Here is a 288,358-nt window from a genome sequence, read left to right as displayed (position 1 = left end):
TGGCCCCAAGGCTTTTGCTTTTTCATTGAAGAAGTAAAAAAAGAACTATTTAAAATAATGCTTATTTCCACTAGGGACAAGAGAATAGAGCTAATGGGGGGATCGTTAAGTTGAGCTATGCTGCAGAAACCCGTGACGACCTGGGCACTGACTGCCATGGCCGGTTGTGTGGAAGCCGCGGGCGTCATTGACAAAGTCGCTGTAAAGACAGGAGGGTGAGCCCCCAGCAAGGTGAGCTGTCCTGCCTGCTGGCTGGCTGGACTGTATGCTCATGGCGTGCAGGGCTGGGGTGAGTGTTTCTCTTTGTCCCCAAGGAACTTGGCACATGGCAAGTGCTCAGTAAACATCGTGAGTTAATAAACAGGTTAAAAAAATGTTTATTTCATTTTTGTTTCTTTTTAAAATTTCTATTTTTGTGGGTTTCATAATTATGTAATACAATATAATTATAGATAATATACATATAGGAATATTCAGAAATTTTACTGATTGGGGTATGTAATAAAACATTTTTGGAGATTTCATCTAGAAGATAAGGAAGTTTAATGTAGAATTTGATGAAGAGGATGATGGGAAGAAGCCTTAAAACACTTTGGAAAATGAAGGGTAATTGTTTTCAGCTTTGGACTTCTCTTTTTCTAGAATGTTTTGTTGTTGTTATTGGAAGTTTTTCAATTTGAAATAGCATTCATATAGCATTCATATTTATAGTAGGAAATATTAACTAACCTACCAATTAAATTTACTGAGCAGTGCATTCTCTTGCTGTTTTCAAATCTACTTTGGTAGCCAAATAATAATGGAAAAGTGCATGAAAGAATAGGATTAGAGTAGTGATACCAGACTATGAAAGCTGGGTGAATTCTATCTCCGCTGTTTAGGTAGACTTTACTTTTATAAATAGAATTTTATAATGATTTAAAGTAGGGAAAGAAGGGACTTCTGTGGTGGTCCAGTGTTTAAGACTCCATGCTTCAGGGGTGTGGGTTTGATTCCTGGTCAGGGAACTAAGATCCCTCATGCCACTTGATGTGGTCAAAAAAAATTTTTTTTTATGTAGGGAAAGAAAAAGCAGATATTTTGAAATGATTTATTTGTAAATAACACATGTGATTAAACCATGGGTGATTTGGAAAGATAAAACAACTAGAGATATAGAAAGGGATGATACCTGAATGTTCTGAATATTGAATATTGATGTTTAGCATTTTGATCTCTGAATATCTTTAATACGGGAGGTGTAGAGAGCACCAAGTTATTAGCCAATTTGGAAATTATTCCTGAAGAATAGGAAATGATGCTTTTTCAGGCAGCAGGTAGACGGGAGTATCTTTTGAAGACTGCAAGAGCCTTGTGTTAATAGCATGTTTCCTGTACTGTGTAATACCTTATGAATGACCATGGTCCTATTGAGATGGGTGATGGGACACCCGTTTTATGGAAAAAGTATAAAGTGCCTTGGTAACTTGCCCAAGGTCAAAACGTACTGTAAATGCAGAGCCCAGATTTTGAACCCAGGTTTATTTGATTCTGTTTAAACAATTCTTCACTGAGAATCTGCTGTGGTGCTGGGAATAGTGCTTGTACCTTAGGAGTTCAGAGTAGAATAATACATGGCTCCTGCCCTCAACATAGTGTTGCAAGTGAATAAGATCTGTAGGGAGCCTTGGGGAGCCAGAGAAAGACCATTTAGCTCAGTCTGAAATTTTAGGGGCATTTTTTGTCTGAACTGGATTTCAAGGAAAGGAGTAAGAGTTAATTGCAAAGAGATGATCTTAAAAAAAAAAAAAAAAAAAAAAGAGATGATCTGTGGAGGGTGTTGCAGCCAGGGGGAACCACATGTGTAAAGATATTTAGGAATAAAAATAGCATGATTTATGCTGAAGAACATATTTCTGTCTGGGTCTTAAAAGATGAGACTGGTGGTGACCAGCAGAAAGAAGAGCCTGAGTTTTTCTTTTCATACGTGATTGCCTGGACAAATTCCAGAAACTGGTTAAAATATTTGTGGATAAAATTTCAAACTTTTCAGTGTGGTTTTATCTTCCTTTTCTAGGATCAGTTCGACAGCTTAGACAAGCATACACAATGGGGAATTGACTTCTTGGAAAGATATGCCAAATTTGTTAAAGAAAGGATAGAAATTGAACAGAACTATGCGAAACAATTGAGGTAAGTTACATTTTTTTTCAGTTCTCAGAAATGAAATTACATGTTTCGATAGTTAGCTTTAGATAAATGTGATACACCAGGAGGAGTTGAATTCTATGTTTTTCATCAGAGTTAGATTGAATTAGGTAACTGGTTTGTTTTAGTGACTGGTTTAATTAAATCATTGTCTATTATCACAAGGAATATTGGCTGGCTAGATCATGAGCAGCTTTCATTCCAGAAAGACACTTAAAATTATACAATCAGGAAGCAAAATTCCAGGAAAAAGAAATAACTTGGTAATATTAATAATTTTGTGCTTTACAGTTTTATTCCCCTGAACTTTTTGCGTTAGTAATCTTCCCAAGATATTGATTTCTCCAGTTTCTCATTTCTTCATAGCTTCTAAGACTTAGAAAGTGAGTGTGATGAGCTGTGTTTCTTTCTGTCAAAAAGTAGATGTGTATTACTGATAAAAGAGATTCTGGAATATGTGTTAGGAGATAAAAATTTTAAAGGGAAAATTTTAATCTTAAAACAAATGGAACTTACCTTAAGATTTTATTCAAGCAGAAAATCATTGTTGGACCACAACCTGATAAATAGTTTTGCTGCAACTTACTCAATAAAAATAGTGTTTGAAGCCTGAAGACTAGAAAACAATGTAAAGTTCTGGGTAAAGGGATTAGGATTCTTTATGTTGTATAGTGACAGAAAAATCTAGCCCACAAGGCACACATGAGTAAGAGTCCAAGCATAATTTGATTTGTGGGTCAGATGTGTTCAGGCTCCTGTTTCTTGGCTCTTCTTCCCACTGTTGCCTTTATACTCAAGTTTTATTCAGTACCATCCTTTTTACCTGGTAGCTCTAGATTTCATATCTTCATACTCCCACATCCTGGGGAAGAATGATGATCTTTGTTGTGCATTTGAGGGGAGGAGATAGGAAGGGAAAGGGGGAAGGAAGAAAGTGAAAGAAAGGAGGGAGGGAGGGGATGGAAGGAGAGCAGAGTGCAAGCCTGTATCAGCTTCTCTCCTCCAGAAATCCCAGCAAAAGTCTCCTTTTGCTGACCCTGGTTAGATTATATGCTTATCCTGAACAGTTCACTGAAATGAGAATGTTAGATTGATTTATAGCTAATTAATTGCCCAAAAGAAATATAAGGTAATTGGATCACAGGAGGAAGGGAGATTTTGAGTGAGAATCTACATATGCCCACCATTTGTAGCAGTTTACTCAAGGAGCTGACTGGTTGTGGCCATGAGATAGACTAGTATGATGAGTAGGTTACTTATAATGATATACATACTACTATTTTGACATTTGTTAAAACTGTAGCATCATGCTAATTTCTTGATTCATTTGCGTCCTGTTTTTTAATTTTTATTAGTTTTTTTTTTGTGCCCTATTTTTTTTTTTAAACAAAGTAGTTTCCATATGGAAATATAAGCAAGCAAGTATATTAATAATAATTATGATGATATTTTACCTGCCCAAAAGTTTTGGCTTGGGAACTTTACTGTGCAAGAATTGGGAAGCATTAAAGGACCTCTGAAAAGTTAAAATATCAGTAAAAAGAATGTATTCATATGTGAACAATGAAAAATTTCCCTCATTTAATTTTTAATTTGATCTCAACTCTAGCACATTGTTTTCTGGTTTTTAAGTATGCCAGTAAAAGTGAAGAGAAGAAATGCTACAGACAATAATACAGTGATGTGATGGCAGTGTGAAGTGACAAATAACAAAGATTAAAATATTGCAAAAACAAGATAAAATGTTTCCAGCTTAAAGGTACCTGTCAGTTAGAAAATGATGAAAAATACTGTGGAGTATACAATTTAAACAAGTCAGATATAGCAGCATATTAAACTTAAAAGGGTGTTCAGTCTGTCAGTGTGATAAGCAAGTGGTAGAACTGAAGGTACAGCAAGATGTCCTTGCTTACTTGAGGTTGCGTATATAGCTATGTATAAAATTTGTGTGTATTCTGAAGAGATCTAAATAGGATATACCCCAAATTGTTTTACCCTGGTTACCCCTGGGGAGTGAGAGTAGGGGATGGGAAGGGACGGAACTTATATTTGTTACTTGTACTTTTAAATTATTGAAGTTTTTCTAGTGATTATGTAGTCTTAAGCAAAGAAGAGAATATATTTCAAAGAATATCACCACAAATTATAAAAGAAAAATTGGTAATTTATAAGGTAAACCGTCAGCAGTATGCTGTATTTAGTTGTCCAGAATAACTTGGGTCTCAAGGGTTTCAGGGTGGCCAAGATTTTAGCAGAGTAAAAGACTGTAATCAAACAGCAGACTTGTCTGCCCTTCTATTTTGTGACTGATAATAACGGTTATAATTTTCACTTACTTGCAAAAAGAGGTTTTGACACCACTTTTTTGGAGCAGGAGTGGTTAGAACCCACAATTACATAGTATGAAAATATACTTTTGTAGTGAGAAAATAGATACTCTAGTTCAGTGATTTGCATCTTTTTTCTGTCCCAGCAGACTAAAGAAATTTAGTACATGTTCATCCTAACAGTGGCTTTCACTTACAGTGATTCTCAACAAGAACAGAATTATTGGAAGGTGTTGAGGAATTCCAATAAAGAAGAGTTGGGAGGAGGCTTGTGTAACTTGAAAACCACAACTCCCTTCCCTTTGTCCACATTGATATTTGCTGCTTTGGATGAATACTTAGTAAATGATTGAATTATCAGCTGCTTTTTTATAGTATCTGTTTTGTCCAAAGGGAAGAAGTGTGCCTTGTTTATTTCCTTTTCTTTAACGAGACAAATTCTTTTGGTTGACTCCCTCCTGTTTTGCTACTGCAGAGGAGGACAACTTCTTTTCAACTTCTTTTTTTCTCCTAAATAATAACTGTATTCAGAATGTTAAATATTTTAAATATATTGCAGGATTAAATTTTGCAATATACTTTTGTAAATATACTTTTTATTTGCATAAATTTTCACATAATTTTGGTGCTCCCTAGTTTATTTTCTTCTGTCTTCTATTTGTCTGTTTTGATGGCTTTGGTTTAACTTTATTTAAGTTTTGGTATTCACTTTTGGTAGTGATTTGAGGATGAGAATAAATAGAAAATAAAGCATCTAATTATGTTTGGAGACATAGTTATAAACAGTCCAACCATGTCCATTTTGATGGATAATAAGTGGTGACTTTGAATCGCTTGGTAGAGTTTTTCTTTGTTTGCAGACATAAAAAGTGGAAGTTACTCTAATAAATTTATGCTATTGTATATGTATAATAGAGATTGACTAAATTTTCTTATGTGAAAAACTGTGCATAATGGTATGAATTTTTTTCTAGTAAAAATAATTACAGCAGTAAGTTCTATCATAGAGATTGCTGTAGGAAATTATATTTCTCTATTTCACCCCAGATGATTCCTTTTTGGCTCAAATGTGACAGTGTGGTACTGAAAGAAAAATAGATTGGATGACTAAAAATTACTCTTACCTTAACCAGAACAGCAATCTCTCCAGATTTCTTGGATCTTATTTCTATTTCTGTACCTTGACAACCATGGTAACATGACTGGTACCTCTAGAGCTGAGTGAATATAAGTTGAATGCATAAATGATTGAATGATCTGTGTTTCAGTTTAGTTTAGAAATTAGGATCTCTTAACTATATGCTGAACCTTTGAACCATGTACTGCTTTCTATCCATACTAGAGTTTATGTCATATACATCAGTGTGAAGAGATTGCTCTACTAAGAGCTGTCCCCAATATTTAGGATAGGCTTAGATATAGAATAATGTAAATAAAACAGTTTCTATTTTCTATTTTCTCATGCTTCTTTATCAGAATTTTCTCTTTCTGTGTTCCTGTTTAATATCAGAAGAACCTAGGGAGCTCATCTTTTGTGCTGACCTGTGGAAAGTAGAGACTGCTGTTAGTTTTTGGTCGGCCATTGTTTAACTTCTGACGCTTTTGACTTCCCTGAGGTTTTTTTTTTTTTTAAATTGGAGGATAATTGCTTTACAATGTTGTGTTAGTTTCTGCTGTACAGCAGAAAGGCTCATCACCTTAACAAGAATTGCAGTCTATTCCTGATTTTTATATTAAAATGTTTTGTTAAATGATGAAGCCAAACCTAACAAATAAAGCATAAAGCTCTTAAGAAAGAAAATAGAGACTTCCTTGGTGGTCCAGTGGCTAAGACTCAGCACTCCCAATGCAGAGGATGCGGGTTTGATCCCTGGTCAGGGAACTAAATCGCACATGCTACAGCTAAAAGACCCCACATGTGTCAATTAAAAGACCCTACATGTGGCAACGAAGGGCCCACATGCACCACAACTAAGACCAGGTGCAGCCAAATAATATTTTAAAAAAAGAAAATAAGTTCAAACCAGTTGTGTTAAACATTTTGATAGTGAACTTTCCAAGGAAAAGGATTTAAAGATCTTCTTTAAACAACTATAAAGAATAAGAAGGTGGTTAATGATGTTGGCTGTATAGATCACTTTGTTAATCTCTCAGCTTTTTCATAATACCTTTAATATTTTTATTTCTAAGTTATTTGTAGCCATTTGAATTGTGTGGCAGTGTCTAAAATGAGATATACTGTTTATTTTATCATCCTAATGTTTAAAATATGGACAAATCAGATAAATTATGCTATTTATTTGAATCTAGAACTGTGTTGTATAGTTCTTCTTCAAGAATCTAATATTTAGAGGGAAAACAAGTTATCAACTTGCAGAAGAAAATTTCTCTGAAAAGTGTAATACTTAAATATGGGGCAGTCTGTTCCTTCCTCGGTCTAAATTGAGCAAATAAAATAATTTTTTTCTTTTCTGTCTTCAACATACCAGAAAATACTCTTCTGAAAGATTTGCAGTTGCCTAGAAATCACATTGTTATGCCTATCGCATCCTAAATAGTAATGAATTGTTGAATATATTCTTTGAGTATAGAGTATGAAGCTGATACTATAGATATAGAATACAGAGCCCCATTCACATCTTAGGGACTGTGTATCCTTGACATGGTAAAGATAAAGCAAAAACAGGAACTGGCATTTTTAAGAAATAAGATACTTTGTTCACTTTCATGTCCATTGAAACTTGTTTGAATTTCTTCTCCTAGGGCCTTCAGGCATAAATACTTAAGCCCTCTTATTTTTTCTTAATTTATTTTACGATCTGCCAGCAGTAAAGGTATAATGAGAACAAAGCCTGTCCTTTAAAAAAACAAATGCAGTATTCAGAATTTGTCTAATATCACTTGTACCTAATGTGAAATTTACTGTCTTAATCATTTCTAAGTGTACATTTCAGTTGTGTTAAGTATATTCATCCTTCTGTGACCAATCCTTAGAACTTATCTTGAGAAACTGAAACTCTGTGTATTAAACAACTCTCCATTTTCCCCTTCTTCTAGGCCCTGGCAATTCTACTTTCTGTTTCTGTGAAATTGACTACTCTAGGTACTGTATAAGTAAAATTATGCAGTATTTGTTCTTTGGGGGGTGGATTTATTTCACTTTTATCGTTCAGTTGCTAAATTGTGTACGTCTCTTTGCGACCTCATGGACTGCAGCACTCCAGGCTTCCCTTCCTTCCCTCATGGACTGCAGCACACCGGGGGAAGATGGTTAGAGATCCATCACTATCTCTTGGAGTTTGCTCAAACTCATGTCCATTGAGTCACTGATGACGTAAAATCATCTCATCCTCTCTCACCCCCGTCTCCTCCTGCCCTCAGTCTTTCCCAGCATCAGGGTCTTTTCCAGTGAGTTGGCTCTTCATGTCAGGTGGCCAAAGTATTTGAGCTTCAGCATCAGTCCTTCTAATGAGTAGTCAGGGTTGCTTTACTCTAGGATTGACTGGTTTAATCTCCTTGCCGTCCAGGGAACTCTCTCAAGAGTCTTCTCTAGCACCACAGTTCAAAAGCATCAGTCCTTTGGTACTCAGCCTTCTTTATGGGCCAAGTCTCACATCCGTATATAACTACTGGAAAAACCATAACTTCGTACGGACCTTTGTTGGCAAAGTGATGTCTCTGCTGCTTTTTAATATGCTGTCTAGGCTTTCTCTTTAAGAATTTCCCACAGTTTATTTCACTTAGCACAATGTTTTAAGGGTTTATCTGTGTTGGGAAGTATATCAGAATTTCCTTCCTTTTTAAGATTGAATATTATTCCATTGTATGGATAGTACCACATTCCATTTATCCATTCATCTGTTGATAAGCATTTGGGTTTTTCCCACCTTTTTGGTATTGTGAATAGTGATTCTGCAAACATGGTGTCCAGATGTCTGATTCCCTACTTTCAATTCTTTGTGTGTATACCTAGAAGAGGAATTACTAGATCATATAGTAATTCTATGTTTAATTTTTTGAGGAGTACCGTATTGTTTTTTGCAGTGGCTGATCTAGTTTGCATCCCTACCAGTAATACACAAGGGTTCTAGTTTCTCTACATCCTTACCGGTGCTTATTACTTTCTGGGTGATTCCTTCCTTACTACCTTCCTATACTCCTTCCAGCCTTCCTTCCTCCCTTTTTCCCTCCCTGTCTTTTTCTTCATTCATCTGCCCTTTTTGGCTTCTTTTTGTGTGTTGGCTTCATTCTTTCCGTGCAGACTGACTTTTTTGCTGCACATGGCAAGAAATATACTCACCAATAGTTAAGTTTTGTGTTTGAGAGATTCAATTCTCATCCTGGCCTCAAAGTTCTGGTACAAAACGTTTTCCATCTCTGGATCACTTAACGGAGACCTTCAAATAAGGTCATCTTTGTTAATCTGGCAACTCTTAAGCATGATAACTGTTAGATAGAGGGAGGGAGATTAAAACAAAAGATACTAGTCAGTCTCAGATATCTAATACTACCCTTTTGCCAGAAGCAATATGAAGTGGTACAAAAGTTACTGCAGTTTTACATTGTTGAACTTTGCCATTTGATACTAGAATACATTCTTAAATAAATGTTGGTATGTTATGCATCATTTTAATACACTTTTCTCACATTATGTTTTTTTGCTAATGACGTATTGCTGTTTTATATTTTAGATTAGGGAAATGATGTTAGACAAAAAGCAAATTCAAGAGTTTTTTTTTTTTTTTGAGTTCAAAATGGGTTGTAAAGCAGTGGAGACAATTTGCAACATCAACAGCGCATTTGACCCAGGAACTGCTAACAGATGTTTATACAGGAAAGTGGTGGTTCAAGAAGTTTGGCAAAGAAGATGAGAGCTTTTAAGATGAGAGTGCTATGGCCAGCCATCAGAAGTTGACAGTGACCAATTGAAAGCAATCATCAAAGCCAATCCTCTTAAAACTACACGAGAAGTTGCCAAAGAACTCAGTGTTGACCAAGCTATGGTTGTTTGGCATTTGAAGTAAATTGTAATAGTGATAAAGCTCAGTAACCAGATGCCTCATGAGCTGACCACAAATGAAAAAAATGGTCGTTTTGAAGTGTCATCTTCTCTTATTCTGTGCAACAACAACAATCCATTTCTCAATTGGATTGTAATGTGCAACAAAGTGGATTTTCTATGACAACTGGCGATGACAAACTTGAGGTTGGAGCGAGAAGAAGCTCCAAAGCGCCTCCCAAAGCCAGACTTGCTCAAAAAAAGGTCATGGTCACTGGTGGTCTACTGCCAGTCTGATCCATTATAACTTTGTGAATCCTGGTGGAACCATTATATCTGAGAAGAATGCTCAGCAAATTGATGAGATGCACTGAAAACTACAATGCCTGCAGCCAGCATTGGCCAATAGAATGGGCCCAGTTCTTCTCCATGACAACGCCCGAATGCATGTCACACAACCAACTCTTAAAAGTTTTGCCTCATCCACCATATTCACCTGACCTCTAGCAAACCAACTACCACTTCTTCAAGCATCTCGACACTTTTTGCAGGCAAGACACTTCCATAACCAGAAGGAGGCAGAAAATGCTTTCCAAGAGTTCACCGAGTCTTGATGCATGGATTTTTATGCTACAGGAATAAACAAACTTCTTTCTCATTGGCAAAAATGTGTTGATTGTAACGGCTCCTATTTTGATTAATAACGATGTGTTTGAGCCTGAAAAAGAGAAAGTCGCTCAGTTGTGTCTGACTGTTTGCAACCCCATGGACTATACAGTTCATGGAATTCTCTAGGCCAGAATACTGGAGTGGGTAACCTTTCCCTTCTCCAGGGAATCTTCCCAACCCAGGGATTGAGCCCAGGTCTCCCGCATTGCAGGCAGATTCTTTGCCATAAGGGAAGCCCAAGAATACTGGAGTGGGTAGCCTGTCCCCTCGCCAGCAGATCTTTCTGACCCAGGAATTGAACTGGGGTATCCTGCATTGCAGACGGATTCTTTACCAGCTGAGCTATCAGGGAACCTCAGTTTGAGTGTTTGAGCCTATAGTTATAATGATTTAAAATTCACGGTCTGAAGCTACAATTACTTTTGTACCAACCTGATAGTATGATTTGTTCACTCTTTACAAATGATATGGTATTTATCACCTGTTAAACAGTAATTGGAACTCGTTTTCGTTCAGTTACTCAGTCCTGTCTGACTCTTTGCAACCCCATGGACTGCAGCATGCCAGGCTTCCCTGTCCCTCACTATCTCTCAGAGTTTGCTCAAACTCATGTCCATTGAATCAGTGATGCCTTCCAGCCATCTCATCCTCTGTCATCCTCTCCTCCTGCCTTCAGTCTTTCCCAGCATCAGGGTCTTTTCTAATAAGTCAGCTCTTTGCATCAGGGAGCCAAAGAATTGGAGCTTCAGCTTTAGCATCTGTCCTTCCAGTGGATATTCCGGATTGATTTCCTTTAGGATTGACTGGTTTGATCTTGTTGTCTAAGGGACTCTCAAGAGTCTTCTCCAGCACCACAACTGAAAGCATCAGTTCTTCGGTGCTGAGCCTTCTTTATGGTCCAACTCTGACATCTGTACATGACTAATGGAAAAACCATAGCTTTGACTGTATGCACCTTTGTTGGCAAAGTGATGTCTCTGCTTTTTAATACACCATCTAGGTTTGTCATAGATTTTCTTCCAAGGAGCAAGTGTTGTTTAATTTCATGGCTGCAGTCACCATCTGCAGTTATTCTGTAGCCCACCAAAATAAAGTCTGTCGCTGTTTCCATTTTTCCCCATCTGTTTGCCATGAAGTGATGAGAACAGATACCATGGTCTAAGTTTTTTGAATGTTGAGTTTTAAGCCAGCTTTTTCACTCTTCTCTTTCACTTTCATCAAGAGTCTCTCTAGTTCCTCTTTGTTTTCTGCCATTAGGACAGTGTCATGGGCATATCTGTGGTTATTGATATTTCTCCCGGGAATCTTGATTCCAGCTTGAGCTTTATCCAGCCCCACATTTTGCATGATGTACTCTGCATATAAGTTAAAATAAGCACGGTGACAATATACAGCCTTGGCATACTCCTTTCCCAATTTGGAACCAGTCCATTGTTCCATATCCGGTTATAACTGCTGATTCTTGACCTGCGTCAGGTTTCACAGGAGGCAGGTAAGGTGGTCTGATATTCCCATATTCAATGATTCAAGAATTCTCCACAGTTTGTTTTGATCCACATAGTCAAAAACTTTAGCTTAGTGTATGAAGCAGAAGTAGATGTTTTTTCTGGAATTCCCTTGCTTTTTCTCTGATCCAACAGATGTTGGCAATTTGGTCTCTGGTTCCTCTGCCTTTTCTTAATCCAAGTTGTACATCTGGAAGTTCTCAGTTCACATACTGTTGAAGCCTGCCTTGAGGGATTTTGAGCATTACCTTGCTAGAATGTGAAATGAGTGCAGTTGTGTGGTAGTTTGGACATTGTTTGGCATTGCCCTTCTTTGGAATTGGAATGAAAACTGACCTTTTCCAGTCCTGTGGCCACTGCTGAGTTTTTCAAATTTGCTGGCATATTGAGTGCAGCACTTTGACGGCATCATATTTTAAGATTTGAAATAGCTCAGCTGGAATTCCACCACCTCCATTAGCTTTGTTCGTAGTGATGCTTCCTAAGACCCACTTGACTTCACTCTCCAGGGTGTCTGGTTCTAGGTGAGTGATCACACCATTGTCGTTATCCAGGTCATTAAGATCTTTTTTGTCCAGTTCTGTGTATTTTTGCCCCCTCCTCTTAATCTCTTCTGTTCTGTTAGGTCCTTACCATTTCTGTCCTTTATTGTGCCTATCTTTGCATGAAATGTTCCCTTAGTATCTCTTAATTTTCTCGAAGAGGTCTCTAGTCTTTCCCACTTTATTGTTTTCCTCTGTTTCTTTGCATGGTACGCTTAGAAAGGCTTTCTTATCTCTCCTTGCTATTCTTTGGAACTCTGCATTCAGATGGGTATATCTTTCCTTTTCTCTTTACCCTTTGCGTTTCTTCTTTTCTCAGCTATTTGTAAGGCTTCCTCAGACAGCCATTTTGCTTTTTTGCATTTCTTTTTCTTGGGGATGGTTTTGACCCCTTTCTGTACAGTGTTACGAACCTCCATCATAGTGCTTCAGGCACTCTGTCTCAGATCTAATCCTTTGAATCTATTTGTCACTTCTACTGTAAAATCATAAAGGATTTGATTTAGGTCATACCTGAGTGGCCTAGTGGTTTTCCCTACTTTCTTCAAGTTAAGTCTGAATTTTGTGATAAGGAGCTGATATAAGCCACAGTCAGCTCCAGGTCTTGTTTTTTGCTGACTGTATAGCTTATCCATCTTCAGCTGCAAAGAATATAATCAGTCTGATTTTGGTATTGACCACCTGGTGATGTCCATGTGTAGAGTCTTCTCTTGTGTTGTTGGAAGAGAATGTTTGCTATGACCAGTGTGTTCTCTTGGCAAAACTTTGTTAGCCTTTGTACTGCTTCGTTTTATTCCAAGGCCATACTTTCCTGTTACTCCAGCTATCTCTTGACTTCCTACTTTTGCATTCCAAACCCCTGTGATGAAAAGGACATCTTTCTTTGGTGTTGGTTCTAGAAGGTCTTTTAGGTCTTCATAGAACTGTTCAACTTCAGCTTCTTTGGCATCAGTGGTTGGGACATAGACTTGGATTACTGGATATTGAATGGTTTGCCTTGGAAATGAACTGAGATCATTCTGTCCTTTTTGAGATTGCATCCAAGTACTGCGTATCAGACTTTTTTGTTGAGTATGAGGGCTACTCCATTTCTTCTGAGGGATTCTTGCCCACAGTAGTAGATATAGTGGTCATCTGAATTAAATTCACCCATTCCAGTCCGTTTTAGTTCACTGATTCCTAAAATGTCAGTGTTCACTCTTAGCATATCCTGTTTGACCATTTCCAATTTACCTTGATTAATGGACCTAACATTCCAGGTTCCTATGGAATATTGAATTTTAGAACTCAGAGCCTCTCAGATGTTGAAACATTCAAAATGTAAAGGTGATTTATGTGCCTTAAAATTTTTTTTTACATTTTACTTCATTTAGAACTGTGAAATGCAGTTTAAATAAAAGCAAATTAATGTTTTTAGAAATTATTTGGAAAGCTTATAATTTTCACTGAAGTTCAACTATAAACATGACAGAACTAGAATGGATAAATGTTAAAATCAGGAATTTAAATATAAGTTAAGTAGTATGATATATTTAATACCACATAAATAGTTAGAATATAGAGGGAGTACTGTAATTTTTAGAGAAGCTCATTAAATTTAGAAGCCTTCTCAGACTACTGAAGAGTATTAGTTCTTCTCTATTCGTGGTGCATGATCCTAAGGTACTGGGAAAACATGGATGAAACACACATGTATCAAAGCAAAGTAGTAGCTTGTCTATGACATCTATTATAATTTCTATAATATGTATCTGTATAAAACTTTAATTCCTGATTTATAACACAATACTCCAAACATGTGTTACATATAAAAACTACTTTCATAATTGGTTGCTTGGAGAATCTCTGATAGAAGAGAGGGAAATTTTTTTCATAAACAGTAGCCTAGGGAAACTGACGCTAAGGGCAGATTTTTAGTAAGTTTTTATTTTATATTGGGATGTGGTTGATTAACAATATTAGTTTCAAGTGTACAGCACAGTGATTCAGTTACACATATAAATGTACCCATTCTTTTCCTTTTCCATTTAGTTTATTACAGAGTATTGAGCTGAGTTCCCTGTACTATAAAGTGGGTACTTATTGGCTATCTATTTTAAATATAGCATTGTGTACATGTCAGTCTCAAACTCCCAATCTATCCCACCCTCTCCCTTTTCTCTCCTGGTAACTATAAGTTTTTCTCTTAAGTCTGTGACGCTGTGTCTGTTTTGTAAGTAAGTCTTTTGTAATAAGCAATATCATATGATATATGTCTTTCTTTGACCTACTTTTAGTATGATAATCTTCAGGTCTATCCATGTTGCTACAACTGGCATTATTTCATTGTTTTTAATGGCTGAGTAATATTCTGGGGTGTGTGTGTGTATATATATGTATAAACTTTATCCGTTCATCTGTCAGTGGATATTTAGGTTGCTTCCATGCCTTAGCTATTGTAAACAGTGCTGCAGAGAACAGTGAGGTGCATGTTTTCGTTCAAACCATGTTCTTCTCTGGATAAGTGCTCAGGAATGGGATTGCTGTATCATATGGTAGCTCAGTTTTCAGTTTCTTAAGGAACCGTACTGTTCTCCATAGTAACTGCACCAATTTACATTCTCACTAACAGTGTCGGAGATTTCTTGAGAGAGATTAATTGCATAAAGTATTTTTAGTTTAGGAGCAATGTGCATGTTTTACCCTTACATACTTAACGTAAGCCAGAGATTTATTTGACCTAATAAGTGTATTATGTTAAAAATTCAAAGCAGGCATTTGTGGGACTTAGTAATAACCAATCACACCTTGGAATGAATTTTTGCTGACGTTAGACTATTTTCTTAGAAAGTCCAACTGAGATCAGATGCTTTGAGGAACATCTTTTTTTTGAGGAGATAAATTCTCTTGGTATGCTTTTATCATAATTTTTTTTAATTAGAAAAAATTGTAATACATTTAAGTATGAATCACTTCTCAGTCCCTCTCCCTAGAAATATTATTAATAATTTGTTATGTCATCATCTCCTAGCAGAAGTTTTGATTTAGTGGACTACAAGAACATTTTGGACTATGCTGTAGTTTCTCTAGTGTCTTATATATGGTTTCTAAGGGCTTTATTGGGCCTTGGGAAGAGTTGCCTGTAGCTGGGTAACTTTTACAGAAGAGATGCAAGAGCAATTTTTAAAAATTGCTGAGTTTTAAGCTGGCATGCTCAAAAGGTAAACATATTATTACTTTCTTCTTCCCCTTCCCTCTTGTGGTATAGGTGCTCTTCCTCCCAGAAGCTAGAGATCAAATTAGTGTTGTATAGGCTATGTTTAAGGTATGAATATCTTAAGACTTTAGTGTTTTTAATGTCTGTGGCAGTAGCCATAATCTTTCAAGTGTCAGAAGCCCAAGTTATATTGGTTTAAGCAAAGAAAAAAGTGTATGGCTTATGTGACTGAAAAGTTTAGGGATCTGGGTACTCAGAAAAGTAAGAATTTCTTTTTCTCCTGATTTTGCTATCCTCTCTGTTGATACAATTCCCAAGTAGCCTCTTTAGGGTTGTGTCCTATCAATTTAACTTTAGAATAAAGAGAACATACTGATAAACAACAAGGACCTACTTACCGTGTAGCATAGGGAACTCAGTGCAATATTCTGTAATAATCTAAATGGTAAAAATTTGAATAAGAATAGATACATTTATAGTTATAACTGGGCTTCCCTGGTGGCTCAGATGGAAAAGACTCTGCCTGCAATGTTGGAGACCTGGGTTTGATCCCTGGGTCAGGAAGATCCCCTGGAGAAAGAAATGGTAACTGAATCACTTTGCTATGCACCTGAAACTAAAACAACATTGTTAATCAACTGCACTCCAATATAAAATAAAAATTAAAAAAGAGAACATCTCTTACCAAGAATTTCAAGAGAAATTTTAGGATTGACTTTGGCATGGATTTATGAATCTGGAAGTGTTCTGTGGGAGTTACCTCATGGTCCAGTGGTTAAGACTCTGCTTCCACTGCAGCGGGCCCAGGTTCAATCGCTGGTAGGGGAACTAAGATCCCACGTGCCATAGGATGTGGCCAAGAAAAGAAAAAGGTGTTCCTGAACTGTTAGATGTGGCCAGCATGCCACAACTACATAGGCATGACAATAGAGGAGCTGTAGTTTAGGATATACTCAGTTGTACTAGAATGATAACTCCCAAATCTCATGGGCTAAGCGGAAAAAGCTTGTTTCTTGCTCATGCAAAGTCAGCCACAAGGCTAGGTGATAATGCTCTAGTAGTCCATGTCGTAACTCAAGAATTCATATTATTTTCATCTTGATCTTAACATGAATCTTCCACAGTTGCTTCAGCAGGGAATGAGGAAGCCCGAGGATTATGCATGAGCTGTAAAACTTTAGCTTGGTATTTACACAAAAGTTACAGCCCATTATACAGAATTAGCCTCAAATGGAAGTGGGCTGGAAAATGTATGAGAGAACAAGGTTTTTTTGGTGAGCAGAAATGCGTCTGCTACAAACTGTTACAGAATAAAATAGCATATTAAGTGATGTAGGTAGGCAAAGACAGCGGGTTGATTATAACCTGTAGCTCTAAATAATGTTTAAAATGCTGATATACAAAAAACTGTTCAGAATTTGATACTACTTGCTCTTTGGAATGTTCTTTGCCCAAGTTTGACTTGTTTTTGTTTAAAGTAATTCATGGATTCATGGTTTAAAATCACTGACTTTAAAAGTAATTTCTGGAATGCAATCAATTTATAGGTTGGAGACTGTAGTTATAACCATAATACCATAAATTAATCAATTACCTCAATAATTGCTAATTTCCATGAATATTATAGTTTCAGTTCAGTCGCTCAGTCGTGTCTGACTCTTTGCGACCCCATGAATCGCAGCGTGCCAGGCCTCCCTGTCCATCACCAACTCCCAGAGTTTACTCAAACTTATGTCCATTGAGTCGGTGATGCCATCCAGCCATCTCATCCTCTGTCGTCCCCTTCTCTGCCTGCCCCCAATCCCTCCCAGCATCAGGGTCTTTTCCAATGAGTCAACTCTTCGCATGAGGTGGCCAAAGTATTGGAGTTTCAGCTTCAACATCAGTCCTTGCAGTGAACACCCAGAACTGATCTCCTTTAGGATGGACTGGTTGGATCTCCTTGCAGTCCAAGGGACTCTCAAGAGTCTTCTCCAACACCACAGTTCAGAAGCATCAATTTTTTGGCACTCAGCTTTCTTCATAGTCCAGCTCACATCCATACATGACCACTGGTTTATCTCAAATCATTTGTGATGATGGACTAGATTCTTTTAAAGTGTCTACTGATGCTTTTATAAATTACAAAAAATTTTGAATACTTGAAAAATGATGTAAAAAGAGACATGAAATACCCTACATTTTTTGCTGTTAGATTCAACATTTATAAAATTACTCTCAACTTCTGTACTTAGCTTGTTGTGGGTCAGTAATGAAGACTAAGTAGACTTTTACTTAGTCCATGGATCATGTTTTGAGGAGCATGCTATAAAGGACTGTGGTTAACGCTTTGCAAATACTGTCTCCTTTAATTCTCATAGTCCTATGTGTAGAGGTTACTGTTACCATCACTTACAGAAAACGGGGCATAGAGAGGGCAGTAAGTTGCCCAGGGTCATACAGATGTCACATAAAACCCATGTGGTCCAGTTTGACTCCAGAGTCTGTGTGCCTGTCTGCCTCTGATTTTGCAGAGATGAAATGATAGATGATCATTTTACTGTCTTAATTACTTTACATCATTAAATTCTTGGTTTAATGAAATTGGAGACTTTTGGAATATGTCAATTTCGACAACAGGATTTTTAACAAATTTTAAAAAATCTTCTTCTTATAGAAATCTGGTTAAGAAGTACTGTCCCAAACGGTCCTCCAAAGATGAAGAGCCAAGGTAAATTATATACCTATTTATTATTGCTTATGAAAATTTGAAAGTATATTTTTGTTATTTAGTTAAATAAATATTATACCATTAGCTTTTTATAAAAGTTTTTAACAAGATTTGTATCATAATAAAAAATTATGTTCATGAAAGAGGAAAGTACTTTTTTTTCTTATGAGAGTGCATACTTCAGTGGGCTTGATGATAGCTTTTTAGAATAGTTGATGTGTGAGTTCTAAGTAATAGGTGGATTGGGACTCCACTTGAATGGTGTAGTCTCCAGAAAAAAAGGGTATTTTTTTTCCATTCTTTATTTTGTAGTTGTCAGCTTGTTAGATTCTTGCCTTTCTTTTACAAATAGTAAAACAATTTAGCTGTTTGGGTTAAAGGGGTAATGAAAAGGAGTATGTTTTCAGAGTAATTTTGGAACTCTGAATAAATGGTTAGGGATTGCCTATGAGCTTTTTGGCATTCTTACACGGTGGGGGATACATGGATGGTTGTAAAATGCAGAAACAAAAAGAAACTGGATTGTTGTAAAATGCAGAAACAAAAGAGACTAAACTTAAAACAACTTTGTGTATGATTGTCAGTTAGAGGATTTAGTTATTTAGAGGTTTAGTGTTAATGGAGTCCTGTCTGAGCTGTGTGCCTTCAGCTTATGTAAGAGCGTTCCGGCAGTGTATTCAAGTAGATCTATACATTTTAATACAGTTATTTTCTTTGTCTCTCTCCTTCCCTCCACACACATTTTTTTTACCCTTATTTCTGCCCCTTCTTACCCTCTGTGGTGCCAACCAAAGTGGCACTTCACTTCCATTCAGGATGTGGGCAGGCATACAGGCAGCTGTGTCCAGAGCTGATAGCAAAATTGTTCTGTAGATCACCCATCGAGATGCATTTGAGTGGTATGATTGGCAGGTTCTGTCCTGGAGAGCAAGCACATCATCTCTGCAACAGGCTCAGCTGCCAAGCCTAGGAATCCAACCAAGTGCATTCCCAAGCTCAGGCCAGTCAGTTGGCAACGTAAGAGATTCCAGTATGCCAAAAGAGCCTGCAGGTAGTATGCTTATTATTTTTTGACCCCCAAATCCTTTTATTTATAAATTATGACTACCTGGAGATATATAAACATGTACAATTAGAGCTTAATGCAGAGCTTAATTTAGAGCTAGTAGCTGAGATTTAGGATGCATATGTTAAAATTGGTTAAGTGTCAGGTTTGATCTGTATCACAAAAACATTTATAATGAGAATAAAAATAAATTTTGCCATTTTTAATGTTTTTGTCAGGTTTACTTCGTGTATAGCCTTTTTTAACATCCTTAACGAGTTAAATGACTATGCAGGACAGCGAGAAGTAGTAGCAGAAGAAATGGCGCACAGAGTTTATGGTGAATTAATGAGATACGCTCATGATCTGAAAACTGAAAGAAAAATGGTAATTTTTATCATTTTTATACAGTTATAATAGCGTATACAATATTTTCACAGAAATGAAGTAATTACTTTGCCTTTTAAAATTACATATGTTCATTCCACAGGAACTGATTTTCTATTTCACTACATTTCTTCTAGCTTAAATTATCTCAAGACATTCTTGCTAATTTGTGATCATTTTGGATTTAAGACTGAGGTTTGGTAAACTGTAGCCAGCAGGCCAACTCTAGCTTACTGCCTGTTTTTGTTTCCTAGTTACCATGAGCTCAGAATGGTTTTTACATTTTTAGATAGTTACTTACATATTGCAGTGGCCACTTTTGTATTACATTAGCAGAGTTGAATATTTGCAAGAGACCACGTGGTTTCCAACACCTAAAATATTTATCTGACCCATTATAAAAGACTTTTTCTACCCCTATTCTCTATAATCATGTGTTTTTCTAGAGATTTTATGTCTTAAAGATTATATTTGAAGTATTTAAATAATCTAGAAAATGAGTTTTAGAGAGTTTTGCTCTTCCTGAGTCTTGGTAAAGTTACATAATTAGTACCTTGAAAAAAACTAAGTGAAAAGTCTTTTGGGAGAGGCCTTTAGACTTTAATTGGTGTTTAAATGTAATTTTAAAATTTGTTTGTTTTTTTTGGTTGTTATCACCTTTAGCATCTTCAAGAGGGACGAAAAGCTCAGCAATACCTTGACATGTGTTGGAAACAGATGGATAATGTGAGTTATAATGTTTTCATGTTTGACATAAATTTTCGTAGACTGATTTAGCCCTGAATTCTTTTATGTGTGTGCGTGCTCAGTTGCTCATTGGTGTCCAACTCTTTGCGACCCCATGGACTGGAGCCCGTTAGGCTCCTCTGTCCTTGAAATTTTTCACACAGGAATACTCCAGTGGGTTGCTGTTTCCTACTTGAGGAAATCTTCCCACCCCAAGAAACAAACCCTTGTCTCTTGTGTCTGCTACATTGGCAGGCAGATTCTTTACTACTGTGCTGCCTGGGAAGCCAAAATCTCTTGTTTCTTATCTATTTGAGTTTAATATTTCTCATTGTAGTTTTATTCTTAATTTGACACTGATGTAAATAGAGAATGTGAGGTCAATGTGTCCATTTTCCTTTTTATTTTTTTTGTATGGTTCTATACTTTGTACCAACTCTGTAATCTTCAGGTATCTGTAGTCATTTAGGAAGAATCTTTTTGTCTTTGTAGTTATGGTAAAGTATTGGTAGAGGATAGAAGTAATAAGGAAACAGTGATATATCTTAGAAGACCATTTGACTAAGACAAAGAGAACCTGGGTTCTAATTCTACCTTTCCCTTAGCATCTGATGTTTTCATGACTTCATTTTTAGTAAATGAAAAATGAAGACAGTGGACTAGATTATATAAAATGTTTCTTCCAGTTCACTGGATCTCTAAAAATGCAAATGTAAGATTCTAATCACCAGTACTGATTGAGAATTCTTAGGTATATTAAGAATTAAGTCTGTTTTCATTTTTGTTTTGATTTTCTGATTGGTTTCAGCAAGACTTTAAGGGAGTGTTTATTTATTAAATTTAAAATTGCCTTAACTCGCACCCTTAGTACTGCCACCTAATGAGTGTATGTGTGTGTCTCATTTGCACAAAATAACAAACGCCTACACTCAGGAGTTATTGGTTCCTTTAAAGGCTGGAGTTGACACAAATCATTCCTGTTGATATGTGCTGACTTACCTTTAGAATAATTGTTACTAAGCAAAAGTTGTAAGAGTCAAAAGAAAGCGTCAAAAAATGTAGGAGAGACTTAAGACATCAACAGTATTGTGAAATAATACACTCATGTGTATTGAAAACACCCGCAGTGTGTATCGAGTTTGTACAGAAGCAGATGTGATAATGATGTTGTTTTGTGGAGCCTGCAGTCTAGGGAGAGATACACAAATACAATTTTTGTGTAATATGGAGAAATACATGCAGGATTCCTTTTCTAGTCCCATGTCTTCATGTCTAATCAAGGAAATACAATTGTAAAATGTCTAACACATTTGAAAGGAGATTTAAAGAACTAGCAGGGATAGATTGAATTAGTGATGGAGTATTGAATATTGAGGGGGGAAAAATTGACAACTGTTAACCCAGGATAAACAAAAGAAGGCCCCAGTGATATTTAAGATGAGGGCAGAAGACAGTAGCCTGTGAAGAAGATTCTGAAGGAATGATCAGAGATTGAGAAGAGTGAAGCATCAGAGACTCCAGGTCTCTCAGATTACTGGTTTCAAGTAACAAAGTGTATGACTTTATAAGAACAGGGCTCAAAATCAGATTAGTTCCAGAGTTGGTCAGTAGCTCAGTGATGTCACCAAGGCTGATCTTTCTGTCTTTGTTGCTGTCTTGACCATGATTTTTTCCCTCAGGCTTGTCCCTTATAGTCAGCAGTTGACTTAAGCAGCCAAACACCACATCCTCATTCAGTTGCATGTAGAAGCAAGAAGGGAAGCATTTCTCTTCTGTTTGGTTTAACCAGGGAAGAAAAACTTTCCAGAAAACCCCCAGCAGAATTCTTCATGGATGCCTTTGACAGGATTAGATTCTTTGACCATGCCCTCCCTGGCTCTGGGGTGGCTGGTAAAGCAAGTTATCATCTATTTCCAGCCTCCATACAGGGAGGTATGCTCTTCTAAGAAAAAATAAGGGAGTGGAAGTGGCTGTTGATTAGGCTACAGCACAAAGGATGAAGAAGGGAGAATCTTTTCTGTATCATATCATGTAATGATATAATATCTTTCAGGGAAGGAGTATTTTTAATATTATTGTACTGATAATTCTTTTGCTGTTGCTAGGGAATTATTAGGTATTTTTTTTCACAAACAGTAATACACTTACTGTAAAAGTACTTTTGTATATATGCATTGCCTCAGATTATACCAAAATTAGTAGCTATAGCTATTCAGTTTGAAAACACAGCTCTGAACTGAGTTTCAGAGAATTCAGTGTAGAAATGTAATCTTCACAGGAAAGTGACATTCTGCATTTTATGCATATTCAGATATATTTATGCTTTGAATAAATTTTAAGTATCGTTTGATGTCTCATACTAATCAAAATAGTAAGTGCATTTTAAAGTTTTTATAAGAAATTTCTTGCATCAAATTTTTAAGTTTGATGTAACTTACAGGTATTCCTGGTACTAGCTATAAGGTCAACTGAGCTAACTCAGACATCTTTTGGCTCCAGAAGCATGCATGCTCATACACTTCAGTAATATCCATCTCTTTGTGACCCTGTGGACTGTGGCCCGATAGACTCCTCTGTTCATGGGGATTCTTCAGGCAAGAATATTGGAGTGGGTTGCCATTCCCTCCTCCAGGGATCTTCCTGACCCAGGGATTGAACCTGTGTCTCTTGGCAGGTGGATTCTTTACCACTAGTGCCACCTGGAAAGCCCTTGGTTACAAATACCTAGATATAACAGCTAAAATATTTTTTATTGTATTTTAAGCTCAGCAGAAAGCTCTTACCTGAGAGAAAGGGAAATCTTTTAACTGCTGGAAGCTAAGGATAATCTAAAAGCCAGAGCAATAGGTGTAAGAGGTGATACAGTGGCATTTGAAAAGTGATTCCAGAGGTGTTGGGGTACGGTTTACAGGACCTTGCTAAGGGCTTGGGATTTAGTACTCACACAAGGACAGAGTTTAGGTTTTAGCTCTGTGTGAAGAGTTGGAACTGAAATCCCTGTATTAAGTTTGAATCTTTGAAGGGTTAAACCTTTAGTGAAAAGTGGCAGGAACTCTGGACAGGCCAAGGGAGACAACAAAGAACCTTGTCTCTATCTGAAGGTCAAGGAGTGGGAGGTATCCTATGAGAAAGTTAAACCTTTTGATCTTCTAGTTAATGAGGTTTGCACTGTCTGAATAGTTTTGTAATGCCCAAGACAAAAAATTGACCTTGTAACTGGTTAAACAGAAAATACTGACATCCTGTGCTTTCTTCTTAGTAATTCTCAGAATAGAGGTAGCAAGGTATATGTTTTCCAGACAAGAAGTTGGAAGAGTTTCCTCTGTGGAATTTGCTTAGCTTGAGAGGAAAAGACAAAGATACAGGTGCCATGGTTTCTCCAAGGAAACTGCCAGCTAGCTTTTAAAATAGGAAGAGCAGATTGGCAGAAATCTCCAGACATAAACAGCAAAGTATACAGGGGGAAAAAAAACAACTTTGAAGAAACAGTGACTGTGAAAGGAAATAGAAATTAAAAATGAAAAGCAAACAAGCAAAACACCCAGAACTATTATTAACATTTTCATAGGGAACAGAGAAATGATTACATCCATGAAATAGGAACAAGATGCTATTAAGAAAGGAACATACAAAGAACAAAAAAGAACTTTATGAAAAGCTCACTGGAAAGAATGAAATTGAAGAAGTCTTAAAGTAGAGCAAAATGACAGAGATTGAAAATATAGAAAAAATATAAGGGAATTAGAGGACTCATCCTATAGATTGATTTTCAAGGTAAAAATCCTCTTAAAAAATAGAAAACATAGAAAATGGATAGGGAAAATTAAATCAGGAAGAAAATTTCCCCAGAGTAGAAAGACATGAGTTTCTAGATGGAAAGGATTTTCCAGGTGCCCAGCACAGTTAGAAGACATAGCTTAATGAAATTTCAGAACAGTTAGAGGGAGACGATCCAACCAAACTCCAGGGAGGAAAAAAACAAAATATAAGATAAACATGTTTTATGCAAACGATCAGGGATCAGGAAGCCAGAAGACAATGAAGTAGTACTTTTACATGTCTGAAAGAAGACAGTTTCCTACTCAAGAGTTTCATACCCAGTTAAACTTTATTAAAAGAGATGGAAAGGCATTTTCAGTCTTGGAGACTCAAAAAACTATCTCCTGCAAGCCTTCTTTTAGGAAGCTACTGCTGAATGTGTTCTAGCAAAATAGAAATGAACCAAGAAAGGGGAAGGTGTAGAGCTAGAGATGGATTCAAATTAAGGGAGAGTTGAAAGGAATCCCCAGGAAATGGTGAAGGGAAATCCCAAGGTAACAGTAGGCCTAGTTTGGTAATCAGTCCAAATTTCAGCAGGTTAAAAACCTCTTGAGTTCTTGATTTCATTAAGAAAATAAAATTAATAGAATTCTGAATGTATTTGAATTAACTGAGGAGCGGTTTAAAGAACTGGGCACACCGGGGTTAAATTAGAGAAGAGTACATTGGAAACTAAAGCAATTTTTTAAGAAAGAGACATTAATTTCAGGATAAAAATTGTACACAGGAAAGTAAATATGTCACATGTTCAGTTCTGAATAGCTTTTGCAAAGTCATGGTAATTTGAATTAAATTTTAAAAAAATTTAGGAGCCATTTTGTGCAGATGGTGTTTCTTGGGACACATGGAAGAAACAACACAAAACCAGTTTGGAGGGATATTTCCATATTCAAAGCTACATTGGGATCCCATCAAAAAAACAAACTAAAAAAAACCAAGCAAACATCAAACCAATTAACAAAACACATAAGAACCAAACAAAAACACCAAACAAACCCAAAAAGTCCTGCTGAAAATGAGCTTAAAGTAAAAAATTGCAAAATACGTGTGATTATTTTTATTATAAAGAGATTGAGATGCATAATAAATATTAACTCAGCTATGCCTATAATTTTTTTCTTTACAGTCTTATGATATCTGATGTTTGAAGTGCATGGTTTGATTGCGATAGTAAAATTTCTGATTTAGAAAAATTTTACTTTTAGTATGCAATTTTACACATTACACAGAAGCAACACCTTTAAGTTACTTTCTTTTTTAAATTGAGGTTGAGTTGGTTTATAATATTGTGTTGGTTTCAAGTGTACAGCGAAGTGATTCAGTTTTATATATATCATATGAATTTTTTCAGATTATTTTCATTATAGGTTATTATAAGATACTGAATATAGTTCCTTGTAAATCCTGTTGCTTATCTGTTTTACGTATGGTAGTTTGTATCTGTTAACCCCATACTCCTAGTTTAACCCTCTTCCCCCCTTTCCCTTTTGGTAATGACTGAGTTTGTTTTCTATATCTGAGTCTGTTTCTGTTCTGCATATATGGTCATTTGTATTATTTTTTAGATTTCACTTATAAGTGATATTATATAATATTTGTCTGACTTACTTTGCTTAGTATGATATTCTCTAGGTCCATCCATGTTGCTGCATATAATAATATTTCATTCCTCATGGCTGATTGACATCCATTGTGTATATATATATATAGCACATCTTCTTAAACCAGTTGTCTGTTGATGGGCATTTGGGTTGTTTCCATGGCTTAGCTATTAATATTATAAATGGTGCTGCTATGAATATTGCAATGCATGTAGTTTTTCATCTTTTCTGGATATATGCCCGGGAGTGCACTACTAGATCATATGGTAGTTCTGTTTTTAGTTTCCTGAGAAAACTGCATGCTGGTTTCCACAGTGGCTACACCAATTCACATTCCTACTGTGTAGAACAGTTCCCTTTCTCCATACCCTCTTCATCTTCAGCATTCATTATTTGTAGACTTTTTGATGATAGTCATTCTGAACAGTGTAAGGTGATACTTCTTTGTGGTTTTGATTTGCATTTCTCTAATAATCAGCTATGTTGAGCACTTTTTCATGTGTCTCTTCACCATCTGTATGTCTTCTTTGGAGAAATGTCTAGATCTGCCCACTTTTTGATTTTTTTTTTTTTTAAATACTGAGTTGTATGAGCTGTTTGTATATTTTGAATGTTAACCCCTTGTCAGTCACATCATTTGCACACATTTTTTCCCATTCCATAGGTCTTTTCATTTTGTTGATGCTTTTCTTTGCAAAGGCTTTTGAAAGTTTGATTAGGTCTCATTTGTTTATTTTTTGCTTTTACTTCTTTTGCCTCGGAAGACTGATCTAGGAAAATATTGCTGTGATTTATATCCGAGAATGTTTTGCTTATGTTCTCTTTTAGGAGTTTAATGGTGCCCTGTTTTATGTTTCTATCTTTAGCGTTTTGAATTTATTCTTACATATGTCAGGGGGTGTCCTAAATAATTTCATTGATTTACACACAGCTGCCCAGCTTTCCAAGCACCACTTGCTAAAGAGATTGTCTTTTCTCCATTTAATATTCTTGGCTTCTTTGTCAAAGAGGTGTGTTATAGATATGTGAGCTAATTTCTGAGTTCTCTGTTCTGTTCCATTGACCTGATGTCTTTTTTGTGCCAGTATCATGCTGTTTTGATAATTGTAGCTTCATAGTACTCTCTTACATCTAGAAGGGTTATGCCTCCAGCTTTCTTCTTTTTCCTCAGGATTGCTTTGGCAGTTCTGGTCTTTTGTGGTTCCATGTAAATTTTAGTATTGTTATTAACTTTTAAATGTGATAACTCTAATTTTATTTTTCAGTATTTTAATTTTTTTTAACAGAGTAAAAAGAAATTTGAAAGAGAATGTAGAGAGGCAGAGAAGGCACAACAGAGTTACGAAAGATTGGATAATGACACTAATGCAACCAAGGCAGATGTTGAAAAGGTAAGAAATAATTCAAGCTGACTTTAATATCAAAATATTATTACTTGCATATGGAGCCTAGTTACAGTATTCATGTTGGTATTAAGAGTTTCTGCAAGAGATACTCTACATCTGATCCAAAATATACAATATTTGTGTACTTTAAATTACAGTACTGGTCTGAGAAAGGAAACGATTAATAATGTCAACCGCATTCAAAGTGCATAGGAAAGACGTAATTGCTCATAGGAATGAGCTTCTATCCTATTCCAAAATAAGATAGAAAGTCTAAGGTGTGTTGATAGGGTATGCAGATAGAGGCTGGATAGTGTGCTTCCCAACTTTACAGAAAGGAAAACATGATAAAACTGTCAGAAATGTGATTTATCACTATTTGTTTATTAGTTCATTCATTCATTTACTCATTTTGGAAAGCTGAATTCTCTCGTCATTCACTGAGTCTGGGCCAGAAGTTCTATAACATAACTGTTGGTAGGGTTAGTCCTATAACTATTGTGGCTTAGCTTTCCCTTCTCCCTTGCTGTATGCTCTTTATCTTAGGATATTTGACACAGTGATACTGTTGAAATGTTGGAGTTTTGAAATATAGATGAGCCTTACTCCGTACTTTTCTATATACAAAGGTCCACCATTAGTATATTTTCTCCTTAGAATTTTATAATATTCTATAGCACCAGAAGAAGAAAAAAGTAAGGAGAAAGGGATAATTTATTTTCTACCTTCCATTTGCTTTACCAATTTTTTAAAAACCCTAAAATCATCAACATTTTAGGTTACAGTTACCTTAAAGTTCTTCTGCTGTAACTTATGCTTTTATCTTGTCTACCCTGTTTTTAATAAGTTACACCTCTTATGATAGTAAGTTCCCTGTCATTGGAAATATAGAATCTTAAAATAGCCTCTTCATTAAAAAAAAAAAGTTACCATTTCCTTATATTGACCCCACTCATCTCCCTGTTCACTTTGTTTGTAAAAAAACTAAAATAACAAATCTATTTTTCTCATAAATAGGTATTTAGATATTTTTAGCAGATTCTCTACCCGTAGATGAACTGTTTGTTTCTTCAACTATTCTACATATGAAATATCTTCAAGTTACCATTCACTATGACTACTTCCATTTAGATATCATTTAATGAACCAATATTCCACTTAAAGTATGTTGTATCAAATGGGGTATAGTTCAATTTGATCACTTCTGAGTTTGTGTACCTTGCTTGTTTTGAAAACTAAATTTATATTAATTACACCCTAAATGTATATTGTTTTTTGGCAGTTATACCTTAAATGTATATTGTGTATTTGGGGTTTTTTTCGTAGGGTATACATTATACCCTAAATGTATATTGGTTGTTTGGATTGACTTTCATTGAGTTTATAGTTAACTGAAATCCCCATGTCTTTTCATACATGAGGAGTTACAAGTTCATGTGTCTCAGACAGAACTTGTGCTGTTGGCATTTTAAATGCATATGCTACGTCTATGTCAATTACTAGACTTGATCCTGCTGTTAAGGTTTTTGGATCCCTGATTTTGATCACCCACTATATTAATTTCCTTCTAGGCATCATGTAATACACATAATGTGTTAGCATTACTTGATAAAAATGTGGACCACAACACTTGCAAACAGACAGTTTTATATGTGGGAGTCGGGAGTCTTCCTTGCTGGTTGACACTGACTCCTTAAGAACTCTTCTGATACATCAATTGAATACATAGTCTGTGTACTAAACAAATTAGGTTTAAATGGACTCTCATTTTTAGCTTATTCATTTCTGTCTATAAAGATATCTTTAGAGACTGGTCATACATCTTGAAATCTAGATATACCATGTCTACTAGTTAGTTTGACCTAACTAGTTCAGAACTTTAATGTTTATAACTTCCTTTTTTTTTTTCTTGTTTGCAAGAAAAAAAATTTAATTATTAGAGAATTGGGAAAACTTTGAGGATTTACTTTAGAATCTAGAGAGTAGAGGAACTCTGTTTTCAGCATCTAGGAAGGGAAGGGAACGTAGATTTAAGTAAGTACTGATAAAATTAAAAAACAAAAACAAAAAAAAGGTGAAGAGGGAGCAGGCCAATTAGTGTATCTTCCTAAAGACAAGGAAGGCAGTTGCACAACACTGAATATACACAACACTATCAAACTATACACTTAAAAATAATTAAGATGGGTAAATTTTATATGTATTGTGTATTTTGCCACAATTAAATTTTTTAAAAAATTTAATGCAATATAAAATAGAAAAAGAAAGCAAAGGCAGTAGATGGGAAACCAGAATATTTCAGAGAAGGTGTCAGTTGTCTTAGTTTCTAGTCTTAACACTTTTTCATAATCTGTTGGCGTCTTTCATCCAGGCTTTAGGTATCATAGCCAGTGACTTGAAACAGGAGGCGCCTCCCCTGAAAGAAAGAACCATTGTGGGTAGGGAATACTTGGAATCCTTCATTCCATCATAGTGTGTAGGAGGAGGGAGAAAAGGGAAAGGAGTGAATGAATGTGTTCTTAGAGTCTCAGGTTAGAACTTGAAGTGTATTTTTCTTTAGAAATACTTTGGGCAATGGTGTTTAGTTTCCATAGTACTTATTTATTTTTATCTTCAAGAACACCGTGAATTAAATGGATATTTGTGGACTTATTTGAGATCTTGACTACCATGTATTTCTGTAAGTCAGTTTGTTTCTGAGTTCAGAAGAACTAACTTGTGGATCTACTGTTAGAAAGTTAGGGATTACAGTTATAAAAACTAGTATTAGAATAATGAAGTGTATTCACAATGTGCTTTTATTATTTTCAGAGAAGTCTCATGTAACAGTTTATAGCTTGGAATACTGAGAAACTTTATTTGGAGTTTGGAATATTGAGTATTAACTGAGTTTGGAATACTGAGAAAAGAGTTCAATTCTTGTTTGTTTTTTTTTTTTCTATTGATTTATAAGCAATTGAGAAAATTGTTTAGATTACCTCCAATAAACCTGGAATTAATGATTTGTGTTGTTTGTATGCAAATGTTCTTATTAATATAGGTGGCATTAATGTGACTCATTGGAAAAGCATTTCTGTAAGAGCTTGAGATAAAGAGAACTATATTCTAATTAAGCATTCCTTAAAGTATCAATATCTGTTGTTTTGTACAGAGATAGAAAGTATTGTTAAGCATTACATTATCCCCAAATTATATTTTTACTGTTACTTGGTTTCATTGTGGTTCTGAGTTGAATGTAACTGGATTATGTTTGAAGAGAAGTTTTACTGCTAACTTTGTAACTGTCTAAATTACTCCTGATGTTTTTTCCTTTTCTGATTAAATGCTTACTGATAAACCACAATGTTGTAATTTATTTAATTAGAAAAACCCATTTGTTAAGAAGAAACTTTATTCGAATGGTTTATTACAAGGAAGAGGACTTATTATGGTAGTAAGAGAAAGGGAATATTGCAACAGGGTGACTGGCCATAAGGGAGGGGACATATGTACACCTATGGCTGATTCGTGTTGATATTTGACAGAAAACAACAAAATTCTGAAAGGCAGTTCTCCTTCAATTAAAAAATAAAAAAATATCTGTAAGCATCTCCTTTATTTTTAAATGATATCAGTAGTTAGAAAAAGCCTAGTTTTAGTATAACTTCTAAAAAATGAATTAACTGTGATTTTGTTGCTCCTCTTCTCATTGGTAATGATTTGGATCAATTTGCCTCTAGGCTAAACAGCAGTTGAATCTACGTACGCATATGGCTGATGAAAATAAGAACGAATATGCTGCACAATTGCAAAACTTTAATGGAGAACAGCACAAACATTTCTACGTAGTCATTCCTCAGATTTACAAGGTAAAATTTAGAGATATGAAATTAACCTTATTTTAGATCTGAGAAACCTAGTCTTGAAATGTAAAACTTTAAAATGCCAAGCATCAGTCAGAATGTTTCTAGATTCATCAAAATTGGTAATAAGAAATTTATGATTGATTATAGATGTGAAAAGTCATTTTTTTTTTTTTTTTTTGCTTTGAATCACAAATTTTTCTACAGGTTTGATAGTAGTATATTAAATAATGCAGTAAAACAAGGATATTTTCTAGATAAATTTTCATGCTACATTATTAAGTATTGTGAGATGGGAGACTTCATTGGAATTTTGTTTTGTAGTCTGCTGATCTAGAATTTGGATGTAGCCTTTGACACTATAACAGGATCATTGGCGTTAGTCCAGATGGCAGAAATAAATTGTAAGAAATGCATTTGCTAGCCTGGTTTTTGCCTGCTTGTCTTCCTAGCTGTCAGATCATAAATGTAATTCAGGCTTATAAACTCCATCCATCATCATTTAGCAGTTGCCAAACAGCCCTCAGGTAAAGACCCTGGAATTTACATGAAGGTGAAATTATGTTACTGCCTATTCTAGAAAGAAGAGAAATTAGAAAAAAGGGCTTTAGTGAAACAGTGTTGAAAGAAGTGGTACCTGGGAGAGCTGAGCTTATGTGAAAAGTGTACACTTTTCAGTCCAGCATGTATACCCGTGGCTGATTCATGGCAATGTATGGCAAAAACCACCACAATATTGTAAAATACTTAGCCTCTAATTAAATTTTTTTTAAAAAGTGTCAGTCCAAATACCGACACCCCCCCCCCCCCCCCAGCGAAGCTATTAATAGAACTACAAAGGAAGCATTGTGAAAGGTAATGGACTAGAGAAAGTATCAGATATTGGTTGTTTAATCCAGAGCATCTAGTCAGCCAGTCCTCACTCTGTAGTGCTTTTCTAAACTTAATAGCTAAGCCTGCATATTCCAGGGAGACCTTAATTTGGAGATTGACCGCTTTTTTTGTGTTTGGGGGCTTGCTCTTTTTGTTTGGACCTTGCTATGGAGCAGTCTTGCTACTTTGTGTTACTGGGTTCAGTCCTTCTGTGAAAATGCCGGTCTCAAAATAAATTCCCAGGCTTTGGGAAGTAATTAAAGAGGAAAAAATAGTTAGGAGTTAGGGGACTTAAGCAGTGTAGTTGCTTCTTAAAAAGAAGAAAGGTCATTGTTGACAAATAGGAAGTGTCAAAAATTGCCTTTAAGTTATTTGGCTTCATGTGCCCTGGCATAATTCTTAATAAAAGGTGCCAGTGAATTTTTTGAATTATAGGGATCCCATGCATGTACCACTTTGACCTTGCAGCCTCTTGTTTTTTCTCTTGTGTCCCCAACCTTTTGACAGTCACTTTGACCTGTAGTCTGTAGTAGGTTTGGGTACCTGTTACTATGTGGTTGACTGTGAATTCTTAGTCCAGTCAGATCTTAGCAAAGTGTTCTGAAATAACTTTAAGGGTTTAAAAGTCTCACACTTGTATATGTTGTATGCCAGCTGCTTGAAAAAGAAAAAAAGTATCAAAATTCTGTTTTCAAAAGAAACTTTAGTGAAGAATAAAAGGCAGAGGTTGTATGAAGCAGGGAGCTGATAAGCTGTAGGGAGTCCCTTATAAGGTTTGAAAACCGGTGTCACCTGGTTTTAGGATATACTAAGCCTTGAATTTTTATTCTTTTGCTATTTCACAGGCCTCAAGTTTTAAGTGCTTTCACTCTGTAGCACTTGTTAAAAGGTACTTACAACAGTGTAACTGTTAGGGGATATCTCTGTGGGATTTTTGTTTGTTGTTTTGGAAGGGAGTTTCTTCAGAATGAAAAGTAAATTTTCTTTTTTAAAAAATTCCTAATTATTAGCAACTGCAAGAAATGGATGAACGAAGGACTGTTAAACTTAGTGAGTGTTACAGAGGATTTGCAGACTCAGAACGGAAAGTTATTCCTATCATTTCAAAGTGTTTGGAAGGAATGATTCTCGCAGCAAAATCAGTTGACGAAAGAAGAGTAAGTGTTTTATAATTTGAATAATGTACTTCATTTAAATTAATGAAATGGATTGGGAGGGGGGAAGTAATTGATGGATTATTGATTTTAAGTTATATTCTGTAGAAGTAAGTCTCGCTATACATTATACTCCTTCAGGATGTAAGGATCACTTTAAACACTAAAGTTCTAATCATTTAAAAGAGTTCTAATGCTTCTCTTTCTTTTCCCCACTAATTTTCCAGTTCTATTCCAAGAGTATAACTAACCTGTAAACTGTATGTTGCAAACTCTATTATAGTATCATTATTTAAACTATTATTCTAGTGAAAGTTTAAAGAAGGAAATGGTCAGATCTAGAGTTATAAGAGTTGCTTGTAGCCAGAAGAGTTGGCATTTGAGTTGCATTCTGAACCATGAGTAGCATATGAATGATGGCCCATTAGAGAAAAGAAAGGAGGGCCTTGTGAGTAGAAGTAACTGCCTTCAAGAAGCCCTTCTCATGGAGGCTGCAGTCATCAGGATATACACACTGAGCCTCAGCCAACATCCTTGTTTTAGAATCATCATGTCAACCTGGACCCTGAATCCATTTCATTACCCATTTATCACTCTTTTTAAAAAAATAGGAGTACGGTTGATTTACAGTGTGTGCCAGTCCCTGTGTACTGCAGAATGACTCAGTTATACACGTATATATGTTCCTTTTCTATTCTTGTCCATTATGCTTTATCACAGGGTATATCATTCCCTGTGCTCCACAGCAGGACCTTGTTGTTTATCCATTCTAGATAATAATAGTTTGCATCTGCTAACTCCAAACTCCCAGACCATCCCTCTCTTTCCCCTTTCTTCTGTTCATTACCTGTTTCTTCAGTCCGATTTAGGTTAAAAGAAATTGACTTTCTTTGTATTGTCTTTCTGGCAAAAAGTCTTAAGATATTTTAATTCTTCTGATCTGGTTCTAAAGATAATTTGAAGTTATTATTCCATCAAAAGAAAAAAGAAGCCCTGCTCTTCTTGAAGAAATAAATTTTATTATTATATCTTGAGTAAGGTCTAGAAAAAGGTCTTGGACCCGGTTATTTTTCAGTAAATGTTGATTTAATGACTCAGAAACTGAGGATGTGAGAGAAGAGAAAGAGAAGAGAACCAATGTTTGGGGAGTGCAAAATAGGTACTACATATTTTAGTCTTCACAGCAGGTTGGTTTTGTATGAGTCAGGATCTTTTCTGTAACAGAATTCTGACTTAAATTTAAGAAAGAAAAGATTTGGGGGGTCTTTAATTGGGAATTCAAAGCTACATCTTGGTGTGACGGATCCAAGATTAGAAACATAGTTAGGTCCCTCCTCCTCTCAACCTGTTCTTACCCTTTAGCACATGATTGGTGTGGGTGGCATTAGTGACAAAAAAAAAGTAAGGTATAACTTAAAGATGACATTTGACTTAAATGATAGGCAAAATGTACTATCAGCAGAAATAGGGAATAAAATAGGAGAGGTGGTTGGAGTGTGGGAGGAGTTTGTGAAGAATTCTGTTTGAAACTAATGAGTTTAAAGTGTCAGTAAAACATTCAGATAGAGGTATATGTATGTCCAAAACTAGCATATTCTACTTACGTGAGCTTTACGGTTTTGGGTAAGTGGTGCTAAGCTTTACAATTTCAGAGTTACTTTTTGCACTCTACTGTTTGTGAGATCTTCATTGCTCTATTAATATTTCCAAGTATGTCTTTAATATATTTTATTTATCCTTTCCCTTGTTGGGTAAATGGAAGCCTTTCTGCTTGTCTCCTACCCTCTTTTACAATTAGACACCCTTTCCTCTATTCTGTAAAACAAAAACTTGTTCCTTTAAAACTTGGAATTTCTACTTGAGAGTAACCTCTTCCTATATCCTTTTTTGTCAGTTAGATGTTAAATATCAGCTAACTACTCAAGATGAAATTCAGTGGGTTAAAGCTATGGAGTGAAAACATCCATAACTATTACAAATTAATAAAGTAGTCATTTGTTCATGAATTATTTTTTATAGGAATTAAAGTATTTAAGGGTTATTTCATATTCACAGGAATTAATTATTCATTTTGAACCTTTAATAAGTATTGTACAATTATTTCTTTAAATTTTTATTTGTTGTTTTCTGACATAGATTTAAGATTTTGGAAGCTAATATGGTACTATTCTTGTGTGTAGGACTCTCAGATGGTAGTAGACTCCTTTAAGTCTGGATTTGAACCTCCCGGAGACTTTCCATTTGAAGATTACAGTCAGCATATTTATAGAACCATTTCTGATGGGACTATCAGTGCATCCAAACAGGAAAGTGGAAAGGTGGATGCCAAAACCACAGTAGGAAAGGCCAAGGGCAAGTTGTGGCTCTTTGGAAAGAAGCCAAAGGTAAAAGTCATAAATTTTTCTGTGCTGATGATTTTGTTCTAGTCTTTCATTTAAAATAATGTAGGTATTGGGTGGATAATGGTTTACTACTAATAGAGAATAAATATTTTTATTTGAATGATTCAGTTGACTTTTCACTTAGTAGAAACCTAGAATTTTGTACCTTAATAATAAAAATTATTTCTGAATTTAACATCATTTAATAATGAGTAAAAATATTAAATAAGTTGTTAGTATGTCTTAAATTATATACTTTTGAAATTTCATTTGTATGTAGTTTCAGTTCAGATTTTTTAGGAATCATGATATGACTGTGAGATCACTGAAATTGCAGTTCTCAACTGGAATGATTGATCACAGCAAAAATAAATGTCAAATTAGGTCTTATAGATCATGCTAACAGTTATTTTTATCATCTGTGTGAATATTTTTATCATCCACATGCATATTTAATGGGAAGGGCTCAATGCGTGTAATTATTTGAAGTTTTAAAAAATCTCTAGTTTATTAAGAGAGTCTCTCCCTTAACTTCTTGTCTAAACCCATCTTTTGATGTGCTGCTTATTTTAGATAAATGTAGCTCAGTCAGTGAGCAAATGGAATAAACGAGTGTTTAATCTTCTTACCAATTTAATGGCTATAAAGTGTCATATCAGTAGGAGAATAGATAATCTGATATTCTGTATTTGTTAAAGTATACTTGATTATTTTAATTCATTTTTCTGCTCTTGACATATGAATTTAGATAACATTTAACTCAAATTATAATATACCTATAAATATCTTTAAGAGCACAATTATAATTAATTCAAGCTTTATTTATGCTTTTCATAACATTGTTCCATCGAGAAGTTGAGAGGTGAGACTTTTTTAAGTCAGATCAGAGTAGCTTGGAAAACGTAGATAAACAAGGAATACTGAAAATTTTTTTAAACAGGGGTGAAATAGAAACAGAGAGGAAAGCCACATATGTAATGAATTTTTTTTGCTTGTTTATGATAATAATTACAGTTTTAATGCTTTATTTTAATAGACACTGCCTGTTTAGACACTGTTAACTATAGCTTCTGCCGTTATCTCTGACAAGTATAGGTTAAGTGTGACTGACTAGGCGGTTTTAATAATCTAGAAATCAGAAGAGATTTTTTAATCTAGGTCATATTGCTCTCTCTAACCTTATAATTTGTACACTCTGTATTTTCAGTCTGTCAGCTTGTGAAAAAGTGATCAAATGAAATGGTACATTTTTAAAAGTACATTTGACTTTAAAATGACAGTTTTGGCAAAACTGTGTTAAGTTTCTTATAATATTTTTACAGAAAACTATTTGAGATATATTTTGTAAAAAGTATGTTGCCAAAAATAGAGTTTTCATTTAGGAAAAGAGCTGTGCACACTTGGCTTATTGACTCCTCTCTTTATTTCCGTATTAGCCACAGTCCCCACCCCTAGCCCCTGCTAGTTTACTCACTTCCAGTACTCCCAATGGGTCCCAGTTTCTCACATTCTCCATTGAGCCCGTGCATTATTGTATGAATGAAATAAAAACAGGCAAGCCCAGAATTCCTTCTTTCAGAAGTCTCAAAAGAGGGGTAAGTTTAATCATGGGTTAAAATGCATGATGGCCTATTGTGTGTGTGGTGTGGCTTTTAATACTCTCCACCCTCATTATAAGGCTCTCTCCTATAAATATATAGTTTAAAACACTACAGAATTAAGTATAGCTGCCCTCAAGTTAAAAACAACTCCTCTTTATAACATTTGAAATGCTCAACCATAAAAGAATGGTATTATAAAGAGGGTGCTGGGTACAATCATATTAGCTATTTTTTTTCTTTTTGTTTATGTGAAGTCATATGTCCACCATTGTCTTGTAATGTATTTACATTTTTAAGACTTTCAGTAATTTGTCACTGAAATTATTCATGTAATAATCTGTCACTAATGATGACTTCTGTGAATTTTATAAAGTATTATTTTGTTGGCAAAAAAAAAAATAAAATTCTATTTTAATTTTAATTGCCCTACTTTCAGAAACATAAAACACAATTGCCAATAGTTAAATTAAAAAAATCAAAGACAGGCATGTTAAATAATCAAGATTATAGATCAAATTAAAATAATATATTACAAAGTATATTGTATAAGTTATAAAGCCTATAAAAATACTAGATTTTATTGAGTAATGGATTCATGGAATTTGTTTTCTTAAACTAAAAAAAAAAAAAAGTATCTTTTTACCAAAATTTTCATTTATTTCCCCATAAGCGAGCCTTTTTCATTTACTTGTAACTAAAACTCTCTTGGAGAAGGAAATGGCAACCCACTCCAGTATTCTTGCCTGGAAAATCCCATGGATGGAGGAGCCTGGTGGATACAGTCCATGGAGTTGCAAAGAGTCAGACACGACTGAAAGACTAACACAAAGATACTCTGCAAATGAAAAATTTTAGGATAGTGGAAAGCAAATACTAAACTGTTTCTTAGCAACAACTGTTAAATACTACTGATAAATTAGTGTTAATTCATTATGTTTTAGACTAATTTCTGTTGTTTAAGATTGTTTAAGATCTGATTTGAAGGGCATGGTTGTAATATTCATAGCTCGTGATTTAGATTAATTTAGGAGATTTGTATGAGCATTTGTTTAGACATATAAAAATTTTAGGTGTGATAACCCACAGATGAGAACTTTGATAGTTGGGAGTTTGTTAGTGTCATAAGAAGTCTAGTTGTTAACAGCATTGCACTCACTCTCGGACTCACTTTTACTTTCAGTCCCTCTCCTTCCCCTCCCCCTGATGCTACTCCCTTCCTCTCTGCCTTTCTCCCCTTTCTTTTTCCTTCTCTGTCTAGCCTGTATGTTTCTCACTCTTTGGTAACCCTATCTATCTTTAAATTGCTTTAGTTGGGTTTCTCTTCTGGCCACATGTAGAACAAGATACATATCTTATAGGGCAATATTATATTATTATTTACTTTTATTTACTATTATGACAAGCTAATTGGTGTTAACAATGCAGCAGAAATGTCCCAGTGTATTACATTCTTTTTGGGACTTCCTTTTTTATTCTGGTAATGACCTGAACTTCTTTGCATTACCTTTCCTAATTCTGTGTATGAATGTTATTATGGGTTAATTCATGACATTTTGAAACTCCCTGTGAATGAGTCTGTGTTATGCTTGTAGGCACTACAGGTGCCTGTAATCAGTTTTAAAAGCTCTTATCACTTGTTTAAAAGACTTTAAGAAATCATATTTGGGATTTTTGTTGCCTGAATTATGAGAGTAGAATTAATTCCCATCTTTCTTCTTTGTGATGACTTAGACTTCATTAAATATTATGCTTTTGCAGAAATCAATGGTAATCAAAAATTGCAATTACTACTTGTAATTTCTAGGAGCCATATTTTTGGAATGTCTCAGGTATCCTGCATATCTAGTCTCCCAGGGCCAGTTACAGTACCCTGCACAGCATGGTCTTAGGGATATGAAGTGCTTACAATGCTGTGAAAAAAGTTTAGTTAGTTAGAACTGTGAGCCCTGGAGAAAGAAGCTTAAATAAGTGACATCTTTATTGTTACTGAATAAATTCATAGGTAGAATTGTTACTGAATAAATTCATAGGTAGAATTTTATAACTGTTGAACTTAAAAGTGTCTGTGTGGTCATTATTTATTATATTTCCACATATTGCTTCAGCTTTAAATACTAGGACATTTGTCAGGATAGGGAGGCTAATTCCAGATAGGCCACAATGGTTGCGCTTATTATTAGTTATCATGCCAAAGAAAAAAACAGTATGCAAGATAGAAGATATGATAGACAAACCAGCTGGAGAATGGAGAATACAGCAGGAAGCAAAGTTCATTACCTTGGCCTTGCTTTCTGCTTTGACTGATATTTGGTAGTTTAATAGATACTGTTTCAAAATTGTGTTTTCTTTCCACTTAAGAATTTTCTCAATATAGAAAAGGAAGAAGATATGCTTTAACAAACCATTTATGTGTTTTTATGTGAATTTACATATAAGTCCATAAAACTGAAAAAGAATTATGGTTTATTAAAGCTGATGAGTTCTACCATTCAAATCAGAAACTCTTGTTTTGAGCTATATTTGTTTCATCGTTTTTCCTAAATATCTGCTTTTGGCTTTTATAAAAATTTATAATTTCTTTCTAAGAAAACCTACAGTTTCCATTATCTTTAAGGACATGAGAAATGTTATATTGGACCATTGTTTTTTAATTTGATGGTGGTACTGGTAGACTTTTTCTGAGGGATGAGGATCTATAATTTCCTTCTGTGACATCAAGATCTAACCTTAAATAGATATTTAGTGCACACTCAAAAGCTATAGAAATGAATAATTTTTATTCTAACTACTTCATTGGTGCTTACTGGGTGCTCCTTTTTTTTAGTATATATATATTTATCTAGCAGTAGTGAGTCCATTTAGTAAGTCCATGTTTACTGTCTAAATTATTCATGATTTTATAGGCTTATAGAGTCATTTTTGTAAACTTTTATTATCCAGAATACTGTTCTCAGGATTTTCCTACCTTAAAGTTAAATACACGTAATAATTTGAATTGCCTGATTTCCTTTTTAGCTCCCTTGTATAATTTTTAAGATATAGGAGGTATGTGAAATTTTCAGTATAGTATTTCTCTATTGAACATGAATTGCTTTTAAAAAGACAAAATGTATTTCTAATATTTATGAAGAACTTGAGTTTTTATATCCCCAAATCTAAAGAACTGTGAATTTATTTTCTAATTAATAGTAAAACTAAGTTAGCTAAAAACTGAAACATTTAATATTTCAGTTTTAACTATATTACTCTTTTCTGTAAATTGTATTAATAAAGAAACTGGAAAAATAATTTGTATCACTTAGAAATTTAGCTGCTTGAGATTATCATAAAAGATAAATTCAAATAATTTACCTATTTTGTTTCTTGTTGATATGATTTTGTTTTAATAATATTTATAGAAGATCATAAATATCTTATAAAAATCTAAAACTCTAATCTTCTTAACAGGAATTTTGTCATAGCAAAGTAAGTTGTGGTTTTTGTTCCCTGAAACTACTGACAGTCTAAAGAATGTTAAGCTTAATTTGGAAAGATAATGGATAGCATATGTCATCTTTTCTTATCATTGTAACCATTAATATATATGGCCAGTTCATCAGCGATAAGGGGTAGATATTTTTCTCAGCTATTTATTAAAATCTGTATTTTTATGTGAAATTCTACCTGATGTCCTCCATATTCTCTAAAACACCTTGACTTAGTAAACAGGGACAAACAGAAATTTTAGAAACTGCTAAACAAATGCAATGAATGTGAAGATAAACTTTGTAAGTTCTCCTGGGTATTATGAGTCACGGTGTGTGTGAGTATGTGGGTGTGCGCACACACGTATGCCTGTGTACATGTGTGTTTAGTTGGGATGCTTGACAGATGCAATGCCGGTTGCAGAACCCTGGGAACCCACAGAACATGGATGATACATACATAAGTGCATATATATATATATTTATATATTCATAATATGAGAGGACTCTGCTATGTCACATTTTCAGAAAGAATAAATTTTAACCAGTTTTCTAAAAATAAAACATATATTTTTAGTGTTGCTTTTCAAGTGTATGGATTTCAGAATGAAAACTGAAAAAGAGAAGCTATATCTTCAAAGTAAAATTCAACCCATATATTGTTATCTATTAGCAAATATGTATGGGAAACATGAATCTAGGTGACTCATTACTATTTTGATAATAGTGTGTTTTTTAATGTGTCTGTACATTAAAAATAGACTCTTAAAACTAAAGTAGAAATGTTACCCTTACCTACTTGTGACATACTCAAGTTCAAAACAATGTTTTAAATTATAAAAATTCAGATAATGATCTTTAATGCATTGGGAAGAGTATTCCATTCTTTAGTACTACATATAATATTTATTTTAAGTGGCTAATATTAGATCTTTATGTTCAACTTTTTGAGCATTAGGATTTTGAGAATAGAGAGCTGTATATGTGAAATCCACTTATGTAAAAGTTCTCTTAAAGAAGAAAATACATGATTACTGATAAAATCATTACTATTTACTTTTGAGTTTTAGTTGCACTTAGAAAATATCTGCCCATTATCATCAGTGTATATTTTTTTTTGCAAGTAATTTACTTTTCCCCCAAATGTGGTTACAGTTGTTTTTCTGGCATAATTGTTTGGATTGTGAAGTGTACATGATATATTTTAATATCGTAAAAAAAAAAAAACAGTATAAGTTATTGCATCTTCTGTATTATGGTTTCATGTGAATAATATACCATTTCTTTCTGTTTTCCATTGAACTATTCAGTGGTCGGTGAAGATGGTAAGCCTTATGTGCTGATCTGTATACTGTGCCAGTATTAAATAATCACAAAACATTGTTTTGTTTAATTTAAAGCAAAGTGGTAAGGTACATCCCCACATGTTACTTTGTGTGTCTTTTCTTTCTATAATCCATAGTCCAACACATGGCAGTACCTCTGATGTCATAAAATTTAGTAATAATGTGGTTAACTGTAACTCATTAAGCTCCTAAATGTTATTGGGTGGAGTCTTTTCATGTTACAGAGAAAAAATTAAACATCATTTTAAAAGTTACATGGTGGAACAAAAGTTTATGTTTTTACAAAAGGAAAATTAAAAATGATTTTTCTTAACTCTATAAAAAGAAAGATCATGTAAGTTTGATTTGTAGTTTATCACAAAAATCATTAGATTTTCCAAACAGTAAGAAAGATTTCCTGCTAGTTTCATTAGTCAGTGCTTTCTCTCTACTACTTGAATGGGGATAAAAGTGCAAATAACCTAAATATCGTGTGTGTGTGTGTGTGTGTGTATGCGTGCATGTGTATTATTCCTTTATACATATGTTTCAAACAAATTAATGAAACTGCATTGTGAAGACCTAACATAAAAATTATTGGGTGTTTACATAGTTTCTCATTTTTGGAAAACATACCAGTCTTTTTCAGACTATTGCAGTTTGACCTTTTATGAATTACCATGTAGTAGAAGAGGTTTTTTAATGTCTCAGAGTCTTCTTTACAGCCATAGGAAATAGAGTGAGTTTAGTTCTCATATTCTATAAAGGAATATGTTACAATGTCAAAATGGGATATTAGAGATTCAAGTGCCTAGCTATTGTTAATAAATTTGAGAACAGTTTCATTACAGATAAGTGAAAAGAAATCTGGAAGATTTACTTCTAAAGTAATTGTGAATTTATTACAATACTGCCAACAAAACCATATTAAAATATAACTTTTCATTTCTTTATATTTTTATCTTTGGCACAATATAATAGTTTTCAAACTATTGTACTTGTACCCCAGATTAGATTAAGTCTGACAACTTATATTTGTAATTGACCCCTAAATTTAAAGGCACTTTGTAGGAAATTTTGCCATTTGTTTATTTACATCAGATTTTTTGTGATTGACGGATTTTTATTTCTGGTGACTGATAGATTAAAAAACAAAAGTCACTTAGGAAAGATGTCCTCTTTTTTTCAAGGCAGGCTTATTGAATATCTGTAATGTTCAGGTCATTTGCAGAAAATTTTGTTATGAATTAAATGTTATATTTGATCATGTATTATCTGAAAAGCGAGTTTTATTTTTTAAAAGTGAGAGAAACACAGATGATGAAATAAAGCTATTTAACTATGTTATAGGCATAAATGGCTCAAAGAGCAAGGATGCATTTGTTGTGGGAGCTTATTTCAGCAACACTTAAAAAATTGAACTTATATGTTCTTAAAATCCCCATTTTTAAAATAAAAATGAAGAGTAATAGCTGTCATCAATTTTTGAGTATGTAAAATCTTACATAAATATGGGCTCATATTAAACAGAATCAATAGTTGCTAACATTGGATGTAGTTGTGTCATCTCTAAGAAGATACCTAAGGTAACAATGACATGATTAACATTTAAGAGGAGAAAGACATCATTTGAATCACAAATTACATCTAAGTACTAGAATGTTTTCTTAAATGATGTAGTTTTCTTGAATATAAAAACATTAAAAATTTTCAGACATTGAGGATCCTTCCTAAATAAGGATTTTGTCTTTCTTTGGATTATATCTCTATTTCAAGAACTGAGGTATGGTTGTACAGAGGGATAATTGAAAATAAATCCCTTATTGGAATATAATTTTGACTTACATTTCACACAGTGGATAGTTCTACCTTTATTTTTTATTGATCAAGTATGTTTTGGTCCTAATGAATGGTTTAATAAGTGTAATCACTCAAAGACTGTGTAACATTAAAATATTTTTCATTAGTTAGTTTGCCTTTATGAGGTAAGTTACTTAATGGACTCAGTTATAAAAACTTTTAATATTTACAGTCTGAACATTTGTTATATCCTTACTGTCATGGCAATAGATTTGATTTGGGAATGTGGTATAATATGTTATATATAAAATATTTTGTATAGGTGAGAAATGTTATGTGTTTCCATTTCGTTGTTGTTGCTGTAAGAAGGTTCATCTCTATTTAACTCTGCCAAGACCTGAATATAATGTTATACTGGTAATAACCAGTTACCTGTATCTGGTGATATTTTTGCCTATTCTATTTCATGATTTTATAAAGTGACTGGAATCTGAACTCTTTCTTCAGTACGATTATTTTAATTAACATACATGTACATACATATGTAGATTTCTTTTTCTTAAAAGGAGTCGTTGGGCTAATTTGAAATTAAAATTAAAATTTCTTTAGGTATATTTTAGAAATAAAATTTCATGAAAATATTTTTTATAATGATTTAGATTCTCTTTTCAGGGCCCAGCACTAGAAGATTTCAGTCATCTGCCACCAGAACAGAGACGTAAAAAACTACAGCAGCGCATTGATGAGCTTAACAGAGAACTACAAAAAGAATCAGATCAAAAGTATTTTCCCATTAAGTCCTCTCTATTATTCCTTTCAGAGTCTAATATGAATGATATGTTTAAATGTGCGGTATAAAAGGCTTAAAAATTATACATCCTAATTGAAATATCTTTTCAGGGAAAAACACACTCCTAAATTTTGGAAAATTGTGTGATTGCTCTGTCATATTTTTAAACTGAAATGTTAGAGAATTTCTTAGGTTCAGATTACTTATTGGATGCTAATTGTGTATGTTTATGTCTTCCATAAAATTTCAAGATAGTTTTGATTTATTATCAAGGGTATATACTTTGATAACTTGTTTTGCTTTGGTATGTAAATGGAGCTCAATAGAAATCTGAGGCTGAAATTACTTTGTTTGCAGCAGAAATGTTAGAAAACAGTGTTTGATTACTCACAACTGCAGATTCATTTACTCATAGCTTTAATTTTTTTTCAACTTCATAAAGCGTTTCTTTTAGTTCAGTTTTACTTTAGTGAATATAGAAATTTATATATGATGAATAAAGGGTTATTACAGTGATTGGTAACTTATATCTGGTATTACACTGAAGATAAAATTGAAGCTTAAACTCTAACATGAGTGATTGAAGAATTCATATTTGAGAATCATCTGAAGATAGGTGATATTAAAGTAGTCAATTATGTCTCAGTGAAACTGGAAAAAACAAAGCAATGAGATCATCTTTAAAAAGAAGGACTGTAAGATGAGACGAGAAGAAATCTGTCATTTTATGAAATACACTTAAGAATGAACAGAAAAAAGGAAGAAGCCAGTGAGGGAAATGAGATAAAGGTGAAAGGAAGGAAAAAGAAAATTTACCTCCAAGAAATCGTTCCAATTTTAGTATATGTGCTGCCGAAGCAAGCACTACCTCCAGGAAATCAAGGAAGAAAAGAGTATTAGAGGATGTTAGTAATGTCAGATGTTAAGAGTCCAGGAGAGCTAATTGAGGCATAATCTACAGTGGTAAGATTGGAGAAGTGAAGAGGATGAATGATGTGAATTTAGAGAGAGGTGGTATAGATGAGTTGGGAGGATGACGACGCTGTGAAGTAAGATAAGGAACACCAGTGGAATAATGTGTCTGGATGGGGGGATGTAGTGACTTTGATTTGGGACATGATGAGTTTAAGAATATTGGGAAATATTCTTCCAGCCCTTGATTAAATCTATATAATCTCATTTAGGAAGCAAGAAATGAGACATGAAATCTTTTTTTAAAAACATTCTAAATGTTTTAAAAGACTGTCTCTATAAATTACTAATATTCAGTATATACATGATCAACTTTGTGCAGATTATCTTTAATCAGGTAATGTTTGATTAAAGTTAAAGAACTAGGACTCTTAAGATTAGGCTGCATGCGAGTCCCCAGAATCAAATGAAACTCTTTTACCTGGAAACATGTGAAGTGAATGTTTAATTTTGTGGCTTCCTTCTCATTTTCAGAGAAGCACTTAACAAAATGAAAGATGTATATGAGAAGAATCCACAAATGGGGGACCCAGGGAGCTTGCAGCCTAAATTAGCAGAGACCATGAATAATATTGACCGCCTGCGAATGGAAATCCACAAGAATGAGGTAAATTTGTTGTTTAGCAGTTTTCAAAGATAAGTTCATTTTAATAACTTCATTATGATAGATTGGTTCTTGCTAGAATTATCCTCAAATATTTTCTTGTAGCATTTATAATCTAAAAGTAAGGCATCATTATGATGTAAAAATAAGGTATCATCTTTAGAATTAGCCTCTCATTGAAGTTTTTTTCTTATTTAAAACTTTATGTGGAACTAAATATTTATACTATTTTTAATCAGCTGTAACACTGATCACTGACCAAATTGAAATAAAGATTTCCCTTCTCTAAGAATTAGATAATAAATAATAAAGGCTCAAATCACATTTTCAATGTAGAATATCTTATGAGCTTTAAAATATATTTACTGAGCTCGGTTTTACTTGTTTTTCCCCTCTAAGGCTTGGCTTTCTGAAGTTGAAGGCAAAACAGGTGGAAGAGGAGACAGAAGACATAGCAGTGACATAAATCATCTTGTAACACAGGGACGAGAAAGGTTATTTTTTGCATTTTATTTGTATTTTTTCTCCCCCCACCCCCAGACTTTTCTCTTTTGTCCTAAATTTTGGACAATTCTCTTTTTTCCTAATTTGATAAGTTTGGCTTTTAATAACTCAGTCTTTGAACCTAAATAATTTTCTTTTCTTTACGTTAGCTACAGGTGAATTATGAGATGTTATTTTGCTACTCATTTCTAGTTTGTAACGCATCTAAAAACAGAGATAGGAACTTGGAAAATTCTGGGAGCTGTAGTCTGGAGGCATGGTCTCCTCAGACCTAGGAAGATTGCCTGAAAGTTTAGATGGAGTTGGGTAGCTTACACCAAAGAAAAATTTAACTGTCAAACTACTCAAAGTTTTGTAAAGAAAAAAAGTGCATATTGCTAGATTGGATCAGAGCTTCCAAAAGACATTTTACTAAGTTTCCATGTTTTCAGACCATTTGTGACATTTTCTCCCTTTGGGTAATATTTCCACCCCACCACCCCACCCCGTTATAATAAAATCCAACAAATTTGGACTCAGAAGAATTTGAGAGATCTAGTATCAATAATTGGTTTATACCTAATTACATTGTAATTTGAGGAAATTGATTTTTTAAAAAATTTTTATTGGCTTATAGTTGATTTATGGTGTTAGTTTCAGATGTACAATAAAGTGATTCAGTTATATGTATATTCATTTTCAAATTCTTTTCTCATATATGTTATCACAGAATATTGAGTAGAGTTGCCTATGCTATACAGTAGATCCTTGTTGGTTATCTATCTTATATATTAGTAGTTATTATATTGTGTGTGTGTTAATTCTAAGATCCTGATTTATCCCTTCCCTTCACATTTAGCAAATTCATTTTTAGTGCTGAGTCTCAGTTTCCTAAAATATAAAATAAAGATTAAAATACCTGTCATTCAGGGTTATTAGTAATGAATGAAATAATGTACACAAAGCACCTAACAGTAAAATACCTGGTAGTAGATGTTAATTCCTCTTCCTTTCCATTATCACTTTTTGAAAGAGTACATTTCCTTGAGCGATAATGGGTTTTTGTTTAGGTAAAACCTAGATTAAAAGAATCTAATCTCTCTGGTTTGTGTTATTAAGAATTTAGCTTCCAGACATAGTGGAAATACTGCAAAATCTAATCAGGCAAATTTTACCATTATTAAAATCTCAGTCATCTGATTCTTTGGCAAAATTAACATTTTTCTCTTTTGAAGTAAAAATTTATCAAAAAAGTGTCTTTGAATTGCCTGCTCTTTTGGATTTTCTTAGTTACTAACTTTCTGTTAATGTGATTAACTGGAAATCAATTTTCCTAGGAGTCTTTTGATTTTCAGTGACAGGATGAATCCTCTACCCATACTGACTTAAACAGAAAAGGGATTTTATTGATTAACTTTAGGGAGAGCTTCATCTAGGAATTCAGATGATATCTTCAGTTTTCCATTTCCACTTCACAGTTCTGCCTTCCACTGTGTTAACTTCATTTTAAGGCTCTATGTCAGTTCAGTTCAGTCGTTCAGTCGTGTCCAACTCTTTGCAACCCCATGAACTGCAGCACGTCAGGCCTCCCTGTCCACCAACTCCCAGAGTTTACCCAAACTCATGTCCATTGAGTCGATGATGCCATCCAACCATTTCATCCTCTGTCGTCCCCTTTTCCTTCTGCTTTCAATCTTTCCCAGCATCAGGGTCTTTTCCAATGAGTCAACTCTTCGCATGAGGTGGCCAAAGTATTGGAGTTTCAGCTTCAACATCAGTCCTTCCAATGAACACTCAGAACTGATCTCCTTTAGGATGGACTGGTTGGATCTCCTTGCAGTCCAAGGGACTCTCAAAAGTCTTCTCTAACACCACAGTTCAGAAGCATCAATTTTTTGGTGCTCAGCTTTCTTTATAGTCCAACTTTCACATCTGTACATGACTACTAGAAAAACCATAGCCTTGACTAGATGGACCTTTTTTGACAAAATAATGTCTCTGCTTTTTAGTATGCTCTCTAGGTTGGTCATAACTTTGCTTCCAAGGAGTAAGCGTCTTTTAATTTCATGGCTGCAGTCACCATCTGCATTGATTTTGGAGCCCCCCAAAATAAAGTCAGCCACTGTTTCCCCATCTATTTCCCATGAAGTGATGGGACCAGATGCCATGATCTTAGTTTTCTGAATGTTGAGCTTTAAGCCAACGTTTTCACTCTCCTCTTTCACTTTCTTCAAGAGGCTTTTTAGTTCCTCTTCACTTTCTGCCATAAGAGTGGTGTCATCTGCATATCTGAGGTTATTTATATTTCTCCCGGCAGTCTTGATTCCAGCTTTTGTTTCTTCCAACCCACCGTTTCTCATGATGCACTCTGCATATAAGTTAAATAAGCAGGGTGACAATATACAGCCTTGATGTACTCCTTTTCCTATTTGGAACCAGTGTGTTGTTCCATGTCCAGTTCTAACTGTTGCTTCCTGACCTGCATACAGGTTTCTCAAGAGGCAGGTCAGGTGGTCTGGTATTCCCATCTCTTTCAGAAGTTTCCGTAGTTTATTGTGATCCACACAGTTAAAGGTTTTGGCATAGTCAATAAAGCAGAAATACATGTTTTTCTGGAACTCTCTTGCTTTCTCGATGATTCAACAGATGTTGGCGATTTGAATCTGATTTCTCTGCCTTTTCTAAATCCAGCTTGAACATCTGGAAGTTCACGCTTCACGTACTGCTGAAGCCTGGCTTGGAGAATTTTGAGCATTACTTTACTAGTGTGTGAGATGAGTGCAATTGTGCGGTAGTTTGAGCATTCTTTGGCATTGCCTTTCTTTGGGATTGGAATGAAAACTGACCTTTTCCAGTCCTGTGGCCACTGCTGAGTTTTCCAAATTTGCTGACATATTGAGTGCAGCACTTTCACAGCATCATCTTTTAGGATTTGAAATAGCTCAACTGGAATTCCATCACCTCCACTAGCTTTGTTCATAGTGATGTTTCCTAAGGCCCACTTGACTTCACATTCTAGGATATCTGGCTCTAGGTGAGTGATCACACCACCGTGATCATCTGCGTCATGAAGATCTTTTTTGTACAGTCCTCTGTATGGTGATCTTCTAAAACTGTAAGCTCATATTTCTCCAGGTTCGGGTCCAGTGGAAAAGGAAGGGAATTTCTCTTTCAATAATCCCAAACAACAGTCTGTTCATCTCTTATATCTTAGTTACATGCCCTCGTGTGAGCTATTCACTCTGGTCATGCACGTTCTCTGTTAAGATGGATCCTCTGGAACCAGGGCAGAGCAACTCTACCTGAAGCCTGTGAACTGAACATTGGTCTGGGTGGATCCTCTAAGAAATTTTAGTTTTCTTGGCAAAAACAGTGGGTAAATTCCTTCATCCCTCTTGAATCTGAGATGATAAAATCCAACTCTTCATGACATTTTTCCATTTTATCTCTGGGCCCAGTGATAATGAGAGATATTTACTAAGTACATGTTATGTGCCTAGAACATTATTATCTTTAATTTTTTTAATTTCAGGAAATCCAGCAAGAAGCATTTTGAATTAGAAGCCATGCACACACACACATTTCAACATTTAAGAAAATAAAGGCTTAATTGGGAACCGTGTCTTTGATTTTTGATTCTCTGAATTGATCTTGTGGAGATCAGTTTGTAGGTAATATAAAAAGTTCCCATCTTTGTGATACTTGATGAGAGATAATTTTGTTTTATAGTCCTGAGGGAAGTTACACCGATGATGCAAACCAAGAAGTTCGTGGACCACCCCAACAGCATGGCCACCACAGTGAGTTTGATGATGAGTTTGAAGATGATGATCCCTTGCCTGCTATTGGACACTGCAAAGCTATCTACCCTTTTGATGGTATGATTTTCTTAATGCATTGTATTTGATAAAATTGGTTCCTTAAAGCCTACATGTGTACTGAATCCATGTCCTTATAGCTAAATACAATTGCTAGAAAATTATCCAGGCTCATTAGTGTGAATATTAACTACATTACAAATACAGAGATGTTCCTTCTATACGTGACATTGAAAGAAAATTGCCTATGTTACCAGTATCCTAATAAAGACTATTGTTTAATTATCAACTTTGGCTGATAACAGAATTTCCCAAAGAGACCTTACTAATGTACTCATCAGAGCTGAAGCTGCTTGAGCATAAAGCTCAACCCAGAAAGTGGAAGGCTGGTAGATACCACTTCATGCTCTTCCTTGTAAGTTGTTATCATTGAGTGGCTGGTATAAGGCAAATGGCATAGCTGACTGCCGCTACCATATCCTGAGTCTGTCGGGCATATTTTCCAATGTCAGAAGGAGAAAATGTAGCTTCTGACTGTGCCATCCTTCTCCTGTGGTAGTTGGAGAACAAACTGAGGGAAGGAAGGTGTGGTCCTGTCACACATTTTTAGTTTACCCTTCTCTTTCTTGGACTTTGAAAAATTGTTTCCTTCATTTCACCAAGGAGCAGAGTAACACCTTCACAAAGAAGTTGGTATAAAATGGTGTATGATTTAAGGTCCTTCCCTACCCATCTATGATTTTGGTTTTTAAATTGAGTAATTTCAGTTATTCCTCACTCTGAGAAAACTGTGTTAAATAAGATCTTGTAATATAGACAGGAAGGGAAGAATTTAGCATATGTTAAATAAAGATTCATTTGTGAAAATTGTTACTATTAAGCAGCTTGGGAATGGCTAAGGGGTTGGGAAGAAAGAGAGGCCTGAGGCTGATGAGTTTTAAAGGAGGTTTGTGCTTTATGACTATGATCATTCTGCTTCTACAGTCATATTTTTCCCTTATTTCTTCCAGCCCTTTCACTGTCTTGTTACTCTTTTCTTGATCTAAACTTCATGAATTTTCTAGATAGCACTGCCACTCAAATTTGAGGAAGGAGTTAGAGTAGTGAAATAAAGTTCGTGTACCCTGTCAAATCATACAGTATTGTTGTAGCTCAGATACTTCATCTTTCACGGTTCTGCTGTTAATGCCAGCCTCACAGGGTTATTGTGCAGTTCAAACGAGATAAGTAGATGAAAGTGTAGGGCAAACTACAAAGCCTCATGAAGGTGTTGGTCATGAGAGTCAGTGTGCTTATAGTTCTATTATATTGAAATCTAGCAGGGTTTCACATTGTTTTGTATTTGTAACTTTTATTCAAAATTGTTGTTATGCTTAAATTATGGTTGTGCTATGAAAACTCTCATTTAGGACATAATGAAGGCACTCTGGCAATGAAAGAAGGTGAAGTTCTGTACATTATTGAGGAGGACAAGGGTGACGGATGGACAAGAGCTCGGAGACAGAACGGTGAAGAAGGCTACGTTCCCACATCATACATAGATGTAACTCTAGAGAAAAACAGTAAAGGTGCAGTAACTTACATCTAAACTAATCGGCAACTTTGTAACACATATGACATAAGAATGATAACAAAATCAAAATGCAGTCAATGGGTGGGAATGCATAAGAAAGCTTAAAGGGCATCCAAGATTTATTGTTCACTATGTGAGCTGAGCGTAGGCTCGATCTTAAGAGATGTGAGTATTACCACAAGAAGCTGTTCTTGTGATGCTTTACCATTTGAGTGATGTTGGTGTGAAGCTTAATTGATGCCTTTTGCTCTGTGTTCTGCTTAAGTCTGTGTGAAGGATTTGTGTTTTTCTGCCGTATAAATCATAGAATTTGATCTACTGGGCAGGAATCCATAGGTAGAAAGCTCCCTACCCCGTTACACTTTGCTTCAGGAAACACAGTGATGGTAGTAAACTCAAGTAAAACTGCACTGAAATGCTTGCTAATGCCCAAAAGAGTGGTTTGGTATAGGAGTTTGAAATTGTAGCTACAGTTTCTAGGAAAAAGTAATAATAATTAGCTAATGGATAAAATACGAATGTAATCATTTTCGTTTTTGTCCCTGTTCTTAATTTTGGTTTCCCAAAGGAAGAAAACGGGCATGTAGCATATAATCTATTTTGTAGTAGGCTAATCAAGAGATGCGAAATAAATGGGCCTGGTCTTGCTCTTAAGTGAATAAAATGGCTTTCTTTTGAGACCCAAGGATATTTTCAGGTTTTCTAGTAATTTTCAGTAATGTACAAGCTTTCTTCTGAATTAATGCTTGTATTTTTCATCTTGAAATGTCTTTTGAGAAATGTCACTTTAGTGATACTAGCATTTAGCAATTATACATAGGAAAGTGGATTCTAAATAAACTAAGAGGAAATCTTGCATGGTGGGGAAGTACTGGCAAATTTTGCCTGAAAGAAAAAATGACTTTTTTTTCACTAACTGGGTTGGAGGAATATATCTGTACTATCATCGAGGGCATTTCCTCATTTTAACTGAATTTTCAGTTTTTAGGATAGTTTTTCCAGCTGATTTTAATAAGCATTTGTGGGAAACACTGCACAGCCAAGACAGGCAGTGCTAGTGTCTAGGGGAGGAAAGGGAGGAGGCGCTTAAGAGACTGGCCTTTAGTTTTGCTCATGTTCCAGCATTTTTTGGTGTTTTTAATAGCTGACTATAAAATGATTTTAGAGACATTTGGGATGGACGCTTTAAACTGGACATCCCTTTTGGTCTTACCAAAGGTCTTCAGTAATTGTTCTTTTCTTTTTCCTCCTGGACTGCAGGTTCCTGAAGAGGGTTTCTGAGGAAATGGGCAAGATGTTGAAGGAGGTTACATGCAGCTGCTTTTGGGGGGGAGGTGTTAGAGTTGTCAGGCTCAGAGAGAGTGAGAGAAGCAAGTTGCATGAGTGCATGCAGACATGATTATTTTTTACTAACTTCATTAGCATTTCCATGTGTTGCTTTAAAAAATCATTGTAATACCAACACTTAAACTTGTCATGTATAGCTATTCATATAAAGGAAAAAAAGCCAACAATGGCTAACCTTTTTTTCCATCTGTTTTACTGATGTTCAAATTGGAAAGAATGCAGAGCTCTTATTAAATTTGACTGTCCTGACAGGACTGTCTGTCCCAGCTCTGTTTTAATTGGCTTTTAGACCCATTGTCTGTCAGAATCCTTGCCATTTGTCAGTGTCTGCCTGCGCCACCTCTGTGCTTGCTTAACATCCTGTTGCATGTCTAGAGTGATCGGGTTTAGATTTTTAGGCATGTCTTTATAATCCCTTGTTCTTGTCAAAGCCTTTGTTTTGTTTTACATTTGTAGTGCAAATCACTTTGTCAGACATCTCCAGCACTAATGTTCCATCCTAGTATTTGTGTATGCTGCTATAATGTCCCCACTACAGAACATTCCAGTTTTGGCATTATGAAGAAGTAGTTTGTGAACCTGAAGTATTTATGATCAGAAAAAGAAAACATCTCTGCTCTAGCCTACAGCCCAGTTGAAAGAACTCTTTGAAACATGATCGATCTTCAGCCCCTCAGTCTGGGAAGAACCTATAGTCAGCAATGAAATCCTGGCATAATAAACACAGAAGATACTCACCGCCTCAAGACAAAGGACTGTTGTCAGAAGTCAGCTGCTTCCATTCAAATGCTGCCTTAAACTAGAGTGCCTAAATCTGTTGATTGCCAACTCTACCACTACAGTGTCCCACAAAGGGCTTCATGTGTCAACTAAGTGTGACCTCCTTTAACTTGGCAGTGCTGCTGCCGCTGCCATACAACCTCCATGGGGGGCTTTTAGTGCTCTGCCACGTTTGACGGTGCATCTTCAAATTTACACATCAAACTAAAGACATGTCCGAGTCCATTTTATTTAATCAGTGTTTTCAATGAGAAGTTTTATGGACCTCTCCCCTCATTGTCTTTAATTTGGGGTTACCGTGTTCTCATTTAATTAGTACAATGATAGTCTGTTTCCAAGTGATGATTTTATTTGAACTGGATAAAATATAGTGAAACTTTGTAATGATCTATGTGCACTTTTACTTGTAAAATGGGAGTTTCTGTATGTTTATACTTGTATATATAATTGTCATCAGTGCCCCTATTGCTCATGTTGTCCTGCCTTGCATTTGTGATTCTGTTAATGACTTGTATCTTTACTGATTTCTTAGTGGCATTTAATAGGGAGGTGGGTGGGGGTGGGGGGGATATTTGTAACATGGAAGATTGATTAATTTGGTTCTTTACTGTTTTGAGGGAAGAAAGAAAACGTGAAATGGTCTATGTATTGTTGGATTTCAAGCAATATTTTAGAAGCTGTGTGATCGCTTTAATAATTTTCCCCAGTGTTATTTGAATTGTACTCCCAGTTATATTAATACTAAAGCTGAGTGGCAGTGGTGTGAAAGTGGATGCCATCGTAAGATCAAGTATGCTCCTGTTACACAGCTGACATACAGTTTATTACCTTTAAGACTAGTAAACTATGAAGTTTTAGATTTTAAATCTTGTTACAGGGTTATTTATATAATGTGACATTATTCAGTACTGACAGACTACATAAAGTAGTTTTAAAATCCAGTGCTATTTTTATTTTCAAGGTTAGCAGTGAAGAGGAAATGTGATCTGGCTCTGTTTGTCTTCTGTACAAAGCCTGAAGTGCTTGTGTTTTTTTGGCTAATAGCCACAGAGGGCAAAGTTTAAGGCTTTCTCGTGAGGACTAACTGTTCTTTTCAAGCTACTGTTTGTTTTTCTTAAAGCAGGATTTGCTTCTGTAGGAGGCAAGTTCCTTCATGTGGAATAGTGCAACCTGTATATGGATTATTAAAATAAGGAAGACATTTGTACTTGCACAGTTTAAATCATTCTTAAATTTGAACATGTGAATTGTCCAAAAGAAATCTTTAGTTTTCCAGTAATTTTTACTCTTTCTGTGCACATGTTGATTTCTTAATGTAAATGCTTTGTTTAAGATAGTGTTCTCTGTTGAGAATATTTTCATGGAATAAAATAATCTTTTCATGGTCCATTAAGGTGTATAGAATTATCTCTTATTATCGCTATGTGAATTAAAGAGATGTATTGGTTTTGTTATTGAATGTGCTATGCTCCAGGTAATACAACATAGATGGCTACACTCCATAAATGGAAGCATTTGTGTTGGGCAGCAAGTTTTGCAAAGCAGTTTTGAAAGTTATATTCTAGGTTTAGTTTCTCTCAAGCTTTCCTAAAGAAAAAAAAAAGTTAACTTTCTTTACAGTGAATAATAATTTGTATTTTTTAATCTTTGTTCTACAATAGTTGTGTTAGACTTTTTTACACCATCTTATCCTGTGCATCCATAAGAACTGTCCCTATACTACATAGCTTGGTCTAGTCTTAGGCTGGTCAGCATTTCCCTTGCTTCTGCTTTCCTAATCAGTCAGAGTGAGTGCCTGTGTCTTCATGGCATCTCAAAACATGGAAACAGAATGTTGGCCACAATTAGTGTCACATTCATGATTTTAGAATGTCTTAATTTCAGAAGATTAACCTTTTTTAAAAGGGCAAATACAAAACTATGACTAGTAAGTTCTAGAAACTAAAAAGGAATGAAACTCAGAGTTGATCCTGAACAATGAGGGGTGGTAATTGTTGAGATGAAAATTTAGAGATCCATGCCAAGCTTCTAAGTAGGGACATACACAAAACAAAACATCAGGAAAACAACGCCTATCAGAATACTCAACAATGAAAAGGACTTCTACTATCTGAACCAAAATCAAGGAAGTCATATCCTACTTGGTAGGGAAAGATAACATCCTTATAGCAGTATTAAGGAAAGAGTAAAAGGAAAAGGGTCTCCAGACTTGTTGTAAAGGATAGATTTTCTTTGTGAAGAACATATTAGTGCAAGTGGAAAAAAAAAAAAAAATACCAAAAGCAATGAGCTCATATACCCGGGATCAAATATTGTGTTGTCTAAAAGGTTTGTTTGTTTTTTCCCATAAGATGGCTCTAGCAGTGCTTAGTTTAACAATTATGTTAGATTGTATTGTAACAACTGTCATATCAGCATGCATTGTTTTTGTGTAGCCATTTTAATACTGAAGATGGAAGGAAAAAAGCAACAATTTAGTCATATTATGTTTGTTATTTTAAGAAAGGTGAAAACTCAAATACAAAAAAAAATGCAGTGTATAGAGAAGGTGCTGTAATTGATCAGATGTATCAGAAGTGGTTTGTGAAGTTTTGTGCTGGAGGTTTCTCTCTGGACAGTTCCACGGTCTGTTGGACCAGTTGAAGTTGATAGCGATCAAATCAAGAACATTACACCACACGGGAGATAGCCAACATACTCAAATCAAGTGTTGAAAATCATTTGCACCAGTGTGGTTATAGTCATCTCTTTGATGGTTGGGTTCCACATAAATTAAATGAAAAAAACCTTCCTGATCATGTTTCTGCATGTGATTCTCTACTTAAACATAATGAAAATGTTTTTAAAATAGTGATGGGCAATGAAAAGTGCATACTATACAATAATGTGGAACGGAAGAAATCACGGGGAAGCAAAATGAACCACCACCAACCACACCAAACGGTGGTCTTCTCCTAAGAAAGTGATGTGTATGTGGTGGAATTGGAAAGAAGTCCTCTATTATGAGCTCCTTCTGGAGAACCAGACAATTAATTCCAACAAGTCCTGTTGCCATTTAGACCAACTATTTGTTCCCATTAGACCAACCAAAATTGTCCAGAATTAGTCAAGAGAAAACAATCTTCCATCAGGAGAACATAAGACTGCATGTTTCTTTGATGACCAGGCAAAAACCGTTAACAACTTGGCTGGAAAGTTCTGATTGATCCACCTTATTTACCAGACATCGTGACTTCCAATGTCCCATTTATTTCCATCTTTACAAAGTTCTCTTAATGGGAAAAATGAAAAAATTCCTCAGAAGACTGTAAAGGGCACCTGGAACAGTTCTTCGCTCAAAAAGATAAAGTTTTGGGAAAATGGAATTATGAAGTTGCCTGAAAAAATGGCAGAAGGTAGTGGAACAAAATAGTGAATACGTTGTTCAATAAAGTTCTTGGTGAAAATGAAAAATGTGTTTTTTTTTACTTAAAAACCAAAGGAACTTTTTGGCTAATCCAATATATTCCTGGCTGTAATCACTGTCTGTAATCTAAGGAACTATAGATAATGTAAGAGATGCCAAAATGTGGGGGATTAGAAAATATAAATTAAAACATTTTTTTATTGATTTAAATGTGTTAATTTCTCCTGTACACCAAAGTGATTCAGTTATACAGACACATATATACATTTGTATGTTATATACACACAACACACACAAATTCGTTTAAAAATTCTTTTCCATTATGATGTATCACATGATATTGAATATAGTAGGACCTTGTTTGTCCATTCTACATTTACGTGTTTGCATCTGCTAATCCCAAACTCCCACGCCATCCCTCCCACCTCCCATAGCAACCACATGTCTGTTCTCTATGTCTCTTAAGTCTATTTCTATTATGTAGATAAGTTCATTTGTGTCATATTTTAGATTTAACATAAAAGTGATATCACATGGTATTTGTCTTTCTCTTTCTGACTTGATAATGATGACAATCTCCGGGTCCATCTGTGTTCCTGCAGATGGCATCGTTTCATTCTTTTTTACGGCTGAGTATTATTCTATTTGTGTATATGTGCTATATCTTTATTCCTCTGTTGATGAATATTTAGGTTGCTTCCATGTCTTGCCTATTGTGAATAGTGCTGCTGTGGGCATTGGGGTGGATATATCTTTTTGAATAATAGTTTTGTGTGGATATGTGCCTGGGAGTGGGATTGCTAGATCAAATGGCAACTCTAGTTTTTTGAGGAACTACCATACTGTTCTCCATAGTGGCTGCACCAGTTTATGTTCCCACCAACAATGTAGGAGGGTTCCCTTTTCTCTGTACCCCTCTGGCATTTGTTATTTGTAGATTTTTTTTTTTTTTTTTTAAATTATGACCATTCTGACAGGTGTGAAGTGGAACTTCATTGTAGTTTTGATTTGCATTTAATAATTAGTTATGTTGAGCATTTTTTCATGTGCCGGTTGCCCATCTGAATGTCTTTGGAGAAGTGTCTGGGTCTTCTGCCCAAAATTTGTAGAATAAATTCTGTGAACTTTTGACAACTCTTAAAAGTACTGGATAATTTTTGTCAGCATTTAAGAGAAAATATAATGGGCACCTGACCTGGTTCCTAAGAATAAGTCACATTTCAGTAGCCTCATTTCTTCCTTTAGATATAAATAGGAAATTCTACAGACATTAATTACCCTGATTTCAGCATAATTTCAGTAATTAACAAGATTTCTTACTCATTTGTATAAGATTGTAATGGCATTATTGTAGAGAATGGGAGCTTGCAATGAGCTGATTTGCTAAACCCAAAATGTCAACCCTGAGGAGATAAGACCCATCATAAAATAAACATAAATCTGTCAACTCAAGAAATAGAAAATTACCATTTCCATCTTCAAAGATAACTACTATACTGAGTTTTATGTTTCTTGTTTTTTTCTTCATTTTACCACATGGGTTTTTTTTGTTTGTTTGTTTGTTTTCTAAACCTGATGAGCTTTCCATGTTTTTGAGCTCTGTAAAGATGGTGTCACAGCCAGTGCACACTGAGATAGCTGCAGTTAATGCTGTGGAAGTGTTTCCTTACTGGTTGGTAGAAAATAATTCTGAAAAGTAGTAAAACTTGTCAATCCTGTAAGTTTCACTACATGTGGTTTATTTCAGAAACCACGTTAAACTCCGTGATGCATTTCTGGCTTGAGTACTGGAGACAGAGTTGAAGGTCTTACTATAGATATATGTTATTTCAGGTGTTGGGGAATCTTGGTTTTATAAGCCCCTTGAGTGGGAGGGGACCTTGGACAGCTAAGCTGAGGAGACCTCCCCTGTTCATCCTTCAAAGAATTGCCTCTTCCTGCTCAAGGGGAGGAGACATGGAAGGAAGATGTGGTAGCACCTGGGGAGACTGGAAGGGCGTGTGGTAGACACTGGTGTTTGGGGGCATAGCCTCTTGTGGGGCAGAAATGGCCCTTTCACCACTCAATGGATGTGCATTTGAGCAAACTCGGGGAGTTAGTGGAGGACAGAAGAGCCTGGAAGGCTGCAGTCCCTGGGGGTCACAAAGAGTCAGACACCACTTAATGATTGAACAACAGTAGTGGCCCTTTAGATTTTTTTTTTTTTTTTTTTTAACATTTTGTTTTATTTGGCATCTTATGCTGTGGTGGAGGGTAGCCTGCCTTGGTCATTAAAGAGGGGTGAGGAGAGGGAATCTACCAGCCTCTGTTTCATAACCCAGAAGAATATGGTAAGTGACAGCACAACTGCTCCCTTGGCTCATCTCAGACAAACATAAAGTACACGTTCCCAGTTCTGGCAGCCAGGATCATCAGTCCCCACCCAGCTTGCTCCCTCTCCCTCATCTTTTGTGCTGTCTTTCTTCTAACTGGGTGCTCCTGCCACTGGCTCTTGGCATACAGCCTGCATCCAAATGGTACTGTTCTAACCAGTGAGGTGAGATGGGGATCAGCTGTGTGTCTACTGTCTCTGGGTGCCAGATAGCACATTAGTAAATTAATAACTAGCAACTGGAAGGGGAAGTCATTGGAAGAGTTTCCAGCCCTGTGTTAAATCATGGAGGCATTCTTTAGTTGGTGGTAGTCAAGTCAACAAAATTATACCAACCCAACCTTAATTATTTTATGGAAATTATTAGTGATTGATTTGTACCACTTTCATTGCTTGATAAACATGTATATTTAAATAGTAAAGGGGATTATTTTAGTTGATTTGCACATTGATTTGTACATATAATTCATTAGTTCATACATGATTTATATATTAACATCCCACTTGTTAAGTATTTTCAATATTGCATAGTATCTTCTATTTATTTACTTGTTTGGCTTTGCTGGGTCTTCATTGCTATGTGGGCATTTTTCTAGTTGCAGAGTGGGGTCTGCTCTTCACTGAAGTGCACGGGCTTCTCATTGTGGTGGTTTCTCTTGTTGTGGAGCAGAGGCTCTAGGGCACATGGGCTCTAGAGTGCAGGCTCAGTAGTTGTGGCGTATGGACTTAGTTGCTCCGTGGTATGTGGGATCTTTCCAGACCAGGGATCGAACCCATGTCTCCTGCATTGGCAGGTGAATTCTTTACCACTGAGTCACCAGGGAAGCCCCTGCATGGTATCTTCTGAGAGTTGCTTTTTCCACTTAATAGATTTATCCATATTTATGCATAGTTCGTTTTACTGTGTATAGTATTCCATTATATAAATATACAGAATTTATCTGTTCTCCTGTTGATGGATATTTGGTCTATTTACTGAATTTTGCTAGAATAAACAGTGCTCGTATATACGTACATCTATGTGCATGTTTACTGATGTAAGTTTCTAAGATCTATGGCTAGGAATGGAATTGCTAAGTTATGGGTTATATTTATCTTTAATTTAAAAAGGTAATGCCACGTTTTCCCCTTGAAGTGCTTGTAACATTTTTACAGACTTACAAGTTAATGTATAAGGGTTATTTATTCTCCATATCCTCACCAACAATTTAGGAGTAAGACTTCAATTTTTTTTTTTTTCAGTTCATTGGATGTAAAATAGCATTTTATTATAGTCTTGCTTTTTCTTGATTATTGATAATGTTGACCATCATATTTATCATTGTTTCCTCTTCTGTGAAAAGCCTCTTTATATCTTTTGCCCATTTTTTCCTTAGGTTGGTTTCTGTATTTATTCATGGGTATTCTGACCAGGGTTGCAATCATCTCAAGGCTTTGACTCAGACTGGACTGGAGAATTCACTTCCGAGATCATTCACATGATCCTTGCCATGTGGACCTCTTCATAGTGATGTTCATCACTATGTATGGCCTCTTGCTTTCTTTAGTGAGTGATCCAAAGGAGAAAAATTCAAGATAGAATCAGCAATCTTTTATAGCTAATCTCAGATGTGAATACCATTTCTTGGTGATGCAAACCAACCCTGGTATAAGTGGGAGGGGATAACACAAGGGTGTGAACACCAGGTGGCAGGGAAGGTCTGGGGCCATCCTGGAGGTTACCTGCCATACTAGGTTATTTTTACGTGCTGCTGATACCGTTCAGTGTTTTCAGTCTATCTAGGGTTATCTTTTGATGAATAGAAGTTCATTTTAATGTAGATCGATGCATCTTTCATATTTAATGCTTTCCTATCTAGTTTTAAGAAATTCTTCCTTGATTCAAAGTAAAAAAGATATTCTCCAGTGTTTTCTTCTAAAAGTGTTATGGTTTTGCGTTTCACATGTGGGATCTTAATTCATCTAGATTTTACTTCAGCATATGAGACAAGGAACCGCCTCCTCTACCTTTCATTTGCTTCACCAATTGTTCAAGAATTATTTAAAGAATCATCCTTTCCCCCACTGATTGGCAATGTTATGCTCCTGTCATATATTAAATTTTTAATGACAGTTTTTTGATTACTGTAATTTAACTCATTATTGACTGGGGGATTTTTGCAGAAATGAATGCCTATGGCTGGCGATTTTTATTTTGGCCCAGTCAGTAATTAATTATGTTATTTCACTAACACTTTGCAGGTTATTACATGCAGTAGTTATATCTGTAAAGTCTAGTTTTCATGAAATGTTTGCAATCCACTCTAATGCAGAAGCAAAGGAGCATTCTCCAGCACCGTGAGTTTCATTTTCACTTTCTGTATCAGAATCAGTCACTAAAGTTTTTTGTCTTTGTTGGCCTAATACTCACATCATCTGAGTCAGAACTATATTCTGAAGAACTATTATCTGTGACACCAGTGTATATGTTGCTCAGCCAATCAGAGAAAGTATCCGTTTCTGCATAAGATGCACTGAAAATTTTTTCTTCACTCAAAATTTCACTATGTGTCCTTTTTGAAAATTTGTACATTTATAATATACATAGGTTTGGAACAAAAACCTGAGTGCAAAATGTAAACAATAATGACAGTCACAAGTTGTCTAATGAACCCTGGATCATTTTAAGCTCTAACAACTTCACATGGTGATGTTAATTGTGCGTGCATGCTGAGTCACTCAGTCATGTCCCAACTCTTTGCGACTCTGTGGGCTGTAGCTTGCCAGGCCTCTCTGTTCATGGGATTCTCCAGGCAAGAGTATTGGAGTGAGTTGCCATTTCCTCTTCCAGGGGATCTTCCTGACCCAGGCATCAAACCTGTGTCTCATGTCTCCTGGGTGGGCAGGTGGGTTCTCTACCACTAGTGCCACCTGGGAAGCCCTGATGTTAATAGTATCACTCTCTAAAAACATATTGTCTCCAGTCAATAGTGTATTTTAATCATGAGCTTTTATACTTGGTAGAGCAGATACACTCCTCCATCTGTCTTATTTTCCTAACCATTGATGGTCTTGACTTCCTAGCCATTACAGTTTTAGGAAAAGCTTAATCAAGCTAACTTGAAAGGTCCTATTGAATTTTGAGTGGGGTTGCATTGAATTTATAGATCGTATTAAGAACTAATTGTCTCTAATACTGAATATTCTAGTTGATGAACATGGTTCCTTCATTTACTTCTTTTCAGTGGTTTTCAGATTTTTAATAGAATAACATTAAAAAATTTCTTCACCAAGTTCTGATAGTTCAGTTCAGTCACTCATTCATGTCTGACTCTTTGCAACCCCGTGGACTGCAGCAAGCCAGGCCTCCCTGTCCATCACCAACTCCCAGAGTTTATTCAAACTCATGTCCATTGAGTCGGTGATGCCATCCAACCATCTCATCCTCTGTCATCCCCTTCTCCTCCCATCTTCAGTCTTTCCCAGCATCAGGGTCTTTTCCAGTGAGTCACCTTTTCACATCATGTGGCCAAAGTATTGGAGTTTCAGCTTCAGCATCAGTCCTTCCAATGAATATTCAGGACTGATTTCCTTTAGGATGGACTGGTTGGATTTCCTTGCAGTGCAAAGGACTCTCAAGAGTCTTCTCCAACACCACAGTTCAAAAGCATCAATTCTTCGGCACTCAGCTTTCTTTATGGTCCAAATCTCACATCCATACGTGACTACTGGAAAAACCATAGCTTTGATTAGATGGACATTTGTTGGCAAAGTAATGTCTCTGCGTTTTAATATGCTGTCTAGGTTGGTCATAACTTTTCTTCCAAGGAGCAAGCGTCTTTTAATTTCATGGCTTCAGTCACCATCTGCAGTGATTTTGGAGCCCCCCAAAATAAAACCTGTCACTGTTTCCCCATCTATTTGCATGAAGTGATGGGACCAGATGCCATGATCTTAGTTTTCTGAATGTTGAGTTTTAAGTCAACTTTTTCACTCTCCTCTCTCACTTTCATCAAGAGGCTCTTTAGTTCTTTGCTTTCTGCCATAAGGGTGGTATCATCTGCATATTTGACGTTATTGATATTTCTCCCGGCAATCTTGATTCCAGCTTGTGCTTCATCCAGCCCAGTGTTTCTCATGATGTACTCTGCATATAAGTTAAATAAGCAGGGTGACAATATACAACAATATACAAATATTCCTAAGCAATGCTTAACATATGATAAAATATTCAGAAAATGTATAAAACATAATTGTATAGCTTAAGTTATTAGAAAGTCAGTAGCTTTTAAGTCAGGCAAAAAAGCATTACCAGCACCTCAGTAACCCACCACATTCCTCTCACAAATTATACCCTATTCTTTCTCTCATAATTATCCCAACTTTTTAAAAAAATGAATTTTCAATTTCTATGTATTTTTATGCTTTATGTCTCTTGTAGATATATAGAGTGATTTTGTTGTAAATTTAGTTGATCACCTCTGACTTTTAACTGGAGGGTTCAGTATGTTTACATTCATAATGACTATTGATAAGTTCAGACTTATTTCTGCTGTCTTTGTGCCTGCTATTCATCTTACTTTTTTATATCTCTTTAAATATATTTTTGGTTTGTTGTTGTTGTTCAGTTGCTAAGTCGTGTCTGACTCTTTGCGACCCTGTGAATTGCAGCAGGCCAGGCTTCCCTTCACTATCTCCCAGAGTTTGCTCAAATGTATCCTTTGAATCAGTGATGCCATCCAACCATCTCATCCTCTGTTGCCCCCTTCTCCTCTTGCCCTCAATCTTTCCCAGGATCAGGGTCTTTTGCACTGAATCAGCTTTTCACATCAGGTGGCCAAAGCATTGAAGCTTCACCTTGAGCATCAGTCCTTCCAATGAATATTCAGGGTTGATTTCCTTTAGGATTGACTGGTTTGATCTCCTTGCTGTCTAAGGGACTCTCAAGAGTCTTTTCCAGCACCACAAATTGAAAGCATCAGTTCTTCAGCACTCAGCCTTCTTTATGATCCAACTCTCACATCCATACATGACTACTGGAAAAACCATAGCTTCGACTATACGGACCTTTGTCGGCAAAGTGATGTCTCTGCTTTTTAATGCACTGTTTAGGTTTGTCATAGTTTTTTTTCAGGGAGCAGGCATCTTAATTTCGTGGCTTCAGTCACCGTCTGCAGTGATTTTGGAGCCCAAGAAAATAAAATCTGCCACTGTTATCACTTTTCCCTTATCTCTTTGCCATGAAGTGATGGGACTGGATGCCATAATCTTAGTTTTTTGAATGTTGAGTTTTGAGCCAGCTTTTTCACTCTTCTCTTTCTCCTTCATCAAGAGGTTCTTTATTCCTCTTCACTTTCTGCCATTAAAGTGATTCATCTGCACATCCGAGTTGTTTATATTTCTCCTGGCAATCTTGTTGGTATTCTCCATTTTTTTTTCCTCTACTAGTTTGAAACTTGGACTATAATTTCTGTTGTTGTATTTACCCTTGATATTTTGCATACTCACTTAAAAGTTAAAGCTAATTATTATCTAAGAGTAATACTTTATCAAAACTCCAGTAACTAATCACCCCACTCCTGGTTTGTGCTACTCTTTTAATTGACTTTTTTTAACCCCACATAGTAGACACTATTTTTAGTGTTTGTCTTAATATATCTATAAGCTTAGCAGTTTCTCTGCTCACTCTTCTGGATGAATTCCTTCCTCTCTACCTCTCTTTCCTTCTTGAGCTCTGATGAGATGCATTGGGTCATTCTATTACAAATTGTTCAGGTCTTTTAATCCAGTATTCTTGCCTGGAAAATCCCATGGACAGAGGATCCTGGTAGGCTACAGTCCATGGGGTCGCAAAGAGTCGGACACGACTGAGTGATTTAACTTTCATTTTTAATCTCTTATTTTTCTTGTCTCTGCTGTATTCTGGGCATGGTCTTCTGATATGTTTTTGAGTTCATTAAAGCTTCAGTAGGATCTAGTAGTAGTGTGAAGTGTGATCAGTCATGTCCAACTCTTTGCAACTGCATGACTGTTCTCGTAACCCTGGAAATAATACTGGAGTGGGTTACCATTTCCTACTCAAAGGAGATCTTCCTGACTCAGGGATTGAACCTGCATCTCTTGAGTCTCCTGCATTGGCAGGCGGATTCTTTACCACTGTGCCACCCGGGAAGCCAGTTGGATCTAATCTTCTGTTTATTATTAGCATCCAATGAGTTTTGAGTTTCATTATTATACATTTCTAAAGGGTCTATCTAGTTTCTCTTAAAATCTGATCCTTTTTTAAATACTCATTTCCTGTTTGAGTTCATGTTCTCTTTATAGACATTCATATATGAGTGCTTTGCATTCAAAATGGGATAATTCCAGTATCTGAAGTTGTTGGGATTCTAAATCTTTTACCCGTAGCATTTTATTTTTCATGACACTGTTTCTGTTTGTGTTTTATATATATATATATATATATATATATATATATATATATATATATAGTGTGTGTGTGTGTATGTGTGTTTTGTTACCGCTATAAATCAGTTTCTTGTTTTTGAGTTTTATAAATTTTGTCAAGTTTACTCCAGACCTATTTGAGGACAGGCTTGTAGTTGCTTACCTGTGGAGACTCAGGTTTGATTCCTGGGTCGGGAGATCCCCTGGCAGACGGCATGGCAGCCCACTCCAGTATTCTTGCCTGGAGAATCCCATGGACAGAGGAGCCTGGTGGACTACAGTCCATGGGATCGCATAGAGTTGGACACAACTGAGTGACTAACACTTTCACTTGTAGTTGCAAATCCTCACCAAAGACCATTATCATTACAATTATTTTTCTTCTTGTAGATGTTCCCTGGTAACCTCTCTTTGCTGGCAAATTATTTCTTTTCCAGCCTGCTAACAGGGGTCCTTTAAGGATTCCTACTTAATGGAGGCATTTCCTGTTCAGCTCCCTTAAGATACCATCTCCCATTCATTGAGTTGTTGTCAGTATTTGCCTTTAGGGCTACCCAGGGTTTTTAACTTCCTTTTACAGAGTTGATTTAAATTTGCTGTTCCTTTTGATGAGTGAGGTGGGAAGTAGAAGATTATTTCTTAGGGATTCCCTTTTCATTCTGTCAAACTTCAAAGTGAAGTGAAAGTGAAAATTGGTCAGTTGTGTCTGACTCTTTGTGACCCCATGGTCTGTAGTCCATGGAATTCTCCTGGCCAGAATACTGGCCTTTCCCTTTCCCTTCTCCAGGAGATCTTCCCAGCCCAGGGATTGAACCTGGGTCTCCCACATTGCAGGCGGATTCTTTACTAGCTGAGTCACAAGGGAAGCTTAAGAGTGCATTAAAAGGTATGTTTATGAAAATTTAGTTAGAGGGATTTCTAAGAGCATCTGAACCCCCATACCACCAGAAGTAGAAGTGTGCTTTGGTGTTTTCAGGAAAAAAAAAAAAATGATGGCTTTTAAAAACTGGGAGAAGAGCTTCATGATTCTAGGCCGCATTAATGAGAATAGAGAGTCCAGGATTTGAAACTAATATTTCCATTTTATTAAACAGACTACACGAGAGCCTTGTACTTAGTTTTGGTGGGCATATTTAAGATGACCAATAATAGAGCGATGGTTAAATTATAGTGTAACCTCTGGAACCAATCATTTTTTTCAAAGGCCACCCTGGAGAAATTTTCGCAACTCATTGGAGAAAAGTGGGATATAAAACTATTTGTGTGATCCCCATATTATTTAGAAGACAGGAAGAAAAAGCAGATCGGTAAGTGACAATTGGTGGCAGAGTGATAGAGGTTTATTATTGATATTTTAAAGACTTGTATTCAAATTCTACAGTAGAAAAAAATTGAGACAGATACTGTTAAACTAGAAAGTATCCCCTTTGGGAAGTCAAAAACATAGAAAACTTATCAGCTAGAGGAAAAGTTACTTATAGTGAAATAAGTGAAATAATGTCATGAAACACACTAGCATCTGGTGCTCACTTCATACCAGCCGCTGTGCTGCACGTTGGGCTTGAGGGTTAACGTGACCAAAGTCCAGCTGCTTGCAAGCACCAGAGCTTTTGTTGTAACTTAGGTGTTCTGGTGTCAGCTCCACCTTTATCACTATTTTACCCGGTCCCCTGAGTCAGATACCTTAGATTTTCTGTACCACTCTCTTGATTTTGGTTTACTATCAGGATGTGGTGGCAAGGGAACAGGGTGCCCCAAGAAGGTAGGAGGTAGAATTATTGTACTACAATAAATTGTTTAGTATTAAAGAGACTGGATACAGTTGTTTCACAAAAAGATATATTTTCATATGACTATTTACATTTTTCATATTTAGTTAGAGAATATCATACAACTGATATCTTCAGTTTCATGCTTTTAAACTCTTCTATTTACACTTATCTGACATGGAATTAAAACTGAAATGGTCATATACCTCAGTAATAGAAAGCAACCAGTCAATATAGCTGGGTCTTCACTTAAATTTGCTGATCAACATTAGCAACAGTTACCTTAATAAATTATCATTTATTTTAAAATCAGTAGTAATTTTAAACATTTCATAAATAAGTGTGCTCTGTGCAATTTACATGTTTAATATCCTGTGGATACTAAAAGCTGTATATTGTCAGATTTGCACATTATTACTTTATCAAATGATAAGCTTTCTCAGAGGAGAAAGTGGATAAGCTTGATATTATATCCTAAGCTTCTCTGGAGAGTTATCAAAACTCCATCTGCTTTACAGGAGGAGGTTCCAGTTTACGTGAGAGGGCAGTTAAAATCTGATTGAATTTTTCATATCTCTCTGTCTGATTGACTTGTGCACCTTTGCTGCCCCATAGCAATCTCATTTGGAATTCAGTCTTGAAGACTTCACTCATTTCTTCATCTGGTTGAAAACCTAATAAAAACAAAACCAGAAAAACTTCAGTTCTGCTTGAAACAGTGTTGAAAATAGACTGAAAACTTGCTCGTTTAGAGTAGGATCAAAATGAACATCTCTCAGAACTTAAAAAATGCCCTCAAGGAAAAAAACAGGATCTTTCTATATAAGGAAGGGGAGAACACCCCCCACCCCCAAGGACCTGAGCAACTTCAAAGAAGAATAACTAAGTCACTAAGATATGACAGAATAAAATTTGTGTGCGCAAGCCACCATGGTTTTAGTGCAGGAGTGTTCAAAGTATTTTTTTTTAAAGCTTTTATAATTTACTTGTCATGATTCACCTTTTTTAGCTGCACAGTTTATAGAGTTGTGTAAACATCACACCACTTCAGAACCCTAGAAAATCCCTAGTACCTCTTCTCAGTCAATCCCTGAACCTACCCCACACCATTAATCTGCTTTTCATTGCTATTTTGCCTTTTCTAGAAATTTGATATTATTCCATATTGTTGCCTGTTAATAATTCCTTTTCATTGCTGAGTAGTATTCAGTTATATGGATATACTGCATTTTGTTTACCGAGTGGTAAGACATTTGGATTGTTTCCAGTTTCTGGCTGTTACAAATAATGCGAACATCTGTGATTAAGTCTTAGCATGGACATGTGTTTTCATATCTTTGGAAGTACTGGGTCATGTGGTAAATATATGTTTACTTTAAAGAAACTGTCAAACTCTTTTCCAAAATGTCTATACTGTCTTATATTCTCATCAGTAACATAATGAAGAGTGCAGTTGTGAACTCTGTCATTCTAGATGGTGGTGGTGGCAGCTCACTGTGGTTTAATCTTATATTTCTGTAATAACTAATGCTTTGAACATTTTTCCATATAGATATCTGTCATTGTATAATAAGTCCTTTATCAGATGTATGTTTGCCAAATACTTTCTTCTAGTCTGTAGTGTGCCTTTTTGCTTCCTTAATGATGTCTTTCAAAGAGCAAAATGTAAAATTTTGATTTATCAGTGTTTTATGGTTCATGCTTTTTATGTCTTAAGAAATTTTGCCAGACACAAGGAATTTCTGTGTTTTTTCATAGAAGCTTTACAGTTTAGCTCTTAGTGTAAAGAGCTCTGAGTGTATTCTTTGAGGTAAAATTGAAAATTTTTTTCCATGACATTCAATAGTTCTAGCACATTTGTTGAAAGATTACTTTATCCAGTGAATTACCTTGCCACCTTTGTCAAGAAACAGTTAACAATCATATGTTTGGGCCCATTTCTTAACTCTCTTTTCTGTGTAAGAGATCTGTTCTACTTATGGCCAAGGATGCTCTCAGTCAAGCTCTATGAGAGCAGGGGAAACCTCTAGCTTGAGTCATACAGACAGATGTTTCTCATCCTTGATTACTGCTGGAGTAGTTGGCTCTGTCATTAAATATAGTCCCAGCATCTGAATCATAGTCTCTTGGGTGGTGGAGAGGATAACAGAAGCCTTCTATTTCATTCTTCCATGTGATGCCAAAATATCTTTGGCAGATAACCAACTAGAGGCCAGATGACAACTTCCATTCATTCAGTTAATCTGCTTTAAGCCCCTCTCCTGGGCAGGGTACTGGGGTATGTTGGTGAGCAAATTTCTGCCCTTACTGGGTTCACAGTTAATTCCAGCAATAAGAACTTGCTGTGAAAACCTGTAGCAGGATCAGCTGAGAAGTATCAAATACCTTTAAGGTGATTTGCTCTAGAACAGCTTAAAACATACTTTTCTCAAAATCCACTCTGATATATTGGCTTAGAACATCTAATGTAAAATACTTATTGGTTTTGTACAAGCAGGCATTCTAATAATATCTACTGACTTGAATTATATATGCTTTTATTGTTTGAGCCACCAGGGGAGCTCTTATAATTAGCATCTGAGTCCTATACTGCCAACCCTGCTGGACTTTCTGAGGAAAAGAAACACGTATGTATTGCTTATACCTATAGCAGACATAGTGCAAGTTGTTTAGTCCCAAATTCTGTTTCTGAATTAACAACTTTGTTTTAGGTCAAAATAATAGACCTCTCCTGCCTCATATAGTTCTTAACCTTCTGGATCAAACTGTAGGTCCTTGAAGAGTTTTAAAAAGTATACAGTGGTGAAGAGACAAGGCCGTTTTTCTTGTACTCACTTTTCAGCCCTCCAGCCTTCCTGCGCAAAGATGCCAGGCTAAAAACAAGTCTAACCATGTGATAACATCTTCTTATATTTAAAACCCTTCACTGGCTCTTCCTCAGCCACAGTCCTACATGGAAGGCCTTCCCACCTCTATCCCACTCTTTAGCCTAGCTGGCCACTCCTGAAGACACATGTCGCACTAACCCAAACCCAAGTTTGGATCAATGTACTTGTGGTTTGTGCTTTTCTCCAAACTCTCAATCTCAGAGCCTTGGCTTACGGCGGACCCTTTGATGCCAAGAGCAGAGGAGCTCATGTCCCAGTGTGTCTGGGAAGAAACAAGAATATAGATAAGTCCAACAGAACCCCAACTCCTCATGTGGGCCCATCACGTTTTCTAATAATGATTATTAGTGGTACTAATGGTAAACAAACTGACAGATTCTTTCTTGATCTTTTCTCTGTTTTCTTATACCACTGACACAAAAGAAGAGAGAAGCAGGATCCTTAAGTCAGGCAGGAATTAAGAGTAAGTAATACAAGAAATGGAATTCCCAGGTCTTAATCTTTCCTACTTGGTCTTTTTCTAATTGAGAGCATCGATGCTGTTTTCATTCCTTCAGTCCAATTACTGTGCAGAGTAGAGAGCAGCTCTTACCTGCCAGGATCCTCTCAGCATTCATCCGGTAGCTGTCTGCAGCTTCCGCCATGAGTCGGGCCGTTGCCAGATGGTTCAGCATAATCTCACAGCTTTCATCGTTTTTTTCCCACATGTCAGTTCCTTCAAAAGTGACAGCCTCGCGCTCCATTAAGGTCACAAGAGGCATCAGCAGTGGGACTGATACATTGTTTGGGGGAACACATGTGGCCTCTGAAAAACAGGGGCAGGGATAAAGTTCTCCACATCATGTTTTTTTCCCCCAAGTTTCAGTTGAAGATGGCAATGTAGGAGAGTCCTGGGCTTACCGCCTTCTGTGGACACAGTGAATCTATGGCTAAGTATGGAACAACTTCTGCTGGAAAAAAATCCTAAAGACTGCATTGTGCAAATAAGAGAAGACCCACATAAAAGCAGGTAAGAGGGGCTGGGAGACTATCACACTATAAACCCTCCCCTGGGGCAGTGACCCACAGTCAGGAGGGAACTCAAAACCTGGAGCTTCAACCTGAGGAGCAAAGGGCTTGAACCCCATGTGTAGCACCCCCAACTTTTAAGATCAGCACCTGAGATACAAACCCCCCAAACATCTAACTTTGAAACTCAACACTGTACCTCCCTATAAGACCCCAAGGCTATAATTGTCTGAGAAACAGGTCTTAAAGGGCTTACAAGCTTGAACTCACCTAATCCAGAGCTTGGTACAGAGGCAGCCAATTGAGAGGTGCCTAGATATTATGCAAATTAGGTTCATTTGCCAATATTAAAGTTTTAGCCTGAAAGAAGGGTTTAGGAGGCCCTCAGCAAATGAAAGCTGATAAATGATGCAGTCTTTGTGTGCGTTCTCTGCCTTGCTCCAGCTCCTTGATATATCCTAGAAAAGAGCTTATACCTTTGTCCAGCTACCTCTAGAACACTATAGCTCTGATGGCCAAAGGGGCTTATGCCCATGGATCCTATAGGACTGTAACCTTTATAATGCCACAAGAAAAGAAAATTATAGGTCAATATTTGCAAACTGAATTCAACAATACATTAAAAGGATCATATGGATTGATCAAGTGGGATTTATTCCAGGGAAACAAGGATGGCTCAATATTCACAAATCAACATGACATACTGTGTTAATAAGATGAAAGAAAAATAATTTGATCTTAATAGATGCAGAAAAATCATTTGACAAAATCTGACATCCATTTATGGTAAAAAAAAAAAAAATTCCCAACAAAGTGTATATAGAGGGAATGTACAACAACATAATGTGGCCACATATAACAAGCCCATAGCTAACATCATACTTGAAAAGCAAAAAACTTTTCATCTAAGAACAGGAATAAAAGGATGCCAATTCACCACTTCTGTTCACACCATACACAAAAATAAACTCATATAGACACAATATCATAAAACTCTGAGACAAGAATATAGGCAAAACATTCTCTGGCATAAATCATAGCAATCTTACCTTAAATCAGTCTCCCAAGGTAGTAAAAATAAAAGCAAAAATAAAGGGGACCTCATTAAACATGTTTTTGCAAAGGAAACCATAAACAAAATGAAAAGACAACCAACAGATGGGAGAAAATATTTGCAAACGATGTAACTGACAAGGGCTTAATTTTGAAAATATACAAACAGCTCATACAATTAGCAAAAAAACAAATAGCCCCCTGAACAAATAGGCAGACGGCCAACAGATACATGATGCTCAATAGACAATAGATGTTCAACATTGCTAATTATCAGAGAAATGTGAATCAAAACTACAATGAGGTATTACTTCACAGTGGTATCACATCAAAAAGTCACAAATAATAAATGCTGGAGAGAGTGTTGAGAAAAGGGAACTTTCCTATACTGTTGGAGAGAATGTAAATTAGTGCCGCTACTATGGAGAACAGGATGGAGATTCTTAAAAAACTGAAAAGAGTTGCTATATGATCCAACAATCCCACTCTTGGGCATGTATCTGGAGAAAACCCTTAATTTGGAAAGAGGCCTGTACCTCAGTGTTCATTGCAGCACTGTTTACAATAGCCAAGATATGGAAGCAACCTAAATGTCACTCAACAGAGGAGTGGGTAAAGAAAGATGTGGTGTATGTATGTACACAATGGAATACTACTCAGCCAGAAAAAAGACAATGCCATTTGCAGCAACATGGATGGACCTAGAGATTATCATGCTGAGTGAAGTGAGTCAGACAGGTAGATATCTCATGATATCACTTATGTATGAAATCTAAAAAATGATACAAATGAACTTATTTACACAACAAGGTCCTTTTGTATAGCATAGGGAACTATAATCAATATCTTGCAATAATCTATAATGAAAAAATATTAAATATATAAAAATCATTTTGCTGTACACTAGATTTACACATCATAAATCAACTATAACTTCAATTTTAAAAGATGCATATGTGTGTACACACACACACAGTGGAATATTATTCAGCCATTAAAAAGAATAAATCCTGCCATTTGTGACAACACAAACTTGAGGGTATTATACTAAGGGTTTTATGCTAAGTGAAATATGTCAGAAGAAGATAAATAGCATGTGAACTCACTCACATGTAGAGTCTGAGAAAAACAGAAAGACCCCTTGAGCTCATGGATGTAGAGGACAGATTGGTGGTTGCCCGAGATAAAGGGAGAAGTGAAATGGTTGAAGGGATCAGAAGGTACAGATTCCCAGTTATAAAGTAACTCCTGGAGATACGCTATACAGCATGGTGACTATAGTGAATACTATATTGCATATTTGAAAGTACCTAGCAAAGTGAATCTTGAAAGTTCTCATCAGAAGAAAAAAAATTTTTATACCTATGTATGCTGATGGATATTAACTGGTCTTATTGTGATCATTTTGCAGCATAATCAAATATTGAACCATTATGTTGTACACCTGAAGCTAATATGTAAACTGTACCTCAGTTTACAAAGTTAAGCTCAAAATGAGGTGACTGGTATCCTATGTCTTGTTTTAGCAACTGAATACCTACAAGCAACTCTATCATCTGATAAAGGCTTGATGACTCATTGACAATCCTGCAGATAACTTGGAGCCTTTATACCATGCCCTGCTAAAAGCTTTGCTCAAACCAGAACAGATAATGACACTGCCGAGCAGCCCCCAGGCCGCCTGTCCTGACCCTGTGCTCACCTCTGCCTTCATGCAGGATTTTGCTGAAAGGCTTCAGCTGTTTCTCATAGAGGATGGCGGTTTGTGTGTACTGGTGCCGCAGGGCAGTCCACGTTTTTTCTAACCGTGTGATCTGGAAGAAATAAAAGTGTTATAGCTTTGGAAAAGGCTCTTTTTAAAACTACCTTGGTGCTTAAGTTATGAAATGGATGATAGATGGACATGATAGAAACTCAAAGCAGTTGAAAGGACAGTATAGAGAAAAGCTAATCCCTACCAACTCCCTGCTCCATGTTGCTCTCATGACCCATTAGACACACACACCTTTTAAAATAAATGCATATCATACTATACACATATTTTCCTGTTCCTTATTTGGAAGTTATTTCACATAAGTACATATAGAACAGCATACAACAGTCTTGTTTTATTAAGCTTCTAATGGTCCATTTATGCATAAACCATAGTTTAGCTAATTTCCTATACATAAGAGCTTTAAACATTTTTCTGTTATAGAATTATCTCAAAGATTTTGCAGATGTGCACAAGTAAGAGAATATCTGGAGGATAAATTTCCAGAAGTAAAACTACTGGGTCAAGAAATAAAATCTTGGTAGGCATTGCCAACTGTCCTCCACAGAGTTGATACCGATGTAAGGATGTAGAATTATGATCTTAAGCATTTTAATGTTATTTTTAAGTAATAAAGTCTGAGACACATGGAAAATTGCCTAGGCCACATGATGCCACTGCTCATTTCTTTGGAATCATTTAGTCCAGACCAACATATGCCACTGACTCTGACTATCCTAATAGTCCCCCATTCACACCCTAAAACCAGCAAGCCCGTGTCTGATGTCTTCTACATGAAACAAGGAAGGGGGGAAAGGGAACTAATATATAGGGAATGAGAGCCAATACTGTTAGGTATTTGAGGAATTTCATTTAATCCTCACAGTGCTCTATGAGACAGTATTTTGACTTCATTTTACAGATCAGAAGACAAGAGATTAGGTAACTTGGTCAAGTTTCACAGCTAAATGGCAGAGCTGAGATTCATTTCCTTGGCCTCTAAGAACTCCCTGTGTATTCCAAGAGGAAGGTGAGAAAGGATCACCATCAGCAGGTCTGCTGGGAAGGGGAGGATGTGGCTTATCTTCCTCCGGCCACCCACAAAGCCACCATTTCTTCTCCCGCCCCCTTCTTCCCTGCCCTGAAGCATCCGCCTTTCTGAAAGGAGCCCTTATCTCTGGGCTAGGCCCACCTCCTGGATGCTCTCTCTTGATACCAGAAACTGAGAAGAGAAGGCAGCACAAACGGCTATAGTCCAGGGTCAGGTTTAGGTGACCTGACACAGAAATGACATGACTCTAGTCTCTGGTTTTCCCTGGGCCTGCCACTTCCCACCCCAAGCAGAGCCCCGAGCACTCTAGAGGACTCTGCCCCTCCAGAGGGCAATGCCCCAGCATTGCTGAAGTGCTGCAGAAAGGGAGAGGATGATGCTGCCGTGGGATGGGAGGACCACCTATATAGCCATGTTCATGTGCTTTGGGGTAAGTCCCTAATTGCTGAGTTTGATGTCATGGACAGCAACCATGTTAATGTCACAAAATTCCCCTTCACTACTCTCAGAGGAAGCTCTGGGCTGGGAAGCTATATGAAAAGCTAGCCTATTAAGTCCTCAGAATTATAGGCAGTTTTGGATAAAAGGAAATAAACATGACATAAATTAAAAACACCCAAATGAAAAATGATAACTCCTGTTAGTATAGTAGAAGTCAGTATATCATGAAAATACAGCTGAACTTGCTTATTTCAAATACTGACCCAAATAATTTCAGTGTATCTAAAGAAATTTGAAAGTTCTTGGAATATTATAATTGGAATTGACCCTTCTCAAAATTTCCTGGTGAAAGCATGAAGCGTTTCAGCTTCTTGTTTGAAAGGTGACGTTGGTTTCATACAAGGAAATTATGTTCTTAACATGCAGGATTTCAGAGAACCTGTGGCTGGCTGCGAAATAGCCAAGCTAAATGAGTGGTGGCTTTGGTATGACTGGTTGCAGATTGGGTTTGTGGGACTGTGATCTCGTACTCGAAGTCACTGAGCATCTACCTCTATGAGGTCCACTTGGCTTCAAAAACAAATTTTCAGTTTCAACCCTCATCCTAAAAACAGGCTGTCAAAGCAGATAAATTCAAAGTGCCTGATTTCAGAAACTCTGCTTTAGGGGGCTGTATGGCAAATGAGCCAGGAAGCTGAGTCTTTTAACAGGAGAGTCTGTTGTAGGTGACCTGAGGAACATACTTTGAGATAAACCACCCTGGGGATCCTCAGAGATCAGCTCCCCAAATGTCTTGGTTTCCCGGTCATAACCCCAAACAGCCCGCCCGCCCAGTGACCCAGATGGAAGCAGTCTTTCTTACACAACACACTTGAGCCAGATGTATCACCCTAACTGGTTCTTCAGGAACATCTGTTGTTCTTGAGGATGACTCTTCTTATTATACATCACAGAGAAAGTGTAGGTAGTCAGCGATTATCTGCTGTCTTTAAAAACAGAGCCAGAAACCTGCAACGCGGCTCCTGTTTGCCCCCTGATCAAAGCAGCTTTCACTAAGACACGATTTACCTTTTGAATTGACTAAAGTCACCTGTGGTTTGTCAGGCATGGACTTGAAGACCACTTTGCAGAGCATTAAGTACACCCAGGCCCACAGGGCTGCACACAGCAAGTGGAAATTTACCTGTGGCATTTCCAAGGCCTTCATGATGGCTGAGAAAGAATAGAGGTCCCCCATGGAGTCTTTCAGTTCCACTGCCACCTGGATGATCTTATTGAGGGTGGCTGCTCTCTCCTCCAGACTGCCCGTGCAGCCCAGAATGTCCACTGCAATGCCGATGGCCATCGTGTTGTGTCTGAAAGGAAGGAGATGAGCGATCAGGCCCAGGACTAATAGGACCAGGAGGAAATGAAACCAAACTGGCCAAACTGCTTTGCACCATTTGCCGCTGTCTTCCTGAGACACACTGGCAGCTCACACAGTTAGGTTGCTGATTGCAACAGAGGGACCACCCCCATCAGAGTGACTGCAGAAGGGCCTCAGTGGGCATCCTGTGGAGAATCTCAAAAAGGACAGATACCCCAGGACATGGAGTGTTCAACCCTGGAGCAAGGGGCATGAAAGGGCCTTCCTGTGCTGAAGCTGCTCAGAAGTGCACGTGCTCCTTGTCCCTCTCACCATGACAGGTGCGCGGAGATGCCAGGTCCCCAACACACTGAGGAATCCTTTCCTCAGGGAAGTCCCTAAGCCCCCTGGACTGGGGGATGGAAGGGACAGAAAGATGAGATAATATGCTTGATCCAGGAAGACAATATGGATGTGAGAACAAGGGATGAGGAGCTAAGAATAGAGTGGCTTGGGTCAAGGGGCCAGAGAGTGAGTGGAAATGTGGACAAAGACTCAACAGTGAGCTGGCAGGATTTCTGTGTAAGGTCAGACCCTCATAGAAAGAAATTTTGTATCTACCAACAATCCTCCCTTTCTCACCCTGAACGCCACGGGTCAACTGCGCAGACCCAGAACAGGAAGCAGAGTGGTCTTTTCTGTACAGACAATAGGATGGATATGAATGGGGTTGCAGAGAGGTCTCCTTCCTGGTGGCAGCAGTCTGTAAGCCTGCCTCTCCCTCCCTCTGTGGCCCAGGAATGGGCATTCCCCACCTTGGGCCAGAGTGAAAGTGAAAGTTGTTCAGTCGTGTCTGACTCTTTGTGAACCTATGGACTACACAGTGCATGGAATTCTCCAGGCCAGAATAATAGAGTGGTTAGCTGTTTCCTTCTCCAGGGGATCTTCCTAACCCAGGGATAGAACCCAGGTCTTCTGCATTGCAGCTGAGCCACCAGAGTGGCCTTGGGTAAATTTCTCTCCAGGTACTGGTACGAGTGCTGAAGGTGAAGCGCTAATTCACAGCTATGGTCGCTACAATATGACTTGCCTCTGAAATTCTGGGGCCACCTTGTCCTAGAAATTCACAGCTAAGGATGATATTCCACGCTTCCTGTGCTGGTCTCCTCCTCACTCTTCTAGAGCAAAGAGAGGAGTGATTCATCTAGTGGCTAGCATTACCAGTTTCTCCAATGATTTTTAAATCAGTAACAGGCTCTGCTGTCTCTGAGCATTTGCACATGTGGGTGTGCAAGGTGGTTACTCAAAGTGTGACCTTAGGCTGTTACCTGACTGCTCCACTCCCCTAGTTCCTCATCTCTAAAACGGGAACAAGGGCTGTTGTGAGAAAGACTGTGGGTGTGTGTGTGTGTATAAAGGTAATTAAAGTGCCTGACTCAGCAGTACCTAGCAAATAGCAGTTGTTACTACACTGGTATCTATGTGTGCATTTCTCCCTCTGTATCTTGGTCCCTTTTGCCTGTCTCTCTTTCCTTTATCTTCTTTTGCTAATTTCCTGTCTTTCTTAATCAATGGATCTTTAAAATAGACTTAAAGTATATTTTTATTATGTTAAACTTATTGAAGAGTTTTGTTACCCATTTGCAAAGTGTTAAGGTTGAGATGAACATTTTAGCTGTTTAATAGTAAACTAACTTCCCATGTTGCCTTCAATTGATTCTTTAGTCAATGTTTTTTTCCTGTGTTTTAATGGCCCTTAATAAAAGACAGGTTCTCTATTTCTTTAAGACCTGGCTTTATATCAACAGTTAATTGGGTAATTATATCCATCCATTCGAACAACATTTGCCTCAAATCTCCTGCACACACCGCCTTGGGAAAAACAGCTCAGCAAAGCAAGTGTGTAGCAGAAGCTCCTGAGGTGGGTAAGAGACACAAAACATTTCAGAAGGACATCTCTGCTCACTCGCCTTGGAATGGGTGGTGGTAAGTTTAAAATGGAGGGGGGTTTATATTAGACTCTCAAACACAAGGGTATCATCTGATCCTGCAGGACTGCTATAACCTTTATTTAGTAGACATATTGTAATGGAGAGAACCACTCCCCAGGCCCTAGCAGGTAGATCCCACAGGTCAGTTCTGGATGGGGAACAAAGCAAAGAGCCAGACCCCAGGCAGGCAGCAATCAGGAGAAAGAGGAAATGGATGTAGACAAGAGTGGAAGTCAGAAAATAGCCCAGAGAGAAGCCACAAGCCTGCTGACCTCAGCCTGGGCACCCATAATGCATGCCCAACACAGCTAATGAAACTGATAAAATTTAAGGCCTGCAGGGCTTCCCTGGTGGCTCAGCGGTAAAGAATCCACCCGCCAATGCAGGGAATATGAGTTTGATCCCTGGTCTGGGAGGATCCCGCGTGTTGCAGAGCAACAAAGCCCACAGGCCACAGCTATTGAGCCTGTGCTCTGCAACAAGAGAAGCCCCTGCAATGAGAAGCCCGCACACTGCGACAAAGAACAGCCCTTGCCTGCCACAACTAGAGAAAGCCTGTACAGCCACGAAGACCCAGCACAGCCATAAATAAATAAGGCCTGCAACTGGGGAGTTTTCAGTCTGAAAAGCATCACAGGAGAAACAGGGATGCATGGCAGCACAGCTGGTCTCTGCTGAACCAACGACCATGGGCCCAGACCAGGAGGGAGGGCAGGTTAGTGGAAATGAGAAGCCAGGCCCCTGGGGCACGGGGAGGGAAGAGGATGCCTTGGAGAGCAGGGCTGGCATCTAGAAGAGTGAGCAGGGCAGGCAGGGAAATTCAGAAGTCAGACCTACCACTGCCCAAAGACACTGAACAACAAGCTGACAAGTGTGCCGGAACAACGGCAGCAGGGCCACGTCCTGCCCTCCTGCCCCCAGAAGTCTCCATTCGGCACTCTGGGTGCTTCCTGCGGGAGGCAAAGCAACCGAGGCACTGGAGCCATTTATTTGCTTCAGTCGGGTAACCTTGAAAGCAGCTGTTACCAACTCTCCCAGGCCATTTGAAATATAGTGTTTACTTTCTAGGGGCTAGCGGGAGTCTAGGACTACAAAGTCCACAAACCACATATGGCTATATTTATACACTTAAAATGCTGAAGAGTAAAATAAAACATTTCATCCTTCAGTTGCCACATTTCAGGTGCTCAGTAGTCCCCAGTGGCTAGTGGATGCTGTCAGGAGATTGCTGCCATCAGTGTTGTATTGGACTGCACTGTGACCCAAAACATCACAGAAAACCATGGGCGGGGATGATGGTGCTAGCGCCCCAGCTTCTGAAGCATCACTGTCCTCTTCTCAGGAGAAGCCAGGGCCCTGGCTGCCCACTAAAGACCACTCGAGTGCTGTGGCAACTGGGAAGCTGGTTGGAAAAACAGAAAACTTCAGATAACAAAACAGTCTTGTCCCAAACAACTATCTTTTCATGTGTATCAAAAAGGCCAACTTCTATGATAATATGAGATTCTAGTCTAGTGCTTCTTAAAAACGTGCCTCGCTACTTCTACCTTTCTAATTTCTAAATATCTGACGTGAGTGGGTTTTAATGGCCAGCCAGGGCCCTGGCTTTCCATGAGAAGAGGGCAGTGATGCTTCAGAGGTCGGGGGCCTGAGCGCCTCATCCCTTGCCCTCTGATCCCCCATTTGTCCACACTTCAAAGAAAACACTGTTCAGACCCTGTTCTTCCCAACTCCCCCCACAAATCCCCACTTCATTCCTAAAGCAGACAGAGGGGCTGCAGCTCAGGCTGGAGGGAAGCGGCATGGCACCCCCGCTCCGTCTGCCTGCAGCACTGCTCCCACCCCAGGCCAGCAGGGGTGATGGTGACCTGTGTTCCAGGGCTGAGCCTCTGCCGGCTTCTCCATCTGCCCAAGGAGCAGGGTCGCGAACGTGCTTATCTGTTCCCTGACTTCCTCTTTGCCACCTGAGCTTCTCCAGGAATTCTCTGGTCATGGCTTCCGGGAAAGGCCTTCCGGGGCCACACTTCCTTGAGTGAGGTGGCCCTGGGGCAGAGGGTACCTAGCCTCTCTCTGAAACCTGTAACTCTGACAGCCTGTGGAGTTGAAAGGACCATAAGTACAGAACAGCACTACTCACCTTTCAATGATGTCCAGGCGCAGCTGGTGACCGTAAGGCAAGGTGATGAGCTCCAGCCCTGAGTTCACGCCCATGTTCTTCCTCATCTCTTCCGAGACTTCAAGTATCCTCGCGACCTGTCAAGAACACAGGTTGAAATGAACTGGACCAGGAAGTGGGCTTGCTGTAAACATGGAAAGAAATACACTAAACTGGGAAACTGTGGATGCACTTGACTTGTTGCACTTCTTTTTGAGCAGCAGCATCTGAAAATACAGTTTTAATACACTGTTTGGAGGCTTTTGATACATATACTGGAATGTAAAACCTGGCAGGAAAGTACCTAGATTGGTCTGCAGATTTGGTGTTTCTGCCCGGCCAGAGAATGGTGTGGTTCTTCGAGCTTATGTCTAACATGGCTGGATCCTGCTGCTAGATTTGCCGCCAACAGCAGGACTGTGTGTGCATGGAGCAGACTGATCCCCGGCAGTGGAAAAGTGGAGCTGCGTCCAAGTGCCACTCTGCTGCAGGCTCTGCCGTTCATGTTCTCACTTAATGGCAGGGCTGGCTCCTATTACCCGTAATTACGCCTCTCCTGGGCTCAGTAAACGCATTGTACATCTGGAAACTATTAGAAACATGTACGGCTATGTGAAACCCGAGGTCTCAAACACACCCACTTCTCCCCCTGAGAGGTCTTCCTTAAAGAAAATCTGGTTTGTTTGTCCCACTCAGCACGCCCCATCTCAGTTCCAGTGTGTGATCATAGCTTATTGGAAATCAGGTATTAGTTAACCACTTATGGTTATCACATTACCTCCAAATGCTACAACTGAGTCAGGGCATCTCTAAGACGGGGCTGGTGACACTCACAGAGCACTGATATGTTGATACTAACAGTGCAACGAGCAGATGTGCATGTGTGCTAAGTCGCTTCAGTTGTGTCCGACTCTGCAACCCTAGGGACTGGAGCCTGCCAGGCTGTCCATGGGATTCTCCAGGAAAGAATCCTGGGGTGAGTTGCCATGCCCTCCTCCAGGGGATTTTCCCATTGAACCGGCATCTCCTGTGGCTTCTGCACTGCAGGCAGGGGAGGTCCACCCACCATGGGAGGTCCAGCTAGCAGATATAATGGGTCAAACCGTCCCTGGACATGTGGCAGGCACAGGACAATTCCCTTCCTTGTTCCTGTGGAGTTGTCCTCCACTATAATTATCCTGAGCATATGAACAGTCCAGGTGTCTTCATAACAGTCCACCAAAAACATCTGGCAGTTTAGCTGATATTATTAACCTTGACCTTTAACTTCTATAGTTGAGCAAAGGCACCACCATCAGCCCTGGGGATGAGCTGTCCAGTGCAGACTCCAGAATAAGACTCAGGATTCATCTGCTCTCGGCCTCAGTTTCCCCTTCTCTAAACAACTGCTGAGTTTACCTTCCTCAAGGACTCTGCCAAGGATTAAATGACCCTAAAACCCGAGCTATTTACAAAACCAAGTTATGAATCACTGGCCACGTACAAGGGGGAAGAATTCTGGCCTGATCTCTGGAAAGAGATTTACGCCTGGACCATGGCAAGGCAGCCCAGATGCACACCCTGGTCACCTGCAATCACACACACTTTGCTTGTTTAGACATCTGCCCTGTCAGAGGCTCCAAACCTAACACATTCAATAACAATAACAAGAGTCAGAGGGTTGTCGTTGATTCACTTTTATTCTGGAAGCTGTTTTCAAACCCCTCTGGCCTGTTTTCCTTCAGTGTAAACATGCAGTCCCCTGGTCACTTTCCTGATGTATTACCAGGAAATGCCAACACCTGGTTGCCCCAAGGCTGAGCTCTGGGACAAGGGCTCCTGAGGTCACAGTGCAGCCTGGATTAGGTCTCCTGGGAAAGCCTGGGGCCATGCTGCTCAGAGATGGAGAGGAAGGACGAGCACTTCTAGAGGATTCACTGTGAGCTGGACCCGGCAGAGCAGGATGACACCCGTCCCCATGAGACCCGGCTGCCTTCTGCTCTCCTGATCTTAGCCATCCTGGCTCTGCAGGGTCTCCTAGTTCCGTCCGCTCCTCATCTGACTGCCTGGGGAATGGCTGTGGTGACCCAGCCTTCTTCCCAGCTGCCAGGAACCATCTACGGAGAAATGAGGTCGCCGTCTCGGTTGCCCTCTGTAGAGGACTCTGATGGGCGCTCTGCACTTACGAGCCTGTCTCCCTCACTGAAACACTGCAGAGTGCCCTGAAGGCAGCAACCTGGAAAGAGTCCAGAAGTAGAGACTTAAAGAAAGACAGATTTTCCAGGCCCTCCCCCTGCGGACCTCATTTCCCTCACTACCCATCCAGAGTGAATCCTTCATAAACCAATACCCCTCCCTCCTATGGTTCTTGGCCTCTCAGTCTCTGCAAGTGTGCGCTGCCTGCCACCTGGAAGATGCTTTTGTGTTCGGCATCACCAACTCGTACTCAGCCTTCAAAGCTTGTCTCAGAAATCTCCACCCTGACCCCTCCCTCCACTACGTTTGAGACCCTACCCTGGAGGTCCTGCAGAGCATTTCCCACCTGGACCGTGGTCCGAATTCTATGTCACTGTCGCTCCTGCCTCTCCCACCACGACCTGGCCTGACCTGACCTGGCCCACAGTTGGTGTTCAATCAAGGCTCAATACATAACACTAGGGAACCGTCACCCAGCCTCACTCTGGGGCAGGCACCGTAGAGGGCTTTAGTCTTCACAAGCACCTGGGTTGTGGCGCTCTTCTCCCTTTAGAAACTCTGAGAGGCAGGGGAGGTGGTGTTAGACTCAGGCAGCTCACCCCCAGAGGCCAGGCCCTTGGCCACTGGGCCTGTCTCCTTCTAGCTTCTGCAGAGACAAGTGGGTAAGGCAGGGCGTTACCCATTCACAGGGTGGGAGCGGCTCAGTGGATGCCCACCCAGCCCCAGCCTCAGGAGGGGCTTACCCTGCTGCCTCCGGGCACTCAGGACCACCCACAGCCCCCACAGGCTGGGCTCTGGGCACAGGTGGGAACCAGCACTTGGGCCCTGGATGCTGCCCTTCGTCAGCTCTAGGCTCCCGGGTGGGCTGGTCTGGTTGCAGTTAGAGTCAGATCAGTGACAACAGCCTTTGTTTTACTTCTTAGTAAAACAAGCTCGCTGCTCTTGCTCTGTTGGCAAAGCCCTGAAATCAGTAGTTCAGGAAGAGGATAAGGAAATGAGGGAGGAAGGAAGACGAAACAGCCCCACCCTGGGGACTGGGGGTGGGCTCATGGTCAGGGTCTCCCGCTCAGGTCTCTGCCTCGCTGCCTGGGGGCTCCATCCAGCGCCTCTTCCAGGGGTGCCTAAAAGCATACGGGGGGAGTGAGACCACCACCAGGAGGACAGACGCAGACAGAGACGCAAACAGAACAAAGAGGAGGCTACACATTCCTTCAGCTGAGAACAGACTGCCAAGGCAGTGGGAAGGTTCCAGACTCTGCTGTGAAGAGCAGTCGGGCCTCTCACCTCCTCCTAGACTACTACCAAGTCCTGCCTGAGAACACAGCGGGGAAGCATTCATTTCCTCCCAGAAATTAGGCTGTTCTGTAAACCCAGAGCCATGTTCCCACAAGGAACTTCCACCACCGAGAACTCAGACAGGTTCACACCAGGCTCCTGGCCTGCTGGTGTGGTTCTGCTGTCTCAGATCCAGGGCCTATTCATACTAACTAGAACAGGAGACTAAATCCTCTCCCTGCCCAAACAGGTTTAGCTCCCTCTGAATGAGGTAAGGTCTTAACAAGGAAAATTATCTGACCACTTGGGGCCCTGCTCAAGGACATCCAGCGAACCACACAGACAGCCCTTGTTCCTCCAACACAGCCCCATTCCTGGCAGCCCCTCGGCTGTTCGCCCCAAAACAGCCAGCGCGTGCTTAATATTCCTCAAGACTGCTTTGGGAGGTCCCATGTGCCCTGTGAGCCTCCATCAACCGAGAAACTCCCTGGGGAATGCTTGGAGATTAGATTTCCTGCCATGATTCATGACCCAGGAAATTTATTTAGGAAAACCAGTTCCTCAATAAGCCCTGACCTTTGAAGCTAATTGACTTCACTGAGCTACAAAGGAAAAAGGGCTTTAAATCTAAGGCCTCATCTGTTGCTCAAATGAAGGGATCTGTCTCCTTATATTGAGGGGTGGGCTGAGCACGCCCCAGCCTTAAACGCTTGCTTTCGAGAAATTACTCTGAAGGATGAGGCTGTCTTGGGGCCAGCTATGAACAAAAGCCACCCATATCTAAAAGAAATGCCTCCTATCAAAAATGTTGATGATAACAATTTTTTTTAAAAAATGATGACGTAAATAGAGGTTTATATAGTCACATGGAAAGACAGTCATGCTATGTTGTTCTATGAAAGACAAAAAAGGTTTGAAGTGGTATGCATAGGCCTGTGCCATTTCTGTGGTAAACAAATAGATATGCATGCAATTATTTACACATCTACTGGCGGAACAAATGTTAACAACGGTGATCACCAAGAAACTGGATTTTGTGTGGTTTTCACTTTTTCTTTTCTCCTAATCTGTATTGTGTAATTTTTCTAAAATGATATCTTTTATAATTGTTTTATATTTTTTCTAAACTGAGCAAGTAACTTTAAAAATTTTACCCTAAAGACCATTTTCATAACAATAAAAATAAATATATAATGTACATATGTAGCATATAATAAAATAAAAACCACGAAGGCCCTGCTACTCCAGAAACTCCATTTTCATCTACAATGTACTCTTCTTTGGACTTGACTTCACCAGTTCTGATGGAGTGAGGCAGAGGGAGAATTGAAAATCCACACGAGCTGGGAGAAGGGCACGGCAGGGGTTGGGGGAGGAGAGCAGGACCCTGGGTGGCCCTGTATCCTTCTGTCCCAGGTGAATTTCACGAGTTTCCTGCCTGGGCAAGGGTTGTCACAGCCTGGGTTCCCACCCCTTCAATAAATCCCACACCCAGGTCATCATCTCCGTTGTCCTATGAGCAAACAAGTCACAAAGTAAGGCAGAATGAGGCCCAGACAGAGCCCCCTTCCAAGCCTCTGGAAATCCCTCCGGCACCTACCTTGCAGTCCATGCTGAGCAAGTGCTGGGCGATGACCTTGGGGTCATTGTTGGTGAACAGTTCTTTTGCACGCTTCAGCATCGAAGTTTCCAGGGGCTTGTTCTCAGGAGGAAGCAGCTTCGACTCAAAGTCATTGGGCTTGAACGAAGAGGTGGTCTCTAGGAGAGGCATCACAAATGTGTCCTGGTCCTCCCGCCCTGTGTCCCCTGGGGCTGGCGGCGGCTTCCAAGGCCTTGTCCTGTCATCATCATCAAGGATCAAGTAGCTGGTGTCAGAGTTCCGGGTGCTCAGCCCCCCATTCTGCTTGGCTGTCAGCAACTCCACGTAGCTGTCCTGGGCACAGAAAGGCAGCCTAGATGCCCCATCATAGCCGGCCGCCAAGGCTGGGTTCAGTTCACAGTAGTTGGCTTCAGAGCTGAGCCAGATAGATGGAGACGGGGGAGCTTTGAGCAGGGGTGCCTTGCAGGGCTTGGGGGGCGGCTTGGGGCATAGCTGGCTGTCTGAGCCCCTCAGCGCCTCCCCTGGCCTAGCATCCGAGGAGACCCTCCGCACCACAGCTGGACTCAGAGTCGGCTCGCTACCCGTCCTGAACACTGGTGAGCTCGGGCAGGGGCTTGTGCCCACACCTGGGGACTGAGGGGGCAGCTTACCACCTGTGGAGGATAACAGAGGGTCAGAAAAAGCTCAGCTGTGAGGAAAACACAAAACAGACAAAACTAGAGTGACAGCTTCTGGCCCTCAATTCATACCCTAGAGTTTTGATTTTTACCCTCAAAAGACAAGCCAGTATGAACACTACAGGTCTGGTCTAGAGCAGTCAAGAGCATGTCAAGGGCAATGGTGGCCCCACGCCACTTCTTGGGGAATTCTAAATCCTGGTGACTGCCCACAGCTGGGCAGCTATGCCATTTTGTGGTCACGGAAGGTTATACAGTCAAAACAGGGAAATACATCGAGCTTGGAGGGCGGTGAGTAAACTAATCTTGCCCTAAGAAACATGTCTTTAGTCACAGTGTAAAAGAGGGAGGGCCCTGAGTCACTCTCAAAGCCAGAGTGGATCCTGCCAGCTTTAAGGAAGAGACAGACACACATGGGGAAGGGAGAAAAAGATGCTGAGAAAAACCACTTTCAAGTAGTTCATGAAGGGGTGAGAAGAAAAATCACCCTGTGGTTCCCCAAGGAAGGTCAGTTACAAAAATAATGAAAAACAATCCCATTGCCTATTAACATAATTGCTTAGCTGGTTCCCCCACCTTCCATACCATCTCACTCTTCCAGTTGTGACAGCAGAATGGAGAGGAAGCGGGGTTTCTACTAGGAACCCCAAGACCAACCCACTTACCCTCTCTCCAGGGAGGAGACTAAGGGGAAGGCGTGTTCGTTATGATGACCACCAGTTAGCAGCTGGGCTCAGGGTCAGGAAACCTAGGTTCAGATGTTGGCTTTACCACTTACTAGATGCATCTAGACAGGTCAATTATATCCATGCCTCAGTCTCCTCACCCCAAAGAGGAGAATAACCATGCTCACCTTAAAGGCTTCTTATGAGGCTTAAAAGCTAGCAGACATTAAGCATCCAGGCTTTCCTGGTGGCTCAGATGGTAAAGAATCTGCCTGCACTGCAGGAGACCTGGGTTTGATCCCTGGGCTGGGAAGATCCCCTGGAGAAGGAAATGGCAACCCACTCCAGTATTCTTGCTTGGAGGATTCCACAGACAGAGGAACCTGGCGGGTTACAGTCCATGGGGTCGCAAAGAGTCGGACACAACTGAGTGACACGCACACATACAAAGCATCCGGCTCAGCGATTCGCATCTGGATACAGTTCTATGAACCCCTCAGCCTCCAGACGTGGAGTCTCATGTCTTTCCCAAATTACGTGACCAGATGGAGCAGGGGAGAGAGCCTGCAGAAAATCAGGGGAACACCATCACCCTCTTCCCCCCAAATTCCCAAAGACCTACCAATTGGCAGGTAACTTTCCGACTGGTGGGCTTTGAGGGACAAGGCTCTTCTGTCCTGCATGTGATCCAGGCAGGCTGGCTGGCTCCCACTCTTCTCTTTATTTCTGAAGCAAAACACAGATAGGGCAGAAACATGTCATTAAATCGTAAAACCTTTAGGCAACGTCATGGAAAGTTTTAAAAAAAGAAAAAGATTGCTCAGAACGAGCGTGCTCCTGTACAGCCTAAGAGTCAAGGAATGTCGGCTGGAGGAGGAAATCACTGACGGGGTGATTAGTACATGACTGTGCCACGGGCTTCTTGCTGTGTCCTCAGGAGCCATCCAGTTAGATCCTAGGCTGCTGCTTCTGAGTCCTTCCATCCTGTTAAGCAGAGCAGGGTAAAGGTTTCAAGACACTCTCAGGAAAATCTGATAAACTGGAATGTGTACTTTCAACAGCGCCTAAAATTACTTACAGACCCAGGAGGAATGACTTGTATAACTAACACGCGTTCTCCACCAAGCCTCACAGTGTCACAGTTAGGAAGGAGACTGTGGGGCAGTTTCCATTTCAGTGGAAAGTTCACCGTCCCCCAAATAACCTGCAGGATTGCCCAGGGAGGTTGTCATACCCATTCAAAAGGACCCCACTGGGGGATCCCCTGGCCAGCCTCCTTGGGCTGAGTCCGGGAAAGGGCCGAGGGTCATCAAGTAAGCTGGGAGGCACAGAACACAGCATCGCAGGGAAAGTAGACCCTAACGACACAATTCACCAGCACGGCTCTGCCCCTTGCCAGTTCAGACTGGCAGTGTCTCTAATCGCGAAGCAGAGCGCAGCAGCGCAGGGAAAGCAGGCCAGCAGACCCTGACGACACAGTTCGCCAGCATGGCTCTAACCCTGCCCGTTCAGATCGGGAATTACTCTAATTAGCACCAAAGAACAGAATCTCTCATTAGCTAAAACAGAAAACACTGCACCAGTTGAGTTGTAATGAACTTTAGTCGCCACCCCCAACCCCCAAACTTATGTTACAGAAATTGTGAAAGTTCTTTCCTACCTTTGCAGACAACCAGAGGAAAAAAAAAGCAAACCAAACAGCCCCCGAACTCCAGCAACAGAGAAATTCCAGCAACCCCTCAGAGATAAGGCAGGGCAGAGGGCAAATTCCAAAAGGCAGTGGCTTCAGTGAAGCGATATTTAAGCAGTGATCCCCGCCAGTAGTCAGACTCCGTGGTCATACACTGGCCTGGAATGTAACCTGGCCGAGTCCACACCTTTTCGGGGGTTGGGGGGGGCAACCATCTGGCCTGACGTCAGGGAATGTGGGGAGCCACTGGCGGGCGGAGGGGCAGGGCTTCCAGCCATCTTCCTTGTTGAGTCCACCCCACCCCCACATCTAGGTCTTTCTGGACCTGCAGCCTATGCCAAGTGTGATAAGGCTTAGGGAGCTCTGCTTTCAAAGGGCAATCCCCAAGAGTGGCTCTGTTAGGTTTGTGTTATCAACATGGAGACTTTCTAAGCTTTTCTTTCATTTTTATCTTAAAATTTTTTTTTTTTTGTATTTTAAATTCAGGTTGCTGAAGGTAGACCAAGGGGCCTCCCTTCCCAGCACTGTTTCTAGCAGGGGTTCTGTGGGTCACCCTGGCTCTGTTCACATTAACTCTCTACTCATCAGTTCATCAACCAACCCCTACTCTCAAAAGAACAGAAGATAGCATTTTAATATTAGGCTGGTACAAAAGTAATTGCAACTTTGGACTGTGAATTTTAAATCTTATAACTAGGCTCAAACACATCTTTATTAATCAAAATAAGAACCATTACAATCAACGTGTTTCTTTGCCAAGGAGAAATAAGTTTGTTTATTCCTGTAGCATAAAAATCCATGCTTTGAGATTCAATGAACTCTTTTGGAAAGCATTTTCTGCCTCCTGCTGGATGTGGAAGTATTTTCCCTGTGAAAAGTTGTTGAGATGAGAGGTCAGGTGAATATGGCAGATGAGGCAAAACTTTGCAGCCCAATTTGTTCCGCTTTTGAAGTGTTGGTTGTGTGACGTACGGTCAGGTGGTGTGGAGAAAAATTGGGCCCTTTCTGATGACCAGTGGAGCTTCCCTGGTGGTTAAAGCATCTGCCTGCAATGCAGGAGACCCGGGTTTGATCCCTGGGTCGGGAAGATCCTCTGGAGAAGGAAATGGCAACCCACTCCAGTATTCTTGCCTGGAGAATCCCATGGATGGAGGAGCCTGGTGGGCTACAGTCCACGGGGTCGCAAAGAGTCAGACACGAGTGAGCAACTTCACTTTCACTTTTGATGACCAATGCCAGCTGCAGCTGTTGCAGTTTTTGGTTCATCTCATTGATTTGCTGAGCTTACTTCTCAGATATAATGGTTTCACTGGGATTCAAAAAGTTGTAATGGAACAGACTGGCAGCAGACCACCAAACAGTGACCATGACCGTTTTTTGGTGCAAGTCTGGTTTTGGGAAATGCTTTGGAGCTTCTACCCAGTCCAACTGCTGAGCTGGTTGTCATCAGCTGTCATATAAAATCCACTTTTCATCGTGCGTCACAATCAGGTTGAGAAATGGTTCATTGTTGTTGCATAGAATAAGAGAAGATGACACTTCAAAATGACAATTTTTAAAATTTGTGGTCAGTTCATGAGGTATCCACTTATCAAGTTTTTTCACCCTTCCAGTTTGCTTCAAGTGCCAAATAACCGTAGCGTGAGTTCTTTGGCAACTTCTCATGTAGTTGTAAGAGGAGCTTCGAAGATGCTCTCAAATGGTTGTTGTCAACTTTCAATGGCCAGCCACTATGTTCGTCATCTTCAAGGCTCTCGTCTCCTTTGCAAAACTTCTTGAACCACCACTGCATTGTACATTCGTTAAAAGTTCCTGGGCCAAATACATTGTTAATGTTGCAAGTTGTCTCTGCTTTTGACCCATTTTGAACTCGAATAAGAAAATCGCTTGAATTTGCTTTTTTTCTAACATCATTTCCACAGTCTAAAATAAATATAATGCATAGCTTCTTGCCAACTTTCCTTTCTTGGCAGTTAGATAACATGCACAAGGACTCTTCGCTGCATGAGAGACAAGTCCCGCATTAACCCAGGGCACATCACTTGTAATAGACGGTGGGGCTAGCTCAGCATTCAGTTCTCTGAACTCTTCTGCCCAAAATCCCCCAAGGGTCAGCCTGCAGCTCCCAGGCTCTCAAAGTCTTCTGTCTTAGGAATCTCATCTCTTCTAACCTAGTCAGTCACCCTTTTTGTGTGGACCAAGTCCTCATCTAAGCTTTCAGGACTAACTTTGCTCCCTAACTCCAGAACTGTTGCTGGACATGGGCCCTCTGCAAGCCCACAGTCGCACCTCAGATGGAGCAACTGGTTTTCCTCCAAAGTCTACCCGCTCTGGTCCCTCCTGCGGTATCTGACTTGCCTGTCTCCACCTCCCCACAAGCAGAGTCTCAGGAAGCCTGGTTCTGAGCCTCCTGACTTTCCTCACTACTCCATCTGCATGGCCTGATCGTTCACAGCTCACTAGCTGCCTTCCTGCTCCTCTCCCCTCTCACCCTTCTTGCACATCACTGTTCCGTCTTGTTCTTAGGACACTGCATTCCCCTTTGAGGCTCCTCAAACCCCTCAGTCTGGCACGAAAGCCTCCCTGATCTGGTGCAGTCATCTCCCTAAACCTCCCTCTGTCAGCCCCTGCATGGACAGATCCTTTGTTCCATTCCTCCAGTTTCCGCACTCTGAGCCATGCCTGCCCTTTTCTAACTCTGCAACTCAGGCTCTGTCCGAGCCCCCTCCCTCCAGGGGGACACCTTCCCCTCTGCAGCATCTATCCAAATGTCCCCTAGCTTTCAGACCAGCCAGAATCCTTACCTCCTTCACAAGGTCTCTCCTGATCAGCCTTCCCCTTCCTCAGCAACTGCACCTTTTTTTTTGGCACCAACTCGATTGGCAACTGGGCTTCCCAAGTGGCAGGAGTTATAAAGAACCCACCTGCCAATTCAGGAGACCTAAGACACGAAGGCTCGATCCCTGGATTGGAAAGAACCCCTGGAGGAGGGCATGGCAACCCACTCCAGTATTCTTGCCTGGAGAATCCCGTGGACAGAGCAGCCTGAAGGGCTACAGTCCATGGGGTCACAAAGAGTTGGACACGACTGAGGTGACAGCGTGCAGCACAACTGGGAAGTAACCGTGCACTGTCTTGGGTCAGCGATTCCGATGACACTCGGAGTCCCATTAACATCTCTCATTGTTCCTCTGCTCCTGTGGGAAGCTTGTCTGCCGAGCAGAGCTGGGCCCTGGCCAGGTGAGTGCCCCCCACGGTCCCAACACCACCCGAGGAGGCCCTGACTCACCTGAGGAGGTTGCCCCTGGGCAAGCCCTGCTCTCGGGCCTGGGTGCCGCCCACAGTGAGGCTCAGCCTCTTGGCCGCGTCCAGTCTCCCCTCGGCGAGGCTGCCCTCGTGGGCCGGGTCTGGGGAGGAGGCTCCGTAGCGCTCCTCCAGGCAACGCAGGGGCACCGTCCTGTTGACGGGCTGGAAGATGACGGCTCCGCTCTGCTGCGAGATGGGCCGCCGGTTGCCCACGTAGCAGCGCACCAGGCCGGGGATGGAGTCGAAGCTCTCCATCTCAAACTGGTACTGCACGCGGCTGTAGGCCTGGCTGAGCCGCACCACCGTCCGGCGGATCTTGAAGTGCTGAGGCAGGTTCTTCCACTGGCAGGTCAGGACGAAGTTCCCCGGGCTGGACAGAGAATCACGAACCAGGAAGTCACCATCTCGCTGCATGAGGTTTTCTGACACCTGTGGGACAGAACGGTGAGTGAGGAACAGGCGAGGCAGGCTTAGCTGCACTACCGGCAAGCCTATAATGTCTCTTCTTCCTCAGTCGGCTCTTTATTTTGTCAAACTCTGAGAAGACTCATTCATTCATTTATGAACTATTTGTTGATCACCTACTGTGTGGCATCACCGACTCAATGGACATGAGTTTGAACAAGCTCTGGGAGATGGTGAAGGACAGGGAAGCTTGGTGTGCTGCAGTCTATGGGGTTGCAGGGTCGGACATCACTGAATAGCAACAACTGTGTACCAAGTACTGCATTTATAGCAGTGAATGAAGCTGACCCTCCACTGTCTCAGAGCTTCTGTTTTCACCGGAGAGCTTCTATTCTAGTAGGACAAAAAAGGAACAGGTATGCTATGTCAGATGTTGTAAAGTTAAGGAAAAAGTAAATTGGGATGGGGGCTGTCCTTTTAAATACAGTGGTTAGGAAGGTATCAGGAGAAGATGACATCTATGCAGACCTGAAGGATGTGAAGTGATAAAAACTAAATAAGAAAATTTGTGTCTGGTGGGTCTGATTCTTTCTCTTCCTGCAACACCTGGAGGAGGATGTTGGTTGTCATCTATGGGTCATCCTCAGAGCCCTCTCCTACGAAACCCCTCTCCAGGCCTGGTGGGTGGGGAGGAGGAGGGCCTGCAAGAAGGTGGAAGCCAGGGACAGTAGAACTAGACCTCTGAGAGTGGCTCTGGGCACACGGATTATTCTGCGGGCCTGGAACAAAGTGGCTAGTCTCTCATCCCACAAAGTTATTGGGAAGGTTATATATTTGCATACATAATATATGAGGCTTCCCTGATCACTCAGTTGGTAAAGAATCTGCCTGCAATTCAGGAGACCTGGGTTCAATCCCTGGGTTGGGAAGATCCCCTCAACCAGGGCATGGCAAACCATTCCAGTATTCTTGCCTAGAGAAGCCCCACAGACAGAGGAGTATGGCAGGCTACAGTCCATGGCTTTGCAAAGAGTTGGATACAACTGAGCAACTAAACCACTGCCACATAATATACACAAAGCACTAGTACAGTGACTGGAACATAGTAGATGTTAAAAAAATCATTAGCTATAAGGATATTGAAGTTTGTAACAAAAGGAGAATTTAAACTGTGTCTAGAATGGTTGTTCCCATAGCTAGTCTGCCTGGGTTTGCATTTTGGCTCTTCTGTGAGACAAGTTAAGTGGACAAGTTACACTCCCGTTACATCATCTGTAAACCAGCATGATATCTCCTACAGAGTAGCTATAAAGATTTAAAGGAGCAAAGGGTTAACTATGTATGTGTTAGTCACTCAGTCCTGTCTGACTCTTTGCAATCCCATGGACTATATAGCCTGCCAGGCTCCTCTGTCCATGGGATTCTCTAGGCAAGAATGCTGGGGTGGGTAACCATTCCCTTCTCCAGGAGATCTTCCCAATGCAGGGATCGAACTCAGGTCTCCTGCATTGCAAAGGGGCTTCTTTACCATCTGAGTCACCAGGGAAGCCCTTAAGAGTAAACTATAACGATCATTATTGTTACAGTCTTTAGATATACAATCTAGATGATGTATAGCTGAAAATTTATACTCATGGCAAGTGGGAAACAAATTTTATGATCATGATAAGGAGAGTGGTGGTGATGACAGACATCAGATTTATAAACTTTGATAAGTTTTCCAGGACCTGCCAACATTTAATCAGCTAGCTCAGGATAGTATGTTACCATGGTTACCTTAAAATTTCATCTTAGCCTTAAAAATGTTTTCACACAGAAATTCCACTTCTTGGAATTGAGCCTGAGGAAATAATTATAGTGATGAACACAGTAGTTATCTTAAAGGGTGTTGGGAGAGTGCCCAATACAGAGTGGAGCAAACATACAATGGATGCAGACAATGGGGGCCGGTTGAGAACAACATTTTATAGCAGGAGAAAATTCCCAGGTTATATCACTAACAGAAGACAGTGGGTTGCTAAGTTATCGGCAAAATGAGCTCAAACTTGATTTGGAAAAGTCTGGCAGGATTTATATCAAACTATTCCTAGTGGTTATCTCCAGAAGGGAGAATTATGGGTGAGAGTTTAGTTTGCTTCTTTTTTATTCTATTTTCTATAATCAATTTTAAATTAAAAGAAGAAAAACAAAGTTGAAATAAGAATTATTTCTTTGACGGTGCTGAGAATCTGCTACATTAAAAAAAAAAAAAAAACCCATTCACAGCATGATGCCCCTCCCCCACCTCCCACCTTTCCTGTCCTGTTGTCCTGAGTGACTGACTGGTTGGATCATGTTACAATAAAAACTCAAGGAAAATTCTATACCTCAATTCTGCACTTATTTTTCAATTTCTATACTATTAAATAAAAAAACATTATTCATGGCTATGACCCAAAGGACAATCACACAAAGTATATTCTGGCCATGTGGTCACTGGTATAGTTCCTCTTCCCCATTTCTGGGCCGGGGGCCGGATAGAGGAGGGGTAGAGAATGAATAATTGCTGGCCCCACTAGGGTACAGGCGGCCTGTTTCTCTGGGTCACCTGCCCTGATGATACCCTCTTTTCACCTGAAATTAAACTACAGCCTTAAGAAGGAAGCAGGCTCCGCAGGGTATGAGGCTGCAGGCAGCTGGCCAAGAGTTCAATTATCTGAACCACAGCCCAGCCTCATATTCCCCGAGGTGCCACCCTGCACGGCTGCCTTCCGCTGGGCCCATGTTTACAGACCACAGAACACCTGCTTTTCCTTCATCCCCTCACTGGCCACGGGCAAATGGACTTTGAATTCCTGACCTTAGCTCTTCCCAAGATCTCCTTAGAAACGGGCCTATGTTAAGTCACCGCAAGCTACTTCATGTTATTTTGTTTGGGCTGAACTGGGGCTTGCTCCTAATGGCCCTGGGCACATGACCCTGCATGCAGGTGGGTACCTGTCGGGGGATGCGGCCGTGGTACCAGGCGTGGCTGCGCAGATCCTCACTGCTCAGCAGCAGCTCCTCCTCCAGCTCCTTCTTCAGCCTCTCGGGGGTCCTGTCCATGACGTGCCTCTCCTTGGAGAACTGCAACACAGGGTCCCCAGTCACCAGTGACCTTCCCACCCTGCTCAGACTGGCGAGCCCAGGCCAGCCACCCGGAGAAGACGGCCTTGCAGTCAGCAGCTTTGCTATCAAAGCGGTATGTGCCCAAAGCCCCGGTCAGGTAGAGGAGCCTGGATAATGATTACAATTAGCTGTGACCTTTCATTTCTCTGGCTGCGAGTGTGCAGTAAAATTTTCACCTGCACACGGGGACTATGACAGCAGTTAGCCAAGCTGTTCCTTTTATCGGTCTGCTCGTGTAGCAGCTGAAAACATGGGGAGCAGGGTGGGGGGCACCAGGGAGAGAGAGAGGTGTGGGGCAGGAGGAACATCGAGGCTGCCTAGGGAGCTTCTTCATTCTCCTTCTGAACTGTCCTGACACCCAGCTGGGAAGGACACGGTCCCCACCTGGCCCTGGCGGGACAAGACTGTCCAAAGTGCTGCCTTGATGACCTGAACTTTTTGCTACTAGCCAACTCCAGTTCAGGATTGAGTTTGCTTTAGAAACGTTTAGAGCAATTGGACAGAGTACTGTCTCTTGCATCTACTAACCGAAGTCTGAGTTTGTGTTTCGTATGTAATTTTAATTTCATTTTTCTAACATTTTTTTATAACAGACTGGAAATTGAAACTGAAAGAACTGGCTCTTCCCTTCAAGCAATTTGAGAATCACTGTATCTAGGTCTTTGCCCAGCGGCCAGGACAGGAGTTCTCGGTGGGTAGCACTCACTGGGGTTTAATTTAGAACCCACGCCCACTTAAAACATGAGCTGAACTTGGACACCTGCCTGGTTCCCAGCAAAATCAGGCTCAGGGACTATGGCTGAAGGTCGTACAAGAAGGAAAAGGTCATGTCCTTGTATTTTCTCAATTTCCCCAGCTTGGCCTCAAAAGCCTGTAGGAATCACAAAACTATCCTCATCATTCTGCCCCGCACCTTAGCAAGGAAACAGCCCCCAAACTGCCTTCACTCAAGGAAAAGACTTGGCGGCTTCCATGGTGGCTCAGTGGTAAAGAATCCACCTGCCAATTCAGGAGACACAGGTTTGATCCCTGATCTGGGGAGTTCCCGCACGCCGCAGAGCAACTAAGCCCACGTGCCACAACTATTGAGCTAGTGTTCTAGAGCCTAGGAACCTCAGCTACTGAAGCCTGTGCTCTGCAACAAGAGAAGCCATTGCAACGAGACGTCTGAGCACTGCAACTAGAGAAAAGCTCGCGCAGCAGTGAAGACCTGGCAGAGCCAAAAGAAAATAAATACATTTTTTTAAAAAAAGAAGAAGAAAAAGACTTTGGATTTTACTGCTGGATTCTTATCCTCAACCCATGAGGGCGCTGGCCGCAGAATGACTCCCGGGCTGCTTTCGAGGTGAGGCTCTCTGGCTTACTAATTATTTACTTCTCCCACCTCCCCTTCCCCTCCACTCCTCACAGTGCAGGCCCTCGGGAGTGTTTGATGGATGAGCTGAATTCCTATCAAAGCGATGCTGATGTTGGCTGCCCACGGTGCCCGCAGGCATTAGCAGTGATGTCTGACACTGTCGGCTTCGATCATTAATTATGTACAGGTACATCTGAAGACAGCTCCTGGGGAAGACTTGAGTACAGAATGTAGGTTGTCAACCAAGTCACATGTGCTACTGGTTTATTGTCTGTCTCGCCTCCTGCTAGATAATCAGCTTCATGAGACCAGAGCCCATCTGCCTACCTTGCTGTTGCCCCCGAGAAGTGCATGAACATGTGGGGTACTCCCTACTCACTGAATAAACAGATAACCCAAGATGAAGAAGGTCTGTAACTTTTCTTAGTTATGAAAGTTCTGTTTCCTCTCAAATTATCTGAAACCCTGTTATAGTTGGGTGTGTTGCCACACAGCTACAGGATGATATTCCTCAATCTCCCTCTCTTACTGGGAGGTGCAGCCACATGACTAAGTTCTGGCCAAAGAAGGATAAACTGCCACGCTGGTGGGACTTGCAAGCTGAGATATGATGGCTGGAGCTGCAACACCATCCTGGACCATGAGGAAGAAGCCAAGCAACAGGAATGGGGGTGGGGGTGGGGCAGGCAGAAGGCCTGAATAAGCCCAGGTCCCTCACAGCAGTAAGGCCAACACCCCAGCCCCGGATTGCCCATTTCCAGGTCTTCCATGTAACCTCTCTTTTTTAAGCCTGTTATTTTGGGTGTTCCTGTCACTAGCAGCTGAGTTAAATCCTAGCTGATACTGTGACCCAGGCCTCTATTTAGCCACCCTGACAATCTGTATGCCCAGCCCCAATCCCTTGTCCTGAGCCCTGGACCCACTTCTTCTTGGTCTGAGCTCTGAAAACGCAGCAACCAGCAGGTCCCATCCTCTGCATAACCCTCCACTGAAACTGTACTTGCCCTGACCCCTAAAGTTATTGCCATACTTCTCTTTGCATTCTCCTTGCTCCCTGATACCCAACACCCAGGCCATGTCCCACCACCCTCACCCTCAATCTCTTTCTCAGCACCTCATCAACATCAAAGTTGTTTTTAACATTTTATACATGACAATCTTTTACTCTAGGTTTTGAGATAATATTGTTCACACTTGTTACCAAAAATATAAAGTCAGCTCTCTTGTTACTTCTGTCCTAAGTCCTTAGAGGAAAGTCCACAATTACTGCTCTCTTCCCCTATGGACTTGAGAGGTGGAGCACTCTAGGGAAGTACCTCGAGGAGAGAGGAAAGATCAGAAAGACCGACCCTCTCAAATAATCTCGGACAGAAACCAGACTTCAAAAAATAAGCCCTTAAGCTCCGGCATAATTTGTGAAGAGTCAGGAGGTTACACAGTTGTCTAGACTTGTATTTTAAAAGAGGAGGAGGAGAAGGAAAAGGGAGGGAGATGGGGAGAGGGGAGGATGGGAGACAGTCACAGTGAGCAAGAACTGCAAAGGGCTGCTTATTTCAAGCTGGTGAGGGCTGGTTCTACCGCATTAAAAGGAGCCAGGTGGGCTGCTGGGAGCATCTGCTTCAGCAGATGACGTGGGCAATGTCTCCCAAACAACTGAAGAGGCAATTCAAAAGTCACCCACATGTGATTGATCACCCTCATGATGAAATAGTGGTTATTTGGAGGGAGGATGCCTTCTAGAACTTTCACTTGTAGTTTTAATCATATATATTAACACAACTTTTATTTTTCTCAAGTGCCTATTTTATGAACTCTTGACTTTGGTGACTGATTTTGCCGCTGTAGGTTAGTATTTTGATCAGCTATCAACCCCATGGTTGGTGAGGGATGACCATGTAAAAAAGTTTGGCAAAATGTATCCATTTGAGAGCACTGCGACTGGTACTTGTGCACCTTGAGGACCAGGAATGACCAGGATGCGTCACCCATACCTAGGACACTTGGCAGAATTCTGATGGCTGCCCCCAAACAACAGAACCTTTGCTAACTGTGCACCCTTCCACTTAACTGCTCCCATCTGGCAGGCATTTGAAATTTCTTCTGAAATGCCTCCATCTTGGATAATTTGGGGGTCTTACTGGCTCCGAAGTAAATTCTAGTGATTTAAGGTAACACAACAGTACCTCAGCAATGTTTGGTTTTTTTTTTTAATGTATTTGTTTTAATTGGAAGCTAATTACTCTACAATATTGTAGTGGTTTTGGCCCTACATTCACATGAATCAGCCATAGGTGCACATGTGTCCCCCATCCTGAATCCCCCTGGTTTTTATCCCATTTGCATGGTCATCCGTGTCCTCTGAAATTCTAATTGATACTACTAGTGAATCCTCCCGCCCTTCCTTAAATTACCTTCTAAGGAGAGCCTAGATGAGAGAAGCTCTCACTCATACACTGTTCACAGGCACTGTTATTTTATGCTCAGCCCAGAATTCAGCATGAGGAGAGACTGAATGAGGGACAGGTCCCAGCCCTCCGACAGCTTCCGATCTTGGGAAAATAGGGAGGACACAGCACATCTTTCATACCCGGTCCAGTCCCCATAGCCTTCTCTCCAAGCTGATCTCTTCTAGCTCTTTCACATGTGTTTCCACACACATCTTCTGAATTCAATGTGTTTCAAAGACTGGCTGGACACAAGTCATTCCCAATCTGCAGTGGGCACTGTGCACCCAAGCAAGTGTCCCAATTTCAGCTCTGCTCTCAGGAGGGTCACACTGGACAGACGTGCACTGCTCACCGACCCGTTGGACTTTACATTCTTCAACTGCCAGACAGAGACAGCATGGAAATAATTAGGAAGAATCAGTCTCCCAAACAAATGCTATAGATGCTACCAATGACCACCTTATAGTTGTACAACTTTTTCTTCAGGCTCAAATTCTCCATTTGTCCTTAACTTTGAACTTCATTCCAAGAAGACAAGTCTGATTCCTTGTCTCTTTAGGGGAGACCAGAGACAAGGGACTTCGGTTTCTCTGTATAGGCTCTGTCCACCCCAAACTCCACCGCACACAGCAGCTGGGGCATAACTTCCAGCGGGAGGGAAGATGCCAGGCTTTGGATCAAGAACATCCTGCCCATGAGCCTTGCCAGGTTCATTCTAGGGACCAATCCTACTTACAGCCACCAGAAGAGAAAGATGCAGTCTGGACATACATCTTCTACTCCACATCTTGCCTGAGTTGGATCCATCAGAGATTTGAGAGCAGTTGCTTTTTTTTTTTTTGGAAGGGGACAGAAGGGTGTATGAAAATGTGCTGTGTAAGTAAATCAAGTAATAAGCATACCTTGATCAGGAGAGAAAAGGAAGGAAGGAAGGAAAGGAGGGAGGGAGGGAGGGATTGGTAACTACTGTGTCAGAATTACCCAATCACATGGCTCCACTTCTAAAACTTCGTCTGGTCCCAGTCATTAGCACTGGGGTCTGGGATTAGAGGTAGGCAAACTGATAATTATGGCAAAGGAAGGGATGAATGAGGTCCACAACTGTCCAACCACACTGAAGTTTAGCTGGAAAATTCATAAATTACTATAACTGTTGCTTCTCATGGAAACCTGAGTCTAACTACTACTTTCCTATTGCTGGCATTTTCATAACCCTAGGATCAATGGATGTTACAGCACAGCCTTTAAGAGCTCGGGCCAACCTGCCCGCTACATCCACAGGCCACTGTGTCACTCACCAGCTGTGTGACTTTGGGCAAGTGACTTTACTTCTCTGTAGAGCTCCCAGTCTTCACAATGAGAATAATGTATGATGAAAGGTTAATAAGGATGAAATGGATCAATATCTGTGAAGCACTTATACTGTGGCACACAGATAGCACTGTTAATGCTTTTTATAGACACATCAGAACACTCTTCTGATTAACTAGAATGGAAGGTTTACGTTTGAGATGTTTAAGGTCTGATGCACAGCCATGATGCAGGGGGCGGGCTGGCATCTGGGAGGAAAGCAGCCTGGTACTTGCTCACATGTCTACTGCCTACTTCAGTCCTCTTAAGAAACCTCACTGTCCACCTGCCCCAGGTCCTCAGGTCCAGTTACGTGGCCAGGGCCGGTCCTGGCTTGCTGAGGTTGGCTCTGAAAATCACTCTAATCTGGAATGCACATCTCTGGAGCCTCACATGGCAGGCAAGTCTGGTCTTGACTTGCTGGAATAGCTGGAGCCCAGGAGATGCTTGGAAAACACATTCTGGAGGCACAGAGCCAGCTCCGCCGACGTGCTGGGAACCTCGATTAATGAGGAAACCTACATTTCAACAGTTCTCCGAGGAAAAAAAGCTGGCCCAGCCAGGGGAGGAACAGCTTGGGTCTCGTCTTGAGAGGGCAGTATGATGTGTGATCCTGCATTTCAAATCAGGCATAACAACGGGACCCAGCCTTTCAGGAGGTTTGCATTCCTAAGTGTGTGTGTGGGGGGGAGGGGGCGGGGTTGGTAATGAGGGAGGTGTGCGAACCGGAATCGCAATGGGTGGGAAAGGCCCAGAGCAGCTCATTTGTGTGTAGGAGACAGTTGAGAGGATTAGAAAAAGATGGCATCTGCATTATAATTAATATTTATTTTACTCTCTCCCTGCCTGTAAGAAAAGCTTCCCAGTTCCCACAGAATTTTAAATTGTGCAAGGTCATGGAAAGACCATGTCCCCAGGCTGGGAGCTGTGTGTGGAAAGGAAAAGATTGTGAGGCGCCATCGTGGGGCCACCGACAGATAGCTCAACTGGCAAAGAATCCGTCTGCATCGCAGGAGACCCCGGTTCAATTCCTGAGTCAGGAAGATCCCCTGGAGAAGGGCATGGCAACCCGCTCCAGTATTCTCGCCTGGAGAATCCCCATGGAGAGAGGCTCCTGGTCGGCTTCTGTCCACGGGATCGCAAAGGGTCGGACACGACTGAGTGACTAAGCGCAGGACACAGCTCAGGCTGCTGGAGGACAGTGACAGCCTGGGGCCTGCCCTCACCAGGGCACAGTCTACTAGAAGCCAACATGGGGAGCAGTTCAACACGTCCCTGAGCACTGAAGACAGAGCACTGAATTCTTATCCTGCCCCTCCAGATCCTTAGTCTGGGGAGGAGGAAGGAGAGGATAGGGTATCAGGGTTGGCCTGGTTGGTTGAGGGTACCTTGAGAAGAGAGAGAGTGCTTTGGGCATTTGAGATAAGAGCACCTGGGCTCTATCAGATAGAGGTTCTGGTTGGTGGGGAGAGGGGCTGAAGCAGACAGAGACATCCCGTCACAACATCCCATTTCTCCTCACCAAGAGAGCTCTATCTTTTCTCTAAGTAAGTGGTTCAGACCTACTTCCCTGGCCATTGCTGGCTGACCCTGGTGAGTGTCCCTGACCCAAGCTGGCCCAGTCAGCGTTCTTCCTGGGATCTTTCTAAGTGAACTGAGTAAAAGACACCCTACCTGCTCTGAAAATATCATGGGACTGGATGTATGGAGGTTGCTTCATTTTTTTGACCTACAGTGTGGATGAGACTGGGCTGGGAGAATGAAATCACTGTGGGAAGAGAAGAGGAGCAAGAGATGGAAGTGTCAAGTGGCATGCACGTCCCTAACCCCAGGGGATTACATCAACTTGTAAACTCCCCTGTGACCTCAGTTAGTCTGCACTGGACTCCTGTCACTTGTGACCAGAGAAGTCCTGAACCTGGAAGGTGGGGATAGGATGGATCAGACAGAAGGGCACTGCAGGCTGAGGGCTTAGACCTCCACACTCCAGACAGTGAGGGTTGTTGACAATTTCCGCCCGGGATGGCAACAGGTACAAAGAAAGAGATGCTTTTAGACAGATCAATCTGGCTGCAGAGAGCAGAAGGGACTGGACAGGGCTGGGGTTAGTGGCACAAGGCCAGTTCAGTCTTTTGAAAGGTGCTGATGGTGCCCAAATCCCCATTTCTGGCCTTTAGAGCTGGTGCCGTGGTAGGATATTTACCAGAATCCACTTCAGAGCTCAGATGTCGATATGGATAAACAGAACTCATCTTCTCTGGAAAGCCTGCTCTTCTCCCCCTCCCCCAGACCTGGCCCCCTTCTGCCCTCATTACTCACACGAGAACCCTCAGACCTGGTCCATAAGGGACACAGACATGCATCCTGCCCTCTCCTCCCAGATTCCTGAGCTTTGAACACATTACATTTCTCACAGCCTGGTGAGTTAAAGTACCACCCTGGCCGTATACTGATATCTCATATAGAGAGCCAGGTCTGAATTCGATAAAAGGCCCAGCTCATGAGAAGGTGTGGATACACAAGTGGAGACATCTTTGTAGGTCCCCAGAAATAAGTGGCAGAGGCTTCACTGATGGGGAAAATGCACAAGGGCGCTGCTAATATGTGGTGGAATCCATGAAGTGTTAGTAGCTCAGTTGTGTCCAACTCTTTGTGACCTCATGGACTATAGCCCGCCAGGCTCCTCTGTCTATGGAGTTCTCCAGACAAGAATACTGGAGTGGGTTGTCATTCCCTTCTCCAGGACATCTTCACGACCCAGGGATCGAACCTGGGTCTCCTGCAATGTGGGCAGATTCTTTACCACTGAGCCACCAAGGAAGCCCCTAAATCAGCAGATTTGGGGCATTAGTTTTTTGGACTTTATTTAAAGGGTCCACATGTTCCAAAGGGTCACAGTATTCTACAAATAAAATCCAAAGGCCAGAGATGCCCTTCTCCATCTGGCCGTGAGCTCCCTTTCTGAGGTACGCTGACCAGGGCCCTGGTCACTGGGACCTTCCTAAACACAGTCTCTCACATCCCTCCTCCATACTCTCGTCCTGTGGTCCAGAAACAGCAACCCCTCTGTAAGGGCCACCGTGCAGCCTGGTTGGAGCCCAGGCTGGCGAACGGGGAGAGGCCAGAGGAGGGACGGACAAGGAGGCAGGGCCTTGAAGACCACACTGAATTATTCTGATTACATCAAAGGGGCAGGGAATCCACTGTCACACACTGCACAGTGGGGCCAAGGCTCTCCGCCAGGCATGAGCTCCCGGGGGCCAGAGGCCATGGCTCATTAGTCTTTGGCTCCCAGAACCTGGCCTGTGGCTGGCACACAGCGTGTGCCAGTAACCACGTATTGACGGGAACCCTGCTTGCCTTCTTGGCCTCCATGGGGCCTCCTTGTCACTGGGTGGGGAGAAAAAGAAATAGTTTGAAGGCTGGTCAAGAACAGGTGATGAAAAACAGTCATAGGTCAATGGAACGCAATAGAGAGCCCAGAAATGAACCCACGCTTTTATGGGCAATTCATCAACGACAATGGGGGCAAGAATATACAGTGGGGGAAAGTCAACCTCTTCAATAAATGGTGTTGGGAAAACTGCAGTTACATGTAAAAGAATCAAATGAGACTCCTTTCTCACACCACATACAAAAATAAACTCAAAACAGATTAAGGACTTAGATGTGAGACCTGAAACTATAAAAACTTTTGGAAGAAAACATAGACAGTACATTCCTTGACATCAGTCTTCATACTTTTTTCCTCCTCAGGCAAGGCAAACAAAAGCAAAACCAATGGCACTGCATCAAACTAGAAATCTTTTGCACAATGATGGAAACTATTAACAAAATGAAAAGGTCTCCTGCTAAATAGATGACATTTGAAAACAATATATCTGATAAGGGGTTAATACTTTAAATATACAGAGAATTCATACAACTCAAGAGCAAAAAACCAAACAACCTGACTTTTTAAAAAATGGGTAGAGGATCTAGATAAATATTTTTCCAAATATGACCTAGTAGATGGCCAACAGGCACGTGAAAAGATGCTTACCATCACAAATCATCAGGGAAATGTAAGCCAAAACCACAATGAGACATCACCTCACACCAATCAGAATGGCTATTATCAAAATGACAACAAATAATACAAGTTGGAGAAGAGGGATTCCTGGTGCACTATTGGTGGAAATGTAAATGGGTATAGAAGCTGCAGAAAACAGCACAGAGACTTCTCAAAAAATTTAAAGTAGAACTACCATAACATTCAGCAAAATTCCACTCCTGGATATTTATCTGAAGACAACAAAAATACTAATTAGAAAAAAATTATGTCCCACTGTGTTCACTGCAGTGTTATTTACCATAGCCAAGATATGGAAGCAATCTAAGTGCCCATCAATAAATGAATCAATAAAGAAGACTTGGCATATATACACAATGGAATATAACTCAGCCATAAAAAAAAAAGAAACCTTGCCACTTGTGACAACGTGAATGGACCCAGAGGCTTTCATGCTAAGTGAAATAAGTCAGGAAAAGACAAATACCATAGAATTTCAGTTATATGTGGAATCTAAAAAACAAAACAAGGAACAAACATAACAAAACAGAAACAGACTCATAGATACAGAGAACAAACAGAAGGGAGTGGGGCTGGGGGAGGACAGAAATAGGTGAGGAAGATTAAGAAATACAAACTTCCAGTTGCAAAATAAATGAGTCAGGGGATGAAATGTACAGTGGAGGGAATACAGTCAAGAATTATGCAATATATTTGTATGCTGACAGATGGTAACTAAACTTATCATGGTAATCATATGAATGTACAGAAATATCAAATCATTACGTTACATAACAGGAATTAACATAGTGTTATATACATCAACTGTACTTCAAAAACAAACAAACTCATAGAAAAAAAAGATCAAATTTGTAGTTACTAGAGGCCAGGGTCAGGGGAGGGGGAATTGGATGAAGACAATCAAAAAGTTCAAGATAAATAAGTTCTAGGGATATATGTACAACATGATAAATTAATACTGCTTCAATATTATTGCCTGGGAAATCCCATGGAGAGAGGAGCCTGGTGGGCTACAGTCCATGGGGTTGCAAAGAGTAGGACACGACTGAGTGACTGAACACATATGCATGTATGTTACAAATGTTAACACGTATGTTAAGAGAGTAAATCTTGAGTTCTCATCACAAGGAAAACAAATACATTTTTTTCTATTTTTTTTATCTACACAAGATTAGAGATGTTCACTAAACTTATTGTGATAATCATTTCATGATGTATGTAAGTCAAATCATTACACTGTATACTTTATATAGTTCTGTATGTCAATTATATCTCAATAAAACTGGAAGAAAAAAAAGAACAGGTGATCTTGGCCACCTTTCTAGACTTCTCTTAACTTGCATCTGTCTACATCTGGGGGTATTAGTACCCACTTCACTGGACTACCTGACCTCATGTACCTGGCATTTAAAAGAAGAAAAAGGACCCGGCAGTGTGCCTAGTACGTAGTCTGTGCTCATATGGAACAATGTAGAATTTGAAGCCCCTTTAAAGATGCCTCTTAGCTACAAAAATAGAGTTGCTTCACCCACTAAAGAATTTTTTTTTAAAAAAAGAATTATACAATCCATCAGAAGGTTTTAGAGATATCTGGTCTTTGAGAATTTAGCTCTAATGGAATAAAAAAGCTAGGAGTTGAGACTACCAATTTCTACTCAGGTGTGTAGGTGTGTTTATTCTGTTCATTTCAGTTCCAAGTTAATAGTTGCTGGGTTTTTGAGTACCGCTAAATGCTTCCATCTGTGCAGGGTGACGCTGATCACCTGTAAGAAGGCACCGTCCCTTGGTGACATGTGTCTCCGTATGAACACACACGCAGTTACTCCGGCCAGTCACACGTCCCTAGCACACAGGACGGGGAAGCAGCCTGAGAGTGCAGGGAAGCTGTGTGTTTCGTACAAGGGCTGAGAGGTCCTGGTACAGAGATGACGTGTCCTTTGGGGCCCAGGCGGCTTAGTCATCAACATGTTTTTTGTTGAATTTTTAAGATTGGGATGATTTTCTAGTCATTCATTCTATGATCGAGGTTGGGAATTGACTTGCTTAAGATTAAAAAGGAGGATGGACAGGAATGTGCACAAGAAAAGAGAGAGGGAGGGAGGGAGGGAGTTTCTGGGCTATTCTATCCTAGTTTAGAACATCAGGCCACAACAGCCAGAAAGCTATCAGGCTCTCAAACAAAGGTCTCTTTCTTCTGCACAGGGATGATTTTCTCAGCTGAGTGAGAGATCCACAACCATCCAGGCTGCTTGTCAGGCTCAACCAAACAACTCCACAGGTCACGTTTCTCCAGAAGTCTCATCCAGAAATTACGATCACAAACAAAAGTATCAGTCTCACTGCAAGTAAAACTGGTCCCATTTCTGAGCAAAGACCATGCCCTCTGATGAGCTGGTGGGAAACCCCTCTGGGTCTGCCATGCACTGTCCCTAACCTGGCTGGAGCCAGGGCAACACAGGAGTCCAGGGAAACAGACCCTCGTCTGAGATGCGCTGAACTCCTGCATGTGATGATGTGATGGCTGCACCATTTGGATCCCTAACAAACGCTGTAAACACACCAAGAGGTGGAGCTCCCCCACCTTGGGAAAACCACACTCTCAATCACCTTTACTGGAGTATTCTGAAGCCTCACCAAGGGCTGTCTTATAAAGTAAATCCACCTAAAAGTAAGATACTTTGGAGATTTCAGAAACTCAGCTCCTTTGTGCTGAATTTTAAGTAGTGGGCTAGTTTATAACCACATTCCAAAGTATATCAAGGGCTTTCAGAGATCCAACTGGTATTTTTACTGTTGAAAACCAGCATAAATTGATCATGAAGGCAGGGAATGAATAAATCCCAATTACTTCTGCACTCTTAACCTTAACCACAGGCTGAAAAACAAAAACCCACTTCTCCACCAGTTTCAGGCCCAACAATATTTAGTACAAACCCTCAGCTGTTTCAATCCGAGGTAAAATGGAAGGAAACGGGATGGTACTTGTGGCACTCCTAAGACCTTGAAATGAAACAATTCATATACTGGTTTCTGGGTCACCTTTGACTGATACTTGCTGGCTTTCATGGATTGCCCAGAAATATTTTATTATAATCCAAAGAAAACTGAAGAAAAGCTTGCATTCACTAATCCAACTTTTCCCACTGGGGTGCTAGGCTAGACAAATACAGTTTCTCACTCTAGTAACTGACTAAAACCAATGTCTCTACTTAAGAAAACACTTAATTTTGCAACTCAAAGTCCAAAGGGAAGAAATGTTAAATTCAAATTTTAAGCCTCCTGTTTGGTAGGTAAAAGCAAATAGTGGCATGGGCATTTGGGCCTGGCCCAGCCCCGTGGTGGGCACACAGTGGTGGCCTGGCCATTGGGTCAGGGATGTGTACAACACAGGGACGTGATATCTAAGGAGGGGCCCTTCATACACAGCCATCGAAAATTCGTACACAACTGTTGCCCGGCAGATGGCAATACAGTGTCTGGGGGAAGCGGTGCCTTATTCTAACTCACACAAAGGTACGCTACAAGCTAGGAGGGAAAGGCCCTGGGCTGTCCCAGGGGCCTCTCGGCCTGTTTGGTGTTGGGCTCTTGACAAATGGGGATCTCTGGTCTCACCTGGGCCCCTTGCCTCTGAGCCCACTCCTCTCAATCCCGAGATTAAAGCTCAGTGAAACAGTCTTTGGGGGCAGGTTCCTAACCCACACATACTTCATCCTATTGGCCAGAGTTCTGCAGAAACAATCAGGTAGTCTTAAGTCAAGAACTTGATAGTCACTGGAACACTGTGCCTTCAATTAAACTCAAGGACGTCCTGAGTGTCTGCTGTGCTCCTCCCAGGCTAGATCGGAGCAGAGATGCAAATGTGAGTAAGAAATACCCCATGGCCTGACCTGGGCTACAGCTTCTCTGAGGAGAGGAGACATCTGAAGGGAATACACAGCAATAAATCACATGATGTTCTGCTGAAGTTCTCAGTGTTCTGTCTTATTAGAGGTCAGCGAGGGCACCTGGATACTTCTGAGAAAGGAATCCATGCCAAAGAGGTTTCTGAAACACTTCACTTAATTTGATGCTAATGTTCAAGCTCCTGGGTGATACAAATTTCTCCTTTCTAAATCCTAGAAAGAATCTAATCTTCAGCAAAGATTCTACAGATGGGTTTTGATGCCGTTTTCCCATTTTATAATTAAACCTGAGTAATTTATCACACTTTACATCAGATCCTCCAGTGCCATTAAAAATGGATTTGCAATTTGCTGTTAAATTAAGATGCTTTATTTTCTTCACTCTGGGTGATTTTCCTTTTCACAGACAAAGGATGAGACAGGGGCCATCAGATTCTTAACACAGAAAGGAAAATGCCAACAACACCCTCCCATCCTGCAGCCCAAGTCCAAGAGATTTCATTTTATTCATTATCAAACCTTATCAAGCTCTTATCGAGAGGCTCAGAAACCATGAGTAAGAAACATGAAGAGGATATCTGTGGACCTCTGTGCTTATCAAGGTTCTGAGAAATTCTCACTAAAATTCTGCTTTCCATGTGTGTAAATGAAAAAGACTGCTTTCATTTTAATTTGTGCAGACTGCAGCCTTAAAGCAGCGTACCCACCAAGCAGGCAGCAGTAACTTAATCCTCCATTCCAAACAAATTACACTAGAATCATTCTGATTGGTACCCGCGGCTCCCTTTGATGTTAAACTCCTGTTGCCTTTTATCCCCAGTCATTCTCTGGGCAAGGTTCCCCCCCAACCCCACACACACCTTCCCATCCTGCTAGATCATGAAGCTATTGCTTTTGAAGTTCGATTTCATTTTGATGAAACACCAAGGGATTGAAAATTATTTCTCACTGAAGGAGACCGATTTCAGTCTGAAAATGGCAGGAGGAATTGTGACAGAGTGCAGCACATCCAACAAGAAGATGGCTCTTCCTTCCTTCAAAAAGTTACTCACACATGAAAGAACTCGCCCCATGTACTCATACACTGGAGGGGCTCCCCACCCCACCCCCCAAACCCGGCCCCAGGGGGTTTGCCCATCACGTTTCTTACCCTTTGGACAAAACATTATTTACTCAGGGCTCAGCTCCAAGGGGGTCTCACCTTTCTCTGGTAATAGATACACTGAAACATGATGAGATTTTCAATAGGCCATTTGTTAGCATCCAGCCCTGCTAAAAGCTGCAGCAGGTACCCTCCCCTCTAGATCAAACTGAGATGACGATTTCCTGGAGCAGACATCCAAGTAACCCCGTGCGGCAGCCCTGTATTCTGGTTCCTCCCGGTGAGAAGTCGGATGTGCCCACACTGTCAATGAAGGCTGCGGGTCCCTGGTTGCACTTAAGCATTTATTGGGTCGGTGATATGAAGGGCTTCAGATAAAAGCCGAGTACCAGTTCAACTAATGAAAACCTCCTCTAAACTGCTTTGCTCCCTTTAACCATGTCCTCAGGTGACTTCTGATAATAACCCCCCTCTCTCATAGGGTTGGCACACAGGCTAAATAAGACAATGCAAGTGAAATAGTAATCGTTCAGTCTGGCAGTGAGATTCCATTCAGTAAGAGTAGTGCTTTGTTAACATCTACGGAGAACGAAAAACAGAGTCTTCCCTGGCTAAGGCAGACCCAGGATAAGGGTTTGGAGACCCACTGACCAGAGTTCAGGATGCAGAGAGAGCCAAACCAGAAACCTTACCACTGGTAATTCAAGCTTGTTCATTCAACATCTTAATTCAAATTATGAGTGACTTGGAACACAGCCGTACACCAAATGGATGCCCTATTTGCTCTTAAATAAGAATATCAGAAAATAAAAATCAATTCAAATACAATCCTTTACAAAAACAAACAAACCCCAAACCCAAATTCTATCCTTTCTTCACCTCAAATAAATGAGGCATTACTGAATAAACAAAATGCATTGTGACTGAGAGACACTAGGAGATGTAATTGAAAGAAAAAAGAGATATGCCAAACACGTGGAGAAAAATTCAAAGATTCAGAAAGCTTTTCAGTGTGGGGTGTGGAATAAATGAATTCCCAAATTCTCTCTTTCCAAAATAGCACATGACTAACAACTGTCTCAGAAAGTGCATTATATATCAGAGATAAGTATATAGTAGGTTTTCAGTAAAACTAAATGATTCATCACAAAATGGGTTTTGGCCAAGCATCAACGTTATGGTTATGGTTTCCAATAAACAAGTCACATGCATGCCACTTTAAAGATATATATTTCTCTCAGAAGAATTCAAAGGTCTTGACACCCACATAACTCATCTATTAAGTTTTTTTTTTTTTTTTTTTTAAACACAAACACCATGTTAGATGTCATGGGCAGGATCAGGGAAACAGCAGCTGGACTTAGAGGGACAAGACACCTGATACAATACAGTTCATATCTCATGAATCATACAATGTCCTTGGAGTTAAAGAGGTAGCAAGAATAACTATATCTCACAAAAGAAAACATGACCAAGGCTGTGAATTTTCGTGACTCGCTTAGACTTTTGCAGTAAAGGACTGCCTGAAAACTAGAATCCAAGTCTCCCAAAATATATAAAGAACTAAACATGTTTAGTCTGTACAGAAAGGATGTGGGGAACATGAGGGCTGTGTTGACATATACAAAGGTTTGAGGTGTTCTCATCCTAAGATGACAGGTCACACATTCTTGGTTCAACTCCACAGATAAATGAATCCAGACTCCCTCCTGTCTTATTTCTAGGTGTCTATTCATACCAACTAATTTAGCTTCAAATAGACATGCTGGAGGGGGAAAAGCATGCATCTAAAGGGTTTACACCCATTTAACTGAAGAATAATAATAGCTGGACATTGTAGGGCACAGATTCTGACTCAATACAAGGAACAACTTTCTAGTAATTAAGAGTTTTCAAATGTGGGGATGTATTGCCTTTAGGGTACAGTACACCTCCTGTCTCAGGAAATGTCAAATAGAAGGGTAATGAAATGACCTTCTATGAAGATTCAGGGTCAGATGACCAGTTAGGAAGTTATTGCAGAATTCCAAGCAATAGCAGGTAATGAGGGACTATCCTGGTGGTCCAGTGGTTAAGAATCTACCTTCCAACGCAGGGGAAGGAGGTTCGATCCCTTGTTGGGGAACTAAGATCCCACATAACCTCGGGGCAAATAAGCCCACGTGCCACAACCACAGGGCCCATGTGCTCTGGAGCCCACACTCCACAATGAAAGATGCCTCATGCAGCAACTAAGACCTGATGCAGCAAAAATTTGTTTTTAAATTTTAAAAATAAAATGGTAAATAATATTTTTAAAAAACAGACAATGAGACCTGGACTAGTACAGTACTGGTGGCAGAGAAAGGAGGAAAGGGCATATGAGAGAAGAGTTTAGGAGTAAAGTCATGAAGACTTATAACTGATTAGACACAGAAGATGCACAGGGAGAAGAGACATGGGAGCTACTGGAAGATGACTGAGCCACCAGCTTCCAGTGCAGAAGCATGAGCGGGGAGCAAGTCTGTGGAGGAAGATGTACATCCTGAGCCGTCTGGATGCAGCAGCTCAGCAGGTGCTGAGAAGGGCTTGAGAGTCCTCAGTGCAGAGGGGGTGTGCTGTCTCAAATGCCCCCTAAGACATGAGTTACAGAGGGAGTATGAGAAGAGGGCTAGGGGACACTGGCTTTTAAGAGGCAGGCTAGAAAAAGAAGCTGAAGCACAGGTATCTTAGTCCCTTTTAGCTCCTGTAAGAAAAATACCACAGACTGAGTGGCATAAGCACAAAACATTTCTTTCTCACAGTTACTGGAGGCTGGAAAGTCTAAGATCAAGGCACTGGCAGACCCAGTGGTTGATGAGAGAGTGCATCCTAGTTCATAATGGCCATGTTCCTGCTCCACCTCACATGGTGGAGGTGGGGAGGGCAAGAGCACGCCCTTGGGTCCCCTTTATTTATAAGGGCACCAACCCCAATCACCAAAGCACCACCCTCCTGACCTAATCACCTCTCAAAGGGGCCACCTGCTAATACCATCATAATCAGGGTTAGGGTTTCAACATGAATGGGGGGTGGTGGTGGCAGACACAAACATTCAGTCCGTATCACCACAGTAGCACAGGTCGGGAAGGATCTAGGAGAAATAAGCAGAGTGCATTGTCCTAGAGGTAGAGAGCAGATTTCCAGGAAGGGATGGCCAACGGTGCCAAGTGCAGCAGAGAGTTCTAATAGCATCAGAACTGGACAGCAGCCACTGGACTTGGCGAGGACAGGCCTCTGGTCAGGTCAAGGGGGCTGAGTGGCCAATGGGAAGTGAGGAAGCAGAGATTGTGTTAACCAGCTCTCCGGATGGAGGAAGCCAGGGACCAGGAAGGAAGACATCGAAATGATGATTATTTTTAGAATAGGGAAGACTGGAGCTAAGAGGAAAGTGCTGGTAGAAAGGGACAGACTGAAGGTGCCTGCGGATTCTTTGGGAAAGGGGGTGGTCATGGGCACAGGTGGCAGGGCGGGCCTTGGTCTAGGAGAGGGACATTTCATCCGCAGAGAATGCAGGCAGGAAGCGAGGACCATGGATTCAGACACGGATAGAGCTGCAGCTTGTGGGGGCAGCAGTGGGGATGGAAAAGTATCCTGCCTGATGGCCTGAGCTGCTGCTGTGGAGTCAGAAACAGGATCTTAGGCGTGCTAGAAACAGGCTTAAAGAGAAGCTGGAGGGGGAACATATGAGTGAGCTGAGCAAGGACAAGCAGAGCTGATGGGAGGCTTCAAGGACAACAGCATGAGTCAGGGGAGACTCTGGTTACGCTCCTTAAACTCATCCTGCACACGGGAGGCTGACACCCAAACCTTCACCCACTCCCCGTTCTAAGTGTGCACTGGCTCCCTGCTGCCGTGTACCATCTGTGTGCTGACCTCTCTTCTGGCCTCATCTCCTTCCATTCCTTAGCTTCAGCTTGAAGTCCCATGTTGATGTTCTTTTTCTCCCCAGGGTGTCTTCCTCCTACCACTCCTTTAAATCTTGCCCAGAGTTACCACCTGAAGGAAGTTCCCTGACCCCAAATTGGGTTAATACCTCTGCCCAGCATTTCACATTATGCTGTGACTTCTCCCTGCCTCTGCATCACCAGGTACCTTGGAGAGAGCTGCCTGCATGTCCATTTCGCTGACCAGACACAGAATTATTCCTTTAGGACAGAAACTTTCACTCTGTCTCCCCAGCACCCATAGGCCCTCCAGACACATGCTGGGCATGGGGGTGGGGAGAGTAGATGAATTCTGAGTGGGAGGTTGGCTCAATGGTCTCTCAAATCACAACAAAAATTAAACTAGAATTAAACAATTCTAGCTTTTTGGTTCTTTGTGTACATGTGCTTTTGTAAAAATGCACACACATTAGAGTGGACACTGGGGAGAGTTCTCCACACAAACTGAAAGACTGATCATAGCTCTTTCATAAGCTGGAAAAATAGGCTGTGACATTCTCATGGCCAGAGCCAGATCCCAGCAGTAGCTCCGGGGCTATGGACACTCCCTGAAAATCCAGATGTGGTCAGGGATGCTACAGGAGTGTCCACCCCAGGAGGCACTCCCCACCTCTCCCCACCAGGACAGCCCAAGTCTCCTCTGCTGCCCCCGGGGATGTCCAAAATGTGCATCAGCTGGAAGGCCCCACACCTGTCTTTGAAGACATCCTTAAACCCGGCAACAGAGGCCTGAGCCCTCCGTGTACTGCCTGCTTGCACGTGGTGCATGATGACCTTTGTGGCCCAAGCGCCCCCACTCACCAGCATCCTCCCCTGAGTCAGGCACAGCCTCATCTATCTGCTGTCCTGGAGGTACCGACCCGCTAAAAAATTTTCCCAGGATCCCAGTCTCGTGTCTGCTTCCCACCCATGTCTCTCCAACAAAAACAAGGTCTCAGCCAGGATCCAAGCTCTGGGGTCTGTGGTGCAGGGGGCCCTGGGACCCAGCCTCTGTCAGGCATGTCCTTCCCCCGGTACTGAAACCAGATTCCTGCAGCCTCCAGATGCCAAGGGAACACATTTAGGTTTCTTTAAAAAAGCTGTGCTAGGCTTTTTTTTTTTTTTCCCTTCCTTTGGAGGGCAGGAGAGAGAAATGAGCAACTACCAACCACCACAAGCAGGGGCTGAGTCACTTAGACATTTCCCCAGTGGTTTTCTTTTACCTCGCGCAGCAGCCCCACGACAAAGGCAACTGAGGCTACTGCCAACGCTGGGACATTCAGCAGTGTGCACACTGTCACAAAAGCAGATAGACCAGAGATGGTCACAGGGACAGTGAGCAGGACCTTCCCTCCATCGTGTTCACTCTGACACAGAAAGGCAGCTCCCAATGAAAACAAGCTCTGAGGACCCAACTCTCCAAGGATGGGCAGTTGAGAGAGCCCAGGCCATAATGTATATTCATAGAGAGGCTCTAGATACATACTTTTTTCAGGGATAAGGGAAATGATTTAAAACTAAGCAAAACGCAATAGCACGATTTAAGCACTTCCCACTACATGGAACTTCGTGGCTACAAAGACAGTCATACCTCTGTAAGGGAACATTTATGCTTAAAATCCACTGCCTTCTAACAATAACTTCTTGTTGACTAGACCAGCGCCGCCGGACTTACTGACTGGTTAGCTGAGACTTACTGATTCATTTATCCTCCGATTCCCTACTCCAGCCTCCCTGTTGGTGTTCAGAAAGGTGAAATTAAAAGACACCTGCTACTTGGAAGAAAAGCTATGACAAAACTAGACAGTGTGTTAAAAAGCAGGGACACTGCTTTACCAACAAAGGTCTGGAGAGTCAAAGCTATGGTTTTTCCAGCAGTCAAGTATGGATGTGAGAGTTAGACCATCAAGGAGGCTGAGCACCAAAGAACTGATGCTTTTGGATTGTGGTGCTGGAGAAAACTCTTAAAACTCTTAAGAGTCCCTTGGACTGCAAGGAGATCAAACCAGTCAATCCTAAAGGAAATCAACCCTGGATATTCACTGGAAGGACTGATGCTGAAGCTGAAGTTCCAGTACTCTGACCACCTGATGCGAAGAACTGACTCACTAGAAAAGATCCTGATGCTGGGAAAGATTGAGGGCAAGAGGAGAAGGGGGCGACAGAGGATAAGATGGTTGGAAGGCATCACTGACTCAATGGACGTGAGTTTGAGCAAACTCCGGGAGATAGTGAAGGACAGGGGAGCCTGGTGTGGTGCAGTCTCTGGGGTTGCAGAGTCAGACAGGACTGAGTGACTGAATAACAACAAATTCTGCACTTGCAAGGTAACGCCTGTCTCTGGTTCCCCTGAAGTTTCTTGTACAATCACACCTACCTTCCTCAGGAGCAGCCATTGATATGGTGGCAAGTTTCAGCTTCTGTTCCTCTGCCCACATGCAAGGAGAATCAGAGACACGAGGGGCCAGAAGAAATAGGGGTTTGTCCCCATGGCCAGTTCCAGAAGTGGGCTCTATTGTGCTTCCCCCAAATTCCTTCTGCAGTTCTCTATGGATCGAAAGGTGGCCCTGCCACTGCCCCAGGAGGGAGACCTAGTATGTGAAGACCAGTTCTGTGTCTCCCTGAAGTCTCTCCTGAAAAGCTGAGGTTCACGCTACTCTTTCTCAACTGAGCTGTTAACTAAAGTATTATCAGGGACAAAATTACCTTGTTCCACGTTCAGTTGTCTTCCTACGGTATTGGAGAAGGCTTCCCTGGTGGCTCAGCGGTAAAGAATCTGCCTGCAATGCAGGAGCTATAAGAGATGGAAGTTTGATCCCTGGGTCAAGAAGATCTCCTAGAGGAGGGCATGGCGACGCACTCCAGTATACTTGCCTGGATAAATCCATGGATAGAGGAGCTGGGTGGGCTATAGCCCATGGGGTTGCAATGAGTCGGACATGACTACAGTGACTTAGCACGCATGGTATTGGAGACACACCACTGGTCTTGAGGCCACAAAACCTGATTTCTACTCCTGGTTCTCCACTAAACGATTCTGGGGCAGGGAGTTTCTCTGAGCCTCGGCCTCTCCTCTGTGGAAAAAGATAAACTATTGCCCTGCCTGACTCAGCTTGCCTTGAGACTCCAGTGAGATAACTCGTGAAGAAACTCAGAAAGCCTTTTGCAAACGTAACGCATGACACTGTGGACTAATGCTCTCGTGGGAAGTCCTTCAAAGGCAGGAACCTGCCTCAATTGTCATTAATCACCCCCCACCCCACCTAACAGAGTGCTTACACACGAGAAGGCTACAACATTTGACATTTGAGGATTTTCAAACTTGAATGTGCTCCACTAATGTCATGGATCTGCAATATCTTCATGGCGAACTCTTTTCCACTGGGTATAAGCAAAACATCCTTTCCTTTTCTTATTTGAGATGCACGGGTCTTTTGTGAAATGAGTGCCTTATGTGAACCCTTCTGGGCTGTGAAAGCCATGACCCTTGACATGGCCTCAACTCTGAGAGCACCAGCAATGCCTGCATATCCTTGACTTCCTCTCATTCCTGGCCTCCCAATTAATTCCTTTCCAGGACATTTGTATACAAGTCCACATGAGGCCCTTAAACACAAATGAAATTCTGCATTATCTCTGCAAATAAGATCTTATTCCCTGAAAGCGCCTGTGTACTTGGTCTCCTACGTGATGAAGGAGCTTTTATATTTTTAGTTTTCTTCCCATACAACAAACACTATTAATAACATTCTACTTTCTCCAGAGATGATATGGATTAGACCAAATGGAAAGTTACCATGGCTACTGCAGTGTTATTTTTGGTATGAGAAATTCATGCCAAGAGAAGCAGCATCCATGGTCAAGAACTGGAGCTTTATTTCCGCTTTGCTATCAGGCAATCAATCCCAATTTAATTTTGAAACTCTAATTACAACGGAAACTAATTATGAACGGCAGGACCTGAAACCCCTAATTAAAGTGGGAGTCAATAAAGCGATGCAGCAGGAGGAGGGATTTGAGCACAGGGGCACTTTCTTTCTCAGGTAACTATCTAAGTAAAACAAGACAGGGAAATGCATACCAAGGGTCAATGGGGAACCTTGAGCTGGGTCTGAAGGTTTCAGGTTCTGGTGAGTGAGCAGATCAGGCCCTCTCTGGGCTATGACGATGCTACAAACTAGGGGTGGGAGAGGAAGCCTAGGTAGAAAGGAAGGTGTTTCCATCAACAGTCAGTCACCAGGAGTGACCGTGGTGGGGAAGCCAGAGGACAGTTACAAATATGAGAATTGGATCATAAAGAAGGCTGAGTGCCAAAGAAGTGAGGCTTTCAGATTATGGTGTTGGAGAAGACTCTTGAGAGTCCCTTGGACAGCAAGGAGATCAAACCAGTCAATCCTAGAGGAAATCAACCCTGAATATACATTGGAAGGATTGATGTTAAAGTTGAAGCTCCACCACTTTGGCTACCTGATGTGAAGAGCAGACTCACTGGAAAAGACCCTGATGCTGGGAAAGACTGAAGGCAGGAGTAGAAGGGGGCGACAGAGGATAAGATGGTTGGATGGCATAACCAATTCAATGGACACGAATTTGAGCAAACTCCTGGAGATAGTGGAGGATAGAGGAAGCCTGGCATGCTGCAGTCCATGGGGTCGCAAAGAGTCAAACATGACTTAGCAAGTCAACAACAGCAACCCCATGTTACTGTGGCCTTTCTGGGCAGGTCCTGGAGGAAATAACAGCAGAGGAACAGGGGTCGCCAAACAGAATCTCACCACCCAGATCTAGATATTTATGGGTTATTTCTTAATATACCAAATGCTGAGTTGCACTTTACTGAATTAGCAGAAGTTGGCTTATGGGAGGACTTCTATTAGAGGGTAAACCTACTGCCAATCCCTGACGTGCACAATTCCCTTTGGGACCTCCCGGTCTATCTCTGACAGCTTTAAAATACTGTTAATGGCATGACTTCATCTGCCCCACACTAGAACGATCCATATTTAGGCCAGAAACCACATGGTCCTCATCACCCCCACTGGGCTCCAGGGTAGAAAGGGGCTTTTAAATGAGGGAGGAAACACTTTTAACCTATGATTACTCACGCTCCTTCAAATCCCCTGACAAAGAGACAGAAACGAACTTTGCAGGATGGTTAGAAATCTACTCTGAACACTCCCGAAAGGGCAGTAAAACATGAAGCAGCCTCTCCTCTTCGCAGTGTATACTTTTCTACAAAGGGCTCTTTCTGCCTTTAACAGAGTTTCCTGTTAAATTTTCCTGTTGTAGCTTTTTCAACAGCACGGAACAAGTCAGTCCCTCAGGAGAGGGAGGTCTGCTGTCAGGGTGGGAAGAATTCCTTGAGAGCTTTCTTATTCCTATTTCCCATGAATAAATGAGGTCCCCAGTCCTGCCAGGGCCAACAGGATTTTCGCAAGGCAGACAAGCCCCCGGATGAACGACAGCCTGTACCAAACAGGATTCTTAAGTGTTGTCACAGGTGGGCAATAGAACAGAGGCTTGGTCTTGAAATAGTCAAATGAGGTTGTTTGAATATTTTTTATCAAAACAAATCGCGTATTGACATATTACGCAAAATCTTGGGTACTGACGTCTTGTAACAAAGGTTAAAAATGGGAGCAGTAAAAAAAAAAAAGTTCTGAATGCAAAAATGTTTTGGAATGTGACTATGATTTGAAAGGAGATATTTGATGGTTTTTGTACTTCTATACGTCATTGACATAAGGGAGCAGCGGGGTAAGCGAAGAGAGGGGCTCAGCCATCTCACATTTACTATGAACAAGGGAAGACAGGCAGAGACAGAGAGAGAAAAAAGAAAAAATAGTCTTGAGCTACTTTGGTATAAAATTTCAGCCCAAGGAAATGGAAAGTCTCCTGAAAAACAGAGCTTTTTTGCCAAGCAAGACAAGGTGCCCCCTTCTTTGTGGCCCGATTCTGCTTGCAGGGGAGACATGCCACTAGGAGCTTGTGAAGATCCATCTGTCAGAGCAAGTGCCTCTGATTTTAGAGCCAGTGGGCTGCCAACTTTTTCTAGTGCTTTCAAGCCCTCCCAGAGAACTTCAGCTCTACCTTACATTTCTAACCACACCTACCTTGACTCCAAGGAAAGACCTGCGGTGATAGAAGCAGCACAGAGCGGCCGAGAGGGCATGGAAGGCATTGCATTCCTTAGGCATCTTTCAATCTTCAGTCCCTGGACCACACACTCTCTTTAGGGTTAACCGAGAGGGGTCTTGTGGCGTGACACCCCAGTCCTGCCGCAGCAGCTGTGCAGAGGAGGGAGGAGTGAGCGGCTCCTTCTCCCAGGCCAGGCTGGGACTTTCCCTCTTCGCTGAAGCCAATACGATCCACTCGCTCAATTCTGGCAGGCGGGTGTCCAGCCTGCCATGCACTCGGTGCCAGAAATCCTCATGTGACCACACTCGCTTTCTGATGAAATTCTAACCTCTCTCAGAAGAGGCTTTGGGCTTTAGCTGTCCCCTCAATTTAGAGACCCAGCAGAAATCATTATTCCCCCAGGGCTGAAGGCACCAGGCACTCTGCTCCTAGAGGCTGTGTCTGTTTGCCTGTCACCCCAGGACCTGGGAGTTCAAGAAGCACACATCACACCACTCTGTGATGAGAGAGAGGCTCCTTTGAGAAATGGACCCGGAGGCGACTCGGGTGTGACTTTCCCCTGGGAGCGATCCTAGAAGTCCCGAGAAACCTGGGACTCTCCCAGACCACCCCTCAGAACTGTTTATTTTTAATTAGGATGCTCCTGGGCAGCCAGTTTACAGCTGATGACGCTGGCACAGCCATCGTTATTGGCAAAGCAATATTGCCTTTTGGTGTTTAATTAGCAAGTCTGTCAGCAAACACCGTGAGCAGCCCTGCCCTTCCCACCTGGCCATGCAGCAGTCTGTTAGGAGGATGGGGGACAGGCTGTGTACCCTCTTTTGACCCAGCTGTTTTTCTCACTCCCTTCCTTCCACTTTAAATACTTCACTGTAACTGTTCACCCTGCCTAACCCAGATCCAAGGCATGAACCTTGCCACTAACACCACCAAGCGATTCTCCAGCACTTCTTAGGCCTTTATCCCTACCAAGAGCCCCCTGACACCTTAGCAGAAAGGAATTGCTTTTCTTCTTTCATTCCAGTCAGACTGGATTCCCAACAATTCTTCTTCTTTCTTTCTTTTTTAATCAAACCCAGATTTCTGCCTGTAGCGTTTCCTCTCCTACGTTCCAAATATTAACTTTCTGTGGCTTCGGCCACTCAAAAATGGAATGTGTCCTGAAGCTTTCTAAAACTTCACGCAGGCCCAAACTTGTAATGAGGAAGAAACAGAACCTATTCAGTCCAGAAAGGAACAATACCAGATGAGGCATGAGGGAGGTATGAGAAATATCCAACAGGGTTAGCCTCAAATCCTCAGGAGGCCTCGGCCTTTGGACTAGGTCAAGTCAGCCTGTAAAAATAGAGGATTGTTTGTTCAACGCCTGGTGAGCAGCTCCTGTGCTTGAATGAGGGCTCTGGAGAGTGACAGCCCTCACACTTCCCCAAAGGAGCAGAGGTTCAGCCTAATAAACACCCTGAAAAGGGCATGGAGCTGTCATCACAGAACAACCAGGGGGGCTGACTTCCTTTCTGGTCCCTCAACTGGCTCCCTCCTCCCCAACCAGGATTCCAGGGCTCAGATGTGCTGCCCTGGGTCCTGGGAGGTCCACCCGAGACCTTGGAAGCAAACACCAAGGTTGGGAGAATTTGTGGCTTTTGGAGCTGCAGGGGCCCTTGGTGATGGTTCAGTTGGTGGGTCAATACCGTCCCCCCAAGGTCTATGAACTGAACCTATGAGGAAGCATTTTCTCTGTTTGCCCTCATTTCCATTAGATGGGGTTCAAAGGGTAATAAGTCCGCATGAGCAGCCAGGGCCCATGGCCCCAGCAGTTCTGTGGAGGTGGCTCATCCATCTGACCAACAGCCACCAGGTAAGGTGTCCAGTTTGCACCTGCCGTTCCTCTTTGGCTGAAAATGAGTAAGAAACATTGCCAGAGTGAGAAACTCCTCCAAAAGGCTGGAAAGGGACCATTCTCAGCTCAGGAAAAAGAAGAGAAGCAGCTCCTTAAATCCTGAACAGAAATTCAGTGAGATTAGTCAGCCAAAGCCTCTGAATTTCAATACCCTACCCCCACCCCCAGAAAGCGTGAATGAAGTGCATTCCTGAAAGAAAATTTATTTAAAAACACTCAGACTTGTAAATTACATAGAATTATGTAGTCAGGTGCTCCAGGGCCAGGGTAAAAGCAAAACAAAAGACACGCAGGTCACTGCAGAATAGCAGCTCTTGTCACCTGAGGTTTTCCCTGTTTATACCAAAAAAAAAAAAAAAAAAAAAAAGAATGTCTCCAAATGCACAAAGAATTGGTTCTGTCAGGATTAAAGAATGAGCTAATCTTATTAGGTAACTGTTTCCTAAGCACTGATTTTTTTTTGTTCCACACCAAAAATAATTTCTAAAGCAGCACTCAAAGGTTTTAATCAATTTCCTCTTGAAACAGCCAAGAAGAAAGACTAAAATAACATGATGTTATTGCAACTAAAGATGATAATTGCATGAATTTGTAAAGTGCCCTTCACTGACTTGTTACGCTTTTAAAGTCTCCCATCCACACTGATCAATTCCCCCACATTCTTCCCACAATGACGATTCTATTCTAGTTACAAAGAAACAGGACCAGAATGGTGAGCCACTCAACAGAGAACAGACAAAGGACCCAGAACTCCAGCCTGTGCTTTTGCCAGAACCTAGTATCTGATCAACAAATAGATTTTTCTAATGTCTTATAATTAAACTTGTCACACAGCCTCATGAAAACAGCTTGTGACCCAGGGCAGGGAGTCATTGCCTGATGATTTCCTACATGTGATTTAGGACCAGCCAAATTTGTATTCAGGGCTTTCTAAACACCATGCCCTTCTGGATAGGGGTCAGCATCTCTAATGCAACCCCAGCAACTGATAGAGGCGGGAGGCCAGGAGCAGGTAGCACAGAGCTCTGGGAACGCACCGTGCTCTCTAGCGCCCCCTCTGGCTTCCTGGGAGGTTCACTACTCAGCACCAAGAAAAACACCTGTTTTTTTTTTTTTAAAAAAAAAGCCAGTGCTGGGCAGGCAGGTGAACCCTTGAAAATCCTCATGACCTCAGGTCAGATGCTGCCCAGCATGTCTGGGGATAGGATTAGAGTAGACCAGAGGAAAGCTCCTGCACAAGCCATTCTTTCCCTGGGCAGCCCTAATACGAACCTGCCCTATTTAGTAACCATGGAAACAGGAGCTGCCTCCCAGTCATATTTCACAGAGGAGGCTTCTTGCCGGCAGCAGCCCTTGGGCTGGGAGGTGTACAGAATCCCTTTCCCCAAGTGCCACAGTCCCCACTAGAAGATCAGCCTCCCTGTGAGGTAGGTGCCCTCTCTGACACGGAATGGCCGGGGTAGGGTGGCTGGGGGGTGGCGAGTTCTCTGAGGAGGAAGATATGTCTGCCAGGGACCTGCTTTTCCCTGGCAATGCTGCCCGCACCTCCCCTCCCTGGGGCCAGCCCAGAAGCAAGGCGTCCAGCCTCACACACGACACACACCAAGGTGTTCTCGGTCACTGTCAAGCAGCCCTGAGGACGGTGACACTGCCCACGATGGGCAGCAGGCTGTGCCTGGGGGGCACTGGTCCAAGGGATGAGGCCTGACCGGTCTCTGCCCACAGGGGACACACTTGGAACATCAGTCAAGGGATGAACAGCAGTCCACACACTGAGACGCCTCACCTCCCTGGGAAGATCCATCCCTCCTGGCTTTTGGCCTCGACTAAACCTCAGCGAGCCAGCTCTCAGTGAACCAAGACAGCCCTAAGGAGCTAGCGTCTAAGGCGTTCCTCCTGGGGTAGTGGAAGCAGGAAGAGGAACCTGCACTGGCCCACTCCTAAGGACCCAAGGCCGCCTTCTGCAGCCCCTGCTCCCTGAAGGGCGTCTCGCCCCGGGCCCAGGAAGCCCTGGGCAGGAAGGAGGCATGCTTATCAACAGCCCTGCTTCCCTGGCACTGGCCTGTCTGTGTGATTCTGATCACAGTAACCAGGAGGCGAGGGGGCAGGGGAGGGGCTGGGGGGTGTCTAGGAGCACCCACCCTCCATAGGAGCCACAGGGCTGGAGGAGAACGGCTGGGAAACCACTGAGGAAGGAGGAGGCCCAAGGAAGAGGTCACCTCCTCCTCACGCCAGACTCAGCAGCTACACAAGATGCCAAAGACAGTTCAACACATTTTCCTATAGGCAAACGTGATTTAGATCCTGCTCCAAAAGGGAATGCAAACTGGACTTGGTGGGAGGAGGGCGGGAAGCGCCGGCCCAGCTCTTAGGGCCGCTTTGTGTGTTGCCGGCAAAGAGAGAGGAACGCAGAGGGTGCATTTACAAGCATCTGCTGTGCACATCTCTCTCTGAGGGTTCCCTCAGATTCCTCAAGGGGATGAAAGAGTATGGCTGTGAAATGGTCTCTATCCGGAAGCAGTATTGATCCACTCAGCACATCAACAAAGAGACAGTATTCACAAACAGATTTCTCTCTCTACTGAGCCCTCTGTCCCCTCCACAAATTTGGTTTCTCTAACAGGCTACTGAAATTGTATAACTGGTAACATGAAGCACGTGAAGTACAATCAGGTGAGCACCCAGCCCCGACTGCTTTCTCGAACCATCGCATACAATCTTGTCCCATACATCTCTCCACCAACACCATCACCTATTTCCTGACACACCCCCAGAAATCCTATATTAGGCAAGCCCAACTTTCTATTTTTAGCATTAAGGCAAAATTAAAAGAACATGCATGAGGCATAATTCCAGCCTCTCAAACAGCAGATTCAGACTTTCTGGCCGTCTCAGCCTTCTTTGAGAGTCTATGAAAACCATGGACCCTCCTCTCAGAACAAAAGGCACATATTGTGATGTTCAACATACAGTTTCAGGGGATTCCTTGCCCTCTGAAGCCCACCCTTACACCCCTGGGAGTCAGACTCATCTGAGACAATCTGCCACCCACCTCCCAAGCTTCCTTCCATCCTACTCTTGCTGTGTGGGCGTTGCACGAAGGGCCCTCATTTGTTCTCCTGTCATCATAGCTCCTAGACCTTCTTCGCTGTATGCTTTTCTCTTTCCCCTTCGAGCAACTCACAGTGACCACAAAAGCCCCTCAGAGATCCCCCACCCCCATCAGAGTGCTGCAGAAATGGCCAGAATCTGCAAAGGCTCCAACCAGATCCAGCCACACTGGCTCCCAGCTCGGCTGCCACTGGCTCGCCCCTCTCACAAGCACTTCTGCAAAATGCATCTGCCAAAACAGCTTCAAGACACAGCACGTTTCAGGCGCTGCTGGGAGGTGGCAGGCTAGAGGGAAAGCAAGGGTGGGTTCAGGTCTTTGTTGTACCACTAGCCAGCTGGGTGACCACGGGAAATTTCTTAACCTCTCTGAGCCCTAGTTTCCTCCTCCAACTTACCAGTTTCTTTTTGGAGGATCAAGTGAAATAGGAGATAAAGGACAAGACACTCAGCCAATGTGTGCTTTCTTGCCCTCCAAAGGAAGGGCTCACAAAACCTGTCCCCCCAGACTATTCCTCCCTCAGGGAACACACCCAGCTGCATCCTAAGTCTCCTGTCCCTAACCCAAGGGGCAGGCTAGAGGAGCCATGTCCTGCAAGGACAGTGTGGACAGCAAAGCCCTGAGCCGTTGACCGGCCCCAACTAGTACACAGTAGCTCTTAAGACTTGAAGGCCAGGAAACAACGAGAAGGAGTTTAAAGCTTCTTTAGCCATGAGATATTTTTTAGCCTTCAAATTTTAAGATCACATATTAAAACTGCGCATATGGTTTGAATCACACTTGCTCAGATAGCTCAAGATGATTTTCTATGCCAGAGTCTCTGTCACTTGGGGAGTTGTTTGTTTTAACACACAGCATGTGAGTCCATAGCTTCTGCCCACTTGGCCCTCACTCAGGGGGACTCCTGGGTCCACCCGAAACCACCATGCTCTCCATGTCCCACCACTGTCCCAGCCAGTCTGAGTGGGGGTCCCGGGGCCCCTCCTTTCCCACTGTCCCCACATCAGGTTGACCGCAGAGCTGGGCTTCAGCCTATGTCCCACCTGGATGCCCTGCCTGATGCTCCTTCAACCTCCCCCACTGCCTGGCCCTCCAGATACTTGTCCTGAGACCAACCCTTCCACGTGTATCTAGAGTCCCCAGAAGGGCCATCTCCCATGTGCCTGACTCTTTCATACTTTACCAGCCCATGGAACTGGGTACATGGATGCCAACCATTTCTAGAATTAGAAGTGTCTGGAATAGCCCTCCCTTGGATACTGTGCCTGCCTCACCCCGCTGCTCTCTCTAGACATTCTAGGTCACCTTTGATTCTGCTTTCTGTCTGCACCTCCTCCTCACCAGTCCCCGACGGCAGGGATAGCCAGAGTTACAGTGCATTCTTCCAAGGCTACACCACCCAGAAAGGCTTCCGAAGTTCTGAGTGGAGGAAGCAGCCAAAAGGGATGCTTGAGAAGGCAGGAACCCTGGGGCAGAGGGCAGGGTCGGCACCAGGTGAGAGGTGGATCAGGCAACCTCAACTCATTCCTGCCTTGAACTGGCCAAGAAAAACAGAAAGTGATCCTATTAATCTCTTCTCCTCTGTTTTCAAGCAAATTCCAGCCACCTCAACAAATTATTTCTGCTGGAAAACATCATTTCTTCATAGTCATAAACTGATCCTGGGGATCATTGGAGGGACACGCTGGATATTTATGCATCCTGACCAAACAGCTATGAGAACCAGTCTAGACCAGGAGTTCTGAACCTCGGGGTGGGAAGGAGCTTCCGTGAACCATTGGAAATTGTATACAAACTGTTGTATGAGTACCTGTTCATTGAGGGGAGGGGTCCATGGTTTTACCCAAGAGTCATGTGACTTAAAAATCCGCACAAATCCACAAAGACTTTCAGTGGCTCTTAAAGATGTAGCCTCTGAGGGTCTTACTTGGTCTACTTTCTAACGGAGAGACGAGTACAGTGGATACCCTGGTCATCATGGACATGAGCAAACACAGCACCCCTGCCCTTGACCACCATGGGCACAGTCAAGTCTTGGCAAGGCTGCAGTTGGTAAGAGGAGATAGAGAGCTCTGAAGCAAGCAGAGCCACCTTCATTTCTGCTGTTGCAGTGACTTAAAACACCTGCGAGAGGAGGAGAGCTCCTTCCCCCAGCTGGCAGAGGGCCTGTCTGCACGCAATACTTAGCAAATGCAGAATAGCTACCAATGTGACCCTCAGCAGCCCCTCTCCAGCCACAGGCTTCTGGGATGCAGTCCCTCCCACTAGACCACGGCATCTTTCCACTTCTCAGCTGGGCTCCTCAAAGGAGCCTTCATGACCCCATATGCAAGATCCTCAAGAACCAGTATTTATACAGAAAACTTTTACCATAGTGTCTATTTAATACTCACACTAGGAGACACATATTATCTCCATTTCACATGTGAGACTGAAAGGTTCTTAGAGTTAATAATTAAAACGACTATGAATCAGAATGGCTGGCTCTATCGGACGTGCTCATGGAAGCAAGGATACCACCTGGTTGCCTGGAGTATCTTATCTTGTGCAAACCCCAAAGGCAGAATTATAACTGCTGCAACCACCCTCTCCCTCCAACCGAGTGACAGATATTCTTGGCAACACAGACAGCAGGTCTCCTCTGAAATAGCCCCCATCAGAGGTCCTCGTCATTACTGATGGGAAAGGGCAGGACATGTACAGATGGACACTGAGGCCAGAATCTGAGAAAAGCCAGAAGGCAGCAAAGCTGATAAGTGGAGGGCTAAGGGACAGACCATCTTTGTGGTAAATGCAGATATCAACTGTGCCCATTTCTCCACGGGAACAGGCCGACTTGGAGGGTGAGCTGCATGGGAAAGACTGAACTGATTACCAGCTCAGAAATGACATTCAGACAGTCAACACTCGTGGAGACAATAGGTTCTTTCTGTCAGTGGTTCAAAGGACAATACAACCCTTGGCCTTGTGTGTGTACCCAGAGGAGTGGGAGGGCAGGGTGGAGGGAGTTATCAGGAAGAGCAGCAGGAACCTACCTGGACCATCCTCTAGGAACAACACACCAGCCTCAGGGTTAGGCCACTTGTGACAGAGATGCAGGGATTTCTCCAAAGTCAAACTATATAGGGGGATCCTAAGCCCTCTGCACCACCTCCCTACCTCCCACCTATAATTTCCCTGTTAACAGTATGGATCTAATAACTAAGCTAGGAGGCAATGGATATCCAGCATATAAGTAAACCAGGAGGGAGACAGGCTAGAGAAAGGCGAGTATAGGACTTGAAAAGATCAAAACAAAAGTATCTTTGTAAAACCTAGAATTCATATGCCAACATTTTATGTAAGTATCCTGAATAGACAGTGACAGTGAGAGACATAGCCTGATAGATTCTGATCCTCTACATTCAGGGGGGAAATGATGTAAATAACAGACAGTGGTTATTACATTTAAAACCTTTACCCCATGGCACGTGTACTCATGCTTGTAATGGTTGTGAGAGCCAATCAGGAAACTGAACACTTAACTCTCCAGGCAAGAATACTGGTGTGGTAGCCATTCCCTTCTCCAGGGGATCTTCCTGACCCAGGGATTGAACCTGTGTCTCCTACTTTGCAGGCAGATTCTTTAAAATCTGAGCTACCAGGGAAGCTCCTAATGGTCCAGGAGTGGACATGTGACCTAAGTTAGGTCAATCAGAGTCCTTCCCTGGGATTTTTCAAATCAGAGCAGAGGGAGAGGCCCACTTTTCCTTTCAGACCATAAGTTTTAAGTTTATAAGCTCAGAGCAGCCAATAAGCCATGTGCCCCCAACTACATGGAGAAGCTGATCTGAGAGAATGCAACCAACATGCTGAGAGAAGCAGATTCAAGGTCTTAGAGTCTGGATGTGTTTTCCTTCCCCAGAACAGTCATCAACCCAGGACACTCCACCCCTGCCCTGCCCATTGATAAGCTTCCTAGCTCACATCATCAGTTTGAGAGTTTATAGGTTCACTTTATCAGTGTAAGATTAGGTGAAACCTGAGAGTGAAATATAACACATTGTGTTCGGCTCCGCTAGAGTTCATATGTATAAGACATCATCCCTAAATCTGGAGATGTTAAAAAGGAGTCAACATAAACTGTTGCTACACGAAAACATGTACGATACGTGCCCTAGTAACAGGGTGGTGCACTCATGTTTTAGTGATGGGTGGAAATTAGTGGTTCTTCATGGCCTACTCCAAGGACACTCGTTATAGAAATGAGTTGTCATGAGTTCTCAAGGATAAAGCTGGCATGAGTTTGCCTGCAGGAAAGACAGAGGGACTCATGGAGTCGGAAAGCTCTGTGCCACTGACTGTAGGTGTGAGTTTTGCTCCCGCACCCACCATCCCTCCCAGGCTAGGGGAAACCGCTAACAAATAGCCCACTCCATCCTGCTCATACAGGCAAGAGCAGCATCTTAAGATCCCAGAGAACATTTCCAAAGGCTATTCTGTTTGGTAGAAAGCCTGAGGACCTGATTCAGAGGTAAAGGCTGAGATGTTTCTTTATAAAGGAGAATTTTATCAGGTACGATGGATTACCTAGGAGTGCAACTCTCATGACTTCTAGGTCAAAAGAAAGGAAATGTACAGCAACCCCAAATTATATTTGCGGTTATCTTCCGAATGTGTCCGCTAGGTAATCCTTAGGTGGGCACATCCTGGAAGGAGCCCTGGTGCCCGGGTTGTGTTGGCTTATGGGGTTTCCTTTGCTCATTGCTCCTGTTTATTTATCCCAGTGAGAGGGGCCAGCTCCAACCCTGTCTTCAAGCATCCAGCTACCGAAACACTCATTAAAATGATCTGTGTCCTTGTCTGGCGGCCTCAGGACCCAGGTCTCAGTCACTGTCATCAAGCCAATACCCAGCCTGATGCCAGAACATTTGGAGACAGCATAGGCAATTCTCAATCTGGAGCCACAAACACTTTGGAAGTACGATGCACAGTAGGTGTGTGTGCATATTTGCAGAGATGGGTTTCTTACTCATCATATTTGCAGAAATACTATTAACTATTTGGGACCCCCACCCCGCCCAAATAGTTAAGAACCACAGAGGCACAAGATATGACTTGGCACAGGGGGGGATGTGGTCCTCATGGGTGAATCCGCCTTGCCATCCCTGTGGCTGGATTAGGGCTGGTTGTCACTTCGGTGTTCAGAAGCACTTGCCTCTCTCAAACTGGGAACTACCCGGGTTCCCAAACAGGAAGAGGCTCCCAGGACACAGTAATTCCCAATGCCCACCACCTGTGCTCTCTGTGAGCAACCCTGGAATGCTTTGCAAACCAGGAGAGAGGACATGGCCCTGTTGTGCTTAGGCTCCTTCCAGGAGACACCATGGGAAGACAGAGGGGCAGAGACTGGATCTGATGGATGCAGCTGGACCACACAACTAATTTCAAAAAGCACCCAACTAGGCCTGTGAAAAATAAGGATCCAACTGGGGACTGGTGGCCACAGGAAACAGGCCATCAGCTTCATCATTTCTTCTGTACCAGAAGCTCTTTTGAGTGTGTGAATGGGGGCTTTATGTAGTAAGTTCTCATAGACAAGCTAATAAATATGTGAAACAGCCTCTCAGACCAGGTTCCTGCAGCCTGGACACTGAGATCACTCAAGGAACAATTAGATGCCATCTGGAGAGAGCTGGGACTCAAAGGGCTGAGTGGCATGCTCTGGTTCCCAGGGTGTGACACATCCTCACTTTCACTGACAGGAAGGATGGATGGAGTCAGCCAGCGGATCCACGCTGGGGCAGAGAATGGGCAAACGCACAGCAATGAAGAAAAGCTTAAGGGCCAGGGGAATGTTCACATCCAGCCTGCCCCAAGGAAATGTACCCCTTGAATGCATTCACACCCCCAAGCTGAGTATCTTCGCCATGAACCAAGCTTGTACCTCACCAAGACCTGGGATTTCATGGTTCTAATACAATGCAAGCAGAGTACAACAGCAAGTGCTGTGGCTCAGCTCTTCACAGTATACAGTGAGCAATGACTTGATTGCATGAAACAGAGTTAGTACTTACTGAGGCTTCACAGTCCACTCAATTGTAAAAAACAGGTGGACAACTGTGAACCCATATTTCTGGGATATAGTCTCAGTTTTCCTTATTTTCACATGAAAAATTTGGCTTTCCCTGGTAGCTCAGATGATAAAGAATCCGCCTACAATGCAGGAGACCCAGATTCAATCCCTGGGTTGGGAAGATCCCCTGGAGAAGGGAATGGCAACCTACTCCAGTATTTCTGCCAGGAGAATTCCATGGATAGAGGAGCCTGGTGGACTACAGTACATGGGGTGCCAAAGAGTTGGACACGACTAAGTGACTAATGCTTCTCTATTTATGATCAGTACTTTAAATGTAAATGCAATTGTTGAGCAAGCTGGGTTAAAAAAAAAAAAGGATGGCTAGAGAAAAGATATGGATTAAGATAAACAGATAGTGATTATTTGTATTCTAAGTGTTTCTGCAGCTTTATAACAGCTCAAGTAGCAGGAGGACAGCAGTGCTCACAGAGGTCTCAGGGCCCACAGGGGCCTCTCAGAGAGTCCCTGAGGTCAACACTATTTTTGTAATAGTATGGGGACCTGTTTGCCTTTTTTTACTGAGTTGATATTAATGCTGACAGAACAAAAGCCACGATGGGTAAAACTACCAGGACCATAGCAGTAAGCAAGGGGAAGGCGCAAACTCTTAAGTAGTCATTGTGTTTCTTGACCAACATGTTTTTTTTTAATTTCTTTTCTAAATGTTGAAAATTAAAAATATACTACTTTAAAAAAGAACCCATTTCACTTAAAGAGTCCTTCATGAAGCACTAAGAATCACAGTAGTTTCCCCTCATATGCAGACAATATGCTCCAAGACTCCCAGTGGATGCCTGAAACCACAGACAGTACCAGACCATATACATGTATATATATATACACACACATACACCATGTTTTTTCATATATATATATATTTTAACATACCTATGATAAAGTTTAATTTATAAATTGGTACAGTAAGAGAACATCTGAATTGCCAACATGACTAGTCTTGTGCTTTGGGGCTATTATTACGTAAAATAAGGGTTATGTGAGCAAGCAATGCAATACCTTGAAAGTCAGTCTGATAAAAGATGGCTACCAAGTGACTAACCAACATCACCACCACCAAGTGACCAAGGGACAGGATATGTTGGACAAGGGGATGATTCATGGGTTAGGTGGGAAGGAGTGGGAGGGCATGAGATTTCATCAGGCTACGCAGAATGGTGCATGAATTAAAACTTACGAATTGTCAAAAAAAAACACTTGAAAAGATACATGCACTCAATGTTCACAGCTGCATGGCTTACAATGAATTGCCAAGATATGGAAGTGTCCATCAAAAGATGAGTGGAAAAAGAAGATGTGTATACACAAGCGTGTGCACACATGCACACACACACAATGGACTACTACTCAGCCATAAAAAAGAAATTATATTTTGCCATTTGCAACAACATGGATAGACTTGAAGGGCATTATGTTAAGTGAAATAAGTCAGAGAAAGACAAATAGTATACGATATCACCTATATGTGGAATCTAAAAAATACAACAAACTAGTGAATATAATAATAAAGAAGCAGACTCACTGATGCAGAGAAAAAACTAGTGGTTACCAGTGGGGATAGGGAAGCAGAGAGGGGTAATATAGGGGTAGGAGATTAAGAGGTACAAACTATTAGATATAAAATAAGCTAAAAAGATATATTACATAATGCAGAATGTCATCAATATTTTATAATAACTATAAAAGGAGTATAACTTTTAAAAACTGTGAATCACTACATTGTACACCCATAAGTTATATAACACATTAACTATACTTCAGTAAAAAAAAATATTATACCACCACATAAAATGAAACTTATGAAATGTTTCTTTCTGGAATTTTCAGACCACAGTTGACTGGGTGACTGAAGCTGCAGATCGGAGGACTACTGTATTACTTTATTACATCTGGGCCCTTGAGTTCACATCTCGAACATTCTGTGTGGCAAGACAGCATGCAGACATACAGCTCTTCTGCTGCACACCCCACACAATGGTTGTCTTGAGGGAAAGCAACTATGCCATTAAACTCTGGGCTGCACTAGCTGCTTTTCCACGGAGCACCATTTTTACTTCAAAGAGTGTCTGACAAACAATGGTTATTCAGACATGAGAATTTATTTGGCAGACATTTTCTAAAAAAAATGAACAAAGTGAGCCTGTCACTTCAAGGAAAACAACTGACATTATTTGTTGCCATTGCTAAAACCTGAGCTTTTAACTGAAAATTAGAATTTCAGGAAACTTGTATTTATCACTATAAGTGGTAAATAATGATTTTCCCCAGTACTTTAATGATATTTTCCATGAGTGATGATGATAATGAGTGTGAATTTTTGGTATTGTATAGTGATGTATGTTAATAGCTGTAATATCTGCATAACTTAGCAAACCAGTATTTTTCAAGTGATCAATGCATGATGATACAAAATCATGCACAGTTAAAATCCATTCACATTGCCAGACCAATGGATTTTAAGGGAATAGAGTTTAAAAAAAAAAAGGTCACTGATATGACTTCAGATTCCACACTGCAATTAACCTTTATGGAACTACAACTTTACAAGTTTTAGTGTAATAACAAAGAAAAATATCTCTAATGATCAGAAAAGGCTATTTAAAATACTACCCTTAGGGGATGAGAGGTGGGCAAAATGGGTGAAGGGGGTCAAAAAGTACATATTTCCAGTTATAAAGTGAATAAGTCCTGAAGATGTAATGTAAAGCACAGTGACTAAAGTTAATAATACTATACTGCATATGTGAAAGTAGCTAGCAAAGTGGTCTTGAAAGTTCTCATCAGAAGAAAAAGATTTTTGGTAACTATTGTATGGTAATAGATGCTCACTGGTCTTATTGTGATCATTCTGCAATATATTCAAATCATTATGTTGTATACCTGAAACTAATAAAATGTTACACTAATTATACCTTAATACAAAAAGAGTATTCCTCCCTTTTTGAAATAAATTTTAGAATTGAAGTATAGCAGACTTTGTTCATGCATAGTGATGTTTCCTAAGGCCCACTTGACTTCGCATTCCAGGATATCTGGCTCTAGGTGAGTGATCACACCATTGTGATTATCTGGGTCGTGAAGATCTTTTTTGTACAGTTCTTCTGTGTATTCTTGCCACCTCTTCTTAATATCTTCTGCTTCTGTTATGTCCATACCATTTCTGTCCTTTATTGAGCCCATCTTTGCATGAAATGTTCCCTGGTATATCTAATTTTCTTGAAGAGATCTCTAGTCTTTTCCATTCTATTGTTTTCCTCTATTTCTTTGCATTGATCACTGAGGAAGGCTTTCTTATCTCTCCTTGCTATTCTTTGGAACTCTGTATTCAAATGGGTATATCTTTCCTTTTCTCTGCTTTTGGCTTCTCTTCTTTTCACAGCTATTTGTAAGTCCTCTTCAGACAGACATTTTGCTTTTTTTCACTTCTTTTTCTTGGAGATGGTCTTGACCCCTGTCTCCTGTACAATGTCATGAACCTCCGCCCATAGTTCATCAGGCACTCTATCATGTCTAGTCCCTTAAATCTATTTCTCACTTCCACTGCATAATCGTTAGGGATTTGATTTAGGTCATATCTGAATGGTCTAGTGATTTTCCCTATTTTCTTCAATTTAAGTCTGAATTTGGCAATAAGGAGTTCATGATCTGAGCCACAATCAGCTCCTGGTCTTGTTTTTGCTGATACTGTATAGAGCTTCTCCATCTTTGGCTGCAAAGAATATAGTCAATCTGATTTCGGTGTTGACCATCTGGTGATGTCCATGTGTAGAGCCTTCTCTTGTGTTGTTGGAAGAGGGTGTTTGCTCTGACCAGTGCGTTCTCTTGGCAAAACTCTATTAGCCTTTGCCCTGCTTCATTCTGTACTCCAAGGCCAAATCTGCCTGTTACTCCAGGCGTTTCTTGACTTCTACTTTTGCATTCCAATCCCCTATAATGAAAAGGACATCTATTTTGGGTGTTAGTTCTAAAAGGTCTTGTAGGTCTTCATAGAACTGTTCAACTTCAGCTTCTTCAGCATTACTGTTCAGGGCATAGACTTGGATTACCGTGATATTGAATTGCCTTGGAAATGAACAGAGATCATTCTGTCATCTTTGAGATGGCATCCAAGTACTGCATTTCGAACTCATTTGTGGACTATGATGGCTACTCTACTACTTCTAAGGGATTCTTGCCCACAGTAGTAGATATAATGGTCATCTGAGTTCAATTCACCCATTCCAGTCCATTTTAGTTCACTGATTCCTAACATGTCGATGTTTACTCTTGCCATCTCCTGTTTGACCACTTCCAATTTGCCTTGATTCATGGACCTAACATTCCAGGTTCCTACGCAATATTGCTCTTTATAGCATCGGACCTTGCTTCCATCACCAGTCACATCCACAACTGGGTGTTGTTTTTGCTTTGGCTCCGTCTCTTTATTCTTTCTGGAGTTATTTCTCCACTGATCTCCAGTAGCATATTGGGCACCTACCAACCTGAGGAGTTCATCTTTCAGTGTCCTATCTTTTTGCTTTTCATACTGTTCATGGGGTTCTCAAGGCAAGAATACTGAAGTGGTTTGCCATTCCCTTTTCCAGTGGACCACATTTTGTCAGAACTGTCCACCATGACCTGTCCGTCTTGTGTGGCCCTACAGAGCATGGCTCATAGTTTCACTGAGTTAGACAAGGCTGTGGTCCATGTGATTAGATTGGTTAGTTTTCTGTGATGGTGGTTTTCAGTCTGCCCTCTGATGGAGAAGCATAAGAGGATTATGGAAGCTTTCTGATGGGAGAGACTGACTGAAGGGGAAGTTGGATCTTGTTCTGATGGGCAGGGCCGTGCTCAGTAAATCTTTAACCCAATTTCTGTTGAAGGGTGGAGCTGTGTTCCCTCCCTCCTGTTTACCTGGGGCCCAACTATGGTGGAGGTAATGAAGATAACGGTGACCGCCTTCAGAAGATCCCAGGCATGTTTGCTACACTCAGTGCCCCCAACCCTGCAGCAGGCCACCACCAACCCACTGGAGACTCCCGGACACTCACGGGCAAGTCTAGGTCAGTCCCTTGTGGGGTCACTGCTCCTTTCTCCTGGGTCCTGGTGCACAAGGTTCTGTCTGTGCCCTCCAAGAGTTTTTTTCCCAGACTGTGTAAGCTTTGGCAGCTCTGTGGTAGGGTTAACGGTGACCTCTTCCAAGAGGGCTTATGCCATATCCAAGTGTGCTGCACCCAGAGCCCCTGTTCCTATGGCAGGCCACTGCTGACCCGTACCTCCACAGGAGACGCTCACACACAGTTCTGTCCCAGTCTCTGTGGGGTCCCTGGGTCCTGGGATCCACAAGGTTTGTTTGAGCCCTCTTACCATCTCTGGCAATGAAAGTGAAAGAGGAGAGTGAAAGAGTTGGCTTAAAGCTCAACATTTAGAAAACTAAGATCATGGCATCTGGTCCCATCACTTCATGGCAAATACATGGGGAAACAGTGTAAACAGTGACAGACTTTATTTTTTTGGGCTCCAAAATCACTGCAGATGGTGACTGCAGCCATGAAATTAAAAGACACTTACTCCTTGGAAGGAAAGTTATGACCAACCTAGACAGCATATTAAAAAGCAGAGACATTACTTTGCCAACAAAGGTCCATCTAGTCAAGGCTATGGTTTTTCCAGTGGTCATGTACAGATGTGAGAGTTGGACTATAAAGAAAGCTGAGCACCAAAGAATTGATGCTTTTGAGCTGTGGTGTTGGAGAAGACTCCTGAGAGTCCCTTGGACTGCAAGGAGATCCAATCAGTCCATCCTAAAGGTGATCAGTTCTAGTGTTCATTGGAAGGACTGATGTTGAAGCTGAAACTCCAATACTTTGGCCACCTGATGCAAAGAAGTGACTCATTTGAAAAGACCCTGATGCTGGGAAAGATTGAAGGCGGAAGAAGGGGACTATAGAGGATGAGAAGGTTGGACGGTGTCACCGACTCAATGGACATGAGTTTGGGTAAACTCTGGGAGTTGGTGATGGACAGGGAGGCCTGGTGTACTGCAGTCTACGGGTTGCAAAGAGTTGGACACAACTGAGCGACTGAAGTGAACTGATAGCGGACTTACAATGTTGTGTTAGTTTTTTGTGTACAGCAAAGTGATTCAGTTGTATATACATGAGTGTGTGTGTGTGTGCATGTGCTCAGTCGCTAAGTCGTGTCCAACTCTGCGATCTGATTGATTGCAGCCTGCCAGGCACCTCTGTCCATGGGATTTCCCAAGCAAAAACATGGAGTGGGTTGCCATGCCCTCTTCAAAGGGATCTTCCTGACCCAGGGACTCAACCTGGGTCTTCTGTGTCTAATGCACTGAAGGTGGATTCTTTACCCACTAAGCCACTGGGGAAGTCTCAATGTATTTCTTTGCAGGTAATTTTCCATCACAGGTTATCATAAGATCCTGATTATGATTCCGTGTGCTATATAGTATCCCTTTGTTTTTTAGTTACCTATCTGTGTCAGGCCAGCTTTTCTTCAGACTTAAACCAAAATAACCTAACACAACAGACGGAAGCCTGAAGCAGATGCGAGACTCAAACTCGTTCTATTGGACACTAAAGAGATCTGCAAAATGTAAACCAATGCCATCCTTTTTTCCTCACTAAATTTTGTTCTGGAAAATGGCTGTTTTCATAAAAATATGCTATTTATATTCCCATAATAGGTTAATATCGTTATTTTTAATGAGCTAAATAAACATTAAAAATTCCTACACTGTAATTTCTAATACAATAAACCAATAGCTAAAACCCACTTAACAAAAGTTCTTTGCAGCCCTCGGTAATTTTCAAGCACTGAGAAGGGGTCTTGAGACCAAGGAGTTTGAGAATTTCTGCTCTCGTACCTCTCACCTACTTGTTTTATATAATTCTGTTTAGGCCATAAGTTTTCAGCATCAAATCTGGAGTAGGCTAAGGTATGTCAATAGAGGAGTATTTTTATTTTTATAACTATCATAAAAGCATTAATGATTATTAGAGAATATTTGGAAACAGAAATGTGAAAAACAAAACTCATGCGTTGCCAGGAAGTTAATTTTTACTTATTACCCAACACCCAATCCTTCTATGTGTTTATCTTACAGAAATTCTCACACAAATGCACACCCAGCCATCTCAGGGGAAGGCCATGCCATCCTTTCTAGTACGGTGCTTCATCCTTTTCTCCTACCCACGTCTAGTCCCACAGCAAATCCTGAGGCTCTGCCTTCATAGTATATGTCTAGAATCCCCCTTCCTTACCACCCCTTCTGCCATCACAGATCCAAACCATCACATCTCTCATCTGGATGGTCACAACTAGCTCCCAAGTGATCTCCCTGCCCCTGCCAGCAACACTCAGGCCACAGTGATCCTGAGACGGCTCCCCATTCCACTTTGTAAAAGTTCACATCCTTACTGGGACATCCCGGCCCTGTGCAACCCGCCTCGTGCCCCTTGCTCACTCTCTCACACCAGTTTTCACTGCTCTCCCTCAAGGCCACTCCTTGGGCCCCACTGGCCTCTCCTCCATTCCTCAGGGGAAGAGGTGAGCTCCAGCTTCATGGCCTTGTCCTTTCTGCGTCCTCTCCCCATCAGATATCACTCTTTTTTTTGGTTACCCTCCCTCCCTTTTCTTCCTTCGCCCACATTTTTTTTTTTTTTTTTTAAGCCATGAGGCTTGCAGGATCTTAGTTCCCCAACCAGGGGTTGAAACCAGGCCCTTGGCAATGAGAGTGCAGAGTCCTAACCACTGGACCACCAGAAAATTCCCCAGACATCACTCTTGACTTGCCCCTCCACTAGGAAGTTGCCTGCTGGATGAGGCCTTCCCTGCTACCCTCTTTAAATTTAACATCCCCTTAACTCCAACAATTCACAGATCCTTCCCCTGGTGACTTTTTTCTGCTGAGTATGTATCATTACCAAACATGGTGTACTCTGCTGTCTTCTTTGTCTTGTCACTATTCCATCCCATAACATAAGCTCCATAGAGGCAGGGACATTGTTCTGTTCACTACTATATCCTCAGCCCCTGGAACAGTGACCAGCAGATGGCAGATAGAAACTTGATAAACATTTGTTAAATTATATGCCATGTCTAACAAATGTGACTACATTTGTTAAACAACAACAAAGCTGTTTTTAACAAGAACCCAAATGTCAGTAGGAAATCAGTTAAATATAACTATCTCATACAATGGCATAGTGGATAACCATTCAAAATAAGGAGCTAGATCCGGACGTTTAATGTGGAATGATGTACAATGAAAAAAGCAGGTGAGCCATATGTAGTTACACATAATTTTTGGCAATCAATCAATCAAATTGTTTCCCAACTCAGCCTTTTTGTTCTCTTAACAGTTTAACCATCTCAGAATTTCCTAGGAACACCTGAAGTTTCCTCATCTTTTCCATTCAGTAAATAAGAGAGTCCCTATTCTTCTTTGCTGGGCTTCTCAGGCGCTCAGTGGTAAAGAATCCACTTGTCAATGCAGGAGGCCCAAGTTTGATCCATGGGTTGGGAAGATCCCCTGGAGAAGGACATGGCAACCCACTCCAATATTCTTGCCTGGGAAATCCCATGCACAGAGGAGCCTGGTGGGCTACATACAGTCCATGGGGTCCCAAAAGAGTCAGACACAACCTAGCGACTAAAAAAAACACCACCACCTCCCTACTGATCTCTCCTGCCCCAGGCAGCCTGGGCACACACTTTCCCACAGGCTGGGGTCTCCCTCTCAGTCTCTAACATGTTCATAGCTCTCTTCTGCCTCACCTAATTCCAGCTTCTTTCCTTTCAAGTCACCATTTTCTTCAGGTGTCAAATCACAATTCAAACATAATTTTTTTTCAAGAAAACTTCTTGGTAACAACACGTGAAACTTCAGATCAATGCCAATCCCCCACCTCAAAATCTACATACAGTACTGCAGCATGTTAGAGTTTTTGTCCAAGAATGTTAGACAATTTATTCTAACAATAAAAAATGCCTTGACAATTTTAATTTGTCTTATATGAAGCTAAAGAAAATGATTTGCCATTTTACAAACTTTAAACAGAGGCCTTAGTTCTGAAGTTGTAAATGTAATGCTATGGCACACTATTACACTTAATATTATGCTTAAATGTCTCAGTATTTGTCTGAATACTAAATACTCAGTCATGTCTGATTCTTTGTGACCTCATGGACTCTAGACCACAAGCCTCCTCTGTCCATGGGATTCTCCAGACAAGAATACTGGAGTGAGTTGCCATGCCTGCTCCAGGGGATCTTTCCAACCCAGGGATCGAACATAGGTCTCCCACGATGCAGGCGAATTCTTTACCATCTGAGCCACCAGGGAAGCCCACTACATTTATTTTTTTTCCATTTATTTTTATTAGTTGGAGGCTAATTACTTTACAATATTGTAGTGGTTTTTGCCATACATTGACATGAATCAGCCATGGATTTACATGTGTTCCCCATCCCGATCCCCCCTCCCGCCTCCCTCCCCATCCCATCCCTCTGGGTCTTCCCAGTGCACCAGCCCAGAGCACTTGCCTCATGCATCCAACCTGGGCTGGTGGTCTGTTTCCCCCTTGATAGCATACTTGTTTCAATGCTGTTCTCTCTGAACATCCCACCCTTGCCTTCTCCCACAGAGTCCAAAATTCTGTTCTGTACATCTGTGTCTCTTTTTCTGTTTTGCATATAGGGTTATCATCACCATATTTTTAAATTCCATATACATGCGTTAGTATACTGTATTGGTCTTTATCTTTCTGGCTTACTTCACTCTGTATAAGCCCATTACATTTTACATTAAACCTCCCAGAATACACAGGCGGACTGCAGCCAAATGCTGTGCTGTTGTGTCGTTCAATCACCACTAGGGGGCAGAATTTAACAGCAAACGATTCCAGTACTGAAGAGCCTGACCTCCCATTAGCCGGTTGAAAAGTGACTGGAACCCCGCAGCTGATAACAAGCTCCCAGAGGTCAGGAGCATGGAGGCTGCCAGAACTACACTTTTAAACAGTGTATAGTAGTGTTAGTAGCTGTGCAACTCGCTCAGTTCTGTCTGACTCTTTGCAACCCCACGGATGTAGCCTGCCAGGCTCCTCTGTCCAAGGAGTTTCCCAGGCAAGAATACCAGAGTGGGTTGCCATTCCCTTCTCCAGGGGATCTTTCCGACCCAGAGATCAAACTGAGGTCTCCTGCACTGCAGGGAGATTCCTTATCATCTGAGCAGCCAGGGAAGCCCTCTTCACCATACACTTCTGCCTAAATGTGTGTTAATGGTGCAACTGTGGTCCCAAAGTTTTCATCCTATACCATGTTGGCAAGGGCAGAGAGGTCAGGTGTGGGGACCTCCTTGCTCTCATGAAATAAAAATCACTGAAGAATTTCTGAAAAAATTCTAGAGATGTGAGTGCCACTTATTCCGGGAAACTTAGAGACCTTCGGAACAACTTCACTGCCTCTCCCCTCAATTTAAATGCCCTTCTTATCTGGTTTTTAGGATCATCAGTCAGCCCGTCAGTTGCTACATGTTTACTAAGAGGACAAGAAAGGGTCCTTGCCCTCAGAACTCACATTCTGAGGACTTGCCCTGACAACTCACAGTTCTGAGTTCTGAGGAGTCGGTTGTTGTTGTCAACAGAACTACAGAATTTGGCACAAGTGCTACGAGGAGAATAGAGTATTAACACTGACAGGGAGGTCAGGGGAGGTCTCTCTGAGGCAGTGAAATCTGAGTGGGGGTGCACCAGGCACATGAGAGGTAGGACAGTTACCAAACCAGCATTTCCTGAGTGTTATCTACATGGCAGGCCCTGCGCTAACAATTTTGTGAGCATTAACTCATTTAAGCCCTACTTCTCCCATTTATTGTTGAGGAAATTGAGCTCCAGGGAATTCTAGGAACTCACCCCAAAGTCACACAATCGTGAAGAAATGGCTAAGATGGGGCTGTGTATCTGTAATAGTTTCCTAGGACTGCTGTAAACAAGTTACCACAAACTTGATGGCTTTAAAATAGAAACATATTCTCTGACAGTTCAGGAGGCTAGGAGTCCAAAATCAAGGTGTCCCAGGTCCACCCGCCCCCTGAAGGCTCTGAGGTGGGATCCTTCCTTGCCTCATCCTGCCCTGTGGTGGCTTCTGGCAGTCCTCGGTGTTCCTAAGCCCATGCACACATCAACTCCCATCTGTCTCTGTCATCGCTTGGCATCCTCCCTGTGTGTCCAAATTCCCCTCTTCTTATGAGACACCAGTCACTGGATTGTTGTTTAGCTATTAAGTTGTGTCTAACTCTTGTGACCCCATGGGCTGTAGCCCACCAGGCTCCTCTATCCATGGGATTTCCCAGGCAAGAATACTATCATGGGTTGCCATTTCCTTCTCCAGGGATTTTCCTGACCCAGCGACTGAACCTGCAACTCCTGCTTGGCAGGAGGACTCTTTACCACTGAGCCACCTGGGAAGCCCAGTCATTGGATAGGCTTACCCTAACCCAGCACAACCTCACTGATCGCATTTGCAATGATCTTCTTTCCAAACGCAGTCACTTTCACAGGTACTGGTGTGTTAGGACAGATGTCTTAGGACTTCAACACATCTTTTGGGGGTACACAGTTCAACCCATGACAGCAATCTAGCACCCTCTTCAAACCACTCAGCTGTTCTACCACAAAAGAACCTTCCAGCCTAAGGAAAGGCAAAGACCCAGGACAGCAGGAAAAGCCAGCATGGAAAAGTTTGTGAGTAAGGTGGATGGCAGGAGATGAGGTTAGAGATAGGCCACAAGGGGAGGGCCGTGAAGCCCAGCTATAAAGCTGATTCTGGTCAGAGGCCATGGCTTCAATCCTTGCTTATGTGTTAGTTCTCATCTCTTCACCACCTCTCTGACTGATTGGGATCTCAGAAGAGTCCTCTTTCTTCAGCCAAGGATGAAGGCTGTAGCACAAAACAAGAATGTGAACCTGCCATATCCCACTTACAGGCCAGACCAGGCTCCCTCGAGCACCTGCAGAGGGCAGTCCAGGCTTCGACCTTGATTCAAACCATCAAGTTTAGGAGTGTAGGGAGAATTCGATTCTGAGTTGTGACACTGACAAAATACATCTCAGGATGTCCTGGCAGAGCAATGTCTGGCCTGAGGAGTTATCCACTCAAGCCCCAGGCAAGAGCAGTCAGGACTGTAGCTGTTTCCACACACCTGCTCACCCAGCAGAGGGCTAATGTGACAGGAGAGATGCTGCTGCTCAGAGCAGACAGGTCTACCTGACGAGATGCCAAAATATGTCCAGACTGTGCAGTGTTGGCAACAGCATCATCTCTGAGATTGTGCAAGATCACATAATTTGCACAAGGACTCACTGCTGTGTCATCAGGCAAGGTCAAGGTGATGTTGATGGCCCATGACTGCATCATGGAAGGGTCGGCATGAAAAGACGAGATTTTTGTTGAAAGCCTGTTACACATTGTTCAGAAGTGAAACAAGGATAGTGTATGTGTATACAGCCTAGAGGAGGGGTCTGCAAACCTTTTCTGTCAAGGTCCAGATAGTAAATAGTTCATCTTTGCTACCTGTTCCATCACAACTACTCAACTCCACCCTCATAGTGAGAAAGTGGTGATGCATCAGTGAATGGGTGTGGCTGTGTTTCTGTAAAATTTATGCATACTGACATTTGAATTTTACAACTTTTATATTCTTGTTTAAAAAAAAAACAACAAAACAAAACCATGTAGAAACATAAAACCTATTTTAGCTTGTGGACTACAGCAATAGACAGTAGGCTAGAATTGGTCCCAGGCTATAGTTTGCCCCCCTGCACACCCCCGCTGCCCCACCCCCCAGGCTAATGATATCCCCAGATGCTTAACTTAACATCATTGTGGTAACATGGTCTTCAATTGGAAATCTCCCTTCCACCCCTAAAATCCTTACTGCTTCTCCAGCACCACCCCCATTTAAGTCCTGCCAGGAACTGTCAACTCACCTCATACAATGACTCTTAATTCTAATCTCTAAAAGGCCTCCAGCACCCGCCCTGACTTTCCATTCCCACTGTCACTATCCTGGGTTAAGTTTTTTTTTTTTGGCGGGGGGGGGGGGTGGGGGGAGCGGAATATTCCTTTTTAAAATTTACTTAATTGGAGGATCATTTCTTTTCAATATTGTGATGGTTTTTGCCATATATCAGCATGAATTGGCCATGGTATACATATATCCTCTCCATTCAGGTTAGGCTCTTGATGACACTTTCCCCCTATCCAGCCTGACTTGACTCAGCAATTACTAACACTCAGAATCTGCCCCCAAACTATCTGCCGAATGAACCAAAGCAGTAAAATACCCACAAGCTCAGCTCTCTCTCCATCTGGTCAGCAGTAGCTGATGCAGCCCATCTCAAAACCCAAAATCCCCCCTAGTGAGATGGCAGTACTCAAGGCTTCAGTTTGCTTTTTTAAAGTCGGGCTTGGTGAGGTATAATTTGCAAATAGTAAAAGTCACCCCTTTCCGTTTAGTTCTATGAGATCTGAAACGACCCCAATCAAAGTATTTCCATCATTCCCCCAAAGTTGCCTTATTCCCTTCTGCAGTCGACCCCTCCCCCTCCCCCTTCAACCACTGATCTGTTTTTGGTACCGTAAAGTTTTATCTGCATCCAACGGTCCATTCCTTCTTAATGCTGAAGAGGATGTCACCGTGTGGGTCTGCAGTTTATCCGCTCAGCAGTCAAAGGACACTGGCGCTGTTTCTAGTTTTTGTCAGTTAGAAATAATGTCACTATAGACACTTATATACAGATTTCTAAATAGACATATGTTTTCATGATGAGGTTTCACTTTTTATAGATGGCCACATTTTCACAGACCTGCAGGATAGGATTCCATGGAATGAAAGAATATCCTCCATGCCTATTCTCACCCTGCCTCAGCAATCTTTTAAAACTATAGTCACATTAAGCACCCCAGGAGTATTTGTAGAGGTTTTTGGGGTGGAGTGGGAGGAGCTAGATGGGAGCTGTCTTTCCTTGCTCCCAAGATGAGCCCCAGGGCTGTTTCCCATCCACTGCTGGCAGTGTTTGATTTTCTGGTCCATGGGGCCGGCACTGGCTCTCTGGATGTGCACACTCAGGCAAAAACCTGCAAAGCCAGCCAATCGGGCCATTATTTGGTTAGTATAACTTGTTAAAATCTCACGGAATGTACAGCGTGCCATTGTTTTTGTAAGTCCCTTTCATGACTTTGTGAGCTGGCTAATTCAGAGCAGACTGGCCTGATTTCCCCTGCTGGAAGAAAAGACCTTCCTCAAAGACAGCTATTTAACCGTGACCATGGCTGCAACCATCTTGAGCACAAAGCGGGGATGGGGGCTGCAGCCTTGCCGCCCCTGCCCCCACCGAGGCCCCCACAGCCCGGGGCACTTATTCTTGGCGCTGGAATTCGCATAATTACTCCTCTTTTAATCTGCTGGGTGACCTAATGTAGTCCCAGCCAGCAGACTGCAGGAAATGGTCTTGTGAGATCTGAGCCTTGGGCAGACTGTCAAGTCTGTAAGCCCCTCTTAGAAAGAGCATTTTGGAGCATTAACCCCATAACGGACGGGGCTCCAAGTGGCTCTAGGCTCCTAAATAGCCAGTGCACACCCAGAGGAAGAAGTCCAAGGGCTCTGGTCTCCTCTCCAGGGTAAGGCTCCAGTTCCATCCCTTCACCTAACCTGCAAAGCAAGCTCAGAAACTGCAGATCGTCTTAGAAAAGCTCACAAGTGGCTCCAGCAAGAGTCCACCAGGGCTGACGACAAAAGAAAAGGCTATTCATTCACTAGGGAGCTTGTGGGAACAAAAGGCTACACTCTGTCCTGACACTTGCTAACAGCGGAGTCAGGAGAGCTGTTTGGTCTGCAGGCACTGTGCTATTTACAACCTGGCCTTGCCTATATAACCTTGGTTAATTTGAGAAAACAGTCTCCCCAATGTCTTCCCTACTATGCTATTATTATATTTATTTTTCCAATTTGTCTTTCTTAAGGACAATTTATTTTAAAACAAAAAATCTATAATAAACATTTCTTCTAAAAGGAAAATCACAAATCTATAATGAACATTTCTTCCTAAAAAGAAATCACCCAGCTCTGCTGTAGCTAATCAGTTCCTTTCCTAAAAATATATACTTTTAAGTCTCTCTCAGAAAAGACACTCTATTAATATAACTGTAAGGCTATGTGTGAAGAATCTAGAAAGAATGAGAATCTTCAGTCTAAAAGGCAGATAAGTATAAAGGGAGAAAAGATAGGAAATACTATAAACTGATAAAACTTAGTGTGAGTGTGTGTGGGGGGAGCAACTCCTGAAGGTTAAAGAAGTAGCCCCAGGAAAATATGAAAAGAATGATAAAGAGTGAAAATGGAAGCAGGTTTCACAGGTTCAAGAAGGGGTTACAGAAGTGAAAGTGTATGGATTATAATAGCAAACGCAGGTGTGTCGGCGGAAATCTCCAATCTTTTGAGGTAATATGATGGGTGGGTCATTATTATCTATCACATCCTTGGTCTTAATGTCGGAGACACGACATAAAATGCCACCCTTGTTCCAATCGATGTGGCAGTTTTATGATCAAGAGTGACAGATTAAGAAGCCCTCCCCCCTCCAGCTTGCCAGAGGATTTATTGTTGTTGTTCATTCGCCCAGTTGTGTCTGACTCCTTGCAACCCCACGGACACCGGGCCTGCCCTTTCCTCACCATCTCCTGGAGTTTGCCCAAGTTCACGTTCATTGCATTGGTTCCAGTCATCTCATCCTCTGACACCCTCTCCTCCTTCTGCCCTCAATCTTTCTCAGCATCAGGGACTTTTCCAATGAGTTGCCTGTTCGCCATCAGATGACCAAAACACTAGAGCTTCAGCATCAGTCCAGGGTTGATCTCCCTTAAGATGACTGGTTTGATCTTGCTGCCCAAGGGACTTCCAGGTCTTCTCCAGCACCACAGTTGGAAGGCATCAGTTCTTTGGCATTCTGCCTTCTTTATGGTCTAGCTCTCACAACCATACATGACCACTGAGAAGACCATAGTTTTGACTATATAGACCTTTGTCCGCAGAGTAATGTCTATGCTTTTCAACAGACTGTCTAGGTTTGTCATTGCTTTCCTGCCGAGAAGCAATTGTCCTCTGATTTCACGGCTGCAGGCACAGTCCACAGGGATTTTGGAGCCCACGAAGAGACAATCTGTCACTATTTCCACCTTTCCCCTTCTATGTGCTGTGCAGTAATGGGGCCGGATACCATGATCTTAGTTTTATTAATATTTAGTCTTAAACTGGCTCTTTCACACTCCTCCTTCACTCTCATCAAGAGGCTCTTTAGTTCCTCACAGTTTTCTGCCCACAGAGGGCTATCACCTGCATCAGTTCAGTTTGCTTCAGTCGTTCAGTCGTGTCCAACTCTTTGTGACCCCATGAACTGCAGTACGCCAGGCCTCCCTGTCCATCACCAATTCTCGGAGCTTGCTCAAACTCATGTCCATCGAGTCGGTGATGCTATCCAACCATCTCATCCTCTGTCATCCTCTTCTCCTCCTGCCTTCAATCTTTCCCAGCATCAGGATCTTTTCCAATGAGTCAGTTCTTCACATCAGGAGACCAAAGTATTGGAGTTTCAGCTTCAGCATCAGTCCTTCCAGTGAATATTCAGGACTGATTTCCTTTAGGATGAACTGGTTTGATCTTCTTGAAGTCCAAGGGACTCTCAAGAGTCTTCTTCAACAACACAGTTCAAAAGCATCAATTCTTCAGTGCTCAGCTTTCTTTATGGTCCAACTCTCACATCCATAGATGACTATCAGAAAAACCATAGCTTTGACTAGATGAACTTTTGTTGGCAAAGTAATGTCTCTGCTTTTTAATATGCTGTCTAGGTGGGTCATAGCATTTCTTCCAAGGAGCAAGCATCTTTTAATTTCATGGCTTCAGTCACCATCTGCAGTGATTTTGGAGCCCAAGTAAATAAAGTCTGTCACTCTTTCCATTGTTTCCCCATCTATTTGCCATGAAGTGATGGGACTAGATACCATGATCTTCGTTTTTTTGAATGTTGAGTTTTAAGCCAGCTTTTTCATTCTCCTCTTTCATCAAGAGGCTCTTTAGTTCCTCTTCACTTTCTGCCATAAGGGTGGTATCATCTGCATATCTGAAGTTATTGATATTTCTCCTGGCAATCTGGATTCCAGCTTGTGCTTCACCCAGCCCAGCATTTTGCATGATGTACTCTGCATATAAGTTAAATAAGCAGGGTGACAATATACAGCCTTGTCATACTCCTTTCCCAATTTGGAACCAGTCCATTGTTCCATGTGTGGTTCTAACTGTTGCTTCTTGACCTGCATACAGATTTCTCAGGAGGCAGGTAAGATGTTCTGGTATTCCCATCTCTTGAAGAATTTTCCACAGTTTGTTGTGATCCACATAGTCAAAGACTTCGGCATGCTCAATAAAGCAGAAGTAGATATTTTTCTGGAATTCTTTTGCTTTTTCAGTGATCTAATGGATGTTGGCAACTTGATCTCTGCTTCCTCTACCTTTTACAAATCTAACTTGAACATTTGGAAGTTCTTGGTTCACGTACTGTTGGAACTTAGCTTGGAGAATTTTGAGCATTACATTGCTAGCATGTGAGATGAATGCAATTGTGCGGTTGTTTGAACAGTCTTTGGCATCATCCGCATATCTGTGATTATTGATTTCCTCCTGCCTATCTTGATTCCAGATTGTAACTCATTGAGCCCAGCATTTCTCATGAAGTGCTCATGGTATAGGGTAACAGCACACAATCCTATCATACTCCTTTCTTGATCTTGAACCAATCAGTTGTCCCATACAGGTTTCTAACTGTTGCTTTTTGACCTGTAAACAGGTTTCTCAGGAGACAGCTAAGATGATCTGGTATTTCCATCTCTTTAAGAGCTTTCCACAGTTTGTCATGATACATGCAGTCAAAGGCTTAGCGTAGCCAAGGAAACAGAGATAGATGTTTTTCTGAAATTCCCTTGCTTTCTCTATAATCCAGCGAATGTTGGCAATTTGATCTCTAGTTCCTCTTCCTTTTCTAAACCCAGCTTTGACATCTGAAAGTTCTTGGTTAGCATAATACTGAAGCCTAGCATGCAAGATTTTAAGCATGACCTCACTAGCATGGGAGATGAGTGCAACTGTCCGATGATTAGCACATTCTTTGGAACTACCGTTCTTGGAAATTGAGATGAGGACTGACCTTTTCCAATCCTGCAGCCATTGCTGCGTCTTCCAGATTTGCTGACATAATGAACACAAAACCTTGATGGCATCATCCTTTAGGGATTTGAATAGCTCTGCTGGAATTTCACTGCGTCCACTAGCTTTATTAAAGCAATGCTTCTTAAGGCCCACTTGACTTTGCACTTCAGAATGTCTGGCTCTGGGTAACTAACTACACCATCGTAGTAATCCAGTTCATTAAGATCTTTTTTTTTTTAAATACAGTTCTTCCGTTACAGGCCTAGGGGATCTTAAAAGTGTGGAACTAGAAGGGACACTGGCCCATCCCCTGTTTTCTAGTTGTGGAGAAAATGGAACTGATCTTGGGTGGCCTCAGTCTGCAGTGGCTTGAAGCAGGGTTCTTATTCCTGGCTAGAGACTGAGGTCAGGACACAGCAGTGGAGCATCGAATCCCAACCTCTCGACCACCAGGGATAGTGGCTAGTGACAAGGCCGTGGCCTGTCGGCTTTGTAGAAATGAATTTCCACAGAGAGAAGGAAAGTAGTAAAACAAGTAAAATGTTTATTAGTAGGAAAAGGTATGTGTGAATAGACTCACATGGGTAGACTCAGATAGAGCTGCACCCTCATGGTGGTTTGAATCACTTATATGGGGCATTTCTGCCAGGTTTCCTTTAGCCAGTCATCTAGCTTTGCCTGGTTCTGAGTCCGTATTTGGTTTATCTTGGGGTCTTCTCCTGTGTGTGTGCATCTCTTAGCCAAAATGGATTCTAGAGAAGAGGCCTTATGGGTAGGTTGACATCACCTACTATGGCATGATGCCCCTTTCTTTTTTGACCTCCAAGGAGTCTTTCTGCACATGTATAGTTGGGAAAATGCCCCTTTCTTTTTTGAACTCTAAGGAGTCTTTCTGCACATGTATAGTTGGGAAGGTCTCCTTTATTTTGAAAATGAGGAATATGTGGTCTCTATACTATCTTATCTGGGCAGGGCTCAGTTTCTCTTCCCTCCGGTGCCCCAACAGGGGACAAACTCCACTTGCTTAAGCCTGGGCCCATCTATCTCCTGCCTCAGAAGCCATAGGGAGAAGGGGGTAAGTCCAAGGTCACACTGCTAATTAGACAAGAATGTGAGTCAGGCTCCCCTCCCTGGAGATCTTAGGGGCTATGTAACTTGGAGTCTCCTATTGGAATGCTATCTGGGAAGGATAGCACACTGAGCTATTACCATGCATTCATATTTTAGTACAATTATTTTTATCAAATATTCTAAACAGTTAGCTGACAGAGGTCTAAGAAACTAGACACAGTAAATACTGAAGGCAGTAAAAATATGGCAAAAAATAAACGGGAGCAGTAAGCAGGGCTTCCCTGGTGGCTCAGATGGTAAAGAATCTGCCTGCAACGCAGGAGACCTGGGTTCGATCTCTGGGTCAGGAAGATCCCCTGGAGAAGGGAATGGCTGCCCACTCCAGTTTCTTTCCTGGAGAATTCCATGGACAGAGGAGCCTGGCAGGCTGCAATCCTTAGGGTCGCAAAGAGTTGGACACAACTGAGCAACTAACACTTTCACTTTTTCACTTTCAAGCAGGTAAAGCAACCCAGAAGAGAAACTCTACTACACAATTTTGCCTAGGGCTATTTCCTCTAAAAGCAATTTCCTCTATTTAAAAAGAAAAAAAAAATTAGTTTTATCTAGGGTAAGGAATGCTAGGTACGCACAGGAAAATTCCAGAGCTTACACCACTAACCAAAGTCACTACCTTAAGAGCAGGAGGAAGGTGTAACTGCATGGAGGTTTCTGTTTTCCAGTCCACAAAAAGGGTGTTGTTCAGATACAGTGAAAGAGAATCAATTATATGTGATTACAGAAAAGTATCTCATGACTATACTTAACAGTTAAAATCAGACCTCGAAGATGATCATCATGTTTTAGGCTCCTGGCTTGGGGGGGTGTGGAGAGAGGAGGGAGATGGGGACATAAGGAAAAGGTAGAAAAAGAAAAAGCTCCTCTCTCTGGTGGTCAGAAAAGTAAAGAGACAGAAACAGGAGAATAAAGATACCAAAATTCCTGGGGGTTCTTTGGATCTACTCAAATTTTCTTATCACATCCAAAGAGGGAATTCACCACGTAGGGTAACAAGGTGTCCTTGGGAGGCCCCAGCAGAAGGTCAGCCTGCTGAAGAAATGAAAGAGCTACCAAACAGTTCTAGAGCTTCCCTGCCAAGCACTTTTCTCTCCAGTCTTCTCACAGAGGTGCTCCTCGTAGCCTGGCAACTGGCCCCCAGGCTCCCTGTCATGCCTCCGTAATGATGTGCAGCAGCGCCAGCTATGAGAAGTCTAGGGAGGATACAGAGTACAAAGTGGACAGGACTGAACAGCGGATTCCTTCTCCACCCAGTTCTCTCCTGCCACAACCCAGCAGCCCCATCACCCCGTGAGTTATGGGGTCAGCCTCAGTGTCTCCTCTCCTCTAGACATGAGGAGGAAGGGTGGTCCCAGACCTTTCTCTCTTCATCTGGGTACTGGAAAAACCAGCTGAAGATGGTTAGAAAGTCTCCCATGTTAAGGGAGACCTGGGACTGTGACTCCCAGCAGGATGAGAACGGCTGTCGGCTGGCCACTGCTGCTACTGCCGAGATGGACTCAGTCAGAGATCTGCTCGCTGCCCTCCCCCATTCTGAGGTCACAACGAACTTCTAAAACTCTGACTCTCAGAAAGGGCCCTACGTGACGCAACATACTTTACACAGAATCTCTACTTTTCTCCACGCCTGAGACATACTATGTGTACAAAGGGATGATGGGGAAGAAAGAGCTCAAAGTCAGGGGGCCAAACTGCATTCACCTTATCTACACCTCTCACCTCCCTCAATCATCTTCAGCCACCCTTCAGGCTCTAGGCACCAGCTGGCACCAATTTATGAGGCCTCTGAGGCATGGACTAGTCAGAAGCACTCGAGAGGGTGGCTAAGTTTGAGAAATGCTAGGAGACTGCACTGGCCCAAGACAACTGACTCATGGGTCCATTCAGACCTTGAGGCCCAAGACCTCTATGAAAGTGTTTTCAGAGCTTTAGTGCCCATGGAGACAAATGAAAATACCTTATATTTGCTCAGTAAGTCCCCAAGCCATATCTCCAAACCAAGGGCAAAATGAGAAAGAAAAAAAAAATGTGATGAGGGATACAGAAATGTCATCTCTAAAGCTCTGACCAGATTCAGACAAGGTTGAGAGCAAAAAGTAAGCTTCAGAAGACCTCAGTGAGTCCTAGAAAAGCGGACTCCTTGAGCCACCACCAGGGGCAGATCTATCACTGCCAGGGAAAGTGGGGGAGCCCAGCAGACAGAAGCACCAACAACCCCAACACATCTTCTTTAAGTCCCAATTTTTAACAGTATCTTTTATTTGTTTCTTGAAGTCTATACCTCTGATTGAGTTGATGTTCACTGCTCTTTTTAAAAATTTATTTTTAATTGAAGGATAATTGCTTTATAATATTGTGTTGGTTTCTGCCATACATCAACATGAAGCAGCCATAGATATACATATTTCCTCTTGAGCCTCCCTCCCACCCCTCTAGGTTGTCACAGAGTCCCGGTTTGAGCTCCCCAAGTCATATAGCAAATTTCCACTGGCTATCTATTTTATGTACAGTAGCAATACCTCTTCTGAGTCAACACGACAACTTGCAATGACCAATTCATGAATGAGATGCAACAGCTTAGAAAATATTAATACTAAAGTGAGTCCTTCCCAAAGTCTCTGCTTAGGTTTAGAATTCATCATTGGATTATCTTAAAGGCTGGGACTTTAGTAAAAGAGAAAAACTGAGCTGTGGAGTAGTGAGGAGGGAAGTGAGCACAGTCTGAATGAGCCGGCAGCAGGAGAGAGCCAGTTTCTGGGACATGGAACAGAGGCTAAAGGGCTGCTGTGATTAACACACTGAAGAATTCTAGGACACACTTTTTTATGTTACAGTCAAGTCAGATCATAGAGTATGACAGTGTCCCCTAATTCCTTGCGGTGCACAACCTGCCCAAAAGCATACATGATGCACCCAGGAGGGATACAGACACACCACTTATAAAGTTCTGACCAGATTCTGACTCAGTGGCTCTGTTGGTTTAGGATTACATATTTGCTGCAGTTAAGCTGCAGCTCAGCCATGGTAGAAGAGACAGGAAACATGATACCCACCTCCATTCCAACAAACTCCACTATGACTGCCTCAAGTGACCACATGGTTCTACTAGAGTCTTCTCCTCCAGTAGAAGCTTTAAACCGTCCATCCTCTGGTCTAAAAGGAAGAAATGCCAAGACCCAGGGGCAGGCCCAGTCACAGGCACACAAAAAAGCAAGAACAGGCTTAAATGCTCTGAAACTGGGAGGCTGACCTTTGAAAAATAAAGACGAAGTATGGCTCCTAGGGGGCAAGCACTTTAAGTCCTAACTTGTGCCATGATTTCTCCTAAAAATGAATGACACACTTTGTCATGACAGATGAGAGTTCTCTTTTCTGTAGTAGGTGCTGGACATAATTACAGTTCTCAAAAATAAAACCAAACAAACATACACACCTGAAAACTGGGTGTGTGTGGCAGAAGCAGAAAGTGAAAGGCATTTTAAAACCTGTTTAGAAGTATTGAGTATTCAGATACATTGAACGTCAGTCCCACTGGAAAGTAAAAGAATTACACTGCTCATAGGTACAGACTAGCCACTGAACAAGAGGGTGGCTCCTGAGACAGAGCGGATGGCTCAGAAAGGCTCCCTGGTGGCGCAGTGCTAAAGAATCCACCTGCCAACGCAGGAGACACGGGTTCCATCCCTGGTCTGGGAAGATCCCACATGCTGCAGAGCAACTGTTGAGCCTGTGCTCTGGAGCCCAGGAGCAGCAACTACTGAACCCGGTGCCCCAGAGCCAGTGCTTCACAACAAGAGAAGCCACCAGAGTGAGAAGCCTGCACATCGCAACTAGAGAGTAGCCCCGACTCACTGCAATTAGAGAAAAGCCCATTAGTGCAGCAATGGAGGCCCAACATAGCCAAAAATAAATGAGTAAAATAAAGTCTAATAGGGACCCTTCAGTCCTCCACTGAAGACAAACAAAAGTTCACAATTCCTCGTCTACCATTCCAAAACCCAAAAACTCTGAAAACTGAAAAATTTTAAATAACTCATTAGGCAGCACAACAAACCCTAGCTCATTTGGTGACAAAAACAAAATGTGATTTACACGAAATCATCTGTAGTCTATTCATCTCACTTTGAATATTCTTACATTAAACTGCTGCAATAATGAGTTTCGGCATGGGACGGTGACTCTAGCCCCCTTTAGAGGTTAGATATATGTACCATATTACCTTTCTAAAAAATTTCGAATTTTTAAAACACATCTGGTTCCCAGGGCTTCAGACAAGGGGGAACGTTTATAAACATATAACAGGGTGACATAAGAGCTCTGCAAAGATTACTAAAGGCCCAAGAGAGTCAAATTATATCCTGGTGGTTTCCATCTAACCAGCTTCCCACACAAGCCAGAAGACAACATTGTGTTAGCAATGGGAAGCCTGTTACCACAGGGCCCCTACCACATGTTAAATCCTGGTTCCTACCTTCACATATTCCAGAGTTGGGTCCAGAAGATGCTGATCCCTGAAAAGAGAAAATACAAACATGAGAACAATTGGGAACAATTCATTCTCACACTGGGTACAATGTATCTAACATTATTTCACCCTATTCACTCACATTATTAAGATGAGTCCACCTCCCCGGACAATATCCACAGCAAGGAAGTTAGAAAAGACATGTCTTTTCTTGTAAAATTCAAGCCCCAAATATTAGACTATTTATGGCTAGTAATCCTAGAGTCACTAAAGCACAAAAATCTGCCTAAAAGTCTGAGGTAAAGAGCTGTGAGGAGTATAACAGAGACACCAATAAAGGAGGCCCTGCAGCCTTCGGACCAGACGGCTGTGCCACACCCACTCTGATAGAAAACAGAAGCTCGGGCGCGGAGAACAGCTGCCCACGATCACCCAGCACCCAGGTAGGTGACTTTTGAACCCAGCTCTGCTTCTAAATCCCCTTTCTGTTTTGCTGTCAAGCTGAGCAACTCATTCTAATTTTCTTTGGTACCCCAGTGGTTTTTCTCTCCCCTTCTAACGTCTGCTCAGATCTATTATGATACTATCAGGATTAACCAGACAAGTAAAAGTGAACAGCAGCAGTGTCACTGCGGAGGCTGATTTATTATAGTGGAAGAGGATCTCAGGCAAAGGAGGGGAGGGGGACACGTGAGAGCTGATGCTTCCAATACTGGCAGAGTTATAGCGAGGTGCCCACCGTAACACAGGATGGGAAAAGACAGCTGCCTTTAGAGACTTAAGCTTCAGAAAACCAACACATTCCCCTGCAGAGATGAGATCACTTTTTAAAGAAGAGTGGCTCTGAAGCTGGTGGGAGGAGTCTTCTCAGGCAGGCGGGGAGGCTGTCAGTACATCTACAGAAAGCACATGGCCCTCGGGAGGTGGGGGATCCCCACCCACGGGCAGCCGCCTCCGCAAGAATGAGCTCAAGGCCAGACCCTCGGGGGCTTGGACACTTCCCTCTATGGAGAGACCCCCGGAGACTGCAGCACTTGTCTCCTGAACGGGGGCCGCAGGACCCCTGCTGGGACACAAGGAGTGGCTCCCACAGCCCAGGGGCAGCCCGTCTTGTTGTAAAATGGACCCCAGCCTCAGAGCTGTTCCTGGACTGGTCTGTCCACTGAGGGCTGCACACAGAGGCAGGCTGGCTTCTGAGACGTTCCTCTGGGCTGTGCGAGCACATGAGCTTCTGAAATGAGTCCCTTTGTAAGGCCAAAGTATCTGAGAAGGGCTTAAGCTCAGAGTCCCTGGTGCACTTCCATCAAAGAGGGGTATAAATCAGTCTTTCAGAGCCTTAAAACCAAGCATACTCCTTGCCACTAAGCTCGTGTTTGTTCATCAGGCATCTTTTCCCGAAGCGGCCGAGTCTGTCTGCTGCGCTGGGTCACCAGCTCTCCTTCTGCAGTCTGGACATCGAGTTGATGCTTCCAGGCTTTGTGACCATGAGACCACATGGCGAGGGACTATCAACTTTGTCAGCAGGGCTTTGGCCAAGCTCCCTTTTAAGTTCTCAAAGTCGTGGGTTTCTACTGAAGTAACATTTTAGGCTTATAGGCATCCAGTCTCATGCTAATCATCCGGTATGGTGGTCTGGCCCTGGGAGTGCCGAAAGATGTTACAGCCACTTGGATGCTGTTTCTCATCTTTTTCAAGTGTCTATTTTTAGGTATGTTCTAAAACGTCCATTATATACACTCATACACGTGTGTCTTAATGCATGGATAACAGTGTAGGTGTGTGCTGTTTATAGCATTGATTTGGTCCTGGGGATCTCTCCACACTAAATAATTGAGGACTCTGAAAAATTTTGTTCATGTGGGTTATATCTACTGATTACTGATATTAGTAATTAAGCCTGAGAAATTTTCAAGGTGTGTGTTAATTCATACTTTAAAGGTAAATCCATTAAAATGTTTACATAAATAACATTTTTATGAAAAACATGTTTTTATAGCAAAAATTTAGTGAGAATAGTGACACTGACATATTTTTGCAGATCTTTTTAACATTTGGTTTGCCAGAAGACAGGCGAATTCTCATATCTACTTCTGTATTCAAAATGTTGTGATATTTTGGTTGAAACAAATGAAGAAAATCTACCCTCATGCAGTTATGTAATTGAAAAGGGAGGGATACTTTAATAGATTTTTCATATAACTATGGCTGTTCTACTTTAAGAACATACCAAACCTTGACAAGTAGTAGTTTCTTAAAGGTTAGCTGTGGACTCTGAAGCCATATCTCTTACTCTTTTCCATCTCTCCTGCACTTTGAATGGATCTTTTGTCCATGTCTGATTCTTTAACCACTATTCTGGAAAATATTGGTTCACTGAGTTATGCAGATCTGCCAAATTTTGACCCAATTCATTATAATGTAAAAAAAAAAACACATTTGTTAATATGATCACTAATCTCATTAGAAGTTACTGCCTATAGGGAATTGTCAAGCTCATGGTGGAGGATTCCACGAGTCTTCTAAAATTTTAATTTTTCACTGGAATTTTTTCATTGGCAACTAACAAGGTCAAATATTTTCCCTGAGCTTCATTTCACTCATTTTGGAGGAAATAGCTGCCAAATACCAAGACCACATAGTCATGATCTGTAATTTTAACTCTTTTTTTAGGTGTTCGAAGGTCATTCTTTTAATAAATTCTTTTTAGAATTTTGCCCAGGATCTGCTCTTCTCACCAGATTTACCTGTAAAAATCCTTTTCTTTTTACCTTTCGAAAGCTGATTGCTCTCTCTCTTTTCTAGAAATGGACCTGAAAACTGAGCTCCTTCTATCAGGACAGACCCCTCAAGCTCTGTTGGGAAGGGGGTGTGGTAACCAACACGGATCAGGCTGGGCGCTGTGTCTGGGTGGTTCCTGAGGCAGCCCCAGCTGCAGTCAGTAGAGTCTCCATTCAGAGGAGGGGTCACCTCCAGGCAGGGTGGCCCTTGTGAGACAGGCTGGGACCTGGGACCCTTTACTGCAAGTGTTTGTACCCAGACAAATATCACCTGGAACAACAGAATACAAAGAAACCATAAGGGACTAAAAATAACTGCATCCACCCATGGTTGGGGCAGGTCCTGAGCAGCACGATACAAAAAGGCCAAAATTCAGCTGCCATTTCTGGGCTGCTGGGAGCAAAAGCAGCATACTGCGCGCCCTCTGAACCCAACAGGACCAAGGGGGCTGGAAGACCATCTGCATCACCCTTCTAGCCCAACCCACCAGCCTTTCCTTCCCCTCATCTCATTTAAGGGACCAGCTCTCCCCCACCGGGGGCTGGTGAGCAAGGGCACCTGTTACTTGTTTTCACTCCCTTCTGTGGCATCACAAAGAATCCTGCCTGAAATTCTTGGCTGATCTCTTATCAGTTTCTATTGATTAAAGAGTCCAAGGACCCAGCTCGGTAACATACCTGCTTTCCGTACCACCCTGCTTTTCTGCCCAGTGGCCTCAGCACAGAGGAGCCTGGGGTGTTCTCCCAAGCATCCCCTCCAGGCTTACATGGACTCCAGGGTTCCCATTTGATTCTCCACCACACACACTTCTCTTGGCAGAAGAGAAGGAAACAGGAGGTGCTGGTTAAAGATAAAAACTGAAGTCTCCTCCTGACCCCACCCCCAAGTGAACCCTGCTGAGAGTTCTGTTCATTCTGTAAGCAGAACAGTGCGTGGGTGCTAAGTCGCCTCAGTTGTGTCCGACTCTTTGCAACTCTATGGACTGTAGACCGCCAGGTGCCTCTGTCCATTGGGATTCTCCAGGGAAGAACACTGGAGTGCATTGCCATTTCCTTCTCCAAGGGATCTTCCCAACTCAGGGATCAAACCCGTGTCTGCTGTGGTACCTGCGTTGCAGGAAGATTGCATTCTTCTGCTCACCCTTTTCAGAGAGGCAAGGGAGTGAAGACAAAGAGAGTATGTTATAAATCCAAAAGCCTTAAAAATCATTGCCTTGAACCAAATTAAGAGTATACTGGGTTGGCCAAAAGGTTCATCAGGGTTTTCTGTACCATCTTACAGAACTCAAGCAAACTTTTTAGCCAACCCAAATATTTTAATGCAGAAGAGCTGTGTCTCCTTTCTCAGCCAGCCTAACCCTAACTCTAATCCATCTAACCACAAAGAAGACACAAACTAGAAACACAGCAGTTGGCCCTGTAGTCCCAGCCTCTAATCTGAAATAGAATATCCAATTATTCATATAAGACTGTGCAGCAAACACTCCTTAAACCACAGCTTTATACTCTCCAACAGAGTTCACTAGAAAACAAACAGAGAAACTTGGCAATATAAATGAAAAGCTTTTTTTAATCTTTTTTTTTTTTTTTTTTGCTTATGCCAATTATGAATCCCCACCCATGTGAACCCATGATGTTGTGTGCATCTCTACCCCTGAGAGTCTGGTAGGCACCATGGGCCCTCTGTCAAGCAGGGTGCCCTGCAGAGCATCATCCACAGACCTCAGGAAAGCAGCAGGATGAAACCGGACTCTCCTGTTATTCTGTTCTTAAGTTTATTAAGTTTTAAATAACATCACTGTGTTTACTCTTGTTAAATCATTCTTTCCAGTGTCCCACTTTCTCCAGTTCATACTGAGGATGTCTCTCTGGGAGTCCCAGAAATGTTACACATATTTACTATTTTAGTTTGTTTCTCATCAGTAACCAGGTTAATAATTTCCTCTCTCTTAAAGGGACACTTGAGCTAGAAGTGTTTGCTATTTTGAGTTAAGAGGTTCTCCACCTTGAATACACATACAGAATTTCACTGACATAGATCTTTTCTGAGCAGTTCAAATGCAGATGGAGATGGAAGTGCCCTATGTCTGTCTTAAATGAGAGGATGTTTTAAGTGAATGGATGTTTACTTATTTAAATATTATAGACTAAATTAATGGCTAACAGTGATGTCACATGAATGTTCGTTTGGATACAACATAAAAAGGAAATGCCTGTGATAACGTGATTATTTCATACAATGGAGGGATGTGAGAAACTAGATCCAGCTATTTCAGATCGGGGCTCCCCTTAAACTCCACGAACACTAGTGGTGGTTTAGTCACTCAGTCATGTCTGACTCTTTGCAACCCCATGGGCTGCCGTCCATCAGGCTCCTCTGTCCATGGGATTTTCCAGGCAAGAATACTGGAGTGGGTTGCCATTCCCTTCTCCAGGGGAACTTCTAGACCCAGGGAATCGAACCTGGTTCTCCTGCACTGCAGGCGGATTCTTTACCAGCTGAGCCACCAGAGGCCTCCATGCACACCAGTGATGTGCAGAATTCACACTCTTCCTCTGGTGCCTCCATGCATGTTTACTGTAATGGTATTTATACAATGGCATCTCCCTCTACAGGGTGAGCAATCCACGAGAAACGATGTGCTCACTTCACACTCAGCACAGTTCTTGTATTCATCCCAAAACATTAGCAAGCAACTACAGTAGGCCAGACAACAGAAATACAAGAAGCAAAGACACAGGTGCTGCTTTTATAGAGAGGCTGCAGGCAAGAGGGAAAACAGATCAACAGACTCAGCACAATTCAAGTTAGAGTCAGTGGGAGGGAAGCCCCATAGAGAGGCCTTGAGGCAACATCTGAGTTAAGGTTTGAGGGCTGAGTAGGGACTTGTCTCAGTGAAGAAGCTGTAGGCAGCTGGTGATGAGAAATCCTCAGGCAAAGAGAGAAGCATGTGATAATACAGTACATATGGGGGACCACAGCACTGAGGAGTTGACTTTCTGTTAGCCCTGGCCACCATCATCTCTCACGTGGACTCTGCAATATGATCCCCAGTTCTGCTCCATCTTTACAACCTCCACACATTAGCCAGCATGATCCTTACTCAGATCACTGCCTTGCTCAAAATCCTCTACTAGCTCCCATCCTGTCAGAACAAAACCTTGAGGTCCCCACTGTGGCCTTTGTGGCCCTGGATGGCATGACCTCAGCCAGCTCTCCAACCTGTGTTAGGCAGAATTTCAAAGATGCCCCTTTCCTGAGATTCCTGTCCCTTGATGAGTTAATCAAACACTAATCCAGGTACTGCTGTGAAGGGACTTTGTAGATGTTAATAATGTCACAAGTCAGCTGACATGGGGGATTTGACATGAGGGAGTCTGTTGCCAGCGTGATGTTATGAGAGGGTCTGTGACAAGACAGAACCCACAGGAGATGAGAGCTGCCCCTGGCAGATGGCCAGAGCCCTCAGTCCTACAACCACAAGGAACTGAATTCTGCCAACAACCTGAATGAGTGTGGAAGCAGACTCCGCACCCCAGAACCTCAGGTGAGAATGCAGTCACTGACATCTTGAGTGAGACCCTGAGCTGAGAACCCAGCTGAGCCACATGGGACTTCTGCCCTACAGAATCTGTGAGGTAACAAATGAATGTTAGGTCACCAAGTTTGTGGTAACTTGTTACTCCTCAAAAGAACACTGACACGCTTGTTGCCTATTCCATCCAAGCCCTACCGACTTTTCTGTTGTGCAAACACATCGAGTCAGCTCCTGCTGCTGTGGCTTGGCATTCACTGCTCCTTTGCCTGGAACAGTCTCGTTATATATACTTGAAGGGGCTTCCCAGGTGGTGCTAGTGGTAAAGAATCCACCTGCCAATGCAGGAGACTTAAGAGATGAGGGTTCGAAACCTGGGTGGGGAAGATCCCCTGGAGAAGGACATGGCAACCTACTCCAGTATTCTTGCCTGGAGAATCCCATGGACAGAGGAGCCTGCTGGGCTACATTCCATAGGGTCGCAGAGTCAAATACAACTGAAGCAACTTAGCAAGCGTATACTTGAAGGCTCACTCAGGCCCACATCACTCAGATCTCTCTCAAACATCACTTCCTTAACCAGCCTACCTAAATGAACACCACCACCACACTCTATCCCCTTATCTGGCTTCATCTCCCATACTATGTGATACTTTATGATATGTTTATTTGCTCGAATAATTATATTCATATGTTTATAGTCATTGATTATATGATATAATCATATAATTATATGATATAATCATTGATTATATGATATGTTTATTTGCTCAAATAATTATATTCCCTCGAATATGATCCTGAAAGAGTGGGGCTTCCTCTCTGCTTTGTTCCCCTTGGTGTCCCCGGTGCTCCGCACATAGCAGTTGCCCAGAAACCACTTGCTGAATTAAGGGATAAAAGAACTACTAAGGGAAGCAGGTGGTTGGGGGAGGTAATAGGTCTGGTGAGGGCTTGGGAGATTGGGATGAAGAAGAGGCAGAGCCAGACTATCAGGGGCTTGGATGCCGTGTAAACAAATTTCACTTTATCTTGAAAGCAGTGGGATTTGTTGAAGGCTCTCATGTTGGAGAATAACCAGAGATTTGTGTTTTAGAAAAATCTCCCTGCAGCAGTGTGGAAAACAGATTAGTGGGGTCCAAATGGAGCCAGGAAGACTAAAGGGAAGGATACTATGCGGTGTGGGTAAGAGATGAGTAGGCCTGGGTTAAAGTGACAGACGGAGCGTGAGGGAGACTTAGAAGGGAGAATAGATAGACAGATAGGTAAATGGCAGGATGTAGTATGTGAAAGGAAAGACAGAGGTAAGGACATGCACTGAATTCTTTCTAAGGGAACCAGGTAGATGGTACCTAGCACTTGGTAGGGACTCAATACGTTTGCTAAGAATGAATTAGCAAACACCTTTGCAGGTGGCACAGTGGTAAAGACTCTGCCTGCCAATGCAGGAGACGCAAAAGATGTGGGTTCTATGCCTGGGTCGGGAAGATCCCCTGGAGGAGGAAAAGGAAACCCACACAAGTATTCTTGGCATGTACAGAGGTGACTGGCAGGCTACAGTTCGTGGGGTTGCAAACAGTCAGACATGACTGAGCACACAGGCCTGCTTGCCTCAAGCACTATACTGTACTGACTACCAGGATCTGAATTAGAAAGACTTTATCCCTTCACCACCCATTTTCCATGGTTAGTAGTGCACACATGATTGCTGCACTGAGCTACTGAATATCCCAAATAAGTTCTCCTTCCATCTCAACAGATAGTTATTTTCTGGAGTCCTTCACATCCCTCAAACTATGAACACAGAAGTCCCTCCCTTAGAGTATAATAAAATATAATATTTAAGTAATCCTTTCGCACCAGCAAAAAGAGTTAACTCATGAAGGAAAACCAGGGAACAATAAAACAAAGGAGCTGTGCAGAAGCTAGATAAGACTGGCCAATTTTACATAACGCTTTGGTCTCCTCCCTCACCCCACCTCAGCTGCCATCGCTTGTTTATGTCTTTTCCGCAGGACTGTAAGCTCCGTGAGGTCAGAGGCTACTTCTGTCTTGCTCATCAATGTATACTAAGCACGTACCAAAATATTTGTTACATAGTAGCCAATTAATAAATAAACAAGGGCAAGGACAAATGAACATATAATGCACAATTAACCACCTTATATCTGTATAATCCAAACAAAGACTCAGAAAAATAGAAAGTTCCACACTGGGATCTTCATTTGCTTAACCTGGCAGACCAGGTAGTCTCAAATCTAAATGATAATCAAATTACAAAAGTATTTTCAAATATATCGTTGAAGTCACAAGAAAGGGAAAGTCTCAGGAAACACAGACATATATATAAAACAGGTACAAAAAGAGAACAAATTAAGAACATAAAATGTGCACAACAGCAAAAAGATAAGGAGGAAAGCAGGGAGGCTAAGCCCTGGGTCCGCAAGATTGAGCAACTAACTCTGAAGTTAGTTCCCTGCATAATGCTAGAACAATCAGACCAGGAATACACCACCCACTACAGAAGGAATGTGCTAAATACAACACAACACCAAAACATGCTCTAGCAGAGGAAACCAAGAAGAGCTACTATCTCCACCATAGATTCTGATGGAAAAAATAGCAGTAGTAATAGTCTCCCCTAAGGGTGTAAACCACAAGTCATCCTTTGGGATGCAAATTTATATGACCTGCTTTCATAGAGAATCCAAAACTCAGAAAAATATTAAAGTGTCTGGGTTAGTGGCACCATTAATTAGTCAGGGAACAATGTAAAAGTCCTTTCTGGAGGAAAACTTCATCAACAGAAAGCTACACAGGATATCCACAAGTTTGGTTAAATATAAACTCCCTTTTAGACACAATTACATACACCAGAAAACAAGCCCCAGTGACAATCTCCAAAATTAGCAGAAATGACAACAAATTGAGATCCCTAAAGAATTTAGATATTGGAATTTCAGAAATAAGTTATAAAATAATGATGCATGATAATTTTTTTAAAAAGATGGAATAAAAAATGTGACTTAAGAATAAACAGGCAGATACAAAAATAATCTAACATCTAGAAATTAAAAAAATAATTGATCACAACATCTAGATATAAATATAAAAATAATCTTATAAATAAGCCAGACATTACTAGAGAAAATATTTATGAATTAAAATAAATTATACAAAACACAGCAGAGAAAGAGTCAAGGAAAATATAAGAGACACAGAAGGTAGAATGAAAAGGCTTACTTATATTTAACCAGAACTCTTGAAAGAGAACAGAGAAAGGCAAAAAGCGACAGTCAAATAATGACGTGAAACCTTCAAAGTTAATGAAAAATACTAATTATCAGATTCAGGCATCCCATGAGTCCTAAGCAGTATAAAACAAAAATAAACACATTTTAAGGAAGTTACAGACCACCAAAAACAAAGAGAAGATCTTAAAAGCAGCAGGAGAGCAAAGAAAGGTTGCCCTGACAGCAATGACAATCAGACTGACAGGAGGTTTTCATCAGCCAAAAGGGAAAGCGAGGAGCACAAAATTTCTTGCCCAGAAAAGCACTGAGAACAGGGTGAATAGAGACAACCAGAGACAAATAAAAGCAGAGAACACCCTCAGGAAAAGGATGCCAGAAGGAAAACGTAGGATCTAAGACTGAATGATGCACAGAGACTGGTAAATATACAGGCAACTCTAAAACAGCACTGATGGTGAAAACAAGACAATGTCTAGTCCGTGTAGTTAAAAAACAGACAGTCAATCAAGTGTTGGTAAAAATGTGGAGAAACTGGAATCCTTGTTCACTGCTGGTGGGAATGCAAAATGGTACAGCTGCTGTGGAAAATGGTATATTGGCTCTTCCAAAAGTAAAAGTAGAATTCCCATACAATCCAGCAATTTATCTTCTGAATATATACCCCCAAAATTGAAAGCAAGGATTTTGAAGAGATATTTGTGCACGTTTATAGCAGTATTATTCACAGAAGCCGAAAGGTGGAAGTAACCCAGCTGTCCATCAACAGATGAATGGATAGACAAAATGTGCTATACGTACAATGTGATCTATACCATGGAATATCATTTGGCCTCAGAAAGGAAGAAAATTCTGACATATGCTAGAATACAGAGGAACCTTAAGGACAATATTGTAGGTGAAATAAGCCAGTCACGAAAGACAAATACCTATAAGGATTTCACTTATATGAGGTACCTAGAGTAGTCAAAATCATAGAGTCAGAAAGTAGAATTGTGGTGGTCAGGGGCTGGGGCGGGGAGGGAATGGGGAGTTGTTGTTTAATGGGTGCAGATTTTCAGCTTTGTAAGCTGAAGAGAATTCTGGAGGCTGGTTGTACAACAATGTGAATGTACTTAACATTACTGAACCATGCACTTAAAAATGGTTAAGAAGGTAAATTTTATGGTATGTGTAATTAACCACAATTTTAAAAGACAAACTAAAACACAGGGCAACACTGACATAGGAGCCAAGTGGAAGGTGCCCGAAGCGCATGTTCTAAATCCTGCATTGCTCGGAAAGAAGGAAAGCTATTGTTTTACTCTATTATGTTGTATAAAGTCATTTAAAGGTATTTTTAAACTAACCACTAAATGAATAGGAATAGAGTTTTTTTTTTAAGACAATTCAAAATAAGGCAGTTAAAAAAATGACCATAGGTTAGAAAAATGTACGAACAGTACAGACACACAGAATAAGAGGTAGCTATAAACCCAAATCTATCACCAAACATGGTAACTGTTAACCAGATTAAACTCAAGACAGATTTGCACAATGTAGAATATAGCACATGTAGAATACAATCAAAGTGGTTATTTTGGAGGAAACTAGAGCCTTAAATGCTTATTTTTAGAGGAGACTGAAATTAACTATTTCCAGCTTAAGTTAAGAGAACAGAACAAACATTTTAAAAATAGACTAAAGATTTCTTAAATGCAGAAATAAAAAAAAAAAAATGATACAGTAAGGGAGGAACAAATGAAGCCTGGTTCTTCAGAAGTCTAATAAAAATAAACCTCCAACAGATATAATCAAGGGGGGGAAAATGAGAGAAGGCACAAAACAGCAGAGAAATAAAGTGGGGGTATAATCAGAGATCCCTGGGTCAGGAAGGTCCCCTGGAGGAGGAAATGGCAACTCACTCCAGTATTCTTGCCAGAAAAATCAGAGGAACCTGACGGGCTCCAGGCCTTGGGGTCACAAAGAGTTGGACCATGACTGAGGCTGAGCGCTCACAGCACATAATCATAGATACAAGCGAGTGCAGTCAGAGAATATTATGAACATCTTTATACCAAAAAATTTGAAAGCTTAGGAAAAAAGCAAATTCCGGGAAAAATAATACTAAAATAGACTCAAACAGGAAGCCTGAAGAGTCCTATCTATAACGATTAAAAAATTGAATCAGTTGTTCAACAGCTACAGATCTAGATGGTTTTCCTAACCAGGAAGTTCTGCCAAACTTTGGAATTTATTACTATGAAAATTATATAAACTCTTCAAGAAATTTGAAAAAGAGGATATTATAATTTTGATGCTAAAGGACACCAGGTTAATAAAAGAAAGAAAAAGAACAGGTTAATCTCACACATGAAGAGACACACAAAAAAAGTCCTAAAACAAAATGTTGACAAACCTATTTTAAGAATCCAAGAATGTATAAAAATACATCATAATCAAACAGGGCTGACTCCTGGAATAAAGGGTCAGTTTAACTTGAGAAAATCTATTCACCACATTAACGTTAACAGATTAAAGGAAAAATCATTTGGGGGTTCTAATTAATGGGGGGAGGAAGAGGATTTAAAAAAATACCACCAACTTTTCATGATCTCAACAAGGAAAAAGCTAACTCATCACAAACTAGAAATAAAAAAGGACAAATATATCTGGTAAAAACCTCATTCTTATTGGTGGAAGTACTGAGTGAGTGAAGTCGCTCAGTTGTGTCCGACTCTTTGCGACCCCATGGACTGTAGCCCACCAGGCTCCTCCATCCATGAAATTTTCTAGGCAAGAGTACTGGAGTGGGTTGCCATTTCCTTCTCCAGGGGATCTTCCCGACCCAGGGATCAAACCGGGGTCTCCCACATCACGGGCAGACGCTTAACCGTCTGAGCCGAATCATTACTAAAACCAATCGACCGATGAGAAACAAGATGAGGATGTCCCCTGTCACTGCTCTGATGCACTGTCCTGGAGGTTCTAGTCGGTACACTTAAGTAAGCAAAGAAATAAAAGTGTAAGAATTGGGAAAGGGAGAAGAAAACCGTCATGATTCACAAATGATGACTGCAGAACACACCAAGAATCTATACAAAGCTGCTAAGTAAGGCACAGTTCCCAGATATGAAGGCACTGTGCAAAAATCATCAACTTAAAACTTACTGAGGTGAGGGACTAGAAGGTTTATACATCTGAGTGGAGTTCCAGCTTGCGGGTATCCACTTACCACAAATGACCTCATTCCTAGAACATTTAACTGAAATGCAATACCAAAAGACTTAGGACGAGTGTGACCAATAGGCTTCTTCACGTGTAGCAGTTGTGCCAGAGAGGACCAACACTGCAGCCTAGGGGACTACTGGTTTACCTTAACCAACCCATGTACGGGGGCACATCAATAATCAGGAAAGGTGAACCCAATAACTGGGAGGAAGTTTACCCTTTGTTGGCAACCTCGTCCTACGTGCATGTGGACATGGCCTTGGAACTTAGAGCCCTCAGTCACTCTGTCCTCCAGCACGAAGTTCTATCAACATCTCAACACCTTGGGGAGCTGTGGGGTTAGAGGTGTGGGGGGAGGAAGAGACAGCAAGAGGCTTTGCATCTATTAAGATTTTGCTTCCATTGGCCAATATTCCTGATTAAACCCATGTTGTTTCAGGTAAGATTAACATATGGGAGAGTATAGCATTCTCATCTTATATTTTATTAGATGCTATACATGATTCGAAGGCCTTGTCCATCTCACCAGCCTCATCTCCTCAACATGCTCCTTATGCTACAACAAATCCAAACTATTTGAAATTCCCTGAACCAAGAAGTCTAGAGAGTTCCCATCGTCTTTCTATTCATTTCCATCTTCTCTGACCACTCTTTCCCCTTCCTTCCTCCCCAGCACCAACTCACAGAATTAATAACATCTCATTGGCACTTATTTTCTATGCATTATAAAACATATAAAGAAGTACACATATTATATTGAATTATAATTGTCATAATATAAAACTTTACTGTAACAAATAATAACTCAATACAATATGTATACGCTTGTTTATTTCCCTTACTGGACTATAATCTCACTGAGAATAGGGACCATTTTTATTTTATTCACCTCTAGCCCCAGAGTACAGCTGCTCAATCAATGTTGGTTTGAATGAATGAGTATGAGTGTGTGTGTGTGTGTGTATGTGTGTATGCGTGTGTGTGTGAGTTCTCTCCAGTTTGCAGAAGATCTAGACTCTAACCCTTCCCACCACACTCCATGGGTTCGTCTAGGGAAGAATAACATTGGAGAGAAAGAGGGAACATGAGAGAAATGTTGTTCTTGGACTGACGGGCCTCCTCATGAAGGAGATAATATAGCCACAGGCCTGTGACTGAGCGGTGATGGCCACAGACAGAACTCCCTTAGCAGTGGAAGGTCATTGCTGTCAGGCCAGTGCCTAGCTCCCCAGCCCCTCTGAGACTAGATATTTTCAAAGTGGTCTTGAGAAGCTGGCTGCTTCAGCTGCAAATGAATATATCTGGACACGTTTGAAATGCCAGAGAGGAGGTTAACCAGGGAGATAACCAAGAGGACTGAGAGTGGACCACAAGGTCATTTCCAACTGTTTATGGGAAAATGAAGAACTAGATGCTTAAAACAGGACTGGCCTGGTGAGTGGAGAAATGACATCACTTGGAAAAACACGAGCTAGTGTGTAGTTAGATGGACAGTTTCTCTACTGATACTGGGAATCACATTAAAGTTGCAATAAAGAGTTACTTTATCCTAATTAAATTTAAAAGCACAGCAAAGGAAACTATACACCAGATGAAAAAAAGCGACCCTTGGAATGGGAGAAAATAATTACAAATGAAGCAACAGACAAATGATTAACCTCCAAAATATATAAGCAGCTCATGCAGCTCAATATCAGAAAAACAAACAACCCAATCAAAAAAATGGGCAGAAGGCCTAAGTAGACATTTCTCCAAAGAAGACGTACAGATAGCCAATAAACACAGGAATATATGATCAACATCGCTCATTATTAGAGAAATGTAAAGCAAAACTACAATGAAGTACCATCTCACACTGGTCAGAATGGCCATCAGCAAAAACCCTGCAAACAATAAATGCTAGAGAGGATGTGGAGAAAAACAACCTTGTTGCTCAGTTGGTGGGAATGTAAACTGATACAGTCACTATGGAGAATAGCATGGAGATTTCTTAAAAAACTAGGAATAAAACTACCATTAATACGTACTCAGCTGTGTCTGACTCTTTGTGACTTCATGGACTGTAGCCCACCAGGCTCCTCTTCAAGACTGCATGGACTGTAGCCCACCAAGGCTCCTCTATCCATGAGATTTCCCAGGCAAGAATCCTGGAGTGGGTTGCCATTCCCTTCTCCAGGGGATTTTCCCAATGCAGAGCTCGAACCCTCACCTCCTGTATGAGTAGGCCAATTCTTTACCACTGAGCCACCTGGGAAGCCTTATGTAAAACAGATAGCTAGTGGAAATTTGAAGTATGACATAGGGAGGTCAACCTGGGGCCCTGTGACAACCTAGAGGGGTAGGAGGGAGGTTCAAGAGGGAGGGGACATGTGCATACTTATGGCTGATTCATGTTGTTACATGGCAGAAACCAAAACAACATTGTAAAGCAATTATCTTCCAATTAAAAATAAAAATAAATAAAAAAAATTTTTAAGTTACTTTCTCATGCAATGCAGGGGCTTATTATATGCACAGTCTTTGCTAATTAAAAGAAGGATGTACTCTGTTAACATTGTAAGTGAATGCTACTTTAATCTTTAAAAAAAAAAAGAAGCCAAAGGGGGAAAAAGAAATCACCCATAAAAGTTAATTATGAAATTAATTATAAAATATGCATACGATTGTGCTTTAAAAAGGGATGTAGCTTTAAAACAGAGAACTATAACACTCTTAGATGGGCATTTCCGACAATATATTTTGTTTCATCCCTTTGCAAAATAAATACGAGATTTACTCACCCACATCTCAAGACATACTTCTTGATTTCATTTGTTAAAGCTGGCTCACTTGTAGTTGATAGGATTAAGGTTGGTGATTATTTTATATTCTCCTCCCAGGGTTAACCCATGACATGAGTTTTCACTAATACAAAGAACCTTAGGGGTATGCCTTGATGATTAAACCGCTTTGCTTTAGAGTAGAAGAGTGATCTAGACAGAAGCTCACTGCTCTGTAGTGGAGGAATTCACCTTCTGTTTCTGTTTAGAGAAAACAATTCACCAGATGGGAGCTGGGCAGCCAAGTGTAACCACTTCCCTTGGTCCAATTATTAAACTCAATTAATGCTCCTAAAATCACATTAGCTTCTTTGACAACCAAAGAATACTGCTGACTCACTCTAAGGTTGCAATTACCTAAATCCTGGAATATTTTTTCACATGTGGCTATTAAGCCAAACGCTATACATTTATTTTGTTTTTTGGCCTCAGCGCAAGTCTTTGTCTCTCCTGAGTCCTTCTGGTTGGGCTTCCCCGATGGCTCACCAGGTAAAGAATTTGCCTGCAATGCAGGAGACACGGGAAACTCGGGTTTGATCCCTGGGTTGAGAAGATCTCCTGGTGAAAGGAATGGCAACCCACTTCACTATTCTTGCCTGGAGAATCCCATGGACTGAGGAGCCTGGCGGGCTAGAGTCTAAAGGGTCGCAAAGAGTTGGACACGACTGAGTGAGTGTGTGTGCACGCACACGCACACACACACACACACACAGTTCTTCTAGTTAGGTTTGGTCTGTTGTTTCAAAATGCCAAGATCTTTTTTGGATCTTACTTCTATCTCTTTGACATATCAGTTATTCCCCCAATATTCATAACATCCACCAACATGATGTTTATGTCAGTATCATTGTCTAAAAGATACTTTAAAGTTGGCTAGAAATGGACTAAGGACACAGCCTAGAGAGTGTTTCCTGTACCATCATCTGGCCTGCAATCACTTTCATCCTAAGGATATCACTGATGACTGACACCTGAATATACACCTTCTCAACGGTCCTCTAATCTACCAACAAAGTAACCCCAGGAAGGAAAGTGAAACTAGTCTGACCTGCTTTTTGGCAAAGCCCTGCTAATTACTACTGGTTGTTGCTTCCTTCCTCAAGTATTCAAAAATCATTGTTCTAATAATCCTTTTTAGAATATTTCCTGAGATGGATGTCAATCTTACCATTTTATAGATTAATTTTATCTCCCTAGTTCCATTTTGGAAATTAAAATCCTTATCTATCTTCATCTCTCCTGTCACTCTTGGTGATGCCAGCATTTCTCCAATGCTGTGCACTGCTCTGGTGGTCTCAGCCTTTCTTCTCAGGCCTTGGGGCTTCAGTTTATTTGGTGGCATTAGAGCCTCTTGTCATGGCCTCATCTACTATCCTCCTTCACCTCTATCCTACCCTTTCCAATCAGAGAAGTCATTTCCTGGACCAAAAAAAGAAAAAAACGCAAGCTGAACAGAAGCTCAGCAGTTGGGTTTCTCTCACATCCCCCTCTCTTTGGTTTTATTATTCCAAACATAATTTCTGAAAGCCCTTTTTGTTACCCATAGCATTCCTTACAATCCTCTGCTCACTCTGCACTCGATTTCTTTCCACAGCCCAGAGCCACCCTCTGATACGGGCCTCGGCTGCAAGGCCCGACCTTCCCTAAGTCTGGGTCCAAGGCCAGAATAGCCCAGAGCAAGTGGTGGCACAGTGAAGGCAGGCTCTGAGGGAAGGTTACCTAGAAAGCACAGCCTGCAATCCCCTGGTCAAGGAGAAAAAGTAACATGATTTCTGGAAAGATGTTAGAGTCAGAGGTCAAGAAAAGTAGAATTGCTTATTGAGCTAGTGGAGTGACTGGAGGGCAAAAATGTGGATGGGAAGGCAGGTCAGCAGCAAGGAGAGAAAACAGGTGCAGGTGAGCTCAGATGGTTCAAAACCTGCATCCCCTTCTCCCAGGGCCATGAGCTCCTCAGCTGGACAAAAGCCCTGGCCTGTCTTTGAATCTCCAGCACACAAATACTCAGTGTACTAGTGAAGGAATTTATCAGATCAGCCCTGGCTCATCATTGCTATCGTCGGGGGGATCCTGTACCTGGGTCAGTCCAGGCTGGAGACAGTCCTTCCTACACATCCTTAAACACAAGTGCTCCCTGGATGGTCACAACGTACCTGTTCCTCCTTCAAGCTCTGGTCAGCATGCTGTTGTCAGTTGTCCTGAACTGCATTTCCCTTTCAGAGCCTCAGACCGTGAGACCCTCTTTGTCATTTCCCTCAACTTGGGGAATCTTTCTTCCTACAGCCCAGGGTAGACTGTAGATGAGGACACAATTCCTGTCCTGGTGACCAGAGATCCTAAGGCCCGGCTGCTTCACAAACTCCTGCTTCTTTCACTTCAGCAGCCAATTCCTATTCCTATGAGTCAGTTTCTATCTCATCTGAAAATACAGCCATGCCTGATGAATGTGTTCATGACATACACCGAAAGAATGGCAATTAAACCGCCTCCTCAGGCAGATTCCCTAATCATGTTAAAACAGCACCATTTAAATCTCCTACATATCACACTATGGTGAGTCTCTACAGGAATCCAAGGTTAATACCAAGCGGTCCTGGTTGACGAAGACCTGATGTGGTCATGGGTCAACTTGTGTTCAGCAGAACTCCAGGAGAGCATTAAGTTAAAAAGCCACTGTTGAAATCTTAACTTGGCAGCAGTCAGTCAAACTGAATAGAGTAACAATGAGAAAAACCGTATCAAGGCCAGTATGTCTCTTGGCAGCCACAGAGGGTCTGGCATCAGTGAATCATCAGGCTTTGGGCTGGCTAAGCCCAAACACAGCACTTTTGATAAAAGCAGATGCTTTGTTTGGCGGGTGTCTATCTGCCCTTCCTCCACTCCTACTGGCCCCATCCACCCTGCCCCCAACCATTCCCCACTCACTGCTAAAGGAGTGTGTTTGTAAAGGTTTCTTCTCAACTAACTCAGAGACAGAATAAAAGTACTGCTTTTATTCTGTCCGACTCCTTGTGACCCCACAGACTATACAGTCCATGGAATTCTCTAGGCCAGAATACTGGAGTGGGTAGCCTTTCCCTTCTCCAGCGGATCTTCCCAACCCAGGAATTGAACCAGGGTCTCCTGCATTGCAGGCAGATTCTTTACCAACTGAGTTGTCAGGGAAGCCCCAAAGTGCTACAGTTTTGAGAAAATAAAAGGAAAGACCTCACTTAGCCAAACATATATAGGAACATGCACTCCAGGCCCCTTTTCCAGGGCAGGCACCTTAGAAAAACAGCCCTCACCCCTCAGGCAAAAGTCTGAACACTAGCCACAGTGGTCTATGTAACCTCTGTCCACGGAGCTGTCGGGGGATGCATAGAACCGCCAGGGAAGGAACCAACCACAGGCATAATCACCACACTGCTGACACAGGCCCAGAGGGAGGGCGGCCCCGGGGACACGTCTGCTTTAATCAAATCAAAAAACGGTTTATAAAAAGAATCAAGTAATGAAAAAATGTGCTTTGTTTTACTACGTACTTAAAAGATTAGATCTTTTCCTGTTGAATTTTGTCTCTCATCCCCACCTTCCTTTGAACACCAACCATGTGTGGTTCCTGCCTCATTTCTCTGCTCCCCTCTGAACACTCAGCCTCCTATGCTGACTCCCCAGAATGGTCTGTGCTCGGGTTCCTCCTGGCTGGGCCCTAGGGGCCCTTGCCTTTATGCTCTATACAGCTCTCTCCCTGGCCAATGGCATCCATTTCTGGCTTTAATATCATTTGTATGCAGACTCCTAACTTTATAACTTTTAGCCCAGACCTCTCTCCATAGCTCCAGGCTCACAACACCAACTGGTTGGTTAACACCTCCAGTAGACACGCATACATCTCAGACTCAGCACACGTAAAACAGAAGTCTTGATTCTCTGCAATCGAACCATCACCTCCTCCTCCCAGGAAAAAGCAGCCCGATCACCAAATAAAGCCCTGCTCCTCTCCACTCTTCCCCGCTCCCCCCACCCAGCTCCCCGAGCCATGCTTGACTGTCCCACTCCCTTATCTCTCTCTATCTAACCCTCAGTAATTCTGGTAGATTCTACCTACAAAATAGATCTTGAATCCACCCACTTTCGTCTCCTCTACTACCCTCCCAGGAGAAGGGGACAACAGAGGATGAGATGGTTGGATGGCATCACCAACACAATGGACATGGGTTTGGGTGGACTCTGGGAGTTGGAGATGGACAGGGAGGCCTGGCATGCTGTGGTTCATGGGGTTGCAAAGAGTCGGACATGACTGGGTGACTGAACTGAACTGAACTACCCTCCCAGAACAGACCCCCCTCTGCTTCCTGAACTTCTGCAACCGCCTCCTGCCCTCCCTCCAACTCCTATTCCCCCGTCAATCACTTCTCCACTGAGTCTTCTACTAACTGAGCCAGATCATGCTATTGCCTTGCTTAAAACTCTTTAAAGGCTTCCCTTTGACCTTCGGAGAAAATCTAAACTCCTGAGTGAGGTCTAGACTGGAACTAACAGAAATACAATGTGAAAAACATGTAATGTAAATGTTCCTAGTAGTCCATTGAAAAGAAAGAGGTGAACTCAATAATGTTCTAACTTTATATTTCAAAAATATTATCATTTTAATACATTGTAACATAAAATATTAATGAAGTAGTTTACATTGTTTTTTTATATTAAATCTTCAAATGTTCCTTCCTGCAGAGAGGCCTTCTCTCTCCCCAGTTCAAGGAACTCAGGGCTGTCTGATATGACCTTCCTTGTACCTCCTCATTCAGTTTAGTGCCCTAAACTGGGCACTCCCCAAGGCAAGGCCCACATCTATACTTTATTCTCCACTGGGGACCTGGTACCCAGCACAATGTGTGTGCTGAGTTACTGTCGTGTTCGACTCTCTGTGGCCCCATGGACTGAAGCCTGCCAGGCTTCTCTGTCCATGGGATTCTCCAGGCAAGAATACTGGAATGGGTTGCTGTTTCCTGCTCCAGGGGATCTTCCTGACCCAGGGATCAAACCCACGTCTCCTGCGTTGTCAGTCGGATCCTTCACCACTGAGCCACCTGGGAAGAACCCAGCACAATACCTGACACTAAATAAACTCAATAAATACTCAGCAAAGAAGAAACAGTGAAGACACTGACATTAAGCACAAGGACAAGGGCTTGGGCCAGTTCACCAAGGACAGACTCTATCTCAGTGCCATGGTGTGCTGACTTTCCGTGCGCCATGGGGTTGTCAGACCTGTAAGCTTGAATAGTGGCCAAGATGCACTGCTGCAGGGCCGCTTAGAGCAGACCCAGATAGAGGGATTCCGGCCAGACTGTCAACACATGGGAAACTTTCTCCCACGGAAACCTGCAGGCATTGAACGTGATCTCAGGTTAAATACGAGGATTAGTAGCCTCCAAGTGCTGGCCTTTGGCCTTCCAGGAGGAAGGAAGGGCGGAAACCAACATCTAAGCCCCTGCTCCATGTCAGGTCCCGGGCGAGGTGCCTTCATGTGGGGTTGTATTTGACCCCCAAGCCACCCTTTGAGGTCAGAAAGATGAAGTAACTTACACAAGGTCACAGAGCCACCCAGTCTGTTTGCTGGAATCAACCCCAAGGTCACTAGCTGCTTTCTTTGGTATCCACGGGTACATCAACATCCCAGCAATATAACCAGTGGCCTTCAGGGTCAGGCGTCACCCAGCAGAGTTGGCAGAAGAACAAACTGCTATGATCAGGTGGAAGTGAGAGCAAGGACATGACCTGTTCCACCCAGACTCCCAGAGGCAGCAGCAGGCTTACGAGTGAAAGTCAGAGCAGTGCCATTCAGTGGAAGCTGCAGGTTTAGTGACAGCAAATCTTCACAGCATCCCTCAGAGGCATTATGCTCACCCTCAGTTTATAGTTTCGAACCTGTCCTAGTTCACACACCTAGTAGTGGATGAACTGAGACCTCCTGGATTACATGACTTGCGTTCTCTCTGTCCACCCCTGACTATGTTTGCAAGCGATTCTGGAACCACAGACATAAAGGCTGGGTCAACATGGAAGGTTTCTCAGACTTCTCTAATTTGTAAATAACAGCACAATCCAAAAACAGGAACACCCTCAGTGCCTGTGCCTGGGCCCCTGGAGGAGAGAAAGCTTGAAATTCTGCAGGCAATCCTGCAGCTAGTCTCTTAGAGACAGACTGGGTGGTGACAGCTTTAACAAGGCTGTGAACAGCAGGGTGGCCGCGGAGGTGGCGGCGGAGGGCTTATCACTCCTGTGGCCCCAGTCCAGTCTCCAGAAGGGATCTCCTAATCAACAAGAGCAACTTCCCCAGCTCCTACCTCCTGGCCTGGCTGGGATGGCTCCCCAATCCACATGTGATAAGAATACGAGTCATCTGTAACTGCAGAGCATCTTCTGTCTACAGTGTGCTTCAACCTATCCTGAGGGGTGTGACAAACTCATAGCTTCTGACTCACAGAAGACTGACAAACCTGACTTTTGCTCCAATAACATGCAGGAGGCCTGAATAAACAAGAATTTAAAGCAGGTTTGTGGGGGGCTGGGGGAGGAAAGAAGATGTTGAACAGCTCCACTTAACAAGGACGGCTTTGTGTAAGTCTGATCATTTTCTTGGTTGTGGTTTGCAATCAGTTAAAAAAAAAAAAAAAGGTACTTCAGTTTTCCCTCAGAACAGCTGAGAATGCACAGATCCCAGCCTTTAGGTTGAAACCATCCTTGCGGGTAGAAGATTTAGGACTACTGTCAGGCAGCTGGTGGGCCTGCAGGCATTCCCCATTCTCTGGGCTCCCCCAACCCTGGGTTGGTACCAGATGCCCAGCAGGGGCTGAGCTCACCTCTGACCCAGCTGCTCCTGGCCTCAGCACATCAGGGGCCACCAGGGCCGGGACATGCACCATTGCTTGGAATTTGCTAACCCATCTGCAACAGCTGCACTTAAACACCAAGGGGCATTTCAAACTGTTCATAAAACTTAACTTCAAAATTTAAAAATAAAAATTCAGTGCATGGGTTACTACTTTCTGGAGACATTCTTCACTGTTAAGCCATTGCCACTCTGCTAACTCAATAAATGTACCATCTACTAAAAAGAATTTATTCATATTAAATAGCCTTTTATCAAATCTAAGCCCAACTTTTTCTCTGTGCCCAAAGAGCTTCCAATCGATAGACAGCAGACATGCTCATGTATAAAGCATGCAGATGCTTGCGTGTGGACCTTCACGTAGTAGATCCTTCTGATTAATGTTGTGCTAAAGACTACTCTATTTGCATGTCTGGGGGAGCATAAATCAATAGTTCTAGAACTTGGTGGCTGTGGAAACAACTTTTCAGATGAGAGCACCGACATAGCGCAGAATTAGTGTTTGGAGAAGGGTCTTCTGCCCAGAGCCTGTGTCTTAATACTTCAGCTTCAAATTTGAAGAGCTGACACTATGACACAGAAGGTTACTTAACTGCCTGGGAAAGGATACGGGATTTTAAGTTGGAATAATTCTGCAAACTTTCTGGCCCCCATCAGTTAAAACACTTGTGACTAGTCAGTCAGCTCCACTCATGCAGATTAATGAAACACCGCATTGTCCAGCCACATGCTCCCACAGCACAGGGGGTAGAAGGAATTACACTCTCAGCAGCTGTTCCCAGGAATGTGCGCCTCCACGTACCCATGGGCAGGGAGAGGACCAACAGTGGACTCCAAGCACTGACCCTTCACCTATCCTGGCAATGCTGACCTCTCATAACAGGAACTGGTCTCCTCTCAGCCCAAGGAAGGTCCCAGATTGAAATAAAAATTCATCCTTGAAGACAGATGAACCCAAGGGACACCAGCCAAACAACGCTAATGTCAAGAGGAAATCCCATCTGCAGACTGCTCAGAGAAGCCTTGCTCAGCCTGCAGAACAAAGGCTCCTTCTGTGACACCAAGCAGCAGGTTTAAGAGCGTTGGGCTCCTCACTTTGGCTACTTTTCAAACCACAAGTATATCCAAGGGCAGCCAAGATAACAACAGAGCCAAGAGATACGGGTCTCGGAACAAGGAGACCAGTTCCCCTTCCAGGCCCGCCTTCTGCCTGCTCTTGGCGGCCAAGGCTCTGGCCTCCTCAAGGTGGGTGTCTGAGACGCTGCAGTCAGACCCTGGGGACTGAAGTGTTCATGCGAGAAGATAACTCAGAGGATGCCCACAGCAGAGCCAGCCTTCTTGCAAGGCTACAGAGCACAGTGTTTGGGGAAGGCACTATGATAGTTTCTGAGTCCCAATCCTAGCTCAGTCACACATGAGGGTCTAACCTTAGGTGCCTCAACCATTCAATCCCTGAACCATTGAGCTGTATTGATGACAACCTGATGCTGTTGCTAACGATGAAATCTGCTGTCACATAGGGTTATGATGTTCAAACAAGATAACTTATGAACAGGAAGATATTTTATAACTATAAAATGTAAGGGATAATAATTCATGTGACTATGATACATGTTTATATGACAGCTTATTAATGCAAAATGTTAGGTCAAAAGGAAGACTTCCTCTGCTTTGCCTGGGGCCTTCCACAGTGTTGATATTTACTTAATATTCAATCATAAAGGTGACTTTTTAGTGATTAATAAAGTAAACAAATTTGTTGGAAAAACAGCGAACTTGCAACTTAGAATATTTCACAAGACAAGGAGGTGCTGTCTGGAGCACTTCCCTCTGAGTATAGGCGGGCCCACATGAGGAGTTGTGGGGGGTCACTCCCCAAGATGGCTCCACCATCGTCATGCCAACCTCAAGTGTGATGGAATGGAAGGCTTGCAGGCTTGACATCTGGGCAAGTTGAACTTCAGCTACTCTTAGCTGAAGTTAACCCCTGAATTCACTCTGAAAAGAAATAAGGCCAGAAGAGTTTATCTGAAACAAGGCAAAAAAAAAAGAGCAAGAAACCAATAATCTTGTTAAAAGTAGACCTAACTAGTCTTAGGTCCCTAGAGTCAGGGATTCAGAACTCTAAAGCACACATGGCTCCCAGCTTCCAGTGGTGAGTGAACCAGGGTGGTGGGTCTCACAGCTCTGCCGGGCTGTCAGAGCTGAGTTAGGAATAGAAATGCTGTTTCTCTCTCGAGGTAATTCTGTCCAGCACCTTAGTCACACTTCCCACTCTAAAGGCTCAGGTTCTCATTCAAATAGCCTGTGCCCAGCTTTTCACTTTCACAAAATGTTACTTGTTGACACTCTGACTTGTTCCAAAAAGTAACTGAGGCAGCTCATAATCTTATTAGGAATACTTAAAAGGATTTAGGGAGGAAAAAAAAAAAAAGAATATAAGGTGCTTTGAAGTCCTCAAAACTGAGAACAACTCAGGATATTTTTAAGATGTGTCAGGTAAACAAAATACATTAACAATAAGGCTGGGGAGTTGGGGAAGAGGACTTTAGATCCTTTGACACTCAGCATAATTTTGAAGGATGTGCATTACTTCCTGTGCTGACCTTTAACAATAAGGTATTTTAAGTTAAGAAAAAAACACGTGGATTTAGATGAACATAATTCTGAATCAGAAACAAACCTAAACCAGCAGTACTTGCTAAGTCTTCCACAGCCTGGACTTTAAACTCATGACTTGTGTCCACCTCCGATAAGATCTGAGATCTGATCTATGTCCACGTTAGTCTTCCCGTTAAAAAGCTTTGAACTGTTGGCAGGCTGACAGCCTGGGCCTCAGGAGTTTATTGAGAACCTCCTCAAGCTACAAAGGGTGACTCCATTACTACTCCCGGCCCCTGGGAGATCCCTCTGGTAAGAGCAGACACCTAGCCTGGACTTTGTGAACCATCTCCATGCGGTAGCCCATGGATATCTAGCTCAATATAGAGTTTAACTTAATAAATAAAAAGTGGCCACAGGAAGCCAGGTAATAGCGGTTCTGACTCCAGCCTGGGCTTAATTCTGGCTAGCTGGAAGTTATCCTCCTTTGCTGCCTCATAGCCTCCTTAAGACAGGGCAGTGACGGCTCTGCGTCTGCATCGCAGTGCATCAGGTGCCCATGATGTGATATCAACATTACCGTGCACAGGTGTGATCTTCCATGCGCACCTGTCATCAGCAGACCACCCACCTAGACTCTGCAGAGCAGAACCATCTGAAGCCCAGAACACCCTGGGAAACTGTGGGGTCTGATGTCAGAAACACTGCAGACTCTCCAATGCTTTCTCCAGAAACTATCTGGGCTTCCACTTATCTTCTCCTGTAATACTGCAATTATACAACTCATTCTGAACTCTTGCCTGTCTAGTCCTTTCCCAACATGTGTAATATTTGTCTCTCAACATGCCACACTCCAGCCACAGGTCACCCTAGCTTGTTTTGGGTTTTTCAAACATGTTCCCACCCCCGGTTCCTTGCACTTGTTCTTCCTATGCCTGGACAGCCTTCCACTGACTCCTCTCCTCAGAGACCGTCCACTCTATAAAAAAAATATAACCCCAATAAATCTCCAGTATATTACTATTTCCCCTATATCACTGACTATAATATGCCATTGTCTTGTTTATTTACTTCTATTTATTATCTGGATCCTTCACTACAATGTTTGCTCTGGGAGGACACCATTTCTCATGTTCCACTGCTATCGTGTCAGGGCACATATTTCCCCACCCTGTAAGAGGGCAATGATTTGATAGCTAAGATGTCGACTATGTCAGACCATCCCTTTAGTTAAGATACTCAAAGGATATGGGCAGAATTTTCCTGGTGAAGCAATAGCGCTTACAAAATCAACATATTCTAACTAACACAGGTGTTCAATATACAGGTATTGAACAAATAAATGAGCTAGGACCAAAGCAGTTTTCTTTGCTACAGGGCTGGACAGAGAGAGAGATGTCAGGAGATACAGCAGAAGAAACCATCCCCCTGCTTACCAACAGCACTGGCTGCTGGTCTTGTTCAACAGAAAATGAGGTGCAGCGGTCCTAAACCAGCTCCACCAGCAGGGTCACAACTAGGCCCATTTCAGACCCAAAGAAAAAGCCTTTATGACCATGAGGCTTATTTAACCCAGGTCCCTTGTGGACAGAAGAAGAAATCAATTCCTGTTCTAAGGTATTCTGAAGCTGACTTGATAATGGATCCAAAACCAAACACAATTTTATTTCAGCTTGTTGACAACTAAACACAGGTATCCCCACTTTTTGAAAGTGCGCTTGACACCACTTTGCTTTTACAAAACAACCTACATTAGTACTTGATTTCACTAACAGAAGTCTAAAGAGGAATTTTGCTTTTGTGGAAAAAGGTGAAATACGAAAATAGCATTCAACATCTGTTTCCAGGAAGCTGTTGCACAGGCGGTGCACATGCAGAGCAGCAAGAGTAGCACCACCAAGTTCCCTCCAGAACTACACGCAGCATCTCAGCATCAAGTCACCCTGGCCCTGAGCTGTCCATGAGCATCTGTGCTTTATCTCCATTTATTTTATGCATCCATTAGTTTTATGCATCCATTAGTATGATACGTCCTAGGGTAACTACTACTTCACACCATCTCAGCTTATGGAAGTTTTCATAGGCATGCTCTGGATAATGGGGACGCCTACACAATTATAGACATCCTAACTATAGAAATCCTGGCATCTCTATAGAAATGGATGGATGCAGTTCATAATCTGATGCAAAAAAAAAAAAAAAAAAAAAAAAAGCCGTGGTTCCTTCTGAGGGATTTAATGATACAGGAAGCTGACCTTAAAATACTCTTAATATCCTCCAAATTGAATGATATTAAGAAACGGTTCTTTTTTTACGTGTTACAGTTTTTTATGCTGTGGCTATATGTTTTTTAAAATAAGAGTCCTTATCTTTGAAAGACATATACCAAAATATTCACAGATAAAATGAAGTCTGAGATTTGCTTCAAAATAGTAACAGAGCACAATAAAGCTTTGCCTGAAAACAATAATAATACCAGAGGAAGGAAAGTGGGTGGGGTACAGACAAAGCAGCCAACCACGAGTTGATAACTGTTGAAGCTGGGTGATGGGTCCATGGGAGTTAACTAAACTATCTGTTCTACTTTGTGCATGTTTGATATTTTTCCTAAAAAAAAAATTTTTTTTAAGCCCTTTAAAACAAATCATTTTCATTTGCGAAATTAAAGAAGCTACCTGAAGGTGAAGGCTTCGCCTTTCCAGTCTTGCAGGTGCTGCTCCTGGATGACGTCCTGGCTCAGAGGTGAGTGCTGCCGTGGGGATCTGGAATGGGGGAGGGTCCCCACATGACTGAAGTTATCACAGGACCTGATGGGAGGAGGGCCTTTCTTCTTCCGGGGAAGGGTGCCATGTATAGACACGTCTTGATAGGCATCTGCACGACGCTCAACGAGAGGGGACTTGCCGCTCAGAAGGTCCATGGACGAGGCGAGGGGGAACTGGTGATTCACTGGCATGTTTCTGGGAAGACTTGCAAACTTTCCCGCAGCCATGATCCTCAAGTCTAAGGGGGGAAGAAGAGAGTGAAGCCATAAATCTAAGAAAACTATGAGAACTGACTTCCTCGTAACAAAAGAAAATGCTCACAAAGTGTTAAAGGATAAACATCACTTGTGAAATTTACTGTGATGGGAAGTTGACTTATCCCCTTTTTCATCCTATAGAGGAATTCTCCTGGTCTGGCAGCAGGTCCACCAGTGTGTGTGTGTGAGTCACTCAGTCGTGTCCAACTCTTTGCGATCCTGTGGACTGTAGCCCACCAGGCTCCTCTGTCCATGGAATTCTCCAGGCAAGAATACTGAAGTGGGTTGCCATCCCCTTCTCCAGAGGATCTTCCTGACCCAGGAACTGGACCTGGGTCTCCCACATTGCAGGCCAATTCTTTACTGACTGAGTCACAATGGAATAGGGCAAATACATTTCAGAGCCTTTAGAGACATACGAGCCAGTTTATTACTTCATATGACTGAAGCTGACGGAAAAGCATGACTAACAAAAAAGAATACTGAGGAAGGATAATGAGCTCATGCCTTCCCACCACCCTACAAGCAATAAGAACAGGTGAAAATGGCAGGAGTTCCTTAGCTGCTAGAACACCTTCATCCAGCTCCTCAGTCGTGCTACCCAGAGAGACAAGACAGATTGCTTCTGGTGAAGACCCGGTGCTCATAAATAAATCAATGTACGCTAATTAACGAAGACGGTCAGGGTTCAGGGGCTGGGCCACTCTTCCATACATCAGTGGGCTCAGCTGGAGAGGAAAGCCATGGGGTGGGGGCTGCATGTACAACTGTGCCCCCGAGGGGTCAGGGACCCGCCTATCACCAACAGGGTTAAGCAATGTGCACAGGTGCCTGCGGAGTCAGGGAAGAGCGGGAAAGGCAAAAAAGAGAAAAAAAAATGGTCGAGAGCTGCATGGAAAGAAACGAAAAACGCTGTGTGTGAAAGCAGCCTTAGCAGTTGTTCCCAGCCATCACCACTAGCAGAGCGTTCACCCTGAGCAGGGTTAGTACCTCTGTCCTCTCAATAACCACTATGGCTTTGATCTAAGCCAAATTAAATGATATTTTAAAGGTCAATATAGGGCTTCCCTGGTGGCTCAGTGGTAAAGAACCCACCTGCCAATGCAGGAGACACGGGTTCGATCCCTGATCCAGGAAGATCCCACATGCCACAGAGCGACTAAGCCTGTGTGCCGCGACTACTGAGCCTGTGTTCTAGAGTCCGCGCTCCACAACAAGAGAAGCCACCACAATGGAAGCCCAGGCACCACAACTAGGAGAAGCTCCTGTTCACCACAACTAGAGAAAAGCCTGTGCAACAATGAAGACCCAGCGCAGCCAAATAAATAAAATTATAAAGGCAAATAAATAGAGAAGAAGAAACATAAGCTTGAATAAAAATTAGGGCTACTCCCAGGAGTCGGAGGGTTACAGAATCTGTACCCCTAGTCACGGTATTAGACTGATTCAGAGATGATAGCTGCACAGCTAAGCCCCACGCCCTGGCCTCCCCGAGCCTGGTGAGGAACACGCCTCTTCACCCTGCAGTCCGTCCTCAAGCCGGGCAATCCCCGTTCCTCACAGACCACCCTCTCCCCTGCAAAGGGAGCAGTGCTGAGTGAAAACCATCCTCTCCAGCACCACTGCAGACAGTGCCACAAAGGACCTGGGGACCTGGGACTTGGCTTGGGGACAATCAAGAGGAAGAGACTCTGGTAGAATAAGAGGTGGAACCAGAGCAGTCAGCAGAGTACGCAGAGGAAACAATTGACAACACACACACACACACACACTCAGTCCACTGTTCCCACACGTGACAGAGACAGACACCGAAGTGCTGGGTGGAAGGAGACCCTTCATTTAAGGCATATAATCTGAACCCTGTCCTCAGTTTTCTGCCTCAGAACCTGGTAGTTCTGAAGCCCTTCTGCTCCATGCGCAAGTGGGACCACACAGAAGGCCCGGCTCCCTCCCAGAGGTTGCAGACAATGGACTGTCAGTCCCCGTGTGGGCCCCTCCCGGGTCTGGCCAGTACCTGGCACGCTGTCAGCACTTGTTTCATGTTAATCATCATTATTAAAAAAGAAACCAAACTCCTCAGCCCTCTCCTGAACACGGGTGACGTAAGCCGACTAGGATTCCCTCATCCCACCCGTACACACTCACAGTTATGAACTCTCACCTGTCCGAGTTGTCAGCACCTTTCTTCTCCACAGACAGGCTTGGATCAGTCCCAAGAACCTGGTGGGGAGACCCAAAGCCCCACCCCGCATCCCACAGAATCTCTGCGTATGCAAAGGCCCATAGTGTTGATCGCGTCTATCTCCAGGCTAGGATGACAGACAAGAGTTACACTGGCTGCAGTGTCTCCAGCAGCCTGTTTCCTCTCTGCTTATCCAAGATCTATCTATTTCAAGTCTGAGCCAAAGTGCTTTAGAATGCCCTTCAGCAAGTTATCCACACCTCGGTGTATTCTCGAGGGATGTTAACATCTGCTTTTCCTACTTTCAACTCAACAAAGATTTAAGTGCCCACTCCAGATAAGATACTCAGAGAAACAAAGATGTGTAAATCTCAATCCCTGACTATGAACTCGAAGAGAATACAGTTGACATTTGAACAACTCAGGGTTAATCTGCATGTAATTTATAGACAGCCCTCTGTATCCACAGTTCCCCCACATCTACAGATTCAACTGACCATGGACTGTAGTATTTACTACTGAAAAATATCTGTGTGTAAGTGCACCTATGCAATTCTACGTGCCACCCCCACACCCACTCTGGGTGGCTCAGTGGCTAAAGAATCCACCTGCAATGCAGGAGACTTGGGTTCGATCCCTGGGTCAGGAAGATACCCTGGAGAAGGAAATGGCAACCCACTCCAGTATTCTTGCCTGGGAAATCCCAAGGACAGTAGGAGACTGGTGGGCTATAGTCCAAAGGGTTGCAAAGAGTCAGACACGACTGAACGACTAAACAACAACAAAATGACCAATGCAGTTCAAACCTGTGTTGTTCAAGGTCAACTGTAATATAACTCATTGATGGGACCCTTAAGATGCTGGAGGGAAGAACAATTAATTTTGATAAAAGGGCTTAAGGAGGATCTCAGAGAAGGTATCACTGGAGATGAAGGATTTTGAAAGGCTGGAAACTGTAGGGAAAAGCCTTCTAAGATGATGTGGTAACAGCAGATGCATAAAGGCGGGAAGTACCCGCACAAGCTCAGGAACCTAAGTTGTGCAGTGCGGCTGGAGTGAAGCTGAGAAGCAGTTCCTGGAAGAAGCACAGCTTAGGGCCAGATCACAAAGTCTTAAAGGGTGTGCTGAGGTGTTTGAACTTGACTGTCAGTGCTAGGGAAACTCAGGAAGAGATGGATGGAGTCCAGTCTGTGCCAGGGTAGGCAGCTCTGGCGATTCTGGAGGGGAGAGAAGGGCCATGGGGAGGTCAGTCAGGCACCAGCAACAAGCCAGCAAGGAGTGATGAAGGACTCCGACCTGGGACAGTGGCCACGGGAAGGGAAAGGGAGGGCAGAGCGAGGGGCTAAGAGCTCACGGCCTCTTGTATGGGAGGAAGGAGGCCACAGCCATGGGAGGACGGTGCTTTGCTGTAACACACTCAGTAGCACAAGGTGTGACGCCCTCAGGACGGAGGGTAACAAGCTCACCACTGGGGCTGCTGAGTGTGAGGTACCAGTAGGACAGTTCTGTCTCGCAGTCTAAATACTCGTATGTTCAGTTAGAGGCCAGTACAGAAAGTAGATTTTCAAGAGTCATCAACATGAAGGGAGTATTTAAACCAGAGAGTAGATCCCTCAGCTTGTTATTATCAGATGTGATAACAGATGTCAAAGTACCTCTTAAACTGTCAGGAACCATGCAATATTCCATGAATTATATCCCTGGCCTCTCTCACCTGGACTGCTTCAAGCCTATAAGGACCAACGCCAGGGATGAGTTCTAAAAAAGCAGAGGCTCTCAACCTGGATGCACATTAAGAGTCCTCGGAGAAGCTTCAAAAATTCTGACACCCAAGCCGTGAACCAAACCAATGAAGTCACAATCTCGGTGAAAAGGACCCTGGCATCAGTCTTATCAAAACCCTTGCAAGTATCATTCAATGTGGAGCCAGGTTTGAGAACCACCAGGTAAGTGAGTTTCTTTGGTACAGAGCAACTGACACTCAGATTACTTTCTGGGTAACAGAAAAGAATGACAAAGAGGAACAGTCAGCCAACAGGAGCATTCACTAATTCTTCTATCCAACACACATCTAATGAGGGCCCCTTATGTGGTGGGCACTGGGTGGGTGTTGGGGATGGTGTCAAATAGGTGTCCTCATGAGGTTCCTATCCTATGGAGGAAGCAGACAGTAAGTAATGACCTTATGTATTAGTGAGTCCCCAGGCTATGGGGGCATGCAGAATGGGAACTGGGGTCTAGATGAATCTAGCAGCCAGGAAAGGCTTCCCAGAGGAAGGGGTACTGACCCAAAGGCCGTGAAACAGAGTTTAATAATGGGAGGATGAAGATCATCCTAGTTGAAGTTTCCCATGTTACAGTTAAATTTCTCAGCTGCAGATAAATTGGAAATACACAGGCCAGGCTCTCCTCAACAACCTGTTGCCTCTAACTTGGGACTCTTCCCCATTAAAATATAGCCTCATCCTGTGACTAGTCACTGGGAAAGACTGGTTCCAGCCTGCGTCCAATGTCAAGCTTGAATCAATCCAATGGTGAGGGAGGTGGGCCCTGGCCAGAGACCCAACTTTATAAAAACAAACAACAACAAACTAAAGTGGGGTGGGGAATGGAAGGGCGAACTACAGGTGGAAGAAACTCATTTGCAGTCTGTAGGTCGCTCTGTTTCCTACTTATTTTTATTTTTTCCAGACTCCAGGAACCTGGGGGAAATCCAGAGGTGGAAGTGATGGAATCTAGGTTCAAGGTACGTACTTTCCATTCTGCCAGAGAAGCCACCTACCACAGCTGACCACTAGGCAGAATCTCAGCATGTGATATGTATACGGGATCGCAGAGGATCAAGCTCCTTCCCTTTTCCAGATAAGGAAAATAAATGTTCATTCACTCAATATATATTCTCTGAGGGTTTACAGTGTACTAGAACTGAGGCTATAACAGAATAGATAAGCTCCTCCTCTCATGGAACCTACACTGCAAGGGAGAAGTTCAATCAACACAGATAAAAAAACAAATTAGGGAATATCCCAGTCATAAGTGCCCTAAAGAACATGAAAGGGTGGTCTGAGAAGAGCTTTTTGAAGAGGGAACTGTGACATGAGACCTGAAAAGAGAGAAGGAACCAGTCAAGAGAAGATTGAACCCCCTTCAGTTCCAGGCAGGGGATTCGGCAACTGTGAAGGTCTTGAGATGGGAACACAAGGGTTGGAAGAGCATGATGGAGACTAAATTCAAGTCTCCAGTTTCTGGCTCCCAAGTTTTCTCCACTTGGAGATGTTTCTGTCTCGATGTTCCTAGCCATTATGTACTATTTAATTTTTGAAAATCAGACACGGTGTGACTCAGAACATAGGCTTTGAAGTAAGCCACTCACAGGTTCAAATCCCTACTCTGCCACTGACTTACTGTGTGGCCTGGGACAAGTGACAACCTCTCTGACAGTCAGTTTCTCATTTGTAAAAATGGGTTAACAACATCTACTTCATGGAGTTGTTGTGAAAAGTAAATGCAATTGTGTATGGAAAGCCCTTGACATACAGCAAGCATTCCAAAAATAGCAGGTCTCCTCTAAGCAGGGCAGAGACCATGTCTGTCTTGCTTGTCAATGCATCCCCATCACAACGAGAGGTCACAAATGAAGTCACTGCTTCTGGGGAAGACTGCAGCCAGGAAGGATGAGGAGGGAGATGTTTAAACCAAGAACAAAGAGGTAACGACACCCAATCAAGTATGACAAGAGCATAGATACACAGGCACATGAAGTGAGCCCACATGCAGTCTTTAAAATAAAAGCCCAGGTGAGACTTTGGCCATCTGACTTCACCTGTGCAGGTAATCAGACACAGCGTCCTGACTTCGTCTAAAGCCCGATCTTGAAATATACACAAAGGTCAAAGACTCTACATCTTGATAGCAAAACATGAGACCCACGTGTACGTTCAAAGAGCTGAAATCTCAGTAGAGATGAGAGTGAGCCTGACATTCTCCCAACCTATGTGCTGCCTTCTTGACCCTGGTCAGCAGTTATGCTCTGAAATGCTTGTGAACAACAGGCGTGACTCCTTTCCTTTACAGTCTCAAAGAAACTGATGATCTCAAGCAAGTTGAGGCAGAGATAAGCAGTCTGTTTGGATTTTTCAATCTTACTTCTGAAATGAGATATTTTCAAGTTAAATTCACAGACAGTCATGGGATGTGGGCTTTAAGAGCTTTCCGTCATATTTTAAACTCTGGAAATGTAACCCCCTCTGCTGCCCTGTTATGACCACGACAGAGAAGTTACAATCCAGATCTGTAGTTGTATATCTTCTCTGCAGAGGCAGATAGGAAGAGGAGATGGCAAACCTCACATATAAAGCTGGCTTATCCACTCAGAATAAAGTTCTGCTTGGGTATAGGAATTAAGAGTATCCCTTTATTTTGAAGTACATTATGAAGTCTAGCCAAATGATTGAAGTATGAATAATTCTTCCATGGATTGAATTTCAAGCAACACAGCACAGGATCTACATGATAAAAGTCTTAAGATTAGCATCCATTCGACAAGCAGTCCTTTCTATATGAATAGGAGATTGAGATCTCCTGTTAGTCATTCTGGAAATGTCAGGCTTCTCAGGGAAAGTTGGAGTCAGGGCGTGAGAGAGCCATTAGTGTGCAAGTTGTTTACAGCTACATTCCATATGTCCCCTTGTACACTCACGTACAACTGCTCGGCCTGTGGCTTCCCCTGTATTAACTGAGCAGCCCCTTGCCACTTGTGACTTTCTGAACCGAGGTCTCCCCCTTCCTCCCGGATCTCGATTAACTCCTTGGCAACAAGCAGGGAGATTGTCCGTTCTCAAACTGACCTTCCCTCCGCCAATGTGTCTTCCTTGGAAAGATTTGTGTAGCCGTGGGAGATAAGAGTCAAGGTTTAAAATGCATGGATGAACGTACGGCTCTACTTTCTATCTCAGCTAATGGCTTCAGGTGAAACATACACGAGGTTAAGAGAACAATCTTTCACCTCCTCACCCTGCTTCAAGCGAGTTAAAACCAAAACCAGAGTTTTCCATCACCCCCACCCAAGCCCAGCCACGACCCTCTGGCTTCCTCCACGAAACACACCGCCTCGACAGCTGCTTCGGAGCCCACTGAACTTCCCACGACTGTCCACACCTGATCAAACTTTTAAGGTGGAGGCAGCCTTAGCGGGTAAGGAAAGACGGGCTGAGACCGGAACCCACTTCGCGGTGCGCCCACCGTTCCTCCTTTCCCTGCCTTCACCTCCCCTTCCCTTCCTTCTCCGACGAAAAGGGAGCCGCACAACCAACTATTCATTCTTTTTCAACAAAGGGAGAGAGGGAGGGAGCTGTTGTCAACAGTTACGGGGCGGGCTCCTTCGCTTGCTTTGCAGACTTTCCAAGAGATTAGTGGAGAAACTCGCCTCCTCCAAGCCCCGGGCTTCCAGCGGAGCAGCCCCTACCCCCACCTCCCTGGCCCTCGCATCCCGCGACCCTCACCGGCTTCTGGGGCCGAGAGGGAGGGGACCGGGAGGCGCGGCTGGACGCTCAGGGGGTCGGAGAAGCCAGCACCCGGGAAGATGCAAAGAGCAGAGATGCTCGCTGCGTGTCGCCTCCCGCCGCAGGCCCCGTGTGGGGAATCCTAGCCGGTTCAGAGGCCCCCGCTACGGGCGCAACCCCATCCCCAGTTCAGCCACTCCGGCCCCCAATCGCCAACTCGGCTCGGGGAGCGGTAGGGGGTCGCTGGCTCTACTTTCCCCATAGCCTAACTTTCGCCAACAAACTTCCCAGTCAGTCCTCCAAGGGAAGGGGGAGGCCGAAGGGCCCCAGGAGAAGCCGCACCTCCGCGGGACACGCGGCGGAGACTCACCTCCAGCGCGGCGCCCGGGTTCTCCCGCTGGGGCTCAGAGGAGCCGCACGGTCGGCCCCGCGCCGCAGCTGTTCCCGGAGCAGGAGCGGCTCATGATCGGCGGAGCGCGGCCACCGGGAAGCCGGCGCGCGTCTCTCTGTGCGCGGGGCGGCTGGGGCTCCGGTTCCCTCCCCGGCCCCCGCCCGGGCCCAGGCAGCAGCCGGCGCGCCTCTGAGCCGGCGACGCGCACTCGGGCCCTCAACTGGTGATTTGCAGCTTCTCGGCCCCACCCCGGCGAGCCTATTCGCGCAGCCTTGCGGAACCCCCCGCGACATTTACATGCGCTGACCTAGCGTAGCCCTCCTCTACCCGGATTTTAGTTTGGCTCTCCTCGTACCTCCTGAGAAGCCAGTCCTCAGGTGTGTGTAGATCGACCACCTCGTCACTGTACCCCCAGGGGAGACAACCTCCCCAATCCACCTCTCCCCTCCCCGCGTAATTTAACTACCCGACAGATCTGATTTGCTAGTCTGCCGACACCTGGCTGGCTTTCTGTTTAAAGGGGTTTTGATGGGATAAAGACCCAGGTAACCACAAATGACCAAAGCCCTGGGAACAAGCAAATCAATTACACCCATCTGGACATGGGTGTAATTTATCCTCCCAAGTGGGAGGTGGAAGCTGCACTCTAGTACTAGATGGCTTGGGAGGGTAAAAAATTGGAGCCTAGTGGAAGACTACCAGTTATCAAGACCTGTTATAAAGCTGTAGAAATAGTAATTGGGAGCAAGGATAGACAATAGAATAGAGTCCATAAACAGATCTACATTATAAGGTAACTTGATTCACATAGAAGATGCTGATGTGATGCACTGGGGAAAAAAAGGTGGTCTTTTCAGTAAATGATGCTTGATCAACTGAAAAGCCACATAGAGAAAAAAAGAAGAATTTTGACCTCTACCCTGGTGGTGGTGGTGGTGGTTTAGTCGCTAAGTCGTCTCCGACTCTTGCGATCCCATGGACTAGATCCTGCTAGGCTCCTCTGCCCATGGGATTCTCCAGGCAAGAATACTGAAGTGGGTTGCCATTTCCTTCTCCTGCCTTATTCTCTACCAAAAAAAAAAAATCAATTCCAGACGGGTTTTAAATCTAACTGTGAAAGATAAAACAATAAAAGCATCTAAAGTAAATATCAAAACAATTTTTTTCGTGACCTTAAGGTAGGCAAAGACTTCTTAAACACTCACAGTACTAACCATAAGGGGAAAAAAACCAAAACAAAACCCTGATCATTAGAAAACATTAAAATTAAGAACTCCTGGGCTTCCCCGGTGGCTCAGTGGTAAAGAATACACCTGCTAATGCAGGAGACTCTGGTTGGATCCTGAACTTCAGAGGATCCCACATGCCAGGGAGGGACCGAGCCCTTGTGCCACAACTTTGAGCCTGTGTTCTAGAGCCTGGGGACCCCAACTACTAAAGCCCATAAGCCCTAGAGCCCTTGCTCCGCAACAAGAGAAGCCAGTCAGTGAAAAGCCAGCACTGCAGCTGGAAAGTAGCCCCTGCTCGCAGCAATAAGAGAAATCCCGTGTAGCAACAAAGACCCAGAGCAACCAAAAATAAATAATTAATTTAAATATTAACAACTCCTGTTTAAGACACCATCAGTGAAAAATCAAGCCACAGAGAAAATATTATTGCAACATACATATCCAAAAAAGGATTTACATAGGATATATAAAGGACATTCACAGATCAGCAAGAAAAAGGCAGAAAAACCCAACTGAAAATAAGCAGAATATTTCAACAGGCATTTTGCAAGCAGGGATAAACAGTTATTTCTCAAAAAGTCAAAAAACATACTAAAAGGTTCTCAGCTTATCTCAGAAATTCAAGTTGAGGTTGCATTGTGATCTCCCTTCACACCCACCAGGATACCTAAAATTAGAGAACTTTGTATAACATTTTAGAGACCTGTTTGGCATTATCTTCTATGTTAACATAGAGTGTTTGACCTAGCAATTTCTTCCTTAGTTATATACCCAAAAGAAATATATACAATATTCACCAAAAGACATGTTTAAAAATGTTTATAGCATTTCTCTTTATAAGAGCCCAAAAGAAACAACTCAAATGTCCATTAATAGAAGAGAGAAAAATTATGGACTACTATAAGGATGAATGAACTGTGTCTACACTCAACAAGATGTGTGACTCTCATGGTATGTGATGTTAAGTGAAAGAAACTAGGCACAAATGGGTGTATGTAAACTTCAAAAACAGAACATATCTATGATGTTAAGAATGAAGACAGTGGTTATCTTGAGCGGTGTGTAGTGATAGAAGGGGAACCCAGAGTTGCTCTGGGTGCTGCTAATATTCCCTCTCTTGATCCAAGTGCTGACTGCATAGACATGTTCTATTTAATAAAAATTAACTATCTCTCATTTTATAAAAATTGGTTTTTACACTGCTCTGTCCATATGTTTTCTTCTAATAAATATGTTTTTTAAATGTGCCATGTTGGTATATTTTATATCATTTTCATTCCTTTGGGGACAAGCCATTGGCGAATCTGCAAAATTCTAAGTGTAGCATCCTCAAGAATCAGTTTCTATCTTTTACCTTATGGGTGCTTTTGTGGGTTGGTCTTTATCTTTCCTACCTCATTAGAAGCATAAACTTTTCATTTTTGTTAGATTTTCCCAAAGTGTTTAGTGCAGTGAATGTCAAACAGACCAGCTGCTATACTTCTAAACTGAATTATTAGAAATGCATTTACTGACTTTCTGCTACTCTGAAGTGCCACTGAGAACAGTGGTAAAACTTTGGTTTTTCTTGATTTTCAAAATTCCCTGAGCACCTACAATGGGTAAAAATTCTACTAATGAAGCATCATGACAAGGTAGTAACAAAGACTAGAAGACAACTCACACCCAAGAGGCCTTAGGCAAGTCACTGTTCCTCTCTGACCCTCTATTTCTTCATGAGTGAATGAGCAAATAAATGTTAGGAGTCAAGGAAATAGATAGATGCGAAAGTGCCTAGCATATGATAGTTCTCTTCAACTATTACCAGATCTAATGACACACCTATCACAATACCTCTGTGACACAGGAGGCATCTCTATCATTAGATAACATTAAATCATTAGATAACATTTATATGGAAGGAATGGAGAAGGAAATGGCAACCCACTACAGTGTTCTTGCCTGGAGACTCCCATGGACAGAGGAGCCTGGCAGGCTACAGTCCATGGGGTTGCAAGAGTCGAACACGACTTAGCGACCAAACCACCACCACCACCACCACCATATGGGAGGAAACAGACTCAGAAAGATTAAATAATTTCAACCACAAATTCATTCAACAAACATTTGATGTGTGTCTACTTGCGCTGAGCCATAGCTAGTGAGAAACAAAGTCAGGATTTGAAGCAGATATTTTAGCTTCAAGTTCAGTGGTCTTTCCACCACATTACAACTATTTTCACATTTGTATCTCCATTGCCTAGCACATAGTGGGTGTTCAGTACATTAATGGATGAGTAATGGGAGTATTTTTAATATAATCTTTTGATTAGGTAATATGATTCTTGTTACACAAATTTTATATATATACACACACACATATATATGTGTATATATATGTAATCTCACACACCCCATTATATATACATGAAATGGTATGCAGTGATAAGTTCCCCTCTCTAACTCTTTCTCCCATCTGCCAGTCCCCCTCCCACTGTAGGTAACAACTGCTTTTAAAATATGTGCCTGACCAAGTTTCTCTAAGTGTGTGTATTATTCCTCACTCCTACATAAAAAGTAACATACTATATCCATAGTTCTATACTTTATTTTATTTTTTTCACTTAATATATCTTGCAGATTTCCCCATACTAGTGCACGGTATTCCTTTGAAGAGAGGTATTGTACTATATTTTATTCAATCAATGCTGTATTGATGGACATTTAGGTTGTTTCCAGTCCTTTCCTATTACAAACAATACTGCAATGAATAATCTTTTATATACAGTATTGATATGTATATCTGTAAGGTAAGTTTCCAGAGGTAAAATTGGCGAGTCAAAGGTATGTGCCTTTGTAATGCTGATAAGTAATACCAAGTTGCCGTCCACAGGGATTACATGAGTTTATACACCCCAGCAATATAAGAAAATGTCTATTTCTCCATATCCTTTCCCAAAGGTATTAATTTTTGAATTTTTGCCAATCTGATAAGTAAAATGTGAATTTTAGTGCAATTTAAATTCTCAGTTCTCATAATAAGTGCTCATGTTGAGTAGCTACTTGTTTTTCCTTTTTGGAATTCGCACTTTCATTTTTCTATAAATTTGTAGGTCTTTTTATTATTTTTATAGGACGTCCTTCCATATTAGGAAACTTAGCTCTAAGATTGTGGTATGAACTGTGAATATTTTTTCAATGATGATATTAAAGAAAAAGTTGATATATGTAAAGCAATGTTATTTCAGGAAGCTCATTCCAGAAGCCACATGGAATGAACTAGAGAAGAGAGAGCCAAGGTGGGACACTAATTAGAAGTCCATGGCAATAGCCAATTGTCACACAACAAGAGTTTTGACGTGGCTGATGACAGTGGAAATGAAAGTTAAGGGCCAAAGTTATTACCAATAAATAATTGGCAAGAGTTAATAATCAGCAATGATAACAATGACAGTAACAGTAGCTACAATTGTTTTAGGAGTAACTACAACCCAAGAACTGTGCTAAGTGCTTTACAAGTTTTAAGCTGTGAATATCATCGTCCTTAAAACTCATAAAGTTTTAAGCTGGTACTATTACTGCCCCTATTTCACAAATGAGAAAAGTGAAGAAGTTAAGGGACTTAACCCAAATTCACTCTAGATATAAGTGGAAGAACCTAGGCTAACCCCAGGTCTATCCGACCCAGCTGCCTGGCAGAGTGAAGGACAATGATCAAAGGTCTGCAGGCTGAGTGCCTGACTAATGCCTGGCTTGATGACAGATATAGAGAAGCGGGGAACAGCTGCCTCTGACTGGAGAGCAACACGCTTACTCATAGGGGCACTGAGCATTTTTCAGTCTTTCACGTACATCATCACTCTTCCCTCAATGTCTCTGTGAGTCAAAGGAGGTAGTATTATCCCCATGTTACTGATGAGAAGACTGAGGCACCATGAAATCAAATAACCAGTTCATATGTTCTATTCTCTGAGAAACCTTCTCTGAAACCCAGAGCAGGGCATATTCCTAGATTATGTGTGCCTTACAGTCTTCTTTCCTTCCAAGAATTTGTCACAGTTCATAATTACATATTTATTTTTGTTTAACATCTGTTGCTCTATAGTCTGTAAGATCTATGCCTGGTTTTGCTTTTACTTTGGTCCTAGTTTGGAGCACATAATTTGTGTGTGTGTGTGTTAGTCGCTTAGTTATATCCGACTCTTTGCAACCCCACGGACTGTAGTCCACCAGGCTCTTCTGTCCATGGAATTCTCCAGGCAAGAATACTGAAGTGGGTTGCCATTCCCTTCTCCAGGGGATCTTTCTGACCCAGGGATCAAACCTGGGTCTCCTGTGTTGTAGGCAGATTCTTTACCGCTGAGCCACTAGGGAAGCCCATAATTGGCAGGCAGGAGATATTTATTGAATGAATGAATGAGCTCCAGGCCACTAGACCCTTCATCTTTGGTATTACATCATAAAGCTCCCTAAAGCTAAACAATGTAATGCCATGGATATGGGCTGTGCTATAAACAATTTGAGGATTCAAACTTCTTTAAGTGTACAACCAGCTTCCGCTTTAATGTTTAGACAGCAAAACCCTCAGCTGCTTTAACCAAAGAGACATATGAAAAGACAACACAACCAGTGAAATGGAGTTGATGACTTCAGGCAATGCACAAGGCTTTGTCAGGGAGCACTTACCCAAGCATTGATCACCACCTGCCACAAAGTAATTGGTTGAGCCTCACCCCGTAACATCATTAGTTAACAGTAGCTGGAGCAGGCATTGGGCAAAATGCACTTTAAGGAAGAATAACTCCTAAAATTTTAGCTTTACTCAGCTCTACATGGTAACAAGTAAGGAACAACAGATGCTTAAGCTATCACTGATGAAGGTCATACAGAAGATCTGAACTTGAACAATCACAGACAGAGAAACTGAGAATTCCTTGGGGTTACTGTCCCAAAGAAGGGGCAGCTCTGACATAGACCAGAGGAGCAAATGCTGTGATATTTTCGGAATTCTTATCCTCTGAAGAGGATCCATGAAGAGCTAGCCATGGGCCTGGTGTCATGGGAATCCCAGTCTTCCAAGCACAGAAGTCAACTCAGCTTTCAAGAGGCCTATATGATGGCCATAAATGCCCAGTCATATCAGCTAGAGAAATCACTGTAGGAGGACTACACTTCAATAGATCCTCAATAAATACTTACTGAATGAATGAATGAATGAGTGAAAAAAAGATGGAGTTCTTGATAACACAGGCTCATTTTCTATATAAGGCACATATTTGAACCACCAGTTCATGGAACTTGGACCCTCATCCCCAGTTACTTCCTTAATTTGATGACAAGTTTTGCATTAATTAGCTTCTCAACTTAGGCAATAATTGGAAAAAATACTCTAAAATGCCTGTGGATAATTATGGAATTCCAGATGATTTTAATGTTCTTATTTACACAGCTCCAGACTTCGCTGGTGGTTCAGATGGTAAAGAATTTGCCTGCAATGCAGAAGATGCAGGCTTGATTTCTGAGTCAGAAAGATCCCCTGGAGAAGGGAATGCAACCCACTCCAGTATTCTTGCCTGGGAAATCCCATGGACAGAGGAGCCTGGTGAGCTATAGTCCATGGGGTCACAGAGTCAGACACAACTGATCGACTGAACACACATGCACATAGCTCCCTCTTTCCATTTTTTCTTCAGTAAGCATGTATTATTTTTATTATTAAAAATGTCACTTAGAAAACCAATTCATTGAGCCCTACCATATGGAAATCATCACCAACCCAGCCTGATATGCAGGTGAGTACATCAACAGGAACTTCTGGCCTTGAGGGGAATACAGGACAGATACAGAGAGAAGGACTGGCTGTGATAGAGGTTCCCTGTGCTGTACAGAAACAGGGAAGGAGAGTGGAAAGTACTGGGGGACAGATGCTGTTGAAAAAAGCAGACGCTGGTGAAAATAAACAAGAGGAGTTTTGAAGAAGAAATGCTTTACTGTGGAAATGAAGAAAGAGGAAACAAACGTATGTGAGACCTGGTGCAATGGCCACCTGGCTGCCCTCTTGAGTTACAACCGGGAAGGGCTCAGCTTAGAGGCTGCAGGCTGCCCAACGGGCAGTCTACTGGCAGGTAGAGGGGAGCCCTGCCAGCACCGTTCTGGTGCAGAAGGAACCTGGACAGTCAGAGGAAATGAAGCGAGTGTGAAGCCTACCAGCTCCCCTACACAGGAGAAGCCAGGCTGATGGGAAAACCTGATCTACTTGGATGTCCTCATTCAACCTTTGAGAGCAAAGTTGGCCTTCCAGATGAGTGGGCTTCAGCCTAGGAGCACGGTGTGTGAAACTTGGCTGAGACACTCACACCTACCATCTTATTAAAAAAAAAATTTCTTCCTAGCAATCTTATCACTTAAAACTCTGTCATTAGTTGCTCATTCCTTTGTGTTAGACACTGACCTCTACCATCCTCTTTTTGTAAAACAATGTTAATCCTTAATGGATGACTTAATAGAACACAGGCTCTAAAACCATGCCCACTGCCCAGGAACTCTGCTTCTAGGAATCTGTCCTGCAGAAATGCTCACTCATCTGTAGGCAGGATGATATTCACAGCAGCGTTATGTGCAGTTAAAAAAAAAAGTGGTTATCTGCACAGGGATACCTAAATTGTAGCACGTCTATACTATGCAGCTGATAAGAATGAGGTAATACTATAGGTACTGACACAGAATGATACCTGTGAAATATTAAGTGAAATAAGCAAATTGCCTCATTAATGTAAAAATAGTGAATTTGTGTGGGGATAATGTGTCTACATGTATAAAACGTCTGGAAGAATTTCCTCCCATCATACTGAGGGGTTAAATGGACAGAAAAGAGAGAGGAGACTTTGCTTTTTCCTTTATGTTATCCTAATCTGTTTGCATTTTTTCCAATGGGCACTGATTGCTTTCATAATTAAAAATAATTTCTACTGGTGGCTCAGACAGTAAAGAATCCACCAGCAATACAGGAGACCCAGGTTCAATCCTTGGGTCAGGAAGATCCCCTGGAGAAGGGAATGGCTACCACTCTAGTATTCTTGCCTGGAGAATGCCATGGACTGGTAATTTCATTTAGGAGCCTGGCAGGCTACAGTCCATGGGGTTGCAAAGAGTTGGACAGGACTGAACAACTAATGCATACACTACTGTGTATCAAGTACTGTTCTAAGAGCTTTATGCATATTCACTGATTTAATTCTACAATAATCCTGTGAGAGGGCACTTTCTTAACCCTTCCTACAGATAAGAACTCGGTCCTTGCCCGGGTCACACAGAGATATATAAAGGTATTGAGCTTTGAACCCATGCCAGTTGGCTCAGACTTCGTGCTCTTAATCACTATAGTGCCTCAAAAAGATGACATAAATAAACAGATAAATAGCACTGCTTTTAGAGTCAGACACACCTGAATCCCAGTTTTTGCTGATTAACTGTGTGATTCTTAGCAAGTGTCTTACTTCTGGGTCACTTTCTCCATTTGTAAAATGGAGATGATCGTCACATAACTCATGAGACCATTATGAGAACTACACAAAATATGTTTAGTGCCAGGCATTTAGCAAGTACTTGATAAACACAAACTATTTCCTCTATTAAGCCTAAATGACCAGCCCTTTACTGTATGTTAATTTAATTGGCTGTTTTCTTGACTGACTGCCTGGCAGCATCTGGCGCTTTAGAGGTAGGGAGGAGTTGGGAACACGCAGGGAGCTGGGCTCAGACCCAAAACTTGAAAAGTGCTGAATTAACACTTCACAGCTTGGCCTACAGCCAGTCCCTGGTGGCTCAGATGGTAAAAGCATCTGCCTACAACTCAGGAGACCTGGGCTTGATCCCTGGGTCAGGAAGATCCCCTGGAGAAGGAAATGGCAACCCACTCCAGTACTCCTGCCTTGAAAATCCCATGGACGGAGGAGCCTGGTAGGCTACAGTCCATGGGGTCACAAAGAGTCGGATACGACTGAGCGACTTCACTTCCGCTTTTTCATTTTCTTTCAGTCCAGTTAAGAAAACAAAATTAACAGTATTTAGGTGAGTTTCAAAATCATTCTGGGGTAAAATGTCATCTTTCCATTTTTAGAATAAGGGTATTAAGGTTCAGGAATTTGTCCAAAGTCACAAGCCAATTAAATAATAGAGCCAGGACTGAAATTTAGCCTTTCTAATTCCACGTTAACCCTCTATTCACAGATCCCACTGTCTGAGTTAGATAGCATCACTGACTCTATGTTCGTGAGTTTGAGCAAATTCCAGGAGACAGTGAAGGACAGGGAAACCTGGCATGCGCGGCCCATGGGGTCAAAAAGAGTAGGATCTGACTGAACAACAACAGCACCAACGACCGTCTGAGTTGCAGTGGGGATACCCTGGTTGGGCAGTGGTGATCACGGCTTCTCAGAAGAAATGTGCTAGAAAAGTGATGAGTCTGGGAGGAACAGTACCACTGGGGGAGTGCCCTACCCATTCAAGTGCGGCTGTTGCTGACGGTGGGAAATGACCTCCCTACGCTGCAGGGATGGCAAGTGTGACAGACCGCTGTGGGTGGGGTCCACACAGCACAGGGGCAGATTCAGTTCAGTTCAGTCGCTCAGTCATGTCTGACTCTTTGCGACCCCATGAATTGCAGCACGCCAGGCCTTCCTGTCCATCACCAACTCCTGGAGTCCACACAAACCCATGTCCATTGAGTCAGATGGATGCCATCCACCCATCTCATCCTCTGTGGTCCCCTTCTCCTCCTGCCCTCAATCTTTCCCAGCATTAGGGTCTTTTCCAATGAGTCAGCTCTTTGCATCAGGTGGCCAAAGTATTGGAGTTTCAGCCTCAGCATCAGTCCTTCCAATGAACACCCAAGACTGATCTCCTTTAGGATGGACTGGTTGGATCTCTTTGCAGTCCAAGGGACTCTCAAGATTCTTCTCCAACACCACAGTTCAAAAGCATCAATTCTTTGGAGCTCAGCTTTCTTCACAGTCCAACTCTCACATCCATACATGACCACTGGAAAAACCATAGCCTTGACTAGATGGACCTTTGTTGGCAAAGGAATGTCTCTGCTTTTAAATATGCTATCGAGGTTGGTCGTAACTTTCCTTCCAAGGAGTAAGCGTCTTTTAATTTCATGGCTGCAGTCACCATCTGCAGTGATTTATCCTGCCCCTTTCACTCTGCTGTTTATCTGAATAGCAGTCATTCTACAAAAGGGACACAGGCCATTGTGGAGGAGGCAAGGGGCTGCAGGCACGTGGCTGCTGGAAGCTGGGGGAGGGTCCAGAGCACAGCCCAGCCCTGAGCTCTCAGCTCTGCCTCTCAGTTCAGTCGCTCAGTGGTGTCTGACTCTCTGCGACCCCTTGGACTGCAGCACGCCAGGCCTTCCTGTCCACCACCAACTCCCTGAGTGTACTCAAACACATGTTCATTGAGTCGGTGATGCCATCCAACCATCTCATCCTCTGTCGTCCCCATCTCCTCCCACCTTCAATCTTTCCCAGCATCAGGGTCTTTTCGAATGAGTCAGTTCTTCAAGTCAGGTGGCCAAAGTGTTGGAGTTTCCGCTTCAGCATCTGCCTCTAGCCTCGTCCTGATCCTTTCCTATTTTCCCAAAGCACCAGAAGTCAGGCAGGAGCCAAGGAGGAACTGTTCTCTTCTCTTGTGAGACTCCAAGCCCGCCACCCATTTTTGAGGCTCAACCAATCCCTGGGAGGTTGGGGTCATTACAGGCCTCCAGAGAGAAGGGAGAGCAACTGGGGAAATGGATCAGAAAGAGGCAGAGTTCTCAACCTTTTTTCCAGCCAGACATTAACATTGCATAACTTACTCCCATGTGCATGCCTGGGGTGTTTGAGCCCAGGGCATGAGGTGTGATTCCACAACTTTCTCTTTCACTCAAGACACCCTTTGGTTACTAAAATGTGGATAAATATTACAGCTGGGTTTTTTTATGCTTTTGTCTCTACTTTTATGTATGCTTGGAAAACGCCATGATGAAACATTACAATAAAAAATTAAAAAATCCCTTGGATGTGTAAAAGTGGTGTTATGATAAGGTCAAGCTTATGTCTATCAGTTTATTTTTTAAATAAATTATTTGCAGCCAGTGGTACTGCATTATCAGTAGTGAGGTAACTCCATACCCCAGAGGCAGAGCAACTGGGACAGCAAATTGGAAAACTGGCTGAGGTCATACATCTGATCCTTTTCTTTTCTCTGGTTCCTTCCTCATACGAACCTGTCCCTCCCCAACATCCTCTCCCCCCATCCCACTCGGTTGATGTGGGGCACATCTTAGGTGGTGGACATTTGGAATTCCTTTGATGGTCCTGTTGGCAGTATTGAGGTCACCAAATAGAACACAGTCAAGCTCCTTGAAAGAAAAGCAATGACAAGCCTAGACAGTATATTAAAAAGCAGAGACATTACTTTGCCAACAAAGGTCTGTCTGGTTAAAGCTATGGTTTTTCTAATAGCCATGTATGGATGTGAGAGTTGGACCATAAAGAAGGTTGGACGCTGAAGAATTGATGATTTTGAACAGTGGTGCTGGAGAAGAGTCTTGAGACTCTTAAGAGTCCCTTGGACTGCAAGGAGATCAAACCAGTCAATCCTAAAGGAAATCAATCCTAAATATTCATTGGCGGGACTGATGCTGAGGCTGAAACTCCAATACTTTGGCCACCTGATGTGAAGAACTGACTCCTTGGAAAAGACCCTGATGCTGGGAAAGATTAAGGGCAGGAGGAAAAGGGGACAACAGAGGATGAGGTGGTTAGATGGCATCACTGACTCAATGGACATGACTTTGAGCAAACTCCAGGAGATGGTGAGGACAGGGAAGCCTGGTTTGCTGCAGTCCATAGGGTTGCAAAGAGTTGGACATGATTGAACGACTGAACAACAACAAAATGTGCTGGAATTAGTGTTAAGCGTTGGCATTGAGGAGTAGGTCACCAAATGTTCTATGGGAGAAAAGAGCCTAAATTGCAATGATAAGCAGGCAGGAATTTGCTATATGACACGGGGAGCTCAAACTCAGTGCTCTGTGACAACCTAAAGGGGTGGGATAGGGTGGGAGGGAGGTTCAAGAGGGAGGGGACGTATGTATACCTATGGCTGACTCATGTTGATGTATGGCAGAAACCAGCACAATATTGTAAAGCAATTATCCTCCAATTAAAAATAAATAAATCTTTAAAAATTTTGATGATAACAGCTATGTTTCCTAGCACTAGACTAAGTGCTTTACCTACATCTCAATCCATCCTTTTAGCAACACAGAGAGGCAAAAGTTAGTAAACCCATTTCACAGGTGAGAATAGAGGCAGAGAAATTAGCCAAGTTCACATGGGTAAGATGTGGAGGGCACTTGACTGGACTCTCTGACTTCACTGCCTACATCACCTCCCATCATGAGTCTGGGTTGAATGGCTTGAGAATGGTGGGGAATAGCGGTGTGACTCTTGAAAGAAGCAAGCTCGCTGGGGGGGGGGGGTAAGACCTGAACATATTGCTCAGCACTTGGTAGGAGGGGCTCAGTAGATATTTGTGAACTGGGTTCTTGAACAGACTTTCAGAAACAGGATGGGGGTGGGTAGGAGTCTCCAGTGCGTTGGGGTCCACAGTCTGGGCCTCCACACACTCTTGAATATCCCTCCATGGCAGGAAACCATGTCGACGGGTCACAGATGTACGCAGAGTCCTTGAGCATTTCCTGCCCTGAGTGGTCAGGGAGTGGCAGCCTCACCGTTCCTGGGGGCTTGTCAGAAATGCCGATCTCGGCTCCACCCCAGACCTACGGACTCAGAACCTGTGCACTAACCAGCCTCCCAGGTGACACGTGCAAAGGCCTGGCTCAGCAACCTCCCACAGGGGAAGGTGTCAGCTGTCATCCTGGGCATCCCCCGTTTGAGGCTTAGGCAGGCTAAGACCATGTGCAGCCTAATCTCCTCCCACTGGAAAGACCCATCTGAATGGGAGTGGGATATCTCAGTTGTCAGCATTTCCAGGAAGTTCAAGCCCCCGTGTACCCACCATGTGACCCCGTCTGTCTCAGGGCTCATGAACTCGGAGGGTGTGACAGGCGCACTTCCTCACAGTGTGACCAGGCAGTGACAAATGCACCACATGGAAGGAAATTAGTGAATAACCCTCGCATATTCTGCATTGAGTCATGCTGGCCTTCCTTGGGGATGTGCTCCAGCTGATTAGACTTGCGGTTTCTGTTTCTTTGTTCAGAGTATACTGCTAACGAACACCCTAGAGAGTGTCACACAGAATGTAAGTACTGGGGACAGCAGATCAGGTGGTTCCCGACCTGGAGGTACCTTATAAGGAAATAATAATATACTGTTATCACCGTTGGTCATAGAGAGAAAATAAAGGACAAGTAAAATGCTTCTGTCAACACAGACTGTACAGTAATGATTTGACAACTAGTAGGGACAGAAACTACTAACAGGAACTCCAGGGACCCTCCCCCCACTCGTCCCCCTGCAAGCTCCCTCCCCTCTCCCACACTGCCCTCTCCCATTTGCTCTGGCCTCAGTGTAGAGTGTCATCTATAGTGACTGATGGTGGCCAGCCCTGCCCACTGCTTGAGTTCCTACAACGGGCATCTCTGCATGGTTTGCCCATTCGATCCTCATGGCAGTGCCCTGAGTTAGTATTACGATCCCTACTTTACAGATGAGGAAATTGAGGTTAAGTTGCCCAAAGTCACATGTCCAGAAAGTATTAGAGGAATATAGATTTGACAGGGTTCTAAAGCTCAGGTCTCTCCTTCCACTCCTGGCTACTTTAAGCTCACCTGGCTCCTTGGGGAGTTGCAGGGGAGGGATACACAGAGAAGGGAGGAGAGGGTGGTACCACACCAGTGGCTGTCGATTCCACTTGTGTGTCCCTCTGGTGCCAGGTCCCGGACTCCACTTGCTCTGCATGAGGGGGAGAAAAGGGGACCCTCCCCAGTTCTCAGAGAATTATCTAAGCCCATCAAGTTTGGGGGATGGTGTTAACTCCTTTTTAGAATGGACTGTTTACTGATTCTGTTTGGAAACAGAGATGAGGTAACTTAATAGAGCACTTTTGCTTTGAAACCCAGATGACAAGGACTACCATCTGCTCTTGGAACCTGGGAGCCAGACAATAAGGGCATAGAAAGATGGACAGGACAGCCAGTCAAAGGGAGCAGGGCCAACGAGTTGATTCAAGTTTCAACCACCCTATTTACAGCTGAGACAACTCTTCAGAGGAGAGATGATCCAAACCCAGACCCACAAATGACTCAGAGCACACTGTTCTGTCTCTCTACCAGGACACCAGAAACTGAGTCTGTTATACTTCTTTCACGGTAGAGCTCCCCAGGTAGATCCTTGCTCAGCATCCCAAACGTGAGCCCTCTGGACATGAATCCTCTCCTTCACCTCTCTCCAGGGCTCTCCTCTTGCCTGGCCCATCTCTCCCTGCTCCCTTCCCAGGGTCTCTTCCAAACCTCTCCTCAATCCAATCTTCTCTAAAGTCCTCTTTCCTACCCTGATATCAGTGTTCTCAAACTTGCCTGATCATCATAAGAATCACCCACACACAGATTCCCAGCTCCTCCCCCTAGAGGTCTGGATTGGAAAGATCCAGGTGGAGACCAGGAGACCCCATGTTTAACAAAATCTCGTGTGTCCTTTTGATCAGGCACGTTTGGGAAACCTTGACTGTCCTCCCCCTGTTTATGCTAGAGCTGGCTACAGTCCTCAGCACCGCCCACTCCTGTCCTGTGATAGCACCTCTGAGGCCCAAAGGACACGACCTCTCAGCTCCAACAACCTGCACCTGTGCTTCACTTCCTCTACCATCTTGTTTCTCTACTTTCTTTCACCAAAGGCTCTGCAGTTGTCTCTGCCCCAGGCCTTCCACTGAAATTTTTCTCCCTGAGGCTGACGATGATTTACAAAGTACATGATCCAGTGGACATGATTCAGACATTGTGTAATTGAACTTTTTGCTAAGCAGACATTCATGACTACTCCCTTTTTCATGAATCTTCCTATTCCCTTGACCTCTGAGACACCATTTTCCCCTGACTCTCTTCCTACATCTTCCACAGTTTCCAGTCAGTCTTTCCTGCTGGTCCCCTTTCTCCAGCCACCTTGAAAGTAGACATAGCCAGGTCCCAAGCTCAGCCCACTCTTTCTGGTCATTACATGCACTTTCATTGTTTTAATGCAACCTGCTTCTTGTGCTTCAGTTTTACATTCAAATGGCCTGCAAAGTGTTGATTATGGCATGGACAGTTCAAAATTAGCACTTCCCAAACCTAACTAACCCAAAAGCTGGGTCCTCCTCCTTTTGTATTTTCATGTGTCAGGATGATACTTCCATTCAACTGGTTGCCCAAGCTAGAACCCTGGAAGACATCCTGGTATTCATTTCTCTCCATCACCACACCCCCACAATACACAGCCAACCACTCACCGAGTTCTGAGGATTTCATGCCTAACTAGTCCTCAAATTCACGCCCTCCTCTCCTTCTCCCCATCATGTCTCCAGTCACGGTCCTCATTCTTTCTCACCTGGACATCATCTCCCAGCTGGTCTCTCTCCTTCCCATCCTGCCCTCTCCCAGTCGGTCTTCCACTTAGTCACCTGAGTGACATATCTAGAATACAAGCCTCATCCCATCTCTCCATCACTTAAAGCCCCTCAGGAGCTTCTTGCCACCCACAAGTTGAAGTCCAAACTATCCAGGATGGCTCTCCTGAACTCATCAGTTTATTCCATGCCTCCATGCCAATGCTCACAATTTTATCCTTCCTTTATCTAACCAACTTTCAGCTCACCCTCTGCCCTCAGCCTAGGCATCATCAAACTTTTTGGCTCTGTTTGGCAAGGTTAGTGATCCTTGAAAGTATTCCTCTAACACTCTACACTTACCAGATTACATTGGCAAACTCAACTGCTAACTGTGGAAAGAAAGTTTGAGGATAGTTTTACAGGTTTACAACCTCCCTCCAACCCTAGTTGTTACCATAGTGACTGAGAGCTGGCTCTTCCTTGCACCTGTGAATGTGTCTGAAGCCAACCCTCCCCTCCCACTGCCTCTCTGAGTGAAGCAGGAGGACCACCCAGGAGTCAGCCCACCTTTATCCCGGATCCTCAAAGGGAGTGGCCTCTCCTGGCTATTGGTAAAGCTTCCAGAAACTTGGCTTTGAACCATTCACGGCTAACAGGTGGTCCAGATATTCTGGCAGGGACCATGAGTTTAAAGTAGAGGAAGATGGAATCATAAAACACCATGTTTTCAGAGCACCTAAGGCCCAGGTCACTGGTGAGGGAATTATGTATGCTGGGAGCATCCTGCCCACATACCTGCCTCCTTCAGGAATCCTGAGACGTCAGAGTAAGCCTTTAGGAGATCTATTTACAAGCCAATCTGCTGGCCCTCTGGGAAGAAAAGTGAAGAGGTTGGACCGATGCTAGAATCCTCAGAGCTCCAGAGTGTACTCCCTTGAACACAGTGGAAGCGGATGCTGACTTCAGCTTCTGCAGAAGCTCCTTGGATAAGCAGGGGATTCACACTGGTATAGGAGATGGGGTATATAATACTGCTGGGCCTTGAGTGCCAAATAATGTCAGAGAGAATAGTGTTGAATTGGAGTCTATGGAGCCCTTCAAGTGTCCTCTGGCCTGGCCCTAGTCAGGGGTCACAGCTCCTTCCACAGAGGGGGCTGGAAAAGCTGACAGTGTCTGTCTTTTGTGGCCTATCAAAAGCCATCCATGCTATGGGGAGGGTTACAGCATAGTCAGGAGCAATGAGTTCAGAAGAGGCAACAGAAGCAGCACGGCCAATCCAGGTCATTAAATCAGAGCATGGAAAACAGGGTTGCCATGTACAGCTGTGCATGTTGTTCACAAGGTTGCTCCGATGAAGCAGTAAATGAGGCCTGAAATCCAGCCTCTGCACCCATTTGCCAAGTGGTGTGTCCTGGTATAGAATCACATTTCCTTAGAAAAGGAGGTCCTTGTTTTCAGCTTGCAAAAAGGATTTGTTTGAGATCGCAACAGCCCTAATGGAGGAGACATTGATAACAGTAGTGAGAAAGCTTAGGTGATGGCCAGAGTAACTCAGGACCTGGCAGAAAATAATGAGCTTGGTATATTCATGACTGTGGCCCCAGCCACCTAAACCCTAATGTCCCGTTCCTGAACAGGCTGGAGGACATCTGGTTAAGAGAGGTTTTGGAAGCCCAAGGGACCCTCCTAGTGGGGGGCTCAGAATTTCAGCCTACTGAGATGTTGCCCAGCCTCATGGTTGTGTCCTTCTCATCACCCCCTCACCATCACCCCACTCCTTCCTGCCCATCTCCAGTCATCCAAGGCCCCCATGGCCAGAGGAAAGATAGTATATTCAGAGTGTGGCCCCAGCCACCTAAACCCTAGTGACCCATTCCTGAACAGGCTGGAGGACACCTGGTAAATAGAGGCAGTCTCCTGAACTCCATCTGTGACCACCACTTCTTTCTGCTGCTAATGGAGCCCTCAACTAGAGACAAGGCACCCAGCTTGTGAGTGAACGCCAAAAATGAGAAGGGGCTGCTGAGTTTTCCCACTTTGTTCCTTTCTTATTTACAGCTTTACCTTAACAGCCTCTACTTTTGGTTCTCACTCCATGGGTTGTAATCTGCCAGGGGAACTTACAGGATTACAGCCTCATTCTGACAGCTAACCGCATACAACATAAGCAAACCTGGGGGTTGCCTCCTGCCTTTTTGTCTTGGGACAGAAGGTAGACATGCAAGTTGAGGAGCCTCTTGGGCGCAGATGTGGAGAGGAGGCTAGAGTAGGGGAAATTAGTTTTTCTGCACCTCCAGCTTTTTGATGTTGTCCGTACATGGTCATATTTAATTCTCCAACAACACTGTAAAATAAATATCATCTCCATTTATAGATGAAGAAACTTTGCTCCAGAGAGAAGAAATCACCCTGGTCAGCTAGGAATCTCTAGGGATCCAATCTGAATTTCCTGGTCTGTCTGACTCTGACACATGGGTTTTTTTTTTTTTTTCACCCACAGTATGTCACCTGCAAAGACTCTCCCTTGAGGAGAGAGAGACTCAGAATAGCGAAAAGGAACTGAAATAAGCTTGAGGAGTTTTGCTTTAGCAACTAAAGCATATCCCCCTAGGATTTCCCTTCCCGTTCATACTTCCAGAACATTCTCAGGAGACATTTCATTTCTTCCCTCTCCCCCATGCCAAGGATTTTACACAGGTAAAATCATTGCATTAAAGCTGTACCTTGTGACGGGGTGGAGTGCACAGAATTCTTGAACTAATTACATGTGAGCCAACAGGGAAGAAATTTCTTTACCTCCAGCTAGCTTCTCAACCCACTGCTCAGCCAAAACAGCATTTCTCAGAGAACAATTGCCAAGACCCACAGTTGAATTAATAAAATGTGAGAGCAGGAAGGGGCTGTAAACAGTAATAGCCATGTTTACTGAGAACTTGTTATATAATAGCCAAGCTCTGTTCCAGGGACATTACGTAGAGACCCATTCAATCCTCAGAGTACAAACAAGGAAACTGAGACCCAGAGAGGCGTCAGCGCTTGCCCAAAGTCTCCCAGCTCTTATGATGAGGCCTTGGAATCAAACTCACACAGTCAGACTCCTACAGGCAGCTCTACCTCCAAAGATTGTTTCTCCTTGCTGCCCCCAAACTCACTTCAGGGGTGAAGAAACAAGCCCAAGTGCAGAGCCAGGCAAGACGCCGGATCTTCTGAGGGAGAACCAGGGCTCATGCCACCATCCAGCCAGGGGCTCTGAGCACCCAGGACTCCAGCTGTATGCTAACTGCACCTCACTCAGCTCAGATTTTAGATCCCACATAGTGCTCTGAACCAGAAAATTCTTAAATATCTATTATCTGTCCAACATCTGTACTGCACTTGAGCATCCCTGATGGGCTCACAGAAGGCTAAATATAGCTCCCCTCTCCCCTGCTCAGCAGCCGGATACAAACAGAAGCCAGGAGGGATGGTGGCACTTCCCGCATCCAGTGGGGCTCGGAAACGACTCTAAGAGTCTCCTGCAAGGCCAGCAAATATTTTGATAATCTTTCCCCTACAGGATCCTCCTGTGGAGAACAAATGGACACAATCGGAGCTATCTTCTCAGCAGATTCTTCAGGAAGTTACATCAGTGGAGGGGATTTTGATGACTTTTGGGAAGGGAAGCAGCCTCAGAGGCAAGGGTGTGGGGGGCTGGTGGTAGACAGCATCGAGGCGGAGGCAGACTGGGTGGTGGTACTAGAGCAGGCTTCAGGGTCAGTCAGACCTGGGCTTGAGGACAGGTCCTGCCACTGGAGGCTGTGTGACCGCACAGATTGCTTTGCCCATCTCTGGTCCATAGCATCCCTGTGTAAAATGGAGATGCCAAGAGCACTCACCTCCTAGACGGGCCCTTGAGAATCACACACAGTAACAGGGAAGAGTCATGCATGGGGCCTGGCCTTTGCAGGTGCTGAAGAACCATAAACATAATTGTCCTCATAGGATCTTTCACTTTCTTTGAAAGAAGCTCATAGGATGTGTTGTCAATGGTCACTAGGGCCCTTTACAGAGCTTCCTTTAGGGGGCCTGACCCAAAATATGCCTTCCGGAGCAGAGGAAGATCCCTGAGTGACAGGCCACCCCTTGGCCACAAGTTCCCACCAACTGGAATAGAAGAAACTCGAAGGCCCATCCCTGCTGGCCACTATCTCCCACATACATGTCTGGTCAGGTGGGCAATAGGAAAGCCCCACAGATTCCATGCACAAGACATTTCTTCATAAAGGCATAATATTTTGAAAAAGATTTTTAAAAATGAACAATTATAAGAAGCAACACAATATAAAGCCATTCACAAAAATGACGCGGTACAGACTGGGCAGCACAGCGTAGAGTGCGGTTGAGCAGGACCACAGCGGGGGGGTTATACCTATTTGACACTAGTGACCTGTGTTGCTCCCCTCAAGCCCATGTTCTGGGCCAGCCCCCAGGGCTTCTTTCCAAAGATGCATTTGCCTCTCTTTTCTGTGTCTACAAGCCCTGCAGGAGAGGGACACAGAGGGCTGCCCTGGAGGCCAACATTCTTCTGGTGACTCACCAAGCAGGTAGTGGGTGCCTGAGGCAAAAGAACCACTTCCTGTGTTGCTGAGCCACCAGTCATTTAACTGATATCTGCCCCATTGCCGTCTTCTCCGCTGAGAGTAGCTGAGTCACTGGCAGAGGCAGGGTGGGACCTGACCCAGGAAAGGGGATGGATGAAGATCCCAGAAAAGGCATGAACCTGTGGTTTGGGGTGGAGTGAGAAGTGGACACACCACTTTATCCACAAAAGAAGCCTCACCTTCCTAAAGGTATCGCCCCATCCCACCTAAATCTGGGGAGAGACACTGTCATGGTGGAGAGTATTAGGGCCAAAACACATGCCCTTGTGCACATCCCACCCCCATGCACATCCACACCCACACAACACACACGCCCTTGTGCACATCCCGTCCCCACGCACTTCCACACCCACATACCTATGTCACCGTGACAGATGCCTTCCTGAAGCTGAACCCAGGCTAATGCTTCCTTCACACGGTCCAAGCATCCTGTTTGATGTTATAGGAGGAAAGTAGGAAAGTATGTGTTTGATAGAGTGGTGTATGCAGGAAGGTTGAGGGATGGGACAGATTTCATGTAGGGAGGGAGAATGTTGCAAGAAACCCAAGCACATGGGCCAGAAAAAGTCTTGAAAAACAACTGCAGTTTAACGGTCTCCTGTCTGTGCTGTCAACTTAGCTCAGGCCTGAGGTCAGGGGAGGGGCATGGCCAGCTTCTTACAGCCAGCTGACCTGGTTCTCAGACACAGAACCTGGTTTTGAGCAATGAAAGTAGCCCCTGTGGCCACCAGGCCCTCCAGAAGCCCATGGAGTCTCTAGGCTCAGGCCCAGATCCTGCCTGATGGAGCAATGATGTGTCCTGTCCATGATCTGACTCTGCAGCTTCAGCCCTAGTGTTCCCTTGGAGGCAGCCATGGGCCATGATACTTCATCAAGACAGAGGTCAGATCACAGCCTGGGCCCTCTCTGGAAACCTCACACCAGCCAGTGGCATGGAACTGGGCTGGTTCCAGCCCCACCAGGAGCCCTGGGCATCATATTTCAGCACTTCTGCTTTAGCTCCTCCCACAGGAAGGAGAGGGTCTGCTCCCAACTTGTTTCTAATTTCAAGAAGACTGCAGTCCCCTTGGGAATCCTCACCTTTTCATTTGAGTCACAGTGGCAGCTAGCTACCCATGCACTTCAGAGGCTTTAGGGCTGATTGCCATCAATTCCAGAGCCGTGGTCTCTGAGAAGCAAACAGGCCCAGGGCCCCCAGAAGCATTCTGCTCTCTGTGGTCCAGGGTGGGCCGCCGAGGCCGGCGCCAGACTGAAGAACTCACAGGTGTGCCTGCCATAGAAGCTTAGATGTGATGAAGAAGTGGAATTTTGATCAGGTCAAGCCATCCTCTACTTACTAGAGGCGGGGGAGGTTACACATGCTATCTTGTGGTGAGGGATCTTACTTGGAGAGATAAAGAATATATCCATAAAATAAGAAAACTACTTTTTAAAATTATTCATTTTTAAAAGGTCAGTTTTGCATGTGTGTATATCAGTGCCCATGCTGTGGACCTTTTAAAAAGGTGAACACCTACACACACTTTCCTATTGTATGTACATATAATGATAACACATACTACATTTATATAATGTATTATGGTTTACAAAGTACTTTTATATGTGCATTCATTCATTAACAAAACTTCATGAGCCCCAACAAAGAACCAGACACTTTTCCTTGGCATGCAGTGACATAGCAGGGAACAAGGCAGGAAAGACCCCCACTTTCACTGAGTGCACGCTCTAGTTGGGGAATCAGACCATAAACGTCAGACAAGGGGCCAGCAAGGTAATTTCAGGGAGGGATGAGTGCTCAGAAGATCATGAAGTTAGGTAAGGCCAGCACTATATTGTCCAGCATGGCAGCCATTAATTACATGCTGTTATTTACATTTAAGTCCAAACTGATTAAAATGAAATAAAATTAAATATTCAGTTCTCCAGTTCACACTAGCCACATTTCAAGTCCTGGAGAGCCATATGAGGATAGCAGCTAGTGGTACAGATAAAGAACACTTCCATCATTGCAGGAATGTCCACAGGACAGCAATAAACTTGAGTGACTGAGCTGATTTTGCCCGAGTGGTCAGGGAAGCCCTCTCTGAGGAGGTACCTTGAGTTGAAACCCCCGAATGAAAACTAATAGCCCACAGACTTGGGTGGGGGTGGAGGAGTGGGCAGAGAGTTCCAGGCAAAGGTCCAAATGTTGGCGTGAGTTTGGCAAATTCAAGGAACAGAAAGGAGGTGGGTGGGATGGAGTATAATGGGCTGGAAGGTGGGGAGAAGGGAGAATGGTGAGGTCAAAGGTAATAATACAAACAGCTAGTGGCCATTGAGTGTGTGCCAGGCATCCATGAGGTCAGTTCTATTCCTCCTTTCACAGATGATAACACAGACACAGAGGAGTAGACACATTAGCAAAAGTCACACAACTTCTGAGGGGCTGGGCCTGGGATTTGCATTGGGCAGCATGGCCGTGGGGCGCTCAGCCTCTCCACAGAGACTTGGGCTGGTTAGGAACTCCCTGTGAGGGGTTGGGACCCTACTTGGGGGTCATGGGAAGTCATCGCAAGTTCTTGGGCAGGACAGTGACCTGATTTATTGCTTTTTTGAGCGCTTGGTCTGCTCAAAGCAAAGAGAATAGACTGCAGAGGGGTTTACTGCATTAATCCAGAGATACCATCACTGTGTTTCCAACTAGGATGGCAGCAATTCTTTCTATCTTTTAAAGCCTAGTGAACACTGCACTTTTTTTTGGGGGGGGGGCATTTATCTTCAAGGACTTGGGCATAATGCTTCATTTAAAAAAACCCAGAACACATTAGACACACCCCAATAATCATTTAGCAGTAGGAAAACCAGTTTTTGCCAGTCTTCCCTAATTCCACTTAAAGATTCTTTCCCATATTCTTTAGATTGTTGTCAATTAAGCCAACCATCTTGCTAAACAGGGAAGTTGGTCCTGGCTCCACCAGGGTTGCTGCTACAGAGAAGGTGGAATCATGCCTTGGGTGGGAACCCAAGGTGTGGGGTTCGTGTGTGACAGATGACCTTATGAAGTCTTTACTGTATTTGTTACAATATTGCTTCTGTTTTACCTTTTGATTTTTTGGCCCCCGTGGCATGTGGATCTTAGTTCCTCAACCAGGGATAGAACCCACACCCCTTGCATTGGAAGGTGAAGTCTTAACCACTGGACTATCAGGGAAACCCCCCTATTGCTTCCTCTTTCTCTTCTCAGAAGGGATGGGATTAAGGGGAGCAAGAGGGGTCAACTTGTGTTTCCCTTCCAGCCACAGTTGCCTCCTGAGGCCCAGGGTGTGGTGGCCCCTTTGGGGCACAGGTTTAGGTCTAGGTCACAGCCCTGTGATTCTCCATATCTAAGATCCTTTCTCCTGTGTCAGGCTAGCTAAGTTCTCAGCAGCTCCCTTTCTTCATCCCTAAAATGAGGATAATCATTGCTAACTATTGTTCTATCTCACAGTGCTGTTGTAGAACAAAACAAGTAGAATTAAAGAAGTAAAACAGAACAACTATCCTTGCTGGCTATGACATCAGATGATTAGAGGGTAGGGAAAAAGGTGGCCAAAGCCCAAAGCCCGGTCTCAAGGTGATGACGAGTAAGGATCCAGAAGCACCCAGGAAACAACTGCCCTGGAGCCTCTGTGGGTGAGGCAGGAGATTCTCCTAAGCTCCAGATGCTGCCCCAGAGGCCGCTTCCTAGGCTGGATTGATACCTCCATGTAGCCCAGGCCGCAGTCCTGCTGGCTCATTGCTGCTGGTGCTCCCGGGGCAGAGTGGCAGCCGTTGGGCCCCTTCCTACCTTGCCTGTGCCCTTCTCCCTGGCTGGGTTTGGTTAGGAGCTGCTCCTACAGCCTTCTCAGTCTGGTGTGAGGAAGTTCGCGTGGCGCAGGCGAGGCCAGGCCGCTTTCTGTGTTCTGCCGGAGGGTGACTGACACAGGTAGCAAGCTGGTTGGACCCAGGTCTGCGGTCTCTCCTGAGGTCACCTCTCCGGGCTGCGGGGCTCACACGGCTCATGCCACCCCAATGCCTCTTTGCATGTGGTCTCAACAGCTGATGATATCATTCTAAGTAACAGTGACTCACAAGACAGCAGTTCCTTTTTTGTGTGTGTGTGCCAGGACCACTTTATGTCGATTGAGCCTTTCTGCCAGGTAAAGAAGGTCTTGACCTTTCAGTAGTAGTAGAGGGAGGCCAGTAAAATGTGATCAGGAGCTAAACCGAGTTTGAAACTGGCTCCATCACTTATTTTGGGACAAATTACTTAATCTCAGGTTCTTCATCTGTAAAATGGAGATAGGCTGTGACTGACACGTAGTAAGTACTTAAATAGGTGTTTAAAAAGTAAATTTCAATAACAGGGGATTGGTTATATAAAGTCAATATAATGGAATACCACACAGTATTCTAAATCTCTATTATAAAAGAACTGTGATATGGAACTATATTCATGATCTACTACCATGTGAAATGACAGACACTAAAAAAACCCACAGTATACCATTATTTTTGAGAAGAAAATAAATCTATATATGGTGAAAAATATAGTGAACATGCATATACTAAAAGGGTGTTTTTCTATCTTAAAATATGAGTGTTCTGTGTGTTATTTTAGTAATAAAAATAATTAGAAAACAATAAAAATTATTCAGTAGTTACAACAACACTTTTTCAAACATAGTAGACGTACATAATCCAGAATAAGTGATCATGCTTTAAAATGATGATCATGGTACTAATAGTGATTCTAACAGTTCCCAAGCCCAGATCACTCAAAGCTGAGGCTGACACGTGACCACTACCACATGCTTTAATGATTAGCAAAGTGCTACCATCAAAAAGGAAAAAATAATAACATCTTACACTTATACATGGCTATAAATACGATTTTCCTTCTAGAATAATAATAATAAAAATGGACCGTACCAACACAGCCAGATTTAAATCTTACCTACGCAACAGGTGACCAACACATATAAATAACATAAACAAAGAAGGAAATTGCAGTATGTAGACACAGTGAATTGAGCATGCTTTGCAAGGTGGTGCGAGAAGGGAGAACTGCATGAGTAGACAGGATGGGGTGGGGCGGGGGAGCATTCCTCCAGCCATTGAGTCAGAGGTTTCTAGAAGGAAACGGAACTTCAACTTCGGGGCCTGCTAAAATAAAGGAAGCAGATAAGCATCTCTTTTTACTGCTCACTTGTGTAGAACTTGCAAGGGGAAAAGAATAAGAACTACTCCCTGAACCGTGACCTTCAGCAATGAGCCGCCTTCTCAGCTCTGTCCCCAAGCCACTTCTCACCCTGCTCTAGGGGCTTTCAAAACAATGAAAATCCCCAGACAAGCTGGATTTGGGCTCTGATGGATGGGACTAATGTGAAAGTGAACCCTCTGTGTGTCAAAGAACAGGCAGTAGGATGAACCCAAAGACCATCTTATCGTCACTTCCAAGACCTGGCTGTACACAGTCCTCCCAGGAACACTCGCAGTTTCACACATCCCTTGCCCGAATCCAGCCAACAGTGGGTCCTGGGCAAGCTGTCATGATCTCTTTCATTTTCATATTTCTAGCTCATAAATTTTCTACCTAGCATCTGATTACTCTCAGGAGATGTCAAGAACTGTGAAAAAAGCAAAATGCTAGTTTCTGAAATCATGCTGGCTAAATGAAACTTCTGACAGACAGAAACCTGTTTCAAAACTCACACAGACTTAGAGAATGAACTTATGGTTGCCAGGAGGAAGGATGAGGCAAGGGGAGGGATAGTTAGGGAGTTTGGAATGAACATGTACCCACTGCTATATTTAAAATGGATAAGCAACAAGGACTTACACTACGGCACATGGAACTCTACTCAATGTTATGCCTGGATGGAAGGGGCATTTAGGAGAGAATGGACACATGTGTATGTATGGCTGAGTCCCTTTGCTATTCACCTGACATTTTAATCAACTATGTGTGCATGCTCAGTCACTTCAATTGTGTCTGACTCTCTGTAACCCTATGGACTGTTACCCTCCAGGCTCCTCTGTTTATGGGATTCTCCAAGCAAGAATACTGGAGTGCATTGCCATGCCCTCCTCCAGGAAATCTTCCTGACTCAGGGATTGAACTTGGGTCTCTTACATCTCCTGCATTGGCAGGTGGGTTCTTTACCACTAGCCATCTGGGAAGCCTGTTAATTGACTATACCCTAATACAAAATAAAAAGTTTATCTTTTTTAAAAAAGAAACTTGTTTCAGTTCCCCCTTCTGTCTTTGCAATGTCACCACCATAAAGTCCCTTGTGTAACTTACTTTATTCACAGACCATTTTGAAATCCACACGAGAAAGATCATTGTAGTAATCCCTTAAACACCTGAACTAGCTGGAATTACTTCTTTCCAAGAAAGCATGGCGTCCCGGGTCCATACTGGCTCCTCCCAGGGCTGTGCCCAGAGCACAGGCAGGAGAGGTTGGCAGGCTGTTCTGTTTTTCAGTGAGAGCTGGCAGTGATTACAACACCCAAATAGATGTTCTCTGTTGATGCTTGTGGGGGATCAGCTTTTAAGCTTATTAAAACAGGGGTCAGGAGAACTGATTGCACATTTGAAGAAGGAAAGGAAAAGAATCACTAGGAGGAGAGACACAATCATCTGAGAAAAAGTCCTCCTTGTGTTTAGAGAAAAGGGAGGCTGGGGAGCCCGCATGAAGTCAGAGCTTTTTCCTTCCAAGAGCAGCTGGTTCAAAGCCAGGGAGAAGGAAGGGATGAGGGCTGTCACAGGCTTCCTGAGGGCCCCCGACTGGGAGGCACATGAGGTAACACCAGGCCTTCCCCAAGGTGAGGCTGTTTCCCTTGTCCTTTCAGCAGGACCTGCTTTCTGACCCGGAGAGCTGGAGAGGCCATGCTGATTTACAGCCGCCTCTCTTTCCCCTTCTTTCTGATCCTCCCAGTCTGTGGTCTGTTCAAAGCACACTCAAGGGAAACAGAGGCTAATGAATCTGCCTAACCGGAAAGTGGTTTTGAGCCAGCACCAGTGCAGTGACACACGCTTTGTCTTATAACGGGTCCCTTGTGCTTCAGTGGAGCGCGGCTGTGTCTGTGCAGGTGTTTGCAGAGGCGCCCAGAGCCCAGAGCCCACTCCCTCTGTGGGGACCCTGTACATGGATGTCTCCAACCCCTGGTGTTGGATGAGGGCTGGCCGTGGTGCGGGCTCAGCGGGCAGCCCTCCCCCCAGAACAGCAAGGAAGAGGGAGGGGAGAACCTCCTGGACTAGAGATGAAAAGAGGGAGAAGAAGGCAACTTCGATGAAAAAGCAGTTGTATTTTTTAAAAAATTCTATGTATCGTTTACAATTTTAGATTGGTGGAAAAAAATCCTTTATCTGGTCAACGTAACCCTTCTCTGTAGGAGTTTTGCTCCTATACCATTATCTTGGTAGAATTTATTTCTTTGATTAAACAGCATATAATTTTTTCACATCTCTATCTCAAATACATACTTTTTAAAATGAGAAAAAAGACATGACCTTTTCAGAATTAAGTCACAAAATAAATAGATCTGCTCAGTGCTGTGTTTTCTTTGCTTTCCTTCTTCAAAGCTGTTTTGGGGAACACGTGTATCTTTAGATTTCTTTTCACTGATGAAAAAAAAGGTTAGACTGGCTTGACCAAATCTACAAAGGCATGAAATAAGATTCCAGGAGAGTCAGTATTTTCAAAACAGTACAGATCCACTGCTGGTGGGACAGGGTGTAGAACAGCTAGAGGTCGAAAACCAAGAGAGGCTGGCCAAGAGATGGCCCGTTTCCTCGCGTGTCATTGCACCTACTGCAGGGACCGTCCGGGAAGCCAGGCAGGCACAGCCATGCTGTGCCGGGAGCAGCTTTCTCCTCAAGGCTCTGGTTTTTGTCGCCTCTTCCGTTGCCCTTTGAAGGGGATTTCTGCGTGGGGAGAACTAAAACCCCAAGTCACTCATTTGGAGGGACCTTATCCTGGCAGGGCTGATTGGAGAACTCAGTGCAGAATCTGAAGAGCCCACCAAGCCCTGCCCCCGCCCCTCGGCTGTAAATCATCACTCTTCCCTAATGGATGGCTGCTACAGCTGAGAGCAAGTCCCCAAGGTGTAGCCCCTAGTGATGGCCATGAGCTCAAATCCCTGAACCCTGACTGTGTTCCAGCTTGGCGTTAGCTGCTGCCCCTGATTCCACTCACCTCCCTCTACTGTCCATCTGCTTATCTTCCACTGAAGTGGCCATTCCACTCCTTGAATCCTTAACACACACAGTCTCATGCCTGAGTTTTTCAGGTTTCTGAACACCTAGGTGTCTCTAAGAGCCTCCTGCTCCCCCTTTATGCTTCTAACTCTCTTTATGCGACCGTTTTGCAGACTCCCTAGGCTTCTCCGGTGGCTCAGATGGTAAAGAATCTGCCCAAAATGTGAGAGACCTGGGTTTAATCTGTGGATCAGGGAGATCCCCTAGAGAAGGGAATGGCTACCCACTCCAGTATTCTTGCCTGGAGAATCCCATGAACAGAGGAGCCTGGTGGGCTACAGTCCATGGGGTTGCAGAGTTGGACACGACTGAGCGACTAACCCTTTAACACGAGGCTTCTCTGTGGTGTCTCCTCCCTCTTTTCTTCTCCATCCTTGCCCGTTCCCGGACACTGCCCTTCCCTCTCTTCAGCCATTTCCCATTTCCTCGCTGGCTCCTCTTCCTTTCTGCCCCTTTTCTTTTTCACACTCTTTCTTTTCTCCCATCCTCCTCTGCTGCCCACCGTTGGCCCCACCACATCACTGACCCCCAGGGTACCTGGATGAGCATCACAAGGAGATGAGGTGCAGTCCCTGTCAAGGATGGCTAACTTGGCTTCTCAAGGGTTTTCCCTAACTCTCATGGTTACAATTCATAATTAAGGGCAAATGAGGACAGGACTCCTCACAGCTGTGTTGCTATTCTCTTTATCTCATTTGTCTTAGAACCTTGACTTCCTGGGTCCCCAGGGTTGGTCCCCTAATCATCCAGTTTCTTGTTGCTCCTGAAGAAAACTTCTTAGTAAGATGCCCAAGGCCACCCCTGACAGCTCTGGTCTCCACTGATCTTTCAGTCTCATATAGTGTCACGTTTGCTGTTTGAACTCCTAGCACATTGGTCTTCCTTCAGTTTCTCAAATTTGCTAGATACCCTCCTACCTTAGGACCTTCAGTCTCGCTATTCCCTCTGCTTGGAACATTCCACCTCTTCCTCTTGCTTTGTCTAGTTAACTCCTTTTGTTAGTTATCTGTGGCTGCATAACAAATTACCCACAAACCTACCAGCTTAAAACAGCAGACACCTTTTATCTCACAGTTTCTATGTTTCAGGAGTCTGAGAGCAGCTTAGCTAGATGGTTCTGGGTCAAGGATCTCTCAAGAGGTTCCATCCACGGGGTGAGCCTGGGGCCCAGTCTCTGGAGCTGGAGGGTCCCTCCCCAGCTTTTTTACTTTGCACTTGGGAGACCTTAGTGCCTCTCGGGCTGTTGGTGACCTGAGTTCCTTGCTGCATGGCCTCTCCGTGGGCTGCCTGAGTGTCCTTAGCATGTGAAAGTCTGCTTTTCCCAAAAATTAATGATCAGAAAGAGAGAAGGGGCCCAGAACAGTAGCTGTAGTCTTTTGTAGCCTAATCTTAGAAGGGACAGATCATGTTTTCTGCTATATCCGATTGGTTGAGCAGACCAACCCTGGCACAGTACAGGAGGAGACCACATATGGTCTGAAAACCAGGACATGGGAGTCACTGGGGATCTTCGTGGGAGGCTAGCTAAATGATCACTTCCTTTCTCTTGATATGTATTTGTAAGGTTTTGTGATTAAAGTTTACAGTCCATTGGACCATAAGCTTTTTGAGAACATGTATCTATTTTGCTCATGTATCAACCAGCCTTTGCTATAGAACAAACCAACTGAAAACTTAGTGGCTTTTAAAAGTGTTCATTTATTATTTCTAAAGTGTCTATGGCTCATCAGAGTTCTGCTGACCCGGACCAGGCTCTGCTGATCTAGCTAGGCTTGTTCATGCATCTGGCATCAGCTATTAGTTGGGTTAGCTGGGCATGATGGACCTGAAATAGCCTCCCTTCTAGTGAAGGCAGGTGACAGGTCATTGGCTGGGACAATGAAAGTGAACGGGCCTGTGTTTCTTATTATTCAGCAGGCTAGGTGGGTGTGTTTCCATGGTAGCTCTAGGGTTTCAAGAACACAAGGCCTCTTGAAAGATTTGGAAAAGGTACAGTGTCACTCCCACCACTTTATATTGGTCAAGGAAAGTCACAAGTCCAGGGTAGATCCAGAGATGGAGAAATAGACACAACCTCTTAAGGGAAGAGACAAAAAGTCACACTGTAAAGGGGCTTGGATGATGGGAAGTGGAGAACGCCGCCATTCTTGTAAACACTTTTCCATGGTACACCAGAACTAGCACCCACTGTGTGACCCCAGGCAAGTTTTCCTTTACCCAATTGAGCCCCATTTTCTTTTTCCACAAAATGGGGGTGCCTATCTCAGAACTGGGGGCTTCCCTGGGTGGCTCAGTGGTAAAGAATCTGCCTGCCAAGCAGGAAACGCCAGTGCAATCCCTGGGTCAGGAAGATCCCCTGGAGAAGGAAATGCCAACCCACTCCAGTGTGAGAATCCCATGGACAGAGGAGACTGGAGGGTTACAGGGGTCACAAAAGAGTCAGACATGACTTAGCCACTAAATAACAACATTTCAGAATTGCCATAGGGTTCAAGTGCAATTGGATACACAAGTGTTGAACATGGCAGCAGGCACTGAATAAACGTCATCCCCTTCCCTTTACCCTAATGCCCTGCATCACCTTGACAGCTGGCCATGCCAGTCCCAGCCCTGGCTCACCCACCCTGTCCCAGGAAAGCTACATCTCTGCATCTCTTGCACATAATTAGTGGCATCAACATGAGTACAGTTAAACTCCAAGTAGTAGTGCAATTCCTGCTGCTACAGATGGGCAGGAAGACCACCAGTTGGAGGTGAGTTTTGCCACTGCCTGGCTCAGCTCTCTAATTCTGAGACCCAAGGGATCTTCCTCTGTGCCTCTCAGGTGTCTGGAGGCTCAGCTGCCTTCTCGTTTGCCCTCCAGCCATGTGCTGCTTAGGTCTACTTTGTAATCTTCTAGACATTTCTGCTTCCCAGGTTGGCTGCCTTATCTCCACGTCCTTCCCTTTTCTTCTTTACATCTCCTTCATTCCCCCTGTGCCTCCTCTAACCCCCAACCTATCTTTTTTTTGAGCTTTTTCCATCTGTCAGGCCATATGCTATGTACTTTTTCTAACTGCCTCAGGATTTTTTACACCAACCCTATGGCATAAGAACTATTACCACTATTTCCCTGATGAAGAGACTGAGGCTCAGACAGTTCACATAACTTGCTCCACCACTCATGTGGTGGGTGGTAGAACCAGGATGAAACCTGAGTTCTGATCCCAAAGCCTTTACCCTCTCCCCAACCTTAGACCCTCTATCCTCTTGTTGCCTAGTTGTGCGTCCTGTGGCAGTGTCCTGCTAGAATGTTTCTTCTCCTATGTGGCTGGTCTGTGTGTTATTGGTGTTTTGTGAAAAATTACCACCTTCCTGGATTTCCCTGGTGGTACAGTGGATAAGAATTTGCCTACGAATGCAGGGTACACAGGTTCAATCCCTGGTCCGGGAAGATTCCACATACTGTGAAGCAAGCCTGTCAATGCCATAACTACTGAGCCCCCAGTCTAGAGCCTATGCTTTGCAACAAGAGAAGCCACTGCAATGAGAAATCCACACACTGCAACTAGAGAGTGGCCCCTGCTCTCCACAACTAGAAAAAGCCTGCTCACAGCAATGAAGAACCAGCACAAACAACACCACCAATAATAAATTAATTTTTAAAAAAAAGAAAATAGCCACACACAAAAATTTACCACTTTCCTCCTCAACTCTTCATTCTCCTTTTCCCTAGGGAAGTGCAGTTCGACAGAACTTTCTACAGTGATGAAGATGTTCTCCACATTGTCTATTATAGTAACCTCTAGACACGTGGCTTTTCAGAATTTTTGATATGTACCTAGTATAACTGAGAAATTGCATTTTGAATTTTATTTAATTGTAATCAAGTTAACTTAAAATAGTCACAGGTGGCTAATGACTGTATACGCCAACTCTAGGGTCTCATCTTGGTGATGGGAGGACGAGGAGTCAGGGTGGGGAAAGGATGGGGAGAGAAGACTTCTGATGAAGCCACAGGACTATTTTCTCTTGGATATTGAGCTAAGACTAAATTCACATAAGGAAAACTCATTTAATGATGTCCAGATTCCTGGTTCAGGTCAGCAAGAATGTTTGGGCCTAGGAACTATTTTGAGGCTCTTCAGCGAGACAGACTTCCTCTGCAACACTCAGACTGAAATGAACTCATCCCAGTGTAGAGAAACAGTGAGAAATCACTGCCGCGAAGTGTCCTTCAGTGTGTGCTAGGGAACTCAACATTCAGTCAATATAATTTTTGGCATGCTGTTTGCAATTCTATAGAGCCTCCCAATCTATATAATTGAATGCAGATTTTAAAATCTGCACACAGAAACTGAAGTGCTATTTTTTTTTTTTTAAAATCAAGACAGCTTCCAGGACTTCTACCCAAAGAGACTTCCAAAATGGTTTCGAAGGGCATGGCAACCTGCTCCAGTATTATTGCCTGGAGAATTCACGGGCAGAGGAGCCTGGTGGGCTACAGTTCATGGAGTCACAAAGAGTCGGACACGGCCAAGCGACTAACACTCTGCTGCTGCCGCCAAGTCGCTTCAGTAGTGTCCGACTCTGTGCGACCCCACAGACGGCAGCCCACCGGGCTCCCGTCCCTGGGATTCTCCAGGCAAGAACACTGGAGTGGGTTGTCATTTCCTTCTCCAGTGCATGAAAGTGAAAAGGGAAAGTGAAGTCGTTCAGATCGTGTCCGACTCCTAGCGACCCCATGGACTGCAGCCTACCAAGCTCCTCCGTCCATGGGATTTTCTAGGCAAGAGTACTGGAGTGGGTGCCATTGCCTTCTCCAGACTAACGCTATAGTGAGACTTTAAAGAGGAACGAATTTCTATTAGAAAAATCTGCTCAGTTCTGGAAGCAAAACAGTCATTCTTTAACCCATTTATTCACCCAACTTTTCATCTACCACCCACAAATATTGTCTGAGTTCATAGCAAGTTCTAAAGTGCAGGTAGGGAAGGCAGAGTTTAAAAAATGAGAAAGAAAAATAACTTTTATAGACTCAACTTATTAATTATAGAAGTAAATAGGTTAGGTTTCTTGCTAGTAACCCAAAGGATATGGTGTTAAGTCCATGCTCTTAGTATCTTTTACCAGGTATTTTTTTATCTGTACATTTATTGATCAAATATTGCCAAGTCTCTTTAATGCAGACTGTCCATTTAGTTATTGTCACAAGAATTTTGAGGTTATAAAGCACTTAAATTGTACTGTTATTAGAGAAGTTACCTCAGTAAACTGCAGTTTATCTCTTCACACTTCTCTCTGGAGTGGGGGTCCTTGAGAGCTAGCACATGATCATATTGACTACAGCGTCCTCACTCCCTAGAACACCGCCTGGAGCATAGTGGGTGCTGGTTAACTATAGAAATGTGGCATTTGGCTAGATCCATGATCTACACAGCCAGCAGTCTGTCTCTAGCATGGGAGTCAAAATCCCAAAGGAATCTGAAGTAACTTGCACTGAGATCAGCCTGCCGTGAACTCACTGAATCCCTCCTTTCCTTAGTCACGTTTTCAGTCTCTAGTGTCTCAAAGGATAAGAAATTGTTTAAGAGCAACAGGATCGTCTTTCTTTCCTTTTTTATCCACTCTCTCTCTCTCTTTCTGGGCATACGTTCTGAAACTTCACCGAGTTCAAAGGTTGTCCTCTATCTACCCATAGCAACACAATATTTGGTGAAGATTTAAAGATTATAATACTTTCATCCTTGACTTTCATAGTTTCATAAACTTCTGTCACACTCATTTTTAACTTGTGCCTTTACAGATCAAAATATATTCTTCAAAGAACCTTTTTTTGAATATGAAAGTCACCCATTCTGCCTGTTTGTCATCTATATATACTCTTCTCTGGATGTCTCTCATAAAGTCCAGTAACAAAACATGTATGGGTACTGATTCATTTATTTGCACACTTGTTCAACAATTGTTTATTGCAGTACTATGCGCCAGGGGCTTCCCTGGTGGCTTGGTAGTAAAGAATCCACTTTACCCTGCAACAGAGGGTAAGAATCCACTGAGTTTACCCTGAAATGCAGGAGATGCAAGTTCAATCCCTGGGTCTGGAAGATTCCCTGAGGGAGGAAATGGCAACCCACTCCAGTATTCTTACCTGGGAAATCCCATGGGACAGAGGAGCCTGGTGAGCTACAGTCCATGGGACTGCAAAAGAAATAACTGAGCAAAACAACAATTATGTGCCTGGCATTACAATTCCATATTGAGTTAAGACTGACTGAAATTACAAACCAGGAATGCCTTCTTGTTCTCCCTCTGCTATGCTCCCTTGCTCAACTTCTAAACAAATACTGTTGCCTGTTATGGGCAGAATGGGGTCACCTCAAAATTTAGATGTTGAAATCTTAACCTCCAACACCTCAGAATGTGACTGTATCTGGAGATAGGGTCTTTAAGTAATTAAGGTAAAATAAGTCATATGGCTGAATGCCCCTCTAATATAGCTGGTGTTTTTTCATATGAAGACACAGAGAGAAGCTGGCCACCTATAAACCAAGGAGACAGACCTCAGAAGTCCACCCTGCTGACATCTTGTTCTTGAACTTTCAGCCTCCAGAACTGTGAGGAAAATACATTTCTGCTGTTTAAGCCACACAGTCTGAGGTACTTTGATATCGTAGCCCTAGCAGATTAATACCTTGGAAATTCAGCACTCCTCTCTGTATCTTTTCTGTTTTCTTATTTTCTTTTTTTTTTTTTTTTACCTTCTTCTCTTTGTTTTTTCTTATTTTGAACTGTTGATCTCTTAGAGATGTTTACTTTCCACTTGTGTATCTTCTTTCTCTGGCTAGTTTGAAAGTTCCTCAAAAAAAAAAAAAAAAAAAAAACGAGGGAAACAACGCACCGTCTTTGGGATTTTCACCTATCCCTGTGCAAAAAGTGGGGCCATTTTAAAGTTAAGGAAGCAAATGACCTGGGGAAATAGACTAAGTTGTCCAACATCTCTCAGGTGGCCAGTGGGAGAGATGGAATTTGCAGTAGACCTACCTGGTTCCAAAAGCTGCCAGACTTGCCACCTCACCAGTCTGCCTCCTTGAGTGACTAAGCTGGTGGCTCACAATTACCTGAACACCTCAGGGCTGGCCCATAGCAGACACCTGAAAACTATTTATGGATTTGATTTAAATAAATGCAGATGCTCTGGTTGATCCAGGGCAATTCATTTGAGAGCAGACAGCACCTCTCCAGGAGAAATGGAAAGACCTGAGGGGTTAGGCATCATTATCTCTTCCTCTCCCCAGCTGACAGATAAAAGCTTCAGGCTTGGCCTTCACTCTGCATGTTTTAGATTTGTGTCAGAACAAGGCACAAACCTTAATGCATTTGAGTAGCCTTCAGTCAACTTGCAATTATTTGTAGCGACAGGGAGCAAAGATGACATATGCCAACACCACCAAGTTTCCCAGGGCCAAGAGTGTCAAAACTTTTTTCTAGCGGGAGGTCAAGTATTTCACCTCCAGCAGAGAGGCCTGCAGAGAGTGGATGCTGCAAGAGCTTTAGTCAAGCTGCAGGGGCGGGAAGGGCAAGAGGCAGGCCAGGAGCAACTGCCCAAGGAATCAAGCTGTACTGTGGCTTAAAACATTCTGGAAACAATGGCTATTTAGCTGCTCTTTTACAGTGAAAGTGCTTATAAAAATAGATCTGACCTTACGTGCTTTTCTATTTTCTATATTCACGTGTATTTATTATCTATTCAAAAATCAATGAACTTTTTTTGGAAAAAAGATCTGCGTAATCCTACATCCAAAGCCTAAAACAGTGTAGAGTTGACTTAAGAGCACTGGCCTGGAAGTCAGTGGGCAGGGTATTAGTTCCTTCACTGCCACTAATTTTGTTTCTAGAATACAGATTTCTCCAGCTTAAACTCCCAGAAACCCAATCAATTACAGAATAAAATCCAACTCATTAGCCTGGCCAATGAGATTGGGGTGATCAACTTCTTTGCAGATTTCCCTAGAAACAGACCCATAGATAGGATTTGGGGGCAAGCTGTACAAGATCCCTCAAAGAAGGTGATCCACACAACAGAGTAAGGCAGTGGGGATGTGAGAGATGGGGAAGGGAGAAACACCAACAAGGGTGCTTTATGAGCTGGCGACCACTGTGGGGAAGCTTGGTTCAATTTCCCCAGGTTCCTCCAAAAGACTGTGTAGGCACATTATCTGATCAAGAGCTTGGAAGCTGGGGGATTTCTTCATCAGCTGCCTTTCTCATTGGCTGGCCTGAGGGGACTAACTCCGCAGCACTTGTGGTCTGCTTCATACAGGAGCTGAACCTGTTCTCCGGACCAGAGAATGCATTCAGGCAGGGAGACGCAGGTGCCTGAACTAAGAGACTGCAGATGGGCTGGAGAGAACACAAAAGTGGCCACAGTACTGCACAGTTCTTTCGATCAAGAGATGGAATCCATTTCTTCACCCCGTTTATCTGGACTGTTCTTTTGGGGGATAGAATGCAGAGGTTGCAAGGTTATGGAAGGTCTTGGCCTGGACCTCAGGAGACCTTACAGTGTCCACTCTTTTACTCTTAAAACTGTGCTGCCACTATATGAACAAGGCCAGGCTACTGTCAGTGTCCTTTTGCTTACTTCAGAGTTTACCTACAGCTTTGGACAGTTCCCTTCAACGCTTTATTGATTAGCTTCTGCTGTATAACAAACCACCCCAAATTCAGTCACGTGAAGAGGGTCTGCTTCCGAGCTTACTCATATGGCTGATGACAAAATTCTAATAGTTCCTGGCTGACTGTTGGCCAGAGGTCTCCATTCTTCACCATGTGGGCCCCTCCAGAACTTCGCTCACTCCACGGCTGTATTCTACTGGTTAGCAGAGATCAACTGTGAAACACTCTAGGCAAGGGTGACCCAAGGATGTGAATACCAGGAGGTGAGATCACTGGGAGCTCCTTACAGACTGCCTACCTCACTACCTCTTCTCCATCATCCACCAGTGTCCTCTGCTGCATACTCCACTCTTCAAATCACTTACTCATTCCCCGAATATGTAATAATGATAACAGCTATTAATGGTATTGCAGGCCTCCAAAGTGCCAGGTGCTGTGATGTGATAGTTTATGTATAAAAGCCACATTCCTTCTTGACCCATGTACTCTTGTCCCCTGGGAAAAGATCTCCTGTGATATTGTGACACAAGAGCAAACATGTATTTGGTAATTGTCCCCAGTTCCTGGCACAGAGCTCCTAAAACCCTTGGAATTTCTGAGTGACGGAGTAAGAGGAGTGTCTCTGTTAGTCATAATGAGCCCCTTTCCACCATCCCCGCCTTCCCTGGATAGCGCTGCCTTCGCACGGCCAGTCCACTCCCCAGCCATGGGGCCTGGTGGAGAACCAGGCAGGACTGATGCGGTCAGGCTGCTCCCCGCTCCTGCTGCTCCACTGGTGAGGAATGTGACTCCTACCTGCCTTTGTTCTTTTCCAGTGAAAGGAACTCAGAATCACTTCAGTCAAACAACAACAAAAGGTAGAAAAGATGAGGACATTCTGAGGAGCAAAGGGAACACACTCCCACGCGTACCATACACACCGGGCCTGGGAGCTTGGTCCCTGAGCTTTCCTGTTACCTCTTCCTTGCTTAGGAGGAGAAGAGAAGGAGGAAGCCCTCTGGAACCCCAGTGCTCTGGGGCATTCCCTGCGCTCTCAAGGTGCAATCTGCCTTACCACACGCCCACTCTGGGTACTGGGGGTGCATCAGGGTGCTGGGCAGCTGCAAAGAGCCTGAGCCAGCTCCCTGGGCACTGCTGGCTGAGACCATGGGACCCCTGGTAGCAGTGTGCAGATAGCAGCCACCGCAAATGGCTGGACTGACATCTCTGGATGCCTTAGAAGCTGAAGGATGCCTCGGGCAGGAAACATTTCAGAGGCATTTAGGTGGGGCAGGAAGGAAGGGTAGGGAAGGCCCTCTGAAGTCAGCACAGTGAGAGCCAGCCATGAGGGGGAAGCGGATGGTTACTTAAATCCTGCAGACCAGCGCCCAGGACCGATAGCTCAGAATCCTCAGGAATCTCTTGAGTCTGGTAGAATACAGCAATAGACTGCCCATGTTGTAAGAAAATCCACCTTCACTTTGTCCACTCAGACGAATCTTAGCACCCTTTCAGATGTAACCTGAATGTCCCCCTCCCCTGGGAAGTCCTCGTTGACTGCACACAGCAGGCATTCCTCCATAGGAGCACACATGGCCTTGTATTGTGATTCTCCCTTTAATGACATTGAACTTTCCATAGCGATCCACTGCCTGGTGGCCCAGAGACCTTGGAAACAGACTGGCACTCTTAGAAAATGTATGTTGAACTGAGTATGATGGGGAATACTAAGGAAGTTTCTGTATGTGCTCTAAGAAGGAGACACTCCACTCACCAGGCCTGATCTTCTACACTAATGAAATAAAGGTGTCTCTCCCACAGGTTCCAGGGGGAATTGTTCTTTCTGAGCCTTCGAGGCTGTGACCCCTTAACTCTGGAAGGGGGCAAATCCTGGAGCCAGGGTTCTGTGGGCTCGAATTCTGTCTCCACCACCTGCCAGTTGTGTGGCTCTGGGCAGGCTAGCAGACAGCAAAGTACTGACCAAGGGGACTCTGGGTGAGAACCGAACATGGTACCACAGGCCTGGGCACCTACAGTTGTGTCTGGCAAGGACAAGCAGTCTGTAATGTCAGCTCATATTAATCATCCTGTTTCCCTGGATCACAGGAGCAAGGCTCCAAACTATCTCAGGGAATACCCTGAATGTGTCTGGGGACATCGAGTGTGGTGGGGCCTGGCCATCACTGCTGTTTCCACAGGCTCAGGCCAGGTCCACTGAGGCAGAGGGCCACCCTAGGCCAGTGTCGAAAGAAAGGCCTTTGTAAGGGAACAGGGCTGAGGGGTGACCTTGGCTCCAAGTGTCTGATCCCATGCACTCGGGAGCCTCCCCAAATCTCTGCATCCTGGTTTGGGATGCTAAATGAGAGCCTGCTTAGATCTCAGGCCTGCCTTTTTGTTTTTGGCCTCCTGGCCTTTGCTGCTGTCCTCAGGGACAGGCTATTTTAGGTAGCAGTCAAAATAAAACTGAGATTAACCCAGAATTCTTGGCAGTCAAACAATACCATAATTATGTGCTTTTTAACTTCAGAAATCAGGCAGCTGAAGCTGACCCGCAGGGTCTCTGGGGTGCTTTGAGGATAATAAGGCCTCCATCCTGCACTGTGTCACCTTCACACACCCTCTGCTGCAAGCGGCCACCCAAGAACCATCAGGCTGTCAGGGTCACTGTCTCTTCTCCGGGGAGTCATGTTGTCCCACAACAATGCAATCTGCTTTAACACTAGAAGAACACAGCAGGTTTGAAAGGGCAACGGACTACTTTCTATATCATAAATCCCTCTTGCAGAAGTTCTGGTCCCAGGGGCTGGTGGCCCGGAGGGAACAGAGGATGCTTGTCCTGCAGGGCTGGTTTTCAGGGCAGGAAATCACCCACAGGAATGTGTCTGTGCTTTGATTGCCAGCAAGGGACGCAGACCCCCTCATCAGGGCAAACAGGCCCCTTCCTCTTTGCTGGGAGCCGAGGGGGAGGGGAGGGAATTAGTCACACATACGAGCAACAGGATTAGGTCCCTGAGAGTAAAAGCCTCACTCCAAGCCAGAAAGAGGGAAAAGAATGGGGGATTCAAGGAGCTGGGGGTGGGGGGTCGAGATGATGTAATAAAGGTCAAGGCCTGAAGAACAAAGAGGCAGCCATGATTAGAAGCTTCAGGCAGCTCTCTAAGCTCCCAGAAGCCAGAAAGGAACCACCAGACCCCAGTCCCAGGACAGCCCCAAGGTGTGGCTGGAAAATCACAATTTTTCCCCAACACTGACCTAGCCCTGGGAGTAAGGTGCTTCTGGAAACATGATGTTCCTAACAGAATGCTAGATACTAGCCAGGAAAATCGACCTAGCAGTGAGACTGGAAGTAGGAAAACATATGCCAGTGCCCCTGGCCAAGCTGCCTGTTGGCAGGGAGGCAAACAGACAGCGCACCATGGTTGTGCTCTCAAGGAGAGGCAGGTGGGGCAGTCCAGAGGCCCTGCCCTCCCACCTGGAGTGCCCGTGGCCCCATGGTTACTGTGTTGAGGGCTGAGTCCCTCTCCTGCCTCCAGGAGCCCTCCAGTCCCCACTGGCCCAGACTTCCTGCCAGATCTCCTGGGAGGTACCCCAGAGGAGTGCGTATTGTCAAGGATGGATACCCACTTCCTACCTGCTGCTAGTTTCTTTGATTTTTATTTTTGTCTTAAAAGCCTGACATGTCTGTCTTTCTCTGCCACACAAGCCACAAGAACAACAAGCCCTGGGAAGCTGGTCCTGAGGACCGGACGTGTCCAGAGAAATGATCCTGTCTCAAGACAAGACCTTGAGCCTGTCTGGGGGCAAAGGAAACAGCTGAGTGATAGCAGGTGAAGGAGGCCAGGAGCTTTAAACAGGTGGGCCTGGAAGCAGCTCTTCCTGGTAAAGGCTGATGTGGTTTCATGCTAGAAGGGCTGCCGTGCTCTCATTTTCCATCCTGTGTGGTCTCTAATTGGAAAGGGAAATCACATTCCAGTGTGAAAACAAAGCCACTGGGCCACCTCCCTCTGGGGATGCCTGGTGGCGCTTGTGTCCTGCAGAGCTGGAAGAACTGGACTGACCCCTGTCTGGGGTGGAAGGGGCGTTGGACAGACGGGTTGGGTGGCAATAAAGTGATTAACAAGAGATGGAAACTGACTCCACTGGGCCTTGGCCGGTGCCTGTGGGGCTCAGCCAAAGGAGGAACGGGGATGCCTAGAGAGTAGAAGACCCTTGAGTGACGGCACCCTCTGCCGGTGGCTGGGGCTCCTGTCTGGCCCCCTGGACTGGGGACATTTATAAGGAAAGGGCCACCATCACCACCAGTCCCATCACAAGTGGATTTCCTAAGGGCTGTGTCCAAAAGCCTTTGGAAGGAGGATGGCCCTGCTGACTTAAATTTTGGACTTCTGGCCTCCAGGAGAGAGAGAGAATAAACTTCTACTGTTATAAGCAACCCCGATTATGGTCATTCGTTACAGCAGCCCCAGGAAACCAATACTGCTTATATCTGTATTTCTAACACAGGAAAGAGATTTGCATACCAGTAGTTTATTGGAGAGTCCTCTCAGAAACATTACCTGCAAGGCTGTGAAAAAAAGTGGGGTGGGCAGAGGGAAAGGCTGAACAGTGATGCAGTTGTAACATCTCAGCCTATTCTGGGGCAGTGAGACTGCATAGTCCTTCAGAGTTGTCTCAATCTGAGGCTAGGGGGCTTCCATGGGGGCTCGGTGGTAAAGAATCTGCTTGTCAATGCAGGAGACACGGGTTCAATCCCTGGTCTGGGAAGATCCCACATGCTGCAGAGCAACCAAGCCTGTGCGCCACAACTATTGAGCCTGTACCCAAGGGCCCAGGAGCCGCAACTATTGAAGACCATGTGCCCTAGAGCCTGTGCTCCGCAATAAGTGAAGCCACTGCAATGAGAAGCTTGAGCAAGCAGCTAGAGAGTAGCCTCTGCTGGCCACAACTAGAGAAAAGCCCACACAGCAGTGAAGACCCAGCACAGCTAAAAATAAGTAAATAAATAACACTTGAGGCCAAGGGGCCAGGACTTGGTACGCCTGCATCAACTAGTCATTGGATGTGAGCAGCCCCCTGGGAGGGGTACAGTCTTGGGGTGGGGGCAGCTCTCTTCAGAGGAAAGCAAGGCCTGGGAGGTCTCAGCTGTAAGCCCTCAGCAATCGCTAGCCCCAGCATCTGGGGAAACGAAAGCCTTCAAGGTCCTGAAATGGAGAACTGGGGATGTATCAGCAGGAACTAAAATACCCTTACAGGTTTCTCTAGCCTCCTTAATACACATTTTTAGTTTTAGCATCGCATGTATAAAACACCTGAGCTTTCAGTATGTTTGTACAGAAATTTAGCAGAATATATAAAGTATAAACCTATTATTAAAACATCGAGTTTTCTCTGTTGAAGAATACAGAACAAGCTAATTTTAAGGAAGTAGAACTATGTCATACGACTAAATTATCATGTGATTTTTGTAGGCCACAGTTTCTTTCTATATATACCTAAGTTCCAGACATACTGGCTGTATTTCAGTTCTTCCAGACGTCTCTCTTGATGCTAGCTTGTTTTTGACGTGATCTGTTCTCTCTGCCTGATGAACTTTCCTCCCTGGAGCCCACCACTGCCTCTGAACCCCTGACTCCCTCTCGCTCATCCTTCCTAAGCTGAAACCCCACTCTCACAGAGACGCCTTTGCTGATGCCCCCTAATTAATCCCCCAGCAGCACCTCGAACTTGCCTTTCTATTCCTCATCATGCTTCCAGTTGCTGCTTCATTGGCTTCAGGCACATGGCTGACAGTGCGAGTACAGGGGTATTTGTTGAATTGCGTCTGTCATCTTGCAGGCAGGGCTTGGGGTCTAGATTGAACCTTATTTACTACTCTGCACCTTCACTGCTCACAGAGGGCTGTGTACTTGTGGACACTTGCTAAATGTTTTTGAATGGCTCAGTGGGTGTAGACGGAGAGAAGATAGATTCTGTATGCATATCTATATATATGGGCTTTCCAAGTTGCTCCAGTGGTAAAGAACCAGCCTGCCAAATCAGGGGACGTAAGAGACACAAGTTCAATCCCTGGGTCAAGAAGATCCCCTGAAGGAGGGCATGGAAACCCCACTCCAGTATTCTTGCCTGGAGAACCTCATGGACAGAGTAGCCTGGCAAGCTACCGTCCATAGGTTCACAGAGTCAGACATGACTGATGCAACTTAGCGCACACACACACACACACACACACACACATATATATACACACACAGACGTGTGTGTGTGTGTGTGTGTGTGTATATATCTGTGTATATATCTTTATTTATACCTATATCTATATACTCAAACTGATCCTCCTAATACATACTTTGGCCACCTCATGAGAAGAGTTGACTCACTGGAAAAGACCCTGATGCTGGGAGGGATTGGGGGCAGGAGGAGAAGGGGACGACAGAGGATGAGATGGCTGGATGGCATCACCGACTCAATGGGCATGAGTTTGAGTAAACTCCGGGAGCTGGTGATGGACAAGGAGGCCTGGCGTGCTGTGATTCATGGGGTTGCAAAGAGTCGGACACGACTGAGTGACTGAACTGAACTGAATACCCAGGAGCTGAAAACTCACAGTGTAAGGCTTACAGTGAGATGCTCTCCTCGGGGTTTCCAAGACCAGCCCTGCAAAATCCATGCATCCAGCACAACTGGCCTTCTAGCAAGCATTAGAGGGAAATTCTGGCTTGCTTTGAAAACATCTCTGGGATCTTCCCTACAGAAGATTTCAAATAATATATGTCCTCACCAGAACTCATAATCTTAGTCTAATCATGAGAAAAGCACTAAACAAACCTCAATTATGGGATATTCTACAAAATACCTGACCAGTTCTCCTCAAAACTGCCGAGGTCATCCCAATAAAGAGTCAGAAGCTGTCACATGGCAAAGAGTAAGGATGCATAATTGCAATGTGGAATTTTGCATGGGATCCTGGAGCAGAAAAGAACATTGTGGGAAAACTAGTGAAATCTGAATAAAGGGTAGAGCTTAGTTAATGATAATATACCAGTGTTGGTTTCTCAGTGTGACAAATGTTCCATGTAATGTAAAATGCTAACAGTAGGGGAAACTAAGCTAGGGGTATGGGGAATTCTGTTCTGTCTTTGCAACTTTTCTGTAAATCTCAATCTAATCTTTTTTTTTTTTTTTAAATTCTGGGAGAAATCCAACACCAATTCCATGCCAGGGGAAAGCCACGGAGCCTGAACAGTCCTCTGATGAACTATTTTATTGGGTGGGGAGTAGGCTAGAAAGGAAGGAGGTGCGAGGTCAGGGGCTCAGCTATAAAAACACATCCTAAATGGGATGAAAACATCAGTGGGAAGCCTGTGTCTTATATAAATATGTAATAGATATCAAAAAATGTATATTTCAGGTGCCACCTTAATCAAAGCAACTTTCTCTGCCTTTGACACAGTGCATGGCTAAAAGATTCCACATGCAGGTTCAAAATCCCATGTTTCCACTCCTTCCCTAGCTCAAGTGATGACAGTGTTAACACCCAGCATCTCTTCACACACAGCCCTATTCAGGAGTGAGTAATGCCCCAGGCCCAGGAGAAGTGGGGGTGGAGAGACCAGTTCTCGGAGGCTCTAGGTTTTGAGAGGCTTCTCCTCGCTTGCCCCTACCTCATGGGGGAATGAAGGCAAGAGGGCTCCTCCTTCAGGAGGGATCCTGATCCCGGAAGTCTCCATCCCAGAGCCCCAGGGCAAGGCTCCACAGGGGGTTGGCAGGCCAAGCTGGGAAACAGGGCTGAGAAGAGCAAGCCTCTTGGGCAGGTGGCTTTTCCCTAGTGTCAGCAGGCTCAGGAGAGAGTTTGCTCTCCAGGGAAAGTGAGAAAGAGAAAGAAAACAATTAGCACAGGCAGGGAAAAGAAAGAACATCACAGAACCAGCTTCACAGTATGGGGCCAAAATCAGCAGGATTGGTGATGCAGGACAAGCCCTGGGTGAAACTTCTTTCGGGACAACATGCTTGATGCTAGAGGAGATTTGTGAGGCCATGAAGCCACTGGGACAGAAAGAGCAGCCCTGAGAGTGGCGGTGGGCAGGGAGTGAAGAGGACTGCAGAGCTAAACATGTTGGAGAGACCTGAGCTTGGACAAACGACTCAGCGGTTGCCGTGGAGTCAGAACAGCATTCCCCAAGCCCTTGTCACATGGCCAGGCCACTCTTGTCACCTGCTGAGATCACAGCCAATGGCTCCCAACCACCTTCTCCTGCCCTGAGGGAGCCCCCACAGTCCTTCAGCCGCGTCGCCTGCTCTGAAACCTCGAACCCCAGAGAATGTCCACAAAGAAATAAAGAGGTTTCCGTCTCCTCCTGTCTGACCCTTCTGTCTGACGTCTCTCTGGGCAGTAACTCCAGAATTCCCCAATGCCAACCAATCCCTGCCAAATGGAGCCTCTCCCCTCCATGATTGGTAGCAATTGTCATTTCTAAACAAATATCAGCCTCATGCAAACAACAGCTGCAGAGACAGAAGTGCTTGCCCTGTACCCAAACACTCTAAGAGTGGGGCTAATATCTAAGTACCTGCAAAGCAGCAAAATGAAATACAAAATTGAATTTGGGAGTAACATGTACACACTACTGTATTTAAAATAGACAACCAACAAGGACTGACTGAAAAACACAGGGAATTACACTCAGTATTTTGTAATAATCTATATAGGAAAAGACTCTGAAAAAGAATATCTATATATGTATGTATGTGTGTCTATATGTGTGTATATTGAGACCAAAGTGGCATTTTACCAGGTGCTTATGGGAAAAGAGCTTGGGAAAATGAATCTTCACCAGACTCTGGTTTGTAGGCAGCTTTAAAAAAAAGTCCGCAAGGTTTCAGGCTCAAATGAGACACTCCCTCCACTTGCTGTGACCCTGCAGGGCCTGCTTTGGCCCAGTTTGCCGGACTCATGCAGTTTCCTATTTGGAGGGGGGATTTAGATTAGACAAAGGCCTTAGGTTTCCCCTTGGTTTATAAAGCTTCAGAAACAGCTTTCTACTGGAAGAGAGAAGGAAACTCAAGTTCATTAAAGGCTTATTTGGTACTATGAAGTACCTCTGAATCACTGAAGGTTAAGTGACACTACCATATTTTCAATTCTTTGAAAATATAATCTTTTTAAAAAAAAAAAACTATTGATCTAAAGGTTCTGGAATGGAGATAGTATAAGGGAAAAGCACATGACTTCAGATTCATTCATAAACATAAATTATAACTTGAGAAAAGACTTTTCTCCCCTGTAGTTCATAGGTCTTTGGTCATTTATCTTCATGTTGATTATCAAAAAAAAAATCTAACTTCTTAAATGGAATACTTAGTTAACTAAAGTATATTGGGTGGCTCAGTGGTAAAGAATCTGCCTGTCAGTGCAAAAGACATGGGTTCAATCCCTGGGTTGGGAAGTTCCCCTGGGGAAGGAAATGGCAACCTGCTCTAGTATTCTTACCTGGGAAATCCCATGGACAGATTAGCTTGGCTACAGTACAGGGCATCACAAAGAGTCAGTCACTACTTAGTGACTAAATAAAGTATTTTGGATGTAGATTTTGCTTTTGAGAGCACTGAATTCACACATAAAAAGTAAAGAAGCAGAGGCATCATGGAACATAGGGACAGAGTCTATATAGTGTGCATGCAAGGTCCAAAATTAAACCACTGATACAGAGTAAAAGATCCAAACTGGTCTGATAATATAGGACCTATTTTGGACCTGTGAAACCCATCTGGACCAAGACTGAGTCAAACAGAGATCTTATGAAAAGAAAAGGTGAATATGAAGGTGAACTCCCAAGAACAGCTCTTAAGAACTTTTTAAGCAAATGAAGAAGCTCATTATCATAAAAACAGCTAGTAAAAAAAAAAAAAGTTCCCAAAGTATAGGCAGATCATGAAGAATTTTTAGGGTGGTGAAAATACTCTGTATGCAACTATAATGATGGATACATGTCCAAACGCTTAGAATGTACAATACGAAGAGTGAACTGTAAGGTAAGCTATGGACTTTGGGTGATTATCACATGTCAGTGCAGGTTCAGCCTTGGTAAAAAATGTGCCATACATGAATGATGTTGACAATGAGGAGGCTATTGTGAGTGGGTCAGGGGGTATATGAGAAACCTCTATACCTTCCTCCCAATTTTCTTATAAAAAGAACAAGTTCTTAAGGACTAAACACACTGAAAACCCCAAACATTTATTTTCTAAATCCTCTCCCATCACTGGGGAATGATGATCACTCCCCCAACAGTTATAAGTGTTTCATACAAAACACTGTGTTGGGGAGAGGAACAGGAGGACGCTGGCCTGGGGGTAAGGCCGGGCTTAGAGACCCTTGCCCAGGACTGCACTGGGGTAGCTAGCAGCCTCACAGGAGGGTGCTGAGGATTAATAAATACCCCCTTTCTAGCAAGGAGCTATGAGCTCCTCAGATGAAAGTCACAAAGTAAACATACGCCGGAAGCCGTCTACTCAGGAGACTTTAGCGCAGCTGCTGAGGGGGTGGGTGGCTGGGTGGAGGTCTGGGTGTGTGTGTACATGCCCGTGTACATGTATGTACCCCTTTCCAGGTCCTTTTATTTGCTCAGAACTCTTGGCCCTTTGGGTACCAGGGCAGTTTAAATATTATTCATTGTCATTTTTCCTTTCCAACCTTAGGCCACATAGGCAGTAGACAAGTGAATTTGAAGAGCACAACATAAAACCAAAACCCAGTCTCTGAGTAGAAACTGGTGGCTTTTCTCCTGAAAATCTGGCCTTATGTCCTTTCTACAGGGAGAGGAGGAACTGAGTCTTTACTGGAGGAGGAAGTTCAGGGCTACTGAGGTGAGCAGGCTGGATGGCAGCCAGCAGACAGGATGAAGAAAAAGAACAATATTTCACCTTGGTAATTACATGGCATCTTCAGGCCAGTTCAAAGTGTTCTACACACCTCACCTAATGGATATTTACGACACTTGAGAGGTATGGAAGAGGTGGGCAACATAAACCCATTGCTGAGAAGGGCAATCTTGAGGTCCAGAAAGGTGATGTGTTCTCTATACTCTAAAGGCCATATGTTTCAGATGAGGCCTGCAAACCCCTCAGGGTCCAAGAAAGTATTCCAGAGTAACCGTGAGCATTCTCTATGAGAACTATTAATTTTTCATTCATTTTTATGCTAATCTAAAAGAATTAACATTTTGTTGTATGTGTGACTCCCGAACAAGGTGGCACTAGTGGTAAAGAATCTGCCTGCTGATGAAGGAAACGCAAGAGACACAGGTTCCATCCCTGGGTTGGGAAGATCCCCTGGAGGAGGATATGGCAACCCACTCCAGTATTCTTGCCTAGAGAATCCCAGGGACAGAGGAGCCTCTCATGACTGAGAGGCTGAGCATACACACTGACAACAGAATACTGACATCGTTTCAAGGCACACACCTGAGTTTGTATTTATAATCATGCCCTCCAACAGTGCCTGCAGGCATCTCTTAGTGTAGTATTCCTCACACTGGAGTGCATGGATGTGTTTGGGGTTCATCAGATGCCCTAGTTTGGGAAACATTGCTCTATGACATGGAGCCTTCTGGTAGGATCTGCTACGCTGTGGTTGAATCTTAGTCATAAGCCAGACGGAAGTGGTGGGACTGCAATGGCGTGGTTCCCACAGCCAGAGAGACCAAAGGGGTGGTGCGTGAGGTTGTGATGTGGCCTGGGCTGACCTCTGGGGAGGTCAAATGGGGTAAGTGGGGACATGGTTTCCAGGGCAGTGGTGATGAACAGGTGGTGGCAGCCTTACAGCGTTTCAGGGGCCACCCGAGGGCCAGCCCTCATGGTCAGAGGCTAGGGCATCCAGGCAGGGCAGGGTTCCAGCAAAAAATGTAGCATTACTCCAGTTCCAGCAAAACTCAGGGCAAACCAGGAAACCAAGGCATGGAGTCAGTGGGCCAACCTGGAGGGGATTCAGAAGAGTGGGCACACAGGGGACACCCCTCCCTGGCACCCCAGCACCAGGTTTAAGGCAGCACAGGGACTTCTAGTGTGAAACACTCTCCACCCAGTTAGCTCTTACTCACCCTTCACTTGTTACATTAAGTGTCAGTTCCTCAGGACTTCCCTGGTAATCAGGTGGTTAAGAATCTGTCTTGCAATGCAGGGAATGTGGGTTTAACCCCTGGCTGAGGAACTACGATCCCAGATGCCACGGGGCAACTAAACCCATGCATCAGTGCTACTGAGCCCGAGCCCACGCCATCTAGAGCCCTCGTGCCACAGCTAGAGAAGCCGCACACCACAACCAAGACACAGCAAAGCCAACAATTAGAACAGTCAGTTCCTTCGGGACATCCTCCCTGACCCCCAGACTAGACAGGCCCCTCTGCCACACACAGAGAGGTGGGCGGCACCCACTCGGCCCGCCATTCTCTGTGACTCTCTTCCACTGATGATTAGCTCTTCAGGGTGTGTTTTCTGAACTGAACTGTAAGGCCCCCCTCCCAAGGACAGGGGCTGAGCCTGTCCTGTTCACTGCTGTGTTCCTCAGCACGAGCTCATAGCAGGGCTCTATAAATGTTGCTGATGAAATAAAAAACAATGTGACTACCAAGTCTTTCTGGTTTGAGTCTCCAGTGCACCCTCTTGCTTGGTCAGAAGAGGACCGGACCTGGTTATGCTGAGCCTGAGGCGGCAGAATTCGATGCCGAAAGTTTGTAAAGCAACATTCTCCAGAGATGCTCTTATAGCCCTGTGCCAGGAGCCTGAGTTGTTGGATACATCTGCTGCCATCCCTTGTGATTCCCCTGATGTAACTGTCCAGAGTCCTCTTTCTCTCCTCAGCTGCGATCTCGCTCCCAGCAGACATGGGGCCTCTCTGAGGCTTTCCTCAGCACCAAGCCCTTCTGCTTTTGGAGACCACATCCCATATCAAAAACCCTAAAGTGCTCGTTCACTTTACATGAAATGTAACATATTTCACCATGAAGGAGGTAGACTCAGATGCAATTGACTAGCTGGAATCCTATTACATTTTTTTTTCTAGTTCTACCAGTTTATTGCTACCAACTCATCTCCCTCCACCCTCGTGCATACATGCTCAGCCATGTAACCCCATGGACTGCAGCCCGCCAGGCTCCTCTGTCCATGGACTTTTCCAGGCAAGAATACTGGAGTGGGTTGCCATTTCCTTCTCCCCTATTACATTTTGTAGACATTTACTTAAACATTTTTCAGTTTTGTTATCATGGCTTCCTTTTCTTATTTTGGAAAATTACATCCCCCCCGCCCCAGCTCTCAGAATTGTTTATAGACCCATGAAAAGCTAATTAACCACTTATTGGATAATGTGTCCCAGGTTCAAGGAAGCTATGTCCCACAACCTGAGCCACCAAACAATGAGACTCAGACACACCTATTGGAAGTACAGCATTCAGCAGCCTCCCTGTGGATTCTGTAGGCAGAGCAGAGGAAGAACATTCCTGCTGTCAGCATTAAGGACCAGGTCTGTGAGTGGGTGGTGGGCACTCAGTCCTAAACAAGGCATTTGGAATGTGTAACAATTCGGCTAGGCTAGTCACTGCATACTGGCTGCAGCCGCAGAACGGTGGAGAGACTGGGAGGAGAAAACAGGGAGTGTGCTAACAAGAGGTGGGAGGACAGAGATGCTCATTTAAAAGTACAGTTATTAAATTAAGCTTCCAAACTTCCATTTTAAAATAACAGATTGAATATCCAATTTTATGGAACGAGGAATGGTGATGAGTCTACTTAGAAAAAGTGCCGGGCATTATACCAAGTCCTACAGAAAGTGAGCAGCCCTCAGGTGGTTCGCGTGTGTAGAGAGAGTAAGTGAAATTACCTAGCACAATATGACTATGTGAGCAGAGAACAGAAAGCAATAATCATGGGGGACTGGATCAGGAGACAGTAGGTAATGGGACCCCAGGGGACTCAGGAAGATCTCACAGAGACTATGGCTTCTTAACTGGGCATGAAAGAGGGGAACAAAACTCCAGGAAGAGGAGGCAAAATGAGTAAAGCTATACAAATAAAAATTAATAATGGCTTTCACTGAGTGCTTTCTAAGGACCAGGCTCTGCTCCAAGTACCTCACAGTTAGTCATTCTCCTCATAGCACTGCTATGGTGATGCTGTTATTCCACTCTACGGGGCCAAGGAGCCTGAGGCACAGTCAGACCCCAGATCCCCATCTTTAACCTCCTGGCCTTTACCCACATAGGTTTGGGAGGGTGGAGGGGGGCCCAGGACGGAAGAGGCCACTAGGTTGGAATTGGAGAATCGGATGAGGCAATAGAAATTGGAGCAGATTGGGAGGATTCTTAAGTGCCATGTCAGGATTTTAAATTTTATCCTATAGACCTTTCTCAGAGTGGCATCCGTTGGTCATCTGCACGGGCATCATCTCAAGCTGGTGGGAATGCAGAACCCTGGGCCTCACCCTGCCCTACTGAATCAGTAGCTCCAGGATGGGGCCTGGTAAATCTGAATTTTTAAAAGCCCTTCGGGCAATTCTTCAGCACACTCAAGTCTGAGAACCACAGCTATAGGCCATGTGGATATACAACCATTTTTAAGTTGGGGAGTAAATGGTCAGATATGTTTTGTAGAAAGCAGTTTTGAGTAATGGATGAGTTGAACTGGAAAGCCTCGAAGCAGATGACCAGCCAAGAGCCTCCTGTCTTCTCCAACCATGGTGATGGCCTGCACGGAGAAACAGCATTACGGAGGGCACTGCAGACGGAATGATAAAGACAGGGTCCTACTGGAGAGCGAGGTGTGAGCAATTACAGCGAAGTTTCTACTTGGGTGGCTGATGATGAAGTTGGGAAGTAATAGAGCACAGACTTGGATTTAGAAGACTGGAGCTCAAATTCAAGCTCTGGCACCTGCCAAGAGTAGTACAGTGGCACCCAAATGTTTTAACTTGCAAACTGGGGACAGTATCACCCATCTCATGGAATTGTTGTGAGGATTAAATGACATACCACAAGGAAATACACACTTTCCTGACACTTGATAACTTTTCATGCTTGTTTCCAAAAAGGGAGATTAAAAAATAAAACTAAATCGAGGAGAAGAACCTAACAAGCATCCCCAAGCCACAATCACAGTTGGAACCTCCCCCTCAAAGCCCACCCAGCAGGTCAATGACCGGGCTGCCCCATCTCAGTGCCAAGGATGAGCTGAGCTGGGAAGGAATGTGCTGAGGCTGAGCAGAGCTGGCCGCAGGTCAGAGATGAGTCTCCACCTGGCACCGGCATCATTCCACAGGGGTAGCAGCTTCTCCCACAGCACATCTGTGAAGTTCATCACCAGAAGACTGGGCAGGCTAGGGCAGACCACAACCAAGTCTAGGAAAGCCTGCTGGAAGACCACTTGGGGTCTAGGAGCAGAGGAGCTGCAGAGACGCTGTCCTCAATCAGGTGAAGGGGGTCCAAGATTAGGTCTAGGGTTGCCAGATAACATACAGGATGCCCAGCTAAATCTGAATTTCTGATAACCAGTGAGTCATGCTATAGCTTAAGTATGCCCCATGTAATATTTATACTAAAACATTATTCATTGCTTACCTGAAATTAAAATTTAACTCGGTCCTGTATTTTTGTTGGCTAAATCTGGCAACCTTAATCGGGACCCTGCAGGTCTGCACAGGTTAACCTTGGAGCCAGGACAGGAGAACAGGAACAAGGCAAGGAACAGAATGGCCAAGAGGGTTTGCCTGAGTTCTCTGTGGATGACACAGTTCCTTGACCCCATGGAGGAGGCTGGTGGGTCTGGAGCTGGCACTGCCTCTGACCTGGAATTCCAACCTTGACTTGTCCATCAAACATTGAACTCCTTCCTTCTTCTTTGTTGTACAAATTAATCTCCCAGATTCTGGCCCCCGCTGGGTTTCTAGCTGTGCAGCTGTGAGATGCCCTCCCCTTCCCTTGGGAACTGGTCCTTCCTGATCGGCATGGCTTTGTGGCGGCTGGCACATCTTAGGTGACCCCCAACTCTGGTTAAAGGAGGTGCTCTGGGGCTACAGAAAAGCCTATGAGATGGGAAATGCAGTTAAGCTACCAAATCTGGGAGAAAATTAGGTTCATGTTACACAGTGATTAAAACAGTTAAGTGTTAATAAGTGATGTACCTAGATGTTCATATCTCCTGAATTGAAGGCCCTGTATATTTTTACAAATCCAGTAGTGACTGGTTACAATCTTTAAGCTTTGATCTTTTAATACAGTATTATACTTTTCTAAAAATAAAAAATTGACTAAAAATGTGTACTGTATAATCTTGGGCTCAGTTAACCTTATCTATAGAAATTTAGCCTCTTAGATCCTGAGGCAGAGCCAGCTGCATGGATGTATAAACTGTACAGGGCTCGGGCTCAGAAGGGTCCCATGCTGCTGCCGTCTCGTCATTCTTAACTTCTGAGCAAGGGACCATGCACTTTCATTTTTGTACTGAGTCTCACAAATGATGTACTCACCCCTGTTTTAAGTGGATGGAATGTGCCCAGAAATCAAGTTTAGTACACAGAAGAAGAGAGCTCCTGAAATTCCAGCCTTGAACACTCCGAACTTGTGACATGGTGGCACAAAATCGAGAGGAAGGCAAGTCAGGTCAAGCAGGTACCTTGTCACCTGGAAGGTTGCTCATGGTGACACAAAATGCTGACACCAGCTGCCAGGCCTTGCAAAGTCAGCACGCAAAGTCAGGCCACAGAGATGCTCTTTCCCACGGACGCGGGCATAAATAACAGAAACCTAAGGGGCTGGCTGTGGGGAGGAGCATTCCTGCCTCGGCCGCAGGCTGGGACATACATTTAATCTCACAGAGCAGGAACATCGCTGATGGTCCAGTGGCTAAAACTGTGCTCCAATGCAGAGGGCTTGGTTCGATCCCTGATCAGGGAACTACATCCCACGAGCCGCAGCTAAGGGTTTGTGTGCTGCAACTGAAGATCTCACATACCACAACTAAGAGCCAATGCAGCCAAATAAACAGACATTTTAAAAAATGCCACAGAGCACCACCTCCGAATCCACAGCCTGAGTCTCCTGACCCCCATGAGCCGTTAGGGTTGGCTTCACCTGGTGGGCTTAGTTGGTGTGCCCTGGGTGGGCCTGCGACTTCTGGTGAGGTGCAGGGGAGAGGGTGCTAGGGCTTGTCCCCTCTGCTCACTCAACATTCTTTTCCTTCTTTTGTCTTCTTATTCATTCCCCCTGATCTCAATCCCTGGTCCTCTGTCTCCTTCCAGTCCCCAAACCCCTGATGCACCTGGGTTCCCACAGAATCAGTGGCTCTGCAGAGCAGAGGTCAGGAGGGGATGGCCTTTCCCATCCTTTTTGTTCTAGTCCAGTGGCCCAGCCTAATATCTTTGCTATCTTAGGTGATAGGCGTTACAGATCAGCTGCCAGGCTGAAATGCCGAGTGGGAAATTCAGTAGAGCGGGCCTTTTGTTTGTTTCTAATAGGAAGTTAGGAATTACCCCAGAGTACCAGCTGTGTTTTCAGCTGACAGACTTGTGTTCAGCCTTGGATAAAAGTGCTCCTGCTGACTTCCACATCCTCTGCCACCGGCTTCACTGATAACAGCGACAGATGACCCAGGTAGAGCTTGGCTTTCTGCCTGCTTGCTGGTCTCCACTCTAGAGTCCTTGCTTGGCTGACATCAAGTGACCAGTGTCCAAGTATGCCAGATGGCTTCAGAAAGTATGCTTACCAGAGTCAGATGTAATTCAAGATGCTGGTACTTGGAGGAAGGTCTATGTCTATCAGTTAATGGTTGGGGTTGCTGTACCCCCAACATTCCAATAACAGCAACGTAGCAAGGCCCAGATTAAGACAGTAGCTTGCAACAGGGAGGAACATGCCAAATAATCAAAGACATTATTTTTTTTCTTTTAGTTTTTCATGTTTTTAAGAAACAGTAAAGAGCAAACAGAAGATTCCCTTCTGATCCCCAGCCTCCCATATCTCATTCCCAGAGGCGAACAGTATCACCAGTTTCTTGATTATTTTTCCAAAGACATTCTTCAGACACAGTCCTACACAAATGAATATATTGCCCTTTTACTTTAAATAGAGAGAATAGCATACTATGAACACTCTCTACACCTTGATTTTTACCCTTAATAATGCAGCTAGGAGAACATTCCTTTAACAATACATATATATCGACCACGTTTAAAGAATTGCCTAAGGACTTCCCTGGCAGTCCAGTGGTTGAGACTCTGCACTTCCAATACAGGGAGCACAGGTTTGATCCCTGGTTGGGGAACTAAGACCCCACATGCCACATGATGTGGCCCCCCACCCAAAAAAAAAGTAGAATTGGTGGGTCAAAGGGGGTGAGCATCACTACTATATATAAAATAGATAGCTAGCAAGGATTTACTGTATAATAGCACAGGGAAAGATGAAAAGAAAAAAGAAGGTACAAGTCTTTTTGATCACTGCCAATTAATCAGGTGACTAGCATGGTAGCATCCTAGTTTTAATTTGAAACCTCTGATTATGAGTGAGGATGAACCTAATTTATTGGGTTGATGTTGTTTTTCTCAACATACCCCAAGAACTCTTTACGTAGTAAAGAAATTATTCCTTTGTCATTTATTTTGCCAATATTTTCCCCACTCTGTCTTCTGAGATTGTTACTAGCTTTTTTTCTTTTTATTGAGGTAAAATGCATATACCATAAAGTTAATCATTTTAAAGTATACAATTCAGTGGCATTTGATATTGTGCAACCATCACTTCTAGTTTCAAAGTATTTTGTTTCTGGGACTTGTAATTATTCATAATTTAAAAATTTTAACATGTCAATTGCAATCATTTTTTTATGGTTTCTTGGTTTTTTTGTCACAAAGCTCCCGGCTCATCTGTTTTCTTGCAATTTAACACTTCCTTTTCTTTCCAAACTAAATTTCAAGATTATAGTATCAGAGCTTCCCTGATGACTCAGTGAATAGTCTGCCTGCCAGTGCAGGAGACACGGGTTTGATCCCTGCTCCGGGAGGACCCCACATACTACAGAGCAATTAAGCCTGTGTGCTGCAAGTACTGAACCTGTGCTCTAGAGTCCAGGAGCCACAACTACTGAGGCCTGTGAGCCTAGAGCCTGTGCTCTGCACCAGGAGACGCCACTGCAGTGAGGAGCGCGGGCACCACATCCAGAGAGTAACCCTCACTCCCTGTAACTAGAGGAAAAAAGCCTGAGCACCCAGCACAGCCATAAATAAACAAATGAAGTTTTAAAAAATAATAAAACGCTATCTTAAAAAAAAATCATCATTTCAACCACTGCCTGATCAGCATCTTTGTTCCTCCTTTCATAAAGCCTATTCTTAAACCCCAACCTTGGCTCTTTTCAACCACCATCCCGCCCTTTGCTGCTCCAACCTGGGACTGTTGAGCACTGCCAGAGAAAAATCATACAACCACTTTGACTCGTTCGATACACAAATAGATATTATTATTAATGTCTGATACCTCCATGCAGACAGCACAGTATAGTACTAAGATCATCAGCTCAGGTCAGACTGCTCAGATGTGAACCTCACTCTGACACCTGTTAACTCTGTGACCTGGGGAAGTTTCTTAACCTCTCTGTACCTTGGGTTTCTCATCAGCTAAATGAGGTTGTTATGAGGATTAAGTGTGTGTCAATATCTATAAAATAGAAAAATGCCTGGCACATATCAAGAGCTCAATAACTATTAACTATTGTAATTATCATTACTATTATTTTAATCCTTACAATGACACTGCAAGGAATGCATGTTGACAGGCTAAAAACTAGCTTCAAAGAGGTTAAATAATTTGTCCAAGTAACACATGATAAGTGATGGACTCAGAGTCCATGTACCGACCTCCACACTATGATGCCTCAATTAAGAGATAGGAACGGAGAGTTGTCTGGGTCTGGCATCTCAAACCAGCATTTCTAACCCTGAAGATGTCCTTTTGAATGTACCCAAGGCATTGGAGAAAGGGAGGTGTGTGGTGCAGGCTGTCAGAGTGAAGACACCTATTTGGAAAAACAGTTAGCCGACCAGAAGGTTGTAGGAGCAGAAAGAATTAGGGTTATTACACTTGGTCCATTATGCTTTCCTGCTATAATCAATCCAATGAGCTCCTCACAGAAGAATTTTAGAAGCAGAGTAGCTCCATATAACTAAGGGTCTTTACAATCTAAAGGGAAAAATGGGAGCCTGTAGCTTAAGGTTTAAAGCAAAAGGCATTCTAGATCGTTGTGGGTGACAAGGTGCTAATGGTTTCTAATAATCTCCCAAACTGGGTTAAGTGTTTGTCACATGGGCTGTGAGTAAAACCCCTGCTCCCACGGGACCCTGGCAAGTTTCTCTCCATCTGCCAGGTTCCATTTTCTCTAATTGGTTTTAGCACCTGGGCCTGCTTAAATGGAATTTACACCTATTAGAAGCAGGTTTCTGTATACTACACAGATTCCATCCTTGTCTACTTTAGGTAAAAGAAATCCCTCCCCAAACTGAATTAGACTGAGAATTAAAATCCCCAGTACTAAAAACCTCTACTGTTTAAATACCCTGACAAAATCATCCTAGGTTTCTGTTGAAGTTCATTATTTTACAGATTGAAACATAGAGCTTTTTTTGGTAAACCTACTATTTAGAAAACAAATAAACAACAAAACCCACACAAAACTATTTCAGAAATGCTACCACACAGAAAAGAAAACCTCTTGCCAAAATGCCACCATATAAAGAAGGCAATTGAAGAAAAGGACACTTGTTGAAATGCCACCAACATCATATTGAACAGAACTGGAAAGAAAATTAATATCCTGCTAAACTCTATAAACTTTTCTTCAATCACTCCTTTTAAAAAATGCAACCTACATTTCAAAATCATATTTACTAAAAGTCAACTCTCTTTATGTAAGGATAATAAAATTATTTGACTCAATTTGGGTATCAGAAAAAATTGGGGTACTAAATTGGAAATAGTTCAGAGATTACTGGGTTGGATAACATAAGACCTGTGTTCTTAACAGAGATGCTAGGTTCACTTATTGCTGCACAACAAAATTACCCCAAAGTTAGTGGCTTGAAATAGCCATCATTTATTGTCTCTTACAATTTCCTTGAGTTGGGAATTTGGTTCTGGCTCAGATCTTCTCATGAGACCACAGTCGATGTCTACAAGGGCTGCGTCATCTGAAGGCTTGACCAGCAGGATCATCTCCCGAGGTTTGGCTGTTGTCAGGAGGCCTCCATTCTTCTCCACACGGGCTTCTCCGTGGACTTCCCGAGTGTCCTCAAGGTGTGAGGACTGCCCCACTCCAGACAATTCAAGAGACTGAGGTGAAACCCACAGTGCCATCCGAGACCTCCACCATGCCATCTACCAGGCTCTACTGGTCACCCAGCCTGGATGTCATTCAACATGGGAGAGACTACACAGGGTCATGAACAGACACCAGGGGGCAAGACTCACTGGGGGCCAACTTAGAGACTGGCCACCCCAGGTGGCTCCAACACTGACCGTTCCAAGATGCCTTCTATTGATGCCAAGTCTTCTTATTTTCCCATAACACTCAACTCCACTCACCCCTACCCCACTAGATGCTTCTGCTTTCAGTTATACAAAGAAATTTAGACCTGAATAGCATTGTAGTAACCACCTATTCCAATTCCAAATGTCCCTTGGGATTAGATATAAAATGATGTGTTTACATGTTTCTCTACTCCTTGAGGATGGGAACTATGTCTTATTTTTAAGTATCCCTGGTGCCCAGCATAAACCCTGTAAAACACGTTAAGTTTTTCCTGTCTTGGATGAATTATTTTTGTTCTCTTGACCTCAGTTTTCTCGCTTGTAATGGGATAATTTTTTTAAGCCACTTGCACTTTATCACATAAATAGCTTTGTTTCCTAGTGGAGTGTGGTCCTGTGGTATGACCGCTCTTCACTGCTTCCTGGAAGCATCCCCATTTGGTTTGGGATAGAGACAGTCCACTGGCTGTTGTACTGTGGGAGCAGAGACTCTCAAAAGGCAGTGGTGGGATAAATTGTCATCAAAGGGTTCAGTGTTTGAGCCAAAGCTAGTTCAAGAATACTTCCTAGATGTATTGCACCAAGGGAAAAGAGGGACAACAATTTCAGACAAACAGACTCCCTCATTTACCAACTGATCTGATCATTACTCCCCTGCTAGAAATCCCTTTGGTTCTCTACTGCCAACAGCAGAACTCAGATTCCTTAGTCTGCATTCAGGAATGCAAGCCACCTTCCTCTTCAGAGACCCTTGCTCCAGGCATGCTGCACATTGGCTGTCCTGTCTAGGGCTGTGGTTTCTTTATCCATGATAATTTACCCCTATGTAGGCTATGGTTTTTCCAGTGGTCATGTATGGATGTGAGAGTTGGACTGTGAAGAAAGCTGAGAGCTGAAAAATTGATGCTTTTGAACTATGGTGTTGGAGAGGACTCTGGAGAGTCCCTTGGACTGCAAGGAGATCCAACCAGTCCATTCTGAAGGAGATCAGTCCTGGGTGTTCATTGGAAGGACTGATGCTGAAACTGAAACTCCAATACTTTGGCCACCTCATGTGAAGAGTTGACTCGCTAGAAAAGACCCTGATGCTGAGAGGGATTGGGGGCAGGAGGAGAAGGGGACGACAGAGGATGAGATGGCTGGATGGCATCACCGACTCGATGGGCATGAGTTTAAGTAAACTCCGGGAGTTTGTGATGAACAGGGAGGCCTGGCGTGCTGTGATTCATGGGGTCGCAAAGAGTCAGACACGACTGAGCAACTGAACTGAACTGAACTCAGCCTCTGTCAAACAAACTCTAGGCCAGCACTATCCAAAGATTTCTCAAACAGAGTGTAAGTTGTTTGGGAAGTTGTATTCCCAAAAGACACTTGACATTAAAACTATATGAAATGCATGAAAGAAATGACACTGTGTAACTTTTCCTAAAACATTTCACCTAATAGGGAGTGGGAAATAGACTATATATGAATTAATTGTGCCTTCTCAGGGTCTTATTTGATGTACCAAATCATGCTAGGGAGAAATTTGGGCCCAGGAGAAGGAAAGATTTGGAGGCAACTTTCCATAACAAGTGGGCTAGTAACCCACACAACCTAATCAACCCTGAATATTCATTGGAAGGACTGATGCTGAAGCTGAAGCTCCAATACCGTGGCTACCTGATGTGAAGAACCGACTCATTAGAAAAGACCCTCATGCTGGGAAAGATTGAGGGCAGGAGGAGAAGGGGGTGACAGAGGATGAGATGGTTGGATGGTATCACTAACTCAATGGATGTGAGTTTGAGCAAACTCTGGGAGATGGTGAAGGACAGGGAAGCCTGGCATGCTGCAGTCCACTGGGTTGCAAAGAGTCAGACACAACTGAGGGACTGAACAACAACAATAGTAACCCATGCAGAGGCAGGTGGCCCTATACATAGCCCCAAATGTACCATAAGTCTCACGAATCAGTTTCCAATGCCCTGGAGCATACAGCCTCTATATTGGGAGCTTCATAAAAAATAAATTTACTTAAACTTATCCAATAAGCCCCTTTCACTATTAAAAGATGGCCCATATGGGGGAACATCTGATTTAGCTTTTCCTCCAGGCACTTGTCCAATGTGGTTTCAAGCAGATGGTGTTTTCCCAGGTTCACCCCTTCAGAAAATGTTGGGAGGACTTTGCTGAGACCAGTCAATCACCCAGGAAGTACAGACAAGCCCATTCTTACCAAGTTACTCTTAAGTACACTGACCTCATTATTTGCTCATAATGTGAACAGGTACTTATTCAATGTGTCTCTTTGTAAAGAGATTATCAGTTTGCCTGTGGGCCCATCATCTCTCTGTCTACATTATAGTTGTCTGTTTCTTTAAAAGGAGGGTTATAGCTTCATGGTGGCAATGTACAATGCCATGTAAGAGGATGCGGGAGAAGGGCAGGAGGCGGCAGAGTGTGAGGTGACAGAAAGTGCTGGGAAAACCAGTGGATCTAACCTAGCCAGGCTGGATTAACTCACATCCAGGGAGGCAGCAGACTGGATGCAACAGTAGCCACACCCATCCACGTTGTACATCACAGTTAACCAGAGTTTTCACGTCTCCCATCTCACTTCACCCTTACAATTGCCCGGTTAGATAGGCATTATTATCCCTACTTTACAGATCGGAAGAGCCAAGGCTCAGAGTGTGATGAGGGTGTTAGTCACACTGAAAGTGAGTGGCAAAATCATTTATTCCCAATGGGGCTCGATTGCAGAGCCAGCTCTCAGGACAGTACAAAGTTGGTGAGGCTGTCCTCACCAGTCTCTAGCCCTCAGAATGGACTCTACCAGGAGTAAATATCCCCATTGCTGGCCTACCTCAGGAGAAGCCCTCACTACCTCAGCTTCTCCAATAGTAGCCCTTTCCATGAACAACCAGTGAGTCTAAGAGAGAACATGGGACCCCTTCCCCCATACTTGAATTGTGACTCACAGGCCACCCACCTGCAGAGAGTCTGGCCCTTCTGCACACAAGGGAACCAGGGTTTGAAAAGACTCTCCAAGAGAAATCAAGAAGCATATTGGAACTTCCTTCCAGGCTCTCTCTTGGGCAGCTTCCCTTGAAACTCAGTTTTCCCCATGGTATTGTTGATGACAAAGCAGGCTGAGACCAAAGCAGATGCCTGCCCTCCATTTCTACAGAAACTTCTGTCCCGCCTTCCTTGGTTTGGGCTTCCCCAGACCTCCCTCATTGACATGATTTATTGCCTTCATTAAATGGGATGCTTAGCCAGATTCAATGGATTTCATGTCTTTCCCACAAGGAAATCCCCTTAGGAAGCAAGCTGACATGGTGTCTGAAAGAAGAAAAGAAACTGCGAATGAAAGCTATTCGCCCAAAGAGAAACTCTGCAGTTTCTCTAACTTGACTTTGAGCTGGGCCAGGACCAAAAGGCATTTCTTTTTTAACTTAATTATCTCCAGGGAAGAAATCAGGCACACATGTCTGCCCTACACAGTGGGTATATCCCTTCTTGGAGATGGCTGGGGCTTAAGGGGGTTGAAGACCTTGTGGGTGACGTTAACTCTCTTCCCACAAACAAACAGACCCTTTCAGAAAGCCAGGTGGAACCCACCATGTGGTGTAGGGTAGACTCTCCATGTCACCTGCCAGTTTTGTCTGGTAGAAGTAAAGAGGAAAGGGTCATTATTGGCTTGGCAGCTGGATTCAGCCTCTGCCTGCCTGCAAGGAGTTGGGCACTTTGATGACAGACTATTTCACCCTGCAGCAAATGAATAGAGCTTTTGTCAACATCATCTGTGGTGAAGCAGGGTGACCAACTGTTCAGTTGCTTTTAGAACTGCTTTATCATAGACTTTTCTTGTTATTCAGAATTTACTCAACATTAGCTTCTTGGGCTAAAATCTTTTATGCAAAGGAAAAGTGGGTGATAAAAAAGCATTTCTCTCTCTCCCAGCCACTCACCATCTTTTTTTTCCCCCTTGAATCCACCCCCTCAAACCCAGCACATAATCAAATAGACATTCCACAGTCTCTTAAAACTTGTTAGGCAGAAAAAAAGGGTCCCGGATTCTCATTGTGTCTCTTCCAGGTGTTCATACGTCTGTGTGAAGGATGGGAGTGCCTTCCTGCCTTATTCACTCATTTGTTGGTTTCCTCATCTAAAAAGTGAGGCTATTCACAAATTTTACTCCCGGGCATGTTTCTGAGGGCAGATGAGGAAAAATGCTAAAAGAACTCTTCAGAAGACAGAAGTATTTACTCACTCATAAGTAGGGCCTGTGTGAGTTTAGAGGTTAGTTAGAGGTCTTTGGCATAATAGAAGGCTGCAAGTTTAATGAATAATTCAACAGAGGTCTCTTGCTTTTCTTGGGCTCTCCCAGGAGAGAGGCAGCTGACTGTGCATCAGCTCTTGGAGTTGTGAGCATGTAGGGCAGGAGGAGAACATCCAACTTGCTGAGGGAAGTGGGCAGCAGCGGCCACCGGCCCTTGTTCCTGAGAAGCCTGATCTGGGTGTCATCACTGTCCCAGAGCTCGGAAAGATGCTCCGGACACAGATGCTACAAGGTTGCACTCAATCCCAGAGTCCTCCTCCTAAGCCACAGACCGCCCGCCCCCAACCGTCTCAGGATGCCTTTTGCAATGAACATCTGCAACCCCAGATGTAAAGTGGAGATGGTCTATGCTCTTAATCCCGAAAAAAGGAATGCTTCATGGGTAATTTAGAATCTTAAAAACAAAATGAAAGAAAACATGAATACCTTTTGCTGAGCAGAGCAATTTTCAGAGCAGCATAAAGGGAGAGGCTGTTGCTAAATTGGTTCTCCCCACAGCCTGTGGGCATCCTCGGGGAACAAGGGTTGGCCCTGCACGCACTCCTATGAATGTACTCCTTGCGCTCCAGGCTCCTGCATGCACTCCTATAAATGTACTCCTTGCGCTCCAGGCTCAAAAGCCCAAATCCACACCCTCCCACTCTGCACCACACCTTAGTTTCGACTTTCTCTTTCTTTGTTATCCCCTTCCAAGCCAAACTTCTTAAGAAAGGTCTAGGCTCTGTCCTTATTAACATGACTCACTCCCGAGCCCCCTCTACTCTGGCTTTCACTCCCACTTGCTCCTGATCACTTCCTGATCTTCCGCTCCAGGGAAGATCCCACTCAGTCCCTCTCAAAGCCCTCTCTTTCTGGGGCTCCTGCAACACTGCACCTCTTACTCTTCTGAAACTCCTTTTAGTTTCTGATTGTTCCTTCTTGGTTTTCTTCACTGACTCTGGATCCTCTGACTCTTAAATTTTGGCTTTTCTCAGGGTCCTGGTCATGGTCTTCTTTTTCTTATTCTTTATATTGTAAGCAAGCATTTGTCATTATTTTTATTGGTTAACAAGACCCTCTGAATAGCCTTCTTCAGTTGGAGAATCCCCCACCTTAAGAGTTTAGGTGAGAAGCAGAGAGAGTCTTAAATACTCGCTTTCTCAGTTTCCCTTAAAGTGTCCTTTCTTCTGGCAAATAGATACACCTGAAACCCTGGACTGGGGCACCAACCTCAGCAGGCATGCACTAAGGGGCTCTATTCTAGCGAGGATAGATGCTGCCACGTCCAAATCTAGGGTCCAGTAGTACAAGCTGTGGTCTCCATGCCTGTGTTGCTACAATCAGTGTGAGAGCCACCCTCTACTTTCTATCTCTTAAGTAACAGCATACATCTGCAGAACTTACTGTCTTTACTCCAAGTTATTGAGTTAACCTCCTAAATAGTTCTCGATTTTGTCTCCTTCTGTGTCCCAGCGTCACTACATTAGATTAGGATCTCACTTACAGTATTGAAACAGCCTCCTAGTGAGTTTACCTGTCTTTGCCTCATGCCTTTCAATCTAATTTGCATGACTGCCAGACTGATCTTTCCCAAACGTAAAACTGACTTTATTGTTCCCATGTTTAAAACCTTCCAGTAGCTCCCCATTGCTTTCAGGATAAAATCTGAATCCTTTAACATGACACTCAGGTGCCGTCCCCTACAACTGTCCCCCATGCACCGTGCTCTGGCCATACCTAACTGCCTGTGTTTCCAGCACAGTGTTCCCACACACGCTGCCCTGATTCCCACCTCTAGACCTTGGCTCACTACAAACCTAGAGATGCCTGCCTGCTCCATCTCACCCACCTGCCAGCAGCAATAACTCATCAAGTGCCTCTGATTTCAACTGAAAGCCAAGCCTATTGGTTCATTGGAAGGCCTTCACCTTAAGAAAATGGAGATGTCTGCTTCCCTGTATCCAGTGTCTCTGGAAGAAACAGAACCCTAGGAGAACAAATAAATAAAACCCTCATTCATTTATTTCTCCAGCATATATTGAATGACCACTCAGTGTTAGGTACTAGGTGTTGGGATTGAGCAGTAGGCAGACAGTCCTCGTCCATCCTCGTGGACATGGCAGGACCAGCTGAACACGTCCTGTCTGAGGCCAACCTGACATCTGGGCTTCTGCACTCTCCTGAATTCCACTCCAGTTCCCCGCTCCCTCGCTGCCCTCCCCACCACCAGCCAGATCCCACCTTCTTCTCTACTCTCCTCTCACAGATGGCTGCATCTTAATTGTTGTGTCCTTTACTCCACCTAGCTTGATCTCCTTAATCTCTCTGTCTGTCATCTGAAAAGTGAAAGTGTTATTCCTTTAGTTATGTCTGACTCTTTGCGACCTCATGGACTATAGCCCACCAGGCTCCTCTGTGCATGAAATTGTCCAGGCTAGAATACTGGACTGGGTTGCCATTTCCTTCTCCAGGGGATCTTGCTGACCCAAGGATTGAACCCCGGTCTCCTGCACTGCAGGCAGATTCTTTACCATCTGAGCCACCAGGGAAGCCCCCTTGTCTGTCATCTATCCATCACCAAGAACTGGTTCCTCCTAGAAGCCCTTGCTGCCATGGCTAACTCCATTTCTTGAATCAGATGCCCTGATTATTAATTATTCAGTCCAGGCTGAACTTGAGTTGGCCACAGTCAATAATCTTGTGAATTTAACCCCTTGGCTCTTCTCTAGAGGGAAGTAGCTACTCTAATCACCATCCTTTCAGCCTCTCAACCTCCCAACCGCACACCACTGTTTACTTGCTTCTCTCCCCATTGGGTCACTGCAAGTCTTGCCATTTAAACTGCCCTCTTCACCTATAATTTTCTATGTCTGGCAAATGTTTACTCTTCCTTCAGACTGTGCAAAGGTCACCTCACCTGGGAAGTCCTCACCCCATCCCTACTTTTCCCCCACATTACTTTTGTGATATGCTTGCATCTTTATTAGCACTTTCCCAATTCCACTGTAATTCTGTCTTCCCCCCAAAGCCAAGACAGTGTCTTAAATCATTATTGTGTCCCCTGTTCTTGACCCATTATGTGACAATAAAGCAGACTATGATATACATGTAAGTAACAAAGAGTTACCAGTCAATCCTAAAGGAAAGCAGTTCTGAATATTCATTGGAAGGACTGATGCTGAAGCTGAAACTCCAAGCCACCTGATGCAAAGAACTGACTCATTGGAAAATCCCCTGATGCTGGGAAAGATTGAAGGCAGGAGAAGAAGGGGACAACAGAGGATGAGATGGTTGGATGGCATCACCAACTTGATGCACATGAGTTTGAGCAAGCTCTGGGAGTTGGTAATGGGCAGGGAAGCCTGGCATGCTTCAGTCCATGGGGTCGCAAAGAGTTGGACACGACCGAGTGACTGAGCTGAACTGAACAAAGAGTTGGACATGACTGAGCGACTATCACTCACTCATGAAGAAATGCCAGGAGAGAATCCAAATCTCACACTGAATTCAAAGCTCTAAAGTTAGATCACCTTTCCAATGTTCCCTTTCTGTAAGTGGCATATAATGGTTACACAATGAATGAGATGAGCACATGACAATGCTTGTCTTCTGGTTCTAAACAGAATCCATCTTCCATTTTTCCTTCCCCTTTTACTTAGTGGCAAATGTCTAACAGCTGGTTCCCTGGAAGAAAGCCCTGTTTTGTAGAGTTTGCCAATTTCTAGGGTGTAAATACTCTCACCACAGCTAGTTTCAAGCCACCGACATGATGGTTCTGCATGTGGAGCTGGGGAAGAAGTGTGCCATGACTCATAAAGCTCACAGGAGCCAGTTCCTGGGTGCCATTGCCTTTCTTCACTCTTCACAGCTGATCAGTCCAAGTCTGCTCATCCTTAACTCTCAACACCCAGCTCTTCTTCAGCACTTCATGCCTGACCACATCTCCCTTTCCTTCCACATCTCACCTTATTTTCCAGAGGACTCTCCCTTTCAAATGTTACCGTTTTCCATTGCATTGGCTTCCTGTGGCTGCTGTGGTAAATCGCTACAGACTTGGGGACTTAACACAAATGTGTTCCCTTGTGTTCTAGAGGCCAGATGTCTGGAATCAGTCTCATTGGTCCAAAATCAAGGTGCCAGCAGGTCTGGGTTCCCTCTGGAGTGTCTAAGGAAGAATCTGTTCTTGCCTCTTTCAGCTTCTGATGACTGTTGGTGTTCCTTGGCTTGAGACTACATCACCCCAAGCCCTGCCCCTGTGGTCACACTGCCTCCTCCTCTTCAGTCACTGTCAAATCCCCCCCTTCCTATCATAGGGACACTTGTGATTGCATATAAGGCCCTTCTAAGATAAACCAGGATAATGTCCTTATCTCATGATTCTTAATGAGTCGTATCTACAAATACCCATTTTCTTAGAAGTCAGCCTTAACAGGTTCCAGAGATCTTTGTGGGCCATTATTCAGCTGACCACACTCATTATTTTTGAAATAATGGTGTTCCCCCTTTAGAGTTGCCGTAGCACTGCTTCAGCCAGAATGGAAAGCAAGCACCATCTTTTGCCCCTGCCAGTGTGCTAGGGCATTCTCTTGTGCTTTCCTCCACTTGCCTGGCTTTTTCTAGTCTGTCTGGCTTACCTCTGGTGATCTCTCAGCCATTAATAATCCTAATTTCCTGCTGACAGTCTTTTGACTCATAGTAAATAGAAGGTTTGTTGTCCAAAGAAAAGCATACATGGAGTTATTTCAATGGTTAAATAACCCACTAGATACAAGCTTGTGAGTATGATGTGCTCTTAGTTGGTGTGTGTGTGTCCTGACTATGCCCTCCATCAGAACAGTTCTACAGGATGTGTGAAAGAATGGGCCAATCAATCCCAAGAAAATGTTGATAATAAACTGGTCATAAATATGTCAGGAACACATCTCCCTGAAAAGTAAAAGTGAAAGTTGCTCAGTTGTGTCTGTCTCTCTGCGACACCATGGACTGTAGTCTATGGAATTCTCCAGGCCAGAATACCGGAGTGGGTAGCCTTTCCCTTCTCCAGGGGATCTTCCCAACCCAGGTATCAAACCCAGGTCTCCTGAATTGCAGGTGGATTCTTTACCAGCTGAGCCACAAGGGAAGCATATCTCCCTGGGGACCAGTTATAATGGCCCCATAGGATGCTCATTCATATATATTCATGTATCTAGAAGTACATCCCTGTTCCCAAATGTAGAACATTGGGAAACATGGGAATAAAAAGAACCAAACATAGTCTAACCTACCCTAACCATTATTGATATGTTGATGCCAATTAGATTTTGATGATCATCTTTCTGCAAATTGTTTTTCCATATTTAAGATTATTTCTTTATATCCATGAATTCCCAGAATGACTGGGTCCAGTTGAATATTGTTAAAAATATTTCACCTCACTTCTGGGTTTTGGTGACTCTGTACCATTTTCAGCCCAGAGATCCAGACCTCCTGAGATCAGCCTACCTCTACCTGTCCAAGCTCCCTCCACTTCGTTCCCCCATGAAACCACCTACCACAGCCAGGCTGAACTCCTCCTGTCTCTTACATGCCGTGTCTGTCCTGTGGCTCTGGTCCAGCTTCTCAGGTCTTCTTGAATGCCCAGTCTTCGCAGATTGCCCATCCCTTGCCTCTCCTTCAAGGCCTAGTTCAAATCTCCTCTTGGGAAAATCCTTCTTTAAAAAAGGCTGCCACATGTGGGGTTAGTGTCATGCAGGGAAAAGAGTATCTGGTTTGGAGTCAGACTTTCTGGGTTCATGTCCATGAGATCCCTGAGATAAAGTCATTCATCCTTCAGGGGCCTCAGTCTCCTCCATTCATAAAACAGGAGTTGTGATCCTGGTTCTGATGGCCTCCAAACTTGTCAGAATAAAATAAATAAAATGAATGAAATAATGATAGGAAATGTTTTTTAAAAGCTTCATAAATACAGGGCTATAATGCTATTTCTTCTTTCACCAGTTCTCCTTTGATCTTTATTGTCTATGCTACATAATTGACAGCACTTGATAGATGACCTATTTATTCTTTAATTCTTCACATACCTGGAACTATATTCTTGCCTGGTATAATATTGTATAGGAAGCTGGCTTGATCGCTGTAGCCTGTGTGTGTGTCTCATCCCTTCAGCTAGATTGGAATGTATGCGGTAGGAATGGTATCTTAACGCTTCTATTGTTCCCCATGACGCCCTGAACAATGCTCGACGTGATGAAGGTGCTGAATGAACACTGGACTGGGAACTTATGTAGCCTTACTACTGTGCCACGCCAGTTTAATTTCTTCTTTAAAAGTTTAACTTACTAAGTTTCAAATTGCAAGATGATCTGCATGAACCAGAGGGCACTGTGTACATCTCAAAAATGTGTTACTAGGTCCTTCAACAAAAAAGGGGTGAGGGTGGTGGTGGTAGAATTGTATTAATCTCTCACTACGCCTTCCAAAGCCACAGGAAAAGAACATGTTTGGATCTAAGTATTTATTGGTCAGTGTTCCTTCATGGTTCTCCTTTTTATCACCCTTCCCCAAGTTTTTTTTTTATATAAATTATGAATAAAGTAAAAGGAAACAAATTAGGTGATGCCACTTTCCACATGAGCATTTCAACAGAGAGAAGATCCAAAATTTCTAAAATCAGATTCTTTAACAGTGTCTAGGAAACTATGTGGTATTGGTTGAGCACATTTTAAGAAGACCCAACTTCTAGACACCCTAATTTATAAAACTGAAATTAGGAAGCAAATTTTCACAGGAGTCTTTTACTAGGAAATTCCTCCTTCTTTTATCATTCCTGAATCCATTAAAATGGACTTAATATAAAATTAATTTTCAGTCATGAAATCAGGACCACAAGTACTAAGTGAATTGCATCTATTTATCAAAATTTTCATTCTTGATAAATTTACTTGCTCGGTGAGTCATTTGCTTAAAAATGATCTTAGTTTTTTACTTTTCCTGCTTTGGATTTAATATTTCAACTTAAAGCTATGTGATAAATGGGGTTTTCTTATCTTAAGATGAGGTGCCATAACTGATCTGTGTTGAAGGAATTTGTACTCCAATTGAGCAAGGATTATTCTTTCAACGTTCCTTCAATACTTGGCACTGAAACAAGAAATCTAAAATTAGCTGCCTTCAGAATCCAGGTGTAGGCTAAGTGGAAGCAATTCAATTTGCCCCAGGAAGTCACAGAAATTGTTGAAACAGTAAATAGAGGTCTGGTCAAACTGTTTCCTTCACTAAAGCCAAATTTTCAGGACTGTCTCTTTCTGCAAGGAGCAGAAAACCACAGTAATTCTGAGCTGAAAGGGACCAAAGAGGGCGTCTTGTATAAATACTTCAGCTCAGGGGATGAAGTGACTGCCTTTCTGAGCCTGCTTCCACACTGCAAAATGGAGTAACCTCTCATTGCCGGCCCACCACTCAAAGGTACTGGGAGAATTACGTGAATGGGCTTTTTTTTTTTTCCCATAAAAAAGAATGAAACAATGCCATCTGCAGCAAAACGGACGGACCTACAGAATGACTATCATCATCAAAAAATCTACAAACAGCAAAAGCTGGAGAGAGTGTGGAGAGAAGGGAAGCCTCCTACACTGTTGGTGGGAATGTAAATTGGTACATCCACTGTGGAGAACAGTATGGAGGTTTCTTAAAAAGCTAAAAATAGAGCTACCATATAACCCTGCAATACCACTCTTGGGCATATATTCAGAGAGAAATGTGATCTGAAAGGATACCTGCACCCAAATGTTCACTGCAGCACTATTTACAATAGCCAACTTTAATGGAAGCAACTTAAATGTCCATCGACAGAGGAATGGATAAAGAAGATGTGGTACATATATACAATGGAATATTACTTAGCCATTAGAAAGAATGAAATAATGCCATTTGCAGCAACATGGATGGACCTAGAGAGTCATACTGAGGGAAGTAATTCAGACAGAGAAGGAGGAATATCATATGACATCCCTTATATGTGGAATCTAAAAAGAAAGGATACAAATGAACTTACTGGCAAAACACAAAGACTCACAGACTTAAGAAAACAAACTTGTGCTTGCCAGTGGGGAAGGGATAGCTAGGGAGTTTTAGAAGGTCACGTACACACTGCTATATGTAAAATGGATAATCAACAAGGACCTGTTGTATAGCACATGGAACTCTGCTTAATGTTATGTGCCAGTCTGGATGGGAGTGAGGTTTGGGGGCAAGTAGATTCATGTATATGTATGGCTGAGTCCCTTAGCTTTTTACCTGAAACCATCACAACATTGTTAATTGGTTGTACTCCAATACAAAATAAAAAGTTTAGAGTTTGAAACAAAAATATGGATGGATCTAGAGATGATCATACTAAGTAAGTCGGAAAGTGAAAGACAATATATGATGTCACTTGTATGTGGAATCTAAAATGACACAAATGAACTTACCTATGAAACAGAAAGAGACTCACAGATGTAGAGAACAGAATTATGGCTGCCAATGGGGAGGAAAGGTAGAGGAGGGATGGACTGAGAGTTTGGTATTAGCAGATACAAACTATTACATATAGAATGGATGAACAAGACGGTCCTATGGTATAGCACAGGCAACTACATTCAATATCTTTTGATAAGCCATAATGGAAAAGGATATTAAAAAGAATGTGTATGTATGTATAACTGAATCACTTTGCTGTATGGTAGAAATTAACAGAACACTGTAAATCAACTATACTACGATAAAACTAATTTTAAAAAAATTTAAAAGCAAATGGACTTTTACAACTGTAAGCTTAAGGCATTATTCTTTTCTCCATTTACTTTGGCAGCTCTAAATCATGTCTATACCTTCTTTAACACTCCTCCCATGCAGAAATGCCCTCACTTTGACTATAGGCAGCCAACCTCAGAGACTTGCTTGTAACCAACAGAAGCTGCCAACTTTCGAGGCCAGATCGGAAAAGGTGATTCCACTTCTGCCTGGTTCTCTCTGGACACTTACTCTGGAAGAGCTGCCCACTGTATTAGAAGGTCAACTACCCTGAGACACCATGCTGTAGGGAAGCCACCTGGAAAGGCCAAGTGCAGGCTCTCTGGTCAGCAGAATGCATCAAGTCCTGCCCTGGCCAGGCACCAGACGTGAGTGAATAAGACTTAGGAAGAGGCTAGTGCTCAACCATTGCGCTATCTCAGGTTTTAAGCCTTCCCAGTTGACATCCCAGACATCATGGAACAGAGATGAACTTCTGTCCTTTCTAAGTCCCTGATGGGGACTTCCCTGGTGGTTCAGTGGTTAAGAATCTGCCCTGGAATGCAGGGGATGTGGGTTTGATCCCTGGTCAGGGAACTAAGATCCCACATGCTGTGGGGCAACTAAGCCTGGGCAGTACAACTACTGAGCCCGTGAGCTGAAACCAAAGATCTCATGTGATGCAATGAAGACCCTGTGCTGCAACTAGGACCCAACACAGCCAAACAAATCAAAATAAATAAATCAGTATTTAAATCCCTGACCCACAGAATCCATGAACATAACAAAATGGTTGTCTTTTGGCTGCTAAAGTTGCGCTGTTTGTTACACGGCACTGGTGATGGCAAAGTCACACCACAACCAGGAACAGTACCAAGCCCTGTACTTGCTCTGTGCCAGGCACAATGGGAAGCACCTCACACACTGACCTGACTTCATCCTCACCACAGCTCAGTGAGGAAGTCATGATTTCCCATCTCACAGGGAGGAACCTGACCATGAGAGGGGCTAATGATTCACTCAGGTTCCACAGGGACTTGACTGACACTTGGTTCTGGCCTGAGCACAGCCCACTCCTAAGCCACAGCTGAGTCCTCCAGTCCCAGGGCCTTCTCCTGTCTGCTTTTGGCTCTTCCCCATTTGTCATTTACAATTCCCGTCTCTTAAGGGCTAGAACCAAATCTCTTCATATTTCTGATCTGATCAACTTTCAAGCTGGCCTGGTACCACCAGTGAGGTTCTCAGACTGTGAGACCACTTTGCCCATTCCCTAAGGCTGAAACAGCCAAGCTCTGCTTTGCCTCATAGGCCAAGCCCATCAGATCTAGTTTCTTCTAAGCTGTGGTGAGACAGTAACAATTCACAGAGCAACTCATTCACACAGCCAAATCTCAGAAACATTCTGTGGTGGGGACTTCTCTGGCAGTCCAGTGGTTAAGACTTCATGCTTCCAAAGCTGGGGCCATAGATCCAATCCCTGGTCAGGGAACTAAGATCCTACATGCTACAGGGTGCAGCCAAAAAAACAAAAACTGCTGTGTGACTCATTTACCCTTGGTCCCCAGAGTTATTAGCACACTTGTGACAAATTATCCAGAAGGTTCTCCATACACTGGTGAGCTCAACACACTCCATGGGCTGCCAGCCTCCAGACTGCTCCTAAGTGAGGGGGTGTGGCTCAGGCTGCTGCCCTGGTAAGGCCTTTCCCAACTGGAAGGGAAAATCCATGGTAGCATTGGCCCCAACACCCTCAGATCCCCTGGAGCTACAGATCTACCCAAGGACCCAGATAAATGCAGGTGCCTTTGAGTGTCTTCAGGGATGGCACTCAGGATGCACCTCTTTGCCTTGCACCTACAGATCTACCATGGCTGTTCCCGTGTACTCTCTGAGTGGTAGCACCTGCATGCTCAGTTCGTCCAGCCCTCACCAAGCCCAGACCTCAGGCACCTCTCGCTGGCAAGAGGCCACCTCTTCAAAGGCAGACATGCAATAGGGTAGGCACTAACTCTTCCAGCGAAAACTGCCTCTACCACAGAGTGGGGAGGGAGCTGGCTCCTCATCCTAGCAGTGAAATCCCCTATAGAGCCCCTATCTCCTCCTGTCACCTAACTGCTTTGCTCCAGAAAGATCTCTGACTAATCACCCAGCACCTCCGAGTCTGGAATGACTCTACAGCTCATCTATGGGAGATGGGAGGGTTCTCTTTCCAATTCGAGCCGGCACTGAGCCCTTACCATGTGTTGGGCATTGGAAATACTAAGGTGCACAAGCCAATTCCTGATCTCACTTGCAGATGAAGACATCTGTTCTCAAGCTTGTCTTCCAGGTATACCATCAGGTGTCAGTCAGTTGTGACCAAGTCACTTATCAATAACTGGATGTATAAGATTTGAAGTAAGAGTGGGTGCGTGATTGTATACACAAGATTGTTGCTTAGGGAAGGAGTTAATGATCCTCCCATCTCACTGTAAGGAAATTCATTCAGACATGGGAAAGGGAGCTGGAGCAGGGTGGTCTGAACTCTGTGAGAGGCATGTGGTGAATGTCACACCTGTGAGGGTCATCAGCCTTTGACCTCAAGGCAAAAGGCTGAGAAGTGCTGTGACCCCAGCGAGGGTAGGGGTATGCCCAGAACCACCCTCCATACAACCAGCAAAGGAGCCTGCTCTACTTTTTCTCCCAGAGAAGGGACTAGCCAGCAGTAGGCTGCCTTTCAAGAAGCTGACAAAACAGAAGGGAAGGTTGTCTTTTGATTCTGGCAAGATTTTGTTCATTTGTTGTATGTTTAGGAAAAGAACAGTGCAATGGTACTAGCTGCAGCACTGTCTGTCCTGTGAGCATCCCCTCTCTAGCTGACACCTCACTGGTGACCCATGGTGAAGCATATGGTAAACTTACAGAACATTTTCACATTCACTGTGGTAGGCTGTGACTGGTTCAAGTTTAAGACCCTTCACAGTAGGTCTTACTGCCATCTCCATGTGAAGAAACGACCTCAGAGAGGGTCTGCTCCTAGTCTGCAGCAGGTAAGTGACACAGCTGGAATTCAAACCCAGATCTTCTGTGTCCAAACTATATTTCTTGTATTACACTCAGGTGTGTTACACCCAGCCTCGTGAGGGTGAGGGACAAAGATGTGGCTATGTCTTCAATCTAAGGGAATGGAGGCTCCCATCCATCTAAAGGGAATGGAGGCTGATCTCGTGTTGTTAAATGTCTCACTGGCTCATGGAAGCCTTTTTCTTGGTAGTGGCCATGGAGCAACCTCTCTCAACTTAGTCTGTCCTCTTGGCTTTGTCTTGGCCACTCTGTTGCAGAATTTCCTGTTTTGAGTAATCACATATCTCCTCTCCACATACACTCCCAGGACCATTATAGGTCTGGCAGGGGGGAAAAGCTTCCACTTAGAGCTTTGATAATCAATTCAGACCAGTGACTGCCTAAGAGTCCACTGGTCTTACTTCCTGCTATTGGAAGACAAGATCAGCTACCAGGTGCCATGGTCACCACTGAGCTGGCATTTTGGCTCTTTTGCATGTACACTTAAGGGTACATTACTGTGATTTAAACCTCAGGAAATCTTGCAGCAAAGAGAGAGTGAAAAATGCTCCCACAGCCAAGGACTTTTCACCCCTCAAAGTGTTTCTCAATCAAAGTGTTTATTGAACTTCAAACTGAATGGCCATTTAAAGGGTGATCGCAGCCCTCCCACAGTCAAAAAAATGAAACTTTTGGCATCATTAATGTTGAGTCTTGGCTGAAGGTTCGAAGACTGCATGGAATTCTGCCCCATATATGCAAACATTTCGAGAACTGCTCAGTTAGCCTGCCCGGAAAAACAAGCCCACGTCCTGCTGTCTTCCTTCAACTTTGATCTTGTCAACACAGGGATCATTGAGAGCCTAGCTTCAAAAATGCTGGACCGTGGGATGATTTGAGAGAATAGCACTGAAACATGTATATTGCTGCTGCTGCTGCTGCTAAGTCACGTCAGTTGTGTCCAACTCTGTGTGACCCCATAGACGGCAGCCCACCAGGCTCCTGTCCCTGGGATTCTCCATGTACATTACCATATGTGAAATAGATCACCAGTCCAGGTTCGATGCATGAGACAGGGCACTCAGAGCTGGTGCACTGGGATGACCCTGAGGGATGGGATGGGGAGGGAGGTGGGAGGGAGGTTCAGGATGGGGAACACATGTACACTCATGGCTGACTCATGTGAATGTATGGCAAAAAGCACCACAATATTGTAAAGTAATTAGCCTTCAATTAAAATAAATAAAAAACAAAACAAAACAAAAAATAATAAAATAAAACTTTGGACTCCTCTGTTCTCTGAACATGAAGGGCAGGATGCAGAGTAATCATATAACAAGTGATGGATCCATGATTGTCCATGGGGACACCTGCTGTTTCTCTAGCATTTCATCCTTCTGGAAGGCTTGCAGGATATCATTTGACCCACACAGTGCATCTCAGGGGTGAGACAGAGCGAGACTTTTAAATCACCATTATGTGGATGAAGGAGCAGAAATTTATAAATGTATAAAGAGATACAGGATGAAAGAGGGTGTGCGTGTACATATGCACATGCCCAGAAAGGAAGAAACATTCCATCATTTAAAATTACCTAAGATGACATCTGATGATAGGGGCTTTTGTACCATTTTAATTTTTGTTTATTATTCCATGTCAGGGTTATCTGGAGTCACACTGACTCCAGGGCTTAGACCAAACAGAGTGGGAAATCCCAAAGACAGGAGCCAATCTGTAGCTGAAGTTCACCTGCTCTCGACACTTAAGTGGGGGAGAATATGTCCCCTGTCACGCGGGCTGCTGGGCTCTCCTGTCTACAGCCTCTGACAATCTGAGTGAATGGTGGAGAACTGTCAGCTCCATAGACAAAATATATCAGAATTTTAGAGCTATGCATAACCCTAAAGGACAAAAGAAAGCTGACTTTTCATTGCAGGTAGTGTTTCTCCCCATTGGGAGAAATTGGGTTTCCAATTTTTTCTCCCCAACTGGGTTTCTCCCCATTGTGTGTTACTGCCCTTGGCAGCGTGAGTTGCCCTTATTCTAGAAAACAATGGCAGGTCCAGAGTCATCCAAGGGCTATTCTTGGGGTGCTCAGTCTTAGCCATGTCCCCTTCACTCTATCTCTGCAATACCAACCCCTGGTCTAATAATCAGCCCTATTACCTCCAAGTAGCACAGAGCCCTCCAACCCTCCCTCCTCAAAACCAGCCCAGAGGCCAACCTGGAGAGCTCGTCACTCACTTTATGTGATGTAAGTTCTTGTAAACTTTGCATTTAACTTTTCCTTCTCCCTGGGGGATCTTGGGATTGGGTAAAAAAGCTGATGAAGCAAGTTAGTATCTTGTGCTTACTTTCCAACTTCATCTGAAATTGTTATAAAATGCATTTAAAAAATTATTTTAAACAAAAACATTGACAGAAACTAAAGGGGCCTCAGCTAGTGCCTAGAGGTAATATATCATTTGGACAGATGTGTGTCTGTGTGCATTGTCCCTTCCCCATAAGCACCTCCTGGGGGAATGCACAGGTACAGCCTCTAGAAAGGACTGGAATGATTTTTGGCACCAACAGCCCTCAGAAAATCTCATGGCTTTTATACTATTCCTTTGCATTCCCATTGTGTCAGGCACTATTAAAAGTTAGCCTCCAGGGGCTTCCCTGGTGGCTCAATGGTGAAGAATCTGCCTGCCAATGAAGGGGCATAGGTTTGATCCCTGATCTGGGAAGATCCCACATGCTTGAGGCTATTAAGCCCTTGTGCCACATCTATTGAGCCTGTGTTCTAGAGCCCAGGAGCCACAACTACTGAAGCCCCTGTGCCTAAAGCCTGTGCTCTGCAACAAGAGAAGCAACCTCAACGAGAAGCTTGTGCACTGCAACTAGAGAAAAGCCCACGCAGCAACAGACCCAGTGTGGCCAAAAATAAGTAAATAAGCATTAAGAAAAAAAAAGTTAGCCACCAGTGTGGGGTTCTTGGCCTTACAAAATTTATACCCTAGGCTTGTGGAGTTTTCTGGAATGGGAATAGGAGACACTGAGCTGTTCTGAGCTTTTAGGGTTTGAGACAGGGGATCTGAGGATGTGAGCAGTTGTGGCTCCTCCTCACCCCCAGGTTGGAAGCCATGGTAACTGGGGTCTGTTCTAGATCTGACGAACAGATGAGTGGGTCTGGCTTCTGGGTTCTTTGCTGAGAGGCAAAGAAGAAAACCTTCACTCCTGTTTCCTGTCATAGTCAGGGGATTTGTGTTCAGACTAAGGAAAGCCAGAGATCTTCCTAAAGGAGAGCACATCATGGGGCCTGGAGCATGAAGCCAGAACAAGTGGGGAGCACCCTTCCAACTCCCCTCTTCTCCAGAGGAGGAGCAGGCCATACAGCTCCCCAGCTTCTCTTCCTTCTTATCTTTTCCTCTTAATTTTTGGCATCTCATCACTTGTTGAATTAGCTAATGGTAAGACTAACTGCATAATTTCCCAGCTGACCTCAGATGAAGGGCAGTAATGTCTTTTTGAGGTAAATGTGCCCAGGCCACCAGGAGTAAGATGGATTCTGCAGTGTGTGTTTAGTCAGTTGTGGGACAAACAGCTGAATCTCTCTCATCCTCTCATTTTCCTTTAACAGGGCCAGACAATCCCCCACAGGCTGCAGAGGGTAAGGCAGGCATCCTTCAGCATGAACTCCTTCTTCCCTGGGTCATTCCTTCAGCAACCTCCTCGCCACACTGCTTCTCCCACCGCCCAGCCTCCCTGCAGACCACTGCCTGGACTTCGGGGCCCACAGCCCTCCGTCCAGGGTCTCTAAGTGTAATGGGTTGGCTTCCTTTGGGGAACAGACACTGGAATGGAGATTTACATGCAATTACTGGCAAGTATGCTTGGGAACGGTACTGCCAGGGAGGGAGAGAAGGCTCACACGTGAGAATGCACGATCAGCATAGAGATCTCACCACCCCACCACCCAGAGGAAGCTCTGAGGCTGAGTCAGCCCTTCAGAGAGGTCCTGAATGGAGACAAAGGGCTAAGAGTTTGTACCTCTGCATCATCCAGTCATTGGAGACAGCTGACCCTGGGGTGCGGGCAAAGCCGTGGGCAAAGCAGCTCCCTTTGGGTGAGGGCAATTTCTGGGGAAGGACCCAGCTCTCCCCACCAGCGGGCAAACTCTCCTGGCAGCGGGAGAATGAGGGACTCAGCTCTGATGGGAAGTCTGACAGCACTGCCTACCAGGGTGCAGAGAAAGAGGAGGAGGAAGCTGGGCCTCCAGTTTCCACCGCTCCAGGTCAACCCCTGGGAGTTGACCTGCTTATCAGGAGACAGGGCCAGAGGAGAGAAGAAGGGCTTCCCAGAAGCCCCAGCAGTGGCTGGAAAAGAAGATACATTGGCTGGGAGCTGCTGGGCAGGCCTGGCCCACAGAAGGTGAACTGGCTGCCGTCTTGGGGGAGAGAGTCCAAATGACCTGCCTTAAGCCCAGGTGGGTCTGACACAGCCAAATAATGTCTGAGAAAAGCCCCTGATTGGGAGCCAGTTCTAGGATGGTCTAAATCTATGCCACTTTGCCGGATTCCCAAAGATAACTGCAACAGATAAGCAACACTCTGCTTTGAGCATCCTGGTGTATGTCATTTTTAAAGTATGGCAGAGTCATGGGTCCCCAGGAGGAGAATATCTGAGAGATATTCGCACCAAACTTAGGAGCAAAGTCTGCCTATCTTTTCACCTTTCTTACATGTATCTATCTTCTCCCTCCAAACAACTCGAGTTCTCTGAGTCACTTAACAGATCCGACTTGGTTCTCTGCTATCTTTTTACCCTCGTGGCATTACTGCTGCTGCATGCTAAGTCGCTTCAGTCATGTCTGACTCTTTGTGACCCTATGGACTGTGGCCCGCCAGGCTCCTTGTCCATAGGATACTCCAGGCAAGAATACCAGAGTGGGTTGCTCTGCCCTCCTCCAGGTTATCTTCCTGACCCAGGGATCAAACCCAGGTCTCTCAGGTCTCCTGCATTGGCAGGCAGGCTCTTTACCACTAACGCCACCTGCCACATCTTTATTTTTCCATCTCATTTGAGAGGAGAGACAGTGTTTGGTGGCTGAGGAGAAGCTGTTGGGGGATAGAATGTGAGAAAAGTCTGGCTCTTCACCACCTCCAACCCTTCTCCAGGCTGAGTAGGGAAGTGGTTGGTGGAAGCAGGTGAACTGTGGAAGGTTCCAGGTCTGCATGGCCCAGCCAGTGTAACTGCCAGCACGCCATTAGCCCTCTCCCCTACGCTCCTATGCAGAACTGGATATAACACCAGCCTATCACTGTCCCCCAGCTAACCTCACAGAATGTGGACTGATGCAACCACAGCCTGTGACACTGTTAGCCAGACTCTGGTGACAGGGTTTCAAGTGTGGCAGGGGTGAAATATTGCCCCAGTGGTCTAGAGGGCCTGTGCCACCAGCAAAGAACCATTATGACAACAGGAAGGCGCCGAAAGCCCAGCACAGTGTAAACAGGAAAGGTCTCTGTCTCCCTCTCCTCTTCATGAAAGAGAGGGAGAATTTAACCCTCTGGTGCTTGGCTAATTTCCACAGCAACACTGGTCGGGGCCATTGCAGGGCCCCCACCCCACCCGGAGCAGCCCTGGGCTGGAAGGCTGCCTGCCCGGCCAGGGCAGGGGTGATGCCTGGACCTGTCAGCGGGTGGCTTCTGTAGGTTCTGGGAAAGCAGCATATGGAGCTGGGAGCAATGCAGGAAACTTATGGGATTTTAATTTTTTCTAGCCTACTGCTTTTTCTTCCTTTTTCATTCCAGCTACATCCATCAAACATTTAAATACTCATGTGACATATGTTTATTGAAAACACCAACACTCCCTGGAAAATCCCTGCTCTTCTCTTATATGGCTTCTTCTAGTCATAAGGTCCTGCTCCCTCTTCTCCACAGAGATACACCTTCAAGACCCACCTCTCTCGCAAAGCCATCACTGCTCATGGCTGCTTGCTGGCTCTGATCTCCCCTCGCTTCTCCTTCCCTCTTGCACCGTATTCCCTGCCCTCTCCACCCCGCCTCAAGATCCCTCAGGTGCACTCCCTCCTCTCCAGCCTAGCTCAGGCTCCCACCATCCCTTGCTGTTTCCTGTTCTTCCAGCCTCCGTCCTTCCCCCTTCAATCTATTCTCTTGGCTGCAGTGTTCATCCCCAAAGACAAATATGGTCTTGTCACTGAGTGATCTAAACACATCTATAATAGCTAACATTTACTGAATGTTCACTGCACGCCAGGCTCTGTTTTAAGTGCTCTTTATGTAAAACTTGTCTAAATCTCACAATAAACTGTAAAGCAGGCATTATTTCTCCCATTTCACAGATGAAGAAACTATGGCTCAGAGAGGTTAAGTAGCCTGCCTAAGGTCACACAGCTAGCAAGTGGTAGAGCAAGCATTTGAACCCAGACAAACAGACTTCAAATACTCCCCTCTCAAGCAATGTACTGAATTATCCAGCTTCTCAATGACTTTCATCAGCCCTCAGGATAAAGTCCGAACTCCTCAGCAGTCAAGGTCCCTCACTTTAGACTCATCCCTTTTCATGTGCCGACAGGTACACTTTACTTCCCCACCCCTGAGTGATGTGCTGGTAAATGTTTAACAGTTGGCTCTCTGGAAAAGAAAACCCTGATAGGAGCATTTCCTGATCTCCATGGTGTAGGCACTCCCACCATGGCCGATTTCAAGCTGTGACTATGATATCACTGTACAAGGAAGAGATGTACTCAGTCAGGAGGAAGGAGCGGGCTTCAGGGTCAGACACACGGCAGGCCCTGCCCACCTCTATCATCCACCATGACTCCACCCAGCAAGAACAGTATACCTTGGACCACACACCACCTGTCCACCTGATCACTGACCCAAGGCTCCTGTGTTGATCTGGAAAGTGCTAGTGAACTTCCACCTTCCTTTCCTCTTGTTCACCACCTACCTCTGGTTGTCTAAGAGCAGGGTTGAGAACTCCAACTAGACCACAAAGGCTGATGACCATCCTTTAGACAGACACCTGTCCCCTGCTTGCCACAGCAGGGTTGACCTACCCTGGCCATGGCCCTTCACCCAGAACACCCCATCTGCAATAGTTACATCTTCACCCTGAAGAGATAATGCATCACTATTGCTCTAGCTGTGCCCTGTCCAGAGACATCCTGGCCACTCCCCTCCTCAGCCCACCCACACTTCCAGGGCCCCATCTCTTCTCCTTATTTAATGTGATAACGGTCTTCAGATAAGGATGTCGCTGGCCCTCTACTCAGATGACCCATAGGCTCTCCTCCTCAGCAGTTCTCATTGATCTTCCTTATCCACAGACCCAGTCTTGGCTCTATAATCCCACCCTCTGTGACTCAGACCCCAGGGCCCATCCATAGACCTCTGGGGAAGGTATCTCCCCAGCTGTGACACATGTGTGAGATCCCCTATCTAAGCAGGACCTCACCCATCAGTCAAGCAGCCCCTGGGATGACCATCCCTGCTCAGAGGCTGGAGAACCTTTCTGGCAGGCATGAACTAGAACGGACATCCTGGAGGATATTCCTAGGGAAAGGGGCTTTAGGTGTTTCTTCCACAGCTCCTAATTAAAGACCAGGTAGTTGGGCTTCCCTGGTAGCTCAGTCAGTAAAGAATCTACCTGCAGTGCAGGAGACCTGGGTTCGATCCCTGGGTGGGGAAGATCCCCTGGAAAAGGAAATGGCAACCTGATCCAGTATTCTTGTCTGGGAAATCCTATGGACAAAGGAGCCTGCCAGGCTATAGTCCATGGGGTCGCAAAGAGTTGGACACGACTTAGCAATTAAACCACCAGCACCAGTTTACCCAAGCCCAATCCTTGTTTTCCTTTTACTTGTCCCCAGTGCAAAGTGTGATATCCCACGGGGCACTGGGTGTGGCTTGCGAGTGACATTTTCTTGTTAATTAAATGTTTACTGTGGTATCACTGCATAAATCATATACACCACATAAGAATGCCAGTTTCTACATGTTTATGACTGAAGGTCAGCACTTCCCACTGGGACCACAGTGAACTTCCCCATTCCTATGATTCTGAATCTTGTGGTACCTGGGGCCACCTCCGTGATCGCCAGTGAGCATCTTTAAAAACAGTGGCAATTCCCAGAGATATGTAGGGCAGCAGGTCAAACATAAAGAAAGTTTACTCAGGGGCAGTTCTAGTTTTGGGCTGGGCCATCAAATAGCACTGGTGACCCCTCCAGTTGAGTCAGTGAGTTGAAAGCACTTCAGAAAAGTGAAGATTTGGGACAAATATATTAGACGGCACTCAGCGTGTGTGCGTGTAGAGAAGGGTGACTGCCATGGGCAGTTTCAGAGATGGTGCTGATGATGACCAGGCTGCCAGACGCCTTTCCGACGAAACCCAGAGATGAGAGTGCCCAGGAGGTGGGCAGCCAGAACTCTCCAAAGATTTACGTGCCCAGATGAATTTTCTTTATGACTATAGGAATGCTGGTCACTCCTGCTGCCTGGGCCACTGAGCTCTGTCCAGAGAAAGCCCTGACTTCTGGGGACACCCAGCCTGAAGCTGAGCATGCCTGCCTGCCCACACGTCCCTCCTGTCCCCTCTCTCCTCCGCTGAGCCCTCTTCAAGTTGTTTAAATGACCTCAAGGGCTCCTTCATTTTGAGGATATCAGCCATAATCTGACTGTGATAAATGGATTGTGCTGGCTCTTTCTAAGTCTCTGTTGGAGGTTTCCAGGGAATTTCTCTAGTGCTTATCTGATCAACTGGGGGCAATTCACTAAGCTCCCATGTAATGGAATCTGCTCTGAGCTTCAAGACATTGAAACAAAGACACGTAGACAAAGATGGCTGAGATAGAGATTCCTAGTACCACAAAGGCTATGAGAAAGAGAAAGATCTTAGTACAGAATGTATAGCCACAGGGGTAGGGGAGGAGCAGGTACTTCAATCCTAAATGGCAAGTGTGCCACAGTGTGCCTGCTTTTCTAACTAGCTGGCACATCATTGTTTTAGAAGCAGTGATTCTGAATCTGGTACAAGACTACCAAGAGTGATCAAGTTAAGAAAGATCCACACCGGGCCTACCCACACAGGATGGAAACTGGGCAGAAGAAAACAAGGCAGTGAGAAAGAATTTTTGCTGTGTAAGAGTTTAGGCTTGGACTTCCCTGGTGGACCAGGGGTAAAGAATCCGCCTGCTAATGCAGGAGACACGGGTTCTATCCTTGGTCTGGGATGATTTCACATGCTGCAGGGCAACTAAGCCTGTGCACCCCAATTCCTGAGCCCGTGCTCTGGAGGCTGAGAATTGCAGCGACTGAACCCTGTGTGCCCTAGAGCAGCTGCTTCACAACAAGAGAAGCCCGAACACCACAACTAGAGAGTAGTTTCCACGTGCTGCAACTAGAGAAAGCCCGCGTGCAGCAATGAAGACTCAGCACAGCCAAAAATAATTTAAAAAGAGTTTAGACTTTTTGAGGTTTGAACCATATACATATATTACTCCTTTATAAAATAAAATGGAAAAAATCATACAAAGTTAGATTTACCCATTTTGAAAAAATAAATATAACATCCAATGCAACATTTAGTTAGGCAGCTCTTCTGAAATTAGAGGTTATAAAAGTACATATTTAAGCTCCAAGCCCCTTCATTTGTGCTCTGCCTTAGTCTAGGGACAGGGACATTGTGGGGCTGGGATTGGCTGAGGTCAGGCTCAGTGACCATCAACATGACAGGTGGGACTAAGTGGTGAGCAGGTGCCTGCCTGCAAGGCTGCAGCTTCAGAGTCAATGCCAAGGCAGTGATTAGTGACCCTGTTTGCAGCAGATAGGAGGGGATCTGAAGAAGCCAAGTGTCCAGGTGGGAACGCCTGCCCAAAAGGTGAGTGAGGCTGGAAGGATGGGAACAGCCACAAAAAGAGATGTGCAGATAGGAGGAAATAGAGGGGAATCTGTGCCAAAACATGAGGTAAATCGAGAGACAATGCACTCTGGTGGGTTTCAGCTGAAAAGCGTGGTGTAGAAACCTCCACAGCCCACAGGAGCAAGCCGGCAAGTCAGAGAGGCACTGGCCATGCAGACTGAGCTCAAAGACATCTAGGGGAGAAGCCAGGAGAAACCCCACTGCCCAGGGAAAGAGGAGGACGTGCCCAAGCCTGGTGAGTGGAGAAGTTAAAATAGAGCCGAAAGAGTGATCTGGACACCCAGAGGGAGGATGCATAAACAAAGCAAGGGGTTACTGTGCAGAGGAGAATGGTTTATCCTGAAAAGTCAGCAGCAGTGAGAGTTTTAATTTCAGCCGCAGCCATCCCAGAACCCCTTGGGGAGGCAGCCCAGAGGAAGGCTGGAAGGGCTCTTCGAGGGCCTCTTCTTTCATGGGGATAAGGTATCTGGCAGCCTCTAGAACAGGACTCTGCCTGGGAGACAAGCTGCTTTCCCTTGAGTCATAAAATCCCTTCTCTGGGCCCCCAGGGGCACTAATTTTGCAGTATGTCGCCCAAAGGGACCAAGTAATTACGGGTGAAAACCATCCCTTTTAGCCCAAAGCTATTGCCTCTCCCCCTGCTCAAGGACAGCAGGCTGCAAGACCTGAGCGCTGCGTGTCACCACACTGGTCCCCAGGGGCCTCTGAGCGCTGGCTCAGACAGGCCCCGGAGTGTCCAGGGCTCTGTGGGGTAAGATCAGCGCGCACACTTCCAAGACAAGCAAAGAGAGCTAGCTCTATAATTTCCTGACACTGAGGGAGGAGACAGAAGGAGCGCAGACCGGATAACTTCCCCAAAAGCCCAGCTGGCAAGCACACCCACACTGTGAGGTTGCAACTCCCTGAACTAATTAAAAGGCAGAGCAATGAGAATGTCTGAACTGCTGCATAAGCATCTCTTGGGGAAAATATGTTTACGGTATTGCATACCCAGGGCTCCCCCTTCACATCCCAGAGCCAAGCCAGACATAGGTGACTACAGTTTAGAGCTGAATGTATGTGTTTGGTGGAGTAGGAAATGGCAACCCACCCCAGTATTCTTGCCTGGAGGATCCCATAGATAGCGGAGCCTGGTGGGCTACAGTCCATGAGGTTGCAAAGAGTTGGATGCAACTGACCAACTGAGCACATGTGTGTAGGGATGTGTGGGCATGTGTGTGATGGGTGGTTAAGAACTCAGGCACAGAGAATTATATTGTGTGATGGGAGACAGTCAAGGCAAGCTACCATCTTCCTTCTGATTCCCCTCAAGGATGGAAAAATAGGTAAAGGTCTTTTTTTTTTTTAAATTTTTTATTAGTTGGAGGCTAATTACTTCACAACATTTCAGTGGGTTTTGTCATACATTGATATGAATCAGCCATGGATTTACACGTCTTCCCCATCCCAATCCCCGCTCCCACCTCCCTCTCCACCCGATTCCTCTCGAAACATCCCACCCTCGCCTTCTCCCAGAGAGTTCAAAAGTCTGTTCTGTATTTCTGTGTCTCTTTTTCTGTTTTGCATATAGGGTTATCGTTACCATCTTTCTAAATTCCATATATATGTGTTAGTATGCTGTAATGTTCTTTATCTTTCTGGCTTACTTCACTCTGTATAAGGGGCTCCAGCTTCATCCATCTCATTAGGACTGGTTCAAATGAATTCTTTTTAATGGCTGAGTAATATTCCATGGTGTATATGTACCACAGCTTCCTTATCCATTCATCTGCTGATGGGCATCTAGGTTGCTTCCATGTCCTGGCTATTATAAACAGTGCTGCGATGAACATTGGGGTGCACGTGTCTCTTTCAGATCTGGTTTCCTCAGTGTGTATGCCCAGAAGTGGGATTGCTGGGTCATATGGCAGTTCTATTTCCAGTTTTTTAAGGAATCTCCACACTGTTCTCCATAGCGGCTGTACTAGTTTGCATTCCCACCAACAGTGTAAGAGGGTTCCCTTTTCTCCACACCCTCTCCAGCATTTATTGCTTGTAGACTTTTGGATAGCAGCCATCCTGACTGGCGTGTAATGGTACCTCATTGTGGTTTTGATTTGCATTCCTCTGATAATGAGTGATGTTGAGCATCTTTTCATGTGTTTGTTAGCCATCTGTATGTTTTCTTTGGAGAAATGTCTGTTTAGTTCTTTGGCCCATTTTTTGATTGGGTCATTTATTTTTCTGGAATTGAGCTTCAGGAGTTGCTTGTATATTTTTGAGATTAATCCTTTGTCTGTTTCTTCATTTCCTATTATTTTCTCCCAATCTGAGGGCTGTCTTTTCACCTTACTTATAGTTTCCTCTGTAGTGCAAAAGCTTTTAAGTTTCATTAGGTCCCATTTGTTTAGTTTTGCTTTTATTTCCAATATTCTGGGAGGTGGGTCATAGAGGATCTTGCTGTGATTTATGTCGGAGAGTGTTTTGCCTATGTTCTCCTCTAGGAGTTTTATAGTTTCTGGTCTTACATTTAGATCTTTAATCCATTTTGAGTTTATTTTTGTGTATGGTGTTAGAAAGTGTTCTAGTTTCATTCTTTTACAAGTGGTTGACCAGTTTTCCCAGCACCACTTGTTAAAGAGGTTGTCTTTTTTCCATTGTATATCCTTGCCTCCTTTGTCGAAGATAAGGTGTCCATAGGTTCGTGGATTTATCTCTGGGCTTTCTATTCTGTTCCATTGATCTATATTTCTGTCTTTGTGCCAGTACCATACTGTCTTGATGACTGTGGCTTTGTAGTAGAGTCTGAAGTCAGGCAGGTTGATTCCTCCAGTTCCATTCTTCTTTCTCAAGATTACTTTGGCTATTTGAGGTTTTTTGTATTTCCATACAAATTGTGAAATTATTTGGTCTAGTTCTGTGAAAAATACCATTGGTAGCTTGATAGGGATTGCATTGAATCTATAGACTGCTTTGGGTAGAATAGCCATTTTGACAATATTGATTCTTCCAATCCATGAACACGGTATGTTTCTCCATCTGTTTGTGTCCTCTTTGATTTCTTTCATCAGTGTTTTATAGTTTTCTATGTATAGGTCCTTTGTTTCTTTAGGTAGATATACTCCTAAGTATTTTATTCTTTTTGTTGCAATGGTGAATGGTATTGTTTCCTTAATTTCTCTTTCTGTTTTTTCATTGTTAGTATATAGGAATGCAAGGGATTTCTGTGTGTTAATTTTATATCCTGCAACTTTACTATATTCATTGATTAGCTCTAGTAATTTTCTGGTAGAGTCTTTAGGGTTTTCTATGTAGAGGATCATGTCATCTGCAAACAGTGAGAGTTTCACTTCTTCTTTTCCTATCTGGATTCCTTTTACTTCTTTTTCTGCTCTGATTGCTGTGGCCAAAACTTCCAACACTATGTTGAATAGTAGTGGTGAGAGTGGGCACCCTTGTCTTGTTCCTGATTTCAGGGGAAATGCTTTCAATTTTTCACCATTGAGGGTGATGCTTGCTGTGGGTTTGTCATATATAGCTTTTATTATGTTGAGGTATGTTCCTTCTATTCCTGCTTTTTGGAGAGTTTTAATCATAAATGAGTGTTGAATTTTGTCAAAGGCTTTCTCTGCATCTATTGAGAGAATCACATGGTTTTTATCTTTCAATTTGTTTATGTGGTGTATTACATTGATTGATTTGCGGATATTGAAGAATCCTTGCATTCCTGGGATAAAGCCCACTTGGTCGTGGTGTATGATTTTTTTAATATGTTGTTGGATTCTGTTTGCTAGAATTTTGTTAAGGATTTTTGCATCTATGTTCATCAGTGATATTGGCCTGTAGTTTTCTTTTTTTGTGGCATCTTTGTCTGGTTTTGGAATTAGGGTGATGGTGGCCTCATAGAATGAGTTTGGAAGTTTACCTTCTTCTGCAATTTTCTGGAAGAGTTTGAGTAAGATAGGTGTTAGCTCTTCTCTAAATTTTTGGTAGAATTCAGCTGTGAAGCCATCTGGTCCTGGGCTTTTGTTTGCTGGAAGATTTTTGATTACAGTTTCGATTTCCCTGCCTGTGATGGGTCTGTTAAGATCTTCTATTTCTTCCAGGTTCAGTTTTGGAAAGTTATACTTTTCTAAGAATTTGTCCATTTCTTCCAAGTTGTCCATTTTATTGGCATAGAGCTGCTGGTAGTAGTCTCTTATGATCCTTTGTATTTCAGTGTTGTCTGTTGTGATCTCTCCATTTTCATTTCTAATTTTGCTAATTTGGTTCTTCTCTCTTTGTTTCTTAATGAGTCTTGTTAATGGTTTGTCAATTTTGTTTATTTTTTCAAAAAACCAGCTTTTAGCTTTGTTGATTTTTGCTATGGTCTCTTTAGTTTCTATTGCATTTATTTCTGCCTTAATTTTTAAGATTTCTTTCCTTCTGCTAACCCTGGGGTTCTTCATTTCTTCCTTCTCTAATTGCTTTAGGTGTAGAGTTAGGTTATTTATTTGGCTTTTTTCTTGTTTCTTGATGTAAGCCTGTAATGCTATGAACCTTCCCCTTAGCACTGCTTTTACAGTGTCCCATAGGTTTTGGGTTGTTGTGTTTTCATTTTCATTCATTTCTATACATATTTTGATTTCTTTTTTGATTTCTTCTATGATTTGTTGGTTATTCAGAAGCGTGTTATTTAGTCTCCATGTGTTTGAATTTTTAACAATTTTTTTCCTGTAATTGAGATCTAATCTTACTGCACTGTGGTCAGAAAAGATGACTGGAATGATTTCAATTTTTTTGAATTTTCCAAGACTAGATTTATGGCCCAGGATGTGATCTATTCTGGAGAAGGTTCCGTGTGCACTTGAGAAAAAGGTGAAGTTGATTGTTTTGGGGTGAAATGTCCTATAGATATCAATTAGGTCTAGCTGGTCCATTGTGTCATTTAAGGTTTGTGTTTCCTTGTTAATTTTCTGTTTAGTTGATCTATCCATAGTTGTGAGTGGGGTATTAAGTCTCCCACTATTATTGTGTTACTATTAATTTCCTCTTTCATACTCGTTAGCGTTTGCCGTACATATTGTGGTGCTCCTATGTTGGGTGCATATATATTTATAATTGTTATATCTTCTTCTTGGATTGATCCTTTGATCATTATGTAGTGTCCTTTTTTGTCTCTTTTCACAGCCTTTATTTGAAAGTCTATTTTATCTGATATGAGTATTGCGACTCCTGCTTTCTTTTGGTCTCCATTTGCATGAAATATTTTTTTCCAGCCCTTCACTTTTAGTCTGTATGTGTCTCTTGTTTTGAGGTGGGTCTCTTGTAGACAGCATATAAAGGGGTCTTGTTTTTTATCCATTCAGCCAATCTTTGTCTTTTGGTTGGGGCATTCAACCCATTTACATTTAAGGTAATTATTGATAGGTGTGGTCCCGTAGGTAAAGGTCTTAAGCAGCACCACAGAGGAATTTATGTGGCCATTGGTTGGGGGACCCTCCATCATATAAGGAGACATTGCAGTATCTCAATCTCTGGGAGGTGTTTTTCTCTCTAAGTTTAACCACTTTTTATTTGAGTTTAACCTTGCTAGCAGCCAGAATGGGCCAAATCAACATTAAGAGTTTTTTTCTGCTTTCTGAATCTATGAAAAGAAAAACTATTTCTAATTTTTTCCTCATAATGACACTTAATCAGGTTTGGAAAATTCCCCTGGTGCTGAAAGTCTGAAGCACTTTCTTATCTGCGGACTGGGGGTCCCAGAGGGAGCCCAGTCAGCAGGGTCCCTTCAGGAGCTCTGTCCATCTCAAGGTTCACTGGGAGTTATTTGATGAGGATATCGAGAACATAACTGAGCTACAAGATGCCAGATTAAATTCTGACATCCAAAAAGAGAACAGGGGCAGCATGCCCCCCATCTCTTTCCTGGGGAGGCCTCTGGTGGGGCCTGGGCTTTATACTAGTACAGTGATGGATTGCACTGTCCAGGCTAATGAGAAAGAAAGAAGAAAGACTTTTGCGCAAGATGCTGGGAAGTGTCTTAACCGTCCCTTGGCCCAGATTCCACTCGGAATCCATCCCAAGTCTTTGGCAAAAGAAAATTTTAAGTTGAAACAGCAAGAGAGCCCTTTGAAGCATCTCAAGAGTTGTGACCTTGGCGGGGGAGAGCCTGCCCCATCCCAGGTGGGCACCGCAAAGCAGGTGCAGCATCAGGATCGGCAGAGGCAGTGATGGTCGATGCAGGCCACCTGCAGAGGAAAGTGTGGCTCTGACCCCGGCCTCAGGAGACCTGCTGCTGCTGCTGCTAAGTCACTTCAGTCGTGTCTGACTCTGTGCGGCCCCAAAGACGTCAGCCCACCAGGCTCTCCCATCCCTGGGATTCTCCAGGCAAGAACACTGGAGTGGGTTGCCATTTCCTTCTCAGATGCATGAAAGTGAAAAGTGAAAGTGAAGTCACTCAGTTGTGTCTGACTCTTAGCAACCCCATAGACGGCAGCCCACCAGGCTCCTCCGTCCATGGGATTGTCCAGGCAAGAGTGCTGGAGTGGGGTGCCATTGCCTTCTCTGCAGGAAGACTTGAATTGTCACTAAAAACTGTATGAGGCCCCTGGGACTCTGTCAGGTGAAAGCTGGGCTGTACCTTCAGCAGGGTTGGAGTTTCAAGCCCATAGAAATTCAGTAGGGAGGGAGCTCAGAGTGTAAGATATTTTTGTTTCCACTCTGTTACCCCTTTCTGACTGTGTCCCTCAGACAGGCAACAGGTGGGGAGGTATTTTATACACGGATGGTATGTAAACTGACAACATCCCTGTGAACACATCAGAAGACATGAATTACCTGTCTTCAGAGAAAAAGAAACGAATGATTCAAAGGTTATTGATAATTTATCCAAACTCCATTTTGTGGGTGGACTATCCATAAGCAGGCAACTGTTGGGAAGGGAGGTTGTGGGTGTAAACCCCACCACACCCTCATTTTTCTAGATAATTAACAAATTGTTTCAGGACCACAGACAGCAGCAGATGAGCTCCAGCTAGGTCCTCAGCCCACCCCACCCCAATCTGGTTCTTCTTTGCCAATGGTTGTCATCTCTGGTCCTTTACACCCCACTCAGGCTCTCAGCGGAAGCTCTGAGGACCTTCTGATGAGGTGCAGAGAATAGCTTAAGGCCACTACCCTGTACCTTTAGCACCAAAATGAGAAATCAGTTGTCTTTATTGCCAAGTCCTGTCCTCATCCAATACTAATAACACTAGGTAATGCTTATTAAGTATATCCATGTTCTGTATCCTCATTTTATCCTTACAACTCTATAAGGTTAATTCTATTTTTACATCCATTTTATAGATGAGGAAACTGAGTCACAGAAAGAGGAAGTGATTTGTCTGAGGTCACAAAGGAAATCTGGTTCTTGAGTCCATCTCCATCGCCACTCTGCAGTGATGTGTTCTTGAACTTAGATGCAGGATGAAGGCAAAATGGTAAGAAACATGAAACTTTGTAGGCCAACTTGGCCCGTGAAGTCATCAGGGACCTGGAAAAGCCATCTGCTGTAATGCCTTGGACTTGGGAGTTCTGTTTCCTATTAAGATTCTGTCTCTTAGTATCCTTCAAAAATTAGGGCAGGTTATATAACTTCTCTGTGCAGCTCTTTCCTTCCCCAGTGGAACAACTAAGTGGACCTGGCATCATGGGTGGATCTGGAATAGGTAAAATATGCTGAAGCTGTTAAGGAAGAGAAGTCAGGAATTAGAATGTCTGTTCAGTTTTGTAAAGCGTGTGGTCTTCTGGCCTAGATGAGAGAATCACTGACTTTTAGAACTTTCAGTGCTTGCAGATCTTGGAGCCTATGTTCAATAGTATTGGGATGAATGCTTCATCCAACACAAGTATCCTTCTAGCTACACTCCTGAGACAGTGCTGGGGCCCTTCAGAGCCAGGAGGCTCTTTAAGTCACCTAGAAGCCATCTTTTGTCTGCAGGGCATCCTTCCTCCACCAAATGTACCCAAACAGTCTCATAGCAGTCTCTACTGCTGCCGTTTACATTGCACCATGTCTGCCTTGCTCCCACCAGAATCTAACCCTGCCCTCTGGAGAGGCTTGAGTAAATCAAATCCCACTGCCCAAGGCAGTCCTGGCATGAAGGTGAGCTCTGATGCTCTCTTTTCCATGCTAAACCATTCCACCTTCTTCAACTTACATTAACCTCATTTCTACCACCCTCACCATCCTTATTACTCTTCTCTGAGTACACTTGGTTTGTCAATTGTTCCCCCAGCCTTCCGTTGATTCTCCGAATATTTCCTGAGTGCCTTCTGTGAAGAGAGCAGATGCTGAGAATGCTAGAAAAAGCATAGTCTCTGTCTTGAGGAGCCCACTGTCTTGGGATAGGAGGGTGGAGTACTCTTAAGGAATTGCAATATAGTGTGGGAAGTGCTATGACAGGGGTAAACCCAGCGGACTCTGAAAGCCCAGAGGCTGGGGAAGCTGACAGGTGGAGAGGTGTGTGTGTTTGCTGGAAACTGCACTCTAGAGGGGGGAGAGAGGGAGAGGAGACCAGTTCTGGGAACTGCTTGTGGTTTGGAACTACAAGACTAAGGGTTGAAGGTTGTGGGTCAGTGGGGGATAAGAGATAGGCTTGAGATCAACAGGGGTCAAATCATGAAGGCCATGGTATGAGACTATTCTGAGGGTAATAGGGAGCTCCTGAAGGTTTGTAAGCAGGAGGGTAACACAATCGAATTTAGTTTTTAAGAATGACTCTGATTTCTAAGTTGGAGAGTGTATTGGAGGTAGATGTGAAACGGGAGGCAGGTGATGTCATTGCCAGCTCAGAACAGAGCACAGCAGAACTCTGACCTCTGACCTTATTCTGGAAGCTGAGTTTCTACGGAAGCTGCCTGCAAATGCGAACTATACTGGTAGCCACAACTCACTCCTGTTTCATGTTCAGGGGTACAAACCTTTTCAAAAGGAACAGTAATGTTAGCTTTTTCCCAGCATCTATCTTTGCAGACAACTTTTTAAGATTTAATCTCATCAGTTCAGCCCCTCCTTTAGGATTATTGAAATCTTTGTGCATCTTAATTCAACTCCTTCATCTTTATTTAAGGGGAATACTGAAGGACTTGCCAAAGGGCACGTGGGGTAATTAGTGGTGGAAACAATGCTGAACCCCAGTTTCCTGACTCCTAAGCGAGGCACCCTGTTATTCCACCTCTCTAGGAAACTGATCTGTTTAGAGAAACTAGAATCCAGATTGACTAGCAGTCACTTACATGAAAGAACAGGTCTTAACTTACAGGCCCCAAAGGCAGGAAGGGGAGACCCTATACCCTTTTCCAATATTACCTCTTATTGACTAAAATAATCCCTGAGTTAGAATCTACATTCGACAGGGATGGCATTACAGGTCTTCAGACAGCTGAAGATCACAGCTGTTCAAACCCAATCATCCAGGCACTTGACAATGTCAAAAAGCTTGAAAGAATTTCACAGAGTGAAAAAAAATCTTACAAGCTAATGAATGCTTAACAAACGCTTCTCTCTGGAACTGAACTAGTTCAGATTGTAAAAGCTGTTCAGGGAGACTGGACAGGTGATGGGAAATGGGACACCCTCTGTGGGGGAGACGGGGAGGGAGCCAGCGCACAGAAAGCTTCCCTGGATGAATGCCTGGAGAATGAGGGTCCTTCTCAATTAGGACCTAACCCCTTGGTCTCTGACAGATTTCTTACTGGAGCCCATGAGACCTGGAGACTGGTTTCCTTGGGCCCTGTGTATTAAAGCCTCTGACCCTCAGTCCTGAGAACCTGCACAGACAATGTGCAGAGCCCTGTGCCCAGGCTATCCTGAGACCAGCACACCCTAGGTTGGTCCATACCCCCTACCCAGCACCACACCTTCATTAGCTCTCTTCCTCTTTGTTTACTTTGCCTGGATGTTAATGCTTTACCACTTTTTAAAACAGAACTGACCTCTACTTCTAACCAGCTCATCCTGCATCTCCTCTGAGAACTCAAAGGACCTCCACCCTTTCCCCAGACTCAACCCTCTCCCCACAATCTCATCCCTCACTTGAATCCACACCTCAAGTTCCACTAGAGCAATGCTTTCCTACTATCCCCTGTTGTGAAGCCAAATGCCATTATGTAAACTTCAGACTTGTCAGATGAGCAAGCACTTTACTGCTCCCTTCCCAACAAACATATGCTTATCTTTGAATAACTGTAGATCAGCCAAATTTCATCAAGGTAGTTAAGAGCAGTGAGGAACAATTCCAAAATTGGGATTGTTCAATTCCACTCTTCAGGGAGAGATTGTAAACAAACCTTTTATCTACTTTTCAAATAACAGACACCATAAGTATTTTTTTTTTTTTTTAAAGAGGAGAAACAAATCAAGTCATAAGCATTTTGCTCTGAGCCCTGATCTTATTATCTAAGCTGGAAAGGAAGCCCCACAGTCTGGACTGAGATGTTGACCATATCCCCAACCCTTTCCCTGTGGTCAACAAAACCCTCTTCAGTGAAGCTTCGGCCTGAGCTTATCCAGTTTGAGATGAGAAGCAAGAGCCTCATTAAAGCCATCAACTGGAGAATACTTTTTTAAAAGAGCATTTTCTATAGCATTCTATCTGGTTTCTCACACATCTTCAGTGACACCTGAAAAGCTTTGTTGAAGTGAAGTGTATTTGTCTGTGTCTGGGTTACTCAAATTGCGTCTCTTCTCTGCCAGGAAATTCCAATTTCTGGCAAGAGATGCCCACATGAAAAGAAAGGGCTCGCTGACACAGAGGACTTCCAGAGGATTAAACACAAGCCACAGTTGTTCTTTTTTTAAAAGAATGAACTAAAATAAAAGCTTACTCTGCTCACCCACACAAAATGCTGTTCTCAGAGAGGACACAGTACTAACTGCTCTTGGCCTCAGAGACATTGTCTACATTAGCATTTAGTGTCTTAACTTTAAACACCAACTGAACCACTGCAGCGTGCCGGTGAGTCTGCGTCTAACACGCCTCAGCCCCACCCCTCCGGAGCCAGCACACTTACCTAACGACACGATGCAGAGGCTTCACCTCTCCTGGCTGGGGCTTCAAACACGAGGGGACTCAGGGGGCATCCGCTTTCAACCACAGAGCCGGGGGTGCTGGCGTCTTCTCTTCTAGGGAGCCAGGCGCACTCCTGACCACCCAGCCGCTGGGGAATCACAAGGTGATACCGTCAGGTCTGGAAGGTTTGCCGAGCGATTGCTTCATACCACAGGGTGCTTCCTGCCCCCAGCTAAAAGAATGAAGGAGGGGTTTCCTTCAGAAATGCAGATTTTCAACAAAATTCCTTTTCTCTGTGTGTACAAGATGGTGCATTGCAATATTATCTGTAAGAGGAAATAACTGGGAAAAAATGCTGCCAACTGGGGACTGAAATAAATGATGAGATTTCCATGTACTGCAACAACAAAAAAGAGATTCTGTATTTGCT

At 43.2% G+C, this 288,358-nt stretch overlaps 2 protein-coding genes across 9 annotated transcripts in view; one reads left to right on the top strand and one right to left on the bottom strand.

The window, feature by feature from the left end:
* Positions 1-56,191, top strand: part of FNBP1L (formin binding protein 1 like) — a 114,749-nt gene extending 58,558 nt beyond the window's left edge. The window contains exons 2-15 of one of the 2 annotated variants that reach the window (XM_061121352.1): positions 2,057-2,172; positions 18,082-18,135; positions 19,420-19,567; positions 20,231-20,293; positions 27,000-27,104; positions 30,818-30,946; positions 32,824-32,970; positions 35,148-35,351; positions 44,211-44,320; positions 45,775-45,907; positions 46,304-46,398; positions 50,117-50,265; positions 51,615-51,773; positions 53,582-56,191. In XM_061121352.1, coding sequence (XP_060977335.1) covers positions 2,057-2,172; positions 18,082-18,135; positions 19,420-19,567; positions 20,231-20,293; positions 27,000-27,104; positions 30,818-30,946; positions 32,824-32,970; positions 35,148-35,351; positions 44,211-44,320; positions 45,775-45,907; positions 46,304-46,398; positions 50,117-50,265; positions 51,615-51,773; positions 53,582-53,628 — 1,659 coding nt within the window. In that variant the 3' untranslated portion in view covers positions 53,629-56,191. Of the gene's footprint in view, positions 1-2,056; positions 2,173-18,081; positions 18,136-19,419; positions 19,568-20,230; positions 20,294-26,999; positions 27,105-30,817; positions 30,947-32,823; positions 32,971-35,147; positions 35,352-44,210; positions 44,321-45,774; positions 45,908-46,303; positions 46,399-50,116; positions 50,266-51,614; positions 51,774-53,038 lie in introns of both variants that reach the window. The other variant, XM_061121353.1, reaches the window with a different exon arrangement.
* Positions 56,192-67,930: 11,739 nt separating this feature from the next.
* BCAR3 (BCAR3 adaptor protein, NSP family member) lies at positions 67,931-287,945 on the bottom strand. Of its 7 annotated transcripts, none has more exons than XM_061121343.1 (12): positions 287,930-287,945; positions 183,552-183,879; positions 155,818-155,857; positions 96,332-96,460; positions 92,934-93,379; positions 88,577-88,680; positions 86,613-87,265; positions 81,545-81,660; positions 77,255-77,426; positions 74,529-74,640; positions 71,358-71,570; positions 67,931-68,551 (listed from the first exon to the last, which is right to left on the bottom strand). In XM_061121343.1, the coding sequence occupies exons 2-12, from the start codon at positions 183,866-183,868 to the stop codon at positions 68,373-68,375; spliced, it is 2,481 nt and encodes an 826-aa protein (XP_060977326.1). In that variant the 5' UTR covers positions 183,869-183,879; positions 287,930-287,945; the 3' UTR covers positions 67,931-68,372. The 7 variants fall into 7 exon arrangements, with proteins under 7 accessions (XP_060977326.1, XP_060977325.1, XP_060977327.1 ...); XM_061121342.1 differs by lacking the exon at positions 287,930-287,945 and adding an exon at positions 191,952-192,150; XM_061121344.1 differs by lacking the exons at positions 96,332-96,460; positions 287,930-287,945 and adding an exon at positions 191,952-192,150.
* Positions 287,946-288,358: the final 413 nt, after the last annotated feature.

The sequence above is a fragment of the Dama dama genome, chromosome 20 (assembly GCF_033118175.1).
Source record: "Dama dama isolate Ldn47 chromosome 20, ASM3311817v1, whole genome shotgun sequence".
NCBI classification, from domain to species: Eukaryota; Metazoa; Chordata; class Mammalia; order Artiodactyla; family Cervidae; genus Dama; species Dama dama.
This window is presented reverse-complemented; position numbering and strand designations above follow the sequence as displayed.

What these genes read in the sequence shown, in the direction of transcription:
- BCAR3 (XM_061121343.1), bottom strand. Translation starts at nt 183,868, where the DNA reads ATGGCTGCGGGAAAGTTTGCAAGTCTTCCCAGAAACATGCCAGTGAAT. An exon ending in GGCGAAGCCTTCACCTTCAG is followed by an intron (nt 155,858 to 183,551) that starts GTAGCTTCTTTA and finishes TTCTCTTTTCAG; the next exon opens with GGATCAGCATCTTCTGGACC. An exon ending in ACGGCCGCATCCCCCGACAG is followed by an intron (nt 93,380 to 96,331) that starts GTACCCACCTGC and finishes TCTGTCCCACAG; the next exon opens with GTGTCAGAAAACCTCATGCA.